This window comes from Pelophylax lessonae, assembly GCF_965119305.1.
Source record: "Pelophylax lessonae genome assembly, chromosome: 8".
In the NCBI taxonomy this organism is placed as follows: domain Eukaryota; kingdom Metazoa; phylum Chordata; class Amphibia; order Anura; family Ranidae; genus Pelophylax; species Pelophylax lessonae.
The window spans coordinates 206,927,927-207,216,284 of NC_138775.1; the positions used below are offsets into that span (position 1 = coordinate 206,927,927).

At 44.4% G+C, this 288,358-nt stretch overlaps 1 protein-coding gene across 1 annotated transcript; it reads left to right on the forward strand.

The window, feature by feature from the left end:
* The first annotated feature begins 33,855 nt into the window (after positions 1-33,855).
* TADA1 (transcriptional adaptor 1) lies at positions 33,856-150,116 on the forward strand. Its single transcript, XM_082266136.1, has 8 exons — positions 33,856-33,944; positions 56,156-56,247; positions 64,729-64,794; positions 84,770-84,855; positions 94,852-95,061; positions 96,725-96,876; positions 144,816-144,978; positions 149,825-150,116. The coding sequence occupies exons 1-8, from the start codon at positions 33,871-33,873 to the stop codon at positions 149,972-149,974; spliced, it is 993 nt and encodes a 330-aa protein (XP_082122262.1). The 5' UTR covers positions 33,856-33,870; the 3' UTR covers positions 149,975-150,116.
* The last annotated feature ends 138,242 nt before the right edge of the window (positions 150,117-288,358 follow it).

The window sequence follows — 288,358 nt, forward strand, 5'->3', positions numbered from 1 at the left end:
GAAGGAACGGACCCTGGCCTTCCTCTCTTGCTATTGCGAGGGTACGTGTAACCTCCCGTCTTCCGGGAAGATCCTGTCTGTGGTGACAGATGAGATTGCACCACTATGTTATCAGGATCTCTCTGAGGTTTTTCTTGAGAAAAATGCTCAAGCACAACCTCCCCATCGAGACTATGATTGTAGTATTGATCTACTCCCAAATAGCAAATTGCCGTTCGGTCATGTTTATCCTCTTTCACAGGATGAACTTTCCCATCTCAAAGAATATTTGGATGAGAATTTGAAAAAAGGTTTTATTAGACCTTCCACTTCTTCCACAGCAGCAGGACTCTTTTTTGTCCGCAATAAGGACTCAAGTCTCAGGCCTATCATCGACTATAGGCAATTGAATGCTATTACAATAAAAGATCTCTATCCTCTACCGCTTATCCCTGAGCTCATTGAGCAGGTGCGTGGAGCTACCTATTTTTCAAAATTGGACCTGAAAGGGGCATACAATCTCATTCGAATTCGTGATGGACACGAGTGGAAGACTGCATTCAGAACCAGATACGGATTGTTCGAATATCTTGTAATGCCATTTGGGCTATGCAACGCCCCTGCAGCCTTTCAAAGATTTATAAACGATATTTTCAGAGACTTACTAGATGTCTGTGTTGTGGTATATCTGGACGATATACTTATATATTCACGATCCTTGTCTGAACACATAAGACATGTAAGACTAGTATTATCGAGATTGCTTGCACACAACCTATACTTGAAACTGAAAAAATGCTTGTTTCATAAAGAAGAGGTACTGTTTCTAGGCTACATCATATCCAAAACAGGAATCAAGATGGACATTGTAGTATGGTAAGCAACGGGTTAAGTTGCTGTCTGCAAAATGTTACAATTATGTATATGTCTGGGAGCTGGGTGTGGCTGAAGTTAGTTGCATGCTGATGTGCAGTGAATAAAGAAGCAACCTGTACAGCCTGTCTGTGTTAATACACTACATTTTGGCGACGAGGATGGCTAGCTTTCTGGATTTACCGGCTATCGGACCGTTTGATGTGTCTGGAGACCACACTAGTCTCTCACAGCGCTGGGACAAGTGGAAGAAGGGATTTCAGCTATATGTTATAGCCACAGGAGTGACTGCACCTGCTCAGAAGAGAGCCATGCTGCTGCATCTAGCTGGACCTCAAGTTCAGGACATTTTTGAAACCCTGGGAGCAACAGGGGAAGATTCAGACTATGAGACAGCCATGAATAGACTGAGTGAGTACTTTGAGCCAAAGAAAAATATTCCCTATGAAAGATATAAGTTTAGACAGGCTGTGCAAGAACTGGGAGAAACCACAGACAGTTATGTGACTAGGCTGAAATATCTGGCAAAGTCTTGTGATTTTGGGACTGTAACTGAGGAGATAATCAGAGATCAGGTCATAGAGAAATGCACATCTGTGCACCTCAGGAGGAGATTATTGAGAGAACCTAGTCTCACACTTACTAGTCTGCAGGAGATTGCAAGAGCCATTGAACTGTCTGAGCTCCAGGCTCTGCATATTGAAACCAAGAACACTGCATCTGTCAATACAGTCTCCAAACCTACCTATAATAATAGGAATATCTGGAGTAGGAAAGAGAGTTTTCCAAAGAGGACTTTACATATCACCTGCAATAAATGTGGCAGGGCGGGGCACACAAGTCAGGACTGCACTGTGGTACAGAATAAAATGTGCTATGCTTGTGGAAAGACAGGTCATTTTGCAGCTGTGTGTAGAAGTACAACCAGAGATAACAAAACCAAAGGACAATCTGCACAAGTAAATGTTATAGCTGAGGATAAAGAGAGTGCTCCTGACTGTGAATTTATATTCTCCCTGTGTTCTCTGCAAGCTGGGACATTAACCATTAAGATTGGAAATACAGATGTGTCAGTGTTGATTGACTCTGGAGCTACATGCAATGTTATGGACTTGGCTTCTTGGCACAGTCTTAATGGCAGAGAAAATCACCTTAAATTGTGTAACACCACTAAACAGATTTATACTTATGGCTCCAGTACACCACTGCAACTTAAAGGCAAATTTTATACCTCTGTTCAAACACATGAGACTGGTCCTCCATTGCAGACCGAATTCTATGTTGTAGATGGCACAGGGTCGCCTCTGCTTAGTCGTCAAACCGCAATGGCACTAGGGGTGTTACAGATTGGCCGTGATGTAGGCAGCGCAAGAGTGAATATGGTGTCTCCTGCTATTTCTGCATTGAAAGAGGAATTTAAAGATTGCTTCTCTGGGTTTGGAAAATTAAAGGATTTTCAGTTGGAGCTTCACATTGATCCACATGTAAAGCCTATTGCACAGCCAGTACGCAGACTTCCTTATAGCCTGAGATCACCTGTTGAGCACAAACTGGCAGAGCTGCTAGACCTTGACATTATTGAACCTGTGGAAGGGCCCACTCCGTGGGTATCGCCGTTAGTTGTTGTACCAAAGGGCACAGATATTCGGATTTGTGTGGACATGAGATGTGCTAACCAAGCTGTGCAGAGAGAGAGACATCCAATTCCCACTATTGAAGATGTTCTGCATGCAATGAATGGGGCAAGTGTCTTCAGTAAACTGGATTTGAAATGGGGTTATCATCAGATTGAATTGACCCCAGCATCTAGAGTCATCACTACATTTGCAAGCCATAAAGGTCTTTTTAGATACAAGAGGTTGATGTTTGGCGTATCATCCGCACCGGAGGCCTATCAACATGTGATTCAGCAAGTGCTTCATGGTTGTGAAGGCACGCATAACATTTCTGATGATATAATTGTGTGGGAAACAAACACACAGGAGCACGACGAACGTCTCCGTGCAGTGCTAAATCGCTTGAAGGAGAAAGGGTTAACATTAAATGAGAAGAAATGCACATTTCAAATGAATAAAATGACTTTTATGGGCCATGTGCTGTCTGACAGGGGCATTGGTCCGGAGGACTGTAAAATTAAAGCTGTGTCTGATGCCAGAAATCCTGAAAACCCTGCAGAAGTACGCAGTTTTCTTGGGCTAGTGAATTACTGTGCCAAGTTTATTCCAGATATGGCGACTGTCAGTGAACCTTTGAGAGTGTTGACTCGCAAAGCAGTCCCGTGGAAGTGGGGCTTTTTGGAACAAGGTGCATTTGATGAACTTAAGAGATGGCTGACTTGCACCACAACTTTGGCTTATTTCAATCCTACTGCACACACCCAAGTTATTGTCGATGCTAGCCCTGTGGGGTTAGGCGCCATCTTGGTTCAGAGACAATGCACAGGCGATTACAGGCCTATTCAGTATGCAAGCAGATCCCTCACTGATGTAGAGAGACGTTATTCTCAGACCGAGAAAGAAGCTTTGGCTGTTGTTTGGGGATGTGAAAGGTTTCACACCTATCTCTACGGCCTTGATTTTGAAATCATCACAGACCACAAGCCTCTGGAAGTGATATATTCGCCACGCTCAAAACCATCCGCCAGAATTGAGAGATGGGTTCTCAGATTGTTACCATATCGCTTTACAGTGCGGTACAGACCTGGACCGACTAATGCGGCAGATGCACTTTCCAGATTGCCTCAGTCTTCTGCACCTGTTCATAACCTGGCAGAAGAGTACATTCGTTTTGTGGCTACTAACGCCATGCCTCAGGCATTGACACCGCGGGAGGTTGAAGAATTGTCATCTGTGGATCCGGAAATTGCTCGGTTGAGAAAATGTGTAAGACAAGGGGTTTGGGTGGATTGTGACCCAAGCTATCACAGAATCAAACAAGAGCTGAGTATTGCAGGACAACTAGTTCTATGTGGCAATCGTATTGTGATGCCTACAGATTTACGGAAACGTACATTACATTTAGCCCATGAGGGCCATCAAGGCATTGTACGCACCAAACAAAGATTACGTGAGAAAGTCTGGTGGCCAGGAATTGACAAGGATGTGGAACGTTTGGTTTCTTCATGTCGAGCATGTCAGTTGGTGGGCAGCAAACCTAAACCAGAACCAGTAACTCACACTGTTCTACCTGAGGGACCATGGGAAGATTTAGCCATTGATCTGTGCGACATTCCATCTGGACACCATCTTTTAGTTGTTGTGGACTATTATTCAAGGTGGCAAGAGGTGGTAGTTCTCACTAAAGCTACATCATCAACTGTAATTGAGGGGTTGGAGAGCATTTTTGCATCTCATGGGTTGCCTAAACGGATTGTGAGTGATAATGGTGCCCAATTTACTTCTCAGGAATTTCAGGATTATCTGAAATCAAATGCTATTGAACATCATCGTACAACTCCATACTGGCCACAGGCTAACGGGGAAGTGGAACGCCAGAATCAAACCTTGCTGAAAGCTTTGCGGATTGCTCATTTAGAGAGAAGAGACTGGAAAAAGGAACTGTGGCGTTTTCTTTTGGCTTATCGCACAACTCCGCATACTGTCACTGGCGTTAGTCCTGCGGAACTTCTTTGTGGTCGCAAATTCAGGACAAAATTGCCAGACATTGGGGGTCCTCCTACAAGTCAGAAACCTTTTCGGCATATTGATGAGGAAAGGAAGATCCGGGCTGAACAGTATGCAAACCACCGCCGCCATTGTCAACCTAGTGGCCTTCAACAGGGTGATAAGGTGTTGCTTCAAAGTGATCGGTTTAACAAACTGGCTCCGTCCTTTGAACCTGAGCCTTATGTTGTAAAGGAGAAAAGAGGTACTCAAGTGGTTTTAGAGGATTTAGATGGACACACAAAAGTGCGTAATTCCTCATTTGTGAAGAAATTTATTGAGTCAGAAGGTCAAGTATCGGAAGATGGCGAACAGGCAAAGAGTAGTGATGATACTGCCAGTGATCCAGACTTCAATCCACAACCATCCACATCGGAATGGCCAAGAGAAAAACGAGCAACAAATCCACCGGCCTACCTTAAGGACTATGTGTATAGTCAGGAGTTTATAGGTTAAATTTTTAGTTGTTCATCCATGCATTTTGTTAATCTTATTAATACGTTGTGCATGTTATGTTTTATTCAAAGAGAGGAGGGAATGTAGTATGGTAAGCAACGGGTTAAGTTGCTGTCTGCAAAATGTTACAATTATGTATATGTCTGGGAGCTGGGTGTGGCTGAAGTTAGTTGCATGCTGATGTGCAGTGAATAAAGAAGCAACCTGTACAGCCTGTCTGTGTTAATACACTACAGACATGAGTAAGATATCCTGCATTCAGGATTGGCCTACACCAACCACCCGCAAGGCGCTACAGCGATTCCTTGGATTTTCTAATTTCTACAGGAAATTCATCAGGAACTTCTCTGCCATTGTGAGACCCCTCACACAGCTCACTAGCATTAAGAGACCATTCAAATGGTCAGATGAAGCAAATAAAGCTTTTCACCTGTTAAAGACAAGGTTTACTTCTGCTCCCATACTACGCCATCCAGACCCATCCCTCCAATACATTCTGGAAGTAGATGCGTCAAACATGGCAGTAGGAGCAATACTCTCCCAACGACCAACTAACACTTCACCACTCCATCCAGTCGCCTTCTTTTCTAAATCCTTAAGCAGTCCAGAGGTAAATTACCCCGTGGGTGAAAAGGAACTGCTTGCTATAAAATTGGCTCTGGAGAATTGGCGACATCTACTCGAAGGCACCCGATTACCAATACTTATATACACGGACCATAAAAATCTTCAATATCTTCAGACTAACAAAACTCTCTCTCACCGAAAGGTACGATGGTCACTATTCTTTCTAAGGTTTAACTTCCTAGTGTCCTACACACCTGCAGATAAGAACAAAAAGGCGGATGCACTATCACGACTAACTGAAGAAAACTACTTCGAAATCCCTTCCGTTCCTATAATACCTCACAAGCGTATTATTGGAGTTGTCCGTTCTTTGAAGGAAGAGGTTTTGCATGGTATAAGTTTGGATTCACCCCCACCACAACTAAATACCAATGCAGAAGGCTTCCTCTACTACAACGACAAACTTTACATACCACCTACCATGCGCACCAAGATCTTGGAATTATCGCATGATGTGCCTATGGCAGGACATATGGGTATGACAAAGACTCTTAATCTGATTACCAGACAATTCTGGTGGCCTGACATGAAAACATCTATACAAAAATTCGTCTCTTCATGCAATGTCTGTGCCAGGTCCAAAATTGACACTACGAGACCATCCGGTCTACTATGCAGTCTACCAATACCCCAAACTCCATGGTAAGTTGTGTCCTTGGACTTTATAGTAGAACTACCTCCTTCCAAAGAATTTAATACCATCTTGGTGTGTGGACCATCTGACAAAGATGGCACATTTCATTGCTATTCGCAGACTACCTTCGTCCAAACAAACGGCAGAACTCCTGATGAAACATGTCTTTAAGTTACATGGTATCCCAAAAACTCTTCTGTCTGACCGTGGATCACAATTTATTTCCAAGTTCTGGCAAGAACTATGTCACATACTACGAATTGAGCGGAAGCTCACTTCTCCTTACCATCCGCAGACCAACGGACAGACTGAAAGAGTCAACCAATGCATCGAGCAATATTTACGTTGTTACACTTCTTACCAACAGGATGATTGGGTGGATCTTCTCCCTCTGGCAGAATTTGCCTACAACAACGCAACCCACAGTACGACCAAGCAGAGTCCGTTCTACTTGAACTATGGGTTCCACCACGCATCCTTCCTTCAAATAACATAGTAGCCTCAGACTATCTTACCCAAATAAAGGACTCTCTGGGTTTGCTTAATACTACCATTGCACACGCTCATAGTCAACAAAAGAAGTACTATGATCTTCGCAGAAGACCTTCTCCTCAGTATGCTATTGGGGACCTCGTTTGGCTCTCAACAAAAAATTTAAGACTGAAAATCCCTAGCAAAAAGCTTGGACCTCTCTTCTTGGGACCTTTCCCAATCAAGAAACTTATTGGAAAAGTTGCAGTACAGCTTACATTGCCAATAGACCTCAAAATACATCCCATTTTCCATGTGTCGCTACTGAAGCCCCATGTTCCTGACCAAGGAATAAGGCCTACTATCCCACTTCCTCCTCCTGTACAAGTTGAAGGTGGAGAAGAATATGAGATAAAAGAGATTCTGGATTCTCGTATCCACAGAAGAAAACTTCAATACTTAGTTCGATGGAAGAACTATGGGCCCCAAGACGACACCTGGCTAAACACCTCTGACATACATGCCCCTAGATTAATCCGCAACTTTCATGCAAAGTACCCAGACAAACCAGCTCCAGAGGCCTTCAGGAGCCGGCCTTAAGGGGGGGGGGGTACTGTAATGTTCTGGTACCTTTGGTACCCTAATTCCACTTTTCCTAAGTGTATGCGCCCCACCATTCTCTTTTGGTAAGGTGCGCATACACCTTTAAGACCGATGCTGTCATCACTGAGCGCCGCTGGAGCGGCTATTTCAACCTCCGGCGGTCTCACTCACATGTTCGTTCAACGCCGCATAATCTGCCTTGAAGCTCTCATGCTTGCAAGCATACCTCGCTATCGGAACCACGCTGCTGATCCCTGTATCCCGTTACCGGATCATCCGCTCTTGCCAAACCTCTCCTCTACTACATTGCTACTAGTGATAAGTACCCCACAGGGGAAACCTCTATAACCTTCATACTAAAGCTTACACTATCTAGCTCTGCATACTAAGGACTATTACTACATCTGCATTAACTAAGATTGCTAGCTCTTGAGCCTAATACCATCTGCTCTTGCACTGGGTTGGTCTATCCTGTATGTTCACCTGCTACTCTATCATCTGCTACCATACATGATTGCTAAACCTATCTGCATCCCATCTGATACTATCTTACTTTCAAGAACATTCCTTTCAAGTGTCTGTCATCTACCATCTCTACCCAACCTGTCTCTTCAGCCTATCATCACTATATTACTATACATATAAGTCACTCTAGGAACATCTTATTGAGTGTGTGTATTTACTTGCTGAATTGAGACTATCCACACATGATGAGTCTTGGGAGTTGGGATTGGTGTCTCAGCGTTTCTCTACATGACTACTGAAGTGGAATATTTCTGCAGCTGTAAATCCACATTATACATAAAACGCAGGAGCGTTACAGGTCCCTGGCTCCCTTGTCATACCACCTGCGCTGTCTTTCCTGTGCGGCTTGGAGGTTCGTGCGCATGGCCTGGGTTAACGTCTCCAACCGATCCCTGAATTCCAGCACATATGGTACAACAGGGGTACCGTCAGTAGTCACTTCTCCCTCCCAATGTTCTCTAATCAAATCAAGGGGCCCCCTCACCCTCCTTCCGAATAATAATTCGAAAGGAGAGAACCCAGTGGACTCTTGGGGAACTTCCCTGTAGGCAAACATTAAATGGGGTAAAAATCTCTCCCAGTCCTTCTGTTTATCTATGAATGTCCTAATCATCTGCTTCAGCATCCCATTGAAACGTTCACAGAGTCCATTGGACTGGGGGTTATATGGGGAGTTAAAGATAGTTTTTACCCCACACAGTTTCCAGAGTTGGTGAGTCACTTTGGCCGTGAATTGGGTGCCCCTATCAGAGATAATCTCTCGTGGGAATCCCATGCGAGAGAATATTCCCATTAGGGCATTGGCTACAGTCTCAGCCTCAATATTCGAGAGGGCTATGGCCTCGGGACATCGGGTGGCGTAGTCTACTACGGTCAAGATGTATTTCTTGCCGGAGGGACTAGGCTTTGCAAGCGGCCCAATAATGTCGACTGCAACCCTACTAAAGGGTTCTTTAATGATGGGCAGGGGGTGGAGCTTAGCTTTGTAACGATCCCCCCTTTTTCCTACACGCTGACAGGTATCGCACGTATTACAATACTGTTTAATGTCTTTTGAGATACCCGGCCAGAAGAAGTTTTGGGTCAAGCGATGCTTAGTGCGGCTAATGCCTAAGTGTCCTGATAATGGTATGTCATGCGCTATGCGTAATAATTCTGACCGGTATTTCCGAGGCACAATTAACTGTCTAATGGGAATAGGTATAGATCCCTTCACTACTTTCTCGGCATGCCGGTACAACAATCCTTTTTTCCATATATATACCGCTCCCCCTCTATACCTGCCTGGTTTTTAGCTAGCCGGTCTTTGTACACCTGCAGGGAGGGATCCAGGGCTACTTCACTACTAAATTCTACCGGGGCATCCCAGGGGAGAACAGGGGGACCAAGGGCTTCTCTGCTTACCGGAGCCTCAGAGTGTGTGGCTAGAGCCGTGGTGCGAGCCTGTGGCCTTGTGATGACTGGATACGCTTCTTGAGTAGTGGGTTGGGGAGCAAAAGCAGAAGTGAGCTCCCCCAAGTCATTCCCCAAAATCACATCTGCAGGCAAATCTTGCATCATGCCCACCTCTACGTTCCCTGACCCAGCTCCCCAATTCAGGTGTACTTTCGCAGTGGGAACTTTGAAAATGGCTCCCCCCGCTACTCGCACAGCTACAGAATCCCCAGTGAGTTGTCTGGATGCAATAAGGTAATTCCGGACCAACGTGATGGTAGCCCCAGAGTCACGTAACCCTTCTAGTTGTCTCCCCTCCATGTGCACAGCTTGTCGGTGGTTTTGTCGATTGTCCGATGCCGCTTGGATGGGGTTGCCCAGGGGTTCCTCCATTTGGATTGCTGTGGAGGGTTGTAATGCAGGGGTTGCTTGGTAACAGTGTACAGCGGCTCGAGGGCTGACGAGGCCGATTTCAGGGACAGTCTTTCTGTATGTGCCCCATTTGGTTGCAGAGATGGCACCGGGTATGGGCTCGTGGTCGGTACCTGGGGTACTGACTGTTACCTCCTCCTGAACGTGGGTGTACGTGGGTGTGCTGGTTGGTGATAGGGTTGCTGGGCAACTACCCTAGGCGGTGGTCGTTGTTCCCGTCTAGTGTCTTGGTGCTCATCTGCTAATTTAGCAGCCTCTGGAAGGGTGCAAGGTTTACGGTCCCTTACCCAGAGCTGCATTTCTTGAGGTAGTCTCCGGAAAAACTGCTCCAACAATAATAATTGCAAAACATCCTCTCGTGAAGTGGCTTGTGCTGCATCTAACCATCCGGTGGCCACCCTGTGCAAACGATGGGCAAACTCAGTGTGGGAATCTTGGTCCTGCTTTTTAAGATCCCAGAATTGGAGTCGGTATGCCTCGGAGGTGATGGCATACCTGGTTAAAATCGCCTGCTTAACTTTCTGGTAGTCCCGGATGTCGGCATTAGGGACTGCCCGATACCCATCGACCGCCCGGCCAGACAATTTCCCAGCCAATATCTGTACCTGATCCTCTGGGTCAATGTTATGTAACTGGCACAGCCTCTCGAAGTCTTGCAAATACCCATCTATTTCTCCCTCCGTGTCCGTGAAGTTTTTAAATGCCTGGTACGGTATTTTGGGTTTACCTTGCGGCATGCTGAGTGGAGTTGGGTGTTCTTGGAGAGGTTGTGGCTGGGGCCCCCTTTTGGCCATGATGTATTCATGTACGTCCGCTGCGACCCGTTCATGGGTTTCCATTGATGGGGTACTTGGATACAACGCTATCCTGCTGCGAAATTCCAGTTCAAATTCTCGGTCTGTTTCTGACCTTGCATCCATGGCTGCTCTGTCTTCTTCCATGAGCTCTTCGATCAGTGTCGCCTTGTTCTTGTTGCTGGCTATCTTGCCTCTTGCCTCCAGCAATGCTTTCAAAGTCTGCCGCTTTAGCCGTGTATAACCCGTTCCCATTCACCAGCCTTTCGTGTAGTTTTACGTACTGCCGAACTCCGGTTTCATCTGAATGGTTTCTTTTCTCTTTGTTCGCGTGAATACTGCCGAACGCTGCTTTGCTGTGTGGATAAAGATCCCGTTGCTTGCCACCAATTGTAGCGGAGTAGCAGTATGATCCACGATATCTCCACTGGTAGTCAGGCACAGCATACAATAATCCTGGTAGCGTATAATATACCAAACCCTCCAATAACCAGACGGCACATGGCTTGAAGGTCAACTAACTCTTTTATTCACAGGACTTTCATTTTAAACAAGATACTTATACGGGGTCTCCACAGAGGGGCAGCAGGGGTTTCCAATACACATTCATGAGCCAGCAGCTAACAAAAGCAAGATACTTATACGGGGTCTCCACAGAGGGGCAGCAGGGGTTTCCAATACACATTCATGAGCCAGCAGCTAACACAATACAAAATCCTACAGGTACTGCACGGGTTACGTTTACACATACAATACACACATAATACAGTTGGACAATCATTCCTGACAGAATACTCTGTAAGTGGCGATGCTTGCCACACCCCCCTTACATCAGAGACCCTCTTACATCAGAGACCCTTACAGAGCCCCCCCCCCCACAGAATCCCCCTTACATCAGAGACCCCCCACAGAGTCCCCCTTACATCAGAGACCCCACACAGAGTCCCCCTTACATCAGAGACCCCCCACAGAGTCCCCCCTTACATCAGAGACCTCCCACAGAGCTCCCCTTACATCAGAGACCCCCCCACAGAGCTCCCCTTACATTAGAGACCCCCACAGAGCCCCCCTTACATCAGAGACCCCCACAAAGCCCCACTTACATCAGAGACCCTCAGAGCCCCCCCTTTACATCAGAGACCCCCCACAGAGCCCCCCTTACATCAGAGACCCCCACAGACCCCCCCCTTACATCAGAACCCCCCCCCCCCCACAGAGCCCTCCTCGCATCAGAGACCCCCCCCCACAGAGCTCCCCTTACTCTATAGACCCTCAGAGCCCCCTTACATCAGAGACCCCCACAGAGTCCCCCCTTACATCAGAGACCCTCAGAGCCCCTCCTTACATCAGAGACCCTCCACAGAGTCCCCTTTACATCATAGACCCCCACAGACCCCCCGTACATCAGACCCCCCACAGAGCACCCCTTACATCAGAGACCCCCCACAGAGCTCCCCTTACTTTAGAGACCCTCAGAGCCCCCTTACATCAGGGACCTCCACAGAGTCCCCCTTACATCAGAGACCCTCAGAGCCCCCCCCCTTACATCAGAGACCACCCAAAGAGCCCCCTTTACATCATAGACCCCCCACAGACTTCCCTTACATCAGAGACCCTCACAGAGTCCCCCCTTACATCATGGACCCCCCCACAGAGCCCCCCTTACATCAGAGACCCCCACAGAGTCCCCTTTACATCATAGACCCCCCCCCACAGACTCCCCTTACATCAGAGACCCCTACAGAGTCCCCCTTTCATCAGAGACCCACAGAGCCCCCCTTACATCAGAGACCTCCCACAGAGCCCCCTTACATCAGAGACCCTCACAGAGCCCCCCTTACATCAGAGACCCCCACAGAGCTCCCCTTACTTTAGAGACCCTCAGAGCCCCCCCTTACATCAGAGACCCCCACAGAGTTCCCCTTACATCAGAGACCCTCAGAGCCCCTCCTTACATCATAGACCCCCCACAGACTCCCCTTACATCAGAGACCCTCACAGAGTCCCCCCGTACAAAAGAGACCCCCCACAGAGCCCCCCTTACATCAGAGACCCCCCACAGACCCCCCTTACATCAGAGACCCCCACAGACCCCCCTTACATCAGAGACCCCCCACAGACCCCCCTTACATCAGAGACCCTCCCCACAGACCCCCCTTACATCAGAGCCCCCCAAAGACCCCCCTTACATCAGAGACCCCCCACAGAGTCCCCCTTTCATCAGAGACCCACAGAGCCCCCCTTACATCAGAGACCTCCCACAGAGCCCCCTTACATCAGAGACCCTCACAGAGCCCCCCTTACATCAGAGACCCCCACAGAGCTCCCCTTACTTTAGAGACCCTCAGAGCCCCCCCTTACATCAGAGACCCCCACAGAGTTCCCCTTACATCAGAGACCCTCAGAGCCCCTCCTTACATCATAGACCCCCCCACAGACTCCCCTTACATCAGAGACCCTCACAGAGTCCCCCCGTACAAAAGAGACCCCCCACAGAGCCCCCCTTACATCAGAGACCCCCCACAGACCCCCCTTACATCAGAGACCCCCACAGACCCCCCTTACATCAGAGACCCCCCACAGACCCCCCTTACATCAGAGACCCTCCCCACAGACCCCCCTTACATCAGAGCCCCCCAAAGACCCCCCTTACATCAGAGACCCCCCACAGACCCCCCTTACATCAGAGACCCCCCCAGACCCCCCTTACATCAGAGCCCCCCACAGACCCCCTTACATCAGAGACCCTCCCCACAGACCCCCCTTACATCAGAGCCCCCCACAGACCCCCCTTACATCAGATACCCCCCCACTGGCCCCCTTTACATCAGAGACCCCCCCAGACCCCCCTTACATCAGAGCCCCCCACAGACCCCCCTTACATCAGAGACCCCCCAGACCCCCCTTACATCAGAAACCCCCCAGACCCCCCTTACATCAGAGCCCTCCACAGACCCCCCTTACATCAGAGACCCCCCCAGACTCCCCTTACATCAGAGACCCCCCCAGACCCCCCTTACATCAAAGCCCCCCACAGACCCCGCTTACATCAGAGCCCCCTTACATTTATTACATACTGTGCGACCTCATCATTTGCGAGCCATGGCGGCTGCATGGCGCCCCTGTTGCCCATGGCGCCCTGTGCGGCCACACAGCTCGCACACCCCAAAGGTCGGCCCTGTAGGCATATAAATACACATACGCATGTAAATTCATTCTAATGTTACATAGTTACATAGTCGGTAAGGTTGAAAAAGGACACCAGTCGTTCAGTTTAACCTGTGATGTTCTTATGTCAATATTAAATCGTATAACCCTGTATGTTGTGATCGCTAAGGTGCCCATCTAATAGTTTTTTAAACTATCGATGCTCCCTGCTGATACCATTGCTTGTGGAAGAGAGTTCCACATCCTTACCGCTCTGACAGTAAAGAACCTTCTACGCAGTTTAAGGTTAAACCGCTTCTCTTCCAATATTATTGAATGGCCACCTGTCTTTTTAAACTCCCTTTCACTGAAAAGTTTTTTTTACCTATGCTAGGGTCACCAGTAGGTATTTGTATGTCACGATTATATTCCCTCTCAAGAGTCTCTTCCCCAGAGAGAATAAGTTTAATGCTTGTAGTCTTTCCCCATAGCTGAGATCCTCTAGTCCCTTTTTCTAGCTTTGTTGCCCTTCTCTGAATGCTCTCCAGTTCCAGCACATCCTTCCTGAGGATCGGTGCCCAGAACTGAAAGGCATACTCAAGATGCCGCTGAACTAGAGTCTTGTAGAGTGGCAGAATTATAATTTTATCTCGTCAGTAAATTCCCTTTTTAATGCATGCTAAAATTTTGTTGGCTTTGCTTGCAGCAGCCTGGCATTACATGCCATTGCTGAGCTTATCATCTACTAGGACCCCCAGGTCCTTTTCCATCCTGGATTCCCCCAGAGGTTCTCCACCTAGCGAGTAGCTTGCATTAGTTTTTAGCACCCAAATGTATTACCTTACATTTTTCAACATTAAACCTCATTTGCCATGTAGTTGCCCAATCCATTATTTTATTTAGGTCTTCTTGTAAGATTCCCACATCCTGCGCAGAAGTTATTGCCCTGCTTAGCTTTGTATCATCCACAAATATTGAGATTGAGATATCTATCCCATCCTCTATACAATATAATTTATGAATAAATATACAGAATTGGTCCCAGGACAGATTCCTCGGGGACCCCACTTACCACACTGGACCATTCTAAGTACTGGCTTTTTATCATCACCCTTTGGACCCTCCCCTGCAGCCAGTTTTCAATCCAGGTACTTACCCTATGGTCCATGCCAAAAGACCTCAGTTTGTAAAGTAAACGTTTGGGGGGGACTGTATCAAATGCCTTTGAAAAATTCAGATACACCACATCTACAGGCCTTCCTTTATCTAGATGGCAGCTCACTTCCTTGTAGAATGATAATAGATTGGTCTTGCAAGAACGATCCTTCATGAATCCTTCAAGTGCTGATTACTACTAATGATACTGTTTTCATTAGCAAAATCTTGGATATAGTCCCTTATCATCCCCTTCAATAGCCTAGAGACTATTGATGTTAAACTGACTGGCCTGTAGTTTCTAGGTACATATCACATCCCTTTTTTTAAATATTGGTACCACGTTGGCTTTCCTCCAATCAGCTGGTACCATTCGAGTCAGTAAACTATTCATAAAAATAAGGAATAATGGTCCAGCTATCACCTGGCTGAGTTACTCAAAGATTCTTGGGTGTAAGCTCCTGGTGACTTATTTATGTTTGGTTTTTCAAGTCTATTTCTGATACTGGCTTCTGTTAGCCATGAGGGGGCATTCTGTGACGTGTTATTAACATTACAGTCTTGGTTACGATATCCCCTTTTTTCTTTCGTGTAAACTGAGGAAAAGAATGAATTTAAAAACGTTGCCTTCTCTTTGTCTTTTGTAGCCATATTCCCTTCATCGTCCTTTATGGGGTCAATATGTTCTAGCCTCACTTTCTTACTGTTATATATTTAAAAAATGTCTAGGGATTTTTTTTTTTACTCTCCTTCACTACGTGCCTTTTCTTGTCTATTTTAGCTGCTCTGATTGTACTCTTACATTTCTTATTGCTTTCTTTGTATTCTTAAAATGCTGACATAGACCCCTCAGCCTTATAGTTTGAAGGCTTTTTTTTCACTTTTTTTACGCATTTTTAAGTTATCGTTTAACCACCTAGTTTAAGAATTGGCTCTTTTATATTAATTGCCCATTGGAACACACTAACCAATACCTTTTTTTTTATATATGTAGCACGCTCCTAGAGAGGTGCTAGGATAAAAGCATTATTATGCTCCATCTGCTTATCAGGGGAGCTTGATCTGTTAGATATGCCTGTTGCATGTGTCTAGGTGTGAGTCACTTGGTCTGAGGGAGTGTCCCCACTGTATCCAATAGGGGAGCCTGTTGGACAGTGGAGGAAACCTAGCCAGTGGCAAACGGGCTTTTGTGGCAGTCCCAGTGGGAGGGTACCCTTGAAGTGCATCCTGGGATTAACCATAAAAGCTGAGGGCACATGTGACAGGGTGTCTTTGGCAGGAAGCAGAGTCCCAGGAGGAGGGTGACGGCTATCTCTCCTCCTGCAGTCAGAGGAAGGTGGTCACAGGCAGTCGGCCTAGTGAACCAGGTGGGGTGCTGAGCCTAAAGGATCCTGTAAAGCTGACGGTGGAGCTGCTGGCAGAGTCACCTGGGAAAAACAGTGTCCGTGAGTACCAGGGGGCTTGTCAAGGGGTCTGCCCAGAAAGGGGGACCACTCCAGTGAAGTCAGAGGTTAGGAGGTCAGCTCACACAGTATGCAAGAGTAAAGGGGGTGCCAAGTAGAACCCTGAAGAGTAGGGGTAAAGGGGATCCCAAGCGGGGCCCTGAAGAGTGATTGATTATACAGTTCGCTTATTACATACTTCACTACAGTGGCAAGGTGAAGCAGCGGCCTTGCCACACTCAACAGTGTTAGAAGTCCTGAACTTGTGCATAGTTCATCCAGGTGGAGTATCCCACTCATCCCTTCTCCCATCCAAGTTCTAATAAAATACAAAAAACCCACATCCCCTGGACTGTTTTGTTGACTGAGCCAAACACTTGAAGTACTTTGAATTACTAAGTTGTTGCTATGGGTAACCCAGGGGAACCCACTTCAAGCAGCTCCCCAGGGAGTAGTACTACATATATATGGTTCACATCCTCCATATCGGGGGGGGGGGGGATATATTTGCAGGCAGACCTCTCACTACTTTGCAGGTTTTTCCGAACGTGACCCTCTGCAAGTCAGTCTTTCTCTTCATCCGTCCTGGCTGATTGGAGAGTTTTCCAAGGATGATTCTGGATCAATAACAATTGATAAAAATATATATTCTTATAGCCAATTTGACATGATTTGTATATTGTATCTCTAACATTATAATGTATTTTGTAGATATCACAAAATTCCCCTGAAGAAGACCATCACTTAATAGGTCGAAACGCGTTGGCGCACCAATTTTGGTTGTGATTTTGTAACCATCTATGAATTGTTTTAAACATTTTTTTTTTTCCTGTTATTATACTGGATGGGTCAATATTGTAACCAGAACTCATATTTTATCCTATGTGGAATTCGTTAATAAATTGTTTAATAAAATCATACAATTTAATAATTTTGCTTTCAAGAGTAATTTGCTGCAGAAAAAAAACCCTGGGGGAATTTTTCCTGTTCTCGAATACAGTTTTAGGGTGTGCAGCAAATGTGTTTTTTCCCATTTTTATACCTTTTTTAGTATAGTCCTAAAGCACTCCCATTTTTCATCAGTGTTCCTTGTTCCTAGGATTTTATCCCATTTACAGTAATATCGTGCTATATAGAGCATAGTTTAGGGAAGTTGTTTCTTTTGAAATTCAGTGTACTTGTATTTCCCTTATGTTTCCTTTTCCTGTGATCTATACTGAATGTAATTGACCTGTGGGTGCTGTTTGCTAAGTTGCCCCATATTATCACATCTGCGATTAGGTCTATGTTGTTTGTAATCAGTAGGTCTAGTAATGCATTGTTTCTTGCTGGTGCATTCACCAACTGACCCATGAAGTTATCCTGCAAGACATTTAGGAAATGGCAAACCTTGGATGAGCCTTAGGCTGGGTTCACATATGTGCGGCTGTGGTTGCCAGCATTGGGGCCAGTGCATCCCTGTTCACCGGTTCAGGTGCCAATCAGCTTCAAATTTTTGCCTGAATTCGTACCTGAACCAGACCCAAAGATGCACAGGACCCTTTTGGAATGTGGATCGCGGCCGCCCCGGACCTGTGTGACATCCCCCTCCCCATAGAGGAGAATGGGTGGCCAGATCGGGTCTGCAGATCGGGGCCAGAACGGACAGCTGGACCTGATTGGTCAGATCCTGTGAAAGGGGCCCTAAACCCAATTTCTCAGTCAGGACAGCTGTGCTACATGAAAAAGGAGACAATACAGACTTTTCTTTTGCAGACTTTATATAGCAATTATTGTGACCAGGCTATCCTGCAGTTCCCAGAAAATCCAGATCCTGTCGCCACCATGTTGCTCATGCAGCTCATTTGTGCACACAAGAAGAAGCTGGGCGCGATAATCCTTGAAGCCGGCGGCACCCTCTCCGGCCCACTCAAACTACAGGACCCAAACATAGTCAGCCTCCACCTTGGAGATGTTTAGCCCAGAGTGGGTGCTCAATAAGAGCGGCTGAAGAGCTGCTGGGGAAGGAGCGGAGGTAGGGGTGAGGGACCTGTCATCTGCCCCCACATTTTTCTCTGTGTTTGTTTGTGGGCACCCTGCCAGGCGGGCAGCACATCTCACTGTCAAATGACACACATCATGATTGTGTGCAACAGTGTGGGCCTCCTGTGGCACAATATGATTGTTCGTGACAGAACCTCATTTTCGTAATTCAGCCTGGCACAAAGTCTGATCGGGACAACTGTCAAAGATCTGTGAATGTCCCAGGCAATTTGTGACTGTTGGCAACTATGGGTGTGGGAACCCATGTCTAAAAGGCCTAGTTTACTGCTAAGCTGTGCAGCTTTGCTGCTTTGACCAAAGTTGAATAATGCCCTTGCTATAGGTGTAGACCATTTATGTACCTCATGAAGCCTGACTGGAAAACTTCTAAGCTATTAGTAAGAGAGGCCTGGTTGATACTATTCACATTCACCATCACAGGAGCAAGCTCTTTGGTTCAAACACACACTAATGTGTTTTCTTTCTTCTAATGCAGTAACTTAGGAGCTCACATTTGAGGTGGAGGTGAACAGTAACAGCTAGTTGTCTAAATGTTCTGGTAGTTTTCCAGTCAGGCTTCATGAGTTACATAAATGGCCTACACCTATAGAAAGGTCATTATTCAACTTCGGCTAAAGCCACACAGCATGTTTTTTTTTATCTGAGATTCCCCTTATCTGCATAGGCAGTTTTATGGTAAAGGTGAACTAAATCTTTAAAGAAATCAAACAGTCAGATTGTAACATGTGTGTGTGGAGCTACCCCCTAGAGGGCCATTGGATTTGTATTAACTCAACACAGCATCTCTTCTCTGGCTCACTTGTCAACTTTGCCGTCCTTCCACTTGATTTTGCTTCTGGTTACTACTGGCAACGACCGTTCATGTTGCTATAGGTAAATCCCGGACGAGCTCCAACATGTAGCGCTACCCCCCTAGAGGGCCACTGAACTTTTGGTCCCCCTATTCCTGCACAGCCAAGCAATGCATTTTTCCAACATTCACTCGTAGACAGTAAACAGTCCATGGGCTTGTTTTTGTTGTTTTATTAGGGATAGGGAATTTGGATAGGGAGTAGAGATTATGGGATGCCCAACTTGACTTGAAAGAACATCTTGAGGACAACTTCCTTCTCTCTGTCCACTTGAAAAATGGCAAATCCTGGACTGTATTCCCTCCAGAACACTAACAGTCTCTCTATTATTAATTTGGCAAAGAATAATTCCTTTTATAGGAGCTCTATGACCCCTTAGTGGAATTTAGCAAAGTCACATCAAATGTCCCCTCTCCGGAAAATACCAGCCCCCCTGGCTGCTTGGTAAAGAGTCCCAGGACAAGGGATTGGGCTTAGCTGTTGGCACTCTCCCTGGAAAGCTTGCTGGATACCACATCTGGCAGGCTCCTCACTTCTAGGCCCTGGGGGTGTAGAGGTACTCACACTTTCCCTGGAATCTTGCTGCTTTTGGAAAAACTTATTTTCAGGCCTCCTGCTGTCCAGGTCCTCCAATGCCAGCCAGGGTGTCCCTTAGAAGAGACTGTGGGGTAGTGGAGATTCCCTCTGTACTTCCTACTTCCTCATTTCCATTGTGAAGGCAGAGCCCCCCCCCCCCCAGCCCCAGAGTACCCTTCCAGGTTCCATGACACAGCCGCAGCACCCCATCTTCCACCCACGACAACAACAACCCCTTGCTGGCCAGGCTCCACACTATTTAAGGGTTGACCCAGCCACCCTACCAGGCCTCCTGCCTGGAGATTGGCCAGATTCCTTCAAATATTCAAATCTCCGCCTCTTTGCCTCAACCCGCTAGATTATAGAAACTTCCAGAAGCTTTTAGAACCAGGGGGAGGTACCAGAGGCCTCCAGCCTGACCTACAGTAACACAGACCAATTAACCAGACTCACACAGCTACTATAAGCAAGAAAAAAAAAATACCCACTCTAACTATACACTAGAGCTACATGTGTTTAGCTTTTGTTTCATTCATCCTGACACCTGACACTAGTGTAAATGCCAAACTTCTGACGTTAAAAATTATATTTTTGTCTCTCATACTGTGCAAACATAGATTAAAGAAAAATGGGCATATTGTAAATGTATGAATGAGTGGGAGGGTGGATGAACACCATATGCCAGTCAGAATTTGCAGTGGAATACAAGGCTTTCTGTGAATGAATGAGGGGAGGGGGGATGAGCATCACAATCTCTATTCAACTCTTCCTGTTTGGCTATGGGACAGGAAGTGAAGGCAAATCTCCTCAATGGGACACAGATGACGAAAATAAATCTGACAGGGGTTATAACCCTCCCTTATTCTATCCAAAATAAGAAAAAAAGGGATTTTTGACTTACCGTAAAATCCATTTCTCTGATGTTCATTGACGGACACAGCTCCTGATCTTCTTAACCATTTGGTTATGCTGCCCCCTACAGGAATAGGACACTAGACAGAAAAAAAGTCTGGCTACGCCTATAGGCAGTCCCAGGGGGAATACTCCCTCTCTCTGCTATAGGTACTCAGTTTTGTTGCAAGCAGTTTTAGAAGAATTACAAGTGCACAGAGGGGTGGGTGCTGTGTCTGTCAATGAACATCAGAGAAATCGATTTTACGGTAAGTCATAAATCCCATTTTCTCTTTCGTTCGTTGACGGACACAGCTCCTGATCTTCTTAACCATTGGAACATCCCAAAGCAGTGTTAAACATGAGGGGTGGGAACAGTGTAAAAGAAATTCTCAAGACTAAACTATAGCCAACCAGGTAAACAGGAGCTCAACCAAAACAACTGGAGCCCATCTGAAAAGAACAATACACCCTCAAAGAGAACCACATCCTCAAAATCCTGCAAAACCTTGCGGCCAAAGGAAGCATCCCCAGAAGCCAACACATCCACGTTATAGAACTTTGTGAAAGTGTGCACCGACGACCAGGTGGCCGCCTTGCAAACCTGCAGCACTGACGCCTGATGACGGAAGGCCTAGGAGGCACTGAGCGCCCAAGTAGAGTGCACCTTCACAGGGAAAGGAGGAACCTGCCCCTTGAGAGAAAAGGCCTGAACCACTGTCTGTCTGATCCATCTGGAAATGGTCACAGAGGAAGAGGACAACACTTTCCAAAGGCCCATCCATGAGCACAAATATTAAGTCTGACTTCCTAAAAGACTCTGTAGCTGCCAGGTACACCCTAATTGCCCAGACCGCATCCAAGGCATGCAAGGCAATTTCCTTTGCATGTTTTGGCCTGAGACACAGGGAAGGCAACAAAATGTCTTCATTCAAATGAAAATCAGAGACAACTTTTGGAAGGAACGACGGACAGGGGCGAAGAACAGGATAATCCCGCCAGTTCCGACACCCAGTGCACAGAGGTGATAGCCATCAAGAAGGCCACCTTCTGTGACAGCATAAGCAGGGGAATCTCCCAAAGATTTTTAAAAGGAGGCTAATGGAAGACTGAGGTCCCAAGGCGGTGACGGAGACCGCACTGGAGGGGCCAAGTGCCTAACTCCCTGAAGAAAAATATGCACCAGGGAGTGTGTGGCCAAGGGCCATTGAAAAAAGACTGCTAAGGCCGACACCTGGCCCTTGATAGTAATCAAGGCCAGCTTCTGCTCAACCCCCCTGGGAAGGTAGGTCAAGATCCGAGCCACCCAAAAAGAGCAAGGATGAACTCCAAGAGACTCACGCCACATAATGTACGTCTTCCACATACGATAGTAGATCTTTCTAGAAGTAGATTTCCTAGCTTTTAACAGCGTTGGAATCACCAACTCAGACAAACCTCTATCTATCACCTGGCATTCAACAGCCAAGCCGTCAAAGTCAGCGACTGTAAAGTAGGATAGAAGATTGGTCCTTGGGACAGAAGATCCTCCCTCAGAGGAAGCTTCCAAGGAACATCGGTGACCAGCCGCACCAGATCGGCGTACCAAGCCCGCTGAAGCCAGTTCGGGGCCACTAGGATGACCGGAATCCCTTCTGCCTCGATCCTGCGTAGATGTCTTGGCAGAAGTTTGAGAGGAGGAAAGGCGTAAATCAGACAATACTGACCCCGGCCCACAGGGCCACCAGCACGTCTGTCAGAGGATCCACTGACCGAGCCACAAACCTCTGCACCTTTCTGTTGAGCTGAAACACCAACAGATACATCTCGGGGATGCCCCACCGGAGACACAACTGATGAAACACCTCTGGATGAAGGAACCACTCCCCTTGGTCCAATGCCTGCCCACTGAGGTAGTCCTCCTGCCAGTTGTTCACCCTGGGAATGTGTAAGGCGGAGAGGACTGTAACGAACTGCTCTTCCCACCTTAGAATTCTGGCTACCTCCAGAGCAACCAGGACACTTCTTGTGGCCCCCTGGTGATTGACATAAGCCACAGCCGTGGCGTTGTCTGATTAAATGCACACTGGACATCCCTGAAGACGATCCATCCAATGTTCCAGGCACGGTCTGATGGAGTTCCAAGATATTGATTAGTAGTCTGAACTCTTCCAGTGTCCAGACCCCCTGAGCAGAATTTTTGCTGAGGACGCCTCCCCAGCTGGACAGGATGGCATCCATGGTAACCAGTGTCCAATACAAGGGGAGGAAGGATTTGCCCAGCCGAAGTGCCAGAGAACAAAGCCACCATATCAGGGACTCTTTTGTTCCCCGGCTCAACAGGATCTGATTGTCCAGAGACTGTGGATTCTTGTCCCATTTTCCCAGAATCTCCCTTTGCAGGTACCTCGTATGGAACTGTGCAAATGGAACTGCCTCGAAGGTAGACACCATCAGGCCCAGCACCCGCATGCAAGTCTGGAGGGATGACCATCTGCTGGACAGCAGGAGACGAATAGCAGCCTGCAGTTTCTGGAGTTTGTCCAGAGAAAAGAGCACTCTGGCTAAGGCTGAGTCCAGAGTCAGACCCAGATAGTCCAGCTTTGTGGACAGAACCAGAGCAGACTTCTGAAAATTCAGAATCCAGCCGAACTCCTGCAGAGTTTGTATAGTGATTTCCAGGTTTTCCACCAGAGCAGTAGGAGACTCTGCTCGCAGAAGGAGGCCATCCAAGTAGCCCAGTACTGTGATCCCCGACTGACGTAACAATGCTAGCACTGGGGCCAACACTTTTCGTGAAGACCTCGGGGAGTGGAGGCGAGACCAAAGGGTAACGCCACAAACTGATAATGCTCCTCTCCCACGGCAAAGCGAAGGAAGCGCTGGTGACCAGCACATATTGGAATGTGTAGGTAAGCATCCTTGATGTTGATAGAAGCAAGAAAATCCCCCTGATGCAAGGATGCCACCACCGTGCGAATGGACTCCATTCTGAACTTCTGAACCCGCACAAAGCAGTTTAGTGCCCTGAAGTCCAGGATTGGACGCACCTTGTCTTCCGTCCTGGGAACTGTAAACAGGTTTGAGTAAAAACCTTGAAAACGTTCCGAAGTCGGTTCCGGGACAATCACCCTTTGAAGTACCAGGTCTTGCACCATCCCAAACAGGCCCTGTAAGCGGTCTGGAGACAGGCGCAAGTTGAAAGGAAAGAACCTTGCTGGGGGTAAGAGCAAAACTCGATCTTGTAGCCGGACTGTATGACTTAGTGGACCCACTTGTCTTGTACCAGGGAAGTCCACGGGTCCGGAAACCAGGAGAGACGTCCCCCCACCCCGAAACGGGTGAGGGCGCACCTTCATGCTAAAGGAGCCTGGTCCACCGGTCTGGAGAAACCTGCTCTCGACTTGCCAGACCAAGTTTGCTTGGATCTACCAAAGGAGGTTGTGAAAGGCATTGATGCCTCATCAGTCGCCCCTGAGGGATGAGAAAAACTTCTTATGAGCCGAGAAGGATGGCCCACGTCTATAACGAGGGTTCTTGCCCTTAGTAGCCTGAGGAAGAAAGGTATTCTTCCCCCCCGTGAGACACTTAATGATGTCATCCAGGGTAGCTGCAAACAGGCGATCTCCTTAAAAAGGAAGATCAGCCAAGGACTTTTTAGAAGTTTTGTCCCCAGACCAGCATTTGAGCCACTGATGAAACAGAGAGCCTAGCAACTAGGGGAGCCGCGTTCAACGAGGTATCACAGATAAACTGCAGCCCCTGGACCAATTGGTCCGCCAGCTCAGCAAAGGCATGGGGGAGCTGCTCCCTCTCCAGGTCACGGCGTAAAAGCTTAGCCCCCTCATCAGAGTTTGCGACTCCAGTGCAATGGTAAATACCGGCCTCAGTGCGGAACCAGCCACAGTGTACATATTGCGGGCCACAGCCTCTGCCTTCCTGTCAGTCAGGTCCATAAAAGCCGAGGACTCTGCAACTGGAATCATAGTTGCCTTGTTCAAACTGGAGACTGGCGGGTCCACCACCGATGGAACAGTCCACTTTTTAAGAAGGGACTCCTCATAGGGGTACTGCATAGAAAATTGCTTAGGGACCACAAGGGGACGTTTTGGCCATTTCCACTCTTTAGCAACAATTCTGCCAAAATAGGCAGGAAAAGGAAACACCTTTGCCGCTCTGGATGGCTTGTGAGTGCCAAAGGAACTGACGCCTCCATCACAGCTTCAGCTGCGTCCTCCATGTTTAAGGCCTCACGCACAGATAAAAACAGTGGATCCATCAGTGTCTTCTCGTGCCCGGCTACAGGAGAGGAGGAAGCATCCTCACCATCTGGGAACTCAGGGCACGTGGTCGCAGACCCAGCAGAGTGACCAACGTCCGCCGAATCAGATTAAGGATCTAAAGGAGACAGATGAATCAGGGGAAGGCAGGGGACTCCAGGACCGCCATCAGTGCATCGATGGATGGTTGGGACCTGGAGGACCTCGCAGCCTCTGAGAGGGGATTAGGTGGGGAAATGCGCTCCAAAGACTCCATGAGTCAATAGGGGACCCCACAGAAAAAGGTGTAAAAACGCTGCTAAGGGACACCCCCACCGCTCTGGCAGCACCACTCGGTCGTCAGTAACAGAGCACCTTATCGATTCTCAGCAGAGAGGGAGAGGACCCCAGCAGAAACAGGCACCTGCAGCCACCAGGATAATCTGCACTCCACATGCGACGATCAGGAAGTGAAAGGATCCAGGAGTCAGCACCAGGGGATGAGGAGGGGCTCCCACCACCAAATTGCCGCCCATAGGGCTCTGCTGTCATGGCCACCGCTATTTTCCTTTGCAAACCGCCGCAAAATGGCTGCCGGACTACACAAACGTGGCCACTGTGCATTGAGCACACAGGCTACAGCAAAATGGCGGCCCCGCCTGGCACCACGAGGCTCCAAGGGACCCAGGAGGAATCCCTAGGCCTCAGAAAATTGGACAGGCAGGTAGGGGGGGGGGGCCTGGCAGGAGCCCTCACCAGGTACAGCTCCCCCACAGCCGATCGCCTGGTCGCCGGTGGCGCACCCCCCGCCCCCAATGCAACCACAGCACCCTGTCCGCACCCCAGGAGGTGGACCAGTTAATCCCAGAGCCCCAGCGCAGGTGGAGTAGGGGGGGGATTGGGGGCAAGATGGCCCACAGAGACCACCATGAGGGGGGGTGCCCAATGGGAAGGAGGGGAATCCTGGTGTCCGACCGTCCCAAGGAGGACCCACGTCCACCCCAAAACCCTCCAGGGGGAGAGGGGGATAGTTACCATACCAGCAGGGGCATTGCTAGGTGGGAAAAAGACCAGGGGCTTCAGCCCAAAGGTAAATTTGATAACCCCTCCCGCATTTTAAAGTACCGCCCAAGCTCCCCCCAATGCCCCCCTCAGTCAAGAGTCACAGAGACTCACAAGAGAACAGAGGGGAGAGGAGAGAACAGGGGGTCAGGAGGAGAGGAGAACAGGAGGTCAGGAGGAGAGGAGAACAGGGGGTCAGGAGAGGAGAGGAGAACAGAGGGGAGAGGAGAGGAGAGAACAGGGGGTCAGAAGGAGAGGAGAACAGGGGGTCAGGAGGTCAGGAGGAGAGGAGAACAGGGGGTCAGGAGGAGAGGAGAGGAGAACAGGGGGTCAGGAGGAGAGGAGAGGAGAGAAGAGAAGAAAAGGGGGGTCAGAAGGAGAGGAGAACAGGGGGTCAGGAGGAGAGAAGAGGAGAACAGGGAGTCAGGAGGAGGAGAGGAGAGAACAGAGGGTCGAGAGGAGAGGAGAGAACAGAGAAGAGCAGGGGGTCAGGAGGAGAGGAGAGGAGAACAGAGGAGAGGAGAACAGGGGGTCAGGAGGAGAGGAGAGGAGAACAGGGAGTCAGGAGGAGGAGAGGAGAGAAAATAGGGTGGAGAGGAGAGAACAGAGCAGAGCAGGGGGTCAGGAGGAGAGGAGAAAAGAGGAGAGGAGAACAGGGGGTCAGGAGGAGAGGAGAGGAAAGGAGAACAGAGGAGAGGAGAACAGGGGGTCAGGAGGAGAGGAGAACAGAGAAGAGGAGGTCAGGAGGAGAGGAGAACAGAGGAGAGGAGAGAACAGAGGAGAGGAGAACAGGGGGTCAGGAGGAGAGGAGAGAACAGAGGACAGGAGAACAGGCGGAGAGGAGAGGAGAACAAGGGGTGAGGAGAGGAGTATGCTGTCCAGTTCTGGGCACCGGTCCTCAGGAAGGATGTGCTGGAACTGGAGAAAGTCCAGAGAAGGGCAACAAAAATAATTAGGGGAATGGAGGACATCAGCTATGAGGAAAGACTACAAGCACTGAACCTTTTCTCTCTGGAGAAAAGACGATTGAGGGGGGATATGATATCAATGTACAAATACTGTACTGGTGACCCTAGCATAAGGAACAAACTATTCAGAGAAAGGAGATACAATAAGACACGTGGCCACTCACTAAAACTAGAGTAAAGGCGGTTTAACCTTAAAGTGCGTAAGGGGTTCTTCACTGTAAGAGCGGTAAGGATGTGGAATTCTCTTCCACAAGCAGTCGTATCAGCAGGGAACATTGATAGTTTCAAAAAACTATTAGATGGACACCTTAAAGACCACAACATACAGGGGTATACAATGTACGGTTAAAAGCAAACACACACACACATCATAGGTTGAACTGGATGGACTGATGTCTTTTTTCAACCTCACTAACTATGTAACTATGTAACTATGTAACAGAGGAGAGGAGAACAGGGGGTCAGGAGGAGAGGAGAGAACAGAGGACAGGAGAACAGGGGGAGAGGAGAGGAGAACAAGGGGTGAGGAGAGGAGAACAGGGGGTGAGGAGAGGAGAGGAGAACAGGGGGAGAGGAGAACAGGGGGTGAGGAGAGGAGAGGAGAACAGGGGGTGAGGTGAGAAGAGGAAAACAGGGGTGAGGTGAGGAGAACAGGGGGTGAGGGGAGGAGAGGAGAACAGGGGGTGAGGAGAGGAGAACAGGGGGTCAGGAGGAGAGGAGAACAAGGGGTGAGGCGAGGAGAACAGGGGGTCAGGAGGAGAGGAGAAAACAGAGGAGAGTAGAGAACAGAGGAGAGGAGAGGAGAGAAAAAGAGGAGAGGAGAGAACAGGGGGTCAGGAGGAGAGGAGAGGAGAACAGGGGGTCAGGAGCAGATGAAAGGAGAACAGGGGGTCAGGAGGAGAGGAGAGCAGGGGGTCAGGAGGAGAGGAGAGGAGAACAGAGGAGAGGAGAACAGGGGGTCAGGAGGAGAGGAGAACAGAGGAGAGCAGAACAGGGGGTCAGGAGGAGAGGAGAACAGGGGGTCAGGAGGAGAAGAGAGGGGAACAGGGGGTCAGGAGAGGAGAAGAGAACAGGGGGTCAGGAGGAGAGGAGAACAGAGTAGAGGAGAACAGGGAGTCAGGAAGAGAGGAGAACAGAGAAGAGGAGAACAGGGGGTCAAGAGGAGAGGAGAGAACAGAGGAGAGGAGAACAGGGGGTCAGGAGGAGAGGAGAGAACAGAGGAGAGGAGAACAGGGGGAGAGGAGAGGAGAACAAGGGGTGAGGAGAGGAAAGGAGAACAGGGGGTGAGGAGAGGAAAGGAGAACAGGGGGTGAGGAGAGGAGAACAGGGGGTGAGGTGAGGAGAGGATAACAGGGGGTGAGGTGAGGAGAGGAGAACAGGGGGTGAGGAGAGGAGAACAGGGGATGAGGTGAGGAGAGGAGAACAGGGGGTGAGGGAAGGAGAACAGGGGATCAAGAGGAGAGGAGAACAGGGGGTCAGGAGGAGAAAAGGAGGTCAGGAGGAGAGGAGAACAGGGGGTCAGGAGGAGAGGAGTACAGGGGGTCAGGAGAGGAGAGGAGAACAGGGGGTCAGGAGAGGAGAAAAGGGGGTCAGGAGAGGAGAGGAGAACAGGAGGAGAGGAGAACAGGAGGTCAGGAGGAGAGGAGAACAGGAGGTCAAGAGGAGAGGAGAACAGAGGGTCAGGAGGAGAGGAGAGGAGAACAGAGGGTCAGGAGGAGAGGAGAGGAGAACAGGGGGTCAGGAGAGGAGAGGAGAACAGGGGGTCAGGAGAGGAGACCAGGGGGTCAGGAGAAAAGAACAGGGGGTGAGGAGAGGAGAACAGGGGGTCAGGAGAGGAGAGGAGAACAGGAGGAGAGGAGAGCAGCAGGTCAGGAGGAGAGGAGAACAGGAGGTCAGGAGGAGAGGAGAACTGGAGGTCAGGAGGAGAGGAGAACAGGGGGTCAGCAGGAGAGGAGAACAGGGGGTCAGGAGGAGAGGAGAACAGGGGGTCAGGAGAGGAGAGGAGAACAGGAGGAGAGGAGAACAGGAGGTCAGGAGGAGAGGAGAGCAGGAGTTTAGGAGGAGAGGAGAACAGGGGGTCAGGAGGAGAGGAGAACAGAGGGTCAGGAGGAGAGGAGAACAGGGGGTCAGGAGAGGAGGAGAACAGGGGGTCAGGAGAGGAGAACAGGAGGTCAGGAGAGGAGAACAGGAGATCAGGAGAGGAGAACAGGAGGTCAGGAGGAGAGGAGAACAGGAGGTCAGGAGGAGAGGAGAGGAGAACAGGGGGTCAGGAGAGGAGAACAGGGGGTGAGGAGAGGAGAGGAGAACAGGGGGTCAGGAGGAGAGGAGAACAGGGGGTCAGGAGGAGAGGAGACCCCCCCACACTGACACTCCTACACTGACCCCCTTCCCCACACTGACACCTACACTGACCCCTCCACACTGACACCTACACTGACCCCTCCACACTGACACCTATACTGACCCCCCCACACTGACACTCCTACACTGACCCCCTTCCCCACACTAACACCTACACTGACCCCTCTACACTGACACCTACACTGACCCCCCCCCACCCACACTGACACTGACCCCCCTACTGACACCTACACTGACCCCTCCACACTGACACTCCTACACTGACCCCCTTCCCCACACTGACACCTACACTGACCCCCACACTGACACTGACCCCCCCACACTGACACTAACCCCCCACACTGACACCTACACTGACCCCTCCACACTGACCCCCCCACACTGACACTCCTACACTGACCCCCTTACCCACACTGACACCTATACTGACCCCTCCACACTGACATCTACACTGACACCCCCACACTGACACTGACCCCCCTACTGACACCTACACTGACCCCTCCACACTGACACCTACACTGACCCCCCCACACTGACACTCCTACACTGACCCCCTTCCCCACACTGACACCTACACTGACCCCCCCACACTGACACTCCTACACTGACCCCCCCACCCCACACTGACACCTACACTGACCCCCCCACATTGACACCTACACTGACCCCCCACATTGACACCTACACTGACACTGACCCCCCGACACTGACACTCCTACACTGACTCCTCCTACATCATCCTCTGTCCTACTGTGGAAGAGTCTCACTTACCTGTTCGTGAGGCGCCTTCATTTTAAAAATGGCGCTGCATGGCGCCAACACGACATTGCGCATGCGCCGCCGCTCGGGAAAGCTTGTATACGTTCGGCTATTCCCGGCGGCGAATGCGCGGAGACATGTTGGCGCTGGGCGGTGCCATTTTTAAATCTAAGATTCCGCAGGAGCACGTCAGGCCGGGGGACAGTAGCACGCCGTGGGATGCGCCCCCCCACTAAGCCACTGCGTGACATCACTCGTTGCTAGACGCCAAGCGGCAGGCCAACAAGCAACCAGTGTGTCCGCAGCGCGCAGCAGGCCAGGAAGTACAGCCAGCCAGGTGAGGGCCGCCCAGCCAGCGCAGAGAGGAGGAGGCTCGGGGATAATATTGATTTAAAATGAACAGGAGACTCTGGGCTTTTCGGGGGAACACTCGGGGCTATAGCCCTGGTCAGCCCCCCCTGCCGACGCCACTGCATACCAGGAACGGGGGCACCACACCACACAGAGCCTCCTCTCCATCGAAATAGGGGGCTATCGGCCAGGAGGAACACTGCAACTCGGGCCGTGACCCGGTCGTATACGACCTCGCAAGGCGTTTAACTTGCAGGCCAGCCCCTGTCCGGTAGGGCTATGTCGCAGCTGACCTAGCGCAGAGCTGAAGTCTGCGTGTGCTCGCTGGCCAGACTAGGGTGACTGCTGGACCTAGATTATCCAGCCCATCGCCCAGTCCGGCAGTTGATTGTAGATCTCACAATAAAAAAAAAAAAAAAACCCAGGAGATAAAATCTATCTAAAAAAAGAAAATCACCAGGACCAGAGAACCTAGCAAGGAACTAGATCCTTACTCCTGACTAGGCAGAAAAAAACTGAGTGCCTATAGCAGAGAGAGAGAGTATACCCCCTGGGACTGCCCATGGGCGTAGCCAGACTTTTTTTCTGCCTAGTGTCCTACTCCTGTAGGGGGCAGTATAACCCAAATGGTTAAGAAGATCAGGAGCTGTGTCCGTCAATGAACGAAAGAGAAAAAACATTTTGGCCTAAAGTTCTATTTTAGAGCCGGTGTAACGTTAAAAAACCCTACCTCGTAAAAATTCCCTACCCTCGTCACTTCCTGTCACATACGTCATGGAACAGCTGAGCCGCTTCCCACAGCACATGCTCACAGCTCCGGATACGTCATTGAACAGCTGAGCAGCTTAGCAGTGCGCATGCTCGAAGCTCCGGAGAGTAGGGGATTTTCACGGTAGTGTGTTGTAACGTTACACCGCATCAGCTGTTGCCGCGGGTACATGAAATCATCCCCGCTGCAACATGAAGTCATCTCCGCTCCTACCCCTGTCACTTCCCTGATCTCGGCTACTAAATGTAAAAGCGGCGGGTGTATGAAAATATAAATCACGGAGATCTCGGCTCCGTGATATATATTTTCATACACCCGCCGCCGCTTTTACATTTAGTAGCCGAGATCAGGGAAGTGACAGGGGTTGGAGCGGAGATGACTTCATGTTGCAGCCGAGCTGTTTTAATGTACCCGCGGCAACAGCTGATGCGGTGTAACATTACAACACACTACCGTGAAAATTCCCTACCCTCCGGAGCTTCGAGCATGCGCACTGCTAAGCTGCTCAGCTGTTCAATGACGTAGGTGCACCGGAATTTTCACGGGTAGGGTTTTTCCACGGAACACCGGTTCACATATAGGCTATGACAGACATCGCATATGATTTGCAGTGCACTGCTCTGCAAATCACATGTGATGTCTGTGCGATGCAAAATCAGTCATACAGATTGTATTGCTGAATTCACATCGCATTCGGACACAACTCGCACAGGACCGTTTTTTGGGTCCGCACCAGAATCGAAACGCATGGGTGTTCACACCTATACGATCCGATTCATGTCCGAACTGATAGATCGCACTGCGATATGCAAACTGATCTGGGGGTGTCATTAACTTTGTATTGGCACCCCCAGCGATTCGCATATGGCAGTGTGAACTGCCTGCGAGTTGAATGCGTTGCGGGAACCTCCAGTGGATTCGCAGAATTCCCGCATCGCATATGTGTGAACCGGGACTTAAAGAGGTTGTAAACTCGGTAAAAATTTATTTTTTTTACAACCTGAAAAATAAATACATAATGAGCTAGTATGCATCGCATACTAGCTCATTATGAAATACTTACCTTAGAACGAGCCGTCCGCTCACCTCTATGACGGGCGACATGTCTAGTCGCCCGTCTTCCGGGATCGCGGCATCCGGCCATCTGATTGGCCGGAGCCGCGGTGACATCACTCCCGCGCACGCGTGCGGGAGCCGACAGTCACAGCACGGGGCTCTGAAGGAACGGCGCGAGCGGCCGTTCCTTCATAGCGCATGCGCCAGTGACGTCACTGGATGCATCGAAGGTAAATATCTCCTAAACGGTACATGTTTAGGAGATATTTACAGTACCTATAGGTAAGCCTTATCATAGGCTTACCTATAGGTACAACTTGCAGAGGAGGGTTTACTTCCTCTTTAAGGCTGTTAATTGTTATGTGGCCTCCAGTCTGCACAATAAAATGTAAGACATTGTATAGCTTTTCTATTTCACCCCAGGATTTGTGTGTTACTTTAGTGCTGGCATTTTTTTTTTTTTAGCATCCTGTTAACCACTTGCCGACCGCCCACAGTATATTTACTGCGGCAGTCAGCCCCTCACAGGCAAAGCGATGTAGGACTACGTCGCTAGCCTGTGAGGCTCTAGGGGGCGTGCCGCCGGAGGCGCGCTCCCGCCCCCGCTCGCTCCTGCACATCCCCACGCGTGTGACCGGCGGACCCGATGTCCGCCGGTCACTCGCGATCGTCCGGTGCAGAGGGAGAAAGGCAGGCGGCTGATGTAAACAAAGCCGCCTGTCATTCTCCCCTGTGTAAGAACAGAGATCATACAGTCCTGCTATGTAGGATCCTATGTCTCTGTTGTTACACCACTAGCCACATCCCTTTACAGTTAGAAACACGCCCCTAGGGACACACTTAACCCCTGCATCACCCATAAAGTTAACCCCTTCCATGCCAGTGTAATTTTTACAGTAACATTGCATATGTATAGCACTGATTACTGTAGTAATGCCACTGGTACCCCCAAAAGTGTCAAAAATGTCAGTTAAGGGTCCGATCTGTCCGCCGCAATGTCGCAGTCCCTCAAAAAAAATCGCAGTTCGCCGCCATTACTCGTTAAAAAAAAAAAAACAACAAAAATGACAAAAATCTTTCCCTTAGTTAGTAAATACAATAACTTTTTGCGCAAACCAATCAAAATACACTTATTGCGATTTTTTTTAGCAAACATATGTAGCAGAAAACAAATTGGCCTAAAATGTTAAAAAATTTGGATTTTTACATTTTTTTTTCATATAAAAAAATGTGAAAAATATTATTATTTTTGCAAAATTTACGCTCTTTTTTTGTTTATAGCGCAAAAAGTAAAAATCGCACAGGTGATCAAATACCACCAAAAGAAAGCTGTTTGTGGGAAAAAAAGGACGTCAATTTCGTTTAGGTACAGCATCGCACGGCCGCGCAATTGTCCGTTAAAGTCACGCAGTGCCGAATCGCAAAATAGGACCTGGTCAGGAAGGGGGTAAAATCTTCCGGGGCTTAAGTGGTTAAATAGTTCTTATACTAAGCTTGGTGTGTGTGTTCTTTTGCAATAAAGATGTCGTATTCAATTTTTTTTTCTTTCTACTTTTTGTTTGCTGTGCCCTCCCGAGCCGACAATTGTGCGTGTGCCTTTTGAAGTCCCAGTGAGTCGGTGTTTGGTTTTATGATGCTCTTCTACTGAGCGGCGCGGTCGGGCTGAGCAATAGTCCTGTGGAATCATTTGTATATTTTGTGTCCGGTAATGGCGACGTTTGTGAGCGAACTGGAGGCGGCAAAGAAGAGCCTGAGTGAAGCGCTGGGTGAAAACGTGAAGCAGTGAGTGACTTGTCTTCTCTTATTGTGCGACTACTGGGCCGCCTGCACATCCCCGGGCTGGAGTAGGAAGCTCCTACCGATGTGCTAACGGAGAGCTTAGCGGCTACCCAGTTATGTACTGAAAGTAGATGTAAACCCCAACTGACTGACTTTACCCTGCTAAAGCTCAGTGTCTAATGAACATTTTTCCTATTTATTTAAATAAAATCCTTGTTTTAACCTTATTTTCATTTCTTGTCACAGCCAGTGCTGCTGATCTCCTGCCACCTCTTTCCATCCATGTCTGGTGTACAGGCACTCCAGCAAAAGCTGAATGATATTCATCAGACTGGAGACAATGGTGGACTGTGCCAGTGTAATGTGTGTAAAAACAGCAACCTGTAGTCTCCATCGCAAGCCCATGTGACTGGGTGACAACACGGGGCGACAACTGGGAGATTGGGACAGAGCGTTGTCACCCTATAACAGGAAGTGCCTGAACTAGGACCTAGGGATGAGAACTAGGGTTGCCACCTCATCCCTTTAATCCAGGACACATATTAAAGTGGTTGTAAACCCACTTTAAAGACTTTTACCTATAGGTGCTATAAATATCTCCTAAACATAGAGGAGATATTTACAGCACATGCAGCCCATGATGTCATCGTCGCATGCGCTCTGAAGGAACGACCACCCGTGCTGTTCCTTCAGAGCCCAGTGCCGTGAACGGCGGCTCCGGCGCGAATGCGCTGGAGTGATGTAATCGCGTTTTCGGCCAATCAGATGGCTGGAGGACGCGATCCAGGAAGCAGGACGGCCAGACATGTCGACCTTCCTGTCGGACCTGCTCTTTACCCCTGTGTGGGGTGGGTATTTCCGGTGAGTGGGCTACCTACCTTAGGGGTCACCAAGCACCTCACCCACCACGGGGTTGTTTCCAGTTTTATATGAAGATATCTGTCACTTTTATGGACTAATTACGTCACTTTTGCCACCTATTGGATCACTAGTTTTTGTCACTTAATCCTATTTATTTATATTTGTTTATTTTTTGTATCTTCTATTTTTGATACACTAGATCAGTGGTTCTTAACCTGGGTTCGATCGAACCCCAGGGGTTCGGTGAGTCAGTCTCAGGGGTTCGGCGGGAGGGCAACAGGGCAATTGCTCCCCCCGAGAAAATATTACTGATTGTGAGGCCAACCCCCTCCCCCCGGGAAATCAGAGCTGCGGTCGGGACGACTCACAGCCATTACACATAGACACTTGAAGCTCTGCCCCCTGTACCTCCCCCAGCAGGTTTCCAGCCTATCTCCTGCAGGCTGCTTGAGTGGGCGGGATAGGGATGTACCTGACCACGGAGATCGCGCCCGCCTGGAAGAGGGAAGTGTGAGCAGCTGAGCAGAGGGAGCCGAGTGAATGTTCCTGGAGGTAGGCTCAGCTAGCTGTACATGGTGGATTAGTTTGCAAGCACCTCTATGCTAAGTCTGCTGAGTTACTGCAGCTTAGCATAGAGGTGCTGTTAGCTGACAAATAGAAATGTATGTCCTTTTCATTTAGCTCAATAAGCATTGTGAATGCCCCCTGGTGTGTGCCCTCCTGATACCCCATGGTATGCCCTCCCAACACCTCCTCCCCAGTGTGTGTCCTCCTGACACCCCATGGTATGCCCTCCCAACACCTCCCCCCCAGTGTGTGTCTTCTTGACACCCCATGGTATGCCCTCCCAACACCTTCCCCCCAGTGTGTGTCCTCCTGACACCCCATGGTATGCCCTCCCAACACCTCCCCCCAGTGTGTTCCCTCTTGACACCCCATGGTATGTCCTCCCAACCCCCCCAGTGTGTGCCCTCCTGATACCCCATGGTATGCCCTCCCAACACCTCCCCCCAGTGTGTGCCCTCCTGACACCCCATGGTATGCCCTCCTGATACCCCATGGTATGCCTTCCCAACCCACCCCCCCAGTGTGTGCCCTCCTGACACCCAGTGTGTGGCCTCCTGACTCTCCACTGGTTTGTGCCCTCACTACCCTCCCCCACAGTGTGTGTCCTCCTGACCCTCCCCCCCAGTGTTTGCCCTTCCAACCCCCTGGTGTGTGCCCTCACAACCCCCCGGTGTGTGCCCTCCTGACCCCTCCCCCCAGTGTGTGCCCTCCTGACCCTCCCCTGGTGTGTGGCTTTACTGATCCCTATACACTGTCCTATCCTCTGTCCTGTCAACTCCTGTCCTCTGCCCTATTCTCTGTACACCGTCCTACAGCCTACTGACCACTCTATCCTTCCCTACAATCAACTGACCCGTATACACTGCCCTACATGCTACTGGCCTCTGTACACTGTCCTGCATCCTACAGACCTTTCTACACTGCCCTACAAACTACTGAGCACTGTACGCTACCCTACAAACTACTGAGCACTGTACGCTACCCTATAAACTACTGACCACTGCACGCTGCCCTACAAACTACTCACTACTGCACGCTTGTAAGATTCTGGTACCTCTGGTACCCTTATTTTCCACTTTTCTTTCAAATATGCGTCCCACCTTTCTAATTAGGTGGTACGCATACACCTTTAAGACGGATGACGTCATCGCCGAGCGCCGCAGAGCGGCTATTTCAACCGCCGGCATTCTCTCTCACATTGTTCGTTCAACCTGCCTGTGTGTCCACATGCTTACAAGCTTGTCTTGCTACCGGAACCTCCAGCTACTTTCTTTTACTTGGAAACAGACCGGAACCTCGCTACTGATCCTTGTATCTCGCTACTGGATCACTCCCTCACTACTGGACCCTTCTACTACTAACCTTACTAGTGATAAGTACCCCACAGGGGAATCCTCCATAACCTTACTTACACTATCTACCTCTGCACATTAAGGACTGTTACTATCTATGCATACTAATTCTATCATCTGCACTGTTACATAGATTGCTAGCTCTTGAGTCTACTACCATCTATCCTTGCACTGGGTTAGTCTATCCTGTATTTGTCATCTGCTATCCTTACCACCTGTTACCATACTCGATTACTAACCTATCTGCATTCTACCTAATACCATCTAGTACTCTCCTGAACATTTCTATCAAGTGCTTACCATCTCTGTCACTGTTCACACCTGTCCCTTCAGCACATCATCTTCATACTAACATATACATCCTATCACTCCAGGAACATCTTATTGAGTGTGTATATCTGTATGCTGAAGCTGACAGGCCCACAGTGATGAGTCTGGAGAGTTGGATTTGGTTATTCAACACATCTCTACATGACTACTGAGTGGAGATTCTGCAGCTGCAAATCCAGCCTACTACAAAAACGCAGGAGCGTTACAGATTGAACGAACCTAAAAAATGGATTCAGCAGAATTACCCACTCAAGTGACACAATTAACACAACAAGTAAATGCATTAATGCTTGCTCTTACTGAAGTAAAAGAAGACAATCAGACTCTGATACAGCAGGTAACCCGTCTCTCACGGCTCACTGCTGCTCAACCCCCTGAACCTATAATAAACCCTCCTCTAGTGTTTACAGGTGATCGAAAAAAATTTAGTGAATTCAAAAACGCATGTCAATTGCTTTTTTTGTTAAAACCTCGTACATACCCTACTGATCAAATTAAAGTCTGTACCGTTATCTCATACTTAACGGGTGATCCGCGGGCCTGGGCAGACTCTCTCTTTGAGAAAAATGATCAGCTTCTCAATTCCTATTCTTTATTCCTAGCGGAACTCGCTAGTTTATATGATGACCCCAACAGGCAGAGTACTGCTGATATTCAATTGAGGGCTTTAAAACAAGGAAGGAGACCTGTAGAAGACTTTGTAGCTGAGTTCAAAAGATGGACCCTTGATTCAGGGTGGAATGACACATCTCTGCGAACTCAATTCAGACTCGGGTTGTCAGAAGCTGTTAAAGACGAGCTCGCCGAGCGGATTTACCTGGCACCTTGGATGCCTTAATACAACTCAGTATCAACATCGACAGGCGACTGCGTGAAAGAAGGGCTGAAAAAATGGGAATGCCATTGTCTAGTCCTTCTCGGATTTCGGCCGTTGACCCTACTCCCATGGAGGTAGGAACCATACGCCCACCTTTATCAACTACTGAACGAGCCAGAAGAAGATCCAGAAACCTCTGCATGTACTGCGCATCCCCGGATCATTTGATAAGCGTCTGTCCCCTTGTCCGCAAAAAAGAGGGTGAGTGTTCACATGTCTTGCTAGGAGGATTAACGACTTCCTTTTCTAACCCCTATCTTTTTGTTCATTTGACATTGCAGTGGGACCAGACTAGGATTACCACCAAGGCTATGATCGACACCGGATCTTGTGGAAACTATATTGATACATGTTTTGTTACCTTAAATAAAATACCTATTATTTCAAAACCTAAACCTGTTTCTGTTAGTTTCATTAACGGTATTCCACTATCTTCTGGTCCAATCACCAACCAGACACAAGCACTCCTTGTCACTACTAACGAGTCTCATATGGAGACCACCACTTTTGATATACTATCTTCACCCCATTTTTCTATTATTTTGGGACTCCCCTGGTTACACACACATCAACCAATCATAGATTGGAAAAGACGGACTTTGTCTTTCCCTTCTCACTATTGCGAGATTACGTGTAACCTCCCATCTTATGGAAAGATCCTGTCTGTGGTGTCAGATGAGATTGCACCACTATGCTATCAGGACCTGTCCGAAGTATTCCTTGAAAAAAATGCTCAAGTGTTGCCTCCCCATAGGGATTATGATTGCACTATCGATCTACTCCCTAACAGCAAATTGCCTTTCGGTCATGTTTATCCTCTTTCACAGGATGAACTTTCTCATCTCAAGGAATACTTGGATGAGAATTTGACAAAAGGGTTCATCAGACCCTCTACTTCTTCCACAGCTGCAGGACTTTTCTTTGTCCGCAATAAGGATTCAAGTCTTAGGCCTATTATTGATTATAGGCAATTAAATACGATTACAATAAAGGATCGCTATCCTTTACCGCTCATCCCTGAACTCATTGAACAAGTGCGTGGGGCTACTTACTTCTCTAAATTAGACCTGAAAGGGGCATACAACCTAATCCGAATCCGTGACGGAGATGAGTGGAAAACAGCATTCAGAACCAGATACGGATTATTCGAATATCTTGTGATGCCATTCGGGTTGTGTAATGCTCCCGCAGCTTTCCAAAGGTTCATAAACGACATCTTTAGAGACTTACTTGATGTCTGTGTTGTAGTATATCTGGACGATATACTTATCTATTCTCGATCTCTCTCTGAACATATAAAACATGTAAGACTTGTGTTATCCAGATTACTTGCACACAATCTATACGTGAAATTAAAAAAATGCCTATTTCATAAAGAAGAAATATTATTTCTAGGATACATCATATCCAAAACCGGAATTAAGATGGATATGAGCAAGATATCCTGTATTCTGGACTGGCCTATACCAACAACTCGTAAGGCATTACAGCGATTCCTTGGATTTTCAAACTTCTATAGGAAGTTCATCAAGAACTTTTCTGCCATTGTGAGACCTCTCACACAACTGACAAGTATAAAGAAACCATTCAAATGGTCAGAAGAAACAAAATCGAGCTTTCTGCTTGTTAAAATCAAGCTTTACTTCTGCTCCCATACTACGCCATCCAGACCCATCCCTCCAATATATTCTGGAGGTAGATGCGTCAAATATGGCAATAGGAGCAGTTCTCTCCCAACGACCAACAAATACTTCACCACTCCACCCAGTTGCTTTCTTTTCAAAATCATTAAGCAGCCCAGAGGTGAATTACCCAGTGGGTGAAAAGGAGTTGCTTGCCATAAAACTGGCACTGGAGAATTGGCGACATCTACTTGAGGGTACCCGGTTACCAATACTCATATATACAGATCATAAAAACCTTCAATACCTCCAGACTAACAAAACTCTCTCCCACCGGCAGGTACGATGGTCATTATTCTTCCTAAGATTCAACTTCTTAATGACCTACACGCCTGCAGACAAAAATAAAAAAGCGGATGCGCTATCACGATTAACCGAAGATAACTGCGCTGAAATCCCTTCTATTCCTATAATACCCTATGAACGTATTATTGGGGTTGTTCGTTCCCTGAAGGAAGAGATTTTGCACAGTATAGGATTGGATTCACCTCCACCACAACTAAGTACTGATGCAGAAGGCTTCCTCTACTACAACGACAAACTCTACATACCCCCTACTATGCGCACCAAGATCTTGGAGTTATCACATGATGTGCCCATGGCAGGACATATGGGTATGACGAAAAACCTTAATTTGCTTACTAGACAGTTTTGGTGGCCTGATATGAAGACGTCTGTGCAAAAATTTGTATCTTCATGTGACATCTGTGCAAGGTCCAAAATTGACACTACAAAACCATCTGGTCTACTCTGCAGTCTACCAATACCCCAGGTTCCATGGGAGGTTGTGTCCTTAGACTTTATAGTAGAACTACCACCTTCTAAAGGATTTAATACCATTCTAGTGTCAGTGGACCACCTGACAAAGATGGCACATTTCATCGCTATCCGTAGACTACCTTCATCTAAACAAACAGCGGAACTACTGATGAAACATGTGTTCAAGTTACACGGAATACCAAAGACTCTTTTATCCGACCGTGGTTCACAGTTCATCTCCAAATTTTGGCAAGCTCTTTGTCAAATATTACGGATTGAGCGAAAGCTCACTTCTCCCTACCACCCTCAGACCAACGGACAGACTGAAAGAGTCAACCAGTGTATAGAACAATATCTGCGTTGCTACACATCATACCTACAGGATGATTGGGTGGACCTCCTCCCTCTGGCGGAATTTGCTTATAACAACACAACCCACAGTACTACTAAGCAAAGTCCGTTCTACTTGAACTATGGGTTTCATCCCACACTACTTCCACCACGCATCCTACCATCAAGTAACCCAGTAACCTCAGACTATCTTACCCAAATAAAGGACTCTCTGGGTTTACTCAATACCACTATCTCACACGCCCATAGCTAACAAGAAGTACTACAACCTACGTAGAAGACCTTCTCCTCAGTATGCTATTGGGGACCTCGTTTGGCTATCGACAAGAAATTTAAGATTAAAGATCCCTAGCAAAAAGCTTGGACCTTTATTTCTGGGACCCTTCCCAATTAAAAAACTTATTGGAAAAGCTGCAGTACAGCTCACCTTACCAGCAGATCTCAAGATCCATCCCATCTTCCATGTGTCGCTACTGAAACCCCATGTTCCTAATCAAGGAATAAGGCCTACCATCTTGCCTCCACCTCCAGTACAAGTTGAAGGCGTAGAAGAATAGGAGATTAAGGAGATTTTTGATTCTCGTATCCACAGAGGAAGACTCCATTATTTAATAAGATGGAAGAACTATGGACCCCAAGACGACACCTGGTTGGATACCACTGATGTTCACGCACCTAGGCTTATACGAAGATTTCACTCGAAATACCCGGAGAAACCAGTGCTATAGGCCTTCCGGAGCCGGCCTTAAGGGGGGGGGGTACTGTAAGATTCTAGTACCTCTGGTACCCTTATTTTCCACTTTTCTTTCAAATATGCGTCCCACCTTTCTAATTAGGTGGTACGCATACACCTTTAAGACGGATGACGTCATCGCCGAGCGCCGCAGAGCGGCTATTTCAACCGCCGGCGTTCTCTCTCACATTGTTCGTTCAACCTGCCTGTGTGTCCACATGCTTACAAGCTTGTCTTGCTACCGGAACCTCCAGCTACTTTCTTTTACTTGGAAACAGACTGGAACCTCGCTACTGATCCCTGTATCTCGCTACTGGATCACTCCCTCACTACTGGACCCTTCTACTACTAACCTTACTAGTGATACGTACCCCACAGGGGAATCCTCCATAACCTTACTTACACTATCTACCTCTGCACATTAAGGACTGTTACTATCTATGCATACTAATTCTATCATCTGCACTGTTACATAGATTGCTAGCTCTTGAGTCTACTACCATCTATCCTTGCACTGGGTTAGCCTATCCTGTATTTTTCATCTGCTATCCTTACCACCTGTTACCATACTCGATTACTAACCTATCTGCATTCTACCTAATACCATCTAGTACTCTCCTGAACATTTCTATCAAGTGCTTACCATCTCTGTCACTGTTCACACCTGTCACTTCAGCACATCATCTTCATACTAACATATACATCCTATCACTCCAGGAACATCTTATTGAGTGTGTATATCTGTATGCTGAAGCTGACAGGCCCACAGTGATGAGTCTGGAGAGTTGGATTTGGTTATTCAACACATCTCTACATGACTACTGAGTGGAGATTCTGCAGCTGCAAATCCAGCCTACTACAAAAACGCAGGAGCGTTACAATGCTGCCCTACAGCCTACTGACCTCTGTACGCTGCCCTACAGCCTACTGACCTCTGTACGCTGCCCTACAGCCTACTGACCTCTGTACACTGCCCTACAGCCTACTGACCTCTGTACACTGCCCTACAGCCTACTGACCTCTGTACGCTGCCCTACAGCCTACTGACCTCTGTACATTTTACTTTGTATGATACATTTAATTCAGTTCTGTAAACAACACCTTATTTTCTGGCAGTGCCCCTCCCGAGACTAGACTCATAAAATCATATTTTATTTTTCCAATTAAGAAGGGTTCGGTGAATGCGCATATGAAGCTGGTGGAGTTCAGTACCTCCAACAAGGTTAAGAACCACTGCACTAGATATATGTAGCACAGTTTTCTTCTTTGGCACGTAGTCATCAATTTTACCTATTTGCACTGTCACCTTACCTATTTAATAATTTATTTATCGTACACATTGCACTTTTATTGGACTCATTTATATTTATATATTCTTTGTATGCACCTGGTCACTTTATCAATTGAATTTTGTCATTATTTATTCATATACACACTTTATATAGAGTTTGCACTTTTTATTCACAGTCACATCATATTTTAGTTTATTTATTATATTTATTTATCTTTTGTGCATTTTTGATATTTATTTGTCTTGGTGCATATTGTACACACCTTTCCTGTCAATTTACCTACATATTTTTTCAGTAGACAGCGCTATTCCCATACTTTAATTTCATAGCTATGTATAACATTAAAAATAAGTGCCTTTACTGTTTAAAATCCAATAATACGGTGTCTCACGCTGCTCTGCACATGCACAGATGCTTAATTTTTTTTTTAGGCATTTCTGTTTGATCCAAAACTGCCATTATCCTGCACATGTGGTCAGTTATGACAACAGCTGTTGGATGGTTTGACAGTTTGGTTGAGGACACAAGCAGATGTGACTGTTAACAATCCTGGCATTCCAGGAATGTAACTGTTTTCTTTTTTTTTTAAATGGTTAAATCTGTGGGTTTAGTTCCGTTTTATGATTTACTTCTGTTCAGGGTCTCTGGGCTTCAGCAAAATGGCAGCCTCTGGCAAGAAGACACAGGAGCAATGCTTGGGGCAATTTTCAGCACACACTAATTTTGATTAGGGATGCATTGATCCGATATTCGGATCGGATATCGGTGCCGATATGGCCATTATAGCTGGATCGGGGGATCGGTAACATTGGCCGATCCGGTTTTTGCTTAGTAACGGCTCAGCCATCCCTTACTTGGTGCAGTAGTAGTATGGGATGGGAGCCGCTACTTCCTGTATAGTCCCGGCTCACAGGCGGAGTGATATCAGATGCACTCCGCCTGTGAATGGAGGAGCCGTACACCTGAAGCAGCGGCTTTGCTCTGTACTGCAGCCGTTTGCTTTGTGTGTAGCTCCGGATCAGTTCCGGTATCGGCGATTTCACAACGCCAGATATTTGGTATCGGGTCCAAAAATGTCGGATTGGTGCATCCCTAATTTTCATAGCGTAATTATTAAATGTGGAATGTATGTTCCTTGCTAAAGAACACTTTTTTTTTTTTTGTTTTTTATCAAGTTGTTATGGGTAAAGTTCTGCTTTAGGTTCAATTTTCATGGGCTTGGGTACTTGGATACATCAGGATTTTGTTTTATCTTTTCATTTGAGTTTCTTCCACAAATGCTAGTGTGGGGGTATACTGAGTCTTAAAGCACATCTTTTTTATATTCTCCCGGAATGCACAGCCCCTTCCTCTGCAAAAAAATTCCAGGTAATAACAAAGTTCCAGGGGTCGGCATGATGAGCTGGGTCTTCTCTTCATTCTTCTCTGCGTTGGCAGTCTTTTGATGAATAGGTTGACACTCCCATTGCGACGTGTCAAGCTCGCCATAGATGAATAGACTATTCAATCCATGTGTGTCTGTGCCTGTTCGTTAGTTTGAGTTTTGTGGAACGGGCTTGTTTCTCAATAAGGCCCGTTTCACAAACTGATCAGTGTATTTTAACAATAGAGAGGCCTGGTGTTTGAATACAATATCCAAGCAAGGTAGATTCCTCCCATCCACCTCCCTAGCATAATTGCTGGCTGATTAAAAAAAAAAAAAAAAACATCTATGACCAGCATAAGTGCTGGAGTATGCATTGTACATTAGAAGTCCCAAGTGGCGTAATGACAAATCCCAAGGGAGGTGTGTTGCTGACAGTCTGGGTTTGCAGAAGGAGGGTTGAAAGATGCTGGCGGTCAGCCATCCCCGTACATTGGTGCTGAGTGATGATGGAGGACTAGAAAAGTCTTGCTGGTGCATGCGGGGAGATAAGAGTATTATTATCATACAGAATTTATATAGCGCCAACAGTTTGCATGCCATTTTACAATCTAAAGGGGGATAGTACAATGGGAGGGCCCTACTCATGGACCTTACAATCTAAAGGAAGGGGAAGGTGGTCTAGAAGGTAATGGCTGCAGAGGATATTCTGATGAAGGCGACTCAAGTACAGTTTTTAGATGGAGGTGGGGTAGACTTCCCTGAGAAAAGGAGTTGTCAAGCATTGTCTAAAAGTGGACAGGGTAGATTAAAAATAAAATTTTCATGAAGATCTGTTTAAAAAAGAGTAAGCTGAACATATTCTAAGAACTGACTAACTACACCCTGCCTCCCTTTCTAGTCCCCATAAAGTATTAACTTACAAAAATTAACCCTAAAATATGTAGCTTTTCCCAGGTGTGCACAGCAAAGACCCTTGCAGAATAAAGTTGTCAGGACCCTGGTCTGAGCTTGCGAACTCTGCTGTGTCTGGTGATCCCTCTTCTTGCTGAGCCACCTGAGATGCTGGACAGAACCCTAGACAATTCTTTAAATGATCTTTCCTTAAACCTCAAACTCTGCGCTCTTCCCATGAACATCATACTTAAGCCATGCCTTTGCACTTCTTGTTTGCCAGATTATTTTGCTCTCTCCAGCCAATATCACTCTCTTGTCACTCTTGCTGCCCTCTGTATCTTCACTAACACTCATTACTAACCTTTTTTGCTTGTTCCTCGACTTTGCTTCCACTTAATCCCAACCTGCAACAACTTTTTATCGACCTTCGGCTTGATCCTCAACTACCCTTCTGCTTGATCCCAACCTGCAACAACTCTTTACTGACCTTTTGGCTTGTTTAATGACTACGCTTCTTCTTTTTCCTACATGCTATATCTGCTACTGGACCCTGGTTTGCTCTCCTCCCAGTGGGGCAATCCGGAGTACCACAAGCTGGTACTAACGCGCAGCAAGACCCATCTCCACCATCAGGAGCTCTGGCAAACACTGGTTAGACTCTGCACTCTCTCACCTGCCAGGGTGACCTGCTTCTGTATTTTCAGCTGGTTGGTTGGGAGCCTCTCTACTGTTATAGTTACTGATCTCTGAGCCTGACCATTTCTGTTGCTTAAAGTGGTTGTAAACCCTTACATTTACCTAGTGAAGTGACTGACCTCAGGTGATACAAAGAAATGGAAAATAATCCACCTACATAAGTTGTGCCTATTTATCTGCAGTTTTCCCTTCTCTACATCTGTTAAAAAAACCTGAATTTATAAAACTTGTCTGAGCTGTCAGAAAAAAAGGGGGTGGAGAGCTGAAAGACACGCTGCAGATCTCAGTGAGGAAATCTCTAAGAGATGATTGGTGGGAAGGGACACGCCTCCTCCACACAGGAACAGAGCTGACACTGTCATTCAGCTGGAGCTTCCTCCCCTGTCACCTTTTTTCACTTGGTGTCAAGAAAACTGGTCAGAAGTGATTCATGCTGATAGAAGAGGAATGAAGCAGTAGACAGAAATGACACTAAAGCCCCGTACACACGTGTAGATTGTCGGCCGAACGATCGGCCGTCTTTTCTCCCCGGGCTGTTGTGTCCGCTGAAAAGTGCAAAAGACTGCACACAAATTTTGTCCGCCAACAACAGCCGACTGCAGAAGTGATGTCATGTAATGGTTAACTTTCCCTGTGTTTTTTTCTTTTCTGAGCATGCCCAGTCTTGCAAATCTGCTGTCTGTCGGCCGAAATCTGTACTGACTGGCGAACAATCGGCCGTTCTGGTGTCGGCATACAAAAATTTTAATGCTTGCACGACAGATTCTGTTCGGCAGAAAGTGCGCTGTCGGAAGCATCATACTAACAAGCCGAAAATCGGCCGATCGATCGGCCGAATCTTTTCGGCTGACAATCTGCACGTGTGTACGGGGCTTTAGTGCCCTTAAAGTGGTTGTAAAGGTAAAGAACAATTAAAGCCAGCTCCTTTGTCTTCATCTCTCCTACACTGTGTAATTGTTCTCCCTTTGACATCAGCCGGGGAGGTCACGTGACCACTGTGACCTGACAGAAGAGGTATTTGAAGGCTTTGTTTTACAAAAACATTTACACAATGTAGGAGACACGACTCTGTACTACTTCGGGGGCGATTTGTGAAGTCCAGTGCACCGCGACTTGCACGGACTTCATATAATGAATGTCTATGCAAGTCACTCCGAGGTCGCCCCGAAGTAGTACAGGACCCTTTTTCTAAGTCGGAGCGACTTGTGTCGCTCCTATTAGAACGGGTCCTGTAGCAGTCAATGGACCGCGAGGGACCGCGACTTGTCAGGCTGACAAGTCGCGCTGGTGTGAATCGAGTCTAAGAGCCGGTTCACACTACTCCGACTTGGGACCAACTCGTGTGCCCTCAAGTTGCCCCAAGTCTCTTGTTATCACAAATTTAATGTAAATGAATGAGAGCCGTCTTAATATGCACTACTGAAGTCGCTCCGACTTCAGAAAAGTTTTCTGTACTACTTCAAGGCGACCTCTATCCGACTTGTGCACATAGACTTCAATGGGAGTCACTCCTAAGTTGGATCCTTATCTATTTTCAATCGACTTGTTATCAGACTTTCCAGGAAGAAGAAAAAGATTACCCAGGCATTCCCCACAGACAAAGTCGCCTATCATTTAAGTCTCTTAACAAGTCTCTTAACAAGTCTCTTAACAAGTCTCTTCAAATTCATGCTAAAAAGTCGCTCCTTCATGGGGCGACTTTCTGGTCACGGTAGTGTGAACCGGCTCTTACTGCTAGCTACTAATAGTGGTAGGAGGGGGGGGGGGTGGAGAGATGCACAGGAGCTGACAGGCAGAAATGGAGGGAGAGAGGAGAGCAACAGAATAAAGGAGGCACATACGTGACCACGGTCATCTGGGATCAGCAGCCATAATTACCGTGGTCAGCACACGGAGGGGGACAAAGGAACAGGCAGGATCAACCAGGTTTGTTACAGCTTAGAAAAGGGCAGATTAGGCCGCACAAGGAAGGGAAAGGAGCTCCTTTTTTTTTTCGGTTAGTACATTGAGACACACTATAGAGGGATATGCTTTGTTCGTTTTTCATATCTGAGGTTTACAAACGCTTTTAGTGTAGGATTTCTTATTTCTCCTCCACTTCGTGCTCAGAAATGTCCCATATTTAAACAAGTACGCTGAACTAGCTAGACAGTGTTTATATGCAGAAATGAGCAACTTATTGTGTAACGTGGGAAGTTTTGTTTCTTTTCTTTGTCAGTTAGACCACAATTCCACAAAATATTTAGGTTGTGTTTTGATGCACTCTATTTTAAAAAAAAAAATAATGTGATCTAGCCAGTGTTGCCAAGATCATGTTAGATTACTTAAAAAAAAAGGTAAAATTATGCATTTCAGTGCCATTCAGTTTAACATAAAAGCAATAAGTCACAAAAGCATAACATAACAAGCATTATTTTTGTTAACCTGTGCTATTACCTAATTTTAAAGGGTTACGAAATACACAACAGTAAAATGAGTCTGTATATGCAGTAAAACACGCTTGTTATACTCCCCGTGGAACCTAAGGGGTAATCCTCCCCATTGTGTAAAAAGCCAGTTTGATCCTGTCTTCTCCGATCCTCCCCTTCTTCCTCAGTCCCCAATCTATCTGCTGATAGAACAGAGCCTTGGGGGCAAGCTGTGCATGCTAAGTTTGGTGTGTATTGAGTTTTTTTTTTTCTTGGGAGGGTGCATGTAATCAGCACAGGGCCAATCAGCACTGTCCAGACAGAGGGTCAGGGGTCCTGCAGCCTCATAGGACAGTCAGAGTAGTAGGAAAACTCCTCCTACAAGCTTAAACCAGACATTGATAAAAGTAACATGACTGCTACATACTGCTAATAAGAAACTGTATTTAGCACTTATATTTACTAAAATAATTGCATTTCCATGTTCTGTGTACTGTGGAAGATCAGATATAGTAAATGTAGTGTCCTGGGTTAAGTATCACTTTAATAATCACTTTAATTAAATTAAAGGGTTTAACTGACAGAGCCTCCGAATTTACTGCATCTGTCTAATGTTGCTGATTTTCACAGTATTTTTTTTTCTGAAAACACCAGTTCACTCCCAAAATTACTGCGACTGCCGCCCCCCCGGTTAGCAATAACACTGAGTTTCTATAAGCTAACAATTTTGGTAATTCAGGATAAAAAGCTGGGCCCAAGAAACTGAGATTTGAATAAAATACAATTCTGAAAATAATTTTGTAAGTCCTCTGACAGTCGCCGCCCCCGCCCCTCTGGTTCCCGGATCTGGGGGTTATTGCCTTTCAGTACTGCTTGCTACAAACTGAGAACCAGTGGTAACTGGATCAGGATAATGGCTGGGGATGGCCCCCTAGAGGTGTATCTAAGTATAGAAAGGTTTTTATTAACATTTCAAACTGCCTAGCTTACTCCTGCAGAGGGTGCCATTACCCACTTTCGAAGGCTGTATGAACGGGCAGCGACTGTCAGAGGACTCAGGGAAAATAATTTTACGGTAAGTTCTTACAAAAATTCTATTTTTTGGGGGAAACACGGTATATATTAATATATAATTATAAAGTTTTGGGGTTCTTAGTCATTTTCTAGCAAAAAAAAGTAGACCTTTTTACATGTAGGAGCGAAGTGTCAGAATTGGCCCGGATACATGGTTAAGAAGGTGCCTCTAACGACAGCTCGTTATGTATAAAAAACAAATAAAAAAAAAAACACCATCGTAGGGACAGAGGTGGAAAATTATGTTTTCGGGCTGTTTCTCTGCTAAAGGTACAGGCTGACTTTGCCACATTGAGCAGCCAATGATTGGGGACATGTATTGTATAATCTTGGATGACAACCTACTTCCCTCAGCCAGAACACTGAAGATGGGTCGTGGAGAGGTCTTTTAGCATGACAATAACCCAAACATACCACCAAGGCAACAAAGGAGTGTCTCAAGAAGATGCACACTAAGGTCATGGAGTGGCCTAGCCAGTCCCCAGACCTTAATCCTATAGAAAATTTATGGATGGAGCTGAAACTTTGAGTTGCCAAGCGACAGCCAAAAAACCTTAAAGATTTAGAGAAGATATGTAAAGAGAGTGGACCAAAATCCCTCCTCAGATGTGTGCAAACCTGGTCACCTGGAAACATCTTACCTCTGTGCTTGACAACAAGGGTTTCCCCACCAAGTACTAAGTCATGTTTTGCTTGGGAATCAAATACTTATTTTACTCACTAAACTGCAACTCAATTTTATAACATTTGTATTGTGTTTTTTTTTCCTGTATTTTTGGTTGATATTCTGTCTATCATTTAATATACACCTATGATAAAAATGATAGACCCTTAATTTATTTGTAAGTGGGCAAACATACAAAATCAAGGGATCAAATTAATTTTTTCCCCACTGTGTTACTTCAAACTGAAGCATGATGCATTTTTAGGGTCAATTTCAAAGCACTATTGGTCTTGATTGAAGGATTTACATATTGTCCTGTTTATTCGTTTTTGATGTGGTTTGACCATGATAATGATAGTCATCTAATCGATGAATCGTAAAAAAAAATGAACACCTGAATTCTGAACGTTTTTAGTAAAGGTTTATTATAAAAAAAATTAGGAGGTTTTGTGGATTCTTTGGAAGATTAATTTATAATTCAAAATAAATGGCTTTTTAATCTAACTCCTTAACGCGGATGTAACGTAAATATGCGTCCTTTTGGTCGGCTTTCTTGTGATTACAACCGTTGCGGCTAAGCAGCCGGAGGGGACGTCAACCCCCTCCTGCCGCTCTGCCCGGATCGCCTGTCCCACCAGGAGACCCGAGCGACCAGCCGTCACGTCTGCAGGCTGCCTGGAGACCCCGAACAAAGCCGAAACCGGCTTCGATCAGGTTTCTGATGTAGTAACCTGGAAGCGATGTAATGAGGCCTTAAAGGCGCCAGATTTAACTGCTTGCCGACCGCCCACTGCAGATATACTGCGGCAGGCTGGCTCCGGTGCGCGATTGGACGAATGGGTACCTTGGTTTGCGAGAGCGATCCTGGGGGCGAGTGCTCATCGCCGGCGACGCATGCCCGCCACCACTAGGCTGCAGTGATGCGGATCCACGGGGGGCTGGCAGCCGCGGTTGCTGCCGGTCACCCGCGATTGTTCCCCGCTAAGAGAGAACTACATTCAGCTGTTGTAAACACAGCAGACCGTTGTTCTCTCTGAAATTATAAGAGTGCCTGTGATCCTCCTATTTAGAATCACAGGTCTCTGTGTTCATTTTATAAGTCCCTCCCCCATACAGTTAGAAAACACGCCCCTAGGCTCACATTTAACCCTTTGATCACCACTGGGTTAACCCCTTCCCTGCCAGTGTCATTATTACAGTAACCTTGCATATTTTTAGCACTAATTACTGTAGTAATGTCGCTGGTCCCCCCAAAAGTGTAAAAAATGTCAGTTAGGGGTCCGAGCTGTCCGCCACAGTGTCGCAGTCCCGCTAAAAACCGCAGATTGCTGCCATTACTAGTAAAGAATTAGATAAGTAAAAATGACATAAATCTATCCCCTGGTTTTTAGACGCGATAACTTTTGCGCAACCCAATAAAAATACGCTTATTGCGACTATATATATATATATATATATATATATATATATATATATATATATATATATATATATATATTTTTTTTTACAAAAAATATGCAGCAGAATACAAATTGGCCTAAAAAGATGAAAACATTTTGATTTTTTTACATTTTTTTTTTTTTTTGGGGGGGGGGGGATGTTTTATAGCAGAATGTGAAAAATATTGTTTATTTTTTTGAGGATTGTCTTTTTTTTTTTTTTTTTTGTTTATGGCGCAAAAGAAAGCTCTATTTGTGGGACCACAATTCTATTTAGATACAGCATCACAGGACTGTGCAATTGTCCGTTAGAGTAACACAGTGCCGAATTGCAAAAAATGGCCTGGTCATTAAGAGGGCAAATCCTTCCGGTCCAGAAGTGGTTAAAAAAATAACAGTATTCAAAACGGCTAAACTTGCAGTTTTGAATGCTTTTAAGTGCAAAAGGAAGGATTTGGGGTCTTATAGACCCCAGATCCCTCCATAAAAAGTATCTGTCACTGCTTATTACTGTCACGAGATATTTACATTAGCTTTACTTATTTACTAAGGTCTGGAGCGAGTGCACTTGCAGTGCACAGCATATTTTCCTTTAGTAAATCAATCCCAATGTGTAATGTTTTTGAACATGATAGAAAATACATTAAACTGGTATTAATTAAACTCCTTTTTTTTTTTTTTTTTTTTTAATTAAACCGAACAGGCCCTAGGTGGCTAATGCCAAATTGTGCTAGTATGAACAGCATATTAGAACATTATGACAGACATATCTGATGAAAGAAGCCCTCCAGAATTCATTTGAATCACTTGAATGGCTGCGCCATGATGATGTCACTCCCACGGGTGCGCTCAGGGATCACTGTCACTACATGATGTTATTTGCAATCACGGCAAAGGAAGTGTGCCTTGAATGCGCAGTGAACTGTGCACGTGAAAGTGACTTCTTTGGCCAGAGCGGACACTTACATTTCTGATTTAGAAGGTACTTATAAAGGCAGGCATATTGTGTCCTTTTAATATAGGGTAAAATTCCAAAGTTAGGTTTAATACCGCTTTAACTGCAGTCTGTGAGATCCAAAAGGTGGTAATATGCAATAGATGTAAACAAAGAGGAGCACTAAAAAAAATCACAAAAGAATAAAGAAATATTTGTGAAGCCAGCTAATAATGGCTGTTTTCAGATTGATGTGGTACGTTTGACCACAGCGCTGTGTGCATCTCGGCTTTACCCGTGTGTTTGGAGCGGGTTAGCTGAGCTTTAGAGTTTTTTTTATGTCTTGCGTGTTTGGTACGCTTTCTGAAAGCACACCAAAACTCCTGCATGCTGCATCTTTAGTGCTCTTTCATAAAGTGCAGCAAACACGCAGGACATAGTATAACTCTATGGGAAAACTCCAACCACACGGGTAAACTGTGCTGCATCCACAGTGCAGTCAGATTGCACCTCATTAGTCTGAAAGTAGCCAAAGGCCATATAGTAGTAATTAAAACAAATAAAATACATTATTTGAAAATGTGCCTGAAAATTTTAGATAACCCAAAAATGATCAGATTACTCTGTATACTTGTGGGCTCTTGGAGAGATTTTTAAGAGCGGGTTGGATTTAAAAGTCCTATCAAAGGAAGAATTTGTTAAGGAAAAATACAACCTTGGCTACATTCTATTAATTCCCAAAATCCATAGAAGTGAATGTGAACTGTTAAGTAGTTATGTAGATAGATATATTAAGTCCTTTTGCACAAACTTTATCATCCATGTATAGCAGATATAAGGGTTTTGGTGATTTTAGTCATTACAAGATCTGACCGTTTCTGGGCAAAACTTTTTTTAGGAAGTCTTGATGTGGAAATATTGCATAGAAACAGCAATCCTGAATTAGTGATAAAGGCCTGTGAACATTTTTATTTTGTATTTTTAGACGAGGTGTCAGTTTTGCAAAACAAACATTTTGCATTAGGGGATTTTGACTTTCACCCTAGATCATAATTATTTTTTGTTCAGTGGTACAATTTATAAACATCATCATGGGATAGCAGCTTATTTAATACAGGCCTGTGGGGAAAAACAATTACAATCTAAGAAACTGATCCTACTGCATGTAAATGATCTGCCAAAAAAAACTTTAGATAGACATTTATGTGTTGAACAAGAGCGTAACCCAGATTGGGTAATTCAACATAAAAAGTTGGCCCAAAAGGAGACTTGGATACAACTTAAGCACAATGGATTTTCAGGCTCAATTCCCAAGCACCATGTGGTCTGAATGGAAATTTTTTTAAATGTTAGTAATTAAGTGATAAAGGTTTATGTAATGAGTCCCGCGCTGTCTGGGGAAATTTATAGTTAAAGTGGACCTTTCCCAGATACAGTACGTTAGTAATTAAGTGGTTTGACCTTCATTAGGATGATGCGATCTTTGAACTGATGAAGCAATATTATTGTAGAAAAAGTAATAATGAACACATGATTACACATGATTTCCAAACAGATTAGTATCATTTTATAAAAATATTAAATTAATAGGTTATGAGGATTCCTTGGCGGATTAATTTGTAACTAAAAATTAATAGTGCTTTAAAATAATCAGTTAGAATTACATTAGAAGATTGTTAAAAAAAGAAGCGCAAATCCTATTATAAAAATGTAAAATTATAAAATAAATCATCTTTCTAAATAAGTTCATAAGCATTTGTAACTTATCCCCCAGTGTAGCAGGAAGCAAGGCACATGGTTTCTTTATATAGGGAAATACCTCTGATAAAACAGCCCTTAATCAATTTAAAAGGGAGGTAAAATACCATCATCATAGATGGCTTCCATTCCATGATAACAGGAAGTAGAGGGGATTAAAAACAACCCAATAGACACCAGGAAATGTCTGATGTCACCGGCGATTCAAATCAAAGCTATCGCAGCGGGCGATCCCCGCTCTGTGTAATGATCTGACTGGCTCTCCTCTCTCTTTCCCTGCACTGGTGAGGTTGCGCTGATGGGCACTGGGGAGGCTGTATTGATGGTAATTTATGGCCACTGGTGAGGCTGCGCTGATGGCCACTGGTGAGGCTGCGCTGATGGCCACTGGTGAGGCTGCGCTGATGGCCACTGGTGAGGCTGCGCTGATGGGCACTGGTGAGCACTGATAGGCTGTATTGATGGGCACTGATAAAGTTGGTAATATTTATTTCTGCATAAAACATTTAATGGTGTCATTTCATGGAATAATTTATGAGGGTGTGTTTAGGGGCAGGGTAGGGGTTGGGTGGGGCAACACATGGTGAGTAACCCTTAAGGCCTGGCTAGTAGCTCTAGTGAGAGTATTTTTTAACACTTCTGGACCAGAAGGATTTGCCCCCTTAATGACCAGGCCATATTTTGCGATTCGGCAGTGCGTTATTTTAACGGACGATTGCGCAGTTGTGCGACACTGTACCTAAATAAAATTGATGTTCTTTTTTCCCCACAAATAGAGCTTTCTTTTGGTGGTATTTTTTTTTTGGTGGTATTTGATCACCTGTGTGATTTTTATTTTTTGCGCTATAAACAAAAAAAGAGCGATAATTCTGAAAAAAAAAAAAAACAATCTTTCACATTCTGCTATATAACATTCCCCAAAAAAAAAAATTTAATTTTTTTAACATTATCTTCCAATTTTTGTTTTGTGCTACATATTTTTGGTAAAAAAAAATCGCAAAAAGCGCAAAAGTTATCGCGTCTACTAACTACGGGAAATATTTATGTAATTTTTATTGTGTTTTTTTTTTTTACTAGTAATGGCAGCGATCTGCAATTTTTTGCGGGGCTGCGACATTGCGGTGGACAGATCGGACCACTGACTGAATTTTTTTGACACTTTTGAGGGGACCATTGACATTACAACAGTAATCAGGGCTAAAAATATGCACTGTTACTGTAATAATGACACTGACAGGGAAGGGGGGTTAACACTGTGGGTGATCAAGGGGTTAAATGTGTACCTAGGGGCGTGTTTCTAACTGGGGGGGGGGGGCGTGGCTTTTGAAATGATCAGAGACCTGTGATCCTAAATAGCAGGATCACAGGGGCTCTGTGATCATTCCAGGAAAAACAATGGTCAGCTGTGTTTTACAACAGCAGACCGTTCTTCTCTCTCAGCAGGGAACGATCGTGGGTGTCAGGCGGCAATCGGGAACTGCCTGCCCCGTGCATCGGCTTCCCTGCTGACGAACGGGGACGGGAGCGCGACCGACATATACCTGCGGCGGTTCGCGCAAGAGCAGCTGCCTGCAACAGTATAACTGCGGCGGGCGGTCGTAAAGTGGTTAAACAGATATAGAGTGAGGGAGAGAGAACTTTACAGATGATTCAGTGATTATTGGGACGCAATCTACTATAGGAAAAGAGAAACTATAGACCGTACCCAGTTTCCCAGGCTTATACAACCATCACTTTTGGAAACCACTTTATATAAAATTGAATGTACGTGTTAAACTTTATGAAATGATAGTTCTATTTTTATAACGGGTAATATGTGCATGAAGCACATCAGTATCTGCAGTCTTAGCAGTCTATTCTTCAAGCTTTGATGATGTATGGTAGGGTTTGTGAGGTACCTGGGGCTTGTAAGGGCCCACATCTTCGTGATTGGCCCATAGGAAGGTGTGGGATTGGTGGGACAACTATAAACACTATGTGGAAGTGAGTTTGCGAATTAAAAATGCAGTTGATTTTCAATGCTCCTGTGACCCTTTTACAGTCTTATGAAGATACATGCAGGTACCATTAGTTGGATGCACTTTATGCATCTTGTCCCTTTTTTATCTTTTTCTTTTAATGAGTGTGGTGGACATTATTCCAATACAAATCATTTACTTGTTCAAATTATCTTTTAGATATTGGGCTAACCTGAAGCTCTGGTTCAAGCAGAAAATCAGCAAAGAAGAATTTGATGTTGAAGCAAGAAGGCTCCTCACACAAGAAAATGGTAGGTGGTATAGAAAAAAAACATAAATTGCGCTAGGTGCTAAATTTCTATACTCTATACCAAAACAAACAATACCAGCACTAACAAATACCCGAATACCTTGCTACATAAACATAAAATCCTCTTAAATGTGTTGCACTATTGCATACCCATTTTAACATTCCCATGTTTCTCTTTCGTTCATTGACGGACACAACTCCTGATCTTCCTAACCACTAGGCAGAAAAAAAGTCTGGCTACGCCTATGGGCAATCCCAGGGGGTATACTCCCTCTCTTTTGCTATAGGTACTGCCTAGTCAGGAGTAAGGACCTAGTTCCTTGCTGGGATCTCTGGTCCTGGCAATTTTTTTCTTTTTAAATATACATTTTTTTCCTGTTTTCTCCCGTGAGATCTACAATCAACTGCCGGATGGGCTGGATAATCTAAATCCAGTGGTCACCCCAGTCTGGCCAGCTTGCGCGCGCAGATTTTAGCACCACGCTAGGTTGGCCGCGACCTAGCCCGCATACGATGCATGTGACCATGTCTCGGCCCGAGTCACAGTGTTCCTCCTGGCCGACAGCTCCCCCCATTTCGATGGTGAGGAGGTACTGCCTGCTTTGTTCCTAGTATGGTGAGTAGCTGGCCCCCCCTCTCCCCCTGGAGGGTTTTGGTATGGTCCCCCTCTTTGGGACGGTCGGACCCCCCAGGTTCCCCTCCTTCCCTTTGGGCACCCCCCTTTATCTGTACCCCCATAATACCCTCCCTCCATTAATGCTGGGATGACTATGTGGGTGGTCTGGTCAACCTCGTGGGGCTGGGGCAGGGCGCTATACTTGCGATGGGGGTGGGGTGGGTTGATGCGCTCCTACCAGGGCCCCCCCCATCCTGCCTAGGCCTGTACTTGAGACCTAGGAATCCCTCCTGGGTCCCTTGGAGCCTCGTGGTGCTGCCATTTTGCGGTAGCCTGTGTCCTCTATGCACGGTGGCCATGTTTGTGTAGCCTGGTGGCCATTTTGCGGTGGTTTGCCATTGAAAATAGTGGCGGCCATGACAGTGGGAGCCGCTCCTCATCACCTGTTGCTAACTCCTGGATCCTTTCACTTCCTGATCATCACACGTGGAGTGCAGATTATCCTGGTGACGGCAGGTGCCTGTTTCTGCTGGGTGGTGAGTCTGGTGGGGTCCTCTCCCCCCTCTGCTGAGGATCTCTTGGTGCTTTGTGCCTGGCGACCGGTGGTGCTGCCAGCACGGTCGGGGTTGTCCCTTTGCAGTGTTTTACACTTTTTGTGAGGCCCCCCTGGTGACTCATGGAGTCTTTGGTGCACCTCTCCCCACCTGATCCCCTCTCTGAGGCTGCCGGGCTCTCCGGGTCCCAACCATCCATCGATGCACTGACAGCGGTCCTGGAGTCCTTTGTGTCCTGGGTGGAGGTGGATTTTGGGCCACGGGCTAGCAAAAAGTGCCCCCCGCCTTCCCCTGCCTCATCTCTCTCATCAGATTCTGAATCTTATTCGGCCCCTGCTGATGTGGGCCTCCCTGCTAGGTCTGCGACCATGCGCCCACAATCCTCAGATAGTGAGCATGATTCCTCCACATCTGCAACCGTGCACGAAGCGGTGCTGGTGGAAGCACTGATTGTATCTGTGGGTGAGACTTTGAAAATGGGGGACACAGCTGCAGCTGCGATGGAGACGCAGGTTCCCTTTGTCACTCACAAGCCATTCAGAGTGGCAAAGGAGTTTCCTTTCACTGGCTATTTTGACAGAATTGTTGCTAAAGAGTGGGGACGACCAAAACGTCCCCTTGGGGTCCCTAAGCGCTTTACTAGGTGATACCCTTATGAGGAGTCTCTTATTAAGAAGTGGACTGTTCCACTGGTGGTGGATGCTCCAGGTAACAGATTGAACAAGGCAACCATGATTCAGGTAACCATGATTCAGGTTGAAGTGTACCTGACTTTTAAGGGTCCGGCTGACAGGAAGGCAGAGGCTGTGGCCCGCAATATGTACACTCTGGCTGGTTCGGCACTGAGGTCGGTATTCACAATTGCCCTCGTGTTGCAAATTCTGACCGAGTGGGCTAAGCTCTTATGCCGTGACCTGGAGGGAGAACAGTTCCCGCCCTGCCTTTGCTGAGCTGGCGGACCAGCTGGTCCAGGGGCTGCAGTTTGTGTGATTCCTCTTTGGATGTGGCTCCACTAGTGACTCAGCTCTCTGTTTCGGCAGTGGTCCTTCGGCGTCTCTTTTGGCTTAAATGCTGGTCTGCAGACCAGACTTCTAAAAAGGCCTTGACTGATCTCCCCTTTCAAGGAGATCGCCTGTTTGGAGCTACCCTGGATGACATGAATAAAGGTCTTACAGGGGGAAAGAGTACCTTTCTTCTGCAGGCTACTAAGGGCAAGGAGTCTCGTTATAGACGTGGGCCCTCCTTGACTCATAAGAAGTTTGTTCGTCCCTCAGAGTTGACTGACAAGAGCTCAAAGCCTTTTTAGGGCCTTCTCTGGAGGATCCAAACAAACCTGGTCTGGCAAGCCGAGAGTGGGATTCTCCAGACCCTCAGACAAGGCTTCTTCAGCATGAAGGTGTGTCCTCACCCCGTATTGGGGGTGGGAGGACGTCTTCGCTGGTTTCCAGACCTGTGGACTTCCCTGGTTCAAGACAGGTGGGTCCACAAAGTCAATTGGTCCGGCTACAAGATCGAGTTTCGCTCTTGTCCCCCGGCAAGGCTCTTTCCTTCCAACTTGCACCTGTCCCTGGACCGCTTACAGGATCTGTTTGAGGCGGTACAAGATCTGTTACTTCAAGGGGTGATTGTCCTGGTCCCGAATTCTGAAAGTTTTCAGGGTTTTTACTCAAACCTGTTTACAGTTCCCAGAAAGAAAGGCAAGGTGCGTCCAATCCTGAACCTCAATGCGCTAAACTGCTTTGTGCGGGTGCAGAAGTTCAGATTGGAGTCCATTCGCACGGTGGTGGCATCCCTGCATCAGGGGATTTTCTTGCCTCTATCGACATCAAGGATGCTTACCTTCACATTCCAATATTTGCCGGTCACCAGCGCTTCCTCTGCTTTGCCGTAGGAGAGGAGCATTATCAGTTTGTGGCGTTACCCTTTGGTCTCGCCTCGGCTCCTCCGGTCTTCACAAAAGTGTTGGCCCCCATGCTAGCATTGTTACGTCAACGGGGGTTCGCGGTACTTAGCTACTTGGACGAACTCCTTCTGCGAGCGGAGTCTCCTGCTGCTCTGGTGGAAAAATTGGAAATCACCATACAAACTCTTCGGGAGTTCAGCTTGATTCTGACTTTTCAGAAGTCTGCTCTGGTTCTGTCCACAAAGCTGGACTATGTGGGTCTGACTCTGGACTCGGCCTTAGCCAGAGTGCTCCTTCCTCTGGACAAACTCCAGAAATTGTACGCTGCTATTCGTCTCCTGCTGTCCAGCAGATGGCCATCCCTCTGGACTTGCATGCGGGTACTTGACCTAATGGTGTCTACCTTCGATGCGGTTCCGTTTGCACAGTTCCATACGAGATCCCTGAAAAGGGGGATTCTGGCCAAATGGGACAAGACTCAGCAGTCTCTGGACAATTGGATCCGGCTGAGTCAGGGAATGAAGGAGTCCCTATAAATGGTGGCTTCGTTCTCGGTTGGGCAAATTCTTCCTCCCTTTGGGTTTGGACAGTGGTCACCACGGATTCCAGCCTGTCCGTCTGGGGGGGCATCCTTGGCCAAAATTCTGCTCAGGAGCTCTGAACACTGGGTCCAGAATACCGGTCAATAGACAGATCACCTTCAGGGATGTCCAGTGCGCATTCAATCGGACAATGCCACGGCAGTGGCTTATGTCAATCACAAAGGAGGCACAATAAGTGTTCTGGCAGTTCTGGCGGTAGTAGGCATTCTAAGGTGGGCAGAACGGTTCGTTCCAGCCCTTTCTGCTGTTCATATTCCTGAGGCAGATTACCTCAGTCAGCAGGCGTTGGACCAAGGGGAATAGTCCCTTCATCCAGGGGTGTTTCATCAGTTGTGTTTCTGGTGGGGCGTCCCCGAGGTGGATCTTTTGGCGTCTCGGCTCAACAGAAAAGTACAGAGGTTTGTGGCTCGGTCACGGGATCCTCTGGTGGACGCCACGGACACGCTGGTGACCCTGTGGGGCCAGTTTCGTCTGATTTATACCTTCCCTCCTCTCCAGCTTCTGCCAAGACTTCGACACAGGATCGAGGCAGAAGGGATTCCGTTCATCTTACTGACTCCGGACTGGCCTCGTCGGGCTTGCTACGCCGTCCCTTGGAAGCTTCCTCCCTGGGAGGATCTGCTGTCCCAAGAACCAATCTTCCATCCTGGTTTACAGTTGCTGGCTTTGACGGCTTGGCTGTTGAACGCCAGGTGCTGATGGATAGAGGTTTGTCAGAGTTGGTGATTCCAACGCTGTTAAAAGCTAGGAAATCCACTTCTAGAAAGATCTACCATTGTATGTGGAAGTCTTACATTGCGTGGTGTGAGTCTCTTGAGGTTCATCCCCGCTCTTTTTCGGTGGCTCGGATCTTAACCTTCCTTCAACGGGGGGTTGAGCAGAAACTGCCCTTGAATACTATCAAGGGCCAAGTGTTGGCATTGGCGGTCTTCTTTCAACAACTTTGACCACACACTCCATGGTGCATACTTTTTTTCAAGGAGTTCAGTATCTGGCTCTTACAGTGCGGTCTCTGTTACCGCCTTGGAACCTCAATTTGGTGCTCTCAGTCCTCCAGAGGCCTCCTTTTTAGAATCTTCCAGAGATTCCCCTGTTTACGCTGTCACAGAAGGTGGCCTTTTTGGTGGCTATCACCTCTGCGTGCAGGGTGTCGGAATTGGCGGCGTTATCCTGTCGTTCACCTTACTCGGTGGTTCAGAGAAAAGGTGGTTCTTCAGCCCCTGTCTGTCGTTCCTTCCAAAGGTTGATTCCGATTTAATTTGAATGAAGACATTGTGTTGACTTCCCTGTGTCCCAGGCCAAAACATCTGAAAGAAATTGCTTTGCATGCCTTGGATGTAGTCCGGGGCATATAGGGTGTACCTGGCAGCTACAGAGTCTTTTAGGAAGTCAGACTCTTAACTATTTGTGTTCATGGATAGGCCTCGGAAAGGGTTGTCCGCTTCCACTGTGACCATTTCCAGATGGATCAGACAGTGATCCAGGCCTATTCCATCACGGGTCAAGTTCCTCCTTTCCCTGTCAAGGCGCACTCTACTCGGGCGCTCAAAGCCTCCTGGGCCTTCCGTCATCAGGCATTAGTGACGCAGGTTTGCCAGGTGGCCACCTGGTCGTCGGTGCACACTTTCACAAAGTTCTATAAAGTGGATGTGTTGGCATCTACGGATGCTTCCTTTGGCTACAAGGTTTTGCAGGCTGCTCTTTAGAGGACCTGGTTCTCTTTGAGGGTGTATTGTTTTTTATAAGGTGAGCTCCAGTTGTTTTGGTTGAGCTCCTGTTTATCTGATTGGCTATAGTTGGCTTTGGAAATTTCCTTTTCGCTGTTACCACCCCTCATGTTTAACACTGCTTTGGGACGTCCCAATGGTTAAGAAGATCAGGAGCTGTGTCTGTCAATGAACGAAAGCGAAAATGGGATTTTTGACTTCCTCTGGATCAACTGCGGGTATAGGGTTGTGTATATGGGATTGTATGGTTGGGTTTTCTTTACTGTTTTTTGTTTTTTTGGTTGAGCCAGATAGACCTGTGTCTTTTTTCAACCTGACTAACTATGTAACTTACTGTAAATTCAATTTTTCTGATGTTTATTGATGGACACAGCACCCACCCCTCTGTGGAGTTATAATTCTTCTGACACTGCTTTTAACAAAACCTATAGCAGAGAGAGGGAGTATACCCCCTGGGACTGCCCATAGGCGTAGCCAGATTTTTTTTCTGCCTAGTGTCCCACTCCTGTAGGGGGCAGTATAACCCAATGGTTAAGAAGATCAGGAGCTGTGTCCATCAAGAACATCAGAGAAAAGGATTTTACGGTAAGTCAAAAATCCAATTTTTAATAAATTATAGGTCCATAAATAATAGTGCAAATGTCCATCCGTGAATAAAAAATCCAATAGTGCATTAAACATGCTTTCACCATCTAGTGCTAAGAACACCTCCACCATCACAATGCACTTAGCATGGTCGTTCAAAGGCTGGTGGTTCAAAGAACCCTGCTGCATTTGGAAGGCATCCACTTTCATGCAAAAGAGGACTGCTACCACAAAGGAACAAACTCTTCTCTGCTTCCAGCTATCAATATACTGTTTATCACTCCGTAAAGGGTGCACATCTTTGCTGGTCTCCCACTTCGATTCGATGACGATTATCCTGTCAACTATTCGATTCTGCAATGCATCACGTTTTCTGCCCATGCTTTTCGTCAAAGTCAGAAGAACTCCATTTTTATATTTTATCTGCTCTTAAAAAAAAAAAAAAAAAGACACTCGTGCATGTAGCAAATGTCTGAACACATCAGACAACAAAAGTATTTTTTTTTTTTTTTTTTTTTAGAACAGTAAATACTAAATGGCACAGCCCCCTTTACAAGGAGACCCCTGCTAGCGTACCCAAAAAATGAAAAAAAAAAAAAAAATCCCTGTTTCATAAATCCATTGTGCACTGCCTAAGTGTTAGTGTAAACCGATGCATGTAAATACCTCATTATCTCGTGTTTTTTTTTTTTTTTTTATGGCCAGTTACGTGACCTTCAGCTGATCTCCTTCTCCCGCTCCTCCCGCTGTAGCCTTTAGATCGGAGGAGGAGAGCGGCCAGAGGTCACATGACCGGCCATAAAAGATTGGAGATAAGTATTTACAGGCATTGGTTTACACTTACACAGTGTAGGATGGATTCGGTTTACACTAACACTTAAAGCAGAGTTCACCCTCTTTTTCTTCTTTCTGGATTCCTGTGGGGAAAAGCATGTTAAAAAAATAATTGCACATTTTTTTTTTTTTGGGGGGTCACTTACCTTATTTTGGGGGCATCTCTGTCCAACTTCCTCCTTCTGCGGCCGCGGCCCTGGATGTCACTTCTGGTTTCGCATTGCGTCCTGGGAGATGTGAGTCATCAATCCCAGGATGCAATGGGAATGGCCGGCCGCTACTCTGATTGTCGATCGCAATCTACAGCGCTTGAACGAGATTGCGATTGGCATTCTGGGAGCCAGAAACCAGGGAGAGGGACATAGCGGGGGACACAGCGGCTTCAGACGCCCACACCAGAGATTGCCGCGCTCTGCAATCATTTTTAAAGGTAAGATTTTATCTAAATTCAACTACTGTCCTGTACTGTACTGTGGGGTTAGTGTTAGTGTAATTGGCGTTAGCTTAGGATTAGGGGGGTATTTTTATCTAAAAAATGTTTTTGTGTGGCTGGAACTCCGCTTTAAGACCATGTAGGATGAATTCATGAAACAGTGGGGCTGGCAGTGATTTTTTACATTGGTAGTTCTGCCCCAGGGGAGGTTGGGTGCCCCGGATGACATTATTTGTGCAATGGTGATGCAGCAACGTTCAAGGCTGCATTGCGATGCATTGATTCGATAATTTTTTTTCAACACCCCTACTTCCTAAGAGGAAAAAAAAGAGGTGGGTGAAGGAAACCACATAGTGTAGTAAAATCAGATACGTTTTTTAAATAAAACTATACTCACAATTGCAAAAGCATTTACACACGATAACGCCCGACCTTGCCCGCGTGATGACATCCACGTTAATGGCCCCACCCTTATTTTGCACGTACCAAGGTGGTGTAGAAGGGTCACTAAAAATCAGCCCTTTGCTTTGGGTATATCCTTACAGATGACTGATATATTGTTAATGCTTTGGTTTTAGTTGTATACATTTTGAAACTACTTTTGTAGATGATGTATCTGGTGGGCACACCACTGTACTGTGAGGTGACTACAGAGAATATGGAATGTTGATGCATGATGTGTTCTGTGAAGCTTCCTCTCAGGTGGTTGCACACACAGGCTATAGAGGCCTGCAACCCCATTGTCGGCATCTTTTCCAAACCTCTCTGATGGATTCTTAACACATATGTTTGAAGGATGACTAGGCTACTTTGTAAAAATCTGCTCTCTCAGCCTGCAATGGCAGTAGGGTAGAAAGGAGAGATCTCCCAATAGACAGCAGGAAAGTAGACCTGAATGTATAAGAAAATTATATTGCGTGGACACAAAGAATTCAGTCACATCACTATCCTTTTCATATGGACTTTGAAAATGGCTTTTCTACAGGTAATCACACCCCCCCCCCCCCACCCCTTAATACACACCACTGAAGCTGCTGAAAACTTTTGGATGGTGTTGTGTTTTAAAGCTATGGTGCAGCTGAACTGAATTAAAATTCTCAAAGGAGAACACTGTTTTTTTTTTTTTTTTTTTTTTTATTTTTTTGAGTCTTTTATCTAACTTGAATATATTTTAAAATCTGAGAAGCAGCTTACTCATCAAACTAATATTTTTATTTTCTATTTTTAGTCCACTCCCACAATGATTTCCTCTTGGCTATTCTTACTCGCTGCCAAATTCTTATTTCCTCTCCTGGTAAGTTCATTTTTTCCTTCTATTTATTTATTTATTTTTATATATATATACAGTGGGTACGGAAAGTATTCAGACCCCCTTAAATTTTTCACTCTTTGTTATATTGCAGCCATTTGCTAAAATCATTTAGGTTCATTCTTCTTCCTCATGAATGTACACATAGCAAACCATACTGACAGAAAAACACAGAATTGTTGACATTGTTGCAGATTTATTAAAAAAGAAAAACTGAAATATCACATGGTCCTAAGTATTCAGACCCTTTGCTCAGTATTTAGTAGAAGCCCCCTTGGGAAAGATGCAACAAGTCTTTCACACCTGGATTTGGGGATCCTCTGCCATTCTTCCTTGCAGATCCTCTCCAGTTCTGTCAGGTTGGATGGTAAACGTTGGTGGACAGCCATTTTTAGGTTTCTCCAGAGATGCTCAATTGGGTTTAAGTCAGGGCTCTGGCTGGGACATTCAAGAACAGTCACGGAGTTGTTGTGAAGCCACTCCTTCGTTATTTTACCTGTGTGCTTAGGGTCATTGTCTTGTTGGAAGGTAAAACCTTCGGCCCAGTCTGAGGTCCAGAGCACTCTGGAGAAGGTTTTTGTCCAGGATATCCCTGTACTTGGCCGCATTCATCTTTCCCTCGATTGCAACCAGTCGTCCTGTCCCTGCAGCTGAAAAACACCCCCACAGCATGATGCTGCCACCACCATGCTTCACTGTTGGGACTGTATTGGACAGGTGATGAGCAGTGCCTGGTTTTCTCCACACATACCGCTTAGAATTAAGGCCAAAAAGTTCTATTTTGGTCTCATCAGACCAGAGAATCTTATTCCTCACCATCTTGGAGTCCTTCAGGTGTTTTTTTAGCAAACTCCATGCGGGCTTTCATGTGTCTTACACTGAGGAGAGGCTTCCGTCGGGCCACTCTGCCATAAAGCCCCGACTGGTGGAGGGCTGCAGTGATGTTGACTTTCTACAACTTTCTCCCATCTCCTGACTGCATCTCTGGAGCTCAGCCACAGTGATCTTTGGGTTCTTCTTTACCTCTCTCACCAAGGCTCTTCTCCCCCCGATAGCTCAGTTTGGCCAGACGGCCAGCTCTAGGAAGGGTTCTGGTCATCCCAAACGTCTTCCCTTTGAGGATTATGGAGGCCACTGTGCTCTTAGGAACCTTAAGTGCAGCAGAAATCTTTTTGTAACCTTGGCCAGATCTGTGCCTTGCCACAATTCTGTCTCTGAGCTCTTCAGGCAGTTCCTTTGACCTCATGATTCTCATTTGCTCTGACATGCATTGTGATCTGGAAGGTCTTATATAGACAGGTGTGTGGCTTTCCTAATCAAGTCCAATCAGTATAATCAAACACAGCTGGACTCAAATGAAGGTGTAGAACCATCTCAAGGATGATCAGAAGAAATGGAAAGCACCTGAGTTAAATATATGAGTGTCACAGCAAAGGGTCTGAATACTTAGGACCATGTGATATTTCAGTTTTTCTTTTTTAATAAATCTGCAACAATGTCAACAATTCTGTGTTTTTCTGTCAGTATGGGGTGCTATGTGTACATTCATGAGGAAGAAGAATGAACCTAAATGATTTTAGCAAATGGCTGCAATATAACAAAGAGTGAAAAATTTAAGGGGGTCTGAATACTTTCCGTACCCACTGTGTATATATATATATATATATATAATATATGGCAGGTGACTCATATTGATTACATTTACAATGCATGCATGTTTTTATTGACGTCATCGGTTGTTAAGAACATGTCGGACTGCACTACAGCTTTCTGTTTTTCTAGGCATGGTACATGTAGCTGCAGGGAGAAGGAGAGCCGTACGGACTGTGCTCGCTCTCTCTCTTTTCTTGCAGAGTCGCACTGCTCGGTTAACATGCACTGCCGATGCTCTGCACGGGAGTTAAGCACTGCCTACATTTGTGCTGGGGGGGGGGGGGGGGGTTGAGAGAATTGTGCTGGGAGGAGGGATTGGAGTGGGTATTTGGTAACGGGGGTTTATGCTGGGAGGGGAAAATTGGGGGAGTTTTTGCTAGCAGTGGGGATTTGGAAACAGGGGTGTTTGTGCTATGAGGGGAATGGGGTTGTGCTGGCAGGGGCAATTCAGGGGCGTTTGAGTTGGGAGGACGAATTTGGGGGGAGGGGGTGTTTTGGTCAGGGATTTGTGCTAAGAGTGGGGATTGGAGTGGGGTTTGTGCTAGGGGTGGGGATTACGGAACAGAGGGACTTGTGCTGGGAAGGGGGGGGGGATATAGGACATTTGTTCTAGGAGGAGGAATTTGGGGGGGGGGTGGGTTTGCTAGTAAGGGGGATTATTTGATAGGGGATTTGTGCTAGAAGGAGGGATGAATTTGGGGGGGTTGTGATAGGAGGAGGAATTTGGGGGGATTTGAGTGGGTTTGTGCTAGGAGGAGGGATTTGGTGGGGGGTTTGTGCTAGAAGGGGTGAATTTGGAGGAGTTACAACCTAAGACCACTGAACTCTGCCTCACAGATTACATTTTAGGGCTTGTTCACACCAGGTGCAGTGAGGTAATAGCGAAATTCCACATTTTCCTGTACCACACATAAAAGTGCTGTCTTTTGCAGTCGCATGTGGTTGCCATTATTTCTCCTAATGACACCCCCATGCATCTAGCAAATGTGTGTACATTCACGCCTATTAACCACTTGCCGACCGCCGCACGACTATCTACGGCGGCGGTCAGCCCCTCACAGGCAAAGTGACGTAGGTCTACGTCGCTCGCCTGTGAGGGTTTAGGGAGCGAGCGCGCGCCGCCGGAGGCGCGCTCCCGCGTGGTCACGGACCCCCCCCGCGCGTGTGACCGGCGGACCCGATCGCCGCCGGCCACTCTGCGATCGGCGGGGGAGAGGGAGAAAGTCAGGCAGCTTGTGTAAACAAGCTGCCTGTCATTCTCCTCTCTGTATGAGAGCTGATCACATGGATCTACTATGTAGATCCATTGATCACTCTGCATACAGTTGAAGCCACAGCCAATCACAGTTAGAATCACGCCCCTAGGGACACACACAGCCCCTCCCTCTCAAATAAAGTTAACCCCTTCACTACCAGTGTATTTTTACAGTAACATTGCATATATATAGCACTGATTACTGTAGAAATGTCACTGGTAACCCCAAAAGTGTCAAAAATGTCAGTCAAGGGTCCGATCTTTCCGCCGCAATGTCGCAGTACCGCAAAAAAATCGCAGATCGCCGCCATTACACGTTAAAAAAAAAAACAACAAAAATGACAAAAATCTTTCCCTTTGTTAGTAAACGCAATAACTTTTGCGCAAACCAATCAAAATACGCTTTTTGCGATTTTTTTTTACCAAACATAGGTAGCATAAAACAAATTGGCCGAAAATATAAAAAAATTTTGATTTTTACATTTTTTTTGGGGGAATTTCATATAAAAAAAAGGGAAAAATATTGCTATTTTTGCAAAATTTACGCTCTTTTTTTGTTTATAGCGCGTGATCAAAAAATCGCACAGGTGATCAAATACCGCCAAAAGAAAGCTCTGTTTGTGGGAAAAAAAGGACGCCAAATTCGTTTAGGTACAGCGTCGCACGACCGCGCAATTGTCCGTTAAAGTCACGCAGTGCCGAATCGCAAAATACCCTCTGGTCGTTTAGCAGCCAAATCCTCCGGGGCTTAAGTGGTTAAAAAAAATGCAACATGTTTGATAGAGGCTGTTAGGGCCCCCCCTTCTCCAACTTCTGCGCCAGTTGAGATATTTTGTAGTCTGTTTGATGTTCTAATTGTCATTGATAGCTTAGGTTGGCCTTCGGGCTTACTTGTCTGGACTCCTATATGGTTTGGTCAGCATGTCCGCTTTATGGGCTGTTTCTAGCACTTTAAAAGGTTAGCGTTATTGTTATATTGTCTCATATTCTGTTTCATATTTTGTACTTTTGTACTTCACATATGTCTTCATGACCTTCTATTTCTACAACTATGGCATTGTTCAATACCACATGGTATTTTGTCTTAAAAAAAAGATTATATAAAAAAAAAAAATGCGACGTGCGCAAATACTGGTGTGCCCCAGGAATGTGCACAGTTCCGAAGTGTGCCTTGACTGAAAAAAGGTTGAAAAACCCTGGGTTAGATAATCCACACATAAGTTAATTTAAGATTTGTGAACTTGGTTTTTCTGTACACTTGATATCTACTTTGATTTAAAAGCACCAAAACAGGCACCTAAATGTGGTGTTCATTAAACACCGTAAAAGAAATACTGTTAATATAACTCCTGATCTGTGTTCAAAGGTTGCTATGTGCTATTTGAGCTCTATTCTCCAAATGATGAATAAAACCTTTTCGCTGCGTTTTGGTCTGTTAAATATACGGGCCTGCTTCACACCCATGCATTTTTTTAGTGCGTTTTCAGTTTTACAGAAACACACTACAGTCCATTTAACATGGTTTCCTATGGGTCATGTTCACAGCTATGCATTTTTTGGAAAGGGCCATGAACTTTTTCTGGTTTTTTATTCCATAGATTTCAATAGATCAAAAATGTGTATTAAAAAAATGCAGAATGCACCTGCAATATGCAAACTGCAACCTGCATAGGTATGAACCAGGCCTTAAAGCATTTAGTTATATATATTTTTTTTCCATAAGTGCGTGTTGATCTCTTACCACATGCTGGCGATCTACGTCGGTCTTTGACGCTAAATAACGGGGTTATGGTAGCATATAGCTGCCATAACCCCAGTATTTTTGAAAACGGCGGGCGATCGGCTTTCAGGTAAGGGTGGTCCCAGCAGTGGATTCGCCGCGGGATTACTCTTCCGGGGCGGCGGAAGAAGTGACCTCTCGCCGCGTTCCGGTCCTTTTCCCCACTTACCGGACCCGCTGGCAGCGGGGAAAATGCTCCAGTCCCGGGTCCTCTTAGACAGGAAGTCGAGTGAGGGCAAGATGGCCCTCACTCGACTCTATGGTCTTGGAGGACCGGAGCGACGTCAAACGTCGTTGCCTAGCAATCCGCTTAAAGAGACGATTTTATTTTATTTTTTTTGTTTGTTTTTTTAGTGTACTTGTGAGATCTGAGGACTTTTTGACCCCAGATCTCACAATAAAGAGGTCCTGTCATGGCTATTTCTATTACAAGGAATGTTTACACCAAACCACACATGTGACGTATAGCCGCGATCGTTAAAGCGAGAGCAATAATTTGAGCCCTAGACCTCCTCTGTAACTTTAAGCTGGTAACCTGTAAAAATTTTTAAAGTTTCGCCAATGGGATTTTTAAGCACCAAAGTTTGTCGCCATTCTGCGAGCGTGCGCAATTTTGAAGCATGACATATTTGGTATCTATTTACTCGGCGTAACATTATCTTTCACATTATGGAAAAAAAATTGGGCTAACTTTTACTGTTTTCTTATTTTTTAATTAAAAGTAATTTTTTTTTTCCCAAAAAAATTGCGTTTGGAAGACCGCTGCGCAAATACGGTATGATAAAAAATATTGCAACGATTTTCATTTTTTTCTCTAGGGTCTCTGCTAAAAAAATGTATACAGGTCCCTCTCAAAAAATTAGCATATTGTGATAAAGTTCATTATTTTCTGTAATGTACTGATAAACATTAGACTTTCATATATTTTAGATTCATTACACACAACTGAAGTAGTGCAAGCCTTTTATTGTTTTAATATTGATGATTTTGGCATACAGCTCATGAAAAAACAAAATTCCGATCTAAAAAAATTAGCATATTTCATCCGACCAATAAAAAAAAAAGTGTTTTTAATACAAAAAAAGTCAACCTTCAAATAATTATGTTCAGTTATGCACTCAATAGTTAGTCGGGAATCCTTTTGCAGAAATGACTGCTTCAATGCGGCGTGGCATGGAGGCAATCAGCCTGTGGCACTGCTGAGGTGTTATGGAGGCCCAGGATGCTTCGATAGCGGCCTTGAGCTCATCCAGAGTGTTGGGTCTTGCGTCTCTCAACTTTCTCTTCACAACATCTCACAGATTCTCTATGGGGTTCAAGTCAGGAGAGTTGGCAGGCCAATTGAGCACAGTAATACCATGGTCAGTAAACCATTTACCAGTGGTTTTGGCACTGTGAGTAGGTGCCAGGTCATGCTGAAAAATGAAATCTTCATCTCCATAAAGCAGATGGAAGCATGAAGTGCTCCAAAATCTCCTGATGGCTAGCTGCATTGACCCTGCCCTTGATAAAACACAGTGGACCAACACCAGCAGCTGACATGGCACCCCAGACCATCACTGACTGTGGGTACTTGACACTGGACTTCAGGCATTTTGGCATTTCCCTCTCCCCAGTCTTCCTCCAGACTCTGGCACCTTGATTTCCGAATGACATGCAAAATTTGCTTTCATCTGAAAAAAGTACTTTGGACCACTGAGCAACAGTCCAGTGCTGCTTCTCTGTAGCCCAGGTCAGGCGCTTCTGCCGCTGTTTCTGGTTCAAAAGTGGCTTGACCTGGGGAATGCGGCACCTGTAGCCCATTTCCTGCACACGCCTGTACACGGTGGCTCTAGATGTTTCTACTCCAGACTCATTCCACTGCTTCCGCAGGTCCCCCAAGGTCTGGAATCGGTCCTTCTCCACAATCTTCCTCAGGGTCCGGTCACCTCTTCTCGTTGTGCAGCGTTTTCCTTCCCACAGACTTCTCACTGAGGTACCTTGATACAGCACTCTGGGAACAGCCTATTCGTTCAGAAATTTCTTTCTGTGTCTTACCCTCTTGCTTGAGGGTGTCAATGATGGCCTTCTGGACAGCAGTCAGGTCGGCAGTCTTACCCATGATTGCGGTTTTGAGTAATAAACCAGGCTGGGAGTTTTTAAAAGCCTCAGAAATCTTTTGCAGGTGTTTAGAGTTAATTAGTTGATTCAGATGATTAGGTTAATAGCTCGTTTAGAGAACATTTTCATGATATGCTAATTTTTTGAGATAGGAATTTTGGTTTTTCATGAGCTGTATGCCAAAATCATCAATATTAAAACAATAAAAGGCTTGCACTACTTCAGTTGTGTGTAATGAATCTAAAATATATGAAAGTCTAATGTTTATCAGTACATTACAGAAAATTAATGAACTTTATCACAATATGCTAATTTTTTGAGAGGGACCTGTATAATGTTTGGGGGTTTTAAGTAGTTTTCTTGCAAAAAAAAAAATGATTTTAGCTTGTAAACGCCAAGTGTCAAAAATAGGCTTGGTCTTAAAGTGGTTAAAGCTCAAATTTAAAGCTGTTCTGCACATTTGTGTTATCTCAAGTATTCTAACTAGCCCTCCTAGTTCTTCTATTGGACTGCAGAATAAGGCTGGGTTCACACTTATGCAAATTGGATGCAGATTTCCCCACATCCAATTATTAGTAGGAGAGGAGACTGTGACGGCTCTCAATGGAGCCGATTCACACCTCCGGGGCATCTGCAGTCTGCACTGGAAAAGGGTCCTGTGTGTATTTGGCTCCGTTCCAGGTCCAAATTCAGGCAAAAATTCAGGCCTGATTCTCATCCTGAACAGAGAACAGAAGCACCAGACCCCCTGCTGCGAGCCGAAGCTCGTGTGAACCCGGCCTCAGTTTTTAGTGTGTGTCTGAGTGTGTGTGTGTGTGTGTGCGGTGGGAGTTTGAGTAGTTTAGGAAAAGAAAGTCGTAGAGCTGACACCTTTTTAGCCCAGAGAAATGCTGTGTGGTTTTAGCCCACGTCAGGTTCTTGCAGGGTCTTTAAAGGAATAAAACATGGGAAAAGATGCATATATTGCAGAGATGTGCTGCATATGTTTTTTAGTTTTGCAAAAGACAGCAGTAGAGCTGACACCTTTTAGCCCAGAGAAATGCTGTGTGTTTTTAGCCCATGTCAGGTTTTACCCTGAAATAAACTTTGAAGGCAAAGTGATATGGGTTCAGTAAGATTGGTGTGTGTATACAAATTAAACTGAACCTCTCTGGACTACCAAAGTGTGCAAATTACCATTGTTGGTAAGTCAAGAAACCTGAGCGGTTTTGCCTTATCAGTTTCAATAAGAGGGGGGGGGGGGAGACCCTTGTTTCTAAGGACAGTCTGTATACAGGGCCTTGTCTTCACTGCCTTGACATAAAGCCCATCAGCCAGAACACTAAAGTCTATATTGAACTTTTGGCAGTGTCTCATTGTCCACTGAGATTGCAGCATTTGACAGTTGTACTGTATACAGACGTTGCCTAGAATCCTCCCTAGAATAGGAAACTGATTTGAAGATGGGCATTAGTACTTTTATACACCACAAGGTGCCAGCACCTCACCAGTAATAATAATTTATGCACTTTACCTGGCTGGCTGGTTCACTTGAAGGGTGCATTATGCATCCTGGTGGCGATTACATTCGAGAACCCCAGGGGGTTCCTGCATTTAGCATATATATATATATATATATATATATATAGGAGGAACCCCCCCAATAGGGTTTTCGCATGTAATCGCCGGAAGGGCACATTCCTAAATGTGAATGCTCCCTAAATGTTATTCATTTTTACAACTTTACTAATTTTGTGGAGGTGTGGGAAACCTGCATTTTGACCTCAGTCAAAATTAAATAATTCTGGTATGGGAAAATTTATTTCAAGCAGCACTCCAGATAGTATTGTGAGTCCGCATATTCACCTCTGTTCAGTAATTGGGAATGTGACAAAGAAAGGTGTTATTCTGAACCAAGAGATGGTGTAGTCATCACCCCAGCTATGTAGTGTGGTAGAGGTATGTGAATCTGGAGAGCTGAGCAGAATATAAAGAATCTTTTGACAGCATTTACATATTTAAATACAGTGGGGAAAGTAAATATTTGATCCCCTGAAGACTTTGCAAGTTTGCCCATTTACAAAGAAATGAAGGTGTATTTTAAATGATAGAGACAGAATATCAACCAAAAATCCTTAAAAAAAAAACAACACAGAAATCAAATGCTATAAATTTAAGTTGCAGTTCAGTGAGTTAAAGAAGTATTTGATCCCCAAGCAAAACATGACTTAGTACTTGGTGGAGAAACCCTGGTTGGCAAGCGCAGAGGGTAAGACATTTCTTGTAGTTGATTACCAGGTTTGCACACATCTCAGAAGGGATTTTGGTCCACTCATCCACTCTTCTTTACAGATCTTTTCTAAATCCTTACGGTTTCTTGGCTGTCTCTTGGCAACTCTAAGTTTCAGCTCCTTCCATACCTTAAAGTGCTACTAAATCCAGGACCCTGCATTCACTCAATCTGGTCTCCCACAGTACACAGCACATGGAAATGCAATCATTTTTGTAAATATAAACTGCCAAATACCTTTTCTCATCGGGAGTCTTATGACATCTATCAGTGTCTGGTTAAAGCTTGTAGGAGGAGTTTTCACCCTGCACTGGCTGTCCTATCAGGATGCAGGACCCCTGACCGTCTGTCCGGACAGTGCTGATTGGCCCTGTGCTGATCACATGCACTCTCCCAATAAAAAAAAAAAACTCTTTAGCAATACACACCAAACTGAGCATGTGCAGAAGTGACTCCAGTAACTCTCTAACCTGGACATGTTTTGGAGTCTGTGGAAGAAGAGGAGGATCTGTGCATACAGGCACAAACAGCCTTTTTATGCAATACAGAGAATTAACCTCTTAGGTTCCACAGTGAGTATAACAAACATGCTTTACTGCATATACACACTGATTTTACTGTTGTGCGTTTAGTAACACTTTAATGTGCTGCTTCTTGAGCCACTCCTTTGTTGCCTTGGCGGTATGTATTGGTCATTTTCATGCTGGAAGACCCATTCGGGACCCATCTTCAGTGTTCTGACTGAGGGAAGAAGGTTCTCGTCAAAGATTTTACAATACATGGCCCCGTCCATTGGCCCTTCAATGTTGGAAAGTCGGCTGTGCCTTTAGCAGAAAAACAGACCTAAAGTATCAGGTTTCCACCTCCATGCTTGACTGTAGGGATGACCTTCTTAGGGTCAGAGTCAGTATTTTTCTTCCTCCAAACATGGCGAGTCTAGTTAATGCCAAAGAGTTCAATTTTGGTCTCATCTGACAACAGCACTTTCTCCCAATCCTTTCTCAGAATCATTTAGATGTTCATTGGCATGATCGTACATGCTTTTCTGCAGCTTCTCCGTTGATGCCTATTGAACCAAAAAAAAGCACCATTTTGCATTTTTAAAAAAAAGTCCTGACCCTTTTCAAAAATGCAGAGGCACAAAAATGCATTGATGTGAACCTGTTCCAAAGGAACCCATGTTAAAAAAAACTAAAAAAAAATTTGTCCTGTATTTCTGCAAAAGAAATGAAAAAAAAACGCATGGGTGTGAATGAAGCCTTAGAACCCCCTCCATACAGTCAAGCACAGAGGTGGAAACATTTTGCTTTGGGGCTGTTTCTCTGCTAAAGGTACAGACCGACTTTGCTGCATTGAGGGGCCAATGGATGGGGCCATGTATTGTAAAATCTTGGATGAGAACTTTCTTCCCTCAGCCAGAGCACCAAAGATAGGTCATGGATGGGTCTTTCAGCATGACAATGACCCAAAACATACCACCAATGCAACAAAAGAGTGGCTCAAAAAAGAAGCAGCACATTAAAGAGGAAGTCAACTTCCTTCTCTTGCTTTTACCTATAGGTAAGCCCATATTAAGGCTTACCTATAGGTAGTGTAAATATCTCCTGAACAAGCACCATTTAGAAGATATTTAAATTGCATACAGCCAGTGACATAACTGGCGCATGCGCTCTGAATGGCTGCCTGTGCTGTTCCTTCAGGGCCTTGTGCCGTGATCGGCGGTTCCTGCGTGCATGCTCGGGAGTGACACCATCGCAGCTCCTGCCAGTTACAATTTGTGAACCTGGAAGCAAGACGGAGGTGCCTGCAGCTTTGACTTCTCGGGAGGGCTTTGTTTTCAGGTAAGTTTACCATAATGTGCTAGTATGCAATGCTTACTAGCACATTATGCCCCCATCGGAAAAAAAAAAAATCTATAGTGGTTTACAACTGCTTTTAGGTCAAAGAGTGGCCTAGCGAGTCTCCAGACCTTAATCCTTTAGAAAATTTACAGAGGGAGCTGAAAGTTTGCCAAGCGACAGCCAAAAAACCTTAAGGATTTAGAAAATATCTGTAAAAAGAATGGAACAAAATCCCTCCTGAGACTTATCCTTCCTGGTAGTTAGAATTATATAGTTTATATTTGCAAACAAAATTAAGGTTTCCTATTTAGAATAATAAGCTGTCCAGTTAGTAAAACAGCGATATCAGAACCGATTCAATTACTGTATACGGATAGTAGTGTACATAGATTTGAAAAACAACAAGGGCTGCAACGAACGATTATTTTGTCTGTCGAATACTACGATTATTTTTATTTTATATTTTTTGCTTAATCTAGTGTTCTTTTTTTGATTAGCGAATTAATCCTTTGAATAACTTTACAAAAAAAATAAGTACAACTTCTAATATAATATTTCAATTTTTATTACATTTTTTCCAAAAAATACTTTAATGTGGTTGAAGTTTTTACAGTATACAAAAATGAAGTGGCAAAAATAAAATGTAAACAACTGTTTAGCATCAGGCACGAATAATGCCATTAATTCAGAACCAGAAGCATTCAAAATGCCATATAAATTAAAAAAAAGCACTGCTCAACACTGTGCAAAAATACAAGAAAGACATATACATAAAGTGCCAAAAAATAAACACTTTAGGGCATCAGGCATGAAAATGCCGTATCTGCCTAACACTTTTACTTCTTTAAACTACAAGTCAGCTCTCTGCCTTCAGGTAATCTTTTGCTGTATTGTCCATTATTTTTGCACACTTGCACAGTGTTTAGCAGCAGTGCTTGCTTTTGTTGGACTTGGCTCCTTTAAAACTATTGGCACTTTTCCACTGCAAGTACCGGCTCGGCCCTGCTTGGCCCCGTTTGCTTTTCCACTGCTGGTACGGTGTTGGAACGGTTCAGTACGGTTTGGTATGGTTTGCTTTTCCACTAAAGTAGTACTAAAGTTAAGTGGGTGGGATAACAACGATTCTCTGACCAATCAGTGGCTAGTAGTGACTGCATGCAAAGGATTGTGGGATATGGTTATGGTTTTAGGTATGTTTTTATATTTACATATACATAGTGTTGTTGACCAGTATTTTTGTGGTGTGTTACTTGTAAACAACACTTTAGGGCATCAGGCATGAATAATTATGCCATATAAATTCGGCCTAACACTTTGCAAAAGATGTATTCTGAAGGCATTATGTGGTTAAAGTAGTAACCTTACACCACAAAAATACTGGTCAACAACAACACTATGATGTAAATGTAAAACGTACCTAAAAGGTAACATAGTTTTAAAGGAGCCAAGTCCAACAAAAGTACTGCTCAACACTGTGCAAAAATAATGGCCAATACAGCAAAGATTACCTGAAGACAGCCATCTTGTAGTTTAAAAAAGTCCAACATTAATACAGCCCAACAGTGCAACAGGTTGGGGGCCTGTGTTACTAATATATAGCATTACAATGGAGGAAGGTTAGCATATCGACATGCTCTAAAGTTAGGCCTGCACTTTTTTTAGTCAAAAGCCTTTCAGATGGGGTTGATGTTGCAGGCACAGACAAGTAACTCTTTGCCAGCATGGCCAAGATGGGAAACCTCACTTGATTTTCCTTCCACCATTTCAGTGGATTTTCTTCCTTTGGAATAGCCTGCTCACTAAAGTACATGTGTATCTCATTCCTCACAACTTCTCTGTGAATTTCTTGATCTTGGATGTGACCAGTGTCATCCTCACCATTACTGTGGTGGTCATCTGAATCTGAACCGAGCAACGTGTCCAACAGAGACACCTGCCTCTTCTCTGAAAATTTCATGTCCGCACTGGCTGACTGAACCTGTTCCTCACATTGACGTTGATGTGTTTGCTTGTCCTCATATCTTCTTTTCTCTTCAAGAGCTTGGACCTTGAGGTGAACTTTTAAACTGTCCTCTGCTGCCAGGAATTTTAGTTTGCGGAATCTGGGGTCCAGAGCTGCTGCAATAAGACATATATTTTCTCCACCATCATCTCTGAATTTAGTTTCCCACTCCCATCTTGAGGTCATCTCATGTGCAGCAACCCTTTGTAAAGCCTTGACTGCTGCTGTCTCGAAAATTTTGCTCTGTATGGATTTCTGGAGGCCTTTTACCAGAGGAGGTAGAGCGGAACCAGTCACATAGGACTCTCCACTCAAGAAAACAGTAGCACACTCAAAAGGCCTCAGGACTTGTTCCACTTCTTCAAGTAAGCTCCACTGATCATGTTTTAAATCCAGGAAGCACTTCCCTCGTGGTGTGACATTAGGATCGGAAAGTGTTGCAGTCAAAGGCCACCTCTGTTAAAGCAGGCGGCTGATCATGTGTAAAGTACTGTTCCATCTTACGGGTACATCATTTATTAGTGCATGATCAGGGTACCCATTTGTTGTTGCTTTGCTTTAAGCTTTGTAGTGGCCAGCTCACTTTTTTAAAAATGTTCCACAAGGCACTTTGCAGCCCTCAGTGTCTTGCTGATCTGGGGATCCCTCAGGGCATGGTTGACAACTAACTGCAATGTATGACCAGCACACCTGAGAGAAGAGATGCCATGCTTTTCTTCCAAAATAGGCAGGGCAGCGACAACATTTGCAGCATTATCATGGACAACTACAATTACATTGGCCATGGATATCTCAAACTTCTCAGCTGCTTTTTCCACCCAGTTAGCAATGTTTTCAGCTGTGTGCCGATCTTCAAGTGGCATAGTGGTCAGATTGTATGATGTAAGCTTCCAGTCTTCATTAATGAAGTGGCATGTGACACCCAAGTATGCCTCTGTGGCAATACTGGTCCAATGCGTCTGTGGTGAGAGCTATTTTGAAATGGGACCTGGAGGAAAGTGTGTAACCTGGGTAAAACGTGTTGACCACCTCTCGAAATCCTTGACCGTGCTCTGCGGACTGACTGTGACCTGCGACTTTGAGTACCTGTGAGTGTCTGGGAGTACCTGAGTGTCTGGGAGTACCTGATTGTCTGGGAGTACCTGTGAGTGTCTGGGAGTATCTGTGAGTACCTGAGTGTCTGGGAGTGTCAGTGAGTGTAGCGGAGTACCAGAGGGTGAGAAAGTAGAGTTAGGAAGCTAGAAAACAGCCACACAGGACAGACTTAAATTACTGAATCCCCATTAGATTAGATTAGTAGGTACAATGCCCGGCGGGTGTGGAGATGCGATTCGGTGTACATCTTGTGGTATGTATACGTTCCTTGATCATGCGATCGAGGGCGAATACAAATGCACAAAATGTAAGCACGTTGCTTCCCTGGAAGCTCAGGTCCTGAATCTAGGGAAGCAGCTGGCAACACTGAGAAGACTCTCCATACTGAAGGATAGCTGGGATCTTACCCGACAGGTGCAGGCCGGGGCCTACACAGAGGAGGGCAGAGAAACGGAGGTGCAGGCATCAGAGCAGAGTAGATGGGTGACAGGAGGGGTAGAAGGGAACAAGGTAAGGAGGCCAGTCCTGGGCTGGAGCACCCCAATAAATACGCCCCGTTGCGTGATGTTGGGGAAACCAGTCAGGGACCAGCATTGCTGGAGCAGAGCGACGCCCCTCGCTGCCTGGGGAAGAACTCATCCAGTGAGGCCTGGGAGAAAGGGAAAGGTAAGACAGGTGCTGGTGGTAGGGGACTCAATCATTAGAAGGACAGACAGTGCAATCTGTCACAAAGACCGTGAGCGCCGAACAGTCTGTTGTTTACCGGGCGCTCGGGTTCGGCACATCACGGATCGGGTGGACAGATTACTGGGTGGGGCTGGGGGTGACCCAGCTGTCATTGTACACGTGGGTACCAATGACATAGGCAGAGGAAGATGGAGAGTCCTAAACGATTTCAGGGCGCGTTGAGGAGTAGGACCTCCAAGGTAGTATTTTCAGAAATACTACCTGTACCTCGATCCACACCAGAGAGGCAGTGTGAGATTAGGGAAGTGAACAAGTGGCTGAGGAGCTGGTGTAGTAATGAGGCTTTCGGGTTCCTGGAGAACTGGGCCGACTTCTCAGTCGGCCACCTGCTCTTTGGTAGGGACGATTTGCACCTAAATAGGGTGGGTGCAACAACACTCGGTGAGAGGAGGGGCTTTTAAACTAGGTGATGGGGGGGGGGGGTGGGGGTACAGATGTAGAATTAGCCAGCGGGGAGCAAGATTCAGAGGGCACAAATGGGGACATTAGTGGTAGGGTGTTTAGAGTACCTAAATCCAAGGTGGGTATGGGGAAACATCAACCGAGGATATAGTATGCAACCGGTCAAAATTACGAGGTTTGTATACAAATGCCAGAAGCCTGGCAAACAAGATGGGAGAGCTGGAGCTGCTGATGACTTAGATTTTGTGGGGATAACAGAGACTTGGTTCGACAGCTCTCATGATTGGATGGCGACCATTCAGGGGTATTCCCTTTATCGCAGGTATAGAGTAGGTAAAAAAGGGGGAGGGGTATGTCTGTATATTAAGAACAGTGTACAGGTAAATATGAGGGATGATATTAATAATGGAGCTATGGATGAGGCAGAATCCCTATGGGTAGAACTTAAAAGGGTAAGCACTATAGGGAAGGTAATATTTGGCGTATGCTATAGGCCCCACAACCAGAAGGAGGAGGGGGAGGCAGACCTCCTTTTACAGATAGGATTGGCAGCAAGGATGGGAAATATCATTATAATGGGGGACTTTAATTATCCAGATATAGACTGGGCAGAAGAAACCGCGCATTCAGCCAAGGCTCGGCAGTTCCTAAATGTTTTGCAGGACAATTTCATGGGTCAGGTGAACGCACTGACGAGAAACAATGCGGTTCTTGACCTACTGATTACCAGCAATACAGACCTGCTCACGGATATAGAAATATGGGGCAACTTAGGAAACAGTGACCATAGGTCAATAAGTTTCAGTATTAATTACAGTAATAGGAAACACAAGGGTAATATAAGGACAATGAATTTCAAAAGAGCCAATTTACCAAAACTGCGCTCTCTGCTAGAAAATATCAATTGGGATAGAACCCTGGGAACAAAGAACACGGAGGAAAAATGCGAGTGCTTTGAAAGCATACTTTAACAAAGGAATTGGCCAGTGCATTCCAAAGGGAAATAAATTTAAAATAGCAAAACTAAACCCTGGGTGGCTAAACTCCAACATAAAAATGCATATTAATACTAAAGAAAAGGCCTTCAAAAAATACAAGGCTGAGGGGTCATTGGCAGCATTCAAGCATTACAAAGAGTGTAATAAGAAATGTAAAGATGAAATCAAGGCGGCTAAAACAGAACACGAGAGACATACAAGAGAGTAAAAAGAACCCCAAGAAATTCTTTAAGTATATAAACAGTAAGAAAGTGAGGCAAGAACACATTGGCCCCATAAAAGACGACAAAGGAAATTTTGGCTACAGAGGACAGAGAAAAGGCGGAAGTGTTAAATAATTTCTTCTCTTCAGTGTTCACAAAAGAATCGGGGGGCTACACTAACCCAGCTTGTAATGCTAAACTAAATAATACACCTCAGGAAGCACCCCCATGGCTAAGAGAGGATAGACTTCGAACTAAACTAGAGAAACTTAACATAAATAAATCACCGGGACCGGATGGCTTGCACCCGAGGGTTCTTAAAGAGCTCAGCCAGGTGATTGCCAGACCATTATTCTTGATCTTTAAGGATAGTCTACAGACGGGTATGGTGCCAGCTGATTGGAAAAAAGCAAACATGGTACCAATATTTAATAAAGGGCAGAGATATATCCCGGGTAACTATAGGTCGGTCAGCCTAACATCAGTAGTCTGCAAGATTTTGGAGGGGATGTTAAGGGACCACATACAAGACTTTAGTAATGAAAAAGGTATTATTAGTAGTAATCAGCATGGATTCATGAAAAATCGTTCTTGCCAAACCAATCTATTAACCTTCTACGATGAAGTGAGCTGCCACCTAGATAAAGGTAAGCCTTAGGATGTGGTGTATCCAGACTTTGCAAAGGCATTTGACACTGTTCCCCACAAACGCTTACTTTACAAACTAAGGAATGTAGGTATGGACCATAGGGTGAGTACCTCGATGGAGAACTGGCTCCAGGGGAGAGTCCAGAGGGTGGTGATAAATGGGGAGTACTCGGATCGGGTGGGTGTGGAAAGTGGGGTCCCCAAAGGTTCTGTCCTGGGACCAATCCTGTTTAATTTATTCATAAATGATCTATAGGAGGGGATATCTAGCACAATCTCAGTATTTGCGGATGATACTAAACTAAGCATGCCAATATCTTCTATGCGGGATGTGGAAACCTTACAAGCGGACCTGAACAAAATAATGGGGTGGGCAACTACATGGCAGATGAGGTTTATTGTTAAAAATTTAAAGTAATGCACTTGGGCATCAGAAACACGAAAGCAAGCTACTCACTGGGGGGGGGGGGGGGGAGAAACCTCTGGGTGAGTCTAGAATGGAAAAGGACCTGAGGGTACTGGTAGACAACAGGCTTGGCAGTGGCATGCAATGCCAAGCCGCTGCAAGCAAAGCCAGCAGAATACTGGCATGTATAAAAAAGGGATTCACTCCAGAAATAAAGAGATTATTCTCCCACTCTACAAGACTCTGGTCTGGCCACATCTTGAGTATGCTGTCCAGCGAAGGGCAACAAAAATAATTAGGAGAAAGGAGGGCATCGGCTATTAGGAAAGACTACAAGCACTGAACTTCTTCTCTCTGGAGAAGAGACGATTGAGGGGGGGATATGATATCAATGTACAAATACTGTACTGGTGATGACCCTAGCATAAGGAACAAACTTTTTAGAGAAAGGGAATATAATAAGACACGTGGCCTCTCACTAAAACTAGAGGAGAAACGGTTTAACCTTAAAATATATATATATATATATATAATTCACGGTCAGAGCAGTAAGGATATGGAATTCTCTTCCACAAGCATTCGTATCAGCAGGGAGCATCGATAGTTTCAAAAAACTATCAGATGGGCACCTTAAAGACCACAACATACAGGGGTATTCAATGTACGGTTAACAGCAAACACACACACACATCATAGGTTGAACTGGATGGACTGATGTCTTTTTTCAACCTCACAAACTATGTAACTATGTCCACAATAGAAAGAGGTCTCATATCTTTCACAATCATGTTGAGTATGCTATTAGTAAGTGTAATGGCCATTTGGGGTGTGCAAACAGTGACATCTTTTTTTATGAAAGAAGAAATCTTGTACACCGCTTTGCCTCTTCCTGAGAAAAACAACAAACAATATTAATAATTAATAAAATTGGGAACCAATTTAAACATGAAATCTATGAATGCTCAATGCTAACAATAATGTATTGTACTGTATTTCAAAGAGAGTATTAAATCTGCATATTTTTAAATGAACTGAATGTGATTAATAATTATGTTTAATACGATTACTTTGATTACCATATTCATTTTATTTTTTCTAGTAGAAAAAGCAGCTGAGAGGTTTGAGATCTCCACGGCCAATGTTGTAGTTGTATAATGCTGCAGTGCAAATGTCACTGCTCTGCGTATTTTTGAAGTAAAGCATGGCATCTCTTCTCCCAGGTGTGCTGGTCAGATTGCAATTAGTTGTCAACCATGCCCTGGGGGATCTCCAGATCAGCAAGACACTGAGGGCTGCAAAGTGCCTTGTGGAACATTTAAAAAAACGTAAGCTGTCCACTACAAAGCCTGGTCCTGAGCATGCACCACTAAATGATGTAGCCGTAATTATAACCTAGCTAGCATATATTAATTGTATGTGAAATGTGATAATAATAGTACTTCTTACAAAGATGGCTCGTCTTTTTGAGGTTGGAGAGCACCAGGATGTTTTCTTCTGAGGTGCTCGTGCATTGCAGTTGTGCTGCCGTGGTACGCCATTTCAGTTTTGCAAAGGGAACAAAGGACCATTTTATCTGGCCTCTGTTTAAAGAATTCCTATACCCTTGATGATTGTGGTCTAGCTTTTTGTGGTAGACTGCTGGAACTTTCTCCCCCAGGAGCAGAAGCCGCCATTATCGCCATTTACATGTGAGATGAGTGTGATGTGTGACGCGTCTACGCCTTTCACGCATGCCGACGTATTTCCGTAGTCAACGTAATCGATTACGTCGACGTGTCGTTGCTGCACTAAATGGAATAATGGAATATTCCTGAACTTTATTTTATTTTGTGGTTACTGTGAAATTGTGTGAATGCATCAATGCAGTGCATGTTATCTCAGCTTGCAGAGCTTTGATTCATTGACTGAGTTTACCAAAAATGTAAATATTGCAGAATATCCAGCTTCATGCTACATAACTAAACTCCATTTCATGCTGAATAAACTCAATTATTATTGTATCTTAAATAGAAAACTATTTTTAGATAGGTTTTTACTCCAAAAGCATTTTATTAAAATAAATTTGATTTGAATAAAAAAAAAAAAAATCAGATTCACAAAAAAAAACTTTTTTTAAAATGTTTTTAATAAAAATAATTGATTTCCTTCCACCCAGCCTATGATAAAAATTATAGACCCTTCATTTATTTGTACAATAAGTGGGCAAATTTACAAAATCTGCAGGGGATTAAATAATTTCCTACTGTATAAGCTGCATCTTTTTTTTCCTTTAGCCTGGTGTTTTACTGTAATCTAGAAAATGTGTCATAGTAGAGAAGACTAGGGCCACAAGCCAAGTGGGATGCAAAATGACTCAATGACCCACCTTCTTAAACTGGGAAGGACATGCATGTATGAGTGGTGTATATCCGACTTGGTAATGCAATGGGTTTACCGCTTTATCATACTTCTCAACAAATGTTTTAAGCCTGTGCTCTGATAAGGAGCCATATGCCATTCATGAACAGAAGACTAAATGTATTGTAAAATATTAAAAAAAAATACTTTTTGGTGTGTTATAGAAGGACCAAGTGCGTTAGGACCTGCAGCCAAACCTGGAAAACCAAAGGGCAAGAAAAAGATTCCATCTGTTCGTCAAAAGTTTGATGTAAGTTTCTTTTTCTTTCAAATATTTTTATTGAAGAAGATAAAAGTATTACAAGCAGTCCATATTGGCAACTCAAGACAGGATAATAAAACGATGTCGCAACATAAACAATGAGATACAAGGAAGAAAATGCACTTGTCATCAAAAAGCATTAGCCAAACATGTGGTGCAATAAATTTGCAAATAACAAAGAGGTAATTTGTGGTGAGACCTCCCCAAGTCCTCCCAGGAGCCAAGAAAATCAATGTCAGGAGGAAGAGGAAAAGGACGCTATGCTAGCGAGAGGGACCCCGGCCCCAAGCACCCATAAGGGTTGCGACACATTTGGGGACAAGGCCGCTCACCAAGTCGTGACAGGGTTCCGGCAGGAGAGGAGGCCCTGTGTATATAAGGAAGCGTACTAGCGGGAAATAGGCTCCACATGGAGGAGTAGAGGAAGCCCCAACCTTTAAAAGGAAGCTAATATAGAGGAAAGAAGAGGGAACAGTAAAGAAAAGGAGAGACAGAAGGTAGGGCGAGGGGGGAAAGGGAGGAGGGTAAGTCACCGGGGGTAGGCTAGGTGTAGCATTGCAGGGAAGGTTATAGTTAAACGTATAAATATTGCACCCAGGGGTCCCAAATAGGGATGTAACGATATCGCGATATCGTATCGTCGTGGTCGTCTCAATATCGTCGTGGTCGTGTCTCGATATCGTCGTGGTTGGGTTACAATATTAAAAGGACAGGTGTCCGTCAAAAAGCAAGAGGAATAAACACAGTCCCGCGGAACAAATCATTAACTACATAGACCAGAGTTTAAGGATTTTTTTTACTGTTTTTTTTTTTTTTTTTTTTTTTCTTGCAATGTAGATATTTTGATCTGATGAAAAACGTGAACATAAGCTAAATGATAGTGTTTTTTCTAAAGGCTTTTTGACTGACTATTTTATTTAAATTTAAGTTATGTTCCTAAATACCAGTTTTAAAAGGCTGCCTTTATTTGCCTTGCACATTTAAACCTGACTTAACTTGATCTTTGTTTGCACTTAAAGGGAATTGCCTATTGTTTGTTTACAATTGTTCTAGCTGCTTCTTAACTTGAACATTGCACAGAAGAATCAGTTATGCAACCAAATATTACTATACAGAATATTGATGTTCCTGACTACAACTTGCACTTTAAAAGCACTATGTGATCAGTGTTTTATGTTGTCATGCATCCATAAATACAACAATAAATTGCCTGTTGACTGGCAAAAGCAGAATAAATGTCGGTATTTTTTCGCTATTATCATTACAAACACTATCATGAGCTATTTAACAATACCATGAGCTTTTCCACAATATCGCAATAAATATCGTACCGTGAGGTCAATATCGAAATTGTATCGTACCGTGAGATTTTGATATCGTTACATCCCTAGTCCCAAATAGCCTTGAACTGTTCCACCCGACCAAGTAAGACCGCTACTATCTTTTCCAAGAAATCTTTTGTTTTGCATGAGTTAGGGAGACCGAAGGCTGTTTCCAGGCTTTGGCCAGAGTGAGCTTTGCTCCTAGGAGCATGAAAAATAATAGAGCTGACGTGTTTAGGATATTTATGCGGAAAATCATGTAGGAAGGTGACTTGAGGTGTTTGAGGAATCTGGAGGTTTGTGACTAGCCGGAGAAAATGGAAGAATTTGTTCCAAAAAGATCAGATTTTGGGGCATGACCACCAGGTGTGAATGAAGGAACCCTGGTGTTCACACACCCTGAAACACAATGGGGGAGGCGTTAGGGAACATGAGCGCTAGACGAGTCGGTACCAAGTACCATCTGGTCAGTATTTTAATGTTCGTTTCAATGACAGTTGTGTTTATTATGCCCTTGAAAAATCAGTGAAAAATGCAGTGCCAACCATCCAATGAGTAATCATTCTCCCATTTGAGAGCATAGGCAGGTTTTTCCGAGGGTTCCATCAGAGCATTATAGATGATCGATCTGCCCCCCTCGGTTCCGCTGACTCAGAGCACCACCATTCGTATGAGGTCAAAATCGGAGGTACATGTTTGTCTGACCCCATTGTATACAGGAAGTGGGAAATTTGAAAAAATCTCAACTTTTCCAAAGCCGGCATCTTAAGTTTGTAAATTCAATTTCGAGAGAGAAAGTGGGCCGGAGGGTGAAAGGAAGTGTCCTATACGATATAGACCTTTGTCAGCTTTGAAGTCATACCCAGGTAAGAATAGGGGGTGATGAAACAGGTGATTTAACGGCTTCATAGGCGAGACCAGTGTGGAGGGTTGATAAAGCTGTCTACACAATTTTATCGAGTGGGAAAGGGTGGGCGCTAAGATTGCGGGTTGAAGCTTAGGCGGGCACGATGTGACATAATCTAATGTATAGTGCAGCGCTGTATCTTGGCCTAGGCCAAAAAGGCCCATGCCTAGGACAGCACTTTGTAGGGGGGGCAAAAAAATAGCCGCCCCCACATGAAAAAAAAAACAGCCTCCTCCCGGCTCCTGCATGAAAACAGTCCCCACTGCTTGCGCTACACTTTTAGTGTAGCGCCAGTCTTGCCAGTCTTATTGACCAGAATGGGCCGGTTGGCAGGGTCTAGGAGGCAAATCGGTCTGGCGCCCCCATAAAGTGGCCGCACTGATTCCAGTATGATAATCTTGGCCAGCGGCCGATGACTGGCCTGACGTTTGGACAGACTGGCGGTCGCACTTAATACAACTGGTGGCCGCCAATACTAGTAAGTATCTTAGCAGCCTAATTCTCCGCCTACCCTCTGTGGCATACCAGGCTTTTGTAGTCTTCTGGATGAGAAGTAAAGCTGGAACATATACTTTTTTGCAACCTGCGAACATCTTAATGGCAGTTAATCCTGTTTTATTTATCACAATGTATTGTAATTAAACATACACAGGTACAAGATCTGTCAGTCTGTGTTTTGACATGGGTCATTTTTGGCCTGATTGAGTTCTAATGCTTTGACTATTAAACTGGTTTGTGAATGTCACATGACCACCTTCAACTGGAACTGTAGTTGGGCAGGTCCCCATCTCCAGTGTTCCTCCTGGGAGAAGGTGGCACTGACAGCGGCACTGACAGCCAAGAGCGGTACTTGTCATATCAGCATTGTATGTCCAATAATCAACAAATCTGGATTTAGCCCAACCCTATCTGCTGGCCCAATGTGATGTCATTTAGGGGTATTTTAGCAGGTGAATGCAAGCACTTCCACCACTGGAAGTGCTTTTGTTATCACTTAGCACTGGCATTTGTTCTGACATCAGTTTGAGATGTTTCAGTGATCATTCAAAATTAATTGGCAGGTGCACTTGACCTCCTTCTGACCTGCATTTACCTGTGCTTAATTCAGATTTTGCATTCTAATAGACTTGCATAAGCATTGAAAATCTACTTGAAGCAAGCAAAAGCCTCTCAACACAGCTTAGGGACCATTCACACCAGCTGCGGCGTTGGTGAAGCCTAAAGAGGACAGGGTGTGGTTTGCAGATGGCGGGGGGGGGGGTCTTAAACAGGAAGGGGCGTGGCCTTTGCAGAAAGGGGTGTGTCATATTTAAATTAGGGGGTGCAGGAGTTTAGTCAGGCCTAGGGAAGCACAAAACCTAAATACACCACTGGTATAGTGGGGGATCTCATGCCTCGCAATTTAATTCCAGTCAGGTTTAGGTCTGCGCGTGTAAATCATAGAAAACTGAGCCAGTTGAGCTGCCTTATAATATTTTCATAAATTGGGTAAAGCCAGCCCGCCGTGTGTTCTCTGTCTAAATAAGACTGTGAACCGTGAACAACGGTAACCCTTTTTGCCCCAAACAAATTCAACTATACTGGATTGTAAATTATTTTAATGGTTTTTATTGAGGGGGATGGGTCGTGAACGAAAGAAGTATAAAATCCTCGGTAAGAGGGTCATTTTGATGGAGTTTATCTTACCCAGCCCAGGAGAGATTGTGATGATCCCAGCCTGACAGGTCAGCTCTAAATTTTTTATACAAGGGAGGATAATTGGCCTGGTATAAGGTGTCGATGGATGGGGTAAGGTGCACCCCTAAATAAGGGGTCGAGGATGTACAGCATACAAACAGAAAAGAGGGTTTCAAAGCCTCGAGAGAGGGTGTGGGAACGGATATGTTGAGAGCCATGGATTTGGAGAAATTCACAGTGAGGCAGAAACGAGAGAAAATTTGTGAAGTATATGCATAACATTAGGGATCGAAATAATTGGGCAGGTCAAGAAAAGCAGAACATCGTCCTCGAAGAGTGCACATTTGGGTTCAGTTGGAACACAATAAACACCACAGACATCTGGGTGGTGGCGAATCGATATCGCAAGGGATTCAATAGCGATAGCAAATATAGGGAAAGAGGGGGCAACCTTGTCGGGTGCCCCTCTTAATAGAAATAGAATTGGAGTAGTGACCTAAAATACGGATGCGGGCAGATGGTGATGAATAGAGAGCTTTTAAGATATTGAGGAATTCAGTGCCAAAAATCCACCTCTGCAGGGTCTCGAAGAGGTTAGGCCATGAGAGTGAGTCAAATGCCTTATGTAAATCGAGGGAAAGAAGTAAAGTTTCTTGGGGAGAGCCGCCATCCCACCTGGAGTTGGTCAGAGAGATAAGATCCACAGCTCTCCTAATTTGGTCGGAGCCCTGTCTCCCTGGGATAAATCCCGATTGGTCTTTATGTACATAGGTACTGATGAAGCGGGAAAGCCTGTTAGAGAGGACCTTCATTAATATTTTCAAGTCAACGTTAATGAGAGAAATGGGTCTGTGCTAACATCGCTGTGGTCCTTACCCGGTTTGGGGATGACTGATATGTATGCTGAGTTTAAAGACCTCTCAACAGGCTCCCCCTTCTGTAGAGCATTATAAAAATCACTGAGATGGGGAGCTAAAGTAGGCCCAAAAGTTTTAAAATAGAGCGAGGAGAACCCATCTGGACCAGGGGCAGACCCTGTCTTTAGAGCCTTGATCACACTCAAGATTTCCAAGTCAGAGATGGGGTCCTCAAGAATTTCCCTATGTTCTCGGCTAAGGCATGGGAGTGTCAGTCCATCTAGAAAGGACTGTGTTTCCCTGGAGGGTGAAGTAGACTGGGAATCATACAATTTCAAATAAAAGGAATGAAAAGACTGTAATGCCTGTTGAAGATTTTGAGACAGTGTTCCCTGAGACGTTCTAATTTTGGGAATTGTGAGAGAGCGCTGTCTGGGGGACAGTTTGACCATGAATCTGGGACCTATTCTGTCAGAGGAGGCATAGAATTTGTTTCCCGTCCATCTGAGTCGTTTCTCTGCCTCCGTCGTCAATGCGAGATTTAATTGAAGTCTGGATTTGTAAGATTCTGGTACCTCTGGTACCCTTATTTTCCACTTTTCTTTCAAATATGCGTCCCACCTTTCTAATTAGGTGGTACGCATACACCTTTAAGACGGATGACGTCATCGCCGAGCGCCGCAGAGCGGCTATTTCAACCGCCGGCGTTCTCTCTCACATCGTTCGTTCTAACCGCATGGTTAGTTCGTTCAAGCCGTCAGCAGAGCAGCCATACTTGATGTCACTCGTTCCTGTATCTCGCTACCTGAACTTGTTTCACTCACTGATCTTGTATCTCGCTACTCGATCACTCTTGGCTTACTGCTTTCACTCTCAAACTCCCTGCGTGTGTCCACATGCTTACAAGCTTACCTTGCTACCGGAACCTCCAGCTATTCCCTTTTACTTGGAAACAGACCGGAACCTCGCTACCGATCCCTGTATCTCGCTACTGGATCACTCCCTTACTACTGGACCCTGCTACTACTAACTTTACTAGTGATAAGTACCCCACAGGGGAATCCTCCATAACCTTACTTACACTATCTACCTCTGCACATAAGGACTGTTACTATCTATGCATACTAATTCTATCATCTGCACTGTTACATAGATTGCTAGCTCTTGAGTCTACTACCATCTATCCTTGCACTGGGTTAGTCTATCCTGTATTTGTCATCTGCTGTCCTTACCACCTGTTACCATACTCGATTACTAACCTATCTGCATTCTACCTAATACCATCTAATACTCTCCTGAACATTTCTATCAAGTGCTTGCCATCTCTCACTGTTCACACCTGTCCCTTCAGCACATCATCTTCATACTGTTATATACATCCTATCACTCCAGGAACATCTTATTGAGTGTGTATATCTGTATGCTGAAGCTGACAAGTCCACAGTGATGAGTCTGGAGAGTTGGATCTGGTTATTCAACACATCTCTACATGACTACTGAGTGGAGATTCTGCAGCTGCAAATCCAGCCTACTACAAAAACGCACGAGCGTTACAGGATTCTTCCAAACGAAGTTTGCAAGTCATCGGGCTAGGGTCCCTTTTGTGGGCCTTACTAAGTGCAAGAAAGTCTGATCCTAATTTAAGGAGATCAGCACGCCTCTGACGTATAAGTTTGGTGGAGATTTTAATTCTCTTCCCCCTTATAACCACCATGTGAGCTGCCCAAACAGTCTCAGGGGAGACTTCTGCAGTAACATTGGCAGAGAAGTATTCCTCTAGTGCACAGGTGTCAAACACAAGGCCCGCGGGCCGAATGTGGCCCCCCAGGCCATTTCATGTGGCCCTCGCACCTCTCCTGCAGCACCCCCCTTGTCTCTGCCCCCACCTTGTCTCAGCAGTCAGCAGCAGAGAGGACAGAACTCCTTTGCCAGATTCTGCACTCCTCTGTGCAGCTTCAGAAAGTCTTGTCTTTGCCCCCCCCCCTTCCCAGCAGTCTGCAGCAGAGAGGAGGGCAGAACTCCTCCTACAGATCCTGCACCTCTCTGTGCAGCCACAACACCACCTTGCCTCTGCCTCCTCTGGTCTCAGGCATTCTGCAGACTCTGGAAGCCGACTCCAGCCCGCCTCTGGTTCTCCTCCAGACCCTGCACTTTTTTCTTCTGAGATCCACCCGCATCTTCTTCCTGGCAGCAGCACAAGGTAAGGGGGTGCATTATGATGTAAGGAAGGGTGGGCGACTCTTAACTTCTGATGGTGGGGGGGCTCTTGACAGCTCATGTAAGGGGCGTGGGGTGCTCTGGACATCTAATCTTACAGATATAATATTGTAAAGTGTTGTGCAAACTGTTGGCAATATATAAATCCTGTATAATAATAATAGCCGGCCCTTTCAGGGCAACCATAATGCTGATGCGGCCCATGACAAAATTGAGTTTGACACCCCTGCTCTAGTGGATGTGCTGGCATCTGCAGATGCTTCCTTTGGCCGCATAGTTTTGCAGGCTGCTGTTTAGGGGGCCCCTTGGCCTTCGTTGAGGGTGTTCCTGTTTGGTTTTCAGGTGGACCTCCATTTTGTTGTTCTGATGAGTCCTGAGTTGCCTGGTTGGCCACGTTGGCCTTGGGGACTGTTTTTTTTTTTTTTTTGTTCTGCTGTTCCCACCCCTCATTTGGGTACTGCTTTGGGACGTCCCTACTGATATGCATCAGAGGACTGCATCCATCAATGAACGATGGAGAAAACTGGATTTTTGACTTACAGTAAAAACTTTTAGGTTCATTGACGCAGTACCCGCCCTTCTATTTTTTGAGTGGGTTGGTGTGTTTTTCTCTGACATTGCTTTAATACAAAACTGATATCCTATGCAGGACGAGAGAACGTATACCCCCAGGGACTGCCCATAGGCATAGCCAGAACTTTTTTTCTGCCTAGTGTCCTACTCCAGTAGGGGGCAGTATAACCCTACTGATATGCATCAGAAGAATGCGTCTGTCAATGAACCTAAGAGAAAAGGATTTTACGGTAAGTCAAAAATCCAGTTTTCCCTCCTAATTTGCGCTGCTATGTGTGTATGTGCAAACAGCGGGGAATTGCTGCACCACTGACAATGGTAAACACCTACCATACAAATACATAAACTATAATGAATAGTGCGCTGTTCAAATAATAATAACCTAAATATTTATCCTAATAGTCCATATAAAGGCTATGCTCAGTGATGATGTATATAAAAAAATAAAAAGGGTGATATTACAACAATCATCCAAATTAGTAGTTCACTGAGTAAAATAAATCTTTCAAAGGTGCAAATGTTAACCGTGATATCCATCCATATACAAGTAACTGTATATTAAAGAGCCATCACCCAACACCTCTGGGTGCAATGCCTGCTCACCTTGAATTCGGACCCACTACAGGTCCTGTTGTGCCTTTGGAATCATATAATGTTGCCCCAGTATGCTTCCAACTGAATAGCCTCCTCCTTATGGTATCATTTATTTTGGACAGAACTCTGCTTGTGAACATAAACTCCGAATATGGGAAAAAATAAATATATGCTCATAGCATAGAAGGCTTTAAAAGGGTGTCCTTTTAATGGATTAAAAATTATTTGCATAACTGCTTCTTGTTAGACAGCACATCAATTTATAGATTCTTCATGAATAGATGGCCTTCTCACTGCTGCTTCTGGGTACTGGAGACACCGGAAGTGACGTCACTAGCTCTGCCCGACGCGTTGCGTCACTTAGCACGTGACTTCCTCACAGTCTTGCACCCAGAGGTGTTGGGTGATGGTTTTTTAATACACAGTGACCTGCATATGGATGGGAATCACAGATATATTTTGCACCTCTGAAAGATTTGTTACTCAGTGGACAACTATTTTGGATGATTGTTGTAATATCACAATTTTTTTATTGTATACATCCATCACTGAGTGCACTGTTTATATGGACTATTAGGATAAATATTTGTTATGTTATTGTTAATATTTGAACAGCGCACAATTCATTATAGTTTTTATCTATTTCCCTCCTACCCACCTCTAACCCATTCTGCCAGGAATTTTTGTTGCCTTACCTTGTGAAACCAGCTTAACTCACCTAAGTACCCCATATATGTTCCTCACGGTTCTTTGTTGCAGGTGACTGCTAATATAGTGATACAATGGCATCAGAGACCACTAGTCCCCCAAACTTTCCATAACTGACATCAGTTCTCTTCTGGATCCTGAGAGGACCCCTCAGCTGGCCCTCTAATAGGAAGTGTCCACATCACGCAGGTAGTAACTCGGAGTTGCATGTTTAGGAGATATTCCTCATACCCACAGGTAAGCTTTTTTTTAAGCTTACCTGTAGGTACAAGTCACCAAGAAGTGTTTACTACAGCTTTAAGCCAACCAGCACAAATTGACAAAAGCACAATAGCAGTTTAGAACGAGTAATCCATATTGTAAATTACTTCTAAATACTAAAGCCTCGTACACACGCATTGAAATTCGGCAGAGAATTTTCGTCCGACGACCGATCTGCCGATTTTCGGCTTGTTAGTATGATGCTTCCGACAACCGACTCCGACTTTTCGGCCGAAAAAAATCTGGTGTGCAGGCTATAAAATTTTTGTCCTCCGTCAAAACACGGCCAATTTTCGTGCAGTCAGTACAGATTTCGACAGGGAAAAATCTTATGAGCAAGACTGGGCATGCTCAGAGAAGAAAGGACACAAAGAAAGCAAACCAACACATGACATCACTTCTGAAGTAGAATTTTGTCGGTCGACAAAAGTCCAGTGCAGTCTAGGCACATTCCAACCAACAAAACACCACTCTGGACAAAAGACGGACGACCGGTCGGCGAAAAATCGTTGCGTGTGTACTAGGCTTAACACGTCAAGAAGATATTTTGAGGACTTTTCTACATGACACTCTCATCTTCATAGTGTCTTAGAAAAACAGGCCCTTGGTTTTGCTTTATCTGCATGTAGAAATGAACCGGTGCCTTGCTATAGTGTTGAGTTATGTGTTGTGATGTAGAGATTAACCTTTCGGTCTGTATGGGGCAGTCTTTCAAAACTCATTGATATAATTTAGTGCTATATGTATTTTGGAACCTAATGTTCCAGTTTGAGAACGAAATGGGATATAACGATCTATTGCGTTTTTTTATTTTTTTTATTTAAACTATCTAGTTTATGTAACTGTACACCATTTAACTTTTCTCCAGCATCGCTTCCAGCCCCAGAATCCCTTGGCTGCAGCTCAGCAGTTTGTCAGCCGAGATCCTCAAGAAGATGATGAGCTGAAGCTATGTTCCCACACTATGACATTGCCCACTCGAGGGCAACTTGAGGGAAGGATGATCGTTACAGCATATGAACATGGACTGGACAATGTAACGGAGGAAGCAGTGACCATTGTCATCCATGCATTAGAGGCATGTATTACGGCTGTATTCTTGTAATGTTTAACTTGGAAAGCAGCACATTTGTGATTGTTTTTTTTTTTTTTTTTATTGTAAAGCATTGCGGTTGTGTGACTATTCCTAGGTTTGTGCTGCCAAAATGTTCCTGTACCCGGACAGAACAAACCTCTGGAGCTGGGCTTTTAATTTAAACTTTCATGGGTCATTATGATGAGCACAGTTTGAACACCAGTACAAAATACAAGTCTAAAGTCCTTGTAGTAATTATGGTAACACCTTTCCAGATTCACATCCCGTTTGTATAGATTTAGACTAGATTACTAAGGGGGTCTTTGTTTTCTGATTTTATTGGTAATCAGACTGCCATTGAATCTTTTTTTGAAGGCATTGTAAGCATTGATTTTTGTATGGGAAATGGCAGTAAACAGAAATATATTGTATTGAGTGTATAAATGGTCTATGCAAACTAATGCATGGATTGGTAACAGGAAGCTACACATAAAATTAGTAAAAGATGAATCCTGATTGACTGATTTTGGCTGGATTGTGCGTGTGCTGCTCTTTACGTGCTTGTAAGATATGTTTGTTAGTGTTGCCTGATTTATGTTCTGCTCTAGTTTACAGATCCTGATTTTGTAGTAGTGAATATTGCTGACCTCCAATAGACAATTGCAGCCACGGTTAATGACCACAATTTTCAAAAAGCAATTTGACAGAACTAAAGCTGCTCATAGACTTTATAGGGTGTCATTTACATTGAATGACTTAACTGCCCTTAAAGCAGATCCTGCAGTACAATGTAAGGTCCACTTATACTGTCTGCTTCCCCCCTCCTCCCTTTAAAAATCGTCTGATCCTGACCCCAGCGGCAGAGGAATGGACTGATACCCTTCAATGCCTCTTTTTGTTTATTGTCCTACACTGTACTATGTTCTTTGGCCTCTTTGTACCTCATTAAATCTTAATAAAATCATTATAAAACTAAAAATCTGATGGCAGTAGGTGTAAAAGGTATCTGTAATGAAAATGTTAGATTTATACTTGCCTTACCCCGTCTCCATACCGCTGGGTGTGACGTCATCATCCTTCTGAAAAGATTTTTGGGGAATGCAGAGCCGGCTAAATCTTGTGAGAACACGCTCTTGTCCATTGCAAGATCTTCTCTTGATATTACAGCTGCTCTGTATTTCTCAAGATCTTGCTGGAAGGATTGGAACATCGTTCTCACTAGGCACTGTGGATGGAGGAAAGGAATACAGTAAGCTTTTATTTAAAATCAAACTTTTTTTTTTTTTCTTTACCGCTATGGCCACTGCCGTTAGATCCATTAATTGAGCTCAGCTTAAAAAAAAAAAAAAAAACTGTCCTAATCACCTTTGTATCCTTCAATTAACCTGCTCCAGCTCTCAGATCTGTCACACTCTAAAGCAGATTTTTTTTTTTGGGCTGCTCCTCTCTAACGGTGGATTGGCCAGCCAACCCAAAAAATACCCACAGTCAAGAGATTTGCCTTCTGATACAACTGTAAACAACTTATGTTTATGGGTTACTCAAAGAGATCAGTAAGTTTCAGAGGGATAATGTGCCTTAGTTTACGTAGCTATAGACTTTAATTGACTGGCTGTCAATTTCAGTTTTTTTGGGAAAAGAATTAATGATTTCATCTCTTCCCCAGAAACATCTAAAAGATCTGTTGACATCGGTAGTGTCACGTAGACAAGCCTATCGCCTCAAGGAGGGACATTTCAGATATGCTTTTGGCTGCAACATTAATCCTCAGCCTTACCTTAGGAACAGTGTGGCAACCTACAATCAGCTTGCTGAATGGTAAGTGCAGAAATTACATCTAAATATTATTTTTATTTTTTTTAATTTTTACCTATTAGAATGTTAATGTTACCAGTGAACAAAAAGGGAAACTGAACCTCTGTAAAATCTATAGTTAACTTTTAGTTTAAACAGAGAACAAGAAGCAATATTGTATACAGCCTGCCTTTGCTGACTGACTGGCTGATCATTTTTTGAAATGGTAACTGCCTGGCTGTTATGTGGATTCAATACTTTGAGATGCTGACCTTAAACAAGTATGCAGATCAAGAGTTTGTTACTTCAAAACGAACCTTAGAAAGTATTATTTTACTGAAAGGGTAGTTGATGCTTGGAATAAATTTGCAGCAGAGGTAGTGAGCCAGTCAACAGTAAATGGCTTCAAACATGCTTGTGGCAAGCATAGATCTATACTTAGACAAAAACAATTAACGAAACATTAAAAACCAAATAAAACAAGAAAATACAAAATGTGTGTGTGTATATATATATATATATATATATATATATATATATATATATATATACAGTGGGTACGGAAAGTATTCAGACCCCCTTAAATTTTTCACTCTTTGTTATATTGCAGCCATTTGCTAAAATCATTTAAGTTCATTCTTCTTCCTCATGAATGTACAAATAGCACCCCATACTGACAGAAAAACACAGAATTGTTGACATTGTTGCAGATTTATTAAAAAAGAAAAACTGAAATATCACACGGTCCTAAGTATTCAGACCCTTTGCTGTGACACTCGTATATTTAGCTCAGGTGCTTTCCATTTCTTCTGATCATCCTTGAGATGGTTCTACACCTTCATTTGAGTCCAGCTGTGTTTGATTATACTGATTGGACTTGATTAGGAAAGCCACACACCTGTCTATATAAAACCTTCCAGATCACAATGCATGTCAGAGCAAATGAGAATCATGAGGTCAAAGGAACTGCCTGAAGAGCTCAGAGACAGAATTGTGGCAAGGCACAGATCTGGCCAAGGTTACAAAAAGATTTCTGCTGCACTTAAGGTTCCTAAGAGCACAGTGGCCTCCATAATCCTCAAATGGAAGACGTTTGGGACGACCAGAACCCTTCCTAGAGCTGGCCGTCCGGCCAAACTGAGCTATCGGGGGAGAAGAGCCTTGGTGAGAGAGGTAAAGAAGAACCCAAAGATCACTGTGGCTGAGCTCCAGAGATGCAGTCAGGAGATGGGAGAAAGTTGTAGAAAGTCAACCATCACTGCAGCCCTCCACCAGTCGGGGCTTTATGGCAGAGTGGCCCGACTGAAGCCTCTCCTCAGTGTAAGACACATGAAAGCCCGCATGGAGTTTGCTAAAAAACACCTGAAGGACTCCAAGATGGTGAGAAATAAGATTCTCTGGTCTGATGAGACCAAAATAGAACTTTTTGGCCTTAATTCTAAGCGGTATGTGTGGAGAAAACCAGGCACTGCTCATCACCTGTCCAATACAGTCCCAAGAGTGAAGCATAGTGGTGGCAGCATCATGCTGTGGGGGTGTTTTTCAGCTGCAGGGACAGGACGACTGGTTGCAATCGAGGGAAAGATGAATGCGGCCAAGTACAGGGATATCCTGGACAAAAACCTTCTCCAGAGTGCTCTGGACCTCAGACTGGGCCGAAGGTTTACCTTCCAACAAGACAATGACCCTAAGCACACAGCTAAAATAACGAAGGAGTGGCTTCACAACAACTCCGTGACTGTTCTTGAATGGCCCAGCCAGAGCCCTGACTTAAACCCAATTGAGCATCTCTGGAGAGACCTAAAAATGGCTGTCCACCAACGTTTACCATCCAACCTGACAGAACTGGAGAGGATCTGCAAGGAGGAATGGCAGAGGATCCCCAAATCCAGGTGTGAAAGACTTGTTGCATCTTTCCCAAAAAGACTCCTGGCTGTATTAGATCAAAAGGGGGCTTCTACTAAATACTGAGCAAAGGGTCTGAATACTTAGGACCATGTGATATTTCAGTTTTTCTTTTTTAATAAATCTGCAACAATGTCAACAATTCTGTGTTTTTCTGTCAGTATGGGGTGCTATGTGTACATTCATGAGGAAGAAGAATGAACTTAAATGATTTTAGCAAATGGCTGCAATATAACAAAGAGTGAAAAATTTAAGGGGGTCTGAATACTTTCCGTACCCACTGTATATGTATGTATGTGTGTGTGTGTGTATATATATATATATATATATATATATATATATATATATATATATATATATATATATATATATATATATATATATATATATATATATATATATATATATATATATAAAGCAGGGGGGGGGGTAGACTGTTTTTTTTTCTGCTGTCACTTTTCTATGTTTCTTGCTACATGCTTATACCAGATCAGTCATTCAAAAATTGAAACCAGAAACAATGTAGGCATACTCATGGCTTTCAATTTGAAAGAGGGCAGTGATGGAATAGAAGATTTCTATTAAAAATTCTCATTTAAAGTTTGTGTAAACCCAGATACAAAATGTAATAAATATTAACCTACCAGTCTCTAGATGTGGTGGCTGCTTTAGTTTTCTGTTTTCAGGTGTTTCTCTTTTATTTTCTCCCAAAGTTCTGGCTAGTAACAGACTTCTGGTCTTAGGGTGACTCCTCTACAGTATCTATGGAGGAGAAATGGAGAGACCCTTGGACAGCAACATTGTCTGTAGAAGCATGGTGTCTGATGAACTAGTAGATTTAGATGGACTTTACACAAGTGACTAACAAATTAAAGCCAAATTCCAGTTACAGCCACATTTTTTTTTCATTTTATTTCCTTTTTGGGAGGGTTTTTTTTTTTTTTTAATTAAAAAATACTGACCTTTGTTAGCACTCCTGGCATTGTTAAATGCTTTTTCTCAGCACTCTAAGGTTAGAGCTAGTTCAGGATAAGTAGGTTATTGTTAAGTTACTTACTGTATTGTCATTTTTCTCCAGTTACTCTTTGAATTGCCAAGATTTATTGACCTTTCTTTTGATGGACAGCTTTGTTTCGTGATCCCATTTTTGTCCACCAGGTGGTGTATGAATACATATTAGGAGAATAACAATTCTGGCTGCAGGATGTCCTTTTGCTATTTTCAAAAGTGAAAGTTGAAAACCTACTTAGATAAAAGTATAAAAAAAAAAAATGCAGTCTACTGGATAAACAATAAAATACGTTTAAAACCCCATTATTTTTCTAATTGATGCATCCCATCATAAATTGTGTGTCCAGACACTGGAAAGGACAGCATTACCAGTTACAAAGAACTAAGTAAGGAAATGAGTTAGGGCAGCTTGGAGTTTCTGCAACCTGTGCTGTGATATATAAACAAGCCAGACGTTACTGAAATTTCAGATTTAGAACTGTAACCATGCAAACACAACTAAATGAATAGCCAGTATAACTACAAGACTTATTTTCATCAATAGAGTAAGTTGTTGGTTTTATGCATCAATCAGGATGCAGTAGGGTGGTAACTTCAACAAGTGGAACCAGTAAGGGGTGCGGGTCACTCTCTCTGCAGACTTCAGAGGGGGCGTTCTATGAAAGGGAGTGGCAAATTATAACATTGATGTAAAAAAAAAGGCAACTTTCCCATTTTGAATCTATATTAATTTGCTGTCAGTCTGGACAGAGATAGACTTGCATTGAATGAGAGGAACAGTAAAGCACAGTAAAATCTGGAAGCACAGCTTACATATGGGCACACATGGTGGCCCCCATGTACAGGTTTATTCTATTTCCATAGGCACGTGCCTGGGCATACACTAATCACCCTGTTTGCATTAGCATTATTGCTCTGTGTGCCAGTGGGGAGATGAGAAAGATCTCCCACTGATTGACTCTTCTTAAAGGAGAAGCTTGGAAGCATTTCTTTCTCACTCTGAATCTACAGGCAGAGCAGAGTGCCACAAGGAAGGCTATGTATGATTCTATTTTGAAACTGTTTCCGTTTTATCCTCGACTACAAAATGTGAAAAATTCCCTGCTTATCTGTTGGGGGTCGGAAGAGCTTTAAAGACCATGCAATACCTTAACTCCTCATTTGTCTTCTTTTCATCTCACTAGAATGTAAGTTCTGTAAGGTTGCATGTAAAGGCATGTATATTTCTTTCAGCTGCAAGCTCTGCAGGTCTACATATAGAGGTCCAGTGTCATCGTTTTGTTGTTCAAGATTGGATCAAGTCTCTGTAGGTTTGCACGCAAGGCCTCATACACACGTCTAGACTGTGTGCTGTGTTGGCTACATACAAGGCCTCATCCTCCTACTAGGCAAGGGGCTTTGTAGATTGCATTCTAGGTCTTGTCCTCCCACTAGACTGTGGGCTGTAAGCATCGCAACTTACGGTTTATGTTTCTACTAAACTAACTGGTGATCAACTTGGTAAATATAGGGGATGTCAAATGCAACCTCTTACATGTCCAAATGGATGCATAATAGCTTTTTCTAAATTTTGCTTTTCTGTTTCAGTGGATTTTTATTAAAGGTATTATAAGGAAATAAGGCTCACAACAGCATGGTAATATGCAGATATGGTAAATCGTCTTACAAAACACAAAAAATAGGAATAAAATGCATGGGGGGTGAGGCAAGCATCCAGATTAATACGTTTCTTGATCTAGTAAAAGTATTTGCAAGCAGAAATTGCAATTGCAGTCGGTGATTAGTGTCTGACATGAGTTGATATGTAAATGTTGAAATAAGTGCTACACCTTCATATTGAACAAACTGGAACTCTTCTAGAATTCTGCTTTTTTAGCAGCCTTTTTGCTCTGTTTCGCTATGTTACAATATATTCGTTTAGAAGATACATTGTGACAAAAATGTTTTATTTCACCCCCCTTCCAACAAAGAAAAATCAATAATAATACAATTGCAGTTCTCCAATTCTTAGATGTGATGGCTGTATTCGTTTTCTTTTAGGCTGGGATGACACCGCTGACATCCGATTTTCCTTCCTTTCCGTTTTTTACACGGATGAAAAAATAGGGTTCTGTTCCATTCCAAAAAACGGAACAGAACTGAAAGGAGGAAAATCGGATGTCAGCGGTTGGTATTCCGCTGACATCCGCAGTGCCATTCACTTACATTAAAGTCCGCAAATCATCCGCAAAAAAATAGGATGATTTGCGGACACACGGAGCGGCCGTGTGAAAGGACCCTTAGGGTGTGTCCGCAAATCATCCGCAAAAAAATAGGATGATTTGCGGACTTTAATGTAAGTGAATGGCACTGCGGATGTCAGCGAAATACCATCCGCTGACATCCGCTTTTCCTCCTTTCAGTTCTGTTCCGTTTTTTGGAATGGAACAGAACCCTATTTTTTCATCCATGTAAAAAACGGAAAGGAAGGAAAATCGGATGTCAGTGGTGTCATCCGCTGACATCCGCAATGCCATATACTTACATTATGTCCGCATATCATCCGCAAACGGATGGGATGATATGCGGGCACACGGAGCGGATGACACAAATGTCATCCGCTCCGTGAATAAAAAAAAGTCCCGCAGCGGACTAAAGCAGCGGAGCGGCCGTGTGAAAGAAGCTTTAAGAATGCAAACTTTAATACGTATGTAACCATTAACAACAACCGTGTAGATATGACATTTTAATCAATTTTTGGCTAACTCTTTCAAAGCTTGTTTGAGTTCTTTTTCTGATTGGGGTATGTAGCAGTCGTATGCTGACGATTTTGACGATTTCGCCCCAGTTTTTTGATTATGTGTATGAGTATGTTTTGACTAGAGGCTGCTGTTGCTGCCCCTATACGAAACGAATGACCGGTGAAGGCTGATGTATCGCAACCTATTTTTGAGTTCTTATGTATACCATGAATATTGATGTCAGTGGGCTACCGTGTAAACTCAGTAGGGGAGCGCTTTTGTCTTGACCTATTAGGGTCTGATGAAAACGGTTGAGTAATTGAACTGGGCACTATTTGTTGCCAGTGGGGTATAGTGGTACGTTGACCGGCGGCCCCATGTGATTTGTTTTAGATTGCCATAGTGTAAAGACATAGTGGTCCCCTATCTTGTTTAGGTCAGCTATTTTCAGACTGTTGGTGGTAACATTTGTCTTTCCTACTGTAAACTCGTATGGTCGTAAGAACTCGTAGAAGGCCAGAAATATAGCGGTTTTGATAGTGGTGTTTGTTCCTGTTTTGAATGGTTGCATATCACATATGTCAGATAATGCTCTGAACTTGTTACCGTCTATAGGTTGTGTTTTCATGGGTGTGTGACCTTCTAATGGTAGGATGCCTTTTTAAGATTTTCTTTATTGGGTTTGAAGACATGAAGGTACTGTGACTGAGGTATGTGTTTATGACGTGGTATTGTATGCCTGTTAGATATAGTTATATCGTGTAGTGTGTGAGTTTTAGATTTAGGTGGCAAAAAGAGGTAAATGACAACGGGTTCGTAATTTTGTATTCTGCAACAAATCTGTTGAAGATGGTTGGAGCTAGATTGTACGAGTGTCTGGTGTTAGCTGAGAGCGCCATTTGTGCTAGCATTCTCCCGTGTGCCTTGAGTATTGCTAGTCCAGGATGAGTTCCTGGAACAGCAGTGGTCTGTTTGGGATTCTCTCGGCTGTGGGATGTACTTGGGGCACATGAACTTGGCGTGCGCTCGGAAGCAGATAGAGCAGACATGCAACAACCTGCAGGCGCTAAAAGTTCAACCCCCTGCGTGAAGTTGTTGCAAATCTGTGCCTTGCCCAAAAATACTATCAGTCTCCCCAGTTTGTCCCCAGTTTTAAACCTTTCTCTTCATATTTACTACTGCTAGGGGTGGCATAGCTAGTGGTGGGTAACCTGGGTATGTTGGCGCACAGGTTGGTAGAATGGGAGTTTGAAGAGCTAATTGCCCAAGCCAGCAGTACTAGCCCGGAAAAGTGGTGACAAAACAACTCCGTGTCCAAGTGACTCCAGTCTACTCTGATGTTGAACTGCGCAAAGATTACTGCTGCCTTGGCTGAAAAAAAATTGTGGTAATCGTAAAAAGTGGTACCACCGTACTTGTTCCCCAGATCTACCAACTTGTGCATGAACAAGTCCAGTTCCTCTCTACGTTGTGGAAAATTTAAACATATCACGTCTCTATACAAACCGAAAGCTAATACAAAGTCTGGAGTGGACAACTTTTTCTTCAGCCTTGAATCTTTAGCTTTTAGCACCACTGAAAGGTCACTGTAGTTGTATGTTTTGTTCTCTACTGTGTCTTGAGATGCTTTTAGTAAGGACATGAGGTTTACATCCTTGCCCTCCAGTATGTCTTTCTTAATATTGGGAGGGACCATATGTGCTGGTGTGATGATATATGTAGTGAAGCCCTGTGCAGTCTGTGTACCTGTAACCATACCCTGAGAGATGGTTTGGTCGATGATTCATCCGGGTAGGATAGCCGATGCCACGGATTCTAACTTTCCATTCTTTGATTCAGATTATTAATGGACGACTCAATGGATGTCATTGTGGCCTGTATCCCTGTCAGGGTGTCATTAATGTTGTTTTGCTTACTGACCCCCGGTTGTGGGTTATCCATATTCGCCAACAAAATTCTATATATTTCTGCCTTTCTGGTGGTGGCAAGATATAGTATCCCTCTACGCCTTAACTCTGTGGCGATCTTCGGGATCGTCCATGATCTCAAGGAACAGGGGCTTGAAAGGTCTTGGTTTTCTCCTGCCGTGGGGACAGTAGTTGGAGTGGGTGGTCTAGCTGGAGCGCTGGGTAGGGAGAAGTCCTCTCCTTGGTCTGACACGAGAAACATGCTATGACGACATTAAAACTAAATTTGTTATGCCATGTTTGTAAGTTGCGTTAACTGGCATCCTGCTAATTGCCAAGTGGCTGGTAGAGGCACTGTTGCAATTCATGTGGCAATGTTTTGGCCCTGTGCTGTGTCATGAACGATGGCGGGGTGTAGGCCTCTGGAGAACTCAATGAGACGAAAAAGGATAAGGAAGGTGACTTCCTTACTAAACCTCTTAGCAGAGTGTATGCGAGACTCTATCTATGATTTGGGCCGATGGGCGAGAAAACCTCTGTGTGAAGATGGGTGTTTGTTTTTCTCACGGTAACTAAAACTTATTTTAACCTGTGCTTGGGGCCACTCCAGTTCCCTACCTGCCAGTTAACGCTGCGAGGAGACAAATGTTTTGTAAGTTGCGTTACTGGCGTCTTCCTAAATGCTGGGGGGGTGAAGAACTTGGCTATAAATGGGACGGTGAGGCCCTGCTAATTGCCAAGTGGTTGGTGGATGGTGGAGGTGATTTCTATGATTTGGCCCTGTGCTGTGCCATGAAACGATGACGGGGTGCAGGCCTCTTTTGAAATCGATGAGACAAAAAGGATAAGGAAGGGGACGCCCTTACTAGACCTCTTAGCAGAGTGTATGCAAGACTCTAGCTATGAATTGGGCCGACGGGCGAGAAAACCTCCATGTGAGGATGGGTGTTGGTCTCGGGGTAACTACAAAGTGCAAACCCCATTCCAAAAAAGTTGGGACACTGTACAAATTGTGAATAAAAACAGAATGCAATGATGTGGAAGTTTCAAACTTCAATATTTTATTCAGAATACAACATAGATGACATATCAAATGTTTAATCTGAGAAAATGTATCTTTTTAAGGGAAAAATAAGTTGATTTCATGGCATCAACAAAAAAGATGGGACAAGGCCATGTTTACCACTGTGTGGCCTCCCCTCTTCTTTTTATAACAGTCTGCAATCGTCTGGGGGACTGAGAAGACAAGTTGCTCAAGTTTAGGAATAGGAATGTTGTCCCATTCTTGTCTAATACAGGCTTCTAGTTGCTCAACTGTCTTAGGTCTTCTTTGTCGCATCGTCCTCTTTTTTTATTCGCCAAATGTTTTCTATGGGTGCAAGATCTGGACTGCAGGCTGGCCATTTCAGTACCCGGATCCTTCTTCTACGCAGTATGTGGTCTGGCATTGTCATGTTGGAAAATGCAAGGTCTTCCCTGAAAGACGACATCTGGATGGGAGCATATGTTCTAGAACTTAGATATACCTTTCAGCATTGATGGTGCCTTTCCAGATGTGTAAGTTGCCCATGCCACACGCACTCATGCAATCCCATACCATCAGAGATGCAGGCTTCAGAACTGAGCGCTGATAACAACTTGGGTTGTCCTTGTCCTCTTTAGTCCGGGTGACATGCCGTCCCAGTTTTCCAAAAAGAACTTCAAATTTTGATTTCTCTGACCAGAGAACAGTTTTCCACTTTGCCATAGTCCATTTTAAATGAGCCTTGGCCTAGAGAAAACGCTTGCGTTTCTGGATCATGTTTAGATATGGCTTCTTTTTTGGCCTATAGAGTTTTAGCCGGCAACGGCGAATGGCACGGTGGATTGTGTTCACCTACAATGTTTTCTGGAAGTATTCCTGAGCTTATGTTGTGATTTCCATTACAGTAGCATTCCTGTATGTGATGCAGTGCCGTCTAAGGGCCCGGCATCCAGTATGGTTTTCCAGCCTTCACCCTTACGCACAGAGATTGTTTCAGAGTCTCTGAATCTTTGGATGATCTTATGCACTGTAGATGATGATAACTTCAAACTCTTAGCAATTTTTCCTCTGAGAAACTCCTTTCTAAAATATTGTTCCACTATTTTTTGCCGCAGCATTGGGGGAATTGGTAATCCTCTGCCCATCTTGACTTCTGAGAGACACTGCCACTCTGAGTGGCTCTTTTTATACCCAATCATGTTGCCAATTGACCTAATAAGTTGCAAATCAGTCCTCCAGCTGTTCCTTATATGTACATTTAACTTTTCTGGCCTCTTATTGCTACCCATCCCAACTTTTTTGGAATGTGTAGCTCTCATGAAATCTAAAATGAGACAATATTTGGCATGACATTTCAAAATGTCTCACTTTCATCATTTGATATGTTATCTATATTATATTGTGAATAAAATATAAGTTTATGAGATTTGTAAATTAGTCCATTCCTTTTTTACTCACAATTTGTACAGTGTCCCAACTTTTTTTGGAATTGTGTTTGTATTTTAACCTGTGCTGAGGGCCGCTCCCGTCCGCTACCTGCCAGTTAACACTGTCAAATCTGTCAGAAATAGCATACCTGTATGACTTTTGAGGGGTCTTGTGGCTTGACTGAATGCTTGGCTATGTTCGTATATACCATTTGTTGATAAGCAATACTGCGGTTGATACCTTTTAACGTGAATGATTTGAGCGATTTAATATTATAAAAATTGATATATACCTGCGTATGCTGATCCTCCTCTTAAGGGGTTGAACTTATGTAGTGTTACTTCTGGACCTATGGCTGAAGGATTGGAATGAAGCTTAAGTTTAACAATATTGCATTTGTTCTTGCTGCTATTGGATAACTCGACGACTTTTACCTGTTAAGTGGTTTGTTAGTACCTTTGAAATTCTTAGAGCTGTAAGCCAACGTTTAATGTTACAGCGTAATTGTCAACCTTGTGCGTAGGTGTGTTTACGTATATTTGTTTAAGGCTGACTGTCCGTAATATGTCTTACAGTCTCTTGGCTATATAGGCACATAGTTGTAGTTTTACATTGTTTTGTATGATTTAGAGTCTTTTATTTTAATGGTATTACTAGGTTAGTATTTCTATTAGCTTATTATTGAACTGAGTGGAGCTTACACAAGGGGTTGTATTATGTTGAAGCATAACTCATAGGTTGTATACTAGTGACGCAGATCGCGTATGCGGGTGGACTCTTGGAGAGCGTCTGAGCCAATTCTGTGGACTGGTGGTAGTTCTGACGTGTAGTTTGTGCTGTCCACAGTAGGTGGCGGTGTTGGCGTGTGTTTTACATAGTTTAGTAACACTATTTAAGCGGAACAAAATGTATGTTTGTTTTTTTTTTTTTGTTTTTTTTGCAGCAGAGACTAGCTGTACGGGGTCTCTGCTATGTGAATGCCTGTGCGATTTGTGATTATAAAATGGTTCATATGAGTGCGTACATGCCTTGGTTAGTGACAAGTCTTTAGAAATGTGCAGTTCATATTTATTATATGTTTGTTTATGCGCGTCTCGTGCGGCAGTTTCAATCAGTGTTTCGTTTACTCACTGTTCCCGGACACTCGTCAACTGACCCGGAAGTTCGGCAAGGTGCCCCAGGAGCTCAGCGGCGTTGTGCGAGACCGTGCCCAAGCGGATTTAAAACCGGCGTCGGTGTTCTGTGGACTGCCCTGGAAAGTATCCTGGCTGCTTGGAAAAACCACAAGGAAGACTGGCTCAACTGGAACCGGAAGTGACCAATGGATTTCAGTCCTGTATGGAGGTAGGCTTGGGCTTATATAGGCCGGATCAACCCCTCCCACAACTCCAGACTCCACCTTCTCTTATACCAAAAATGACACCCCAAAAAACATTCTGCTACTCCTACTGAGTATGGCGATATCACATGGATGAGGCTTTTTCACAGCCTGGCCATATGCAGAGGCCCAACACCCAAGGAGCACCGTCAGGTGTTCTAGGGACATAAATTACTCATTTAATTTCCTGACAACCTATCACAATTTTGAATGCTCTTCATATTTCTAACACATAGCATGTACATACCAATTGCACCCCAAAATACATTCTGCTGAGCAAAGGGTAAACAAAAGATTACCTGTGGTTTTAGTAGTGCAGTGGTCCACAGAGTAGAGCATTGATCCAGGCAGCAGGCAGGGACGTGGTCAGCGACAATTAAAGGAATGGTCCAGGCAGCAGGCAGGAATACTGTCCATAATCAGTACAGGCAGAGATATTGTCAGCACAGCCAAAGCATTGGTTCAGGCAGCAGGCAGAGATGTGGCCAGTAAGAGCCATAGGAATTGTTCAGGCAGCAGACAGAGACTTGGTCAGCACAGCCAAAGTAGGCAGGAACATAGCCCCTAGTCAGAACAGATAGCAGGCAGAGGTGTGGTCAGTGCAAGTGGCAGGCAGAGGTATGATTAACAGGCCAGGGTAAGTCGGTAGCAGGCAGAAATATGAGGCTTAGGGCTGCGGTCAGGTAAGACCTGGGCACAGGGGTAGAAGCTTCTTCCCACCCAAATCTCTTCAAAGCCACCGGTTTCCAGACCCTAATCTGGGAGTTACAAAACCCAGGGAAAAACTAAAACGTAGTTTTTCCCACCCTTCAAAAAACGATTCTGAAGCCCCTCCCATATGTAAGACCCCGGTGTCATCTTCAATCCTTCTATTACAGTAGCAGGGCAAAAGATCAGTCCAAGCGGCAGGCAGAAATGTGGTCGATAGTTCAGGCGGCAAGCAAGAGGCATCATCAATAAAAAGGCCAGGGTCAGTTCGGAGCAGGCCGAGGTGTGGTCAGTTTAGGCGGTAGGCAGAGGCGTGGTCAAATAACAGGCTAGGGTCAGTTCAGAAGCAGGCAGAGGCATGAGGAGTGTGAATGCAAATGGCAGGAATCCAGAATTACATTTACTATACTTTACCAAGATTGTAGAGATGTATAGTACCGGCAGAAACAGTCACATGTGGAGATGCCTGGTTAAGGAGGACACTGAGGACATTAATAGGTCTTCTCTAACTCCTCTTCTGGAGCACACCCAACTTTTTGGCCTCTTTCTGGGAGCTACTTTTTTGGTAAAATGTATTTCGTGGAGTCTGCTCACTGGATCTGAGGGAATGCTTTCTGATGGGTCTTCAGGGTACAAAAAGCAGTGACCATTTCCTTCTGATAACAAAGAAACGATACGGGTATCTAGGTGGATTTGTAGTAGATCGCATATGAATTATAAATGGCCAAATTGAAAAAATAAATGGTTAATTTCTTGTACCAATGGTGGGTTATTAAAGCAAGGTAGGGCTGCATCAGCTAGTCTTTGAAGTCGACTGCCCCCATTAAACAAATCATGCACACATTTTGTTTTCTGGACTGGGACATTCCTTCCGGGAAATTGGACATAGGTGTCGTTGATGAAAGCATGTAGATGTCTTGTTTGTCCCTCCACGTCATAGCCAATATTTCTTTGTTTTGCAAACTCATCTACTCCCCTCGTAGTTTTTCCTTCTAACTCTCATGGTGCCTCATGCTGGTTTTTTCTTCCGGTGAAGATTACGGAAAAGGGGCAAGCTGGTGTAGTAATTATCAATCTAAAGAGAACCCTTTTCAAGGAGTGGAAATACAAGCTCCCAAACGACTTTTCCACTTTATTCAATATTGTCCGGGCATTCAGGAGGATGCAGCTGGGTGTCCTTTCCTTCATACGCGTGGAAGGCATACAGTGCCTTGCGAAAGTATTCGCCCCCCTTGAACTTTGCGACCTTTTGCCACATTTCAGGCTTCAAACATAAAGATATAAAACTGTAATTTTTTGTGAAGAATCAACAACAAGTGGGACACAATCATGAAGTGGAACGAAATTTATTGGATATTTCAAACTTTAACAAATAAAAAACTGAAAAATTGGGAGTGCAAAATGATTCAGCCCCTTTACTTTCAGTGTAGCAAACTCTCTCCAGAAGTTCAGTGAGGATCTCTGACTGATTCAATGTTGACCTAAATGACTAATGATGATAAATAGAATCCACCTGTGTGTAATCAAGTCTCCGTATTAATGCACCTGCACTGTGATAGTCTCAGAGGTCCGTTTAAAGCGCAGAGAGCATCATGAAGAACAAGGAACACACCAGGCAGGTCCGAGATACTGTTGTGGAGAAGTTTAAGGCTGGATTTGGATACAAAAAGATTTCCCAAGCTTTAAACATCCCAAGGAGCACTGTGCAAGGGATAATATTGAAATGGAAGGAGTATCAGACCACTGCAAATCTACGAAGACCTGGCCGTCCCTCTAAACTTTCAGCTCGTACAAGGAGAAGACTGATCAGAGATGCAGCAAAGAGGCTCATGATCACTCTGGATGAACTGCAGAGATCTACAGCTGAGGTGGGAGACTCTGTCCATAGGACAACAATCAGTCGTATACTGCACAAATCTGGCCTTTATGGAAGAGTGGCAAGAAGAAAGCCATTTCTTAAAGATATCCATAAAATGTGTTGTTTAAAGTTTGCCACAAGCCACCTGGGAGACACACCAAACATGTGGAAGAAGGTGCTCTGGTCAGATGAAACCAAAATCGAACTTTTTGGCAACATTGCAAAACGTTATATGTTTGGCGTAAAAGCAACACAGCTCATCACCCTGAATACACCATCCCAACTGTCAAACATGGTGGTGGCAGCATCATGGTTTGGGCCTGCTTTTCTTCAGCAGGGACAGGGAAGATGGTTAAAATTGATGGGAAGATGGATGGAGCCAAATACAGGACCATTCTGGAAGAAAACCTGATGAAGTCTGCAAAAGACCTGAGACTGGGACGGAGATTTGTCTTCCAACAAGACAATGATCCAAAACATAAAGCAAAATCTACAATGGAATGGTTCACAAATAAACATATCCAGGTGTCAGAATGGCCAAGTCAAAGTCCAGACCTGAATCCAATCGAGAATCTGTGGAAATAACTGAAAACTGCTGTTCACAAACGCTCTCCATTCAACCTCACTGAGCTCGAGCTGTTTTGCAAGGAGGAATGGGCAAAAATTTCAGTCTCTCGATGTGCAAAACTGATAGAGACCTACCCCAAGCGACTTACAGCTGTAATCGCAGCAAAAGGTGGCGGTACAAAGTATTAACTTAAGGGGGCTGAATAATTTTGCACGCCCAATTTTTCAGTTTTTTATTTAAATAAATTAAAACAAAGTTTGAAATATCCAATAAATTTAGTTTCATGATTGTGTCCCAATTGTTGATTCTTCACAAAAAAATTACAGTTTTATATCTTTATGTTTGAAGCCTGAAATGTGGCAAAAGGTCGAAAAGTTCAAGGGGGCCGAATACTTTCGCAAAGCACTGTAGGTGTATCCCATGGCTCTGTCGCATAACTTATAGAATTTCACCCCATTTCGAGCCATTTTGCAGGGGATAAACTGCTTAAAGCCCAGGATGCTATTGAAGTGAACAAGTGATCTCTTTGTCCGGGATAAATAATTGGGTGAATTTCCCGTGAAAAAAATTAGGAAGTGGCTGGATTTTTTGCAATTTATCATATGCTGGGTCATTTCGTGGAGGGCCCTTGTTGTTATCTTTGTAATGGAGGAACCGCATGATCATTAAATATCTTTTTCTTGGCATAACTGATGAGTAAATTGATATGTGATAGATGGGTTGGGTGGACTAGTAGGAGTGTAATTCATTTTTTTTTTTGTGAGGCCCAAGAAGATTCCTCCACAGTTAACTGATTCTTTTCATAGGGACGGGCAAAACTTGAAGCTGGGTTGTTGGCTATAAATTGTTGGGCATAGAAATTGCACTGGTCCACAATTGAACGTAATAAGTCTTCTGTAAAAATTAAATAAAAAAAAAAATAGGGGCAACATTTTCCGTGTTCACCTGTACACCTGGCTGGGCAGTAAAAGGAGGGGATGTTATCTGCTCCTGAGTTAGGGGGAAGTCAAATAGAGTTTTGAAGGACATATGGAAGACTGGCATGGGTCCTAACCCATTGAGGCTGGAGTGATGCCCCACTAATACTTTGCCTTTCTTGCAGAGGTACTCCATTTCTGGTGGGTGCCACTGCACTACTGGGGGTAGCCTGCTCCTCGCCAGAAAGCCTTAATTTGGTGTGTAGACTTTCCTCCTCCCGATTCTGTAGCAGATCTAATGCTTAAAACGGCTTAGTAATCAGAATCTGACTCTGAAACGGAGCGCTCCCCACTGCTCTCGTCGGTCATGCTTGGGATTTGGTATGCCTCCTCACTGAAAATTTATTTTTTCTCTTTCGTTTATTGACAGACACAGCTCCTGATCTTCATGACCATTGGGATATACTGCCCCCTACAGGAGTAGGACACTAGGCAGAAAAAGAATCTGGTACACCTATGGGTAGTCCCAGGGGGTATACTCCCTCACTCTGGTAAAGTTACTCAGTTTGTTTTCTGCCTAGTCAGGAGTAAGCACCTTCCTCTGGACAAACTCCAGAAATTGCAGGCTGCTTTTTTTCATCTCCTGCTTTCCAGCAGATGGTCATCCCTGCAGACTTGCATGCGGGTGCTTGGCCTGATGGTGGTTCAGTTTGCATAGTTCCATACGAGGTCCCTGCAAAGGGAGATTCTAGCCAAATGGGACCAGACTCCGCAGTCTCTGGACAATCAGATCTGGCTTAGCCGGGGGATGGAGTCCCTGATATGGTGGCTTTGCTCTTTGGTGCTTCGGCTGGGCAAATCCTTCCTCCCCTTGTATTGGACATTGGGCAACAAGGATGCCAGCCTGTCTGGCTGGGGATGCGTCCTCTGCAAAAATTCTGCTCTGGAGATCTGGACACTGCAAGAGTCCAGACTACCAATCAATGTCTTAGAACTCCGAGCGATCAGACAGTGCCTGGACCATTGGACTGATCATCTTAAGGGATGTCCAGTGTGCATTCAATCAGACAATGCCACGGCCGTGGCTTATGTCAATCACCAAGGGTACACAAAAAGTGTCCTTGCGGTTCTGGAGGTGGTGGGCAGAACGGTTCGTTCCAGCCCTCTCTGCCGTACACATTCCCGGGGTGGAAAACTGGCAGGTGGATTACCTCAGTCGGCAGGCTTTGGACCAAGGGGTGTGGTCCCATCATCTGGAGGTGTTTCATCAGTGTGTCTCTGGTGGGGCATCCCCGAGGTGGATCTGTTGGCATCTCGGCTCAACCAAAAGGTGCAGAGGTTTGTGGCTCGGTCATGGGATCCTCTTACGGACGCCGCAGACACACTGGTGGCCCTGTGGGGTCAGTATCATCTGATTTATGCCTTCCCTCCTCTTAAGCTTCTGCCAAGACTTCTACACAGGATCGAGGCAGAAGGAATTCTGGTCATCTTAATGGCTCCTGACTGGCCTCGCCGGGCTTGGTACACCGACGTTCCTTGGAAGCTTCCTCTCAGGGAGGATCTGCTGTCCCAAGGACCAATCTTCCACCCTTCTTAACAGTCGCTGGCTTTGATGGCTTGGCTGTTGAACGCCAGGTGCTAATGGATAGAGGTTTATCTGAGTGGGTGATTCCTGTGTTGTTAAAAGCTAGCAAATTGGAAGATCTACCATTGAGTCTCTTGAGGATTATCCTAGCTTCTTCTCAGTGGCTTGGATCTTGACCTTCCTTCAATGGAGGTTGAACAGAAATTGGCCTCAAGTACCATCAAAGGCCAGGTGCCGGCTTTGGCTGTCATCTTCCAACAACCCTTAGCCACTTACTCCCTGATGCGTCCTTTTCTTCAGGGGGTCCGACATTTAGTTCCTCTAGTGCATTCTCCATTGCCGCCTTGGGACTTCAATTTGGTGCTTTCAATCCTCCAGAAGCCTGCCTTTTGAGAATCTTCGGGAGATTCCCTTGCTTACATTGTCTCAGAAGGTGGCTTTTTGGTTTCTATCACCTCAACGTGGAGAGTGTCGAAACTGGTGGCGTTATCCTGTCATTAACCTTACTTGGTGATTAATAAAGATACGGTGCTTTTTTGTCCCTGTCCATCGTTCCTGCCAAAGGTTATCTCTGATTTTGTTTTTTGAATGAAGACATTGTGTTGCCTTCCCTGTGTCCCAGTCCAAAACATCTGAAGGAAATTGCTTTGTATGGCTTGCATGTGGTCCGGGCAATTAGGGTGTACCTGGCAGCTGCAGAGTCTTTTAGGAAGTCACAATTTGTGTTCGCAAAGGGTTGTTCCTCTGCAACCATTTTCAAATGGATCAGACAGACAAGTTCTATAAAGTGGATGTGTTGGCATCTGCGGATGCTTCTTTTGGCCGCAAGGTTTTGCAGGCTGCTGTTTAGAGGACCTGATCCTCTTTGAGGGTGTATTGTTTTTTCAGGTGGGCTCCAGTTGTTTTTGGTTGAGCTACTTTAGCCTGGTTGGCTACTGTTTTTAGCCTTGGGAAATTTTTGCTGTTCCCACCCCTCATGTTTAACACTGCTTTGGCATGTCCTAATGATCAGGAGCTGTGTCCGTCAGTGAACGAAATAGAAAATAGGATTTTTGGCTTGCCGTAAAATCCATTTCTCTAATGTTCATTGAGGGACACAGAACCCACCCCTCTGTGGAGTTGTAGTTCTTCTGACACTGCTTGTAACAAAACTGAGTAACTATAGCAGAGAGTATACACCTTGGGACTGCCCATAGGCATAGCCAGATTCTTTTTCTGCCTAGTGTCCTACTCCTCTTTAGGGTGCAGTATAACCCAATAGTCATGAAGATCAGGAGCTGTCTGTCAATGAACATCAGAGAAATACATTTTATGATAAGTCAAAAATCCAATTTTTAGACATACTGGTGACTGTGGGCTGTGGTTGCACACTGCTGGGATGGGGGGCACTGGGACACATGTAGCTGCACTGCTTGGTGCTGATGTGGCTGCACTGCTTGGTGCTGATGTGGCTGCACTGTTTGGTGCTGATGTGGCTGCACTGTTTGGTGCTGATGTGGCTGCACTGCTTGGTGGTGATGTGGCTGCACTGCTTGGTGGTGATGTGGCTGCACTGCTTGGTGGTGATGTGGCTGCACTGCTTGGTGCTGTTTTGGCTGCACTGCTGGGTGCTGTTTTGGCTGCACTGCTGGGTGCTGTTTTGGCTGCACTGCTGGGTGCTGTTTTGGCTGCACTGCTGGGTGCTGTTTTGGCTTCACTGCTGGGTGCTGTTTTGGCTGCACTGCTGGGTGCTGTTTTGGCTGCACTGCTGGGTGCTGTTTTGGCTGCACTGCTGGGTGCTGTTTTGGCTGCACTGCTGGGTGCTGTTTTGGCTGCACTGCTGGGTGCTGTTTTGGCTGCACTGCTGGGTGCTGTTGGGGCTGCACTGCTGGGTGCTGTTGGGGCTGCACTGCTGGATGCTGTTGGGGCTGCACTGCTGGATGCTGTTGGGGCTGCACTGCTGGATGCTTTTGGGGCTGCACTGCTGGATGCTGTTGGGGCTGCACTGCTGGATGCTGTTGGGGCTGCACTGCTGGATGCTGTTGGGGCTGCACTGCTGGATGCTGATGAGGCTGCACTGCTGGGATAGGAAGGATCCACTGATAAGGCGGCACGGATGTGCACTGATGTACACTGATAAGCTGCAGTAATGAGGCAGCACTGATTGGCACTGATGAGCATTCACTGATGGGCACCGATAAGCTGCAGTGATGAGGCAGCACTGATGGTCATTGATGAGCACTATAGGGCATGGATAATTAAGTACAGTAAGTCCAGATAAACTTGCTCTGCACAGATCCGATCTCTCTCCTTTCCTCACACTTGGTATCGGTGTGAGGAAACGAGAGAGCTGAAAAGGGCATGGTCCTGCTTTGTTTACAAAGTGATTGCTCGTCGTCGGGCAGAGCGATCATGTGGTAAAGGGCCACTGTGATTTGGCCCTTTACCCTGATCTGTTATGAACACAGCTATCACTGACACTTCCTGATTACCGGAACTGGTAAGCCACGCTGTAGCCATCATTTAGCTATAGTGCAGTCAATAAGTGATTCAAACAAGTAAATATGATATACTTTCCTACCTATTTACTAATTCTAGCAGCATGAGGATTAAAAATTATCAATGTTGATAGGGACGGTGAAGTTCCCCTTTAATTAAAAAAAATAGTGCTCTTGGTCCATCCTGCCATTGACAAACCTGCATGTTTAACATCCTGCAGGCTGGGCTTACAGGCTAAAGAACTGTCTGTGATATTACCAAACCAACTAGAGGACTGCAGATAAAAGTTTTATTTATTTTCTAACTACTGATAAAAAATAAAAATTAAACTAAATAAATGACCAGGGAGGGCCAAAATACTTTAGGAGCTTTGCACAGAACTCCTTTTCAAGACCGTATCTTGTATTTTGCTTATTAAATCAGTTGTGTTTTTGTGCGTGTAAGGGAAATTTTACTGCGGTTTTTCACTTGCAATTTTTGGCTAGGCAAATGCAAAAAATAATCTGCTGCTTCCTGGTTATTACTAGTTAAATTCTATACTTATATTCTAGGTTTCATTTTCTAGTCCTCAGGTGTACATAACTACTTTAAAACAGTGTTTTTTTTTTTTACTGTTTCCCACCTGACTAAGATCTTGTCTGTTGCCTGCTTTTGGTGAGTCTGTGGGTAATTTAGGATGGGTTCACACTTGAAACGGATGCCACTGACAGCAGGGGTCTGGTGCGTCCCTGTTCTCCATTTCAGGAATGATTTAGGCCCGATTTTCTGGCTGAATTTGGACCTGAAACGGAGCCAAAGACGCAAAAGACCCCTGTGCAATTTGCTCCTCAGCTGCCCCAGAGATGTGTGAACTGGCTCCATTGAGGGCCGGTCATAATCTCCTGTCATGTGAGATGGATGCGGGGGAACCCGCATCTAATTTGCATTAGTGTAAACCCAGCCTAAGGGGTAGTCTGGGATACTTTTTTTTGCTAGGTGAGTTTGCTTGTGGGCTGCTTTGTCGTTTTTTTTCTTGAGCTTATGGTTAGGCAGGCCATACATTATACAATTTTTTCCTTCCTCACCATCATAATACAGTGATCCCTGCTGGAGGCTATAGCCGCCGTCAGTGATAGAACAGAAAAACCTGAAAAGCTTGTTGCACTGAAGTTAAATCGATAGATGTTTCCTGTTGGCTGAATTTCGATCCCTCCTGCTTATGGCTTTAAAGCGGAGTTCCGGGCACAAAAACAAGATTTTTTTTTTGTGCCCCTCCGCTAGGTATGCCTCACCTGAAAAGGAATTGGGCAGTTATTTTTTTTTTTTTTTTTGTTTACTTACCTTGCAATTGAAGATCGAAGATACTCACCTTAGAGTACTTCCTCCCTCAGAGCCGCGGCTCACCCCGTCACTTCCTGCCTCGCTATGATTCCTGGGAGCTGAACGTCACAGCTCCCAGGAATCAATGCGACGGCACCGGCCCCGCTCGTCATTTCCGGGCAACGCCGCATTCCCCCGCTAAACAGCTTCTGGGCATGCCCAGAAGCTGTGGAGGAATGCGGCGTTGTGCCGGAAGTGACGAGAGGGGCCGGTGCGGCGCATTCTGGGACAAGAAGAAGACACAGAAGAGGACCGCGCCGGCTTCAGCTGCCCACAACAGAGATGGAAACGCTGTGGAAGAAATTTTATAAGTATTTCTTCTAGAAGGTAAGTGCAAACCGGGACAGATCAGAGGCTAGCCATTGTGGAATGTGCTAGCCCTGACTGTCCCGGGGGTATGTTCATTAAAAAATGACATCTGTGCCCGGAACTCCGCTTTAAAATGTACAGTGCAAAGTATTCAAAGCATTTCACTTTTTCCACATTTTGTTGTGTTACAGCCTTATTCCAAAATAAATTATATTCATTATTTTCCCCAAAATTATACAAACAATTCCACATAATGACAATATGAAAGAAGTTTGCTTGAAATCTTTGCAAATTTATTTAACCACTTACCGCAAAGTAACATAGGGGTACGTCGGCAGACTTTTCAGTGTTATACCGGGGTGATGCCTCTAGCTAGTTGTTTAGAGCCGGCGGTCGGCTTTCCGGCGGTAACGACTGATGCGGCTCCGGAGCCGCTCGGTCGTTACCCCGGCGAGCGGGATGGGACGTTCCGCGGCTTTGCCTGGGTCTCCCGTACCACCTGCGTCGATCGGGTCTCCAATGACGTAACCCGGAGGCGGCGTCCATGACGTCACGCCCAGGTTACTCTGCTGCTAAATGCGGCAGATTAAAAAAACTAGTTTATTCAAAAATGCAGATTGCAGCGTTTTGAATACATGGAAGTGTAGTGTAGGGGTCTAGGGTCCCTCGATCCCTCCATAAAGAGTACCTGTCACTGCATATTACTGTCACAAGGGATGTTTACATTGCTTGTGACAGCAATAAAAGTGATCAGATTTTTTTTCTTTTTAAAAAACCTGTGATAAAGTTAAAAAAATAAATAAATAAATAGGAAGAAAAAAGATTTTAGCCGCCCCCGTCGCCGTTAGCTTGCGCACGAAAGAAAACGCATATGGAAGTCGAGCTGCGAATGAAATCGCTGTTAAAACCACACATGTGAGGTATTGCCGCGATCGCCAGAGAGTGAGCAATAATTGAAAAAAAAAGAGCTAAACTCGAACTCTAAACTGGTAAACCTTAAAATTTTTTAAAGCGTCACCTATTGAGTTTTCTATTAACCGTAGTTTGTCGCCATCCCACGGGTGTGCGCAATTTTAAACCGTAACATGTTGGGTATCTATTTACTCGGCATGACATCACCTTTCACAATATGCAAAAAAAGTGGGCTAACTTTACTGTTTCGTTTTTTTAAATGCAGTGAAATGTGATTTTTTGTAATTTTTCCAAATAAATGGCGTTTTACAGACCACTGCGCAAATACCGCGTGACAAAAAATATTGCAATGACCGTCATTTTATTCTCCAGAGTCTTTGCTAAAAAATTCATAGCCTTTGCAATGACATTCAAAATTGAGCTCAGATGCATCCTGTTTCCACTGATCATCCTTGAGATGTTTTTGCAACTTGATTAGCTTCCACCTGTGGTCAATTCAGTTGATTGGACATGATTTGGAAAGGCACACACCTGTCTATATAAGGTCCCACAGTTAACAGTGCATGTCAGAGCACAAACCTAGCCATGAAGTCCAAGGAGTCGTCTGTAGACCTCCAAGACAGGATTACTTTGAGGCACAGATCTGGGGAAGGGTACAGAAAAATGTCTGCAGCATTGAAGGTCCCAATATGCACAGGGGCCTCCATCATCCATAAACAAAAGAAGTTTGGAACCACCAGGACTCTTCCTAGAGCGGGACACCTGGCCAAACTGAGCGATCGGGGGAGAATGGCCTTGGTCGGGGAAGTGACCAAGAACCTGATGGTCACTCTGACAGAGCTCCAGCATTTCTTTATGGAGAGAGGAGAACCTTCGAGAAGAATAACCATCTCTGCAGCTTTCCACCAATTATGCCTGTATGGTAGAGTGACCAGGTGGAAGCCACTCCTCAGTAAAAAGCACATGACAGACCACCTGGAGTTTGCCAAAAGGCACCTGAAGGACACTCGGACCATGAGAAACAAAATGCTCTGGTCTGATGAAACAAAAGATTGAACTCTTTGGCCTGAATGGCAATCTTTGTCTGCACCGCTCACACCTGGCCAATACCATCCCTCCAGTGAAGCATGGTGGTAGCAGCATCATGCTGTGGGGATGTTTTTCAGCGGCAGGAACTGAGAGACTAGTCAGGACTGAGAGAATGATGAATGCAATAATGTACAGAGACATCCTTGAAAAAACCTGCTCCAGAGTGCCCTGAACCTCAGACTGGGGCGAAGGTTCACCTTCCAACAGGATAAAGACCCTAGGCACACAGCCAAGATAACAAAGGAGTGACTATGGGACAACTATGTGAATGTACTTGAGTGGCCCAACCTTGAACCGGATTGAAAATCTCTGGAGAGATCTAAAAATGGCTGTGCATCAACTCTCCCGAGCCAACCTGATGAAGCTTGAACGGTCCTTCAAAGAAGAATGGGAAAAACTGCCCAAAAATGTGTGCCAAGCTTGTAGCATCATACTCAAAAAGACTTGAGGCTGTGATTGGTGCCAAAGGTACTTCAACAAAGTATTGTGCAAAGACTGGGAATACTTTTGTACACGTGATTTTTTATTTATTTTTTTCATTGTGATTTTTTTATTTTTAATAAATTTTGCAAAGACTTCAAACCAACTTCATTCGCATTGTCATTATGGGATACTGTTTGTAGAATTTTGAGGAAAATAATGAATTTAATCCATTTGGGAATAAGGCTTTCCACATATCAAATTGTGGAAAAAGTGAAGTGCTGTTAATACTTTTTAGATGCACTGTATGTAAAGTGTAAACCCTAACAACAAACTTCTATTTTTTTCTCTCATTTGGTCTGTTAACTATACAATTAAAAGCAGTGATGGCATATCTGTCTGAGAAGTGCAAAAAAAAAAAAAAAAAAAATAACGCTGATCTTGCCAAAAATCTTCTGAGATGATACCTTCCTGCGCTGCATTCTTATCAGTTACATTGTTCTGAGAACTACAGAACCACACTCATTTATGTCATTAAAGAAAGAAAAGGGAAAACTTTTATTTGTTCTATCTTTGTTTCGGTTGTCATGATAAATTACTTTGTGTGAGAATTATAACCCTAGAACAGGAAGTAAATTACTTACAGGATCACCAGGTGAAAATAATGGGGAAAAAGCTTAAAAAGGGAAACATTGCAGCCACCTCATCAAAGTATCGGTAAACTGCTGTGTATATAAAATGTTTGCTTTGGTGTAAAGGTACTTTTTTAAAGCCAATTCACACCTGTCAGTTGTGCTACAGTGCAGTCACATGCATTCACAGCAGTCCACCATGCATGCAGTGCCATTCCTTTTCAGTGGCATCCAAATGCATTAAGGCAACGCATATGTTAGTGTACCACACTGCAGGGAACGCATAGCCATGTTTTGTGGTGTATTGCATCTGAGACAAAAGGTGGAAAGTGCATCCAACAGCAAACGCTGCAGGTAATCGCTGGCTGAGCGGACAGCCACTCATAGGTGCTGCTGACCTGTCAGATTTCCAGGGCTCCGTGACCACAATTAGCTGTAGACAGGCAGATTCCTGCCGCTGTGATTTTTCACAGGTGCTGATCCATCATAGCATGGTCAGTTAATGTTCCTCCATCATCCCGCTTTGTGTTCAGAGTCTCTGCATTTCCCCCTCTCCCCCTTCCTCTCTTCCGGTCATTTCTGTAGTCTGTGCTGATCTCTTCTCTCTGCCTCTCCCCTCCTGCATCTATTATCTTGTGGCTGTAAAGTAACATATATAAATTGCTTGTATCCCCTTTGTTTTAGGAACATATTAAGTACAGTTTGTGGGTTTTTTTTTTTTTATTTTAAAGCTTAATACCTTCTTTGCCAGGCACTGCTGTGTGGGTTTACGTGTCCTCACTCTGCTAGCTTGCATATGTCGGAGGAAAATCTCAGCCCCTCCCACTGTACTCCCTTAGATCTAGAAGGAGAGTGGAGGGAGGACACATGATCACACAGCAGCGCTGAGCAAGGAGCTTTATAATTTAAAAAAAACCTAAACAGTGTACTTAATATGTTCCTAAAACAGACAGGGTACAAGTAATTTATATATGCCACTTTACAACCACTTTTAGATAAACCGAAAAGATGATTCCCTCGCCCAGGCCAATTTTCAGCTTTCAGCACTGTCACCCAATTGGGTCATGCAACACTATACCCAAATACAATTTTTATCATTTTTTACACACAAATAGAGCTTTATTTTGGTGGTATTTAATCACCATCTGTTTTTTTTTTATTTTTTGCTAAACAAATGAAAAAAGACAGAAAAAAAAAAAAAAAAAAAAAAAAACATTTTTCTTATAAAAGTTGGCAAACAGGTATTTTTTCTCCTTTGCTGATGAGGCTGCACTGATGAGCACTGATGAGACTACACTGAAAGGTGGCACTGATAGGCGGCAATAATAGGCTCTGATATGCGGCACTGATAGGTGACACTAATGAGGAGTCACTGATTGATTAATACTGATTGGCAGCACTGTTGGGACTGCAGTGATGATCAGTGCCCTAATTATCAGTGTCTATGTCCTTTTAACGCAAGCCAGTTATTGGCTCTCTTTTTATCTCCTCACGCTGCCAGAGTGAGGAAAGACAAGCCGATAGCCCCCTTGTTTCGACATCCGTGATCAGCTACTATTAAACACAGCTCATCCTGTGGTAAAGGGCTGCTGTGATTGCCACTTTACCCCAATCTGTGATCAGCCAAGTCCGAAGTGTGCACGGGAAGCAGGATCATGAGAGTACGTCAATAGACTCCCTCCCAACAAAGTAAGCCGGGAAGGAGTTAAAGTAATCTGGAATGTTTACTTTAATCTTACTGTACAGTGTCTTGGGGATAGAAGCTCCTGCAAGTCAGAAAGAGCTCATCTTTTTTCCAGACTGGCAGACATACAACATCATCTAGGTTTTTCCTCCTTAGCACATCCCTTTCAGTAATCGAATTTCTGTTTTTATAGAAGCTCCACGTCACATGTGGGCATTGGCTGGGGTGGTCTGTATGCATATGCAGTCTGCCTAGGAATATCCACTTTTTCAGATTGATTGCAATCAGGGCTGAGGGCTCCTTTAGAGGAATTGAGAGAGTCGATGCTGTAATGTTTTCAGGAACTTATGTACTGCACCCTCCCGAGCCCTTCAACCAGCCACAAGCTGACTGTATTGCAAAGAGAAGCACAAAGACCCTCTAATGATGTCACTGGGTCTAAAATAAGTTGTCTCATAAAAATAGGTTTTATTTTAACATTTCATTAGCACTTTGATGAGGGGGTAAGGGGGAACCAGTGCAAAAATACACTGACTAAACTTAGGCTTTAAAGTATGTTACCTCAATATTTCATATTCCTGATATGTGCCTGTTTTATCATGTGCTTATGTTAAGAAGTATTCTCTTCTCTTTGCATGTCTTCCTTTGTGTGGTGATCCTGCCAGTCCCTCTGCTGTTTCTCTGCTTTCCTTTGTTCAAACTGACAGTGCTAGCCATGGTAGAACATCCATCCTAGCATGATCAGTTTTCTGGCTGTCGTGGGAGCACAACCTACCTGTCCTCCAATTACCAAGCTTTGTGCTGACATACCCCCTTGCACAACTTTTCACTGGGAAGATCAGTATACTGCTGTTTCTATGTCTCTTGCTGACACGCCGCTCTGAAAATGGTGTTGTCAGCATTTGGCAACGAATATGCACATGATTTTGTAGCAAATGCGCTGCAATTCTTAGCACGGTTTTAACGCGATTTTACTGTGTTTTATGATTTGTTTTTCATAGGTCATGTGGCTCAAAAACCACATCAAAAACGTAAAACTGGTGAATTATTGCAGCATTCTTGCTGCATTTTAAATGCATTTCAACGGAGAGGTGTGCTTTTGGTGCAGTTTTTTTTAACTGACCAAAATGCAGCAAGCAGGATTTTTAACACCACAACAGAAGCGCAATGGACCAGTGTAAAGGCATACATATAATTTAAAAAGACACATTTCTTGCGCTAAAGGTGCCAATAATGGTCGACAATGAATTCATATTCATTTAAATTCATAATATTAATTAAAAAGTTGAATATAATACAATTATATTTAAAAATATAAATATCCTTTGAAAACGATCATTTTCGTTTTTTAGCCAAGTGCATTCTGTGTGTGTGTGTATGTGTGTATGTGTGTGTGTGTGTGTGTGACACACACAGAGTCGTGACCAAACATATTGGCACATTTGCATTTCTGTCATATAATGCACTACTTCACCCAGAAAGTTGTTGCAATTACAAATGTTTAGACATTCTCATGTTTCTTTTGTTTATATTAGTATGACACAAAAAAGTAGAGAAACAAAAGAAAGCCAAATCTGACACATTTTGCACAAAACCTTAAGAATGGACTGGACAAATTTTTGGCACGTTATTTAGCATAATTGCATTCCACGTTTGTGATGGTCCTGTAATTTGTAATTAAACACATCTGTATTAATTACCAGGTGCTGATAATATAGGAATCACAGTGGCAACCAGTTAAAATGGTAAAATATTGACTCAACCTTTCTGTTGTGTGTCTGTGTCACGCGGAGCATGGAGAAGATAAAGAGCAGCAAAGAATTCTGAGGATTTGAGAAGCAAAATTGTGGAAAAACATGGACAATTTCAAGGTTACAAATCTATCTCCAGAGATGCTAATGTTGCTGTGTCCACTGTATGCAACATTGTCAAGAGGTTTATAGCCCATGGCACTGTAGCTGATCTCGCTGGATTTGGACAAAAGAGAAAAATTGATCAAAGATTGCAATGAAGGATTTTTCGAATGATGGATAAAGAACCTCGATCAACTTACAAATTCAAGCTAACCTTCAGGCACAGGGTACAACCGTGTCAGCTTGCACTATGTGTCGCCATTTGAATGAAAAGAGACGGTATGTTAGGTGACACAGAAACAGAATAAAGCCAGATTGGAATTTGTCATAACTTACCCGAGGGAGCCAAAATACTTTGTGCTGTGGATAAACAAACAAAATGACAGCATTTTGAGAAAGCCCATCATTCTACTGTTTTCAGAAAAAGAAATGAGGCCTTTAAAGAAAAGCATACAGTCTAACATGGTGCCAATTCACTGATGTTGTGGGGTTGCTTTGCTGCTTCAGGCACTGGATGTCTTGACCATGTGCATGGCATTCTGAAATCTGAAGACTACCAAAGAATTCTGGGATTCTTTGAAAGGATTCAATGAAAGGCCCAGTATCAGAAAGTTGGGTCTCCCTCAGAGGTCATGGGTCTTACAGCAGGACAATGACCCAAAGCACACGTCAAAAAGCACCCAGAAATGGTTGAAGACAAAGTGCTGGAGAGTACTAAACTCGCCAGCAATGAGTCCAGACCTAAATCCCATAGAGCACTTGTCGAGAGATCTCCAAACAGCATTTGGGGGAAAAAAACCCTTCCAATCTGAGAGACCTGGAGCAGTTGGCGAAAGAGCAGTCCAAAATTCCAGTAAAGAGGTGTAAGAAACTCCTTGATGGTTACAGGAAGTGATTGATTTCTGTTTTTTTCAAGGGGTGTGCTACCAAATATTAAATGTAGGGTGCCAATAATTTTGTCTAGTCCATTTTTGGAGTTTTGTGCAGAATATGTCAGATTTAGCTTTTTGTTTCTCCACTTTTTTTGTGTCATACCAATACAAACAAAAGAAATAAACATGAGAATGCCTAAACATTTGTAATTGCAACAATTTTCTGGGTGAAGTGGTGCATTATTTTATATATATGTGTGTAACGGACCGTTTCAGCAGACAAGGGGTTAAAATCCGTTTAGGCGATATGCCCCTTTTTGAGAGACAGGCACAGCTACTGCAGAACACCAAACTCCCGAACTGGATACAAAATGGCACTCCAACCTGGAACCTCACGAATAGCTGCTAGCAGACGAACAGGAAAAGCATACATCAGCTTACACTCCTAGCAATCAGTCTCCAACAGCATACAGTGAATCCCCCAAGAACGAGACAAAGCTCAGAGTTGAGGGTAAAACAGGAACAACAACATTTATTGGAAGAACACAGCACACTTTTATACAGAAATTGGAACATCCTTCCCCCAACAACCGCTTTCCCATTGGTCAATTGCACAGTACCTGCAGTTCCCAATAAGGTCCTCTCCAGCCATGCAAATGAGGGCTTGAAAATGAGTCAGCAGTGATTGGTCAGATACAGAACAATGGTTCCCTAACGAGCCCTCAATACACATTACTCTGAGTGTCAATACATCCCTTAGCAGACAACAGGTGAGGTCATTAGCACACCTGACAATAGGTGAATGGAGAGCCACCTCAGACAGCCCGTCTCCTCAGAACTTCCTGTAATGACCATATTAGGAGTTGACTTCCTGTTCAGAGACCTCGTGGCAAATGGGAACAAAAATCTTCATATTACAAGGGAGACATTTTTTCTGAATATGACTGTCTCATTTGTAGTAGTCCAAACCATATTTTCAGTGTTCAACACCCTCCTGGTCTCCCTGCATTCACCAAATCCATACGAATTAGAACCAGGGGCTGTTTGTTCGGTAGATAGAATCTACCGAACGACTGTGCAGAAAGGGAGAAATAAATCCTTCTGCACCGTAAAATTAACCCTTTAGCTGCCGGTCCATAATCCAAAGGCAGCAGGCGGGCAACCAGGCTCCTCCAATGCAATGTGGCGAGGTTGGTCTCGTCACAATATAAATATATATATATATATTATAGATTTATTACACACACACTTTGGTAAGGGTCCTCTCAGCCATTTTACTTTGGAGGAACCCTTGGAACGTTTGAGATCTCAGGGAACCCCGATATAATGTTTACATCTACAGCTCGCAGAACATTGGCTGTTGTTACAGTAACCTATAAGTTTAGAAATATCATTAAATAAAAGAATCAGTATTAAAACTTACCTATTTAAAGCGGAGTTCCGGGCACAGATGTAATTTTTTAATGAACATACCCCCGGGACAGTCAGGGCTAGCACATTCCACAATGGCTAGCCTCTGATCTGTCCCGGTTCGCACTTACCTTTTAGAAGAAATGCTTACTTATAAAATTTCTTCCACAGCGTTTCCATCTCTCTTGTGGGCAGCTGAAGCCGGCGCGGTCCTCTTCTGCGTCTTCTTCCGCGTCTTCTTCTCCCAGAATGCGCCGCACCGACCCCTTTCGTCACTTCCGGCGCGGCGCCGCATTCCTAAACAGCTTCTGGGCATGCCCAGAAGCTGTTTAGCAGGGGAATGCGGCGTCGCCCGGAAGTGACGAGCGGGGCCGGTGCCGTCGCATTGATTCCTGGGAGCGATGACGTTTAGCTCCCAGGAATCATCGCAGCGCAGGAAGTGACGGGTTGAGCCACGGCTCCGAGGGAGGAAGTACCCTGAGGTGAGTATTTACGATCGTCAATTACAAGGTGAGTTTTTAAAAAAAAAAAAATCTAACTATCCAATTCCTTTTCAGGTTAGGCTGAACTAGCGGACGGGCACAAAAAAAAAAAATCGTTTTTGTGCCCGGAACTCCGCTTTAATGTAAAACTTTGTGCTTTTGTTTTGTTTTTTTCTGCATAGATGCTCAGTTCTGCATTGAACTTCAGATAAGCAGTGTATAGGGCACAAAGAAGAGCACATTACAATGGGAGTAGGACACATTACAGTGGGAGTGGGGCACACTGCAGGGCACACAGAGGAGCACATTACAGTGGGAGTAGGGAACATAGCAAGGCACATTACGGTGGGAGTGGGGCACATAGAAGGGCACATTATGGGAGCAGGGCAGATTATATGGCAATAGAACACATTGTGGGTCACACAGCAGGGCACATTACAATGGGAGCGGGGTACACAGCAGGGAACATTACATGGCAGCAGAGTACAATATGGGTCACACAGCAGGGCAAATTATAGTGGGAGTGGGGCACACAGTGGGCACATTACAATAGGAGTGGGGCACACAGTAGGGCACAATAATGGGAGCAGGGCACAATTTGGGGTACACTGCAGGGAACATTACATGGCAGTAGAGCACATTATGGGGCATGCAGCACGGCGCATTACATAGGCATTCCCTGCTGGCCCCTCCCCTCTCATCCATCCCATGTGATTTCACATACAAGCACCTAGGATAGACAGGACGGGAGGAGGGGGGCCAGTGGGTAACAGCATGGCACAACCAGCACTATCACAGCCTCTTCCCTGTGTAGCTCTGCATATGTTGGCAGTGGGGATGTGATCTACCCATCAGCTGCTTGCGATTGACAGGTAGATCGCAGAGAAACCCTGATCTAGATTGTGAGGACTCTGTTTTGACTATTGGTCTTGATATATAGATGGCATTTTAGCAGCGCTAAAAAGGGCTTGCCCTTTTTAATATCTGCTGAAGTTTTTAGAGCTTTGTTTCCCATGGTATGGCAACTTATAGTGCCGTTGAGGATTAAGGCATTCAAGGTCTAGAGGTGAGTATAAGTGCATGAATTATTGTGATGATTCTTGCAGGCATTGGAACCAAGTACCCCAGCCTGTGCAAGGCAAGCTGTACAAACAGGTTTGAGCTATCAAATTACACAGGCTATTACTACGATAATAATAGGCCTGCTGATAAAAAATGGTAGAGCAGACTTGAGCACCCTATTAGCCGATTTACAAGTGTGCATTGCAATATTTAATTTTTTTTTTCTTTTTCTTTTTTTTTTTACAAAAACTTCTTTGCTCCCCCACTTAGCCTTTTTGATATATGCAGCTCAGCCTCCCCATACCTCTGCAAGTGCCTATTTACCCCTGGTCTGCAACCCTGCTGGTAAAATTCAGTGTTGAGCTCCCTGTACTTGGCCCCACCAAAGGGGGGATTCCACTTTAAGTCCTCCTCTCCTCCTCCCCTGCCACATTTGGTATGCCTTTTTTTTTAGTGTGGAATTGGGTACCTAGTTTTGTATTCCCACTCCTACTTCCGACTGCGTTGCATAGGCGATCTGAAGTGGAAGATCTTCTCTCCCACTCCCTCCCCGAAGTCTTCTGGTACACGTCATAGGTCCCAGAAGACTGCAGGATCATTCACAAAGTTCAGCGGGCAGCCGGCTCTGAAGCTGGAAGTAGCATAGCTGACTGCCCACAGTTAGGATGTCGGCGCCGGGAACCTGAAGGCTAGTGAAGAGCTAGCTCGACTGAGGATAGCGCTGGATCCCTGGACAGGTAAGTTCCCTTTTTTTCCAGGATGAACAACCTCTTTTAATAGAATATACCATCCTGCAGGAGCAATGTCTCATTCAAGTCTATGGGACCTTAGTGCACAAGTAGCCCAGAACTAGATTTTTAAAATGCAGAGTACAAGAAAAGTGAGAGGCCGCTGCCAACAGTGGTAAATACGGTAAGCACTTGTGAAGGGGAGGGGGGTTGTCCATCGCTGTATATTTGGGGTGCTTTTGAGTTTTTAGCAAAAAAAAAAAAAAAATGTACTTGTCCTTTTAACCTAAGGGAGAACATAATCTGGTGTTCTTTTTATTAAGAGTTGGCCATTCCCTTGGAAAATCTAAGCCACATTTATACAAAGTGTAAAATAAAATGTATTCTGGTAAATGGCGAATCTTCCAGAAAAGGACATTTTTACAGTAAGAAGAATTAGGACAATGTTTTTCGCCATCCTTTAATATTCCACACAAGTTGAAACAATGCAAATGTGTTACTTTCAGCCCAGTCCAAGTGTGGCGATTCCCTGATCTTATTGAGGAACTGGGGCTGCCCTGTTACCCTTACACATTTTTGATGGGTAATCGAATACTGGAAACATCTGCTAGTTTCTCATATTACAAACACATGTTTGCATTATGTTGAATGAGTTTTACATCTGCTTAGCAAACGAGGAAGTCTGACTCACTCATATATGTGTTAAAGTGTAATGGTGAATGTATGTGTCCAGTGTCTCTATCCTTTGTGCATGGTCTTTTTTTCATGTTTGCTTTTTTACTTTCTGTTTGATGCATATCATCACAGATCAGTAAGGGATCTCCCCTTCACATAAAACATATTAATTTTGGTTTTTCCCTGCAGGGAAACTTCAATGGCTTCAGAATATTCTGTGGTGACATCCTAGTGAATTACATAAGTTAACTTTGTAATGACCTAAATATTGCACATGAAGAGTAATTTTTACTTTTCTAACTCCAGTTTGCAAGTTTTTTTTTTTTTTTTTTCTCATTCCTTCATTGATAGACACAGCTCCCGGTATTCATAACCATTGGGTTATACTGCCTACTAGTGATGGGGGCTGGGGGGGGGGGTGCGCCGTCAGTGGCCGGACGATCGACTGTGTGGGGGGGGGTTGTACCTGGTGGGGGCTCCTGCCAGGGGGGCGGGGCCCTCTTTCCTGCCTGGATCTATCCTTGATGCCTGGTCTCCCTCCTGGGTCCCTGTATGCCTCATAATGCCGCCATTTTGTTGTAGCCTGTGTGTTTCTATACCCGGTGGCCATGTTTGTGTAGTCCAGCGGCAATTTTGCTGTGGTTTGCCTCCGAAAATAGTGGCGGCCATGACAGTGGAGCCTTGTAGTTGGCGATTTTAGCGGTGGAAGCCCCCCCCCCATCCCCTGGTATTGACTCCTGGATTATTTTACTTCTTGATCGCCGCACGTGTAGTGTATTATTCTGGTGGCTGCAGACGCTTGTTTCTGCTGGTGGGGTCTTTTCCCTCTCTACTGTGGATCACTTGGTGATTTGTGCTTGGCAACCAGTTGGAGCTGCCAGCGTGGTGGGGGTTGTCACTTAGCAGTGTTTTTTACATTGTTTGTGGGGTCCCCTTGGTGACTTTGGAGCACATTTCCCCATCTGATCCCATCTCTGAGGCTGCCGGTCCCTCTGGGTCCCAACCATCCATCCATTCACTAATGGTGGTCCTGGAGTCTCTTGTGTCCCAGGTGGAGGTGGCTTTCGGGCGATGGGCTAGCAAAAAGCACCCCCTGCCTCATCTGTCTCATCAGATCCTGAATCTGATTCGGCCGCCACAGACGTGGGTCACCCTGCTGGCTCTGCAACCACGCGCCTGGAATCCTCTGATAGGATGATTCCTCCACATCTGTGACCACGCACAAAAAGGCGCTGTTGGATGCACTGATTGCATCTGTGCATGAGACCCTAAAAATGGAGGACGCAGCTTACGCTGCGATGGAGGTACCCTTTGGCACTCTCAAGCCATCCAGAGCGGCAAGGGTGTTTTCTTTCCCTGCCTATTTTGACAGAATTGACACTAAAGAATGGGGATGACCAAAGCATCCTCATGGGGATCCTAAGCGCTTTGCTAGGAGTTACCCCTATTAGGAGTCCCTTCTTAAGAAGTGGACTGTGCCACCAGTTCACCATTGCCCCAGTGTCGTAAACTCTGACCGAGTGTGCTAAGCTCTTACGCCGTGACCTGGAGCTTTTGCCAAGCTGTCGGAACAGCTGGTCCAGCGCTGCAGTTTATCTGTAATGCATCTCTAGATGCAGCTCCCCTGATGGCTCGTGTGTCCTTTTGGCTCAAGTGCTGGCCTGCGGATCAGACTTCAAAAAAGGCCTTGACTGATCTTCCTTTCCAAGGAGATCATCTGTTTGGAGCTACCCTGGATGACATCATTAAAGATCTCACAGGGGGGGGGGTACTTTTCTTCCGCAGGCTACTAAGGGCAAGGAGCCTCGTAGACTTTGGGCCCTCCTTCTCGGCTCATAAGAAGTTTTTTCATCTCTCTGGGTCGACTGACAAGGGCTCGAAGCCTTTCAGGGCCTCTTCAGGAGGACCCAAATTAACCTAATCTGACAAGCCAAGATTGAGCTTCTCCAGACCCGTGGACAAGGCTCCTTCAGCGCCCTCACCCGTATCGGGGGTGGGGGGATGTCTTCGCTGGTTTCTGGATCCGTGGACTTCCCTGGTGCAAGACAAGTGGGTGATTGTCCTGGTTCCGACTTCGGAAGGTTTTCAGAGTTTTTACTCAAACCTGTTCACAGTCCCCAAGAAGGAAGGCAAAGCGCGTCCAATCCTGGACCCCAAGGCTCTTAACTGCTTTGTGCGGGTACAGAAGTTCAGAATGAAATGCATTTGAATGGTGGTGGCATCCCTGCGTCAGAGAGATTTCCTCGCCTCTATCGATATCAAGGATGCCTACCTTCACATTCCAATATGTGCCAGTCACCAGCGTTTTCTCCGCTTTGCTGTGGGAGAGGAGCATTCTCAGTTTGTGGCGTTACCCAGTGTCTGGATTATTGGGCGCATAGTCTTCAGGGTTGTCCAGTGCGCATTCAATCTGACAATGCCACGGCCGTGGCTTATGTCAATCACCAGGGGGGCAAAAGAAATGTCTAGGGGGCTTTGGAGGTAGCCGGCATTCTAAGTTGGGCAGAATGGTTCCTTCTAGCCCTCCTGTCGTACACATTCCCGGGGTGGACAACTGGCAGCCAAATTACCTCAGTCGGTAGGTATTGGAACAAGGGGAGGTGTATCATCAGCTGTGTCCCCGGAGGTGGATCTAATGGTGTCTCGGCTCAACAGAAAGGTGCAGAGGTTTGTGGCTTGGTCAAAGGATCCTCTAGTGGATATCGGACGCACTGGTGCCTGCGGGGTTAGTATTGTCCGATTTTGTTGAGGGGACCTGATCCCCAGGAGCTGTGTCTGTCAATGAACATCGGAGAAATGGATTTTACGGTTAAGTCGAAAATCTCATTTTTTTTTTTTTTTATCAAATCATTTTTCAAGAACATAATTTGCCATAGAGAACAGGGCATGGAAGTCGGTCAGCAGTAGTGGCATCGTATTAATATAGTAGACTTTTCTAAGTTGGATAAACTTTACTTCCCTAATTTAATTTCTTGATTTAAAGTGATCTTAAAGGCTTGTGTTTTTAAATTAAATGAATAATTAGCCACTATGTATAGAGGCTACCTACAGCGTTTGCCTATAATCTATAAATACTCAATGAATGCAATAATTCCATAAATTCATATAAAATGCATGATTACATGAATGGTGACAATAATAGTGCTCTGTGTCTCCATTTTAATAATAGCAATGTATTAAATAAATAAATATCAGTGATAGGTGATTTGTGTCAATGATAAAATGTCTAAAAAAATTGATAAAGTTCTTGTGCAAAATTAAAGTGCAGTAGCTAGAAACAATATTCCCCGTCAGCCATGTGGTGTCTAGACTTCACCGACCAATATCCACAGGTGGCTATAGATGGGTCTCTGAATCTCTAAAGACGTCAGTGTGCTGAAGAAACGTGTAAGCTGGAACGCATATAGTGACGTCACATGGAGAGAGTGGAACGCAAGCCGGAATCACCGCTGTCCACTACAGCTCGTGACCAGTCACATACATGGCTTTTAACATTTCTGTTACCATTGAGGACTGTTTTAACCCATGGATGGGTAATAAAGGTTTTATACATACTACACTATCCGGAGTGTCTCTTCCCTTTGCCTTTCACCCGCGCTGTGAGTGAGGAAAGCGGAACAGATCACCGTACCTAAGTGGAGTGATTACACGGGAGATTCAACACCAATCTTAGTCAGGGTGACCACCTAAGCGCTATATGGTCTTGATGCTATACAGTAGTCAAGACCAACAACATCTGTTGAGTGACCCATCTATAGCCACCTTTGGATATTGGTTGGTGAAGTCTAGACACCACATGGCTGACGGGGAATATTGTTTCTAGCACCTGCACTTTAATTTTGCACAATAACTTTATTATCTTGCACAAGAACTTTATCAATTTTTTGGACTTTTTATTATTGTCACAAATCGCCTATCACCATTATTTATTTATTTGATACATTGCTAATATTACTATAGAGACACAGAGCACTATTACTGTCAGCATTCATGTAATCATGTACTTTATATGAATTTATGAAATGATTGCATTCATTGAGTATTTATATATTATAGGCAAGCGCTGTAGGTAGCCCCTATACATAGTGGCTACATTGTTGGTGCCTACAACAAGTACATGGGAGGTGTTGATTTGTTGGACTCATTTACAGCTAAATATAAGTTCCCCATCAAATCCCGTCGCTGGTACATGTACATCTTTTGGCACACCATCATCCTCGCTGTGGTCAATGCCTGTCTCCTCTACAAGCGGGACTGCAAAGCTCTCAAGATGTCTAACAAAGAGACAATGAACAGGAGACAGTTTCAGGCACAGCTAGCATCCTCTCTCATCCTGGTCAACACAACACATCAAACTCTAAAGAAAGGATGACCATCTCCAGGCAAAGGGAGCCCAGCAACACAGACAGTGACATCAAGTAGCCCTCTGAATACTCAGAAGAGACCGTCCAAGAGATGTGCACTCCTCCCATTGGATGTACGCAAGGACCTAGTTGCACATTTCCCACAGAAGACGGGGAGAGGACGCTGCAGGCACTGCAATAAAGGATACACCAACACGCAATGCAGCAAGTGTGATGTTCGCCTTTGCTTTTCAAAGCAGAGGACAAGAATTGTTTTTGGAACTTTCACAACCAATAAAAGTCAGTCATGAAAAGGAAAAAAAGGAATGAAGAAGTTGCTAGAAAAAGCTAGAGATTTATCTGTTTAATATTTTATTTTTAATAAATTACTTCATAAAAAATATGACTAATGTGTGATTATTATTAATGTTATATATATATATATATATATATATATATATATATATATATTATTTATGGGGCTAGGAAAGCAATCAAACCTGCAAATGAACCCTTAGTTGTTCTGAATTGTTGTTCAGACAATCTGAGTACAAATACAGAAATTCTGCTCCCAACTAAGCCCAATGTTGCAATATTACAACATTTCTCTAAAAACATACATGAACATTTTTTTTTTTTGTAAAACTTTTTAATTTCTGCATCAAAGGCCTCCTACAACAACATCTTAAAGGTAAAAAAAAATGGCTGTTCTATCTTTTGGACCATGTTTGTATAGTCTGGCATCCATTTTCTTGTAGTTTCCCATTGCTATCACACGGCGGCCATGTTTTTGAAGCCTACGAAGCAGAGAATCGGCGGTGGGCCTCTAGTGTCAGTTCCTGAACTTTTTCTTTCTCTCTGACCACTTGTACAGCTGGTCGCTGATGTCCCTTGGAGACTCCCCCTCGGAGAAGATCTTTTAGCTCAAGGGCCGATCTTCCATCCTGCTTTACAGTCGCTGGCTTTAACGGCTTGGCTATTGAAAGGCAGGTGCTGAAGGTGGGTGTCTGAATCATTTTGCGTGTCTCATATCTTGGAGTTTCTTCAAAGAGCTGTAGATCAGTGTTTTGGCTTAGGGCACCATCCAAGGCCAGATTTTGGCCCTGGCGATTTTCTTTCAGCGACTGTTGGCCATGAATTCCTTGGTTCACACCTTTATTCAGGGGGTCTGCCACCTTGCTTCCCTGGTGAGGTCTCCGTTACCTCCGTGGGACCTCAATTTGGTGCTGTTGGTTCTTCAGAAGTCGCCTTTTGAAAATATTCATGAGCTTCCTCTGCTTACTTTTTCGCAGATGGTAGCCTTCTTGGTGGCTATTATTTCTGCGCGTAGGTTCTCGGAGTTGGCTGCATTGTCTTGTCGTTCACCTTACCTGGTGGTTCAAAGAGACAAAATGGTTCTTCGTCCCTGCCAGTCGTTCCTTCCTAAGGCCGTCTCTGGTTTCCATTTAATAAAGACATTGTGTTGCCTTCTTTGTGTCCTAAGCACCCTAAAGAGATTGCCTTGCATTCTTTGGATGTGGTTCGGGCGATCAGGGTGTACCTAGCGGCGACTGAGTCGTTCTGGATATCGGATTCTCTATTTGTCCTTACAGATGGACCCTGTAAGGGGCTGGCCGCGTCTGCTGCGACCGTTTCCAGATGGATCGGGCGGACGGTGGTGCAGGCCTACTCCCATTAAGGGTCAGGATCCTCCTTTTCCTGTTAAGGCGCATTCTACAAGGGCGCTTAGTGCCTCTTGGGCCTTCCGTCATCAGGTGTCAGTGGTGCAGGTTTGCAAGCCAGTCACCTGGTCGTCCGTGCACACTTTCACAAAATTTTATTAGGTGGATGTTTTGACCTCTGCGGATGCTGCCTTTTGCCGCAAGGTTTTGCAGGCCGATGTTGGAGAGGATTAGTCCTCTTTTGAGGGTGTTTTTTTTCTTCAGATGAGCTCCAGTTGTTCCTAGTTGAGCTCCTGTTTAACTGCTTGGCTGCATTTAGCCTTTTGGGAAGTGTGTTTACTGCTGTGTTCTTCCCACCCTTCATGTTGACACTGCTTTGGGAAGTCTTAAGGGTCCAGACGATATGGAGCTGTGTCCGTCAATGAACCAGGGAGAAAACTGGATTTTTGTCTGATCGTAAAATCCTTTTCTCTGATGTTCATTGACGGACACTGCACCCGCTCTTCTATTGAGTTGGGTTATATGTTCTTCTGACACTGCTTGATAAAAAACTGAAGACCTATAGCAGGAAGTGGGAGTATACCCCCTGGGACTGCCCTACAGGCGTAGTCAAACTTTTTTTCCCCCTAGTGTACTACTCCTATAAGAGGCAACATAAACCCAAGGGTCCAGAAGATACGGAGCTGTGAACATCAGAGATATGGAGTTTTGACGGCAAGACAGAAATCCAGTTATTTAGAAAAGTTTATAATAGAAACTTTTTTTTACTTTTTTCAAAGCTGAAAGCTGAAAATTGGTCTGGGCAGGAACGGGGAAAAAGTGGCCAGTAGATGGTAATAAACATTTGTTGCCTCTCAAATCTGTCTGTCTAGTTATCTGTATATCTGTTTTATACATTAAATGTGGATCGTTGGTCTACAAGGATAGCGGATTGTGTCTCTACACAGGGAGAGCAAATTTTATCAAACGTACTTAAGCAGCTTCTTTACTAAGAGAGTGGATGTTTTAATGCCCTTTTGCCATTGAGCAATATTTGGAGGCTCTATGTTAATATTAGTATGATGAAAAGTTGAATATTATCTAGAGATTTACAACATTCAAGTTGCAGGAGCAGATGTTCCAGTTTAGAGATAGATAAAATGACATCAGCCAATCCGAACGGTGCTGCATGATATTTGTTATATGTTAGTGACTCAGCATTACACTCAGGGTACTGATATTTTTAAGAAGAGGTTAGCAACACCAGCCTACAGATTAATGGCAGGTTTCCTAGAAAGACTGCTTTTATTTGTTGTATTGTAAAGACAAATTCATTGTAATTCCCTTGATAAAACATGAGGCCACACTCTTAAAATGTAATCGTAAACTTGCGTCATTCTTCACTTAATGGGCTTTCCAGAAATATCAAATATCAAATGCAATATAATTACCTTTAAAGCTGAAATCCAGGCATATATACAGAAATGAATGCAGTCCTGTATTCATTGATTAGAAATGTAAATGTAAAAGTGCTGCGCTATAAATCTGAAGTGATATAAAGTGACTTATACCAAAATATTATGAAAACCAAATTCTATATCTAATTTAAATAGTGTATTATGTGATCAGAAATGTCCACACCTATAAGGTTTACATAAATTAAAATCCATATGTGATATAAAAGTTCATAGATGTGATAAATACAGGTGTATAAAGACTTCATTGTTGATAGAAGAAAGCCTTGTAACTCCAACCAAGAAATCACCCTGGTGCCACCACCAGGTACCACAGATACAACAGTTAAAATGCACTTACCAGATTATATGGACTCAATTGCTATTAACTCTGAGTCAAATAGGCGTCAGGAGAATAAGCTCTCCCAAACTTAGAGCTGTGTAACTGATCAACCGTCCAATTGCACATCAGTCAGGATAAAGTCTCTCTCATTCAGTAGGTCCATCATCATAAAAGCAAAATAATCTCTGGTGGTCTGCTGCCAAGCCTGCCTCCGGTGGCCAGCTGTCTGCTGTCTTAAGCCCCGTACACACGCAACGATTATCGGCCGACTTTTGTCCAGTGTTGTTGTGTTGGTTGAAATGTGCTCTAGACTGCACACAAATTTTCTCGGCCAACAAAAATCTACTTGAAGTGATGTCATGTGATGGTTTACTTTCCGTGTGTTTTTTCATCTCTGAGCATGCCCAGTCTTGCTCATCAGATTTTTGTCTGCCGAAATCTGTACTGTACTGACTGACGGAAAATCGGCCGTTGTGGTGACGGCCAACAAAAGATTTTTTTCGGCCGAAAAGTCGGAGTCGGTTGTCGGAAGCATCATACTAACAAGCCGAAAAACGACCGATCGGACGTTGGCCGAAAATTCACGGCCAACTATCGACGCGTGTGTACGGGGAATTACTTGTCCCTGGTGGTCTCCTGCCAAGTTGGCCACTAGTGATCCACTATTGTTTAATAAACGTGAAAAAAAAAATGATCCTTATTTTTTTTTTTAATGCTTATCAAACAATAGTGAATAACCAGAGGCAGGTTTGACAGCAGACAGCTGGCCACCAGAGGCAGGCTTGGCAGCGGACCCGCCGGCGCCATCACGTCATACCCGGAAGTGGCGGCGGGACAGCCCCAGTGCGTTCCAACCATCAGGAAGTACCGGTAACCACCGGTCAACATTCTGAGGATCGAGACCGCTCGAGCCATCCTGACCATTGCATCGGATTGATGGATCCTTTCCACACAGATGGACATTCCCATGCCTATTTACATATTCTTTTGTGAGTACCTTTACATCTGATTTTATATCAATAAATCCTTATACTGCACTTAGAGTGGCGCCTGTCTCCCTACAGCTGCTCCCAAGTTTCTTCTACTTGTCATCAGTGCAGCCTATGGAGTGCTTTTTTGGATTTTTCATATGGATCACATATGGACCTGATCATATGGACTATTAGTAAATGGATTATTTATTAACGGACTGTCTATTGTCTATGTTTTATATTTGTCCCCTGCCATTTAGGTCCCTAGTGTGGAACCTGTTAGGTCTTTAATTTTCTCCTCCTTTTGCGCCAGTTTTTTTATACCTTGTTTGGCAGCGGACCAGAGATTCTTTTTGCTTTTAAGATGATGGGCCTACTAAATGAGAGAGACTTTATCCTGATTGATGTGCAATTGGACGGTGGATCTGTTACACAGCATTAAGCTTGAGAGTGCTTATTCTCCTGATTAGGGATGCACCGAAATGAAAATTCTGGGCCGAAACAGAAACCGAAAATTCAGGATGCCCTTGGCCGAAAACCAAAACCGAAAATGACTTTTCCCCCAAATGTGAGAGAGAATAGTTGATCATTTCTATGTGCCACATTGATATCCAGAAAAAACAAGCCACCAATGACTCGAGAGAACATGCTGAGACTTGTAGTTCTGCAGCCATTTGAAACTGATGTTGAAGGCTATACTGTTCCTATAATCACATTATCCCTGATATTAAAGTCATTTAACAGGAAATTATAAAATGTAGCTAATTACACCAATGAGCATACTTGTCACTGATATGATAACCTAGCAGAGCAATGAGTCTCCTATAGGCAGTCAGACAGACGTCCTGTGTCAGTATGGAAGGAAGAGAGAGAGACAGAAACCCATGCATTAAGCTATTTCTGGGAAGTCAGGAAGGAGAGGCATCATTTTTTTTTTTTGTACAGATCTCTTCTTATTGAACTGTATGCGACATGCAAATGAAATGCATAATTATGATGCAGGTGTTTACATAAAAGCAAGGGAATTGTTTCAGTGATAAACATGTGAGCATGCTTTCTGTGAGTTCATCAGTGCAGCAATGGCTTAGGCTGTGTGGAAGTGCCCAGAGTATCTTTCCTAAGGTCTCCCAGAGAGTGTGTTCATTAGCATCAAAGGTTCTGCAAATGGCACTTTGAAAGGCACTACTAACATTCGTTGGTAAACAGGATTTTGAAGTGACTCTCACTTCTAAACCTTTCAAACAGCCTTTTAGTTCTTATTTACTGAAGGCAATATCATTGATCCTAGACTTTTATATATTTTTTTTAAATAATGGGAATACACACATTGCCCTGCTATCTGAGGTTAACCCATTGTGTGCCAGCTAGCTTGGGGCCACAGCAATAGTTCTGTTAAAATACTTAACAGCACCCATGGCCAATGCTTATCATTGCTGAGAGAGAGTGAGATAGAGAAAACCCTCCTTGGCAGCACACACAGCACATTAGTGAGAGAGAGAACACTCCTTCTCCCTCGGCAGCACACACAGCACATGAGAGACAGAACACTCCTTCTCCCTCGGCAGCACACAGCACCAGAGCACATGCAGGGAGAGAGAGAGATATTACCCTCCTCGGCAGCACAGAACACATGAAGGGAGGAGGTGGGTGGAGCCATTCTGCAATGGGCACGGAGGAGGATGAGGATCCTCCTCTGCTGTGCATGCTGGGTCTTCTCCTAGGACGTCACTGGTTGCTAGATGCCAGTCGGCCATCCTAGCAACCAGTGTTGCTCACATTAAAGCAACAGCGCCGACTGAGGAATGGAGCGGTCAGCGGAGATACCCGTCTAACAGGGAAGTGAAGGGCTCACTTCTTACAGCTATTTGCAGCCATTCATTTTAGGCATCTTTAACCCCTTTTCGGCCAAAATGGTATAGGCCCATTTTTGGCTGAAAACTTCGGTTGCCGAAATTTCTGTGCACCACTTCTCCTGATGCCTATTTGCCTCAGTGTTAATAGCATTTGAGGCCATATAATCTGGTAAACGCGTCTTAACCGTTGTATTGGTGGCAGCTTCTACACCAGGGTGATTTCTTGGTTGGAGTTACAAGGCTTTCTTCTATCAACATTGAAGTCTTATATACCTGCGTATATCACATATGGAGTTTAATTTATGTACACCTTATAGGTGTGAAAGTTTTTGATCACATGATATACTATTTGAATTGGATAAATAGCATTTTATAATATTTTGGTATAAGTCACTTTATATCACTTCAGATTTATAGCGCAGCACTTTTTTTTTTTTTAAATTTTTCTTATTGTACAACGATTTGTCTAGTTGTGGTGCTTGCAGCTGTTTAATGTAAAGGTCTATAACACAGTATATCACTAGAAAATACCATTCATTAATAATTAACTTTTTATTGTAACTAATAAAAGAATTTGTCTTGATTTGCAGCCTCCCCAAACAAGGGGACAAATACACATTTTCATACAGTTAGGTCCATATATATTTGGACACAGAAACAATTTTAGATTTTTCAGGTATTTACCAATAAATATTCAAACTATAGTTATATAATGCATATGGGCTGAAAGTGCAAACTCTCCGGACTAATTTGAGGGTATGTACATCCAAATTGGAGGAAGGGTTTAGGAATTACAGCTCTTAATAGCCACCCCCCCTTTTTTAACCACTTGCCGACCGCTCACTGAGCTGGTACTGCGGCAAAGTGGCTCGTTATCGTCCAGCGACGTAGACCTACGTCCCTAGACTCCTCCCCTTCTTGGCGGCGCGCTCCCGCCAGGGCCAGGGGAGGAGAGGCGGTGATCACCGCCGCTCTTCCCCGATTGTCGGGGATCGAGTGAGGAAATCCTATGTGACAGGCAGGGACAGATTACAGGATTCAGCATAGCTGAACCTGCGATCTGTGCCTGTGTCACACAATCCCCTCCCCCCACACACGTCAGTAAACATGAGGCATACGTTTAACCCCTTGATCACCAATAAAGTTAATCCCTTCTCTGCCAGTGTCATTATTACAGTAACAGTGCATATTTATAGCACTGATTACTGTAGTATTGTTACTGGTACCCCCAAAAGTGTAAAAAATGTCAGGGGTCCGATCTGTCCGTCGCAATGTTGCAGTCCCGCAAAAAAAATCGCAGATCGCCGCCATTACTAGTTAAAAAAAAGAAAAACAATAAAAATGACATAAATCTTTCCTGTAGTTAGTAGCTGCGATTAACTTTTGCGCAAACCAATCAAAATCCGCTTATTGCGATTTTTCTTTTTTACCAAACATATGTAGCAGAAAACAAATTGGCCTAAAATGTTAAAAATTTTGACTTTTTAAATTTTGGGGGGGGGGGAATTTTATATAAAAAAATATGAAAAATATTGTTATTTTTTCAAAATTGTCGCTCTTTTTTTTGTTTATAGTGCAAAAAGTAAAAATCGTATACGTGATCAGATACCACCAAAAGAAAGCTCTATATGTGGGGAAATTTGGGTACAGCGTCGCACGACCGTGCAATTGTACATTAAAATAACACAGTGCCGAATCGCAAAATATGGCCTGGTCAGGAATGGGGTAAAATCTTCCAGTCTTAAAGCGGTTAAAAATACGCTCATTGAGAATTTTTTTGTCAAAGACATGTAGCTAAATACATTTTGGCCTAAATATATGACAAAAATGTATTGAATATATTGGATATTTTTTAACTGTCAAAGTAGAAAATGTCAATTTTTTTTAGCAAAATTTTCGCTCTTTTTTTATTAATATTGCAAAAAATGAAAAGCTCTGTTTGTGGTAAAAAAAAGGACGCAAATTTTTTTTGGGTACGGCGTTTCATGACCACGCAATTGTCAGTTAAAGTCGCACAGTGCCAAGTTGCAAAAAGTGGCCTGGACGTAAAGCAGGAAAATCCTCCGGTGGTAAAGTGGTTAAGGGACCAAAAGTAATTTGACAGTTGAATCAAAAGCTGTTTCATGGCCAGGTGTTGGCTACTTCTTCATTATTTCTTCATCAATTAAGCAGGTAAAAGGTCTGGAGTTGATTAGAAGTGTGGCATTTGGAATCTATTGCTGGGAACCTACATCGTGTGTTCAACGGAGCTGTCCATGCAAGTGAAACAGACCATTGTAAGGCTTCAAAAAGGAAACAAACCCACCCAAGACTAGACTGTCAAAAAATATTTTAAAAAGCCGGACCAGTTCTGGAAAAGCATTCTTAGGACAGATGAAACTAAGATGAATCTGTACCAGAATGACGTGAAGAAAAAGTGTGGAGAAGTCTTGGAACAGCTCATGATCCAAAGGGCACAACGTCCTCTGTAAAACATGGTGGAGGCAGTGTGATTGTATGGGCACCCAAGGCTTCCAGTGGCACTATGTCATTGGTGTTTGTTGATGATGTGAGAGAAGACAGAAGCAGCTGGATGAATTCTGCAGTGTTTAGAGATAAACTGTCAGCCCAGATTCAGCCAAATGCAGTAAAGTTAATTGGATGGCGCTTCACAGTACAGCTGGACCATGATCCAAAACACACTGCAAAAGCAACCCAGGAGCTTTTGAAGGGAAAGAAGTGGAATATGCACTTCACTTGCTGAAGGCAAAACTAAAGGCAGAAAGACCCACAAACAAGGACCAACTGAACACAGCTGCAGTTAGAGCCTGGCAAAGCCTCAGAAAGGAGGAGGAAACCCAGTCTTTGGTAATGTCCATGGGTTCCAGACTTCAGGCAGCAATTGCCAGTAAATGATTCTCAAGAAAATATTAAAAATGAACTTTTTAATTAGGATTCTATTCATTTGTCCAATTACATTTGAGCCCCTGAAAATGGGGGGGAACGACTGTGTATAAAAATTGTTGCAGTTCCTAAAATTTTAACTTGATATTTAGGTTCAATCCCTTGAATTAAAGCTGAAAGTCTACACTTCAAATTTATTTGGATTGTTTTGTTTTAATTTTATTCTGGTGGCATACAGAGCCTAAAGTAATAAAATTGTTCCTTTTGTCCAAATATATATGGACCGAACTGTAAATAGGCCTGCTCAACTATAATAATTTGAGGCTAAAAAGTCAGTTTTTTTTTATAGTAGACCTGTTGCAAGAAAAATATAGGAGCAGCCATTGCTATCCTTTAAAAAAAAAAAAAAAAAACAGGTTGTCTAACTGTCCTGTGTCTGTTTCAATATTTCTAGGTCACAACCTAGTGTCAGAAAAGTGCCAGAATTCCTTATGGGTCCTTTCACACGGGCTTTCTGCCCGGGGGAGTCCGTTTTGCTCATTGGGGATCAATACGCTGATCTCCGCTGAGCAGACGGATCACAGGTCTGTCTCCGCTCTGTGTGCAGAGACAGACCTGTCAGATCTCCGCTCTCCTCTATGGAGAGATCAGATGATAATGGACCGCCTATCCATTTTCATCCGACCCTATCCAGTCTGATCCTCCAGACGGATGGAAAATAAGGTTTCCATCCGTCTGGATTTCACGGACAGGATCGGATAACAGCAGGTGTCAGAGGAGATGTCACCGCTGACATTCACCGCTCCATAGGGATGCATCAGATTCACCTGACAAAACTGACAGGTAGACCTGATCGGAAAGCCCAGGTGAAAGGGACCTATCTCTGTACCTTCCTGTACATCCTCTGGACTATCAGTTCACACTTTTTTTTTTTTTTCTTTGCACATGTCGAACAGCTATAACAAAATGCTTTCAATGTTATATGGACCATAGGTGAGCAAAAATGTATTGTTAGTTTACATACTCTTAAAATGGTTTTAAATGCAATTTTTTTTCAATTCAAAAAATAAACATGTTATACTCACCTGATTTGTACAATGGTATTGAACAGAGCAGCCTCGAACCTCCTCTTTTGATGTCCCCTGCTGGTGATCTTGGCTCCTCCTCTACTGTGTCTGCCCACTCTTGCTATGGGGGCAAATGAGCATGCTCCGTCCCAAGGCAGTCTGTGTATGTCCATTGACTTACACAAGCCCCTTGAGATTGGAGAGAGAGGAGAGAAGACCAGTGGACTGGCACAGAGCTGGATCAATACAGGACTCAGGTAAGTATTTAGAGGTGGGCAGAGGGGCGCAGCATTGTTTTACCTTAATGCAGTGAATTGTATAAAAAAATGTAGCTGTTGTCTGGACTATAGATAAGGTTTGAGAGAAATTAAAAAATATGGGTATTATTTATTGATTTGATTGATTTTTGATTTTGTCTTTCTCTTATTTATTTAGTCCCCCAGCATTTTCTACTTCCCCTGGAAACCAGAACCCTGGAACTCATGTCCATCCTGATGATGCTGAGCAGCAAGCTGCCCTCTTACTAGCCTGTTCTGGAGACAACTTGCCTCCTAGTCTGCCTCCAGTTAATATGTATGACCTTTTAGAAGCCTTAAAGGTAATGTCAGATGTCGCTGAGTGTATAACAATGCATGTAAAAAACACTTTTAACTCTAAACTTTAAACCATGGTGGCATGTATTTGCTAGGTAGAAGGTTACTGCATTATGCACGTTTATATATGAGGGTTAATAAAGCCTTTCTTGAGAGCAATATCTAGGCTGCCATTGCTGATCCTTCTGGAGTGCCGTTTGTCATGCAAATGGATTGGGGCTTCAGTGCTTTGAGTCATTGACATGGATCAAGCACACAAATAAAAAATTTGACTTCTTTCAGAAAATGTTTGTTCTGGGTCAGTGACTCCGAAGTACTGAAGCTAGTCACAGACAACTAGCATTTTCAAAAGAAATCCAGCAACTGCAGCCCCCATATATCTGTCATAACAGGCGTACTACAAAGGGTTAGTCCACCCAAAATGATATGCTGCCTATAGATGGTTGGTAAGCTTTTGGCTTTTCATGTATTTTGAATACATGCAAAAATGAGGTTTCCCTGGGTTTTTTCCCACCCACCTTTTGCATGTTTCAAAATATTCCAGCAGGGAGCAGGGGAAACCCTATTTGGGGCTAATGCACATGGTCGTAAAAAACAGCGTTTTTATAAATACTGCTTTTTTATGGCATTGAACACAGTTTTGTTGTTTTCTTTAGGCCCGTGCACTCATTATGTAAAGATCAGTAAATTTGAACTGCATTCAGATCCATATAATTAAAATGGAAAAATCTCTGCTTGGGGTTGTTAATTTACGCATGTACACATATAAACGCGCGTAAACACATGCATGTGTACGCACGTATATTTAATGGAACGGACAAATTTTCTTTAAATCTAGGAGCCAGCTAAAAAAGTTAGGAGCCAATTTTTTTCTTTAACTAGGAAAGCAAAGCTGCGTGGAACATGTAATGTGTTTGCGAAGGTGAACTGTGATCCGTTAACCATTTTACAGCCAGAGCATATTTTTTGTTTTTTGCACACGTTTAAAAAAATAATTTTAGGCCTGAAGATTACACAAAACCCCCAAACATTATAGATTTTCTGAAAGCAGACACCCTGCAGAATAAAATAGTGGATCAAATTTTTTATGTCACATGATATTACTGCAAAGGTGCAACATTTCAGTAAAAAAAAACAAGTTATTGCACAAAAACGCAACAAATGACCTAATTTTTTGGTACAATATAAAAGCCATAAGTAAATCGATACCCAACATGTCAAACCTTAAATTTGCGTGCGCCCGTGAAATGGCAACAAACTTCAGTATCCTATATTTTCCATAAACAACTAAAATACCCTGGATGTCTGCCTTGTGCTCCACTGAATGTAATGCAATGCAGATCACACTGTATTACATTCTTTCCCGGCGCCTTGATGGCTGGGGAAACTGTCAACAGGGACCCGGAAGTGATGTCACACGCTACTTCTTGGTCAGCAGGGGGCGTGTATCTGCTCTTGTCCCCCCCCACCTGTCAGAGGCGTGTGCCGGATGTGTGGAGCATTCGGGTGGCAGCCCAGGTGCAAGAAAGAAATTTCTTGTCGCCATTGGCGACCTGGCGCCAGGGGTTAGTCGAGCTGTGCTGTAATAAAAATGTGTTTATATTTTTTTTGTGTCCCAGGTAGAGAATTTTCTTATCTTTTTTTTTTTTTCATTAAAGTGTTAATGTCTAGATGTTCTAAAAGCTATATTTACTGTAAGGGGAAAAAAGTATTTGATCCCCTGCGGATTTTGTACATTTGCCCTCAAGGAAATGATCAGTCTATAATTTTAATAGTAGGTTTATTTTAACAGTGAGAGACAGAATAACAACAAAAAAATCCAGAAAAACGCATTTCAAAAATGTTTTATAAATTGATTTGCATTTTGATGAGTGAAATGTGTATTTGACACCTTCGTAAAACAAGACTTAGAATTTGTTGGAAAAAAACTCTTGGCAATCAGACATTTCTTGTAGTTGGCAACCAGGTTTGCACACATCTCAGGAGGGATTTTGTCCCACTCCTTCTTGCAGATCCTCTCCAAGTCACTAAGGTTTTGAGGCTGGTGTTTGGTAACTCAAACCTTCAGCTCCCTTCACATATTTTCTATGGGATTAAGGTCTAGAGACTGGCTAGGCCACTCCAGGACCTTAGTGTGGTTCTTCTTGAGCCACTCCTTTGTTGCCTTGGTCATGTGTTTTGGGTCATTGTCATGCTGGAATATCCATCCACGACCCATTTTCATAGCCCTGGGGGAGGTTCTCACGCAAGATTTGACGGTACATGACCCTGTCCATCGTCCCTTTGATGCAGTGAAGTTGCCCTGTCCCCTTAGCAGAAAAACACCCCCAAAGCATATTGCTTCCACCTCTATATTTTATGGTGGGGAAGGTGTTCTTGGGGTCATAGGCAGCATTCCTCCTCTCCTCCAAACACAGCGAGTTGAGTTGATGCCAAAAAGCTCAATTTTGGTCTCATCTGCCCACAACACTTTCACCCAGTTCTCCTCTTAATCATTTAGATGTTCATTAGCAAACTTCAGATGGGCCTGTATATGTGCTTTCTTGAGCAGGGGGGCCTTGTGGGAACTGCAGGATTTCATTCCTTCACGGCGTTGTGTGTTACCAATTGTTTTCTTAGTGACTATGGTCCCAGCTGCCTTAAGGTCATTGACCAGATTCTCCTGTGTTGTTCTGGGTTGATTCCCCACTGTTCTCATCGCATGATCATTGAAACTCCGCGAGGTGAGAGCTTGCATGGAGCCCCAGACCAAGGGAGATTGATCGTTATTGTATGTTTCTTCTATTTGCCAATAATTGCACCAACTGTTGTCAATTACACCAAGCTGCTTGGTGATGGTCTTGTAGCCCATTCCAGCTTTGTGTAGGTTTACAGTCTTGTCTCTGACATCCTTGGACAGCTCTTTGGTCTTGGCCAAGGTGGAGAGATTGGAATCTGGTTGATTGCTTCTGTGGACAGGTGTCTTTTATACAGGTTATAAGCTGAGATAAGGAGCACTCCCTTTAAGAGAGTGCTCCTAATCTCAGCTCGTTACCTGTATAGTAGATACCTGGGAGCCAGAAATCTTGCTGATTGATAGGGGATCTAATTCTTATTTTCTGGATATTTTTGTTGTTCTGTCTCTTACTGTTAAAATAAGCCTGCTATTAAAATTATAGACTGATCATTTATTTTTCAGTGGGCAAACGTACAAAACCAGCAGATGATTGACACCTTGTCTTTTCACTAGAACCATCAGTTTATTCTGTAGGGGCCCATTTTAACATCTGTAATGCATTTTCAGTTTTTAATGTATTCCACTCTATCTCAGATCTGTTTCTATAGTGTGTTTTTAACAGGTTTTCTGCAAGAATTTCTCAAGGATGAAAACATTTTCTGTGCAGGATTATGCATCAAGCATTTAAAACAGCCTTTCTTAACTGGAGTTCTTTGGAACCCTAGAGTTCCTCCTAAGTCTGCTAGGGGGTTCTGAGCAAGAAGTAATTTCTGTCTGGCATAAATCTTTTTGGATATCTGTGAGGGGGGATTCTTCCCACTGACCATCAATTATGTACAGTACAGTGTGTGTGGTTTCCTAAAATTCTAATAGAGCGAGAGAAGTCAGGGAGACAGTGAGATATGGGAGATAATGAGGCTAATGGAGGGTAGCCGGGAGGGCAAGAAGGGGGAAAGAGGAGAGGGAAAAGAAAAAGGGGGGGGGTCAGAGGAGATAGAAGGGGGAAGCTGGAGCTTAATAGGAGCTGGAGAGTGGGTAGGAGTGTGTGTGTGTCCCAGGGGAGTGGCTGACATAATGACTTGCTCAGCAGGAAAACAGCAGTTAAAAGGTCGGTTATGGGCGCAGCAAGGTGATGTCAAAGCCAGGGGGTAGGAAATGGGTTATCCAAGGAGCCCATAGTTTCTTGAATTTAGGAACTGTATCCTGGAGGACAGACTCTATTTTGGCGTGGATCATAGCTTGAATGGTCCGGTGTTTAGCTGAGAGTATGCATAGAGAGGGAGTTTTCCATGCTTTGGCAATGGTTTGTTTGGCTGATGTGGTGACTTGGAGAAGAAGTTTAAATTGGCGGTGCATCAGGGAGTCGGGTTTTAGCTTTAAGAGGGCAATAGTGGGGGACAAGGGGGTGTCAAATAACTTTGAAAGGATCCGAAAAATTTCGGACCAGAAAGATTGGACTATGGGGCAGTCCCACCAAATGTGTAGGTGTGTGCCCAGATTAGTACAGCCTCGGAAGCACTGTGGTGGGTAATGTGGGAGAAACTTCTGTATTCTTGCAGGGACCAGGTACCATCTAGTGAGCACTTCATAATTAGTTTCCAGAGCCACGATGTTGGGCGTGGAGGATTTAGTCGCTTGCCAAATGTGTGCCCAATCTGCATTGTTGAGGGAGAGGTCACTTTCTCACTTTGCGGTATATGTGGGAAAGAGCGGATGAGATAAGGGTGAGTAGATGAGAATGAAGGTCTGAGATTAAGCCACGTTTATGTGGGTCCAATTTACAGGTACACTCGAATGAGGGAAAAATTGAGGGGTCGATGGATTGGAGGGGGTGTACGGAGAGAGGAAATGTTTTAGTTGTAGGTATTGGAAAAGATCGGGGGGGTATGTACTTCGCAAAGTGTTGGGAAGGGTTTGAAGGTTGCGGAAGAGAAGAATTGGTATTTCCGGATAAGCCGGCCCAATACCAGATAGCGAATGCTGAAGGGGAGGACCAGGCTGGAGTGAAGGATGGATTACGACGAAAAGAAAGCAGAGGTGTACAGATTGTAGGGAATATTGGGTTTTGAGTCTATCCGAGAAGAAGGTGCTGTATTTTACATCACCGATAGTAAACTTGTAACTTTACTCTACAGATTCACAGAGAAATCATCCCTTCACACACTGTATATGCACTGAATATGGAGAGGATACTCATGAAGCTTTGGCATCCAATCGAACAAGAGCTGCAGCAGGATGTTATTCACCGGCAAAGATTAACAGCCAAAGAGGGATTATTGTGTTAAAGAAAAAAGACTTTTCTGTGGACTAATCAATCAAATGGTAGCCATGTTTTTTGTTCTAGTGATCTGCTCTAGCCACAGTCTAAACAACCCAACCAAGTATGATCATCTGCTCACATCAGATGCGGAGAATTTTGATGAACTTTTCTTATGTTACCAACATAAACTAATTTTCATTCCATTTTTTTTAATAAAAATTTCCTTTTCATACCAGTTTAACCTAACAGTATATTGGAAATTAGAACTCGTGGCTTTAGGAAAAGTTTCTCAGAAGGTGATTTTTCTTTGTTTATCTTTCGTGGTTTCCTAAACCACATAGAAATTACCATATGTTTCGTTCTTGCTTTGTAAAAGCTAAAAAGTGTATTTTCTTGTTTATTAATCTGCATATTGAAGAGCTGTTATGTTAACTGGAAATATTTTTTCACCACAGCAGTCAGCCTGTTTTCAAGGATCTATTAACAGTCTTAGGGCCCCATTCACACACCTGAGCATACCAGAATCGCAGCAAAACACGGGAAACGTCTGCAGTGCCATTTTTTTTTAATGGCACCCCAAAACACCATGCGACAAAAAGCACAATGCCAAACGTGCTTGGCTCAGTGCCACAATTTGGTACATCAGCTTCTTTTGGCGTGTTTTTGGGACAGAGGGAGGCCCATTCATAATGAATGGTACCACTCCAAAAACATACCACAGAAACGCCGCATTACTAGATGTCGTTTAGATGTGAACGGGGCCTTTTTGTGTATAGTGACTGTATGATCCTTTTGAATGGAATGCCCTTTTTATTTAGATATTCATGCAAGGCCAACCAATACTATAGTTACACTGTGAAAAATTGAAGTATATATTTGAAGATTTACAGTTGCTACTTTGTTATATATAGCAATAGTGTTGAGGAAGGTATATTTTTATTTTAAATATTTACAGTCAACAAGTCTTGGCTCCTTTCCATATGTTTGCCAGGCTATTCTTAACCATCCAAAAAAAATAGCCTGATTACATAGCTCAATAGCTCAATTTATAAATCATACACACAACTAAGTCATATAAGTTACACTTTCCTCACTCTGCTATTATCATATGGTAACATACAGATTCTATTAGGAAGAAACAGTCTTAAAGAAAACCGCTTCTGCTGTATTCCTTTTTTAGAAAACTCATAATGCTTTTGTAAAAATACTTATGTGGGTACACAGTGTATTAAATGTTTGTAAAATAAATATATTCTTATGTAATAGTGTAAAAAATTACAAAAAAAAACCCAAAATGATATATTTTAAAGATGGCGATCTACCTACCTCTGTTATTACTAGATTTCTTTTCACTAGGACTATGGGTGGCATCATTATCCTAAACCAGACTTTTTCAACCAGGGTGGATTGGCAAATCGTCTAAAAATTCTATACAAGGCGGCGAGTGGATAAAGCCTGCCTTTTTAGTTATACAGAGCCTCTGGTTTTCATTGTGCATCATTAGACCTTCTGGCTGCCAGCTTCCTAACGGCAAATTACATCATAAGTTGATAAGGAGGATGTCAGTCACCTGTATAGCATCCTTATTTGATCCTCCCTTGCCCCTCTCCATCAGCTTTGGGGTCACATTAGCTGATTGATGGAGAAAAACTGGAGTAGAAGAGAAACATTGGAATACTAGTCAGTACCAGTTTGCCCCCCTAATGTTGGGTCTCCTACACCTGTGGATGTTGCTGCATTATGTAAAACTATTAGAAAAGTGTTTACATTTTAGGATGGGGTGCCTATAGTTTTGGAGGGTGCCTCGAGATTGGTCATAATTGTAAAGGGTGCCTTGACTAAAAAAAAAGGTTGCGAAACACTGTCCTAACAATCCAATCCAACACACCAAATTAAATTATTACTTTTTTATGACAAGGATAGAAGGCGCCAACAGGTACCCAGACCCTGTGTAAGGGAGGCTGTCTCTGTATAAATAGTTCATCAGAAGTCTATATAAGTATGAATGTGAAAAGAAAGGAAGTTGGCCCAAGGGACTCTGAAGAGAGAAACCCAAATACAAAGGAAAACAGGAAAAATGTGTATATATTAAAATACAAAGAGCTTTTTATTTATATAATACATTCACATATTGAAGATAACATCAATATTATTCTGCCAAGTCATGTATGACACAAAATTAAAATGGCATACATAACAAACAGAAGAAAGAGCATAACCATCCATCAAAAATATGCTGTGCTTGAAAACTCTCTACGTGTTTTACGAGATCCCAGCTCGCTTCTTCAGGAGGGTACACAGAGGAAAATCTGTAAATAACTGTTACATTAGACAGTTGTAATAAAAAAAAGGGGGGTTGGGAGTGGCCCTAGTTATGGACTTACATCACAAAGGTTTGTAAACGATATTTAATGGTGCATAGTGGAACCTAAATGGTCATAGAAACTAAAAACTGAACCATTCCTTTATAGAGGATTTGACGAGTGATTTAACCCCCCCCCCCCCCGAACTCCTGTGTGGAATGCGATGACCACTGATGTGCCCCATTTGGCGTTCAATATTTCTAGCTATTTCAGAAGACGTTTTTAGTATCTATTACCATTTAGGTGCCACTATGCACAATTGATAATCGTTTACAAGCCTTTGTGATGTAAGTCCGTGACTAGGGCCATTCCCAACCCCGCCCCCCCCTCTTTTTATTTTATTACGACTGTCTAATGTACCGGTTATTTACAGATTTTACTCTGTGTACTCCTGAAGAAGCGAGCTGGGATCTTACGAAACGCATAGAGGATTTTCAAGCACAGCATATTTTTGTTGGATGGTTATGCTCTTTCTTCTGTTTGTTCTGTATGCCATTTTAATTCTGTGTCATACATGACTTGGCAGAATAATATCGATGTTATCTTCAATCTGTGAATGTATTCACATATTGAAGTTGGGTCAACTTCCTTTCTTTCACATATATACAATATGGGACCGAGAGACACCCACTGCTCCTGAATGACCAGTTTTCTATCGTTTGCTATATAAGTATGAAGTTCATAGGACAGGAGTAAGTGATCCCACAAGAATGGGGGGATCCTGAGACATGGTGTCCAAGCACTAGGACAGACTTACTCGCAGAAGCAGGCTCTAAATGACAGGCAGGAGAGAGAAGAAAAATCCCCTCTCAGTGCAGTTTACAGGTTTATTTGGTGCAGTAAAATACAAGTGTCTACTCACATGGACTGAAGTAAAACAAGCTCATTGGGAAGGGGAGCCCAAGATGTCAGTGCTGGATGTTCATTATGTGGACCGCTAGGGTCCGCTGCTGCGTGTAGGAGGCCAGGCAGTCCTCAGGTGGAAAGGCGAGCAGAGGGGATGAAGCTGGACAGCGGCGTAGACTGCAGTGCGTGCAGATGATGTCACTGGAGGGGGATGGCGATGCATTCTTGAGTCTGCGCGATGACGGGTCCTGGGCATGCACACCCCTTCATCAGGCAGGAAGGGGGAGCTGTATTTATGGAGAAGCATTGGGGCTAGCAGGGGCCTAGTGCTTAACCCTGCCTTCTGTTTTACCCCTAATTATTTTACATTCAATGGTAACTTCTACCTCCAGATTCAAGACGGCACTGTGATGGGCGCCGGCTTTGCACCATCGTACGCCAATCCTACTATGGGCCACTGGGAGTCTACTTACATCCAGAGAGTATTCACAGCTCTTCACTTTTCTCTATCGTTCGACAGATGCAGCTCCTTATCTTCATGACTCATAGGGTTATGCTCCTCCTAGAAATGGGCACGAGGCAGGAAAAAACTTGACCACGCTTATGGGGGCTGTCCCTGCAGGCATAACCCCTCAGACTCTGCTATCATCAAACAGTTTGTTCTGCCTAGTTTTAGGAATAGGACCTAGCTCCCTCCTGGGACTTCGGTCTTAGCTGTAACAGGGAAAGTTTGTTTTTTATTTTTTAACTAGTTAGTTCCTGTGGACCAAGATCCAGAGGAACTACAAGCAACAGCCGGCTGCGGTTTCGCACTGGATAATCTAGATCCTTAAGGTCTCCCTGCTGGCCAGCGAGTGTGAGCAGGTTATAGTCCAGAACTAGGCCTCGTCACGACAGTGCCCCGATGGATGGGGACGAGACAGCGAATGGACAGTCTCGCTGGGACACATCGACCTGGAACGCCCTGAGTCGCAACTTCCCCTTGCCTCACAGCACCCCCATCCCGGGTGGGAGGTGATCTGTTTCGGAGTGGCGCCCATTTGGTACCGTGGTATGGTGAGTAAAATTGTCCCCCCCAAACACCCTTGGTGGCTGCGGAGCGGGCGTGGCCCCTCCCTTTAATGGTTGGAGCTTAGGGGCTCCCTCCGTTCCCTGGCCCCGAGAGGACTAATCTGGTGTACCCCTTGGCATTCCCTTACCCCTAGCACTTTTTACCTTGGGAGGGGGGTGGTGATAATGCGGCCGTTATGGCGCTTATTTGAGGGGGGGGTGGATTGTCCTGGGTTGGTCCCTGGCTAGGGACTTTTAGATGCCTATTGTTCTGGAACTCCTTTGGGGGGGGGGGGGGGTCCTGGAGACCGCATGGCATGCAGTGGTGGCTGCCGTTTTGCTGTGGTTCATGATCTCTGTGTTCCCATTAGTTTGCATGGGCACCCATTTTCTATGATTCCCCATTGAGAATTTATGAGCGGCCATTTTCTTGAGGTCTGTGGGATGGACAGGCATGCGGCTTGGCTTGTAATGATAGAGGCAGAGCTTCTTCCTCTTCCTGTGCAGACAGTGTTAGTTTTGTTTTTACACTGATCAGGCTGCATGCTTCTCTCTGGTCTGTTAACGTTACTGGGTTTCCCTGTGGGGTTTTTTTTCCCCTCTTCTGCTCTGCTATTATTACATAATAATCAGGGATTGTGAATCTGCAGTAATAGCGGTGGGACCGCATTTTTTGCGGTCTTAAAGGGACATTACACAAAAAAAATTTATTTGAGCAATGGAGTCCCAGGATAGAAATTCACCTGCAGCCCCCCTGGAAGCGACTGGGCGACCCTCCAGTTCACAGTCGCAGCCAGAAATTGCATTTTTTTTTGCAAAGCCTGATTTCAAAAGTGGATTTTGTCATTTCTGGTGCTGCCAGCCGCAAACGCCCTCACCTCCATCGGCAGGGTCTTCGGATTCTGAGACAGATATGGTCGCCGCGGACTTAGACCACCTTGAGGGGTCGGTGTCTTCACATTCTGACGGTGAAGAGGACCTGTCCTCGTCAGCCACTGCGCGGGAACGCACATTGGTGGAAGCCCTGATAGTTTCTGATGCGGGAAACCCTAAAATTGGCTGATGAACCTACAGCATCAGATACGCAGGTGTCTTTTGGCTCCCGCAAATCCTGTAAATTGGGCAAGGTCTTCCTTTGTGCAGAATTGATTCATACTATTGTGGATGAACAATGGCAAAAAGCACATGGTGGTGCCTAAGCGTTTTGCACGCGGTTATCCTTTTTGCAGGGGCGGTGTCCAATAGGTGGACTATACCACCGAAAGTATATTCTCTGTTGGCCAGGTTGAATAAAGCGACTCTAGTACTCCAAGGTCTCCAACCTTTCCGGATCCCGTGGATAGATTGGTGGAATCCTTGTCCTGCCACTTACATGTGGTAACGGGTCACATGTTAAAGGCTACCTTTTGTGAATGTTTTAGTAGTGCAGACTGCTACTGCTTTCTGACCTTCCCTTTACAGGGGAGAGGTTGTTTGGATCCTCCCTGGATGAGTTGATTAAAGGCCTTATGGGTGGGAAGAGTACTCTTCTCCCTCAATCGTCTTAGGGCAAGGTGCCGCGTACTTGGCGGGGGGCCTTCCTTTACTTCTCACAAGTGTCTTTTTCGTGCCTCCGGGTCACAAGAAAAAGGTAAACTGTTTAGGTCTTCTGGGGTTTCCAAGAAGCCATCGTCTGGAAAAGTCCGGCCATTCTGGACTTGCAGACAAGTCCTCGGCTGCATGAAGAGGTGCCTTCACCCGAGTCTGGGGTGAGGGGGATCCTCTCAGATATACCAGGCCCCCCTTCAGCTGTCTTCCCCTCCCCCCTCCCATTACAGGTTCTTACCTTTGGGAGGGCGGATATATTGCGGCTTCTGTGGGGGGGAGAGCGTATTTTCTCCTGGGGACCATCTGATGCCTTTGTCGGCTGACCTCCCCCTGGGGCTCCTGGAGACTGCATGGCACATTGTGGGGGCTGCCATTTTGCTGTAGACTTGCCCTGCATTAATGTCAGAATCCCTCATTGAAATGTATGGGCAGCCATTTTCTAAATCTTTCCCATAGTAATGCATGGGGCGGCCATTCTCTTGTGGTCCGCGATGCTGGACAGCATAGGCAAGGCATCAGACACTCTAGGCATAACCTGGGTGCTTTTACAGGGTTCGTACGGTCATGAAAATCCTGGAAAAGTCATGGGATTTTGACATGACACTTTCCAGGACTGGAAAAGTCCTGGAAAATGGGAAAACTTACAAAGTTTTGGAAAAGTCATTGAATTGTGTTGTGCAACTATTTATATTTGTCTCGGGGCCCCCTGTATTCTGTGGGAGCGGGGACAGTAAGTGGGACTATTTTCTGTGTTTCGGGTTTAGGTGGATTAATCTGCCGCAGCGCACAGCTGAAGCCTGATCACTGGTCTCTTCAATATGAATAGACAGTGACAGGCTCGGAACTCTGCGGCGGATTGATCCACTGAAACTAAGAAATCGTGGCTATACTGTCCCGCTCTCAGGGACGTACCAGCGAGGGGGGGGGGGCGTGTGCACTGGGGGGTGTCAGGCCGGTGTCCGCGGGGCCGCCCGCATCTCCGCACTGGGGGGGGGGGTGTCAGGCCGGTGGTGTCCGTCGGGCCGCCCGCATCTGTGTGAAGAAGGCAGCGGCAGAAGGAATGTCAGTGAGGAGTCTATTGTGGAATGTCAGTGAGGAATGTCAGGAATGTCAGTGAGGAATGTCAGTGAGGAGTCTATTGTGGAATGTCAGTGAGAAATGTCAGGAGTCTTGAGGAATGTCAGTGAGGAATGTCAGTGAGGAGTCTTGAGGAATGTCAGTGAGGAATGTCAGTGAGGAGTCTGAGGAATGTCAGTGAGGAGTCTATTGTGGAATGTCAGTGAGGAGTCTCGTGTGCTGGATAGGAGGGGGATGCGATGGGACAGCTGCATAGAGAGGATTTGAACTTTCATATTCCTCATGTCACTGAATGTTGTTTCTCCTCCTCTCAGAAGCTGCACTAGGAATATGGAAAGTTAAACTCCTCTATATGCAGCTGCCCCATCCCCCTCCTATACAACTTCCTTTGCTGGCCCCCCTAAGTGCTCTTTTAGCCCCCTCCGTGCTCTTAGTCTGGCTCCCCCAGTGATCTCCCCCCCCCGGCTCCCCCTCAGTGATTTCCTGTCCCCCCCCCCCCCAGACAGTGCTCTCCAGTTCCCCCCCTCTCCCCCTGTGCTCTACATCCCCCCTGGTTTTCCCTGCCTGCCCCCCCCCAGTGCTCTCCGCTCCCCTGCGCCTTCCAACCCCCCTGCAAGCCTCTAACCACCTCATGTATTATGTCCGCAGCCTCTAACCATCTCCTGTACCATGTCCACAGCCTCTAACTACCTCCTGTACCATGTCCGCAGCCTTTGACCACCTCCTGTATCATGTCCACAGCCTCTAACCATCTCTTCTATCATGTCCGTAATCTCTGACCATCTCTTGTCTTTTATCATGTCTGCAGTCTCTGAGGGGGTCTGGAGAGGAGTCAAAAGTGGGAGTGCTGTCGGGATGGGGATCACAGGAGAAGTCAGACATGTGTGGACTGGGGAGAGGAGACTACAGGATAAAACCAGAGCATGGTGCACCTAAGAGGAGGTCAGTGACAGTGCTGCCCGGCCAGTCTGAGGGGGGGGGGGTCACTGGTTTAAGGGGGCACTGTTATAAAGGTTCCTCCTTGTATCAGGACCCCCCCCTCCCTTCCTTAGTGCATTCACTCTGTGGAAAGTGGTCTTTGGTCACCAGATTCCCCCCCTACATCAGAGTTCTCAGCTTTTTCACCCGTGCGCTCGAAGTGACACCCGCTCCCAGCTGCGGCAGTGGTGCTTCCATCTCATCCACTGTAAAACAAGGGACCATTTTTAGTCGCGCTGTATCCAGAAACGAAACCCTAACTGCAGAGGTATTATACACTACAAAGATTGTCATTTATTTTAGTAAAAATATGCTGGGTGTGACATGGATTTTCTTCTTATTTATCATGTATACATAGACATTTCATGAAACTTTAGGTCATGAATATTTACGTGAAGTCATGGAAAAGTCATGGAATTTTATTGGTTAAAATGTGTATGAACCCTGCTTTTAGTTCCTGTGTCAGATCGTTCCTTTCTGCTGTACAGATCGTTCCTGCCATCCGCCTGATCGGTTTGGTAACGTTTTTTGGGGTCTCTTGTGGGTTTCCTCACACACACTAACAGACTGTGTTAGGCTGGGACTTGCTGTACCGCCAGTGCAATCGCGTTTTTGCAACTTTTTTAAAGTGACTACATCTTTTTAAATTTAGTGTAAATGGAGTCCCAGGGCAAAATTTGACCTACAGACCCCCTCAGTGTGACTACGGAACCTGTCAGCTCTTACAGCAGTTTTGGAAAGACTAGTGTCAAAAGTGGATTTAGTGTTATAAAGTAACACTAGCCGTAAGCGCCTTTTTGCCTGTTGTATTTTCAGGTTCAGAGGCAGATGTAGCCACCGCCGACGCACCCCACCCTGGCGACTCTGTGTCATCGCATTCTGATGGCGAAGAGGACTGGTCCTCGTCAGCCACTGCGCGGGAAAGCAAATTGGTGGAAGCACTTATAGTTTCAGTGTGAGAAACTATATAAATGGCGGATGAGTCTACACTGTCAGAAACGCAGGTGTCTTTGGCACCCGCAAATCCCAGAAATCTGGCAAAGCGTTCCCCTGTCCGGAACTTTTTGACAATATTGTCAATGAACAATGGGAACGCATCAAGCACACGTTAGAGGTGCCCAAGCATTTTAAATGCCGTTATCCCTTCGCAGATAAGGTCTCCACGCGGTGGGCCATGCCACCTAAGGTGAATCATCCAGTTTCCAGACTGAATAAGTCTACTGTGGTCCCAGTGAAAGAATCCCCAGCCTTTATGGTCCTCTTTGATAGACGGATTGAGTCTCTGTCCTGCCATTTACATGTGATAGTGGGCTCCATATTTAAACCTATTTTTTGTGACCACCCTGGTGTCGCAGAACGTCACTGAATGGGTGAAGTTACTAAAAGGTGTCATTGAAACGGAACAGCTCTCCCCAGGGCTGATTGAGCTCTTGGGTCAAATGGCTCAAGCCCTTCTGTATATATGCGATGTGTCGCTGGATGCGTCTCCACTGGTAGCCAGAGTGTCCATGGTGGGGATTGCTATTAGACGCATTGTGTGGCTACAAAGCTGGTCAGCGGACCAGGCTTCCAAAAAGGCTCTTTATTGGGAGAGGTTGTTTGGATCCTCCCTGGATGAGTTGATCAAAGGCCTTACGGATGGGAAGAGTACTCTTCTCCCTCAATCCTCTAAGGGCAAGGCACCACGTGCTGGACAGGGCCTTCTTTTACTGCTCATAGGCAGCTTTTTCGTACCTCTGGGTCGCAAGGAAAGCCATTCAGGTCTTCTGGGAGTTCCAAGAAGACGTGGTCAGGCAAAGCAAAGACAGGCCAATCCGGAACTGCAGACAAATCCTTGTCTGCCTGAAGAAGCGCCCTCATCCGATTCTGGGGTAGATGGACATTCTTGCCTCTTTCCGGAACCATGGACTTCCTTGTTTCAGGACAAATGGGTTCACAAACTGATCCGATCAGGGTACAAGATCCGATTTCCGGTCTCGACCGTCGGACAGGTTCTTCCCGTCCAATCTGCGCCTATCGTCAGACCATTTAAGGGATCTCCAAGAGACGGACACGTATCTACACATCCCTAACTACACTGGACACCAGCGTTTTCTCCACTTCGCTATAGGAGAGGAGCATTATCAATTTGCGGCGTTACCTTTTTGGTTTCGCCTCCGCCTCCAGGGTCTTCACCAAGGTGCTTGCTCCAGTGTTGGCATTACTGTGCCAACGGGTGATTTCGGTACTGGGGTACCTGGACATTCTATTGAGAGCGGACTCTCAATCAGCTCTGTTGGTCGACATGACTGTCACTGTCCGAACATTGACGAGCTTTCGGTTGGAATATCAATTTAAAAAAATCCGCCCTGATACCTTCAATGAGACTGGATTTTCTGGACCTGACCCTGGACTCTGCGAGAAGTCTTTCTTCCCCCGGGCAAGTTGCAATAAATTGCAGGGAGCTATCCAGTTGTTAGCAAACAATCTGTCCTCTCTTCAGACTTGCATGCGGGCCTTAGGTCTGATGGTATCAACCTTCGAGGCGGTTCCGTTTGCTCAGTTCCACACGAGACCCTTACAATTGGAGATTTTCGTAAAATGGAACAAGGATCCAAAATCCTTGGATACTTTGATTCGGTTGAGTCGCAACACCAAGTCTGATCTTCTGTGGTGGCTTCACTCGTCAGCACTTCACCAAAGCAAGTCCTTCCTGCCGTTGTATTAGACCGTAGTAACCTAGGACGCCAGCCTGTCAGGTTGGGGAGGAACGCAGGGGAAACTCTGCACCCAGGGATCCTGGATGGTGGAAGAGTCCAAGCTGCCGATAAATGTATTGGAGCTTAGAGCGATAAAGCTTTGCCTGAGTCATTGGACAGCTCATCTGCAAGGTTTGCCCGGTCTGGATTCAATTGGACAATGCCACCGCCATGGCATACATCAATCATCAAGGGGGTACCAAGAGTGTCTTGGCAGCCTGGGAGGTGGCCGAGATCCTGGAATGGGCAGAACATTTTGTTCCAGCCCTTTCTGTTGTGCATATCCCAGGAGTGGAGAACTGGCAGGCGCATTTCCTGAGTTGTCAGGTGTTGGATCAGGGGGAGTGGTCCCTGCACCCAGAGGTGTTTCACCTCCTGTGTGTCCGGTGGGGGACACCCAATGTCGAACGGTTGGCTTCTAGACTCAACAAGAAGGTTCAGAGGTTTGTGGCCAGGTCAAGGAAACCTCTGGCTGACGCCACAGATGCGCTGGTGGCTCCTTGGGGGTCAGTATCAGCTGATCTATGCATTCCCTCCACAGAAACTCCTGCCGAAGTTGCTGTGCAGAATAGAGGTGGAAGGGATTCCGGTCATTATAGTGGCCTTGTCGGTCTTGGTATACAGACCTGGTAAGGTTGGTCGCCGATGCTCCTTGGGGGTTTCCTCTCAGGGAAGATCTGCTGTCTCAAGGGCTGATCTTCCATCCTGCTTTACAGTCGCTGGCTTTAACGTTGTGGCTGTTAAAAGCCAGATATTGAAGGATAGAGGTCTTTCTGACTCTGTGAGTCCTACACTGTTGAAGGCCAGGAAGTCTTCTTCCAGAAAGATCTATCATCGTACATTTCATGGTGTGAATCGTTGAAAGCGTGCCCTCGCTTGTTTTCCGTAGCAAGGGTTTTGGCTTTTCTTCAAAAAGGGGTTGAACAGCATTTGGCTTTGGGCACTATCAAAGGCCAAGTGTTGGCTTTGGCTGTGTTTTTCCAATATCCTTTAGCTATGCATGCCCTGATTCTCACTTTTATTCAGGGGGTGCGTCATATGGCGCCTCTGAGACGATCTCCGTTACCTCCGTGGGATCTGAATTTGGTGTTATCGGTTCTTCACAAACCTCCTTTTGAGAATATTTGGGAGATTTCCCTGCTTACTCTATCTCAGAAGGTTGCCTTATTAGTGGCTATCATTTCTGCCTGTAGGGTTGTCTTGCCGTTCACCTTATCTGGTGGTCCACAGAGATAAAGTGGTACTTTGACCTAATCAGTCGTTTCTTCCTAAGGTGGTTTCTGATTTCCATTTGAATTAAGACATTGTGCTGCCTTCACTCTGTCCTAAGCCCAAGCATCCCTAGAAAATTGCTTTGCATTCTTTGGATGTGGTTCAGGCAATTAGAGTTCACCTGGTGGCTACTGAATCTTTCAGGAAATCAGACTCTCTTTTTGTCCTTACCGAAGGACCTCAAAGGATTGGCTGCATCTGCTGCAACCATATCCAGATGGATCAAGCAGGCGGTGGTTCAGGCTTATTCACTGAAGGGTCAGATTCCTCCTTTCCTGGTGAAGGTGCATTCTACAAGTGCGATGAGTGCCTCTTGGGCTTTTCGCCATCAGGCGTCAGTGATGCAAATTTGCAAGGCAGCAACTTGGTTGTCAGTGCACACCTTCACAAAATTCTACAAGGTAGATGTATTGGCATCTTCGGATGCCTCTTTTGGCCGCAAGGTTTTGCAGGCTGCTGTTTAAAAGAGATCCTTTTTTCTCTTTGAGGGTGGTGTATGTTTGTTTTATCTGGGTGAGCTCCAGTTGTTCCTGGTTGAGCTCCTTGTTACCTGGTCGGCTACGTTTTAGCCTTTGGGGAATTACGTTCTCATTTGCATTGTTTTTCCCACCCCTCATGATAATACTGCTTTGGGACGTCCCAATGGCTAAGAAGATATGAAGCTGCGTCTGTCAATGAACGATAGAGAAAACTGGATTTCTCTTACGTCCTCCGACAGTCGCCGCCCTCTTCATATTCGTCACAATGGGGTATTAGACTTTGCTCCGAAGGAGTAGCTAGGCAACAGAATATGTTAATATAAAAGTTTTAACACATCCCACCCCCAGGGGGTGGTCCCCTCAGTCAATACCCTCCTACTTCCTGTATCCATACTCCAGTTTCAATGTCTAGCTTGTCAGGAGTAGCTGGATGTCTCTATGCTGGGGCATTTGTCTCAGCCTTTTCTCTATTCTTTTTTGATTTTGTTTGAGTTTTTTCTCTCTGTTTGCTTAGCTGTTCATTTTGTCAGCGTTAGTTCTTCTGATGAAGAGGATTCGTGCGGGCTGGGACTCGGGCTGATCCCCCTGGTCGCAGGTTGTGGGTCAGTGGTTTTCCTGGCCTGCCATCGAGCGTTCAGCCAGGTATTGCTCCTGGCACAGTGAACGACCCATCCCTGTTCGGTGCAGGGATACTTGGTGAGGTGGCTACCTCACTGGACGCTGTGTGGTTTCTTAACCCTGGTTTCGTGCGTCCTGGTTGCGACTCTCCCTGCCTCATGTGCTGCGGTTTGTTCGCCAGTGCGGGTCCCCCACGCCATTAGCAGGTAAGTGAACTTATGTGGGGACCTGTCTGTCGGGGGGGGGTGTCAGTCTGGGACTCTGTAACCTGCCTCTATTCACACTATTGGGCTCCCTGTCATTCTGCCTGCACGCTGTGGGCTGCAGGAGGGGGGCTGTGTGGCACTGTGTGTCTGCCTGTTACTGTGTGAAGCGCTGTGTGCTGTGGGGCATGCCTGTGGTCATGTTGGGGGCACTGTACAGCGGTCGCTGCGGCGACCTGCCATGTTCATTTTTACATGGGCGATGTGTTACATCGCAGAGCGGGGGAGCGGCGTTTTCGGCGCCAAGCGCCGCCATTTTGCCTGCATCGCCCCGGCCGCATGTTTTCAATGCGGCGGCCATTTTCTTGTAGCCTCTCATAGGCTTTACAAGAGCGCCCTGATTGCATCACTTCCTCTTTCCTGATGTGCACCGATCGCAGCAGCAGCTACTACAGGGGTCCCCTCAGGTTTTTTAACTTTCCTATCTGCCTGTATCCATTGCCTGTTTTCTGTGCTCTCCCTGTGGGGGTCTCATTAGGCTTGTGTGTGTGGCGGTGGGCTGCGCTCGCCGCGCTTGTTAAGGGGGCAGTGACCCTTTCTTGTCAGCATAAGTTTTGTGGGGCAATGGATTCTCAGGAGGGCAAATTTCCTGCCACATTGGTGGGTAGCCAGGGGACTGCTGTTTCTCCCCCAGGGGGGGATTTGGCTGTGATTGTGGCTAATCTTGCTGCCCAGGTGCAAATGTTGGTGGCTGCTCAATCCACAAAAAGGTCCAGAGTTTCAATTTCCTCTGGTTCAGAGGGTGATGGTGCGGGGGCTGATATGGCCGGGGTCTCCTTGTCGGGGTCCCGTTCCTCCCTGGATCTTGTGGGGTCCGAGGTGGAGGCTGAGGTTGAAGGGGTGTATAATTCTCCCCCTGGCTCGTCTGAAGAGCTTGCGCTCATGGATGACTTGGTTGCTTCTATCAAACAAACGCTGCGCTTGCTAGATGAACCGTGTCCGCCGGCTGCTTTGGCAGCTTATGGGACAAAGAGAAGGCGCAAAACATCGCAGGTTTTTCCCTGCACTGATGATTTTCAGAGCGCCGTTAAGGAACAATGGCGTAATATACAATTTTGCGGTACCCAGTAGGTTTAAACTGCGTTATCCTTTCACGCCCGCTACTGACGAGCGTTGGTGTGTACCACCTCCTGTGGATCACGCGATCGCGGTTCTGAATAAGTCCACTGCGATTCCTGCTGAGGATACCCCGGTATTCCGGGATGCCACGGACAAGAGGCTGGAGTCTCTTGCCCGTCATACCTATTCTATTATGGGTTCTATGCTAAAAGCTCTGTTTGCTTCCCTTATGGCGGCCCAGGCGGTCGCGAGTTGGACGCAGGTGCTTAGACGCGTTTTGGTGGCTGACTCAGCCCCGCAGGCGACATTGGACATGGTGGATCAAATCCATCAGGGTGTCATGTATTTGTGCGATGCGGACTTGGATATGGTCCCGTTGGCCGCACGTGTACACGGTGTGGCGGTGTTGTCTCGCCGTTTGGTTTGGTTGAAGTGTTGGTCGGTGGACCAATCTTCTCGCAAGACTTTAGCCAATCTTCCTTATGACGGTTCTCGCCTTTTTGGCGAATCCTTGGATACACTGATAAAGGGGATCACGGGTGGTAAGAGCACGCTCTTGCCCCAATCCCAGAAGGCTAAGTCGGCTCCTGGTAAGAAGCATGCTTCCTTTCGGCCCTCTCAGGGGTCCTTTCGTGCCTTTCGGCCGCACTTTAAGGGCAAACCGTTCAAAGGTCAGGGCTCTCAAAAGAAGCCGTGGACAGGTAAGCAGAAGTCCGGCCAATCCGGATCCGCTGCCCACAACAGTGCGGCCTGAAGGGGCGCCCTCACCCGGTTCTGGGGTGGGGGGACGCTTGCTCGGTTTTCTACAACCTTGGCTGGCCCGTGTTCGGGACAGGTGGGTTCAGGAAATCGTTCGATCTGGTTACAGGATCGAGTTTCTCTCTCGGCCGGAGAGCAGATTTTTTCCCTCAAATCTTCAACTGTCTCCGGAGCGTTTGCGGGATCTGCACCTGGCAGTGTGGGACCTGAGAGCTCAGGGAGTGGTGGTCCCGGTGCCTCATCGGGACAGATTTCGGGGGTTCTATTCAAATCTGTTCACTGTACCCAGGAAGGAGGGCAAGGTTCGTCCAATTCTGGACCTGAAGGCTCTAAACCGCTTTGTGCGGGTTCGCAAGTTCCGCATGGAATCTCTGCGGTCGGTGGTGGCTGCCCTGGTTCCGGGGGAATTCATGGCCTCCATCGATCTGAAGGATGCGTACCTACACATTCCCATTTTCGAGGGTCACCAGAGGTACCTTCGATTCGCCATTGCGGAGGATCACTACCAATTTGTGGCGTTGCCTTTTGGCCTCGCTTCGGCTCCGCGGGTTTTCACCAAGGTGCTTGCGCCACTGCTGGCCTTGTTGAGGGCCCAGGGCATCTCTGTCCTGGGGTATCTGGACGACATTCTGGTTCGGTCTGCGACCAGCCAGGGTCTGGAGAAGGATCTGTCCGTCACGGTGCAGACTCTGCAGTAGTTTGGTTGGACGATAAATTATCCAAAATCGACACTGTGCCCGGCGGTTCGTCTTCCCTATTTGGGAATGATCCTGGACTCGGTCCAAGCGAAGGTCTTCCTACCGGACGACAAAATCAAGGTTCTTCAGGGAGAAGTCCAGTCCCTCAGAGACGTTCCGTGCTCATCCCTGCGGAAGTGCATGCGGTGTCTGGGTCTGATGGTCTCAGCTTTCGAGGCAATTCCCTTTGCCCAGTTTCACACGAGGGGTCTCCAAGCGGAGATTCTGTCCAAGTGGGACGGGCGTCTGCAGTCTCTGGATGTCGAGGTTTCGTTGAGCCGTCGCACCAGAAGGGATCTTCTGTGGTGGCTCCAGTCCCCGGCGGTGTCGGGGGGGAAAGTCTTTTCGTCCTCTTTCATGGACGGTGATCACCACGGACGCCAGCCTGTCGGGCTGGGGTGGTATTCTGGGCATTCTGTCCGCCCAGGGGACTTGGTCAGAGGAGGAATCCTCCCTTCCGATCAACATTCTGGAGTTGCGTGCGATAAATCTCTGCCTTCACCGTTGGACGGACAGGCTGCGCGGCTGTCCGGTTCGGGTGCAGACGGACAATGCTTACGTCAATCACCAAGGGGGCACCAGGAGTGCCCGAGCAGCTCGGGAAGTGGCCGGCATTCTTTCTTGGGCCGAGACTCATGTCCCGGCGATATCGGCGGTACACATTCGGGGGGTGGAGAACTGGCAGGCGGATTATCTGAGTCGCCAGACCCTGGATCAGGGGGAATGGTCTCTCCACCCGGCTGTCTTCCAGATGTTGTGCGCGAAGTGGGGTCTTCCGGAAGTGGACCTGTTCGCGTCTCGTCTGAACAACAAGGTAAAAAGGTTCGTGGCAAGGACGCGCGATCCTCGGGCAGACGCGTCCGACTCGTTGGTGGCCCCGTGGCACCAGTATCGGCTGCTGTATGCGTTCCCGCCGATCCAATTGCTGCCCAGGTTCCTTCGCAGGTTGAACTCGGAACCACACACGGTGATTCTTGTGGCACCGGACTGGCCTCGCCGGTCCTGGTACGCGGATCTCGTGAACCTGGCGGTCGACGCTCCTTGGCGTCTGCCTCTTCGAGAAGATCTCTTGTCTCAAGGGCCGATATTCCATCCTGCTTTACAGTCGCTGGCTTTGACGGCCTGGCTGTTGAAACCGAGGTCCTGAAGGATAGGGGTCTCTCTCCGGAGGTCATTCACACTTTGATTAACGCGAGGAAGTCTTCCTCGGGGAAGGTCTATCACCGTACTTGGAAGGCCTATTTTGCCTGGTGTGAGTCCAGGGGGTTTTCACCTCGCACTTACTCGGTGTCTAGGGTGTTGTCCTTCCTTCAGACGGGTGTCGACCAGTGTTTGGCGCTGGCTACGGTCAAGGGTCAGGTGTCTGCGCTGGCCGTTCTTTTTCAACGTCCTGTGGCGTCTAACTCTTTGGTTAGTACCTTTGTTCAAGGGGTGCGACATCTGGTCCCTCCTAGGAGGGAACCTTTACCTCCTTGGGACTTGAATCTTGTTCTGTCCGTGCTACAACATGCTCCCTTTGAACAGATCAGGAAGATCTCGTTGTCCATGTTGTCCAAAAAAGTCGTTTTTTTGGTGGCGATCACTTCGGCTTGCAGGGTTTCGGAGCTGGCAGCTTTGTCATGCAAGTCTCCGTATCTGGTCCTTCATCTAGATAAGGTGGTCTTACGACCTAACCCTTCTTTTCTTCCGAAGAGGGTTTCGGATTTTCACATCAATGAGGATGTTGTCCTGCCTTCGCTCTGTGCGAAGCCCAAGCATCCGAAGGAGGTGGAGCTGCATTCCTTGGATGTTGTTCGGGCGATCAGGGTTTACCTGAAATCGACTGAATCTTTCCGCAAGTCGGATTCCTTGTTTGTCCTTCCTGAGGGACCTCGGAAGGGCTTGGCTGCATCGGCCTCTACCATTGCCAAATGGATCAGACAGACTGTGGAACAGGCCTATGCTTTGAAGGGGAAAGTTCCCCCTGTGCCTGTGAAGGCGCACTCTACAAGATCTCTGAGTACGTCTTGGGCCTGTCGTCATGGGGCTTCTGTGGCCCAGGTGTGTAAGGTGGCGACTTTGGTCGTCCGTTCACACCTTCACAAAATTCTACAGAGTGGATGTTCAGGCATCGGCAGATGCTTCCTTTGGCCGCAAGGTTCTTAGTGCGGCAGTTCCTTAGAGCCTCTTGTATGGGCTCCTTGGCTGTTTGGGATACATGTTGTTATCCCTGGGTTATTTGTTTTCCTGGGATTTTTGCTTCTGTTGAGCAAGTTTTTTTCTTCTGTTGCCCAGAGGGTTTCCTTCCTTTGGTAAGGTTCCTTTCTCTGATGTGGAGACGACGTTGCCTTAGGCGCGACTGCGTTTCCCACCCCTCATGTTTGCACTGCTTTGGGACGTCCCCATTGTGACGAATATGAAGAGGGCGGCGACTGTCGGAGGACGTAAGAGAAAACGGAATTTTTGTAAAATCTTACCTGTAAAATTCCTTTCTCTGAGTCCTCCGACAGTCGCCGCCCCCGCCCCTCTTTTGGGGTTGAATGTACTCTCTACTGCTATTCCACTGAAACTGGAGTATGGATACAGGAAGTAGGAGGGTATTGACTGAGGGGACCACCCCCTGGGGGTGGGATGTGTTAAAACTTTTATATTAACATATTCGGTTGCCTAGCTACTTCTTCGGAGCAAAGTCTAATACCCCATTGTGACGAATATGAAGAGGGCGGCGACTGTCGGAGGACTCAGAGAAAGGAATTTTACAGGTAAGATTTTACAAAAATTCAGTTTTTTGACTTACCGTAAAATCCTTTTCTCTGAAATTCATTGAAAGACGCAGCATCCGCCTCTCTAATTATGAGTAGAATGGGGATATTGTCTTCTAAACACTGCTTGCAACGAAACTGAGGGCTGTAGCAGAGTGTGTGGGGTTATGCCTGCAGGGACAGCCCCATAGGCGTGGTGAAAGCTTTTTCCTGCTTCATGTCCTTTTCCTGATGGGAGGAGCATAACCCAATGGCTAAGAAGATATGAAGATGCGTCTGTCAATGAACTTCAGAGAAAAGGATTTTACGGTAAGTCAAAAATCCAGTTTTTTACTTTCTAATATAAACATATCCAGTAAAGAAAAAAATTAAAAATTAAAAAAAAATCCAATTTCATCAATTTAGGCCAGTTTGTATTCTGCTATATATTTTTGGTAAAAAAAATATCCCAATAAGTTTATATTGATTGGTTTGCGCAAAAGTTATAGTGTCTACAAACTGGGATAGATTTATCAACTTTTATTTATTTTTTGTTTTTTTAAATTTTTTTACTAGTAATTGTGGCGATCAGCAGTTTCTAGCAGGACTGCGACCTTGCGGTGGACAAATCTGACACTAAAGCCCCGTACACACGTACCGATCGTCGGCCGTCTTTTGTCCAGGGCTGTCGGTGTCTGTTGAAAAGTGCAAAAGACTGCACAAGAATTTTGTCCGCCGAATACAGCCGACTGCAGAAGTGATGTCATGTAATGGTTAACTTTCCCTGTGTTTTTCCTTTTCTGAGCATGCCCAGTCTTGCAAATCAGCGGTCTGTCGGCCGAATTCTGTACTGACTGGCGAACAATCGGCCGCTCTGGTGTCGGCATACAAAAATTTTAATGCTTGCATGACAGATTCTTTTCGGCCGAATGTGCGCTGTCGGCTGTCGGAGGCATCATACTAATAAGCCTACAATCGGCAGATCGGTACATGTGTACGGGCCTTTAGTGACACTTTTTGGGGACCAGTGACACCAATACAGTGATCAGTGCTAACAAAAAACGCACGGTCACTGTATAAATGACACTTTCAGGGAATGGGTTAACAGGGGCAATCAAAGGGTTAACTGTGTTCCCTGGATGTGCTTTCTTACCGTGTGGGGGAGGGACTGACTGGAGGAGGAGGGACATATTTGTTGCTGATTAGAAGGAACGCAAGATCTCTCCTGTGACAACAGTGGTATGCCTTGTTTACATATGTAGGAGAGGCAGTTCTGTCTCCTACGGTGGGTCGATGGCCACCAGACCCGCTAATTGGCTCCTGCTGTATCCAATCACAATGGGAGTGTGGCTCCGGTGGCCTGTGCGCGCGCCCCAGAGCCAACAAAGGGAATTGCATACAAGTACCTGATTTTGCGCTTAAGGGCTGCCCTGCCACAGTAAATGTAAATGCTTAGAATTGTATAATAAAAACAAAAAGTTAAAGGGGAAGTGCACCCTAACACTAAAATCTCTACATCTACAGGCATCCAAGATCTAAAACTAATCTATCTAACCCTGTAAAGAATAAATCAGTATATATACCTTTTTTTGAAGCCGCTCTGGTCTGGTCTCCAGCGGCAGAAGCTCTGCAGAGGTGACAGCTAGCAAAAGCTGGGAAATTAATGAGAAGTGACTGTCACCTATAGACTTATGTTGGGGCTGTTGTTGGCTGCCTCTTCTGCACACGCTGCCGCTTACAGCTCAGCGTGCGGCCAGACCGCAACGGTTTCAGAAAAGGTATGTATAACGATTTATTTACAGGGATAGGTTAGTCTTAGATCGTGGGTGCCTGTAGATGTAGAGATTTTAGTGTTAGGATGGACTTTCAATTTAACCACTTTTCGCGAATCGACGTAGCTCTACATAGTCTCAGAGAAGTGGTTGGACTAGAGGCATCATCCTGGAACCATTTTTTGGAGCTGGCGGTCGGCTTTCAGGTGATAACAGCCGATGCAGCTCGGGAGCCGCTCGGTCTTTATACTAGCGAGCAGGAGGGGACGGCCCCCCTTTCCCGCTGCTTTCCGTGCTCTGCCCAGGTCTCCCGTCCCACCGAGAGACCCGAGCAACCAGCCAGCACGTCCGCTGGCTGGTTTGAGTCCTATTTAAAGCCGAATTTGGCTTTGATTTAATATCCGATAAAGGAAGCCGGAAGTGGCGTGATAATGTCACGTCCGGGTTACTCAGCGGCTAAAGGCGCCAAATTTAAAAAACTGACCGTATTTAAAAATGCCAATTTCGGCATTTTGAATACATTGAAGTGCAGTAGAAGGGTCTGGGGTCTTTTACACCCCCCGATCCCTCCATAAAGAGTACCTGTCACAGCCTATTACTGTCACAAGGGATGTTTACATTGAGTGACAGCAATAAAAGTGATCAGATAAATTTTTTTTAAACTGCTAAAATTAAATAAAATAAATAGGAAAACTTTTTTTTTTAAAGTGCCCCCATTGCCGTGAGCTCGTGTACAAAAGAAAACGCATACGTAAGTCCCGCCTACAAATGAAAGTGCTTTTTAAACAACACATGTGAGGTATCACCGCGATCGCTAGTGTGAGAAAAAAAAGCTACTCTGCAACTCTATACTGGTAACCATTAAAAATTTTAAAGCATCTCCTATGGAGATTTTTATGTACCATAGTTTGTCATCATTCTGCAGGTGTGTGAAATTTTAAACCGTAACATTTTAGATGTCTATTTACTTGGCGTGACATAATCTTTCACAATAAATAAAAAATGGGCTAACTTCACTGTTTTTTTTTTTTTTAAATGCAGTGAAATGTATTTTTTCCCCAAAAAATGGCGTTTGAAAGAACGCTGCGCAAATACTGTGTGACAAAAAATATTGCAACGACTGCCATTTTATTTTCCAGAGTCTTTGCTAAAAAATAAATACATATAATGTTTGGGGGTTTTAAGTAATTTTCCAGCTAAAAATACAGATTTAAACAACATCTGTCAGGAATGAGCTCGGTCCAGAAGTGGTCCATACTGTGGAATGCCTAGAGTTCAGCACTGATATGGATAGGGAATCACAGTTTTGGTTGTCTCAAATAACGACAAGTTAAGGTTGTTGAAAGGCTCAACAGGTGAATGCATTGTTAGCAACACTACATATAGAGGCAAAAGGTGGTAGTAGGAGCGATATCCAACAAAGGGCAGGAGCCAGTTCTCCCGACGCACCCTAAAAGGGAGCATGCTGTGCCCCATTGAGAAATGGCAGAAGGAGGTGTAGTAATAGCGGACAGGATATCATCCCCTGGAGTTCCTGTAAAGAAGGGGTTAACAAAAATCTTGTTCAATCCATATTAGAACAGTTGGTGAACCAAAACTACCATATAATTGGAGGTGAGTAGTTGATAACCAAGCCTTACAAACCGAGTTAACAGTGAGAAGGAAAGAGAAAGTCATGGAAAAGAATACTAGAAGAAAAGGAAAGGAATAGGAGAGGGTGGGAAAGCAGGAGAGCAGAGGAGGGGAGGAGAAGGGACAAGAGGGAAGATGGTCCGCACCGAGAGAGTCCTTCCTCAAGGATCTATTTTAGAGTGTAATGTTGACAAAGGTCACCCAGGGTTCCCATATAGATTCAAACTTTTCTTTGGAGTCATACAAAATGCTAAACATCTTCTCCTGGGTCATGATCCAGGAGATCTTGCGTTTCGGGGAAAGGTAAGAGACTGTGGGTTTTTTCCATTGTTTAGCTATGGTAATTTTAGCCCCTAGAAAAATATAGGAAATCAGGGCCTGTGTGCGCTTAGGGACTTGAGGGAGATGATGGCCAAGGAGGGCGTAGGTTGGAGAATGTGTGTGACGGTAATAACCGTCACTATGGGTGACGGATCACCCTGTCCCTGGATTGTAAACCCCTTCGTGTCATTTTCCTATGAGTTTGGGACATTGCACTTTTATTGCATTTTATTTTCCCTTTATTCATCCTCTGAACAACTGAAGATGGCATTAATCATAGCATTGAGTTAATGTAATGTTACAGCCCATCCCCCCCCCCCCCCTCCTGTTCCTGTGTCTAAGTGTGTGGATTCCTGACAGACAATGGTCTGAGCTGGAGACATCTCTCCGCAGGGGGTGTGTATTAAGACTGCCTGTTCAATGTACAAATGTTCAGTTCTCATTAGTGGGTCCTTGTCTCATCCCCCCCCCCCCCCCTGCAAGGCTAAGGGGAGTGCCCCTTAGCGGTGTGTAAAACTGTATGTCTGGGAATGTAATAAACAGTTCTTGCTTAGATTCACAGCAAAGAGTGTCATCTCATGTTTGTGGGGGAAGGCTACACCAGCTCTATCTCTCTTCTGCTTGGATCGCTCAATCACTAGCTCTGGTAAGAGCGATTCCTGCTCTACTCTACAGCATCCCTCACACTAGGGGGAAGAGAACATCTCTGGCGGCGAAACCCCTCTTTCCATGGGGGTGTCCGCTACAATGTGCTATCCGTATACCCGTGACTCGCTGCACTGTGCTGAAAAAAATTCTATTCCAGAAATTGCGGAATTTGGGGCATTCCCAGAAAACATGAATTTGGGTGCCCAGAAGGTTGCAGCCCCTGAAACAGACCGGGGGGGGGGGAGTTGGGGAATATCGCCGCCAGGCGAGAAGGGACCATATACTATTGTATCAGGACTTTTACACTGGCTTCCATGAGACCCACCGTGTGGATCCCGTGAGTGGCTCTCACAGCACAAGTGTGCCATACCGCTAGGTCCCAGTCTATGTTTAGGTCCTGCTCCCATTTCAACATATATGAAGTCTTGTTAGCTGAGTCTATTAGGGACGCATATACAAGGGAAATCCCCCCCTTGACATCCTGTATTCTGGAGCACCGCTGTTCATAATGAGTGACCAATAGGGGATACTGGGACCCTGATTTGACCATAGCTAGGAAGTGTGAGATCTGATTAAAACAAAATCCCTCCGCAGGTGGCATCTTCAGCGTATTCCAACAATGTGAGTATGAAAAAGGACCCTTTGCATCAAAGAAGTGTCCGATTCTATAGAGACCCTTGTCCGTCCACCATTTGAAGGCCTTAATATTATTCCCCGGGGGGGGGGGGGGGATCAGGATTATTGAAAATATGTTTGAGGGGACCCCAGGGTGAGGTAATTTTATTTGTTTTATGTATTGAGTCACAGAGGGCAAAAGAATGCGAGAGAGTAGGGGCCAGTATCGGGGGACGCAAGGAAGGGGGTCGCCACAGCAAAAAAGTGATAGTATGGAGAGGGACTGCCTGTCTCTCCATATAAAACCATTCTGGCTTATCACTCTTAGCATACATGATAGAGAACTGAGCTAATTGGGCCGCTTGATAGTATTTCCATATGTCTGGGACCCCGAGTCCACCCTGCCTACGAGACCTGAGGAGTGTGCTTTTGTTCAGTCTATGGCCTTTCTTACCCCAGATAAATCTTATGATGTGTTGTTGGAGAGAAGCTAATTGTGACTTCACCACTGGAATAGGAAGAGCTCGGAAGTAATATAGTAAGCGTGGGAGTAAGGTCATTTTGACCATATTGATTCCGTTAAATCTGCTTTGAGTTTCCTAAACAACGGAGCGTAATTGATAAAGAAAAAATCAGGTGCGCTAAATTCACGTATGTCACAAGCCAGGAGGTATATGATACTATAATAAGTATCTATCACACTCCTGTGATGTGTACCTTGGTTGATGTGCAATCAAAAAATGGGTATACAATACCACTATATACTCATGTAGATAAACATAAATATAAATATAACTGTGATGAATAAATCGTGATGTATCAATGTCACTCCAGTGAAAATCAAAAAAACAACACAAACGTGCACGTTGAAAATATTCAACATAAAGGGTCCAATAATTCAACCGTTTCCACCTCTGTGTGATGAGTGCAAAACGTTAGAAAAGGTGCATATAGTTCCAATTATTCCCACACAGGCTTATGGTAAAATCCACCTAGTAGATTCCCCCTGGGCTTGTCTGGTGCAGATAGGTCCCACCACCTAATTGGGGATTAGCCACTTACCAGAAGGGAGAAGGTCAAGGGCGGAGTGTCTACTCAGTAGTGTAGTGGGGATTTCGGGAGAGCAGGTGAAACACTCAAGTGGTAAATGTAGCCTCTTACCAGATCGCTCAATAGTAGGGCAAGTATCACACTGGTGTCATGGTGCCTCTTCCCAATCCTGGTCCTCCACACTCTGGGTATATCTCTCTGCTATCACGGGTAAGGACTTCCACATGTGTCTCATAGAAACAAAAACCAGACCATAGTGCAGTACCTCTCGTGTTTATTATAACATAGGATCAAATGCACTTACATTGGTATTCTTCAGTAGTCACAAGAAATCACGGCCTCTCTTCTACCGGTTTGATTTCTTGTGACTACTGAAGAATACCAATGTAAGTGCATTTGATCCTATGTTATAATAAACACGAGAGGTACTGCACTATGGTCTGATTTTTGTTTCTATGAGACACGTGGAAGTCCTTACCCGTGATAGCAGAGAGATATACCCAGAGTGTGGAGGACCAGGATTGGGAAGAGGCACCATGACACCAGTGTGATACTTGTCCTACTATTGAGCGATCTGGTAAGAGGCTACATTTACCACTTAAGTGTTTCACCTGCTGTCCCGAAATCCCCACTACACTACTGAGTAGACACTCCGCCCTTGACCTTCTCCCTTCTGGTAAGGGGCTAATCCCCAATTAGGTGGTGGGACCTATATGCACCAGACAAGCCCAGGGGGAATCTACTAGGTGGATTTTACCATAAGCCTGTGTGGGAATAATTGGAACTATATGCACCTTTTCTAACGTTTTGCACCCATCACACAGAGGTGGCAACGGTTGAATTATTGGACCCTTTATGTTGAATATTTTCAATGTGCACGTTTGTGTTGTTTTTTTGATTTTCACTGGAGTGACATTGATACATCACGATTTATTCATCACAGTTATATTTATGTTTATCTACATGAGTATATAGTGGTATTGTATACCCATTTTTTGATTGCACATCAACCAAGGTACACATCACAGGAGTGTGATGGATACTTATTATAGTATCATATACCTCCTGACTTGTGACATACGTGAATTTAGCGCACCTGATTTTTTCTTTATCATTCTTTATCACCTTTTGGCTCTAAGGTTGCAGCTTCATTCACTTCACAGATCCTGCGCACCAATATTTTTTACACAACGGAGCGTAATTGGTCGCATGTAGCTCAGAAATGGAAGCTGTGATTTGCACCCCCAGGTATGGGTTCGAGTCAGAGTGCCACAAGAAAGGGAAATGATCCCTGAGGCGAGTAACCAATGAGTGTGGGAGGTTAATGTTTCAAGCTAGTGATTTGTTCATATTGACTCTCAGGCCAGAGACAGAACCAAAGCTGTTAAGAAGAGACATGATGTTAGGTCGAGAAATTAGTGGGGAAGTGACAAACAACAGCATGTCGTCCGCGAATAGAGCGCATTTGTGTGTGGTATGGCCACATTGTATACCGTGGAATTCAGGGTGATGGCGTATGGCAATGGCCAACGATTCCAAGGCTATGGCAAATATGAGGGGGGACAGGGGGCATCCCTGCCTGGTCCCTCTATGAATTGTTCGGAGTATAGACCCTGTAGTCTAATTTGGGCAGAGGGGTTGGAGTATAACGCCCGAAGTATGGCCAGAAATGATGGTCCAAAGCCCCATCTGTCAAGGGTGGGGAAGATAAATGGCCAAGACAGAGAATCAAAGATTTTGTGCAAGTCTAACGAAAGAAGGAAGCCATCTCGAGGAGGGGCTCCATCCCAGCCCGATCTCATGAGGCTAGCCGCATCGATCACCCTCCTAATCTGGTCCGTTCCTGGGATGAAGCCCACTTGATCCTTATGAATATTAGATAGAATGAATTTGGAAAGACGGTTAGCTAAGATTTTTGTCAGTATATTGAGGTCATTATTAATTAGGGATATTGGCCTATAATTCCCCACCTCAGAATGATCCTTCCCCGGTTTGGGGATGACCAAGATATATGCCCGATTCATGGACCGATCGAGGGGATTACACCCCTTAAGGGAGTTGAAAAATCTGGCTAGGTGGGGGGCGAGTGTATCCGCGAAGGACTTGTAATAAAAATTGGAAAAGCCATCGGGGCCTGGGGTGGAATTTGTGATCAGAGACTTAATTACAAATAGAATTTCTTGCTCTGAAGAGGGTTCCCGCGAGGGAGGACCAATGCTCCCTGCTGAGTCGCGGGAGGGGTACTTTATCCAAAAAGGAGTCTATGATGCTCCCCTGAGCTGGATTGGAGTCAGTGTAAAGAGCCAACTAAAAAGAGTGAAAAGAGGCCATAATAGTGTTAGGATTGCTAGTGAGCTCGCCGGAAGGAGACTTGATTTTGGGCATAGAAACTATTCTGTATTTCGGTGTTAATTTGGAAGCGAGTCTGGGGCCAATTTTATCTTGCGTAGCTAGTAGGCGGGCATTCTTCCAACTTAGACTCTTTTCGGCTTTAGCCGTCAGAGCTAAATTCAGGGATAGTTTTATTTCATCGAGTTTCCTCAAGGATGCCGGGGTTGGGTGGCGTTTGTGCTCTTTGCTTAAGCACTTGTAGTGCTGCTCTAGGCGGACAATGTCCAATTGGCGTTCACTTTTCATCTTAGCCCCTAGTTGTATGAGATGACCCCCTGAGTGCTTATGGGCCCCCCAGAGGGAGAAATGTCCTGCGTATCATTAGTAAAGAAGTTTCTCTTACGTCCTCCCGACAGTCGCCGCCTCTTCATATTCGTCACAATGGGGGTTATGACCTTTGCTCCGTAGGAGTAGCTAGGCAACAGAATATGTCAATATTAAGGCTTTTAACATATCCCACCCCCAAGGGGTGGTCCCCTCAGTCAATACCCTCCTACTTCCTGTATCCATACCTCAGTTTCAATGTCTAGCTTGTCAGGAGTAGCTGGATGTCTCTATGCTGGGGCATTTTGTCTCAGCCTTTTCTCTTTTTTTGATTTTATTTGAGTTTTTTTCTCTCTCTTAACTTAGCTGTAACTTTTGTCAGCATTAGTTAGTTCTTCTGATGAAGAGGATCATGCGGGCTGGGTCACGGGCTGACCCCCCTGGTCGCAGGTTGTGGGTCAGTGGCTTACCAGCCTGCCATCGAGCGTTCAGTCAGGTATTTTTCCTGGCACAATGAACGACCCATCCCTGTTCGCTGCAGGGATGCTATGGTGAGGTGGCTATCTCACTGGACGCCTTGCGGTATCGCTCCGCAGTTCTCCTGCGTCCTGGCTGCGACTCTCCCTGTCCCATGTGCAGTGGCTTGATCGCTTGTGCGGGTTCCCCACGCCATTTAGGAGGTAAGTGTATCTGTGTGGGGACCTGTCTGTTTGGGGGGTGTCAGTCTGGGACTGTGTAACCCTGCCCCTGTTCACACTGTTGGACTCCCTATCTGTCTTAGCTGCACTCTGTGGAATGCAAGGAGGGGGGCTATACTGCACTGTCTCTGTGTCAGAATGTGTGCTGTCTTTTACTGTGTGACAGGCTGTGTGCTGCGGGGCATGATGTGGATCATGTTGTGCATACTTGCGGCGACCGCTGCTGCGGTCCGCCATTGTTTTTACTGTACTGCATGGGTACTGGTGTTTCACTGTGGGCGGGAGCAGCGTTTTTGGCGCCAAGCGCCGCCATTTTGGCGGCGATCGCTCCGGCCTCATGCTGGCACTGCAGGCGGCCATTTTCTTGTAGCCCTCCATAGGCTTTAATAGAGCGCCCTGTATTGCATTACTTCCTCTTCTCCTGGGCGCACCGATCGAGGCAGCAGCAGCAGCAGCGGTGGTCTCTGCAGGTTTTATCCTCTCTGTCCTGAATCCTTGCCTGAGTTTGTGCTTTTCCCTGTGGGGGTCGGCTTGTGCTGGTGTGTGAGTGCGGTGGGCTGCGCTGACCGCGCTTTTAAAGGGGCAGTTACCCTTTATTCTCCTGCAAAATTTTTTGGGGGCATGTATTCTCGGGAAAGCAAATTTCCTCTCACTTTGGTGGGAGGCCAAGGGGCTGCTGCTTCCCCCCCAGGGGGTGATTTGGCTGCTGTTGTGGCTAACCTTGCTGCTCAGGTGCAAATGCTGGTGGCTGCTCAATCCACTAAACGGCCCAGAGTTTTAATTTCCTCTGATTCCGAGGGTGAGGGTGATGGGGCTGCTATGGCTGGGGTCTCCTTATCGGGGTCCCGTTCCTCCCTGGATCTTGTGGGATCAGAAGTGGAGGCTGAGGTGGAAGGGGTTGATAGTTCTCCCCCTGGCTCGTCTGAAGAGCTTGCACTCATGGATGAATTTGTTGCTTCTATCAAACAAACACTGCGTTTGCAGGATGAGCCATGTCCTCCTGCTGTTTTAGCCTCTTATGGGACGCAGCGGAAACGCAGATCTTCACAGGTTTTTCCTTGCACTGATGATTTTCAGCGCGCTGTTAGTGAACAGTGGCGCAATCTGCGGAAGCCTTTTGCTGTGCCAAGTAGGTTCAAGCTGCGTTATCCTTTCACGCCCGCTACTGATGAACGTTGGTGTGTGCCACCTCCGGTGGATCACGCGGTAGCGGTTTTGAATAAGTCCATTGCGATTCCTGCTGAGGATACGCCGGTGTTCCGGGAGGCCACGGACAGGAGGCTGGAGTCTCTTACCCGTCACACTTATTCGGTTACCGGTTCTATGCTCAAAGCTATTTTTGCTTCACTTATGGCAGCTCAGGCTGTCGCAAATTGGACGCAGGTGCTTAGGCGCGTCCTGGTGGCTGACTCTGCCCCTCCAGAGACATTGGCTATGGTGGATCAAATCCATCAGGGTGTCATGTATTTGTGTGATGCGGACTTGGATATAGTACCGTTGGCTGCACAGTGTGGCGGTGTTGTCACGCCGCCTGATTTCGCTGAAGTGTTGGTCTGTGGACCAGTCTTCGCGCAAGACCTTGGCTAATCTACCCTATAACGGATCTCGCCTTTTTGGCGATTCCTTGGATACACTGATTAAGGGGATCACGGGTGGTAAGAGCACGCTCTTGCCCCAATTCCACAAGGCTAAGGCGGCTCCTGGCAAGAAGAACGCTTCTTTTCGGCCCTCTCAGGGTTCCTTTCGTGCCTTTCGGTCGCACTATAAGGGCAAGCCGTTCAAAGGCCAAGGCTCCCAGAAGAAGCCATGGACAGGTAAGCAGAAGTCCGGCCAGTCCGGATCCGCTGCCCACAACAGGGCGGCCTGAAGGGGCGTCCTCACCCGGTTCTGGGGTGGGGGGACGCTTGCTCGGTTTTCTTCAACCCTGGCTGGCCCGTGTTCGGGACAGGTGGGTTCAGGAAATCGTTCGATCTGGCTACAAGATCGAGTTTCTCTCTCGGCCGGAGAGCAGATTTTTTCCCTCAAATCTTCAACTGTCTCCGGAGCGTTTGCGGGATCTGCACCTGCCGGTGCGGGACCTGCGGGCTCAGGGAGTAGTGGTTCCGGTGCCTCATCGGGACAGATTTCGGGGGTTCTATTCCAATCTGTTCACCGTGCCCAGGAAGGAGGGCAAGGTGCGTCCGATTCTGGACTTGAAGGCTCTGAACCGATTTGTGCTGGTTCGCAAGTTCCGCATGGAATCCCTGCGGTCGGTGGTGGCTGCCCTGGTTCCGGGGGAATTTATGGCCTCCATCGACTTGAAGGATGCGTATCTTCACATCCCCATTTTCGAGGGTCACCAGAGGTACCTTCGATTCGCCATTGCGGAGGATCATTACCAATTCGTGGCGCTGCCTTTTGGGCTCGCTTCGGCTCCACGGGTGTTCACCAAGGTGCTTGCAGCGGTTCTGGCTTTGTTGAGAGCCCAGGGCATCTCTGTCCTGGGGTATCTGGACGACATTCTGGTTCGGTCGGCGACCAACCAGGGTCTGGTGTCAGACCTGTCCGTCACAATGCAGACTCTGCAGGAGTTTGGTTGGACGATAAACTTTCCAAAATCGACGCTGTGCCCGTCGGTTCGTCTTCCCTACCTGGGGATGATTCTGGACTCAGTCCAGGCGAAGGTCTTCCTGCCGGAAGACAAACTCAGGTCTCTTCAGGAGGAGGTCAGGTCCCTCAGGGACGTTCCGTGCTCGTCCATCCGGACCTGCATGCGCTGTTTGGGATTGATGGTCTCAGCTTTCGAGGCAATTCCCTTCGCCCAGTTTCACACGCGGGGTCTCCAAGCGGAGATCCTGTCCAGGTGGGACGGGCGACCGCAATCTCTGGAACTCCAGATTTCATTGAGTCATCGCACCAGAAGGGATCTTCTGTGGTGGCTCCAGTCCCCGACGGTGTCGGGGGGCAAGTCTTTTCGTCCTCTCTCATGGACGGTGGTCACCACGGATGCCAGCCTGTCGGGCTGGGGTGGTGTTCTGGGCGTTCTGTCCGCCCAGGGAACTTGGTCGGTGGAGGCATCCTCTCTTCCGATCAACATTCTGGAACTACGAGCGATAAATCTCTGCCTTTGACGTTGGACGGACAGGCTGCAGGGCCGTCCCGTTCGGGTGCAGACGGACAATGCCACAGCGGTGGCCTACATCAACCACCAAGGGGGCACCAGGAGTGCCCGGGCGGCTCGGGAGGTGGCCGACATTCTGTCTTGGGCCGAGACACATGTCCCGGCGATAACGGCAGTTCACATTCCGGGGGTGGAGAACTGGCAGGCGGATTATCTGAGTTGCCAGACCCTGGACCAGGGGGAATGGTCGCTCCACCCGGATGTCTTCCAGATGTTGTGCGCGAAGTGGGGTCTTCCGGAGGTGGACCTGTTCGCGTCTCGTCTGAACAACAAGGTGGAAAGGTTCGTGGCACGGACACGCGATCCTCGGGCAGACGCATTGGTAGCTCCGTGGCATCAATACCGACTGCTGTACGCATTCCCACCGATTCAACTGCTGTCCAGGTTCCTTCGCAGGTTGAACTCGGAACCGCACACGGTGATTCTTGTGGCACCGGACTGGCCTCGCCGGTCCTGGTACGCAGACCTCGTGAATCTGGCGGTCGACGCCCCGTGGCGTCTACCTCTTCGAGAAGATCTCCTGTCTCAACGACCGATATTCCATCCTGCTTTACAGTCGCTGGCTTTGACGGCCTGGCTGTTGAAACCGAGGTCCTGAAGGATAGGGGTCTCTCCCCTGAGGTCATTCACACTTTGTTCAACGCGAGGAAGTCTTCCTCGGGGAAGGTCTATTACCGTACTTGGAAGGCCTATTTGGTGTGAGTCCAGGGGGCATTCCCCTTGCACGTACTCGGTGTCTAGAGTGTTGTCCTTCCTTCAAACGAGTGTTGACCAGCGTTTGGCGCTGGCTATGATCAAGGGTCAGGTGTCTGCGTTGGCCGTTCTTTTTCAACGTCCTGTAGCATCTAATTCCTTGGTTAGCACTTTTGTCCAAGGGGTGTGACATCTGGTCCCTCCTAGGAGGGAACCCCTGCCTCCTTGGGACTTGAATCTTGTTCTGTCCGTGTTACAACATGCTCCCTTTGAACAGATCAGAAAGATCTCGTTGTCCAAGAAGGTTGCCTTTTTGGTGGCGATCACTTCGGCTCGCCGGGTGTCGGACCTGGCAGCTTTGTCCTGCAGGTTTCCGTATCTGGTCGTTCACTTGGATAAGGTGGTCTTGCGACCTAACCCTTCTTTTCTTCCGAAGAGGATTTCGGATTTTCACCTCAATGAGGATATTGTCCTACCTTCGCTCTGCACGAAGCCCAAGCATCCGAAGGAGGTGGATTTGCACTCCCTGGATGTTGTTCGGGCGATCAGGGTTTACCTGAAATCGACTGAATCTTTTCGCAAGTCAGATTCCTTATTTGTCCTTCCAGAGGGTCCTCGGAAGGGCATGGCGGCGTCGGCTTCTACCATCGCCAAATGGATCAGACAGACCATTGAACAGGCATATGCTTTGAAGGGAAAAGTTCCTCCTATGCCTGTGAAGGCGCACTCTACCAGATCTCTGAGTATGTCTTGGGCCTGTCATCATCGGGCTTCGGTGGCCCAGGTGTGTAAGGCGGCGACTTGGTCGTCCGTTCACACCTTCACGAAGTTCTACAAGGTGGATGTTCAGGCATCGGCTGATGCTTCCTTTGGCCGCAAGGTTCTTAGTGCGGCAGTTCCTTAGGGTCCCTTGTTTTGGGCCCTTGGCTGTTTGGGATATGATTTTATCCCTAGGTTATTTGTTTTTTCCTGGGTTGTTGCTCCTGTTGAGCACCTTTTTTTCATGCTACCCAGCTGGTTTCCTTCCCTTGGTAAGGTTCCTTTCTCTGATGTGGAGACGACGTTGCCTTAGGCGCGACTGCGTTTCCCACCCCTCATGTTTGCACTGCTTTGGGACGTCCCCATTGTGACGAATATGAAGAGGCGGCGACTGTCGGAGGACGTAAGAGAAAACGGAATTTTTGTAAAATCTTACCTGTAAAATTCCTTTCTCTGAGTCCTCCGACAGTCGCCGCCCCCGCCCCTCTTTTGGGGTTTGGTTGTGTACTCTACTGCTATTCCACTGAAACTGAGGTATGGATACAGGAAGTAGGAGGGTATTGACTGAGGGGACCACCCCCTGGGGGTGGGATATGTTAAAAGCCTTAATATTGACATATTCTGTTGCCTAGCTACTCCTACGGAGCAAAGGTCATAACCCCCCATTGTGACGAATATGAAGAGGCGGCGACTGTCGGAGGACTCAGAGAAAGGAATTTTACAGGTAAGATTTTACAAAAATTCCGTTATTCTTGGATCAATTTGTCTATTATGTTCCTTCGAGCCGGATCTTTCAGGAGAGAATCGTTTAAGCGCCATGGTGAGGGGCCCGCACACGGAGACAAACTCTTAATTTTAAGGTACACCAGGGAGTGGTCAGACCACGGTATGTCTCTGATCACCCACCTGACGGCCGCCGGAATGTCCGTGGTGGGGACTAAAATGTGGCCGATCCTAGCTAGAGTATGGTGGGGTGCTGAATAGTGGGTGTAATCCCGGGTGGAGGGATTGAGTTCCCGCCAAATGTCAACCAAGCCCAGTGAGTGGATGAGACGTCCTATTCGCAAACTTTGTTTGGAGGGTCTCCGCAAACGGTGGGGTCCCTTTCCTGATTTGTCCAGGGTGTTGTCAAAAGCTAGGTTAGAGTCTCCTACAATAATGAGTCTACCTTCGAAGTGTGGGGAAAGGAGCCGAAGCATCTTAGAAAAAAAGGCTGTCTGCCCCTTGTTAGGGGTGTAATAAGAAACAAAGGGATAAAGAGAGCCCCCAATGTAACCCTTGACCAAAATATACCTCCCATGGGAGTCCGCTATGGAATGTGAGTGGGTGAATGCCACGGTTTTGGAAAAGAGGATGCCACCCTCCTCTGTTTAGAAGGAGCATTAGCCAGATAAAAGGTAGGATATTTATGGCGGGCGAACGTGGGTCTCCTGTAGCAGGAGGATCTCAAATCCTTGGGAGTGACAATGTTGGAAGGCTTTCCTCCTTTTCAAGGGGGAATTTAGACCTTGGACTTTGTGTGATGCCACCTGAAGAGAGAAGTCATTACTCACAGTTGTCGACATGTCATCTGTGGGAGGGATGAGCTGCGGGACGTACATCTGGAGTGAAGTATGAGGGAGTTCCAGGGGGATCCAGGCGGGAACAGATGAATTGAGAACTCCATCTGTTGGTTTGATCGGACCATAGGATGCTGGAAAAGAAAAAAAAAAGAGCTTTAAAAAAAGAAAAGGGAAAGCAGGGGAGGGAGAGAAACCAGAAGAACACACAGGGTCAAAGCCCTGCATGATGTTAAAGTGGCCTAGGAAAAACCCAGGTCCTCTAACCAGTGATGTGGAGGCACCCTGTACCCGATAAGCTGCAGCCCTGTAGGGTTCTGGAGAGACAAACCTCCAGAAACCAACAGGAATGAGTGCAATAAGACCTCTCCGGAAAAGGAGCCCCAGTCCGGAAAAATTAGCTAATATCATAAACCCCAAAATAGTGCATTGCAGAAATAAAAAAATAATAAATAAAAAAAATAAAAAGGGGGGGGAGGGGCAGTGAAGGGGAAAAAAATGTAAAAAAAGGGAGGGGGGTTTAGGGGTAAAGGGAAGGAGGGAACTTCTGCCACTAAAGCATGAAAGAAAATACAAAAGTGTCCAACAGTCCCAGCATAGAAGGGAGGACCCAACCTGCGCGAAACCAAAAAGATGGCGGTAAGCATAAAAGGGGGAATATATATATATATATATATTCAAAAGAAAAAAAATAGTTTTAGGCAAACGTAGCAAAGATAGTATTCAAACAAAAAGGGGGGAGAGAGATACAGATTCATCAAAAACGGAGGAAGGGGTCATGTACGACCCGTATAAGGCGAAGAGGGTTGATCTTTGTCGGTAAGAGAAGGTGGCGTTTCAACTGTTGCTTGTTCCAGACCGAAGATAATGGGCTTGGAGGATTCCCATCTCGAGGAGGATGAAGTGGGGGAGGGATTCCTGGAGAGGAGTCCCAGTTGAAGAAGCAACCGTTCACCTTCCTGGAAGTTGGAGAAGCCGGAAATTGGAAATTCAATCTGAAGGGGAAGGACCACCAGTATTTCAGTGATTTAGCTGAGAGCGCCAATGTAAGCGGTTTCAGGGCTCTGCGACGCTGTATGGTCATGGGGGAAAAAGCTGGATTTTAAGGCCTTGGATGAATAGATCCTCTTTGCCCCTGCTCTTCTTCATGAGCTCTTCCTTAACCCCATAGAAGTGTGTTTTAACAATAACGTCTCTGGGTAGGCCATCCTTATGGGGTGGTTGGAGGGCTCTTTGCGCTCGGTCGAGTTCCATACGGTGGTCAGGGATGTCAGGTATGATATCTTTAATAAAAGCTTTGACTGTGTCTGGAATGTCTGTGATGGTTTCAGGGATCCCCCTGATCCTGAAATTCAGGCGTCTGCTCCTATTTTCAAGATCATCCAATTTAGTTAGTGCTGTATCTAATTGCTCTTGTAAAGTCTAGATGCAAGCAGTATTTTGATTGGCTCTAGCGACCGTTTGATCGATAGTATTCTCGATCGCCTCAATCCTGGTGCCAATATTTTGAAGTTCAGCTTTGATGGATCCAGTGATCTGTGAGGCAGTATGGGCTAAGCCAGTGGCTAGCATTTCTGAAAACCTGGCCATCAAGAGGGAGAGGTCAGGGAAGTGCCCTGGGGAGCTGAGGCCTAGTTGGTGCTGCAGAGCCAGGGCCTCAGGCGATTGCAACCCCGGGATCCCTGGGGCCTGCTCCTTGGATCTGCTTATTAGTGATTCCGTGGATACAGGCGAGGCATATGGAGGCTGTGGGTGGTATGTGGGGGTGGTTGGAGAGGGCCATGGGTCCGGTGAGGCCGGTGGAATGTCCGCGATATTCGCCATTATGTCCCCTACCTCCCTTTCTCTGTGATCCTCTGAGGGGAATGAAGGCACGGTCGCCACCTTTGCCTGGTCCCGCTCAGGTGAACAGAAGTGAAGGCGGCGGGAGACCTCTCTCCGGCGAACCACTGACTATTTTTAATCCTGCTGCTAGCATTGGTAAATACGACAGTATATCATATTTACTTGTTTTCAACTTTTTTTTTTTTCAGTTACTTCCAGATTTCTATGCCTAGGCAAATCATGTCCTGCATCCCAGGAGTCTTCAGGAGAAGAGAACGGGTTATCTAGCTAAGTATACCCGTCTGCCTGCATGCCTGAGCTAAGGGCAGATAGATTCCAGGAATTAAATGCTACACGAATCATTTGCCCTTAAGATGACCACAGCCAAAAAGCTAGAGGTGTATGCAAGAATGGGGACATGGATGTATGGAGGAGTTAACCTTGAATATCAAAAATGAATTAAGCAGCGTTTCTCTTATGTCCTCTGACAGTCGCCGTCGCCTCTAAGTCATCACTATTGGGTATTGACTTCAGCTCCGCAGGAGTAGCTAGGCATAAGACTTAGTCAAAAAGAAAAAAGGCATTTGCATATACACACCCCTGGGGGCTGTCCCACTAGGTCAATATCCCCCTGCAGTGACCACTCCCAACTCAGTCTCTTTCTGCCTAGCGTCAGGAGTAGTTAGGCTTCCCTGTGCTGGGGCTACAGTCTCAGCCTATCTAATCTTTTTTATTTAATTTTCTTTTGAAAATGTCAGTTTTTTTCTTACTTTACTAGCTGTTTATTTGTCAGCTTTAGTTTTAGTAAATTCTTCGGATGAAGATGGATTCATGCGGTGCTGGGATTCGGACTGACCGCCCTGGTTCTCCAGGGCAGAGGGTTAGATGGACCCCCAGCCCGCCATTGAGCGTTCAGCCATGGTTCGTCCTGGCATTATGAACGACCCATCCCTGCTCGCTGCAGGGATGCACCCGTGAGGTGGCCACCTCACTGGACGCATCTGCGATACTGCAGTGCAATGTCCCTGGCTAACGGCATTCCCTGTCAGATGAGGACAGCGGCTTTCCGTTCTGAGAGGCTCCCCACGCCATCTGGTACAGATAAGTACTTCTGTGTGGGACCTCTGTGTGGGGCGGCAGTCCTGTGTTGCTGTGTGTCCCCATGTCTGTGCCTGTGTGACTCCCTGATGCGGTCCCTGCGGGGATCGCTTGTACATGCGCTGCGGTGCTGTGTGTTTTTGGGGGTCCCCTTCCTTGTGTCACTTCGGTGTTTGTGGGGGTGCAGACTGTGTATGCGGCGACCGCAGCGGGGTAAAACCGCGCGGTCCGCCATTTTAGGTATGGGCAAGCATGTTTGGCTTCACTATGGGCAATACTACATGCTGTTTTGGCGCCATCCGACGCCAATTTGCGGTGCCAGAATGATCGTTCCGACCGCATGTTCCGCGCCCATTTTGCCGGAGCCTTATATTCAGTCCTATGGGGCAGCCATTTTCCCTGAGTCATGCAGCTATCTCTCTCATTACCTTCTGTATTGTCATTTCTGGCTCAGTTTTCTTCTCCTGTTTGGGGGTCTTTTGTCACTGTATCTGTAGCGGCCGGCTGTGCACTCCGCAGCGGTCTTAAAGGGACAGTACCAAATTTATTGCACTGTTATTTCTTCTTGGGCAATAGATTCTCAGGACAGCAAATTCCCCCCAGCTCTGGTGGGGGACCCAGTTCTCCTGTGGCCCCTCTGAGAGATTTGGCCGCTGTAGTGGCGACCTTGGTGTCCAATATGGAGATGCTAATGGCTGAACGTGCTGCGAGGAAGAGGCCCAGATTGTCTCTCTCTTCTTAATCAGATGGTGATATGGCTGCTGTGGCGAGCGTGCCCTTTTCAGGGTCTCGCTCATCCTTAGACCTGCTGGGGTCTGAGGGGGAGGCGGAGGTGGAGGGGGTTGATACTTCCTCCCCGGGGTCGCCCGAAGAGTGCGCGACCGTGGATGAATTGATTGTTTCTGTTAAGGAAACACTACATTTGGAGGATGAGCCCAGTCCTCCGGGCATTTTGTTCTCATTTGGGACACACAGGACCCACAAGTCGGCGCAGGTTTTTCCCTGCCCCGCTGAGTTTCATTGCACTGTTAATGAAATGTGGCGCACTTTAAAAGTCCATTCCTGGTCCCTAGTCGGTTCAAGTTGCTCTATCCCTTTGCACCGGCTACGGAATCACGGTGGTGTGTGCCTCCACAGGTGGATCACACTGTGGCCATGCTAAACAAGGCAATCTTGGTTCCTTCTGAGGATACCCCAGTTTTCTGGGATCCCACGGACCGGCGGTTGGAGTCTCTAGCCCGCCATTCCTATACGGGGGCAGGCTCATAACCCATTTTCGCGTCTGTTTTGGTGGCTCAGGCGGTGGCTGATTGGACTAAGGTGCTTAGGAGCAACCTCGTGTCTGACGCTGTTCCACCTGCCCGCCTGGATATGGTGGATCAAATTCACCAAGGAATCATGTATTTGTGTAATGCGGCCTTAAATGAGGCCCCTTTAGCTGCACGCCTGTCTAGTGTCTCGGTGCTTAACCGGCGACTGATCTGGCTGAAGAGCTGGTCGGCTGACCAGTCCTCACGGAAAACAGTCGCTGATTTTCCCTATGCTGGTCTCCGCCTTTTTGGCGAGGTGTTGGATACCCTGGTGAAAGGCGTCACTGGGGGCAAGAGCACCATGCTGCCCCAGAACCCGAAAAACAAGCACTTTCGTGGCAAGCGGGGTTCTGCGCCTCGATCCACTCAGGGGTCCTTTCGTGCCTTTCAGAACCAATCCAAGGGTAAACCCTTCAAGACCCAGGGGAGTCAGAAGAAGCCCTGGGCGGGCAAGCAGAAGTCAGGCAATGCTGGCTCGGCGGGTCAATCCGCCTCTGCCTGAAGGGGCGCCCTCACCCGTTTCAGGGGTGGGGGGACGTTTGCGCGATTTCCTCCAACCTTGGCTGCTCCGGATTTCGGACAGGTGGGTTCAGGACATCATTCAGTCAGGGTACAAGATCGAATTCCTTTCCCGGCCGGCAGACAGATTCTTTCCCTCAAATCTTCATTTGCCTCCAGGGCGCCTGCAGGACCTGCATCAAGCGGTGCAGGACCTCCTTGCCCAGGGGGTGATTGTCCCGGTGCCTCATCGCGACAGGTTTCGGGGATTTTGTTTAACTCTGTTCACTGTGCCCAGGAAGGAGGGCAAAGTACGTCCTATTCTGGACCTAAAAGCGCTGAACCGATTCGTGCACGTTCGCAAGTTCCGTATGTAGTCTCTCCTTTCGGTGGTGGCCTCTCTGAGTCCGGGGGAATTCCTGGCCTCGATAGATCTACCTGCATATCCCCATTTTCGAGGGTCATCAGCGGTACCTTCGGTTTGCTATCGCAGAGGACCACTATCAGTTTGCGGCGTTACCTTTCGGTCTCGCTTCGGCTCCAAGGGTATTTACCAAAGTACTGGCGCCGGTTCTGGGCCTGTTGAGGGCACAGAGCATTGCGGTCTTGGGGTACCTGGACGATCTCCTTCTGAGATCGAGTGTCAGTCAGGACCTGCTGCGCGATCTGTCCACCACGGTGCAGATGCTACAGGAGTTCGAATGGACCATCAACGTTCAGAAATCGGCGTTGTCTCCATCGGTTTGTCTTCCCTATCTGGGAATAATTCTAGACTCTGCTCAGGCAAAGGTGTTCTTGCCGGAGGACAAGCTCCGGACCTTGCAGGACGAGATCAGTTCCCTCAGGGACAATCCGTCCTCGTCACTCAGGGCCTGTATGCGGGGCCTGGGCTTGATGGTTTCGGCCTCGAGGCGATACCCTTTGCTCAGTTTCACACACGGGCTCTCCAGGCGGAGATCCTGGCCAGGTGGGACAGACTTCCTCAGTCCCTGTATCTGAGTGTCTCATTGAGTTGTCAGACCAGATTGGCTCTTCTGTGGTGGCTCCAGTCCCCGACGGTGTCTGAAGGCAAATCCTTCCGTCCGTTGTTGTGGACGGTGATTACCATGGATGCCAGCCTGTCGGGCTGGGGTGGAGTCCTGGACAACCTTTCTGCCCAGGGCACTTGGTCGGAGGAGGAGTCCTCCCTCCCGATAAATGTGCTGGAATTGCGAGCGATAAAACTCTGTCTCTTCCAGTGGTCGGACCGAATTTGGGGCCGTCCTGTTTGGGTACAGACGGACAATGCTACCGCGGTGGCTTACATCAACCACCAAGGGGGCACCAGGAGTGCTCGTGCGGCCCGGGAGGTGACCGACATTCTGTCTTGGGCCGAGACTCATGTCCCGACAATTTCAGCAGTTCACATTCCGGGTGTGGAGAATTGGCAGGCCGACTATCTGAGCCGCCTGACCCTGGACCAGGGGGAATGGTCCCTACACCCGGAGGTCTTCCAAATGCTGTGTGCGAAGTGGGGATCCCCGGACATGGATCTGTTCGCATCTCGGCTAAACCAAAAGGTGGAAAGGTTCGTGGCAATAACGCGCAATCCTCTGGCAGACGCCTCGGATGCGTTGGTGGCCCCTTGGCATCAGTATCGTCTGATGTGTGCCTTTCCTCCGATTCAGTTGTTGTCCAGGTTCCTTCGCAGGTTGGCCTCGGAATCGCACCTGGTGATTCTGGCAGCGCCGGACTGGCCACACCTGTCCTGGTACGCCGACGTTGTTCACCTGGCAGTGTCGCCTCCTTGGCGGCTGCCAATGCGGGAAGATCTACTGTCTCAGGGACCGATCTTCCATCCTGCTTTACAGTCACTGGCTTTAACGGCCTGGCTGTTGAGACCCAGGTCCTGAGGGACAGGGGTCTCTCCCTTGAGGTTTTCCCTACTCTAATCAAGGCTAGGAAAACCTAATCTGGTAAAATCTATTACCGTACCTGGAAAGCTTATTACGCCTGGTGTGAGTCCAGGGGGTTCTCCCCTCGCTCGTACTCGGTGTCAAGAGTGTTGACTTTCCTCCAGTCTGGGGTGGACCAGCGCCTGGCGCTGGCCACGATAAAGGGTCAGGTGTCTGCACTGGCAATCCTTTTCCAACGCCCTGTGGCGTCTCATTTCTTGATTCGCACCTTCATTCAAGGTGTGCGACATTTGGCTCCGCCCAGGAAGGAGCCTTTACCTCCATGGGACTTGAACTTGGTTCTGTCCGTATTACAGCGTGCTCCTTTTGAAAATATCCGGGAGATATCATTGCCTCTGCTGTCTAAGAAGGTTGCTTTTTTTAGTGGCGATCACTTTGGCTCGCAGAGTGTCGGAGCTGGCGGCGTTGTCTTGCCACTCTCCTTACTTGATAATTCACAAGGATAAGGTGGTCTTGCGACCACAGCCAGCTTTTCTTCCTAAGGTGATCTCTGAGTTCCACCTTAATGAGGACATTGTCCTGCCTTCGCTTTGTACGAAGCCTAAGCATCCTAAGGAGATTGCTTTACATTCCTTGGATGTTGTCAGGGCGATCAGGGTTTACCTGTCGTCTACGGAATCCTTTCGGAAGACGGATTCCCTCTTTGTCCTTCCTGAGGGAGCTCGGAAGGGCATGGCTGCATCTGCAGCGACTATTGCCAAATGGATCAGACAGACCATTGAGCAGGCTTATGCTTTGAAGGAACGGTTTCCACCCTTCCCTGTTAAGACGCACTCTACCAGATCTTTGAGTGCGTCCTGGGCCTATTGGCATAGGGCCTCGGTGGCCCAGGTGTGCAAGGCTGTGACTTGGTCGTCGGTGCACACCTTTTCCAAATTCTACAAGGTAGATGTTCTACAATGAGCTGATGCCTCCTTTGGCCGCAAGGTTCTCAGTGTGGCAGTGCCATGAAGGACCCTTGTTTTTTTTATGGGTCCCAGGCAGTTGGTGTTTGCTTTCCTGGGCTGTTGCTCCTGTTGAGCATTGTTTTCTGTTGCCCAGAAGGTTCTCTTATTGTGCGTGTAAGATTCCTTTCTCTGATGTGGGTACTGCGTTGCCTTTTCTACGGTTGCGTCTCCCACCCCTCATGTATACACTGCTTTGGGAAATCCCAATAGTGATGACTTAGAAGCGGCGGCGACTGTCAGAGGACGTAAGAGAAAACTGAATTTTTGTGAAATCTTACCTGTAAAATTCCTTTCTCTGAGTCCTCCGACAGTCGCCGCCCCCGCCCCTCTTTTGGGGTTGTTGCCTTCATTCCTACTGCTATGCTACCAAACTGAGTTGAATTGACCTAGTGGGACAGCCCCCAGGGGTGTGTATATGCAAATGTCTTTGTTCTTTTTGACTAAGTCTTATGCCTAGCTACTCCTGCGGAGCGGAAGTCAATACCCAATAGTGATGACTTAGAGGCGGCGGCGACTGTGGGACGACTCAGAGAAAGGAATTTTACAGGTAAGGTTTTACAAAAATTCTGTTTTTTGGTTTGTGGTGCAGTGAATTTCTGCTTTAAATTTATAGACCAGTCTTTCTTAAGCAGGGTTGCTGGGGGTTTCTTACATAATGAGCAATTTCTGCCTCCCCGATAAGTAACTACTGACACCAGTGATTTTTTATTTTCTTTTTTTAGCAGTTTTTAACCACTTCAGCCAAAATCACGTACGTGTACGTCATTTTGTTGAAGTAGCTGTACCAGGGTGATGCCTGCAGTGGCACCATTTTTTTTAGAGCAGATGGTCGGCTTTCTTGTAATAACAACCAAAGCGGCTAATCCTCTTAGTTAATATTACAAGCAGCAGGACGTCCCGCCACTCTGCCCGGGTCTCCTGTCCCACCGGGAGACCCGAGAGACCAGCTGGCACGTCCGTGGGCTGGCTGGAGACCCGAACAAAGCCATAATTGGATCTCCGATGTAGTAACTCGGAAGCAATGACACTTCCAATTTACTTGGCAGCCAACGGCGCCAGATTTAAACAAAAACAAAGTATTCAAAATCACTGATTTTAACTAAAAAAAAGTATTCAAAATCAATGATCTTTTAGATCTCAGATCTCTCCATAAAGAGTACCTGTCACTGCCTATTACTCTAACAAGGAATGTTTACATTCCTTGGGACAGCAATAAAAGTGATCAGGAATTTTTTTTTTAAATGGACAGTGTAAAAAAAAGAAAACAAAAATGTAAAGCGCCCCATCCCTCTGAGCTGTAAACTGGTAACCGTTAACAATTTTCAAAGTGTCGCCATTCCACGAGTGTGTGCAGTTTTAAAGCTTGACATGTTGGGTATCTATTTACTAGGCGTAACATCATCTTTCAAGTTATACAGAAAATTTGGGCAAACTTTACTGTTTACTATTTTTTTAATATAGTGAAGTGTATTTTTAAAAAAAAAAAAAAAAAATGCACAAATATAGTGTGACGTAAAATTTTGCAATGATTGCCATTTTATCCTCTAAGGTCTCTGCTTAAAAATATATATGTATAAATAATGTTGCGGGGGTTCTAAGTAATTTACTAGCAAAAAAAATACTGATTTTAACTTGTAAGCAACAAATGTCAGAAATAGGCCTGGTCTTGAAGTGGTAAAGAGAGCATTCTTCCTTCTGACCATCAATGTTAAAAGCGTGGTCCCTTCTCCCACTGACCACCAGTCTACAGGGGCCCTTCTCCACTTGCCACCACTGTGAGGGAACAGCACATTAGTCACTGTCCATTTTTCTTTCCAAAGAATCTTTATTCAAGATATGTTCATTTGACAATTCAACAAAATGACAAACAGGTAATTATCCATATCAGGGTTTTAACAATGTGGAAAGGACAAAAACCAGGTTCCATAATTGGTGTCTCTGACGGATACAGATTCGTAACTGTTTAGAGACCAGGATCTTATGTGTACAAGCGCAAACTGGTGATGCACTACATATAATGAAGATCAGGTATCATGGATGGGACGTTTGTCTTACATAACCTCCAGATTTATTTGGTGGTATTTAATCACCACTGTTTTTTATTTTTTGCTAAGGAATCAAAAACATAACATTTAAAAAAAAAAAAAACAATTTTTTATTGTTTGTTAAAAAGTTTTGCAAACAAGTAATTTTTCTCCTTCGCTCATGTGCGCTGATGAGGCTTCACTGATGGGCACAGATAGGCTGTACTGATAGGCACTGATAGGTGGCACTGACGGGCACTTATAGGTGGCACTAGTTGGAACTGATAAGCAGCACTGGTGCACTGGAGCACTGTCCAAAAATGTCATATGGGTACAGTGCTGCATGACCATGTGAATGTCATTCAAAGTGTGACGGCGCTAAAAGCTGAAACCTGATCAGGAAGGGAGTGTAAGTGCCCAGTAAGCAAGTGTTTAAACATGCTATAGCAGCCAGGACAGTTTACATCTGTCAAGCTGACTGACGGCTTTTTGCTGTCAGTGGCTCCGGTAACTGTAAAGTCACCCAATTACTTCCACACATCGCTGATGGTAGTGGGTAATGTGTTGTGTGGACTAAAATTAGATTTTCTTGCTTTTTTTTTTGGAATGAAATAAAGGTGTGATGAACCGTTCTCATATCATGTGACATAAAAAATTGCAACCACCACTGTTTCTCCAGGAACTCTACTTTAGAAAATATATAATTGGGGGTTTTAAAGCGGACCTTCTGGCATTTTTTTCATCTTTCCATCTATTAAATCTTCTGCCATTATTTTTTTTAACCTTGGATAGTAAAACATTTATTTTTCTGCCAGTAAATACCTCATACAGCCCACTTCCTCTTTCTTGTCTTGTCTGGTCATTAGTCTTGGTCAGGGGTCTTTAAACTATGGCCCTCTAGTTGTTCAGGAACTACAATTCCCATCATGCAATCATCCCGTCATGTCTGTGAATGTCAGAGTTTTACAATGCCTCATGTGGTGTGTAGTTCCGCAACAGCTGGAGGACCGTAGTTTGCGGATCCCTGGCCTCGGTCATTGGCCTAGGCCAGTAATGGTGAACCTTGGCACCCCAGATGTTTTGGAACTACTTTTCCCATGATGCTCAACAACACTGCAGAGTGCATGAGCATCATGGGAAATGTAGTTCCAAAACATCTCGTGAGAGTTTGCCAGCAAGGGAGGGAGGGATGAGTCATAGGAAAGCCAAGGATGGCTGTAGAGCCGGAGGGGGCTGGATGAGGGCGGAGATAACGGGAGACTACAGAGATTCATGTGTATTTATCCAGACATGAGAAATGTGCAGGCAAGCAATAGTGTTAGTGTGTATGTCTGTCTATATGTATGTATATATATATATATATATATATATACATATATATATATATATATATATATATATATATACAGTGCCTTGCAAAAGTATTCGCCCCCTTGGCATTTTCATGTTTTGTTGCCTCACAACCTGGAATTAACATGGATTGTTTGAGGATTTATCATTTAATTTACAGAACATGCCCACAACTTTGAAGATGTTTTTGTTTTTTTTTATTGTGAAGCAAACAACAAATAACCTCCGTCCTAGCCTCAAATCACGCACAGAGTAGTACAGGTTTTGCTCAAGAATATCGTGGTTTTAGCACCATCCATGTTTCCCTCAACTCTGACCAGTTTCCCAGTCCCAGCTTCCGAAAAACATCCCCACAGCATGATGCTGCCAACACCATGTTTCACTGTGGGGATGGTGTTCTTTGGGTGATGTGATGTGTTGGGTTTGCTCCAGATATAGCGTTTTCTTAGATGACCGAAAATTAAAATTTTAGTCTCATCAGACCAGAGCACCTTCCTCCATACATGTTAGGAGTCTCCCATATGCCTTTTTGCAAACTCAAAATGTGCCATTTTGTTTTTTGCTAAAAGTAATGGCTTTCTTCTGGTCACTCTGCCATAAAGCCCAACTTTATGGAGCGTACAGCTTATTGTTGTCCTATGTACAGATACTCCAGTCTCTGCTGTGGAACTCTGCAGCTCCTCCAAGGTTACCTTAGGTCTTTATGCTGCCTCTCTAAATAATGCCCTCCTTGCCCGGTCCGTGAGTTTTGGTGGGCGGCCGTCTCTTGGCAGGTTTGCTGTTGTTCCATGTTCTTTCCATTTGATTATGATAGATTTGATGGTGCTCCTGGGGATCATCAAAGATTTGGATATTTTTTTTATAACCTATACCTGACTTGTACTTCTCAAGAACATTGTCCCTTAATTGTTTGGAGAGTTCTTTTGTCTTCATGGCAGTGTTTGGTTAGTGGTGCCTCTTGCTTAGGTGTTGCAGCCTCTGGAGCCTTTCGAAAAAGGTGTGTATATGTAATGACAGATCATGTGACACTTAGATTGCACACAGTGGACATCATTTCACTAATTATGTGACTTCTGTAGGTAGTTGGTGGCACCAGAGCCTTTTATGGGCTTCATAACAAAGGGGGTGAATACATACGCACATGCCAATTTTCTGTTTTCTAGTTCTAAAAAAAATTGTTTTATGTATATATTTTTCTCATTTCACTTCACCAACTTAGACTATTGTGTTCTGATCCATCACATAAAATTCAGATTAACAAAACATTGAACTTAAGGCTGTAATGTAACAAAATAGGTAAAAAAAAAAGTCAAGGGGGTGAATACTTTTGCAAGGCACTAATATATATATATCTGTGTGTGTGTGTGTGTCTCTGTGTATATATTTATCTGTGTCTATGTAAATCCAGGAAGTGAACAGACAGCAGCTTCAGCTGCCCACAGTTAAAATGGCTGCAGCCAAACTTAGTGGAAGGATATTTCTGCAGCATATTTGGCAAGTACAGAATAACAGTACATATAAAATAATATGCAAGGTGGTTGGAGGGAAGCTTCAGAGTGGTAAAGATGATTTTATATACAAGTTATGTGAGCAGAATGTAGTTCCTCTTTAACTAATCTTCAGACCTAAAAATGTGCATTTTAACGTGTGCAAAAAGGCTGGCAAAGATAGGGTTAAAGGAAACCTGTCGTAAGCAGGTATGGAGTCTCTCATTACTGAAAATTATACTTGCCTGTCTGTCACACTCATCCATTGCTTCCTAGCTTACTCAATTGAAAGAAGTTTGAAGTCTCTGTGTTTAACTTTCTCAGCCTGCTTGCCTGTTGCAGATTGTTGCTATAGGAAGTATTGAATCCTGGAGACCAAGCCACTAACATTTTCAGAAGGAGGTTAGCAAAGGCAGGATCCCTATTTCCTTCAGTACCAGTTTCCTTTAATCATCAAGCGTTGTGGGTTGTGGTTTCTGCTGTTTTTGACAAAGCGGAAGGAAATAGTCAATCATACACAAACAGATAGCAAAGAAAGTCACAGAATTCAACACAAAATTTTACCTTCTATATATTTTCAGATGACATTGTAGTTTTAGTCATATTAAAACTCCTTTAAAAAAAAAAAAAAAAAACAGGCAAAAAAATGTAAAAATTGCCCTGGTAGGCAAGAGTTTAAAGCGGAGCTACACTTGATCTGAGCACCACAAACCAAAAATGCTATTTAATTAATTTTTAACATTTAAAGCAAACTCACCCATCCATTCATGTCTCCATGTTTTATTTTACTGAATCACTTTGCAAAACACTTTGCAAAACACCCCCTACCATTTCTGGCTGTGGCCATTTTGAGTAAGGGCAGATGATTCATGGAGCATATACTTTCTTCAATCCCTCTGCCCTTAGTTTAGGCATGCTTAGCTGAGAAAATTCTCCTCCTGCACACGCCTGGGATGTATAACATCCTTTGCCTATGCTTGGAAACCAGAAAGTAACTGAAGAAATGTAAAAAAAAGTTAACAACAAATTAATGTGATACTTTCCTATCTCTTTACTAAAGCTAGATGCATAAGGATTAAAAATAGTTCATGTTGATTGAGAGAATAAAGTTTCACTTTAACCACATCCCGCCTGGCCTATAGCAAAATGATGGCCAGGCAGTGGTTTATTTGTTGTGACTGGACGTCATATAACTTCCTTCACCACATGCCGCTCGTGCGCACCCTGGGGCGCACAGGGTGGTGATCAGTGGCGCAGTGTGTCATTTGGACACACCGCATCTCTGAGCACGGTAAAGAGCCCATGACGTAGACTCTTTACCATGTGATTAGCTGTGTCCAATCACAGCTGATCAAAGTGTAAATTGGAAGTGCCAGTTATCGGCATTCCACTACTCACGCTGACAGAGCCTGAGTAGAGTAGAGCCAACAAGTGGCTTTCCTAATAGGAAGGGGGGGGTCTGTGCTGATAATCAGTGCAATGATTATCCATGCAGCCCCATCAGCGATGCCCTCCAGTGCCAAAAAAGGCTGCCTATCAGTGCTGCATATCAGTTCCTCCTCATCAGCGCACATCAGTCAAGGAGAAATATTACCTATTTACAAAATTTTATAACAGGAACAAAGAAAACCTTTTATTTTTCAAAATTTTCGGTCTTTTTTTCAAAAACTTAGTGGTAAATAAATACCACCAAAAGAAAGCTCTATCTGTCTCAGGAAAATGATAAAAAAAAACGTTGTTTGGGTACAGCATTTCGTGACCACGCAATTTTCATTCAAAGTGCGACAGCACTGAAAGCGGAAAATTGGCCTGGGCAGGAAGGGGGTAAAAGTGCCTTATAGTGAAGCAGTTACATCATAAACAATGTCCTGATCGCAAGCACAGAAGGAGTAGTCCCACTGCATTGGGTAGCTCTGACTCATGATCCACTAACATCTCCTAAAGAACCTGCCTGGTTTTGAACTCCCTCCCCCCCGCTTGGGTCAACAACCTCCTCAGGTTCTTCAATAGTTCCATCAGGTGTGGCTGTCTCCTTCTCTTTATCCAGGGAGGAGTTCTCTGCAACCATGCAGGACTTTTTGGGCCAAGCTGCTAATATGATTGCTGAATCAGGCTGTAAGCATGCTTTCACTCCTTCCCTCTTCAGAATTTGACACATCTGCATCTGAAGGTACTTCCTTGCCTTTTGTTGCACCCATTGACTTGCCTCTGAAGTCAATGGGTGACTCTGAGCTTACAAGTTAACTAAACTAAGGCCCCTTTCACACTAGTGCGACTTGTCCCGCGATTTTGGACCGCAAAATCGCATGACAAGTCGTATTCCATTATTTTCAATGAGCCCCATTCATATCAGTGCGTTTTGAAGTCGCACCGACTTCAAAGTAGTTCCTGCACTACTTTGGCACGATTTTAATGCGTTTTGAGGTATATAGCCCTAAGTCATTGCTCAAAATTGCGTCAAAATCGCTCCAAAGTCGCGTCAAAATCGCGCCGCGATTCGCTGCAAAATCGCGTTGCATAAGTGTGAAAGGGGCTTAAGGCTTCTCTGGAAACAAGAGACTCTTTTGGCTGTAATTGATGCTGTGCTGAGCTCTCTTTAAAACCCTGAGGCTCCTTTCACACGGCCGCTCCGTGTGAAAGGTCCGCTGCGGGACTTTTTTTTTTTTTTTTCCACTGAGCGGATGACATTTCTGTCATCCGCTCCGTGTGCCCGCATATCATCCCATCCGTTTGCGGATGATATGCGGACCTAATGTAAGTATATGGCACTGCGGATGTCAGCGGATGACACCGCTGACATCCGATTTTCCTTCCTTTCCGTTTTTTACACGGATGGAAAAATGGGGTTCTGTTCCGTTCCAAAAAACGGAACAGAACTGAAAGGAGGAAAATCGGATGTCAGCGGATGGTATTCCGCTGACATCCGCAGTGCCATTCACTTACATTGATGTCCGCAAATCATCCGCAAAAAAATAGGATGATTTGCGGACACACGGAAAGCAGCGGAGCGGCCGTGTGAAAGGACCCTAAACCTGTCAAATCTTTTCCAGTTCACTCATTATTGGAAACCTGGTTTTACACTGACTAGGAAAATCTTGACAAATGCATTTTTGCCTCCCAAATCTGTATTTGACGGATCAGCAAAAGGTTTGGGAGGAAAAAATATTGGTCTGTACCAAAGGTGGATTTGGCAACATCTTACCTCAATAAAACACACACTGGGGTTGATTTACTGAAACTGGAGCGCTCAGAATCTGGTGCAACTGGGCATAATAGCCAATCAGCTTCAAACTTCAGCTTGTTCCAATTAAGCTTTGTCAATAAGGCTGTGGTCATACATTATATAATATACATTATATAATTATGTAATATATATTATATAATTGTCTTGTAAAATTTTCCTTTAGATTTACCAAAACCATATAATATGAGGTCACACCTAAACACTTTCAATTTGTATGCAATCAGACAGGCCCTTGCACTACATATTTAAAGGTAAATCTAAAGGAAAAATAAGAAAATTGTATAATGTACGGCCTGCTAAAAACCTGGAATCCGATTTTTTTCTATGTAGAGCTACACCAGATTTTGCACCATGCAATTTTAGTAAATACCCCCTACTGTTCCTGGTGAGGATACACCAGTGTTTAACTGACAAGCATTTGGAAACTTTCAAAATGCATGTTTTTGCTTGCAGGCCCTGCAACGAAGCCTGTTATAGCAATTATGTTGAACTGTCAGAAATAAACCTAATGGACTTAGCTTATCATTAACTATCCAGCTAGTTCTAACTGACCATGTAATTGGAGGTTTTGCCAGCAGCTCTACATTTCTGTGTAGTCGGTATGGCTGACGTTATCCCTCTCAGCATCCGCACAAGTCTCTTGCCTAACAACATGCAGAGAACTCTATAGCTGAAGTGTTAGTTTGCTGAAAAGAAAAACAAAAAACACTTTCTATGTATGTCCTTTAGGGTAAACATAATTTTGGGGCGTCGTTGGATAACTTCATTAAGAATGTTACTGTAATATTAATGTTACTGCAGAAATAGCTGGAAATTCAAACTGACTGATGTTCTCTTGTCTCTGAAACTAAAAAAATTCATTTTGTTTCTCCCAAGCTTCTCACTTAAAAGCCAATCCTAAGGGAGGTGTCCAGTACCACCACAAATCTTTGGCTCCTAAGGCCTCCAAGCCTACAGGCAGATGCCTGGGTATGACATGTGGTGTCCAGGGGCTACGAGCTAGAATTCAGCTGTCTGCCTCCACCCTGCTACATGTCCAACCTGTCTGTGTTTCTACTCAGGTCAGCAGACCATTTACACCATTTCATTGCCATTGTGCCAATGGTAAAAGGTTTAAGGGGTTTTACTCCAACCTTTTGACTGTTAAAAGGTGACATTTACACCATCTTGGGCCTGAAGGTTTAAATGTCATCATTCAAAATCAAAAGTTCTTTATTTTATCCATCAAGTCTATCATAGCCTCCCCCCATCACTGTGGACTTTCAGGATGTATACTTTCATTCCCCCATTTTTCCAGTGCATCAACGTTACTTTTGCTTTGCTGTGGGCACTCAGCCCTACCAGTTTGCGTACCATTTAGACTATTGTCCACATCATGTGAGATCACCAAGGTTCTAACCCCTGTGCTGGCTTTCCTGCACTTTCAGGGCATTCTTCTTGTTGGATACCTACATGATCTAATACAGAAACAGTCAGCTTATACAGTACTCTGGCAAAGTTTTGTGCACAATCAGACTCTTAAGGTTCTATTTACACCTGGGTGATTGGAATTGCAGGATGCGTGTCACCCAAAAAAAGTTCTAGTACTTATTTTGGCCGTCACGAATCCTGCAATTTTGTTTGCATGATTTTGCCGGTATTTGTCTTGTGACAATCATAGCAAAATCGCACTGCGTTTTGGGTGGCATTAAGAAATAATGGCATCACTAACGTGTCCCACATTTTGCCGCAATTCTGAATTGTGGGCAGAATCGCCCAGGTGTGAATGAAGCCTTAACGGTTTGGTTGAATCCTAAACCTCCAGAAATGAATACTGCAACAGAGGCATTGCTTGGAGTATCTGCATCTCATTCATGGCACATTTTTCTTCGTCATGAACAGCTTTTGTTACTCTGATCCCGGCCTGGACTGTATAGTCAAGGAGTTGACCAACCCTATGCTTTCACATGAGAGTTCTGGGCTTAAAGGTAGCCTCCTTCCAGGCAGTCCTATTTATCAGTTCCACTCTAGATTCCTTCAACACAACATTCTGTCATCATGGGAAAAATTGGTTTCGCTTGACATAAAAAACCAGGTTGCTTAGGATCCAGGTCCAAATATTTCCTCCCTTTGTTATGAAAGATCATCAGAATATATACTAGCTTTGTTAATAAAGGGCATGGACCTAGGGTAGTGGTCTCTGTGCTCAGTGCTCCTCCAGGACCTATGTCACAGGATGTGGTCCTCCTGCCTCCAAATTCCAATAAACTGGACAGGATTGTCCTCAGGTGCAGAGATTCTCTGTCATGAAGCAGTTGATGCTCTGGTGGCTCAGTGGGATCAGTACAGCCTGATCCCTACTCTTTCTCCTTTGAAACTCCTTTCACTTTTACTCTGCAGGTTTGAGGTGGAGTGTATTTTGTGATACTCATTGCTCTGGACTAGCCCAGGCAATGTGGTACTCTGACCTGATCAAGCTTCTGGCAGACCCCAATGGGCTCTCCTAGAACAAATGGACCTCCTCACTCAAGGTCCGCTCTACCATGCAGTTTGATGGTCACTGCATTTACCATCATGGCTGTTGAGGTCAAAGTCTTGAGAGACAGTGGTTTTTATGGCTTTGTAATTCCCACAGTTTTAGAAGTCAGAAGATCTACCTCCCATAAGGCCTACAATCGTGAATTAAAGACTTGCGTTGCTTGGCACGAGAAAACAAACTTACTCCACTAGAAGAATCCTGTCCTTTTTAGGATTAGGCCTTGAAGACCATCAAGGGGCTATTCTCATCCCTTGTGATCCTATTTCAAAGACTGCAAGCCTCCAGTTCTTTGGTCAGGACTTTTGTACTGGGTGTCTCTCATGTGGCTTCACCTGTTCAACCATCCATGACTGTGATAAGTGAGATAATTTTTTATTTTTTTTTGCTGAGCTTCAAAAAATGCATTTTAAACCTGTTGAGGATATTCTCCTTTCCACTGTCACAAGGTTGTGTTCCTTGTTACTATCAACTCTGCAGGATAAGGCTGCAAGCTCAGATATAACTATTTTAAAGAATACTTTTAGATCCTACAAAAGGTTGAGTTTCCTTTCTTCCTAAGGTAGTTTCAGCCTTTCCCCTCAACCAGGACATTGTTCTTTCATCTCTCTTTCTGGTTGTAGTATATCAGATGTAAATTTCCCCTTCCAAGCCTGCATGTATTTTATTTATTGTGCTGGTTTACCCCTCAGCCACTGCTTCTTTTAGACTAAATATCTTCTTTTCATTTCTAATGGTACCCATAAAGGTGAACCAGCTTCCCATTCCACCATTTCCAGGTGGTTCAGGCAACTCGTTATTCAAGTTATTGGATTAAAGACAACATTTCACCATTTCAGGTGGCAGTATAATCCAGCCTTATCAGAATAACTACTGATTCTGTGTCCTTTACAAACTTCCAAAAATAGATTTCTTGGTCAGTACACATATCCTGTTTTCTTTTTCACTTTGCTATGATATTCTAAAATTGCTAAAAATAACATTTCTCCTAAATGCAACCACTGCAACAGCAGTTGTACCATAGTTTCCAAAGTTCTATTGCCCTATAAGATAAAATCATTGTTTTTTTTTTTTTTTTTGCTTTTTTTTGCGTTGTCGCAAGCATCCACATGTTTGGTGGTGCACTTTTATAGGTTTTGTCGAACTTGTAAAAAGATAATATTATCTGAATATAGGAAAGACAAACCTTCCCATGTAGCATTACAGTTTACATCAATATCTATGGAACAAAATACACTTCCATGACAAATACAAAAATCAAGGTGTTTTTCTTTTAATTACTTAAAGGGAACTAGAGTTGTATTTTCAGGGAGTCATTGACCTGGAAAAAGTAGGTAGGATGAAAGCTAAGACTTCTTCTACTTCATTGGCTGCTTGTTTGTTACAGATAACTAAATATTTTGCCAGTCAGGTTTGCTTTGGGATTGCAGACCCAAATCTTGTAAATGTAAAAAAAAAAAAAAAAAAAGTTTGCAGTGGCATTTCTGATATTTCTGTTCTCATAGGTTCACCCAATCACCACCCTAAAAATGTTTTTTTTTTCTGTCTTCCTATGCCTTAAACTCTATGAGTTTGTGCATTATGGAGGAGTTCTGATGAAGGGCACAGCCCGAAACATGTAATCCTCCACTTTGTGGCTTATTGCTTTCCCCACTGTTAGGTAGCCTTCACTGTTGGGGGGTGTGTCGTGTTCGGTGCGGCGAGGCTGCCACTCACATCGGGACCATCGGGAACGGTGCTCCGTACGGTGCTCTGAATGGACTTCTGTGAATTGTCTGTTATCCGCCGATGACGTCATCCATCAGCGCCGCTCCAGCCGCCTGAAGCAAGGAGACGCAGCTGTGCTGTGGGACAGCTTGCGGCTGGATTGGGCTACGGGGATTGAGCTTCTCCCCCCTCTCCCCTCCTCCTTCCATCGTCTTCAGGCTTTTTCCATCTTCTTGGCATCAGTGCTCCGGTTGTCCCTTCAGAATCTGGACAGGCGATCCCACCCTATCCCTGGGTCCACTCTACAGGTATTGCCTCACTGTTGGATGCACCCTGCTGAAACAGTGCTTTTTACCGTTTTTACCGATTTTAGTAAATGTGACATTTTTCACCGTGACTATTCTCTTTTCAATTGTGATTCCAAGTGCCCACCTGTCATCAGTTTTGGGAGCGCTATTATACCCATCAATTTGTTGTTTTACATGTTTCTCAGCTGGATCTGGGCATGGGTCAGCTGCAACCCTGACATGACTTACTGGCATTTTGGCTAAAATTCGTCCATCCCACATAGTTTGTTATTACAGTTTTTGGGATCTCTGATCAATTGGTTTTCAGCGCCAGGATTTGCTTGTATGTGTTTGCTGTTTGCTATGCTGTTGCCTACTCCTCAGTTCATCACTCTGGTATTGTACATGAATACAAGTCCTGTGTACTATACTGTGTGATTAGCATAATGGGTACAGGGCACAAGTCCTTCCCCCTCTGTCTTCTATGGCCACTCCCTTTTGCTTGCATAAAAACTGGAGCCTCATGGAGTGGGTGGTATTATATAAGTAAACTGTAGGGGCGGCCCCAGCAAAGTTTCTCTGCCAGTGTTCATTCACCTGAAGGTAACTTGTATATAACCCATGGTCTATAAATACAAATCCTGTGTCCTGCACTGTACTCCAAGACAAGGAATTTACAGGTAACAGTTAAAAGATATAAGAAAACACTTTCAGTGGTATCCAAATCCAAATGGAGGTTTTCAATTCCAAAAACATTGTATAGTAGAGGTGCAATATTAGCAAAATAATGAAAGTATATGCAAAACATAAATTTACCCAGCTATTCAGTTGATTCCCCATAGTTAAAGTCGAAGTTAATCCTACACCTAACTAGCTCTAAACCTACTAGCAGCCACATACTAAAACTAATAAAAACGAAATGAAAAATAAATGGCTGTACTTAGCTGTACTGCAACCGCTCCGGTCCAGTCCTACGCCAGCTGTCAGCGGCGGCTTCAGTGTTTGTGAGTGTGCAGGAGAGGCAGCTGACAACAGAAGCCCCATAGTAACTGTATGGTTCATGTCACTTCCCTGGCATTTCCCAGCCGTTGACATACTGTGTGTATAGTGGTTTCTTCTTTACAGGGCTATATAGATTTGTTTTGGAATGTGGCTGCGAGTAGGTTTAGAGTAAGGCTGGGTTCACACATATATGCCTCCCTGTTCACTGGTTCAGGTGCGATTAAAGTCTGAATTTTTGCTTGAATTCACACCTGAATCTGACCCAAAGGCAAGGGCCCTTTTTGAATGTGGACCCCAGTCGCCCTGGACCTTAGGCTCCATTTTGAGCCCGCACACTCCCACGTTATGTGAATTGGATACAGGGAAACCCACATCCAATTCGCAGCTTTACCTGGATGCCTGCATACTTAGATGTGTCTGATTTAATCATCAACCATGTGAGTTGCTAAATGTTGTACCTTCATGTAATGTAACCATATTGCTACACTTAGAGGCACCTCTCTTCTCTTTTATACTCTGTAGCTCCTGCTGGATTCTGCTTTATGCATTTCCGCATTTCCTATTGACATTGCTTTGGATTACAAGCACATTTCTGGAACTAATTATGTTCGCAATCCAAGATTTTTACTGTTTTTGCAATGACTGTATCTAGAATAATTAGGGCTGCACTAAAACCAATATGATCTTGGTTAAATGTTATCTAATAAGAATGTTTCAATAGTGTAACTTGAAATTTGTAATTTTGTGGTAACGCTATAGCTCCTTCAAACAAGATAAAGATTTTTGATACAATTGCATACATCAACTACTTACTCACATTATTTTGAGAAATGTTTTATTTAAATCACAGAGCACAGCATATTTAGTATGAGAAAAGTTGTGGACTTTAAAAAAGTCCATCTGTGGCAAAAATGTAAGGCCCTTCTGAAATTCCCTTAATAGGAACCTCTGATTGTAGAGTAGGAATCACTGAAAGTTTCTTGGCAGTGAACGTGTTTGTGGTCTTGTGTACAAATGACTCATTTGGGCTATCTATCTTTGACCCTGCTACTCGAAATTTTCCTGGAATTATTTTATTTTCTATATTTTTCTATGTTGTGAAATATTGTAATGAGTGAGAAATTTTCATACTGACTTTGTTATCATGATCAGAGGTTTTAGTTGCTTCTAAAACAAATTCTGATCTTTCACATAATAACAAGAAATGATACTCATAATCATAGAAGAAATGTAATATGGCACACAGTAGTAACCATAAAAGTGGTTTTCAACTTTATAATTGTATCCATCCTCTCTTTGGTGTCTTAATATCCAAAAGACAAAGGTTCCTGACACTTGTTGGTGGTGTTTGCAGGCTCCTGGCACCATGACCCACATCTGGGATACATGCCCGAAAATTTTCCCATTCTGGGATAAAATTTTACACCTGTTTCATTGACTCGGAGATAAAATTTCCAACAATCCACAGATCACGGTATTATCCATGTTGCCAGGCTCCTGTAAACAAATTAGGAAAAGCTCAGTTAGGCATTTCATTACCGCTGCTCGCTCTGTAAAAGCAAGACACTGGCTACAGGTCGAAGCACCATCACTGGCCGAATGAGCTTACAAAATGGAAAATAATTGACCATTTGGAACGTATGGGAGGAGAATAAAACCGAATCCTACAAGCTTATGTGGACAGTGTTGTCCAATTCATCTCTTCGAAAGATTGAAACCTTATTCACTCCGGATAACCTTCCACTGGCATCCCCCACTTTTTTTTTCTCTCTTCTACTTTCTCACTTTCCTTTCCTATCGCCTCCTTCCTAATTTTCTCCTTATGTCCTCGCTAAAGGCTTGACCATATTATATATTACCTATAAAACCATATTTTATGTTATGTAACTTATTTTTCCAAATACCCTTTCCTGTTCAGTTGACAGGGTATTTGACATTGTTTTTATTTCCTATAAGCCACCTGCAAATGCTTTGATACTGTTGTGTGACATTATCTTTCAGTTTGCATCACACTTTGTGTGTCATAATTCAGAGTTGTCATCTTGTGAGCATACGTGTCTTAATATAATTTGTCTCTGTTTTGTAGACATATATTGTACACATTTTGCTAATAAAACTTGATTAAACATAAAAGACAAAGGTTTGTGAAACCCCTTTCCCTTAAAACTTTACTTAACCTCCCTAGCGGTAATTCCGAGTGTGGCTCGGGGTTAATTTTCAGTACCAAAAGTGGTAACCCTGAAACACACTCGGGGTTACCCTGTAGTTAAACTTACCTTGTCCCTACAATCCCCTGATGTCCTCTCGCTGTGTTCAGCATCTGTCTTCCAGGTTCCCCTCCCTGCGAGTTCCGCGACGTTCCGCAAACCATTTCACCTCCGTTTTGTCCCTAGTGCTTTGACCAGTGCCCTGCCTGCACTTTTACTGTTTTACTCCTTTATTTTTATTAATAATTTATGAATGTATTCATTTAATTTATTAATCATTTTTAAATGTATTAATAATTAATTATTTTTTTTCACTTTTACAGTTTTTTCCTAAGAATTACAGGTCTACAACATAAAACAAACAATAAAGGGACTTCCAGCGCTAACTGTGATATCTCTCACTGTCAGGAATGAATAAAGTCAAATTACCGTGTGGTGCTGCTGCTAACTAATGCTGATTCAGCATAAGTCAGTGCATGGGGGGAGGGGCAGCAGCGCTATCCGACGGTACATAGTCTACAATGTAACTCAGGCAGGCTTGATGGAAAACCTTGAAAAGTTTATTTATAAAAAAATATATAGTGATGATTAAAACATAATAGAATGTATTCCAAACCATTGCTGGGGGTCACAGGATGACCGAGCCACTGGGTGAGCCGGAACTGTGTAGATGATCACAACAGGGAACCAGGCAGGAGGGAGAAGGATCTTATGTGCCAAAAGCAGAACGGACCAGCCAGTAGGGTGGCGTGGCTTCCTCCCACCCGATAGAGTGGCTGCTCGCACCGGAGCAGTGTAGACGTGCCGCAGAGCCACCACCCGGAGGTATCCACAGCGGAGGCTGCTACCCGGAAGTGACATCAGCAAGCATCGGGACTCGGCCTGGAAAGCATCAAGGTTGTTGTGACAACATGTTTCGCACTGCTGTGCTTTGTCAAAGTCACGGGGAGAACAGCAACCTGAACATTTAAGGCGGAGGAGGGAGCAGGCACCCAGTGTCTCGATATCATCATTAACCCCTCAACATCCACTCTTATGAAAATTATAAAAAGGAACATAGATAAAAGCAATTGCTACTGCATAAACAGTTGGTAATGATAGTGGACATATGCATTCAATACTGGTACAAACATAAAACTGCAAATATGAGAAGAAATAATAAAAAAACACATAATATAAAAAAAAAATAACTAAATGTAAGGATAATAATAATAATAAATAAAAAAATATATGTATATATACATTAAAAAAATATAAAAAAAATAAATAAAAAAAATGCACAGACTGATTAGACTATTGTGTGTACCTCCAACTCCTCATTCAAGCCCCCAGGGGACAAGGACCCAAACTTAAATATCCAAAAGGTCTCCCTCTTACATAAGAGGGAGAATCTCTCATTGTCAGTCAAGGTGCCTTTAGGGATGGATTCTATAGCCATTACCTCAAGTGCCTTAAGATCTTTTTTGTGGACTTGTAGCAAGTGGCGGGGGACGCTATGTTTATCGCACCCTTTGTGGATTAACCTCCAGTGTTCACCTATCTGGGTTCGCATGGTTCTTATAGTCCATCCTACATATAATAAATTACATGGGCACTTCAAAACGTACACCACATAGTCAGAGGAGCACGGGATTAACTGCTTGATCTGGTATTACCTGCCTGACCCATCACAGATCGTGGTTCGTCCATGTTTGATGAACTGGCATGTTAGACAGCCCCTCTTCCTACATTGGAACACCCCTGTTCGATTGTCAAAGAATGTTCTAATGTCCGATAGGGGGCCAGTCGTTGTACTCTTGAGTTTGCTTGGTGCCAGAATGTTTTTTACCGTTCTGTCCCTGCGAAAGGTGATCTGAGGTGTAGGCGGTAAAAGGGGAGCCAATCTCTGATCTAATTTGAGAATGTTAAAGTGTTTCTTTATAATTTTACCAATTAAAGAGAATTGGTCATTGAAGGTTGTGATAAACCTAACGCCATTGGTGTTCTTATTTGACACCACAGATCCCTTGGGACGGCTGGAAACAATTTGTTCGTCAAACGCCTTCTTAACCAACCCAGATGGATACCCTTTCTCTAGGAATTTTTGAGACATATGAACTCCCTGAGAGAGGTACTCACTATCTTTAGAACAGTTTCTCCTCAACCTGTTAAACTGGCCTTTTGGAATGTTATTCTTCCATGATGGGTGGTGACAGCTGGAATAATGGAGGTAAGAATTACCTCCCACCGACTTCACATGATTCTTACTGATGATGTTGCCATCCTCATGCGATAGGACCAGATCAAGGAACACCAGCTCATCCACATCCAGAACATGGGAAAAAGCCAAACCCATATCGTTGTTATTGCAATGGGCCACAAAGGAGGAGAAGACATCTGGGCCCCCATCCCAAATGAGCAGGACATCATCTATGTATCTGCCATAGTACACGAGATGTCGAGCAAAGGGATTGTTGGCCCAGATGTACAACTCCTCCCAGTGGCCCATGGTCAGGTTGACATAACAGAGGGCAAAATTAGCCCCCATCGCTGTTCCTTTGAGTTGGAGACTCGTGGAGGGAACTTAATCCAACCAAAAGGAGATATACTAAATTTTCACATCCACATAATTCCTTTTCTCGTATAGATCATATCCTCCTTTCTACAGGCATGGCTCCTGAAATCCTTTCTTCTACGATTATTCCTATCACTTTGCCAGATCATAGCGCAGTTTGTACCACCCTAACTTCAACCGTTCCTGAAGCCTGTGATCCCACCTGGTATATAAGCGATATTTTACTTAAAAATCTCATTGCTCTGAATTGGAAAATGCCCTCTCTGCTTATTTAACTCTTAGCGCCACACTTGAAATTTCACCGGTAACCCTTTGGGAATCACACAAACTGGTTCTTAGGGGAATATGTATGCGTCAAATGGTGCATTTTATAAGGGAACGTAGAACCCTTAGCAATAAACTAGAATCAACTTTTAATGACTGTTATACATCATTCTAACATGATTTTGACTTATTTTTTACTGAGTCGGCAGACAAAACTCTTCGCAGATCCGACATAACTTTTATCTCAAATCTAATAAACCAGACACCCCTATGGCTCGGATGCTTAAGGCGTTACATGGCCCTGCTAAGCATATCCGACTTAAAATCGGCTACTCAAATGGAATTGATAGAGGCTCCTATTATGCAGGGTGAAATTCTGGAGGTCCTTAAAACTTTAAAACGTAACAAGAGACCAGGCCCTGATGGGTTCTCTGCACTTTACTACAAAACGTTTTCATCTGTTTTAGCCCACTTCTATCCAATGCTTTTAACTCTCTTCTTCATGGTACTTCTCTAGGTAGGGACTCCGTCACAGCTACTATCTGTATGAATTCTAAACCTCATGTAGACGATTCCATCTGGTCTAATTATCGACCTATCTCCAAATTGAATTTGGATTTTAAAATACTGGCTAAAATCATTGCCCAGAGACTAAATAACTTTATTGGTGAGATCATTCATCGTGATCAAACGGCTTTATACCCAGGTGCCACACGTGACAATATTCGGTGTGCTGTCTTATTGTCTCACATTGTTAAAAAACAACATTTTGGATTTCAAAAAAGCATTGGATACTATCTCTTGGTCCTACATGAGTTTCACCCTTCGTAAGTGGGTTTTTGGACCCCATTTCTTGACCTGGGTGGCTACCTTATACAATAAACATAGAGCCTACATTAAATATGCAGGCTTTAAATCGTATACTTTTCTTGTACAACGGGGAACACGTCAAGGTTGTCCTTTATCACCTCTACTTTTCGCCCTACTCATTGAACCGTTGGCCCATCATATTAGATTAAATACCTCTATCAAAGCTATTGATTTTTTCATGAGGATTATAAGAGAGTGGGTCACCTAAGGGGAGCACTGGCACTTTTTGAACAGAAGCACCGGAGCACTTTGTGTACAACAGCACTGAAGCACTTATTTGCACAATGAATTGTATTATTTAATGACTTTTTTGCACAATGAATTTCATCAATTAAGGATTATATTTGTTATTTATTGTCTTTTTATTGTTTTGTTATTGATTTGATTATGCAATAGCACTAGCACTTGATGATATTTCTTATATGTTGACACATATTAATGCAGATTGTTTTGAATATTAATTTTAAGTTGCACTTTTTTCATATATTATCCAGCACATATCATTGAAACAAAGAGAGGAGCAGTGCTGACCTTTTCACTTATTCAATCCAATGGCACCACACCTTATTTTGTCAGCAGCAGCCCCATCTAAATATACACATTTATTTTTTCCATAAGCGCTCGGACCTTTGCTCATTCACCCTTATTATATGGTTTTCTTTAAATACAATTATTTCTAGCTACAGTCATCTATTTTCCAAATACTTGGGTCTTATCTCATGGTGTCTTTAGAGGACACCCCATGCCTACATTTTTCTTATTATCTTATTGCTCCAAACGGATCATAGTTCTTCTTGATGCCCTATAATTCTCACGTTATATTAGTTTGTATGTTGATTTTCTTACTGTATGGTCTCCCTCCGGGCCACAGTTTTATCCCTTTTGGGGTGTCCTGGAGGAGATCATGACCTTGCTCCCTCTTTCCTTTACCCCGATTGAACTCCACCTTTGCAATATAGTTCTAAACTTCAAACTTGATAGATATGTTTTGTTCTTGTTTGGACCATGTGCTATGCAATTTTCATGTATTTGGGAAATAATTTCCGTATTCTTATCTATTTGTTATATGCTCTTAAACTAATAAAATATTTTGAACAAGAAAAAAAAATAAGAAAGAATAAGAAAAATACTGTTTAGTGGGGAGAGGATCTTTTTATATGGCTTAACAAGTTACACTGAAAATACATAAATGTTTTAAATAACATATTTGGCTGCAAATGGTGTTATAGAACAGTAAAATCTAGTCTATAAAAAAAAAAAAAACAGCCAATGGTTCCCCTTAAGATTTCAACCAGCCCCTTATCCAGTCATGCGTCTGGGTGGCCAGGAAAAGGAGGGCAACAGGCTTGTGCCCTCCTCCTTCCTGTACCAGGTGAGACTACATGCCTTTTAACAATGGGACAAAGATTGCGTATTGGCCTAGAAAATGGGCAGAAAAAATAACAGGATTCACCTGGCATAGACTTCAATGATCTGCCACTGACCACAATATTTTTCCGCAGTTTTAAAAGGAGAATAAGAGTGGATAAAAAATTCCTGAAACATATCTCTCTGGTTTTCATTTTAGGTGTGAGTTATTTTATGTCTCCATTCCCTTGTTCAAAGCCTTGATCAAAGGTTGTTGTTTTTTTTTTCTATTTTTTTTTTTTTTAACTTTTTTTCAAGAAATTACAAAGTAATACAAGCAAACAGAAAATAAAATATAATGAAGGGGTTGTTGCCCCCCAGAATACATTGGCTGTTTTTCATGGTATAATTGTGAGCTATTGCATTTTTCTGAACTCGTTCACCTCAAGTTTTGGTGCCCATTTGTGTATATTTACTTTCTGGTACCAGTTTGAGGGAAGCCTATTTTTGGAGCTACATCTACCTATAAGATATTAACCACTTAAGCCCCGGAAGATTTTACCCCCTTCCTGACCAGGGCCTATTTTGCGATTCGGCACTGCGTGACTTTAATGGACAATTGCGCGGTCTTGCGACGCTGTACCCAAATGAAATTTACGTCCTTTTTTTCCCACAAACAGAGCTTTCTTTTGGTGGTATTTGATCACCTGTGCGATTTTTTGATCATGCGCTATAAACAAAAAAAGAGCGACAATGTTGCAAAAATAACAATATTTTTCAAATTTTTTTATACGAAATTCCCCAAAAAAAATTTAAAAATCAAAATTTTTTAACATTTTAGGCCAATTTGTTTTCTGCTACATATGTTTGGTAAAAAAAATTGCAAAAAGCGTATTTTGATTGGTTTGCTCAAAAGTTATTGCGTTTACTAACTAAGGGAAAGATTTTTGTCATTGTTATTGTTTTTTTTTTTAAAGAGTAATGGCGATCTGCGATTTTTTTTTGCGGGACTGCGACATTGAGGTGGACAGATCGGACCCTTGACTGACATTTTTGACACTTTTGGGGGTACCAGCGACATTACTACAGTAATCAGTGCTATACATATGCACTGTTACTGTAAAACTGACACTGGGAGGGAAGGGGCTAACTTTATTGGAGAGGGAGGGGCTAAGTGTGTCCCTAGGGGCATGCTTCTAACTGTGATTGGATGTGGCTGTGTGTGTAACAGCAGAGATCAACGGTCCTATATAGCAGGACCGTATGATCTGTGCTGTTACACAGGGAAGAATGACAGGCGGCTTTGTTTACATTAGCCGCCTTCCTTTCTCTCTATTGATCCGACGATCGCGAGTGACCGGCGGACATCGGGTCTGCCAGTCACATGCGCGGGCTGCTTAGGGAACGAGCGGGGGAGGGAGCGCGCCTCCGGTGGCGCACGCTCGCCCCCTATTGGCTCACAGGCTAGTGACGTACCGGTACGTCACTTTGCCTTGAGGGGCTGACCGCCGCCGTATATAGTCGGGCGGCGGTCGGCAAGTGGTTAAGCTTATTTTTAAAATTCCTGTGTCTGATCATTTGAATAGGCATAGAAAGCCCAGTGCTTCTCAAGTATTTTTTTCTTAAAAATAAAATGCGGAAAGGGTTGCTAACCATTTCTTACTTTAATCAAAATTTAAAAAGAGAGTTTTGGCTTTAGAGATCCTGTTCCCTGATTTCAGTAAGTGTTGGATTCCTTAGCCTCCTTGCTGCCTGCTCTTAAAAGCTAACTCCACTTTTTGCACCATGTTAAGTTACACCTGCAGTTAGGGTGTAACTTGGTGCAAATTTGTCCCCTCCAACTCCACCAACCCACGCATCCACAGACTGTTTCCCTTCTCCCCATGACACTATGCACAGGTTCTTCTCCCTGCAGCTACTGTCACTTTTCAAATTTGTGTGACTGTAAAAATGACCTGGAACATGTATGTGTGTAGATCATGATTTCACTGATAGCTCTACCTAGTATGTGACTCTGAAACTGTTAAGGTCAGGGAAAGTCAGGCAAGTAGCATTTTGGGTGGTGTTTAGCGGTAGTAGCTTTTGTATTTCCTCCATGACAGGTTTCCATTAAACAATGTATTTGGTTAAAATTATTTAGTTGATTATGTAAAGTGTTTGCGTGTTTGTTAGAAAAGTTTTTCTTTATTATTATTATTCAGCTAAAGATCAGAAAATGTGCATTTTCCCACAACTGTATAGTTGTCATTATAGTGGTAGTTTTGGCACTTTTTGTATAGTTATATTATTATTTATGCATACTTGCTTTTAGATTTGAATAAAGGGAAACCACTGAGGCTACCACTTGATGATCACAGGCGGTGTTCTGGAGATTTTCTTAAGAGACATGCCTTTACATAGCCAGTATTATACAACTGTAGAAAAGGTAGGAGGATGAAGACGTTTGATGACTCAGTGTTTACACTGGCTAGAAAACTTTTTCATCCTTTCAATATGCGAAGGGTCTTCGCGTGATGTAAACTTTTCCACCAAGCTTGGTTTTGTTAGCCTAGCTAATTATAAGACTTAACAAGAAATGCATATATAAATAGTTAAGTATTTCTGAAAAATAGCCTATATAAACATCATTAATATAAGAGCTCTGATGTAATATTTTCTCAGTTTAATGGTCATATTGTCACAGTTAGCCTTGATTATCTGACTCATCTGGGTCAGTGGCATATCTGTCTTTTACAGTTCAGTCTTGAAAGTGTGGTACAGTAATAACTAGCTTTACATATGATTATGGAACTTTAATAACTAAGACAACAATGAGACTTTAGTGTTTGTTGGACAAATCTCACCTTTGTTTTGCCCAATTAAAAAAAAAAAAAATCCCCTTTATTTATGTCTATGACCTTATTTCAGAGCTTTTCCCTCAGAGTAGGTTCACACCACAGCACTCACATCAGTGCATATATATATATATATATATATATAATGTATGTTGACATGTCCTGGCAATGTTTGCTGTGGTACGTTTTTTTCATTAGCTGTGGTGCGTTGTCTCCATGTGCATGCTGCAATATTTATTTTTACACATGATACTTTATTTGTGCATGGTGCGTATTTTGGGTGCATAGCAACACACAATCTAAATTAATCAAAGTCAATTCTGGTTGGTTGCTTTTCGAGTTGAGTGAGCAGTTCGGGCCGACAAAAAGTTTGGCTCGAACATCGCCTGTTCGCCCGTTCGGCAAACACCCAAATTTGTGGGTGCTCGGCAGGATGTTTGCCCGCCAAGTGCCCCACAATGCACTGCGCTTTGCACAGTGCATTCTATGTCCTGTTTGGCAAAGCTTTGCCCAATCAGGGCACAGTGAATAGCTGGTTGTTAGGGAGGGGGCCAGGAAGCTGGCTGCGGGGTCCTTAACAACAGATGAGTCATCAGCTGTCAACGGCTTCCCCGCTGACAGCTAAATAAAAAAAAAACATTGCCAACAATAGAGAATTAAAAAAAAAGAAAAAACGCTTAGGGGTCCCCCCTTATCCATACAAGGCTCTAAATGTCAGTTTTGCTGCAGCAGGTTCTATACACAGTACAGATGTGCCACTTTACAGGAAGACTAAGGGAACCCCCAGGCACTCTATTTAAAGGAACTGTTCATTTTTATTGTTTAAGTTTAATGTAAACCTTATTAATGAAATTTAACCAAAGCACATCTATCTGTAGTGTTTTCTTATCTCTCTCCAAAGCTGGGAGTCCTGTGGCTTTTTCCTGCTCCGTACTTCTGTTATTAGCATGATAACTTCTGACAAGTTCTCCAACAACTGAGATAAAACCAGGCTGAAGTTTGTGTCATGGTAGGTTGCTATAAATAGAATAGCAGAGAGCTTGTCCTGTCACAGCACAGCTCTGCAAGTCTCTGCCTATGTGGAGTGGGGGTGTGTGCCTTTCCTCCAATCAGCTGTCTTGGCTGTATGCCAAGACTCCACTCCCAGTGCTGAACAGAAAGAGAAAAGTATATATAGAGCTGAAGATGAACAGCAGATATGTATGTAAAACTTTTGTAGGCAGATTTGTTTCATCTCTATGTATCATCTGAGGCTGTTCACTTCACTGGGTTTATGTGAGGGGTTACATCCATTTTAAGCATCATTAAAATCACTGCTCCTGTATAAAAGATCTTTTTAAAAAATTTTTTTTTTGCATTGCTGCATGTCGTCCAGGGCAGTTCCCGGGTCCCAATACTCTTTTTATGGCCAATAACTTGCATACAAACCTTCAAAATGGGGACTTTTAATTTTTTATGTTTGGGTCCCATAGACTTTCACCATCTGTCGACTGCCCCATGCATGTTTACTGCGGCAGGGCGGCTTGGATGCGCATAATCACGTAGACCTACGTGATTATGTGCACACGGTCTTGGTGGCGCGTGCACGCTGCCGGAGCCGTGCTCCCACTATCATTAGACACAGCAGGAGCCAGACCGCAGCAGGAGTGGGTGCGATAGCTGCCGACCTCCCGTTATCTTTGGGGAAACTGACAGTAGAGCCGCCTGCCTATGTAAACAAGGCCGGCAGCTCTCCTGTCAGACAGGCACAATGAGATTGTGTGTCTCAGCTAAGGTGAAACACCAATCTCTGTGTGCCTGTCACAGAGCCCTCCCCCCCTCAGTTAGTAAGCACAATTAGGCTCACACTTAACCCCTTGATCACCCCCAGTATTAACCCCTTCCCTGCCAGTGTCATTTATACAGTAACAGTGCATATTATTTAGCACTGATCACGGTATTGGTGTCACTGGTCCCCAAAAAGTGTCACCTAGTGTCAGATTTGTCCGCCGCAATGTCGCAGTCCCGCTGATCGCCGTCATTACTAAAAAAACAACAAAAAAAAAAGAAAAAGTCCAAAAATCTATCCCATAGTATGTAAATGGTATAACTTTTACCAATTTATGTATGCTTTTTGGGGTTTTTATTTTTACCAAAAATATGTAGCAAAAAAAAAAATTGGTTTTTACATTTTTTTTTTATTGGGAATGTTTTATAGCAGACAGTAAAAAATATTGTGTTTTTTTCAAAATTGTTGCTCTTTTTTTTTGTTAATAGCGCAAAATCTAAAAACCACAGAGGTGATCAAATACCACCAAAAGAAAGCTCTGTTTGTGGGGAAAAAAAGGACATCAATTGTATTTGGGTATGGCGTCGCACGACCGCGCAATTGTTAGTTACAGTAACGCAGTGGCGAATCACAAAAAATGGCCTGGTCGTTAAGGGGGTAAAACCTTCCGGAGCTGAAGTGGTTAATAGAGTTCGCTGCTCAGGTTCAAACATTTTACATGTTCTGGAGTTCTGGTGAGAACCAAACTGGGGGGTGTTTGGCCCAACTCTAGTTGATATGCTTATTGCACATTTCTCCTTGTAGAGTAAATAAGAACACTCATGGTTTCTTTTTAGGCCCTCTTCACACCTGAGCATTTTTCAGCTGATAAAACGCTCATCTCTGAAGTTTCAATATGCCCATCAAGCAAAATCCCATTCATTTCAATTGCCGTGTTCACATTTGAGCATTTTGTCACCTGAAGCAAAACACCTGAAGCTCAAAAAAGTACTTGAGCTTTTTTTTGTCAGATTACAAGCGTTTTTAGTCAGATGTCAATACCTGCAAAAAACACCCCGAAAAACATCTGAAAAAATGCCTGAAAACGATATGCTCAGGTGTGGATGTAGCCATATAGTAAGCTTTTCTTTTTAGGCTTTATCATGCCTGTGGCCTAATATTTGTCAAAAATGCAAGCGTTATCTGTCATTGCCAATTACAGAATGATATAAACTTTTTGTATATCTTTCACATGCAAAGAATCACTAAAAGCTCAAAGGGATTTTGCTCAGATTGTCTTATTATTATATGCATAGATTAAGTCACCCTAGATCCTAGAAAGAGATGTCCTCCACATTATTATGGGTAAATAATTTCTACAAATGTGAAAAAAAATTCTTGTTATATTAATTTGTTGTATGTATGTAGCACCCTCCTAGGCAGGTGCTAGAAGAGTATCGTTTTTGGGTCTTTCTGCTTACCAGGAAAATTGCTAGTTAAACTTATAGTGCTCCCTGGCTACCGGGGAGCAGGATCTATTGATAGGGTCTGCTTGTGGTGCTCAGGTGCAGCTCAGCTTGTCTGAATGTTTCACACTGGTCCAATCGGGAGGCATATTGGACAGTGGGAGGAAACTCGAGAAGTGAGGACACAGGCATTGCTACAGACCTGGCAATTGGCAGAGGAAAGTGCCCCGTTGCATGCTGGGTGACTGTATAAATGCCAGGGGCAGGGCCATCTTTCTGCATGGGCACGCTGGGCAGTTGCCCGGGGGCCCCACTTGCCTGGGGGCCCCACGCAGGGTGGCAATTTCCCCCGATCTGATTCCCCCCCCCAAAAATGCTGCCACAGCAGCAGCACCCCTGTTTAATCTATCTGGTGGCCGGGCCCCCTAGACCCGTTTGTTCCTCTGTCCGCCACTTTAGTCTGCGCTAGACTGGTTGCTAGGATCGGCAGGCGACTGGTGTGTAGCAACCAGTGTTGTCCCGAGGACGAAAGCGAGGCCGAGGAGAGGACCCAGTATGCAGAGCGGAGAAGGATCTCCTTCGGTCTCCTCCGCGCCTATTAGTGAATGTTTGGCTCCTCCCTCCACCTTCTTCTGTGCGGCTGCTGGGGAAGGGGAACTTCCTGAATCATTCACTGACTGTGTCAGCAGAAGACCTCAGACTAGGATCAGAGCAGAGCCAAACTGCTGCTTGAGGTGATCTCTCTCTCTCTCCCTGTCTCTCCCTGTCTCTCTCTCTCCCCTAAATCATATGGAGGTGATAAATATGCTTACAGCTTGTGAAAGAAAAAGTGGCCAGTATATTTAAGCATAACCTAATAGCTCATGTGCACGCTAAACTATGACTAAGTTAGATGGAGGTAAATATATCCTCCACTGTCCTCATCTTCAGATTGCACAACATAAAATCCTAACACTAGATTCTAGAGCTGTGGTCATATTGTTCTCTCCCTTCATCCCTCTTTCTTCATCCCTTTTTTTCCTCTCCCTCTCTCTCCATCCCTCTTTCTTTTTTTCTCCCTCCATCCCTTTTTCTTTCTCTCTCTCTCTCCATCCCTCTTTCTCTCTCTCGCCCACATCCCTCTTTCTTTTTCTCTCCCTCCCTCCATCCCTCTCCCTCATCCCTCTTTCTCTCGACCTCCATCCCTCTTTCTTTCTCTCAACCTCCATCCCTCTTTCTTTTTTTCTCTCCCTCCATCCCTCTTTCTTCATCCCTTTTTTCTCTATCTCTCCCTCCATCCCTTTCTTTCTCTGTCTCACCCTCCATCCCTTTTTCCCTTTTTCTTTTTCTCTCCCTCCATTCCTCTCTCTTTTTCTCTCCCTCCATCCCTCTTTCTTTTGTTCTTTCTTTCATCCTTTCTTTCTCCATCCCTCTTTCTTTATTACTCTCTTTCCCTCTCCCTCCATCCCTCTTTCTTTTCATCTCCCTCCATCCCTCTTCCTTCATCCATTTCTCTCTCTCTCTCTCTCTCTCTACATCCCTCTTTCTTTTTCTCTCCCTCCATACCCTTTCTTTTTCTCTCTCTCCATCTTTCTTTCTCTCTCTCTCTCCCTTCATCCTTCTTTTTTTCTCTCCTTCCATCCCTCTTTCTCTATCTCTCTCTGCTTCCCTCTTTCTTTCTCTCTCTCACCCTCCATCCCTCTTTCTTTTTCTCTCCCTCCACTCCTCTCTCTTTTTCTCTCCCTCCATCCCTCTTTCTTTTGTTCTTTCTTTCATCCTTTCTTTTTCCATCCCTCTTTCTTTATTACTCTCTCTCTCTATCCCTCCATCCCTCTTTATTTTGTTCTTTCTTTCAACCTTCTTTCTCCATCCCTCTTTCTCTATTACTCTCTTTCCCACTCCCTCCATCCCTCTTTCTTTCTCTCTCCCTCAATCCCTCTTTCTTTTGTTCTTTCTTCCATCCTTTCTTTCTCCATTACTCTCTTTCCCTCTTCCTCCATCCCTCTTTCTTTCTCTCTCTCCCTCCATCCTTCTTTCTCTATCTCTCTCCATCCCTTTTTTATTTTTCTCTCCCTCCATCCCTCTTTCTTTCTGTCTCCCTAGATCCCTCTTTCTTTTGTTCTTTCTTTCATCCTTTCTTTCTCCATCCCTTTTCTCTATTACTCTCTTTCCCTCTCCCTCCATCCCTCTTTCTTTCTTTCTTTCTCCCTCCATCCCTCTTTCTTTTGTTCTTTCTTCCATCCTTTCTTTCTCCATGACTCTCTTACCCTCTCCCTCCATCCCTCTTTCTTTCTCTCTCTCCCTCCATGCCTCTTTCTCTCTCTCTCTCTCCATCCCTCTTTCTTTTTCTCTCCCTCCATCCCTCTTTCTTTCTGTCTCCCTAGATCGCTTTTTCTTTTGTTCTTTCTTTCTCCATCCCTCTTTCTCTATTACTCTCTTTCCCTCTCCCTCCATCCCTCTTTCTTTCTCTCTCCCTAGATCCCTCTTTCTTTTGTTCTTGCTTTCATTCTTTCTTTGTCCATCCCTCTTTCTCTATTACTCTCTTTCCCTCTCCCTCCATTCCTCTTTCTTTCTCTCTCCCTCCAACCCTCTTTCTTTTTCTTTCCCGACATCCTTCTTTCGTTTTATCTCCCTCCCTCCATCCCCTCTTCCTTCACATTTTTTTCCCTCTCTCTTTCTCTTTTTCTCTCTCCATCCCTCTTTCTTTATCTCTCCCTCCATCCCTCTCCCTCCATACCTTTTTCTTTCTCTCTCTCTCTCCATCCCTCTCGCTCTATTCCTCTTTCTCTCTCCTTCCCTCTTTCTTATTCTCTCTTGCCCTCCATACTTTCTTTTTCTCTCCCTCCAACCCTCTTTCTTTCTCTTTCTCTCTCTCCATCCATCCCTCTTTCTCTCTCCCTCCACCCCTCTCACTAAATGCCTCTTTCTTTCTTTCCCTTTATTTCTTTATAAGGCCAGACAGAGACGGATTTAAATTCTGCCAGTTCAGCAGGAGATGGACAAATTACAATCCATCTATGGATATTTTTCTTCAATGCAATCACTGTCAACTATAGCTGCCAGCAGTGATCATTGTATTCTAACGGCGTGGAAACCTCTCAATGCGAGAACACAGTAGCTTCAGCATTGGGTGGGGGTTGGAAAGAGGCAGAGAAAAGGGAGAGCAGGAGGGGGGCCGAGTTGCTGCACCATGGGCCTCTAGGTTGTACTTGACCCCTGGGCCAAAAGCTGCCAGTCAGCCCCTAGGCCCCACCTACCCAGCGGCCCAGGCCCAGCGAAGCATTGGTCCTGACCCCATGTGCATCCCACTGCCGAACTTAGCAGGTGGCAAGCACCTGTCGGCCCTGCGCTGCTGTCAGGCCATTTGGGCCATGAAGGGGGGACCCCACAACTGCAGGAATGCCTGTCCGCCTTCACAGAAACAGGCAAACATAGGACGGTCGAGTCTGACAGTCTGACTCCCGTCTGTGTGTGTGTTCACCGGAACCAGCTCCGAACTTGGAAGCTACATGGCGTAACATACGTGGCAAACTCATTCAACTGAAGAATCCATGTTTTCAATCCAGTATAGCGTCCAGACATATTTAACAACAAAAATTATTGTGGTCAATAATGGACGCTATACTGGATTGCAAGCATGGATTCTTCAGTTGAATGAGTTCGCCACTTATGTTACCTGTGCTGGACACAGCCTGAACTTGTTGGGAATAAAAGCCGCAGAGTGTTGTCTACAGACTGTAAAATTCTATGACTTTGTTCAGTGTCTGTATTAATTGTTCTCTGCTTCCACACATCAATTGAATGTTCTGGCATCATTGCTTTGAAACATTTTTGTGGTCAAGCGTCTGTTTGGCACAAGATGGTCAGCACATTTTGATGCTGTTCATGCTTTACATGAAGGTTTTGAGAAAAATTAAAAATGCAATAGATTCTGTATTAGCTGACACTGAACAGGGCGTAAACACAAGGCGTGAGACAGGAGGATTACTGTAAGTGACAAAATGGAAAATCTGGAAATGATCTTCCTCACAATTCTTTGGAATGACGTTCTTGAAAGAGTCAACAAAACAAGTAAGGTACTGCAATCAGAAGATGTGAACATACTTGTTGCTATGAACCTTCTTGAGTCTCTAAAAACGTATTTTCAGGATACTAGAGACAGATTTAGTGACTAGCTATACTGGACACCTATTGAAAGCTAGGAATAGGTGTCCAGATTCAGATTATAGGGAAAAAGGGGAACAAAAGCAAAGTGTATGCCTCACTAGATATGACGGATCAGAAGAAGAAGTACTTCTTAGTAAAAGTGAAAAGTTTAAGATGGAAACATTCCTTCCTGTTCTGGACTCTCTAATTTTTGCACTGACAAAACGTGCAGAAGCGTATTCATTTTTGTAAATATTTTATTATATCTTTTCATGTGACAACACTGAAGAAATTACACTTTGCTACAATGTAAAGTAGTGAGTGTACAGCTGGTATAACAGTGTAAATTTGCTGTCCCCTCAAAATAGCTCAACACACAGCATTAATGTCTGAACCACTGGCAACAAAAGTGAGTAGACCCAGTTGGCACCCGGGGCGTATCCATTATATGGCACCCCCCCCACCAACTTTAAAATGTAAAAACACCCGCAAAAACTTGTAATGTTTTTAAGAATATTTATTGCACACATTTCACAGCTCCCCATCACAGTGCCCCTTGCAGTCGGCACCCCCTTCTGTCTCTCTAATCACAGTGCCCCCTTTTACACTCTCTGCCTCCCCTGCACAGTCCTACCTTCGGCATAAACAGATAGCTAATACTATTAGCAATATGTTTAAGTTTGAGTAAGAGATTGGAGACGTGCTACAGGAGATGATCAGAGGCTGCGGACATGATAAAAGAGATGGTTAGAGACTGCAGACATGATACAGTAGATGGTCAGAGACTGCGGACGTGATACAAGAGATGATCAAAAATTGTGGACATGATACAAGAGATGGTCAGAGACTGTGGACATTATACAAGAGATGGCCAGAGACTGTGGATATGATACAAGAGATGGCCAGAGACTGTGGACATGACACAAGAGATGGTTAAAGACTGCTGACATGATACAAGAGTTGGTCAGAGACTGCGGACATGATGCAAGAGATGGTCAGAGACTGCCGACATGATACAAGAGATGGTCAGAGACTGCAGACATTATAGAAGAACACTAGGGGGGCCGGAGAGCACAGGGGGAGAAGGGAGCACTGACTGGAGGAGCTGAAGGGCATGGGAGGGACTGGAGAGCATTGGGGGGGGGTGTGGAAAGCATTGCAGGGGGGCATGGAGCACTGGGGGGCCAGGGAGAACCAGGGGGATGGAGAGCATGGGGAGAAGGGGGGGAGAGCACGGGGGAGGGGGGCAGGGAGCACTGTGGGATCTAAAGATCACTGGGGAGCCAGAGAGCATTGGGGGTGGGGGGGAACTGGAAAGCACTGGGGGAACTGGAGATCACTAAAGGGGGGAGCCAGGGAGCACAGGGGGTTGGAGAGCCCTGGGGGATCCAGGGAGCATGAGGGGCAGGGGCTGAAGAGCACTGGGGGGAACTGAAGAGCACTGGGGGGAGCTGAAGAGCACTGGGGGGCTGAAGAGCACTATGGGGGGGCTGGAGAGCACTGGGGGGGACTAAAGAGCAGGGGGGCTGGAGAGCTCTGGGGATGGCTAGAGAAGGGGGACTGAAGAGCAGGGGGGCTGGAGAGCACTCGGGGGGCCAGCAAAAGAAGTTGGATAGGAGGAGCGGTGGGGCAGCTGCATATAGAGGAAATAATCTTTCCATATTCATCCTGCAGCCGCTGAATGCCTGATTCTCCTCCTCTCGTTCCTGCGGGCATTCAGCGGCTGCAGGAGGAATATGGAAAGATCAATTCCTCTATATGCAGCTGCAGGGCCACTGTTATAAATCATGGGGCCCCCTACAGCCTACCTGATAGGGCCCCCAACCCTGCCCCTAAACCCACCCCCTGACCCTGCATACCTGTCTAAAAAACGCAATCAGGGGAGATGGGGGGTCCTGGTGCTTAGTGGGGCGAGACGGGGGGACCTGGTGCAAATTAGTGAGAAATGGGGGGTCCTGGTGGATACTGAGTAGAGATGGGGGGTTCTGGTGCTTAGTGGGGGGGGGTTGGGGGGCCCTCCGGATGCTAAGTGGGGAGAGATGGGGGGTCTTGGATTTTAGTGGGGGGGGGGAAATTGGGGGTGCTGGTGCTTAGTGAGGAGAGATGGAGGGTCTTGGAGCTTAGTGGAGAGATGGGGGGTCTTGATGCTTAGTGGGGAAAGAATTTGGGTCTTGAGCTTCATGGGGGGAGATAAGGGGTACTGGTGCTTAGTAGAGAGAGATGGGGGGTCGTGGTGCTTGAAGTGGGAGCTGGGGCCTTGTTGCTTAGTGGGGAGAGATGGGGCAATCTTGGTATTTAGTGGGGAGATATAGGGGGCTTTGGTGTTTAGTGGTGAGAGATGGGGGTCTTAGTGCTAAGTGGGGAGAGATGGGGTCTTGGTGCCTAGTGGGGAGAGATGGGGGTCTTGGTGCTTAGTGGGGGGAGATGGGGGCTCCTAAAGCTTAGTGGGGAGAGATGGGGGTCTTGGTGCTTAGTGGGGGATATGGAGGGCCTTGGTGCTTTGTGGGGAGAAATGGGGGGGGGGGTCCTGGTGCTTAGTGGGGGAGATGCGGGGGCCTGGTTCTTAGTGGAGAGAGATGGGGGGTCTTGGTGTCTAGTGGGGGAGATGGGGGTCCTGGTGCTTAGTAGGGGCAGATTGGGGGCACTGCTAGTTAGTGGAGGGGGGCACTGGTACTCAATACCGGGCTGCTTGATCCATCTGGAATCCTGTAGAAGATTCATCCCCTCACACTGTTATTGTCTGCTGATTTTTCTTGTCCGAGGGGTTGCCGGGAATCCAGTACAGTGATAGATCAGATGATCTCACAAAGAGCCGAAAGCAAAAGAAAACTGCCTCTGCTAACCTCTCTGCCAGGCTCTGACTGATAACTCATCTTTTGCAGAGCTCAGCAGAAGAAGCCATTGATGGAAGTCTTCCTTTGTTACTGCTCCTTGTTTCCTCGGCTGAGCTGTCACTGCAGTGGTTTCCCAAGCATCCCTCCAGGAGCGCCGGCCACAGGAGAAGTGATACCACTGTCACTTCTCCTGTCAGCGGCTGTGCACCCCTCCTTTCTCTCAATGATCACCTGGGGCCCTCTGGATGGAAAAAAGCCCCCCCCCCCCCCCCCCCAGGCCAGGGAATATGAGTTACTACCTGTGGAGTCACAGGGGAACAACACTATGTGCTCACAGTATGTGGGTGAATAGCACTCCCTGTTGGTATGCCACTGAGTACACCCCTAAATGAAAATGTTCAAACTGGGCCCAATTAGCCATTTTCCCTCCCCAGTGACATGTGACTCATTAGTGTTACAAGGTCTCAGGTGTGAATAGTGAGCAGGTGTGTTACATTTAGTGTTATCGCTCTCACTCTCTCATACTGGTCACTGGAAGTTCAACATGACACCTCATGGCAAAGAACTCTCTGGGGATCTGAAAAAAAAAATTGTTGCTCTACATAAAGACCCTGAAACTGAGGTGCAGCATGTTGGCCAAGACCATACAGTGGTTTAACAGGACAGGTTCCACTCTGAACAGGCTTTGCCTTGGTCAACCAAAGAAGTTGAGTGCACGTGCTCAGCATCATATCCAGAGGTTGTCTTTGGGAAATAGACATATGAGTGCTGCCAGCATTGCTGCAGAGGTTGAAGGGGTGGTAGGTCAGCCTGTCAGTGCTCAGACCATACGCCGCACACTGCATCAAATTGGTCTGCATGGGTGTTATCCCAGAAGGAAGCCTCTTCTATAGATGATGCACAAGAAAGCCCGCAAACAGTTTTCTGAAGACAAGCAGAATAAGGACATGGATTACTGGAACCAAGATAAACTTATTTGGTTCAGATGGTGTCAAGCATGTGTGGCGGCAACTGGGTGAGGAGTACAAAGACAAGTGTGTCTTGCCTACAGTCAAGCATGGAGGTGGGAGTGTCATGGTCTGGGGCTGCATGAGTGCTGCCGGCACTGGGGAGCTACAGTTCTTTCCGGGAACCATGAATGCAAACCTGTACTGTGACATTCTGAAGCAGAGCATGATCTCCTCTCTTCAGAGGTCGCAGGGCAGTTTTCCAACATGATAACGACCCCAAACACACCTCTAAGACTACCACTGCCTTGCTAAAGAAGCTGAGGGTAATGGTGACAGACTAGCCAAGCATGTCTCCAGATCTAAACCCTATTGAGCATCTGTGGGGCATCTTCAAACGGAAGGTAGAGGAGGTCTCTAACATCCACCAGCTCTGTGATGCCCTCATGGAGGAGTGGAAGAGGACTCCAGTAGCAACCTGTGAAGCTCTGGTAAACTTCATGCCCAAGAGGGTTAAGGCAGTAATGGAAACTATTGGTGGCCACAAAAAATATTGACACTTTAGGCCCAATTTGGACATTATCACTTAGGGGTGTACTCACTTTTGCTGCCAGTGGGTTTAGACATTAATGGCTGTGTGTTGGGCTATTTTGAGGGGACAGCAAATTTACACTGTGTAAGGGATTAGCTCGGTGGTAGGCGTGGATGACCCCTTGGGGGGTGCGTTTTCACAAGAAGATAGCCGAGAAGTGCTTGCAAACAACAGTTTGGTTTATTAATGCATTTTTCTTCACCAGACTGCAAGCGTCAAAACCAGCAAAATAAAATAAAAGACAAAATAAATCCTTGCCTCTGTGGGCGGCTACCTTCTCACACTGGAACCTACCTAAGAGTCTGTCCCCAACCTACTGTTGGGCAGACTTTCTTATCCTACAGTGGATACTCAACAGTCCATGTTTTATCTCTTCACAAAGCACATGTTCATTTAACAGGTCCCTTTACTCTTCACACTCTTCAAATTGAACACAGTTCATTTAACAGGTCCCTTTACTCTTCACAATGAGAATGTCCCCTTGCTTGTCTCTTCACATGGCAAACATTCCTTTATTTCTTCCACATAGAAATAGTTTGTTTTCTCACCTTTGAGATGTCTTCACAACTGGTTAATTCCCCCTTCACACAGGAAATGTCCATTGGTTTCTTTTCACCTAGAAACGATCCAAGACCTCACTTCAAGTAGTATTCACACTTGTTACCCTCCTCAGCTTCACATCGCTTTAGGAGGTCTTCCCCATGCTCACACAGCTTTCAGGGGGCACACGTCTGTCTGTCCTCCTCTCCCAGCCCACACGGCGACAGGAGGCAGCAGTTCTTCTCCCAGGCTTCCTCAGCGTCGGGAGGCACACATCTGTCTGTCCTCCTCTCCCAGCCCACACAGCGACAGGAGGCAGCAGTTCTTCTCCCAGGCTTCCTCAGCGTCGGGAGGCACACATCTGTCTGTCCTCCTCTCCCAGCCCACACGGCGACAGGAGGCAGCAGTCCTTCTCCCATGCCCACACAGCGTCAGGAGGCAGCAGTCCTTAGACTTCCTTTGGACAAATTATAGAGGTCTTAATTTCCTCATTCCGAACAGCTGAAGGCCTTTCAACTTCCTGCTGGCTCTCTCTGCAGCCGACACCCTATAGTAATTGGTGAACTTTCCAAACCAGGTGGGAATGTATCTCCTGTCTGTGACTACATCCACAGATTTACATGACTTCCTGTCACATACCCCCCCCCTCTTGTTTCAACCCTAGGGTTGGGACACAGATTTCCAGACACGCATGTGTCAGGCACTTCTCTTGACTCTCACTGATAAGCCTCCTAGCATCTTCAAGCTTCCGGATGAAACTGTTTCTGTCATCTTCATTGACAGATTTCTCATAAATGTCACACAGTTTGTCTCTCATCTTATATACACATTCCTCAACTGCATTTTTGGCATCATTTTGCTCCTTCTCACGTTTGTCCTGCATGACCGTCTGTTCTATCCACCAAGGAGGACCTTGATCCATAGGCAATTCAATTTTGCTAGTCTTAAAGTCTTCAACATTCTTAAGACGCCTCTCTCTGCAATCAACAAATGATTTCCACAACACTTTGAGAACCTCTGCTTCACTTGGCTTTGTTCCAAGAAATGTCTGTACTTTATCAACTTTCCTTCCACCATCATATGGGTCAAAGGCAACAACACAGTTGAACCCAGCGATCTGGGTGGTATCCATTACAGACCTCCTCTCTGCATCAGTGAAGAAGCATGGAACTGCAACACAGTCTACTACAGGTTTCTTCACTGCACCCTCTGCCATTGCTTTACTTTTCCATTGTAGCTCCTTTTCTTTATCTGAACTCCACATGGAATGTATCTCAAGATCACGCTCAAACTTCTGCCACCTGTCTTTCACCAGTTCCATTTTGGAAACACTCCCTGAAAGGCATTTATTCATTTGCTTCACGTTTTCACCAACAGCCTTAGTTTTCTCCACTAGGAGGTGTTTGCTTTTTTCTCCCAGCTTTATATCACTTGCTTTAGTTTTCTCCGCTTTAGTTTTCTCCACTAGGTTTTTAGCCTGAACTGAGAAATCATCACATTTCTTACACAACTCCTTTGTTTGCTGAAGCTCTAATGATACATTTTCCAATGCTTGAAGTTTTTGAAGGAACTGTTTATTCCAAAGGGGTGATTCAAGCCACATGTCATCACATTGCTGAGGCTTACTCAGGACAGACCCCAAAACACTGATCCTTTTAAAAACTGCATCAGGCACACTATCCCCTCTTTGGGACAGATCCTCTGTTGCCTGTAATTCCTCTTCCAGCTCCTGCAACGGAATCTTCATCTCTTCTACTTGCTGTGCTAAGGCTCGCTTAGACTTTTCTAGCTCCTGAACGCTTTTCACAACATCATCCTTGGAGCTGACCAAATCTTCCATCTCTGTACACAGCTGTTTGTTAACTCTTTCTAGTTCAACATTACACTCTAGAGCTTCCTCCAAGGAGTGAGCCAAGAACAGGGCTTTGCTCTCTTTATCACGCACCTCCGCTTCTGCACGGTCACGTTCTGCATATTTTGCAGACACAGTCTTCTCCTCACCAAGCATCTGATCCAACTTCTTTTTCACATTTTCAATATTTTCTAATGAACCAATGCTTTCTTCCATGCGTTTTTTCATATCCGCTATCTGAGCTTGCAATGTTGCGACTTGCTCTGATAGGTTTTTCTTTGCTTCCTCCTCCTCTTTTAATTGTTCCAGGAAGCCATTTTTCTCATCTTCCATTTGTTTGAGCTTTGTGCTAAAACTCAGCCTTTGACACCTCTCTTCCTGTAAGAGTTCCTGCGTGTCTTGCAGCTGCGATTCCAAGATAGAAAAATCTTCCGCAATTTCTCTAGATTTGCTGTCTGCTTGAGAAAGCTGATTTGTGACATTGTCCAACTCAACCTGCAGTCGGTTTGCCTTCTCTGACAGCTTAGCACACAATCGGTCACCTTCTGACACCTTGACTTGCGATTCCTGCAGCTGTGCCTCTACTTTTTTCTCTTGTGTTCAGAATCTCCTTTTCCCTGCATGAGAGCTTTCACCTCATTGGCTAGTTTCTGGGAATGAGACTGTAATTCTGCCACACATGCTTCTTTCTCCTTTAACTGCTGCTGGACACGTTGGGCTTCATCTTTCCAACTTTCACAGTCCGTACGCAATTCATCTACCACATTGCTCAAAGTGGTGAGCTCATACACAGTACTCAGTAATTTAGTCTCTCTCTCACTTTTCTCCTTGTCGCTGAGAGACAATGTCATTTTCAGAGCGACATTCTGTTCCTGCACCCCCTGCAGGTCTATTTTTGTAACTTCCAAAGACTGAAGACTTTTTTTCAGCTGATTACGCAACTCCAACATATCACACATACTTTGCTTCTGCAAAGTCTGAATTTCACTTTCCTTTTCCATGAGGACGGTATCTTTCTCCATTATAGTCTCTCTACGTTTGTGCAACTCGGAAAAAAGGAGAGCAGTGGATTCTTCCCACTGTAACACCTGAGCCTGCACGTTTCTATGCTCCATCCTAAGCAATTCCAAGGCTTGTTCCTTTTCTTCCATTTTCCGTTTCAAGGCATCCAGCTCGGCCCTGCACACATACTCGGTTTCCTCCAAACTGATGACCTCCATTGGTTGCTGGCGTCTCTGTTTCCAGCCTGCCATGCTCTCTTGGTGAGCCTTTTGTTGAGCTGCAAAGCTCCGCTGTTTCAGCATCTCCCCCATTTTGGGTTTACTTTTCATCTCAGAACACTGTGTCTCCATAGCAGTTTCATTTGCACCAGGGTTGCTAGGGACAACAACCTTTCTCTTTAGCAGATTCTGTTCCGGCATGGATGGGGCTCGTTCAGGCAGTAGCATCCCCTCCATCCATAGAATCCGGTCTCTCATTTCAGCTAGCTTTGCATCTTTCAGGCGCTTTGATCGCCCCATCTTCAATTACTCCACAATAAATTTTTCACAGTCCAGCAAAAAATTTTGAGACCACGGTCTCTTTAACACATGTAGTTTTCTCTCTTTTGCAGGATCTCCTTTCCTGCGCACACAGTTTGTGCAGTCTCATGCACCAGACAAAGTTCATCAAAAAATTTAAGATCCCTGTCTCTTTAAAACACGTTTTTTCTCTTTCAGGATCTTCTCTCCTGTACACATAGATTGTGCAATCTCATGCACCAGATAAAGTTCATAGAACATATGCACTTCTTTGCAGGGATCTCTGCTTCTGCCCAATGCATACCTCCACCATATGTGGGGATTAGCTCGGTGGTAGGCGTGGATGACCCCTTGGGGGGTGCGTTTTCACAAGAAGATAGCCGAGAAGTGCTTGCAAACAACAGTTTGGTTTATTAATGCATTTTTCTTCACCAGACTGCAAGCGTCAAAACCAGCAAAATAAAATAAAAGACAAAATAAATCCTTGCCTCTGTGGGCGGCTACTTTCTCACACTGGAACCTACCTAAGAGTCTGTCCCCAACCTACTGTTGGGCAGACTTTCTTATCCTACAGCGGATACTCAACAGTCCATGTTTTATCTCTTCACACAGCACATGTTCATTTAACAGGTCCCTTTTACTCTTCACACTCTTCAAATTGAACACAGTTCATTTAACAGGTCCCTTTACTCTTCACAATGAGAGTGTCCCCTTGCTTGTCTCTTCACATGGCAAACATTCCTTTATTTCTTCCACATAGAAATAGTTGGTTTTCTCACCTTTGAGAAGTCTTCACAACTGGTTAATTCCCCCTTCACACAGGAAATGTCCATTGGTTTCTTTTCACCTAGAAACGATCCAAGACCTCACTTCAAGTAGTCTTCACACTTGTTACCCTCCTCAGCTTCACATCGCTTTAGGAGGTCTTCCCCATGCTCACACAGCTTTCAGGGGGCACACGTCTGTCTGTCCTCCTCTCCCAGCCCACACAGCGACAGGAGGCAGCAGTTCTTCTCCCAGGCTTCCTCAGCGTCGGGAGGCACACATCTGTCTGTCCTCCTCTCCCAGCCCACACGGCGACAGGAGGCAGCAGTTCTTCTCCCAGGCTTCCTCAGCGTCGGGAGGCACACATCTGTCTGTCCTCCTCTCCCAGCCCACACGGCGACAGGAGGCAGCAGCCTTCTCCCATGCCCACACGGCGTCGGGAGGCAGCAGTCCTTAGACTTCCTTTGGACAAATTATAGAGGCCTTCATTTCCTCATTCTGAACAGCTGAAGGCCTTTCAACTTCCTGCTGGCTCTCTCTGCAGCCGACACCCTATAGTAATTGGTGAACTTTCCAAACCAGGTGGGAATGTATCTCCTGTCTGTGACTACATCCACAGATTTACATGACTTCCTGTCACAACTGTTAAACAAGTTGTACACTCACTACTTTACATTGTAGCAAAGTGTAATTTCTTCAGTGTTGTCACATAAAAAGATCTAATAAAATATTTACAAAAATGTGAGGGGTGTACTTACTTTTGTGAGATACTGTATGTTTTCCTTCTTCAGTAAATTGAAAACAATTAGTTCTGATGAGCTAAACAAAAAGTGTGAATATCTGGGTAATGTTTATCACAAAGAGCTTAGAAGCACTATATGGTTCTTGATCAAAATTGTGAGACTCTCCCTGCATTGTACAGAAAAAAAATTTCAGACAACTTGAAATCTGTGAGAAAATTAGCATGCCTAAAGCACGCTACCAACAGCGCTTGCTACACTAAATGAATTAGTTGGTGACAAATAAAAATATATACAGTATATGAGTACAATAAATAGCATTAAACACTACACTGTTGTGACAGGAAGTCAGGTAAATCTGTGAATGTAGTCACAGACAGGAGATACATTTCCACCTGGTTTGTAAAGTTCACCAATTACTATAGGGTGTCGGCTGCAGAGATAGCCAGCAGGAAGTTGAAAACCATTCAGCTGTTCAGAATGAGGAAACGAAGGCCTCTATAATTTGTCCAAAGGAAGTCCTATTGATTGCTGCCTCCTGACGCCGTGTGGGCTGGTAGAAGAGGACAGTCAGATGTGTGCCTCCCGACGCTGTGAGAGCCTGGGAGAAGGATTGCTGCCTCCTGCCGCTGTGTGGTCATGGGGAGAGGAGGACAGTCAGATGTGTGCCCCCTGAAAGCTGTGTGAGCATGGGGAAGACCTCCTGAAGCGATGTGGCTGAGGAGGGTAACAAGTGTGAAGACTACTCGAAGTGAGGTCTTGGATCGTTTCTATGTGAAAAGAAACCAATGGACATTTCCTGTGTGAAGGGGAAATTATTAAGACTGAAGACTACTCAAGGTGAGGTCTTGAACTATTTCTATGTGGAAAGAAAATAAATGGACTATTGAGTGTTTGCTGTAGGATCAGCAAAGTTTGCTCCAACAGTAGGTTGGAGACAGACTCCGTAGATAGGTTCCTGTATGTGAGAAGGTAGCCGCCCACAGTGGCAAGGATTTATTTTATTTATGTTTATTTTGAATTATGCTGTTTTTGGAGCTTGCACTTGTGTGAAGAGATCTTGCAAGAATAAAACCTTACACTGTTGTTTTCAACCACTTCTCGGCTAACTCCCTGTGTAACGAACCCCCCCCAAGGGGTCATCCACGCCTACCACCGAGCTAATCAATCCCACACTGTGTACATTACATAATTCCAATCATTTGACAAAGTGAATCAATAATAGTGTATATTAGTCCAAACAAAGAGTCCATATTGCAATGTAAAAATACATATATACACACTAGACGTTGTTGGAATGCACGCCTCACTCGCTGCGGTCCATCTTCAACCTGACTCCCTATACACATACAGGGAATTGACCGGAGGCTATCTATATATCTGTGCCTGTAATCCAGCATTTTAGCCCATGTTTTGGGCAATAAAATACTACAGAATCACACTACGAGGGGTCCGATCTCCTTTTTTGTCTTTGCACAGTAATTACGCCTTTGGATTCACGCAAGGCAAGGAAGCAACAGGATAGTTTTTCCTTTGGGATTATCTGTCCCTGGTCAAGGTGTCCATAAAAGCTCATTTGTTCTTATTGCTATATAGCAAGTAAGATCAACTATATTTGGTGAGTTGGCAATCCACCTACCTCTCTGACACTTTGGGGTGTTTTTACCAACTATTTATCACCCACTGGGAAGGAATCTGGCAGACGGTTCATCTATCTTCTTCACTCCTCAGAATTTCACAGGGCACTTTATATGATATATTTACAAAAATAATATTCTTTATATATGAATTATTTTTATTACATATATTTTTTTAATATACACTCACCATATATATTTTTACATTGCAATATGGACTCTTTGTTTGGACTAATATGCACTATTATTGATTCACTTTGTCTATTGATTGGAATTATGTAATGTACACAGTGTAGTGTTCAATGTTTTTTTTTTTTACTCATATATATATATATTTATTTGTCACCAACTAATTTATTTAGTGTAGCAAGTGCTATTGGCAGCATGCTTTAGGCATGCTAATTGTTTTTATCTATTTCGCTTCCATCCACAGCAGCTGCTTTTTTGCACATTTCATTTGTTCACATAGAGATCACACACCATATCACTTTGTTATCACAACTAGGGATGATCGAACGGTTCGGGTCGACCATCGGTTCGGCCCGAACATTGGGTGTTCGAGGTTCGGCCGAATTTAGAACTTTTTGCCCAAAAAGTTCGGAATTCGGCAACCAGAACCGCCCAAAATGCAATGCTTCAGGAAATGGGCTTTAAAAGCCCGTGATTGGACCAGAACCATTAGCAAAAGCCAATTGAGGGGACAGGAGAATGCTAGGAATGTGATTGGAGTGACTAGGGGGTCCCTAGACCAATCATTAGTGAATACGCCCCCCAGTATATAAGATCGCCCCCGCCATATTCCTAGCATTGTTATACTGGACATGAAAGAGAGTGGAAGCAGTTCTGTTAATTTTACTTTAAAAGTGTCATTTAGCTATTTATTAGTGTGAGGAAAGGGATATCTAGTGTAGTTAGAGTGCTCCTTTACACTTAAGTTAGCTTCAAAAATTTAGTTTCTGTAGGGAAAGTATGAAGTGTCAGGGGACCGTAGTGTAGTGTAGGGTTAACTGGCAGTGACTGCTATGGCAGGGTGACAAAACCCTTCCATAGCAGGGTGACCGCTATAGAGAAATGATCATTTCTCTGAATTGCTTCAGCACACCCATATGGCTTCTCACCAGCCAAGCATTTTTTATGCTGCAGGGGCTGCCACTGCCAGTGCTTTTTTGAGGACATGTTTGATGTCAGACATGACATCTGAACATGTGTATAGGGGATATATATACACATATATGTCTGTATATATACCCCTAGACATATATAGGTGTGATAGTAGCAGAAATAAATGCTTGCGATAATGAAATCATTTACAGTAATATATTTCTGCTACTATCACACCTATATATGGCTAGGTGTCTATATACATATAATTATGTGTGTATATATACCACTATACACAAGTTCAGATGTTTTGCCTGCCTCAAAAGAACCCAAAAAAATGCCAAAAAAACGCTAGCGTCAAAAAAAAAAAGAAAAAATGCCCAGGTGTGTTTTGCTGGCATTTTTTGGGGGGTTTTGGAGGCAGGCAAAACATCTGAACTTGTGTATAGTGGTGTATATTCACACATCCATATATTTATATACACACCTAGACATATATAGGTGTGATAGTAGCAGAAATATATGCTTGCGCTAATGAATTCATTTACAGTAATATATTTCTGCTACTATCACACCTATATATGTCTAGGTGTGTATATAAATATATGTATGTGTGTATATACACCACTATACACAAGTTCAGATGTTTTGCCTGCCTCAAAAGAACCCAAAAAAATGCCAAAAAAAACGCTAGCGTCAAAAAAAAAAATGCCCAGGTGTGTTTTTGCTGGCATTTTTTGGGGGGTTTTGGAGGCAGGCAAAACATCTGAACTTGTGCACAGTACCACTATACACAAGTTCAGATGTTTTTCCTGACTGCAAAGAACCCGAGAAAATGCCTTCTATAAAACCGGCAAGGTGTTACAGCAGCGAAGCCAACCTCCTGTGCTGAAAGTTTTCTAATACAAACAATCTTTTTTTTTTATGGTTCTTTTTTAATTTTTCAATAATTGGCTTTTTTATCAAAAATGACAATTTTTAAGAACTTTTTTGTGTGATTTTGTGTCTGGGGGGTCTAAAAGGTGTACCTGTGAAGTTTTAGCTCTGTAGCATGTCCAGAACCAGAAAAAAAGATCATATAGGTGTTAAAGGAGGATCCCACATCCCTGTTCTAATGAAAAATTATCTTTTTTTTTTCATGGTTCTGGACATGCTACAGAGCTGAAACTTCACATGTACACTTTGTAGGCCCCCCAGATACTAAATCCAAAGTTAAAATCAAAAAATCTCTCTTTTTTACTTCAATAATTGGCTTTTTTATCAAAAATGACAATTTTTAAGAACTTTTTTTGTGTGATTAATAGTTAATGGGGCATGACCCAGAACCCTAGGCACTTTTTAGGGGCATTTATTGGGTTTTAGGGCTTAAAAATTGTGTTTTTTGATTACCGAAGTTCGGGTCCCATTGATTTCAATGGGGTTCTGAAATCCGGGCTGAACTTTCGGGAAGTTCGGATGTTCTGGCCGAACCGAACTTTTCAAAAGTTTGATCATCCCTAATCACAACCACTATTCTTAGGCGCAAGTGTAATTTATATATCTTTAACTTAAAATCTGTGTTTGCGAATGTAGAAATTAAAATTGAGAGTGTTCATGTGCATGATGGTGACCAACAGTGCAGGAGAGCGTTCGTTCTCAAGATTGAAACTGATAAAAAAATTAGCTTCGCAGCACAATGGCTTTCACTCGTGCATAGAAAATGACATCTTGAAGTCCATTGACTTCAAGCCAATTATAAAAGAATCCTCTACAAAAAGTATCGCAAATTTAATAAATAATTAATTGTGGTATCGTACTGTGCCATTTCAGTCTGTAATTTCTTGTTTTTCAAGCTTGTGTTATGTTGTCCAAACGTTGTGGTAATGTTTAAACACTGATTGTGTTAGAGGTACCAATGAATATAGCCTTAGCGATAATTTTCATTTTTATTCTTGTGGGTGATTGTGTAGGCAGGGCCCCAGTGCACTGCATTGCCCAGGGGCCTATAATGCTCTTAAGATAGCACTGGCCAGGGGCACATGTGTTCGGGGTCTTCGGCTGGAGAGTAGGGTTCTGAAGGGAGGGGGTGGCTGGCTCTCCTCTGTAAAAGCTGCTATGCAACCTTGGGTAGTCGACCTGAGGGCTGGAAAGTTAGAGAGAAGCTGAACTCAGAGGTCCTGCAGAGCTGACTGGAAGGAAAACACCAGGAAGGATTTGATTCTGCCTACTGTGAGTACAGATCTGTACCATGGGGCCTGTTCTGTGAGGGCTATCCCTTCAAGTAGAAGAATCAGTGGATGGGTGTAAGTCAAGGGGATGCTAGAGAGTGTCCAGAAGATAAAGTACAAGGGTCTCTTCCCGACAACCCTGGGTTGTGATTGTGGGGTCTGCAGGTGGGGGGCTTATCACAATCTGGAAGTCCCCTTTAACAAGGGGTCCCCCAGATTCCACACCCCCCATGCGAATGGACATTGGGTACATCGTACCCCTACCAATTCAGCAAAAAAGTATACAAAAAATAAAGACAACAGCCAGTTTTTGACAAGTCCTTTATTAAAAAATAAAAATAAAAAAAATAGTGTCCCCCGATGTAAATCCACCGTCAATCACATTGCCCGCTGCCGCACCTGAAAATTAGACAAAAAAAAAGACGCTTCCGCCTCTTCACACACCTCCCGCGCAATGAGCTGTGACGTCCCGAGCGCCCCATAATGCACTGTGCTGGTGCAGTGAATATATTGTCCCAGCTCAAACAGCTCATTACACGGGAGGCGTGTGAATAGGCGGAAGCGTCCTTTTTTTTTATTGGTGCAGCAGCGGGTGACGTGATTGACAATGGATATACATCAAGGGACACTATCTTTTTATTTTTTAATAAAGGAGTTGTCAAAAACTGTCTGTTGTCTTTATTTTTTTTTTGTACACCTTTTTTGTGAATGGGTAGGGGTTCGATGTACCCGATATCCATTCACATGGGGGGGCAGGATCTGGGGGGTTTCCAGATTCCGATAAGCCCCACACCCGCAAACCCCCACAACCTCAGCCCAGGATTGTCAGGAAGAGACCCTTGTCCCCATCAACATGGGGATAAGGTGCTTTGAGGGGCACGCCAAAGCACCCTCCCCATGTTGAGGGCAAGCGGCCTGGTATGGTTCATGAGGGGGGACACTCGCTCATTCCCCCCCCCCCTAGTCCTGGCCAGCCAGGCTGCTTGCTTGGATAAGGGTCTGGTATGGATTTTGGAGGGGGACCCATGCTGTTTTTTTTTGCGCCACTTTACAGACACCCCAGGCACGATATTTAATGGAATTTTTCATTTTTATTGTTTCACTTCAAGCATTATTGAAATCACTGCTCCTGTAAAAACGATTGTTTTAAAAAATGTTTTTTCCATTGATGCATGTCCGCCAGCGCAGTTCCCAGGTCCCAATACACTTTTTATGGCAATAACTTTCATATAAGCCTTTAAAATGAGGACTTTTTTCATGTTCGTGTCCCATAGACTTTAATAGAGTTCGCATGTTTGCTAGAACCTTTTCCCTGTTCGAGATATTCTTGTGCAAACCGAACAGGGGGGTGTTCGGCTCATCACTACTCTAAAACAATGGGTGCTGTAGCAACCACCATCTGGAGACTGGAACATGCAGCGTAGATATTTGCCAGCACACCACAGATCTTCGATTTAAGTCCAAACAATTTTTATTGAAGCATAATCACATCACAAGCAAAAGAGTGCAAAGTTTCGGAGCCGCGCAAGACCCCTTGGTCAGGCATGTGATCACATGGCTGAGTCACGTGTTCCTTTATACCTGAAAGTACAGATTATTATCCTGTATAATAATAATAATTATTATTATTTCCTTGGATTCCTGGCGCTAAACAGAGATCTGGGGAGTAAAGGAAAAATCTGATTAAAGTAAATCTGTTCCTTCATCCTGAATGTTCAAACACAGGATTTAAAAGCTTATGAAAACACCCAAAAAAATAAAAGAAAATATATATTGCAGAGTAGCAGTTAAGTTTTTCTTACTTTATTTTCACCTGATGATTCTGCAGGTAACACATTTTCAGGCTTAGGAAGACAACACTCACTTACCCTTCTGTATCAGGACAATAGAAAAAATGTAACCTGGACTGTAGATCCCTGTTGCAACTTGTTACTCTCTACCTGTGATTGGTGGACAGTACTGGAGAAAGAAAGTGTCCTCAGGAGAGGAGGATTGGCATCCATTTTGAGGGAGACCAAGGTTGAAGGAGGAATACAATTGAATGCACTTGAAGCAAAACTGGGTAAATAATGTAAATACAACATTTTCAACAAAAGCGTAAATTTGGTGACAGATTTCTGTCTCTTCTGTGCACACGTATACTGTGTGATACAATATGCCTTAGTCACTTGATGGGGATCTGGTAGAGCCCAGGTGGGAGTACATTCTGGTAGTCAATGGCTGAAAACCACCATGTCAGTATTACTTTTAGCGTGGCCCAGAAGTGGCAGGCACCTGTTGTGGTGATGTTTCAGTACCACATATTATATCTTTCAGGTTTTATAGTCTACCTTAAAGAATTATGCATCAGGTTTTAGTGGTAAAATAAGAGTTTAACCACTTGCCGACCGCCCAACGCAAATTTACTGCGGCAGGGCGGCTTGGCTACGCATAATCACGTAGATCTACGTCATTACGTGCACACGGTTAGACAAAGCGGTAGTCAGGCAGCGGGAGGAGCGGGCACGATCGCCTCTGGCCTCCCGCGATCTTCACAGAAACTAACAGAAGAGCCGCCTGACTACTAAACAAAGCAGGCGGCTCTTCTGTCACACAGGCACTAAGCTGAAACCCAGATCTTTCCGTGCCCATCACAGAGCCCTCCCCCCCACAGTTAGTAAGTACACATAGGCATACATTTGATCACCCCCAGTAATTAACCCCTTCCCGGCCAGTGTCATTTATACAGTAACAGTGCATATTTTTAGCACTGATTACTGTAGTAATGTCACTGGTCCCCAAAAAGTGTCAAAAATGTCAGTTAGGGGTCCGATCTGTCCACTGCAATGTCGCAGTCCCACTACTAATAAAAACAAAAAAATAAATAAAAAGTCCAAAAACCTATCCCGTAGTTTGTAAATGCTATAACGTTTGCACAAACCAATTAAAATACACTTTTGGGATTTTTTTTACCAAAAATTTGTAGCAGAATACAAATTGGTCTAAGCTGATAAAAAAAAATTTATTGGGAATGTTTTATATCAGAAAGTAAAACATATTGTGTTTTTTTTTTCAAAATTGGCGTTCTTTTTGGTTTATAGCGCAAAATATAAAAATGGCAGAGGTGATCAAATACCACCAAAAGAAAGCTCTATTTGTGGGGAAAAAAGGACATGAATTGTATTTGAATACAGCATCACATGACCGCCCAATTGTTAGTTAAAGAAACACAGCGCCGAATTGCAAAAAATGGCCTGGTCTTTAAGGGGGTAAAACCTTCCAGGAGCTGAAGTGATTAATTTGGTAGCAAATTTGGATACATATATTTTTTGTCCTTGGATTTTATTGAGAATAAATTTAAAGACATTAGAAAAAAATGCATTTTATGTAGTTTCCCTACATACAAAAAGTATGTCATTTACACACCCTCATAAATTTACCCCAAAATATAATCAACAAAGTCTACTAATTAAAATATCACATTAGAGCAAATTTTTAAATGTAATGTAGCGGATTGGTAAAGCTACAATTAATTTTATGCATTTTACTTTAGGAGAGCTTTGTTCCACTTTCAACGTCATGCAGGGAAAAAAATGTTTGTATAAATAAAATGTTAGTAACATTAAAGAGGAAGTAAACCCTCCTCTACAACTTGTACCTATAGGTAAGCCTATGTTAAGGCTTACCTATAGGTACTGTAAATATCTCCTAAACATGTACCGTTTAGGAGATATTTACCTTACATGCCGCCAGTGACTTCACTGGCGCATGCGCTCTGAAGGAACGGCCGATCGTGCCGTTCCTTCAGAGTCCGGTGCCGTGACTGTCGGCTCCCGCGCTCCTGCGCGGGAGTGACGTCACCGCGGCTCCGGCCAATCAGATGGCCGGATGCCGCGATCCCGGAAGACGGGCGACTGGACATGTCGCCCGTCATAGAGGTGAGTGAGCGGCACGGCGGGGGCTCGTTCTAAGGTAAGTATTGCATAATGAGCTAGTATGCGATGCATACTAGCTCATTATGTCTTTCTCTTGCAGGGTGTAAAAAAAAAACAAAAAAAAAAAACAAGTTTACAACCTCTTTAAGGTAACATTACGTTGGGTTGATGAGGGCAAACATTTGCATGATCTTGACTTTTTCAATACAATATACAATTGCTAAAGTTTTAAATTACCTTTTTTTCACTTACTTGAGCATTTGATGCTTGCGCAGTGAACACAAATGTCAAATCACCTCAGATCATTATTCCAGGAAGGGAAATATTTGTTTGGCCTCCTGCACATGGTTGCTTTTGTTCATAAAAACTAAAATGTGGGATTTTATTTGTGACCAAAATGTACAGGTGCCGAATATGGCAGCCTATGCACTGTAAATGAATATGCATGAAAGAAGGAGTTGGGAGAGAGGGAGCAAAACTGTCTCCCTCTATTGTCTTATGGATTTCCCACATCCTTTTTAATTGGTATAGAAAATAAGAAAAGCCTAAAACAAAAAACAACTAATGTAAGACTTTGAGGTACCACACAAAAAAGAGTTATGTTAAAATTATGTAAACTTTGTTCAAAACATTTTTTTGTAAAGATTGTTGTTTATAAGCCCCACAGGGCAGAGCAGCAAAGACAAGTTTTTAATGTGTTGCATTTAGCATATGCTAGGCAACCAAACATAGAAAATCCAACATCCATACAATACGTTACTAAGAATATTGCTTCGGGAATAATATTGGGAATAATATTCATCAGAAATTCCAACACTGTTTCTTCAGAAAGGAACTATTGTTGTGTATCTATAATTATCTATAATAATGGAAATAAAGAATATATCAACATCCAAAAAAAACAGTCTATGTAATTTTTAGATCATTTTCAACATAAAGAACACCTGATGCACATGCTGGAAACATCTCTCAATATTAAAAACCTGTTTGGCCTGAAATGATGTCATTCCTGATCAACTGGACCCCTTTATTAACTTTACATAATTATCACAAGAAATGGATACATCCAAAGTGATTCCACTGCTTAATGGAAAAGAAAAAACAATAAAGATAAAAAGTAAAGAGATGCTCAGATTACCAAGAAAAAATGTAGATCTAGCGATCTTCATACATCTTTGCCCTTTAGGGGTCTCCATTAATCCTCTTGTAAGCATCATACTGTATATAGAGGAAGAGTATAACAATGAAGGATATTCATACTAGGTAAGTATCCCATATTCTAAATTGTCCCAGTTAGTGTTGTTAAAAGTAATAAGACCAGGTGTGTCTTAACTACACCCCTACTCCTCACCATGGATACATATTTAAAAAACTGGCCGCTTAGCAAAACCGAACCAAATAATAAAATTACAATTAAACTGGTATAGCGAAAATCATTACATTAGGCTTAATAATATTTCACATAGGATATGTTAAAGTACTCTCCATGAATTATTCGCCCAGTTGCTAAAAATTATAGGTAACAAATATACATGTTACACACAACTTAAAAAGGGCACCTGATCCTCCAAACAGAGCAAGAAAAAGGTAAACAAGCACTCCAAAGAAGGGTAAGAGCCGGTTCACATTAGCGCGACTTGTCCATTGACCGCTACAGGACCCGTTCTAATAGGAGCGAGACTTAGAAAAAGGGTCCTGTACTATTTCGGGGCGACCTCGGAGCGACTTGCATAGACTTCCATTATGTGAAGTCCCTGCAAGTCGCTCCGAAGTCGTGGTGCAATGTAATGCACAAGTCGCCCCCGAAGTAGTAAGGAGCCGTGTCGCGCTAATGTGAACCGGCTCTAATAGTGATTGTAAACGATCACCATGTAAAACGATCTGTTTAGTTTTAAATTGAAATGAAAGGCAAAACATTTATGTATAGCTATTAAAGAAAAAATGATCAATACTTTTTTTTTTCCCTTTTTTATAAGTGATCACATTCCCTCTGTTCTCAGCTGCATAAGAGCTGGGGGCGGAGCAGCAACAGCACACTGAGCTTCCCAGTGAAAAGCTGTGCAGGAGAAGCATGTCAGGACAAGTCTGATAATTAAAGGAGAGCAGGTTGAGTTCCCAGCACAGCTAGATAACTGACTATGTTGTGCTTGCCTGCTTAGTGTGGTCAGTTTTTATTAGGAAAGCAGAGGGACTGGAAGGAACACCAGAGATTTCACACAAAGAAAGTGATACAAAGAGAACAGAATACTTTCTCATACAAATACATTGTACAGCAGGCACATATCAGGAATATGAAATGTTGGGGCAAAAAAACACTTTAAGTTCTCCCAGATGGGTTCCTATTGCTCCCAAACCAAAAACCCAATGCAATCTGTAATTACGGGGGTCCTCTGTGGTTCGTGGCAGTGTGTCTGAGCCAGATAGCTGCAGCTCTTTATACAGGGAAAAAATTGCAGCAAAATTGGTGCTTCAACAGCATCGCACATGCACACGCCATGACATCATCACGTACATTGCGATGCGATGACATCACCACATAGGGGCCATCATAGGACACCCAGAAGGAGCAGATAAACAGATACTGGGCGGACTCTCTGTATATTGTCTACACCAATGCCATTAAAGTGATATTAAAGGCAATTTTGTTTAAAAATAACAAACATGTCATACTTACCTGCTCTGTGCAGTGGTTTTTGCACAGAGCAGCCCTGATCCCCTTCTTCTCGGGTCCCCTTCTGGCATTCCTAGAGCCTCGCTCCTGCTGAGTGCCCCCAGAGCAGGAAGTTTGCTATGGGGGCACCAAAGCAGGCTCACTCCCGAGCAGCTGCTCTGCTTGTCCATTCACACAAAGAGCCATGGCTCTACCCCATCCCCTCTCTCCCATTGGCTCTCTGGCTGTGATTGACAGCAGTGGGAGCCAATGGCTCCGGCTGCTATCTCAGCCAATGAGGAGGGAGAGTCCCTGGAGAGCTGAGGCTCTTGTGCACATCGCTGGATCGAGATGGGGCTCATGTAAGTATTTTTTGGTAATCTAGATAGAAAAAAAAAAAGACCAACAAAGAACATGTAAATGGGAAACAAATTAAAACATGGTTTATATTTCCATAGTAAATGGGTCCAGGTGGTCAAGGGTGCATTCCTAAAGCCTCTAATCATATAATATCATATCATATATTACAATACAGTTGCCTTAGCACAAATATTATGTTCAAATTGTCCAAATAATTACAATTTAAATTCTTTGTATCTATAGATCCATAGATCCAATAAGCATATCCCATATTACATCAAAGTCTTGTATTGTATATAAAGGTACTCATAAATAATATTAGGTGGCTTCCCCTAAAAGAATTTGATTACTGTTATATGCTATATAAGTATCGTATCCATCCCCTAATCCAAAAAGGTCTACAGTTACAGACACTAATGATACATGAAATACTACTTTTTAAAGAAAAGGTTTAAAACTAAGGGCGTCATTAAGGCCAGGGTATTTGGTTGCCTCCAATTGGTGAATCCATCTAGTTTCTCTTTGAAGGAACAACAATTTTGGCACCATTTTTTCCTTATAGTAAAAAGCTGCAGCCATCTGGCACAGGCAGGTTGCCACAAACCACAGAGGACCTCCTAATTACAAATGACAATGGTTTGAAAGCAATAGGAACCCATTTGGGAGAATCTAACCCTTGTTCAGAGTGCAGGTTTACTTTTTTCTTACTCTGTTTGGAGGATCAGGTGCTTGCCCTTTTTAAATTGAACATGTATTTTTGTTACCTATATTTTTTTTAGCAACTTGTAATTTATGGAGAGTAGTTTAATATGTCCTATATGAAATCTTATTAGGCATAATGTAATGATTTTCGCTATACAAGTTAAATTTTACATTTATTATTTTTATCATTTTTGCTAAGTGGCCAGTTTTTAAATATGTATCCATGGTGGGGAGTAGGGGTGTATTTGGGAAAGACCTAGCCTTATTATTTTTAACAACACTAACTGGGGAAATTTGGAGGATGGGATAATTACCTAGTGTGAATATACTTCATTGTGATACTCTTCCTCTATATATATGATGCTTACAGGAGGATTTATGGAGACCCCTAAACTATGAGGACTAAAGGAGACCGTTAACTAATGGAAATAAGATTTTCTCTTGGTAATCGAAGCATCCCTTTACGTTTTATCTTTGTTGCTTTTTCTTTTTCATTTGTTAGTGGAATCACTTTTTGATGCATCTGTTTCTTCCTATAACTATGTATATAAGATCATCAAGGGGTCCAGTTAACCAGGAATGGCATGCTTTGAGGCCATGTATGTTTTTAAATATTGGCAGATATTTCCAGCATGTGCATCAGGTATTCTTTATGTTGAGAATAATCCAAAAATTACATAAACTGTTTTTTTGGACATTAATAATTTATGGATGTTCATATATTCTTCATTTCCATAATTATAATTACACAACAATAGTTCCTTCCCGAAGAAGCAGGCTTTCTCCCATTAAACTTGTAGCAGATATTCATATGTTAGAATTTATGATTAATTATTATTCCTGAGGCAATATTCTTGGCAATATATTGTATGGGTGTTGGATTTTCTGTTTGGGTACCTAGCATGTGCTAAATGCAATTCAATAAATCTTGTCTTTTCTGCTCTGCCCTGTGCCCTAAACAACAATCTTTACAAAATGCTTTGAATAACGTTTACGTAATTTTATGTAACTCTTTTTGGTGTGTACTTTCAAAGTCCTACATTAGTTGTTTTTTGTTTAAGGGTTTTTTTTTTTTTTTTTTATATACCAATTTAAAAGGATGTGGCACCAGTAAATCCATTAGACAATAGAGGGAGACAGTTTTGCTCCATCTCTCCCAACCTCTTCTTTCATGCATATTCATTTACATAGGCTGCCATATGTAGTCCCTGTATATTTTGGGCACAAATACAATTCCACATTTTAGTTTGTATGGACAAAAGCAACCATGTGAAGGAGGCCAAATAAAAATGTTCCCTTCCCAAAATAATGATCTCAGATGATCTGACATTTGTGTTCACTGTGCAAGCATCAAATACTCAAGTACGTGAAAACAAGGTAATTCAAATCTTTAGCAATTGTATATTGTGTTGAAAAAGTGCACATTTTTGCCCTCATCAACCCCACTTAATGTTCCCTAAATGCAGTGATGGTGAGCCTTGGCACCCCAGATATTTTGTAACTACATTTCCCATGATGCTCATGCACTCTGCAGTGTAATTGAGCACAATGGGAAATGCAGTTCCAAAACATCTGGGATGCTAAGGTTCACCATCACTGCTTTAATGTTACCAACATTTTAGGAGGATTAATGGAGACCCCTAACTAACAAAGGTGTGGGAAAATAGCCAGGCATCTCTTTTCTTTTTGTTTATATTTTTTCTTTACATTTGTCAGTATCACTTTGGATGTATCTATTTTTTGTGATAATTATGTGTAAAAGATCATCAAAGGGTCCAGTTAATCAGGAATGACATCCTTTGAGGCCATGTATGTTTTTAAACTTTGACAGATGTTTTCAGCATGTGCAGCATGTATTCTTTATGTTAAGAATGATCTAAAAATTACACAATGTTAATTTATGGATGTTGATATATTCTTTGTTTCCATAACTATAGATACACGACAATAGTTCCTTCCCAAAGAAGCAGGCTTTTTCCCATGAAACGTGTAGAAGATATTCATATGTTAGAATTTCTGATTGAATATTATTCCCGAGGAAATATTCTTAGTAATGTATTGTATGGATGTTGGATTTTCTATGTTTGGTTACCTAGCATATGCTAAATAGGGATGATCGAACTTTTCAAAAGTTCGGTTCGACCAGAACACCAGAACTTTCAGAAAGTTCGGCTTGGATTTCAGAACCCCATTGAAATCAATGGAACCCGAACTTCAGTGATCAAAAAAACCCATTTTGAAGCTTTAAAACCCAATAAATGCCCCTAAAAAGTGCCTAAGGTTCTGGGTAATGCCCCAGAGACTATTAATCACACAAAAAAAGTTCTTAAAAATTGTCATTTTTGATAGAGAGCCAATTATTGAAAAAATTATTGAAAAAAAAAATGAGATTTTTTTTATTTTGACTTTGGATTTAGTGTCTGGGGGGGGTCTAAAAAGTGTACCTGTGAAGTTTCAGCTCTGTAGCATGTCCAGAACCAGAAAAAAAAAGTTTGTTTGTATTAGGTCACTTACAGAACAGGGATATGGCTCCGCTATTTTCATACCTTGCAGGTTTTGTAGCAAGCGTTTTTTTGGGCATTTTTGGGGGGTTATTGGAGGCAGGCATAACATCAGAACTTCTGTATAGGGGTATATATACACACACACACTTATATGTATATATACACATACACATATATAGGTGTGAAAGTAGCAGAACACTATACTTGCGCTAATGAAACAATTAACACCCATATGGCTTTTCTCCTATCACACCTATATGTGTGTATGTGTATAAATACATATAAGTGTGTGTGTATATATACCCCTATACAGAAGTTCAGATGTTTTGCCTGCCTCCAAAGACCCCAAAAAATGCCCAAAAAAAACGCCTGCAATAACACACCTGGGCATTTTTTTTTTTTTTGGGCGCAGGCGTTTTTTTGGGCATTTTTGTGGGTCTTTGGAGTCAGGCAAAACATCTGAACTTCTGTATAGGGGTATATATACACACACACTTATATGTATTATACAAATACACACATATATAGGTGTGATAGGAGCGGAGCCATATGCCTGTTTATCATTTAATTAGCGCAAGCATAGTGTTCTGCTATTTTCACACCTATATATGTGTAGGTGTATATATACATACATGTGTGTGTATATATACCCCTATACACAAGTTCAGATGTTTTGCCTGACTCCAAAGACCCACAAAAAATGAACAAAAAAATGCATGCGCCAAAAAGAAACGCCCAGGTGTGTTATTGCAGGCTTTTTTTGGGCATTTTTTTGGGGTCTTTGGAGTCAGGCAAAACATCTGAACTTGTGTATATGGGTATATATACACAGACATGTATGTATATATACACCTACACATACATAGGTGTGAAAATAGCAGAACACTATGCTTGCGCTAATGAAATAATTAACAGGCATATGGCTCCGCTCCTATAACACATATATATGTGTATGTGTATATATACATACATGTGTGTGTATATATACCCCTATACAGAAGTTCAGATGTTTTGCCTGACTCCAAAGACCCCAAAAAAATGCCCAAAAAAAAAAAGCCTGCAATAACACATCTGGGCGTTTTTTTTTTTTTGGCCCAGGCATTTTTTTGGGGTCTTTGGAAGGAGGCAAAACATCTGAACTTCTATATAGGGGTATATATACACACACATAACAAGACAAGTGGGGAACATAAGAACCCTAAACTTCAGAAGGGCAAACTTTCCAAAATTGTACTCAATGATGGAAAAGGTAAACTGGGACCAAACCCTGGGATCCCTGACCACAGAGGAAAAATGGGAATGCTTTAGGAACATATTAGGCAAAGGCATCTTGCAGTGCATTCCTATGGGAAATAAATTTAGAAGAGACAAAGCCAAACCTGGCTGGCTAAACTGTAGCGTCATAAAACTTATTAGGGGGAAAAAATTGGCCTTCAAGAAGTATAAATCAGAGGGCACAGTATCGGCTTTCGAGCAATACAAGGAGGCAAATAAGAAAAGTAAACAAGAAATCAAGATGGCTAAAATCAACTTTGAGAGACAAATAGCGGAGGATAGTAAAAAAAACCCAAAGAAATTCTTTAAATATATCAACAGCAAAAAAACTAAGGCAGAGCATATTGCACACATAATTAACAATGATGGGAGGATGGTTACAGAGGACACTGAAAAAGCAACCGTGCTGAATGCTTTTTTCTCGTCAGTCTTTACACAGGAAAAGGAGGGGTACACTGACCATGACTGTATGGTTAGTAGTAATAAACAGGACTTGCCACCATGGCTAACAGAGGGGGAAATCAGGGAAAGGCTGGATAAACTTAACACAAACAAATCACCAGGACCGGATGGCATACATCCGAGAGTACTCAAGGAACTCAGTAAAGTTATATCGAGACCACTGTTCCTGATCTTTGCTGACAGTATTAGGACAGGAGATGTACCAGGGGATTGGAAGAAAGCTAACGTGATTCCAATATTCAAAAAGGGCCAGAGGCATATCCCGGGAAATTATAGGCCTGTCAGTTTGACATCAGTAGTATGTAAACTTCTGGAGGGGATGATAAGGGACTATATTGTAGAGTTTGCTAAGGACAACAACATCATCAGCAGTAATCAGCACGGGTTTACAAATGGGCGTTCTTGTCAAACCAATCTCCTTACATTCTACGAGGAGGTGAGCTGTGAGCTAGATAGGGGGAGACCAGTGGATGTGGTGTACTTGGATTTCGCTAAGGCGTTTGATACAGTTCCCCACAAGCGCTTAATTTATAAAATAAGGTCTGCAGGTATCGATAGCAGGGTTTGCTCTTGGATACGGAACTGGCTAAAAAGGCGTGTCCAAAGGGTAGTAATAAACAGCGCATACTCAGACTGGTCTGAGGTGGTAAGCGGGGTCCCCCAAGGCTCAGTCCTGGGACCAACCTTGTTCAATTTATTCATAAACAACATTGAGGTCGGGATCAGTAGTTCGATATCAGTTTTTGCAGATGACACAAAATTGGGCAGGGCAATAACTTCACAACATGAAGCAGATATCCTGCAGAATGACCTGGACAAAATAACAGAGTGGGCAACGACATGGCAAATGAGGTTTAACGTGGAGAAGTGTAAGGTTTTGCACTTGGGGACTAAAAACATAAAATCACAATACACGTTAGGAGGGGAGCCCTTGGGGGAATCAAAAATGGAGAAGGATCTGGGAGTATTGGTTGATGATAGATTAGGAAACAGCATGCAATGTCAAGCGGCAGCTTCCAAAGCCAACAGAATATTAGCATGCATAAAGAAAGGGATGCATTCCAGAGATAAGACTATAATCCTTCCACTTATAAAACTCTGGTCCGACCGCATCTGGAGTATTCCGTCCAGTTCTGGTCGCCAGTCCTCAGGAGGGATGTGTTGGAGCTGGAGAGAGTCCAGAGAAGGGCAACTAAACTAATTAGGGGATTGGAGGACCTTGACTATGAAGAGCGTCTACAATCGCTCGATTTATTCTCCCTGGAGAAGAGACGTCTGAGGGGGGACATGATAGCAATTTATAAATATCTTAATGGGGATCCCAGCTTAGAAAAAAAGCTGTTCATTCGAAGGGATTGCATGAGGACTCGAGGGCATACAATGCGATTAGAGGAGAAGCGTTTTAACCTCAGGCAACGCGGGGGGTTCTTTACTGTTAGGGCAACAAGATTGTGGAATTCTCTACCACAAGAGGTGGTTTCTGCGGGTAGTATGGTGGCTTTCAAAAGACTCTTAGACTTACATCTCAAGGATCAGAACATTCAGGGGTATGGGAGATGATTACAGCCACACATGCCTACACAGGTTGAACTGGATGGACTATTGTCTTTATTCAACCTCACCTACTATGTAACTATGTAACTATGTAACACACATGTATGTATATATACACCTACACATATATAGGTGTGAAAATAGCAGAACACTATGCTTGCGCTAATGAAATAATGAACAGGCATATGGCTCCGCTCCTATAACACCTATATATGTGTATGTGTATATATATATATATATATATATACATACATGTGTGTGTATATATACCCCTATACACAAGTTCAGATGTTTTGCCTGACTCCAAAGACCCCAAAAAAATGCCCAAAAAAAAGCCTGCAATAACACACCTGGGCGTTTTTCTTTTGACATTTTTTGGGGGTCTTTGGAGGGAGGCAAAACATCTGAACTTCTGTATAGGGGTATATATACACACACACTTATATGTATTATACACATACACACATATAGGTGTGATAGGAGCGGAGCCATATGCCTGTTAATTATTTCATTAGCGCAAGCATAGGGTTCTGCTATTTTCACACCTATATATGTGTAGGAGTATATATACATACATGTGTGTGTGTATATATACCCCTATACACAAGTTCAGATGTCATGCCTGACTCAAAACATGTCCTCAAAAAAGCCCTATAAACGCCTGCAGCAAAAAGCAGGCTGACAGGGGAGAAGCCATATCACTGCTCTGAAAGTCACATAAGAGAAAACGATCTTTTCTCTATAGCGGTCACCCTGAAATGGAAGGGTTTTGTCACCCTGCCATAGCAGTCAGAGTCAGTTAACCCTACACTACACTATGGTCCTCTTACACTTAACACTTTCCCTACAGAAACTTGATTTTTGAAGCTAACTAAAGTGGAAAATAGCACCCTAACTACACTAGATATCCCTTTCCTCACACTAATAATTGCTAAATGACACTTTGAAGCAGAAGTAACAGAACTACTTCCACTCTCTTCCATGTCCCTGTATTAAAATGGTAGAAATTTGGCGGGGGCTATCTTATATACTGGGGGGCGTATTCACTAATGATTGGCCTCTGGACCCCCTAGTCACTCCAATCACATTCCTAGCATTCTCCTGCCCCCCTCCATTGGCTTTTACTGATGGTTCTGGTCCAATCACTGGCTTTTAAAGCCCATTTCCTGGCCCATTGCATTTTGGTCGGTTCTTGTTGCCGAATTCCGAACTTTTTCAGCAAAAAGTTCTAAATTCGGCCGAACCTCGAACAGTCAATGTTCGGGTCGAACCGATGGTCGACCCGAACCGTTCGATCATCCCTAATGCTAAATGCAACACATTAAAACTTGTATTTGCTGCTCTGCCCTGTGGGGCTTATAAACAACAATCCTTACAAAATGCTTTGAATAAAGTTTACATAATTTTAATGTAACTCTTTTTGGTGTGGTACTTTCAAAGTCCTATATTAGTTGTTTTTTGTTTAAGGTTTTTTGTATTTTCTATACCGATTCAAAAGGGTGTGGCACCAGTAAATCCATAAGACAATAGAGGGAGACAGTTTTGCTCCCTCTCTCCCAACCCCTTCTTTCATGCATATTTATTTACATTGGTTATTTACATTGGTATGTACATTGGTATTTACAGCATACAGATGTATTTCCTGAGAAATTATCGACTGTAGGTGGCTGTATGCAGGTTTATGGCAATACTAGCCTAAACATTGGCTTACTGTACGGTAATGTGCCTGTATGTTATAATTTCCATGCTGCTACTTTGAATTCTCGTCACTGTGGCTAAAAAGAAACACCAATTTGACTCCACTAATGATTATAGATGGATACAAACATTTTCAAACATAATTTTATTAGCTTATAGCCAACTTTAGTCATTTATTGCTGGCTGAAATCAGCCTGCAATAGAATAGCATAGCAGTAACCTGCTGCTATGTGGAGAGGCTGAGCAGAACCATGACTGCTCTGTCTGCCCCTCCATAGTTAATGGGAGCACTGTGACGTCATTCATGAAGTTATCACGCTCCCAATGTAATTAAAACACAGAAGTGTGGTCATTTCAGCCCCTGGCCTTAACAGTGGATGGCGGCCGACACAGACGGCTGACAGTTATAGCGCTTATCAGTGGCGGCTGGTGCTCAAAAAATTTTTTGGGGGGGGGCTCAAACAAAAATTTAATAGGCATTGCTTTGCGGCAAAAAACGGGTTAAAAAATTGCGTGACTTTGAGGTCACAAAAGTGTGAAAGGGGCCTTCAGTAATCAAGGTATAGTGTGCCCCCATCAATGCAGAGTGACCAGAGTGCCCCATTTAATGCAGAGTGACCAGTGTGCTCCCATCAGTGCAGAGTGACCAGTGATCAGTGTGCCCCCTTCAATGCAGAGTGACCAGTGATTAGTGTGCCCCCATCAATGCAGAGTGACCAGTGATCAGTGTGCCCCCATCAATGCAGAGTGACCAGTGATCAGTGTACCCCCATCAATGCAGAGTGACCAGTGTGCCTCCATCAATGCAGAGTGACAAGCATGCCCCCTTCAATGCAGAGTGACCAGCGTGCCCCCTTCAATGCAGAGTGAACAGCGTGCCCCCTTCAATGCAGAGTGACCAGCATGCCCCCTTCAATGAAGAGTGATCAGCATGCCACCTTCAATGCAGAGTGACCAGCGTGCTCCCTTCAATGCAGATTGACCAGCTTGCCCCCTTCAATGCAGGGAGACCATTGTGCCCCCTTCAATGCAGAGAGACCATCGTGCCCCCTTGAATGAAGAGTGACCAGCGTGCCCCCTTCAATGCAGAGAGACCATCGTGCCCCCTTCAGTGCAGAGTGACCAGCATGCCCCCTTCAATGCAGAGAGACCATTGTGCCCCCTTCAATGCAGAGAGACCAGCTTGCCCCCTTCAATGCAGAGTGACCAGCGTGCCCCCTTCAATGCAGAGACCATTGTGACCCCTTCAATGTAGAGAGATCATCGTGCCCCCTTCAATGCAGAGAGACCAGCGTGCCCCCTTCAATGCAGAGTGACCAGCATGCCCCCTTCAATGCAGAGAGACCAGTGCACTTACCTGATTTGCAGTGGCTTCTCCTCAGTCCCCTGCATCTCCTCGAGTCCTCCCGCCTCGTCCTCCTGCCTCATCCTCCAGCCTCTTCCTCCCGCCTCGTCCTCCCACCTTGTCCTCCTCCTCCTCCTTGGCCAATGGCATGGATTCGCCTTTAGGCCAATCCGGAAACGGGTCTCAGACCCGCTTCCTGATTGGCCAGGAGGAGGATCTGTGTGACAATAGCGAATTTTCATTTGCTATTGTCACACAAATGGGTGGGCTAGGGCGCAGTGCTCTGTGCCCCGGACCCACCCTTTTCTGAAGCCTATTAGAGCCTCTGGCTCTAATCAGGTGCTTCAGAAAAAAAAAACATTGAACTCCATGCGTCCGGTGCCCCGCATGTAGATTAGGGGGCCGGATGCATGCATGGATAGGGGGGGCAGCGCCCCTGCCCCCCAACGCACGAGCCGCCACTGGCGCTTACCCCCACCAATCCCGGTTGCAATTTTAAAATTGCTGCTAGTCCAGTGTAGTTTTGAAATTGCATTGAGAACTCAAGTGGTTATTAAAGCTCATTTTATTGTACCCTGTGTGCCAGTGAGTTGGGTTCAACTAGGATGGGTTATTACTGGGGGAAGACAGAAGAACCAAGCTATAAAGTGGCTCACCAGGGGGGTAGTGCTGCGAAAGATAGTATTAGGGATCTCCTTCCCTCTTCTATTTTCCATAGCATAGACGGTTGTTGTTCTGCAGTCCTAAGAGAACATTGTAATTGATCCTAGTCCACACAGGCAAAGAACATAGGAGGGTATCGGAAGGTATCATCTCACAAGATTTCCAGCAAAATCAACAGGTATTTTTTGAAACGTATGAAACAGATAAAACAATATGCATTTGATGGTATATTTCACAGGCCAAAATGGACCAAATAAGAGAGATAATATATGTTATATATTTCCACTGTGATATCAAAATGAAAGTTTTAGCATGTCACTATTCTTTCTTTCCATTAATAATTATTATGCATCTCTCGCTTATGAGCACCTTTTTTTTTTAATAAACTGCCGGCCAGAGCATGAACTAGAGCTGAAAGCAAGTCATTCTACCCACAGATAGGTGATTAACCTTTATATTCTCATAAATGTGTGATTTATGCTGGATGTACCACTGAAACTGGAACATGGCAGTTATATGACAAAGGCGTTCCATAGAAGTATGGTGGGCGAATACTGTGATATAGCCCCTTTATAACATGAAGGAAATTATTTAAATAAACTTGCTTTTACCACTAGGAAATAAGCTTAAAAGATACCTTTTACGTGCTTAGGTATAGATATTTAGGCTGTCCTCCAGACATTTCCTAATGTTTCAGACATAACAATTAAAGTGGCAGTAAACCCTGGATTTGTATTTTTACCTACAGGTAAGCTTATAATAAAGCCTACCTCTAGGTAAAATGAGTTTCTCCTAAATGTATATCACCTAGCTGCGCATCATCGGCAGAAAAGCTGGTGGGCCTCTAAATGACATCATAAACAATATATCAGCACAGGACTGAGCTGTGGCAGAAGACAAGAGGATCTTAATGGGACAACGCTAGATCTGCTGGGTGGAGGACTGTGACGGTACTCGCCGTCACTGAGACTGAAAAAACTATGTGACAGATAAATTGATGGTTTGGACTGCTTCAGTTGATCAGACTTGTAACAGATGCATGTCATCAGCTCAAACACCTGTCTTCCATGGATTGTTAATCATGTTGATTTGCTCATCTATTGTTTACTGTGGGTTCTCAGTATTTACACTATAATATGTGTATTTGTATCTTGTTTACCTTGGTGCCGGCAGTCTGGGCTTCCAGGCTGACTTAAGTACGCTGAGCTAATTAGCATGTGAATGATAACCTTGTCTAGATGGGATTAGCCATGAGTCAGCTGTACCTCGTTAGCTATTCATTGTGTGAGGCTTTATGTAAATATTCAGGTCATTGTTCATGTAGTGACTGTCATGCTTCTCAAGTGTATAAAAGTCTGCTACTTGTTTTAATAAAAGAGTTAGTTGTTTCCAGACACATACAAGCTAAGTTCAGGCTAGTTTTTGTATGACGGCGGCTGGGATTTGATATCTATGTTCATGACTGTGAGGAAGCCTTATACTGACGGAAGACCACAAGCACGGTGTGGGTCGACGGTTCCGTTACAAGGACTATGCCTCTTGGGATATGTGATGTGCATTTTACTTTACATTAAAAAGTAAATAAGCAAACACAAAAGGCAGCCCTATTCCTAAAGAGGAGGGGAGGACAAGCAAAGAGAAGAGAAATGTACTTAAAGGGTGGACATCTACTTTAAGTTTACATGACAGCAGATGAAGCCTCCAGTAGTAGGAGCTTCTGGATTTATAGCCAGGTAATCTCGAATACAGCTGTTTTTTTTACTTATTACTGCTTTGAAACCAGAAGGCACGTTTGGTAAATGTTAGTTCCGCAAGTTAATGAAATATCTTGTCAATGAAATGACAAAATCAAATTATGTTTTACTAACAAATTTTGTTGTTCCTTCAATTGTTCATCTGATAATGTTGTCAACACCATCTTTCTGCTAAACTGACTCGTTGTTGAAAAGTTTAGTTCACATAAGATTTAAAACATACATGAGCTGAGCTTTCATACTTATGCCCACTGCAGCCTATAGGCAAGGCCAAGGATACGTCAGGACAATGTATAGATACTCTGGTACCATATGCCAGCTTCAGACCCAAATCATGCTAATGTGAGCCCACACTAACTGCGGGGTTTGACTGGGGGGGGGGGGGAGGGTGTATTGAACTGGGAAAGCTGTACTAAGGGTGTGCATTGAGAGATTAGGGTGAGAGGTTAGGGTGAGAGGTGGGTCTGTACTAAAGGGTTAGGATGAGAGGAAGGGCTATAATGGGGGGGTCTGTACTGAGGGGTTAGGCTGTGAGGAGGGGCTATAGGGGATTGTTTATACTGGGGTGGCTGTACTGTGTATTAAGGGCTTAGGATGGGAGGGGGTCTGTTCTGAGGGGTTAGGATGGGAGGAGGAGCTGTAATGGGAGTGTGGGTACTAAATGGTTAGGCTGGGAAGGGGGGTCTTTACTGGGGAAAGTCTGTAATAAAGGGTCTGTACTGCAGGTTAAGGCTGGTGTAGGGATCTGTACAAGGGAAAATCTGTACTGGGGATGTATGCATTGAAGGTTTAGCCTGGGGAGGTCTGTACTGAGGGGTTGGGTTGAGAGTGGGATTTGCACCGAGGTGGTGGGCTGGGAGAGTGCATTCAGGGCCGTGGGAAAAGATCTGTACTGGGGATAGATTTGGACTGTTGGTCGAGATCTGCACTGTAAGACATAGGGGCTTAAGGGGGATTTATACTGGTAGGGTCTGTAGTTGTGTATTGAGGGGTTAGGATGGGGGGGGGGTCTGTACTGAGGGGTTGGGAAGAGAGGAGGGGATGTAATGGGGGGGGGGTCTGTACTGAGGGGTTAGGCTAGAGGGGGGGGGTCCTGTAATGGGCCGGTTTGTATTGAAGATTAAAGTGGATCTTTGCTGTGTCCTCTTTATTTTTTTTTAAACCCCCCCGCCCCCCGCTTACCTTGTAACCAGTCCTACACAATTAAGGTACTCAACTGCCCAGCTTAGGATCTCTTGCTTAGATTGGCTCCCCTTCTGTCCCCGCTTAGTCCCATGCCACCATCTTAGGTGATGTCATTGACAAAGCTGCCAGCTCTTCCTAATTAAGGTGGCAGCTCTCTGATGACTTGCCACTAGGCCCTGCCCCCTCCTCCTTTCTTATTGAAAGACTAAGCCTCCTGGGATATGTGACGTACATATCCCAGGTGCCAAATCGGTCAAAGCACTCGTCATTCGCCTAGGTGAAGGAGGGTCTGTACTGAGGGGTTAGGTTGGGAGTGGGCTTTATACTGAGGGGATAGGATGGGAGGGGGCATTTAGGGCTGTAGGAAAAGATCTGTACTGGGGGGACGTTATGGCTGTTGCTTGAGATCTATACTTTGGGGCATATGGACTTAAAGGGGGGGGGGGTTTGTTCTGGTAGGAGGGGATCATTTTTGGTTGTATTCTGTGCAGTGGCTTGTGCGTTACTTACTCTTGAGCCCTGCACTGTGACACAGTATGTACGGTACATACAGTGAGTAGGCTTAGATTTTTTTTACCTATAGCCCTTTAAACCCTTTCCACTGTGACGCAATTTGACCACACCCAAAAATCACACCTGTGTCTGTGTGTTAGGAGGATGGTTGTTAAAAAGTTGTTTGCCCCAGGTTCTAGATCCATTAGGGACAAGAAGTACAACATGTTAGTTTTGCATGTAAACAATTTTTAATATATTTTCATTAATCCCTGAAAAAACTACATGGTTGAACAGCAGATTTGTAATATATTTTACCATTTGCTTATCAGCTTTTGACATTGGCTTATCAGTTGAATGAAATTACTGTTTCATAAAACAGGTGTTTAAAGGTTTTTCTGAAGTCAGTGCATCTAGTTATGTGACTGGTTTTTACTAGCAACGTGATTTTAAAAGAGGTATTTTTACAGTGATACATATTCATAATATTAATGCAGACATTACACATTTGACAATCTGGAAGACAGTACATCTTTGATTGATTTTGAACCTTGTAGCTCCATTTACTGCAATATAAAGCTATTTTTTGTTTAATTGTTTGTATAATAAGCAGTATGCTTACAAACCCATTTGTTGTAAAGGGGGCTTCATTTTATTATGTTTTCACCCTTCAAAAACAAAAAGTTCACGCAAGTAAATGTATTTTCAGATGAAAAAAATATATATCAATATAAATATATATATATACACATTTCTAAAGAACCTGTGAGGCTTTCAGTTTAGGGGTCCAGCTAAAGGTGGCATCCTCTTACTGACAGTAACTGTGCCCAGGTCCTGGATTATCGTCAAGGGTATGGAATATTACATAGTAATTTACTGATATATATGTGTATATATATATATATATATATATATATATATATATATATATATATATATATATATATATGTATATACAGGGCTTATTTTCAGCTGGAACTTGGTGGAACTCAGTTCCACCAGCTTTGACACCTCTGGCTCTCTGCTCTCCACTATCGCTTGTAAACGCAGAAGCCTGGCTTCTGTGTCTACAAATGACAGCTTGTCTCCTGAGCGGCTCCCACTGAGTGCAGAATTGAGACAAGGCAGATGCATTGCACATCCTGACACCCCCACTGGAAGATCTCCCTGCAAATGACAGAGGCAGAGCCACCTACAGTGAATGGGGAGGTACTAGAAAAGAAGATGTGTGAAAGAGAGATGTGGATGGGGTATGCAGAGTTAAACAGGTGTAGAAAAAGGCTGATCTCTGCATTTTGTGTGCAATGCACCCCTGAATTCTGCACTCCGTATGTAGCGCACCCCTGAACTCTGTACAATGTACATAGTGCACCCCCAAACTCTGCATGTAGCGCAACTCTGAACCCCCCACCCCCTGAACTCTGCACTCTGTACTTACTCTGTACTGTACTGTGCACTCCTGCAATGCCCCTTTAGGACCCTCTCACTGTTAGTGAAATTTTACCACACCCACTATTTGATACGTTTTGGAGGGTGTGTGTGTGGGAGGGGGGGGGGGGGGTTATGGAGGGCCATGGCTGAGTTCCTGCATCTATTGTATGAGAAAAAAAGCCCTGTATGTATATATATATATATATATATATATATATATATATACTGTATATATATATATTTTTCTCTAGATAGAGGGTTGAGCTATTTTCCTACTTAGAGAAGAATGGAGTAGTGTGGGTTTTCTCCAGACTGTCAAAATCAATGAAATGTCGTATTTACATAAAAAGTTTGTGAACAGCTGACCATTACACCTATATAACCTTGTTAGAGATCCCATTTAAAAACCATGGTAATTAACATGGAGTTGGCATCCACATTGCAGATATCACGCCTTCTACTCTTCTGGGGTGGCTTTCCACAAGACCTGACTACTAGCAATAATCACAAAAATATGAAAACTAATAATGGCCAGAAAAGAAATAAAGACAGACTTCCTTACATTGCAGGTCACTGAAAAAAATCCTTGCATAGGGAGTCAGCAAAGGGTTACATTTGGGTCAGTGTAAGAGATGTCCCCTTGGTTGTCAGTAGAGAAGGGACTCCTTACATAATAATCACTTCTTTATGTTTACTAAAAAGGAATATTATCCCTTGGTATTGGTGTATACATTGGTAATTGGTAGTGTACACAGTATATAGGTATATACAGTACATTGGTGATTAGTGGAAAGGATAAATTATTTCACTGGGGTTCAATGAGAAGAATGTCCCCTACATGGTTGTCATTATGAAGAGTGTAACTCTTCCAAAGGGCTAAAACAATAATTTCTGGAGTGCCACTGACTCTTTCAAGGGGCATTGGCCCTTGGATCTTTGCAAATACAACCCTGTCCGTAATTCTGCTTTCTGCATTGCAATGAATGGTGCTTTGGTTTACAGAGGCAAATGGAGCATATTACACATTTTAAAGCACAATTCAGTACTTTATAAACGTGTTGGTATTTATTTTTGAATTTAGTTCCCTTAAGAAAGGTTTGTTTTGAAGATGTTTTCAAGGAAAGTGTCATTTTATTTCTTCTTACCCTCTGTCTACTTTATTTTTTGCGCTAAAAACAAAAAAGAGCGACAATTCTGAAAAAAAGAAAAAAAACAAAACAAAACAGTATTATTTACTTTCTGCTATAAAGCATTCCCAATAAAAAAAATATTCATAAATTTTCATCAATTTAGGCCAATATGTATTCTGCGACATATTTTCGGTAAAAAAATCCCAATAAGAGTATATTGTTTGGTTTGCACAAATGTTATCACGTCTACAAAGTAGGGGATAGATTTATGTCCTTTTTATTTATTTATTTATTTTTTCACTAGTAATGGCGGCGATCAGTGATTTTTAGGGGGACTGCGACATTGCGGCGGACAGTTCGGACAACTAACTGACACTTTTGACACTATTGGCGGGACCAGTGACATTACTACAGTAATCAGTGCTAAAAATATGCACTGTTACTATACTAATGACAGTGGCAGGGAAGGGGTTAACACCAGGGGCAATCAAAGGGTTAAATGTGTGCCTAGGGGGTGCTTTCTAACCGTGTGGGGGATGGGCTCACTGGATGAACACAAAAACCTGTGTTCCTAAATAGGAGAAAGACAGGATCCCTGTGTTCATCTCTGACATAACAGCGGTCTGCCTTGTTTACATCGGCAGACCGCTGTTCTGTCTCCATAGGAAGCGATCACGCGTGCCCAGCGGACATCCCAGCTGCCGGACCCACTGATTGGCTCCCCCTCTGGCCAATAGGCATGTGTGCGCGCCCCTACTATCTATTACACAAAGCCATGTACAGGTATGTCGTTTCACGTAATAGAGCCGACCTGCTGCAGTAAAACTACGGCGGCTGGTCGGCAAGTGGTTAAAAAGTAAATTTCTATTCACTATATATACAGTGTTTTTCATTGCACATATTGGTATATCACAGCAGCACAGCACTAATTATTTATATATCTTCCAAAAGCGTTATAATGCTTTAAACCTGTCAAACCTCTAGATCAGCCTTTCTCAACCTTTTCAACACAGAGGAACCCTTGAAATAAATTTCTGGTCTCGGAGAACCCCTGCTAAAAATGAAAAATCTACAACTCACGACACATTAGTGTGACAGTCAGTGGGAAGAATGCTCCTTACTCTTGTCATCATTGGGAAGAATTACCCCTTACAGATAGCTAAAAGGAACAATGGTGTCATTGGGAACTTATCTGAGAGGCAGAAATTGCCCATTGCTCAAGGAACTCCTAGCAACATCAGGAGGAACCCTGGTTGAGAAAATCTGCTCTAGATTATTGCATTTATTAAAAATATAAAAAGTATAAAGGAAGTGTAGTGTTGAAAAAAGCATTAGTTGATGTAACCAATCATTTTTTGTTTTTATTTATTTATGGTCCACACAACTAGGGACATGGCATGGGTCATCTGCCTGCATACTTTGTGCTAAAAGATGTACTATTTTGTCATTATCATCATCAGAAAGTTGAGATGAAATAATAGTTTAATGGGCTCTGGTTGGTTCTAACCAAAGACTCAATTTGCAGTTCTGTAAATGTTTATCAGTACCCTTTCATGTACAAAACCTCTCCAAAAACCACATGCAATGTATAGGAACCTCTGTTCTGAGATAAACTTCAAGCCTCATCTTATCTGCATTCTCCCTCTTGAAGCTCTAATATTCGTGGTTCAGGCACTAAATAAAAAATTATCTGAATCTATTTATAACTGTAAGCACAGTTTGGAACAGATTTCCTTTTGCTATAATTCAGCGCTCAAACACGAACTCCTCTGCACACTAATAGCTGCCAACTGTCAGATTAGTTGGAAATTGGAAAATTAATATATTGCAAGGTCGGAAACAGTGGTACATTTTCATTTTCGCCTAGGTGAAGGAGGGTCTGTACTGAGGGGTTAGGCTGGGAGTGGGCTTTATACTGAGGGGATAGGATGGGAGGGGGCATTTAGGGCTGTAGGAAAAGATCTGTACTGGGGGGACGCTATGGCTGTTGCTTGAGATCTATACTTTGGGGCATATGGACTTAAAGGGGGGTGTTTGTTCTGGTAGGAGGGGATCATTTTTGGTTGTATTCTGTGCAGTGGCTTGTGCGTTACTTACTCTTGAGCCCTGCACTGTGACACAGTATGTACGCAGGGCTGGATCAAGAACATTATGGGCCTGGTGCTGAGGATTTTGGTGGTTAAGGGCTTCATGTATGAATGAACACAGTCAGTGATCATTAAGGAACAGTACCTAGAGAGCAGGGGGAATCTGATGGACAATCTGGGGGGAATGGTGCAGGGGGGGGGGCAATTATAAGCACTGATCTCCCTCTATGGCTCACAAGGAAGCAGCTGAAAGCCCCAGGTGGGAGAGGAGGAGAAGCAGCTTTCAGCTGCTTCATGTAGAGTCAAAGAGGGAGATTGGTGCTTGTAATTACCCCCACCACCGTACTGATAAACCCCAACTGTCTTATTTCCCCTGCTGCAGGAGGTGCCAGGAGCCTCTCATGTGGCCCCCTACTGGCCCTGAGCTGAATAGTCAGTCTGCCCCTACTGGGCCTATATTAAGGTGGGGGCCTGGAGCTGCAGCTCCAATAGCCCCTACGTTAATCTGGCCCTGTATGTACGGTACATACAGTGAGTAGGCTTAGATTTTTTTTACCTATAGCCCTTTAAACCCTTTCCACTGTGACGCAATTTGACCACACCCAAAAATCACACCTGTGTCTGTGTGTTAGGAGGATGGTTGTTAAAAAATTGTTTGCCCCAGGTTCTAGATCCATTAGGGACAAGAAGTAAAACATGTTAGTTTTGCATGTAAACAATTTTTAATATATTTTCATTAATCCCTGAAAAAACTACATGGTTGAACAGCAGATTTGTAATATATTTTACCATTTGCTTATCAGCTTTTGACATTGGCTTATCAGTTGAATGAAATTACTGTTTCATAAAACAGGTGTTTAAAGGTTTTTCTGAAGTCAGTGCATCTAGTTATGTGACTGGTTTTTACTAGCAACGTGATTTTAAAAGAGGTATTTTTACAGTGATACATATTCATAATATTAATGCAGACATTACACATTTGACAATCTGAAAGACAGTACATCTTTGATTGATTTTGAACCTTGTAGCTCCATTTACTGCAATATAAAGCTATTTTTTGTTTAATTGTATGTATAATAAGCAGTATGCTTACAAACCCATTTGTTGTAAAGGGGGCTTCATTTTATCATGTTTTCACCCTTCAAAAACAAAAAGTTCACGCAAGTAAATGTATTTTCAGATGAAAAAAATATATATCAATATAAATATATATATATATATATATATATATATACACATTTCTAAAGAACCTGTGAGGCTTTCAGTTTAGGGGTCCAGCTAAAGGTGGCATCCTTTTACTGACAGTAACTGTGCCCAGGTCCTGGATTATCGTCAAGGGTATGGAATATTACATAGTAATTTACTGATATATATGTGTAAATATATATATATATATATATATATATATATATATATATATATAGCAGTGGCGTAGCGTGGGTTGTCAGCGCCCGGGGCAAGGCAAGTAATTTGCGCCCCCTAACCTGTGGAGTTTTAGCACTCAAAGAGTCCCTTCGACTAGCTGTTTCCACAGGTGTGAGGTATTCTTTTGACCCCCAACATAAGAGCAGAGGGGAGGAGAAACAGCAGCACACTGAGCATCCCAGTGAATGGCTGTGCAGGAGGGGGGGTGTCAGAACAAGTCTGATCATTGGAGGAAAGCAGGCTGAGTTCCCACCCAGCATAGCTAGAAGACTGACCACGGTGTGGTCAGTTTATAAAAGGAAAGCAGAGGGACTAGCAGGATCACCAGGGATTTCACACAAAGGAAGCAATACAAAGAGAACAGGATACTTTTTCACACCAGTACAGGGTACGGAAGGCACATATCGGGAATATGAAGCGTTGAGGTAACCATTATTAAGTGATGTTCCTGCCTGTATCCCTGCCAAGCATTTAGCATGTAAGGGGATTAGTAATGTTCCTGCATTTGTCCCCACCAAGCATTCAGCGTGCAAGAGGTTAAATGATAAATACCGCTATGTAATGCATGTCCCTCAGACCAGGGCATTTGGCGTGTAAGGGGTTAATTGAGGGATCCTGCTATGTTATGCATGTCCCTCGGGGCATTCGGCATGTAACGGGTTAAATGGTGAATCCTGCTATGTAATGCATGTCCCTCAGGGCATTCGGCATGCAAGGGGTTAAATGATAAATACTGCTATGTAATGCATGTCCCTCAGACCAGGGCATTTGGTGTGTAAGGGGTTAAATGATGAATCCTGCTATTTAATGCATGTCCCTCAGGGCATTTAAGGGGTTAAATGATGAATCCTGCAATGTGATGCATATCCCTAAGGGCATTTGGCATGTAAGGGGTTAAACAATACACCTTACATGCCGGATGCCCTGAGGGATACATTACATAGGCAGGAGTAACTATTAAACCGTTAAATAAATAATTATGTTTTGTAATGCACCATGCACGTCTCTCAGGGCATTTGGCAAGTAAGAAGTTAGCCGGCGCATGCACAGATGCGGGTCTCGGGAATGTTTGCTTGCTGCAATACTGCCTCATACTGTAACTCCTCGTCTGCTCTGGCTGGCTGCTCCAGGGCTGTCCTCCTCCCCAGACCGTGGCCCCCCGGAAACATGGCTCTCAGGTCTCCCCGGCTTTTTGTTATCTTCATCTGCTCTGCTGTGGCCACACTGCCAGACTGGCTGCCACAACGAGGAAATCAGAGATCCGGTCTAGAGTGGAAGAGAGGGAGACGGGGACACCATAGCTCGGAGAGCGAGCAGCAGGCGGGACTTCAAGAGCAATGGTTTGCGCATGTGCCACCCACGATCACAGACAGGCCAGCCCTGCCGCCGTCACATGACCCCATCCGCCCAATCACAGGGCGCCCGCCGCCCATTGTGAGCCTGAACATGACGGCCGAAGCACAGCGAGCCAGTGACACAGTCTGTACAAAAATAAGGATTAGGACAAAGTGACACTGGCGCGGGATGCGCCCCCCTAAATATTGCGCCCGGTGCCACTGGCCCCCCCAGCACCCCCCACGCTACGCCACTGATATATATGTATATACAGGGCTTTTTTTCAGCTGGAACTTGGTGGAACTCAGTTCCACCAGCTTTGACACCTCTGGCTCTCTGCTCTCCACTATCGCTTGTAAACACAGAAGCCTGGCTTCTGTGTCTACAAATGACAGCTTGTCTCCTGAGCGGCTCCCACTGAGTGCAGAATTGAGACAAGGCAGATGCATTGCACATCCTGACACCCCCACTGGAAGATCTCCCTGCAAGTGACAGAGGCAGAGCCACCTACAGTGAATGGGGAGGTACTAGAAAAGAAGATGTGTGAAAGAGAGATGTGGATGGGGTATGCAGAGTTAAACAGGTGTAGAAAAAGGCTGATCTCTGCATTTTGTGTGCAATGCACCCCTGAATTCTGCACTCCGTATGTAGCGCACCCCTGAACTCTGTACAATGTACATAGTGCACCCCCAAACTCTGCATGTAGCGCAACTCTGAACCCCCCACCCCCCCCGAAATCTGCACTCTGTACTTACTCTGTACTGTACTGTGCACTCCTGCAATGCCCCTTTAGGACCCTCTCACTGTTAGTGAAATTTGACCACACCCACTATTTGATACGTTTTGGAGGGTGTGTGTGTGTGTGGGGGGGGGGGTTATGGAGGGCCATGGCTGAGTTCCTGCACCTATTGTATGAGAAAAAAGCCCTGTGTATATATATATATATATATATATATATATATATATATATATATATATATATATATATGTATATATATATATATATATACTGTATATATATATATTTTTTTTTTTCTCTAGATAGAGGGTTGAGCTATTTTCCTACTTAGAGAAGAATGGAGTAGTGTGGGTTTTCTCCAGACTGTCAAAATCAATGAAATGTCGTATTTAAATACAAAGTTTGTGAACAGCTGACCATTACACCTATATAACCTTGTTAGAGATCCCATTTAAAAACCATGGTAATTGACATGGAGTTGGCATCCACATTGCAGATATCACGCCTTCTACTCTTCTGGGGTGGCTTTCCACAAGACCTGACTACTAGCAATAATCACGAAAATATGAAAACTAATAATGGCCAGAAAAGAAATAAAGACAGACTTCCTTACATTGCAGGTCACTGAAAAAAATCCTTGCATAGGGAGTCAGCAAAGGGTTACATTTGGGTCAGTGTAAGAGATGTCCCCTTGGTTGTCAGTAGAGAAGGGACTCCTTACATAATAATCACTTCTTTATGTTTACCAAAAGGAATATTATCCCTTGGTATTGGTGTATACATTGGTAATTGGTAGTGTATACAGTATATAGGTATATACAGTACATTGGTGATTAGTGGAAAGGATAAATTATTTCACTGGGGTTCAATGAGAAGAATGTCCCCTACAAGGTTGTCATTATGAAGAGTGTAACTCTTCCAAAGGGCTAAAACAATAATTTCTGGAGTGCCACTGACACTTTCAAGGGGCATTGGCCCTTGGACCTTTGCAAATACAACCCTGTCCGTAATTCTGCTTTCTGTATTGCAATGAATGGTGCTTTGGTTTACAGAGGCAAATGGAGCATATTACACATTTTAAAGCACAATTCAGTACTTTATAAAAGTGTTGGTATTTATTTTTTACTTTAATTCCCTTAAGAAAGGTTTGTTTTGAAGATGTTTTCAAGGAAAGTGTCATTTTATTTCTTCTTACCCTCTGTCTACTTTATTTTTTGCGCTAAAAACAAAAAAGAGCGACAATTCTGAAAAAAAGAAAAAAAAAAAACAAAACCGTATTATTTACTTTCTGCTATAAAGCATTCCCAATAAAAAAAAAATATTCATAAATTTTCATCAATTTAGGCCAATATGTATTCTGCGACATATTTTCGGTAAAAAAATCCCAATAAGAGTATATTGTTTGGTTTTCACAAATGTTATCACGTCTACAAACTAGGGGATAGATTTATGTCCTTTTTATTTATTTATTTTTTCACTAGTAATGGCGGCGATCGGTGATTTTTAGGGGGACTGCGACATTGCGGCGGACAGTTCGGACAACTAACTGACACTTTTGACACTATTGGCGGGACCAGTGACATTACTACAGTAATCAGTGCTAAAAATATGCACTGTTACTATACTAATGACAGTGGCAGGGAAGGGGTTAACACCAGGGGCAATCAAAGGGTTAAATGTGTGCCTAGGGGGTGCTTTCTAACTGTGTGGGGGATGGGCTCACTGGATGAACACAAAAACCTGTGTTCCTAAATAGGAGAAAGACAGGATCCCTGTGTTCATCTCTGACATAACAGCGGTCTGCCTTGTTTACATCAGCAGACCGCTGTTCTGTCTCCATAGGAAGCGATCACGCATGCCCAGCGGACATCCCAGCTGCCGGACCCACTGATTGGCTCCCCCTCTGGCCAATAGGCATGTGTGCGCGCCCCTACTATCTATTACACAAAGCCATGTACAGGTATGTCGTTTCACGTAATAGAGCCGACCTGCTGCAGTAAAACTATGGCGGCTGGTCGGCAAGTGGTTAAAAAGTAAATTTCTATTCACTGTATATACAGTGTTTTTCATTGCACATATTGGTATATCACAGCAGCACAGCACTAATTATTTATATATCTTCCAAAAGCGTTATAATGCTTTAAACCTGTCAAACCTCTAGATCAGCCTTTCTCAACCTTTTCAACACAGAGGAACCCTTGAAATAAATTTCTGGTCTCGGAGAACCCCTGCTAAAAATGAAAAATCTACAACTCACGACACATTAGTGTGACAGTCAGTGGGAAGAATGCTCCTTACTCTTGTCATCATTGGGAAGAATTACCCCTTACAGAGAGCTAAAAGGAACAATGGTGTCATTGGGAACTTATCTGAGAGGCAAAAATTGCCCATTGCTCAAGGAACTCCTAGCAACATCAGGAGGAACCCTGGTTGAGAAAATCTGCTCTAGATTATTGCATTTATTAAAAATATAAAAAGTATAAAGGAAGTGTAGTGTTGAAAAAAGCATTAGTTGATGTAACCAATCATTTTTTGTTTTTATTTATTTATGGTCCACACAACTAGGGACATGGCATGGGTCATCTGCCTGCATACTTTGTGCTAAAAGGTGTACTATTTTGTCATTATCATCATCAGAAAGTTGAGATGAAATAATAGTTTAATGGGCTCTGGTTGGTTCTAACCAAAGACTCAATTTGCAGTTCTGTTAATGTTTATCAGTATTCTTTTATGTACAAAACCTCTCCAAAAACCACATGCAATATATAGGAACCTCTGTTCTGAGACAAACTTCAAGCCTCATCTTATCTGCATTCTCCCTCTTGAAGCTCTAATATTCGTGGTTCAGGCACTAAATAAAAAATGATCTGAATCTATTTATAACTGTAAGCACAGTTTGGAACAGATTTCCTTTTGCTATAATTCAGCGCTCAAACACGAACTCCTCTGCACACTAATAGCTGCCAGCTGTCAGATTAGTTGGAAATTGGAAAATTAATATATTGCAAGGTCGGAAACAGTGGTACATTTTCATTTTTGCCTGGAAAATCTCATTACACATTGATCATACAAAATAATTTTGTGATTTATATATAGCTATTAACTGAAAATGATGTAAAACAAGCAACAGTTAAGCCGTAAGGTGTCTGTCAAAATATTGTCCTAAAGTGTTAGTTTCATTTGTTCACCAAGTGAGATGCTGATTCAAATTTTCTATCCTGATTCAGCCAATCTGTCTTTCTAGGGGAGACGGGCGGAGGACACAAGGTGACTCATATCAACATTTAAAAAAAGGTGTCAAGAAAAGTGTAAAACAAAAGTGCTTCAGATAAAAAAAAGAGGAACTAAATTCTCTCAATACACGTTACCTATTTTTAATCCTTATGCTGCTAGCATTAGTAAATGGGTATATATAATATAATATAATATAGCATAGCATAACATAACATAACATAACATAACATAACATAACATAACATAACATAACATATTATGATATGACATGACATGACATAATATAATATAATATAACATAACATATCATAACATAAATAGCTAAATATAACATAATATACTGTATATATATATATATATATATATATATATATATATATATATATATATATATATATATATATATATACATATACACTATATTGTCAAAAGTATTGTGACACCTGCCTTTGCACTCACATGAACTTTAATGACATTCCAGTCTTAGTCCGTAGGGTTCAATATTGAGTTGGCCCACCCTTTGCAGCTTTAATAGCTTCGGCTTCTTCTGGGAAGGCTGTCCACAAAGGTTTAGGAGTGTGTCTATGGGAATGTTTGACCATTCTTCCAGAAACGCATTTGTGAGGTCAGGCACTGTTGTTGGATGAGAATGCCTGGCTCGCAGTGTCCACTCTAGTTCATCCCAAAGGTGTTTTATCAGGTTGAGGTCAGGACTCTGTGCAGGCCAGTCAAGTTCCTCCACTCCAATTTTGCTCATCCATGTCTTTATGAACATTGCTTTGTGCACTGGGGCGCAGTCATGTTGGAATAGGAAGGGGCCATCCCCAAACTGTTCCCACAATGTTGGGAGCATGAAATTATCCAAAATGCCTTGGTTTGCTGACGCCTTAAGGGTTCTCTTCACTGAAATTAAGGGGCCAAGCCAAACCCTTAATAAACAAAACAACCCCACACCAAAATCCCCCCCCTCCACTAAATGATTTGGACCAGTGCACAAAGCAAGGTCCATAAAGACATGAGTGAGAGAGTTTGGGGTAGAGGAACTTGACTGAGTCCTGACCTTAACCAAATAGAACACCTTCGGAATGATTTGGAGCAGAGACTGCAAACCAGGCCTTCTCATCCATCATCAGTGCCTGACCTCACAAATGTGCTTCTGGGAAAATGGACAAACATTTCCATAGACACACTCCTAAACCTTATGGGTAGCCTTCCCAGAAGATTTGAATTTGTAATAGCTGCAAAGGGTGGGCCAACTCAATATTGAACCCTGCAGACTAAAGCCCCGTACACACGATCAGATTATCGAACGATCTGCCGTCCTTTCTTTTTGTGGCATGCTAGACGGTTTTTTTCATACGAATTTTCCCGTACGACAGAATTCTACTTCAGAAGTGATGTCATGTGTTGGATTGTTTTGTATGTGTTCTTTCGTCTCTGAGCATGCCTAGTCTCGCTCTTAAGATTTTTTTCCGTCAAAATCTGTACTAATGAGACAAAAATCGGAGGTTGTATTACGGACGACAAAAATTATATAGCCTGCACATCAGGATTTTGTCAGCTGAAAAGTCGGCTGTCGAAAGCACAATACTAACAATCCGAAAATCGACAGATCGGTCGGCGGACGAAATTTCCCTTCAGATTTTCTTATCGTGTGTACGGGCCATAAGACTGGGATGCCATTAAAGTTCATGTGCGTGTAAAGGCAGGCGTCCGAATACTCAATTCTTTAAGGCTCCGTTCACATGTAGGCGTTTTGGGGCGTTTTTGGGGAGTTTTTCTGCTCTAGGATCAGCTCTCAAAACGCCCAACAAGACAAATCCTATTCATTTCAATGGCCCCTGTTCACATCTGAGCGTTTTGACGCTGTGAGCAAAACGCCCAACGCTCAAAAAAGTACATGAGCTTCTTTTTGGGCAGATTACAGGCGTTTTCCATTGGTCTCTATTCAATCTAAAAACGCCTGCACAAAAATCGCGGTAAAAATCGTGGTAAAATCGCGGTAAAAATCGTGGTAAAATCGCGGTAGAAAACGCGCGAAAACGCTACGCTCGGGTGTGAATGTAGCCTAATTCTTTTGACAATATAGTATATATATATATAATTTCTTTTTTATTTACTTGGTTTAACCACTTCAGCTCCGGAAGGTTTACCCCCTTTCATAACTAGGTCATTGTTTGTGATACGGCACTGTGTTACTTTACCTGACATTTGCGCGGTCCTGCGACACTGTACCAAAATAAAATGTATGTCCTTTTTTTCCTACAAATAGAGCTTTCTTTTGATGGTATTTGATCACCTCTGTGTTTTTTTTCTTTTTTTTATGTGCTATAAACATTAAAAGACTGACAATTTTGAAAAAAAAATTAAATAATTTTTACTTTCTGCTATCCAACAAAAAAATGTAAAAAATTGAATTTCTTCATTAATTTAGGCCAATATGTATTCTGCTACATAAAAAAAATCCTGATAAGTGTATAATGATTGGTTTGTGCAAAAATGATAGCGTCTACAAACTATGGAATATTTTTCTGTTTATTTATTTATCTTTTACCAGTAATGGCGGCGATTAGCAACTTATAACAGATTGTGATTGGACGCGGGTCGCCGGAAGCATGTGTGCGCGTCTCAAACCTGGAAGTGCAAAATCACATACAGGTCCTTGATTCTGCACAGGAGAGCCGCCTTGCTGCCGTATATATGCAGTATATGGTTGGCAAACAGTTACATTTTCTTTTTTCACTTCTCTAGTTGCCTCCTGGTTTCTGGCCTAGGCCAAAAGGATGTCATACATCCCAGGAGTCTTCATGGGCATTTTTTAAATTCCAACTGGAGGGGAGGAAGGATTTTCTTGGCTAAACCCATCCTCCTGCCTGCATGCCCAAGTTAAGGGTAGATCGATTCCAAGAAGTAAATGCTACATGAATCCTCTGCTCTTCCTCAAGATGACCGGAAGTGCTACGGAGAGTATTTTTCAAAATGATTTCTCAACAAGATAAAGCATGGAGACATGGATTGATGGGGGAATTAGCTTTGAACATAGGTGTGCACATAGGGTGTGCCGGGTGTGCCTGGCACACCTTTTTCACCCCGTGCATGTTAGTGTAGCTGAGAACTGTCTGTCTCTCGAGATTTCCATCTTTGGCACTGGGGATAATGGGATACCCAGAGGAGAGGCTACTGTGCTGTTGGCTGCCATCTCTCCCATACCCGCCGGCACCCCATTGCTATCACAGTATTCTTTTCTTCCCTGCCCAATGGCTGCTGCTGCTGCAGTCTTTCCCACTGGGCAGCAGCAGTGGTGGCAGCAGCAGCGGCAGCAGCGGACAGCAATATGTCTCTGTGTTGCAAGAGCCCGCCCGCCAACTTCTTCCTGCAGCTGCCACCCAGGCAATCAGCAGCAGGAGGGAGGAAACTACAAGTCCCATAAAACGGAGCAAGGAGGTATTTTTGTTAAAGGCCCAGAGCACTCTCTGGATTATAAAACAATTAATGTTTTTTGTGTCCAGGGTGTAATTCATCTGGACTGAGGGAGTGTCCCCACTGTATCCAATAGGGTAGCCTGTTGGACAGTGGAGGAAAACCAGCCAGTAACATACAGGCTTTTGTAAATATCTTAGTGGGTTGGCACAATCAGCGGTGCATCCTGGGATACAATATAAAAGCCAAGGGCACATGTGACAGGAAGCCAAGTACCAGAAGGAGGGTACAGCTGTCTCTCCTTCTGCTGCTATGGATGGTGGTCACAGGCCGTTGGCCTAATGAACCAGGAGTGTGGAGCTGAGCCAGGAGGTCCATGAAAGCTGACTGGTGGAGTTGGAGGCAGAGCAACCTTGGGAAAAACAGTGTTTGTGAGTAGCGGCAAGCTTGCCGGGGGTCTGCCCAAGAGGGGGACCACTCCAGTGGAGAGTCAGTGGATGGGTGTCAGCACACACAGCAAGTGAGAAAGGGGTTGCCAAGTTAGAACCCTTAGAAGAGTTATTTAAGCCGGAGCACTTTATCTCTCTTCACTTCAGTGGCAGGGTGAAGCAGCGGCCTTGTCCCATGCTAAAGTCAGTTGTCCTTACCATTATGAATAGTTGTCAGTTGGAGTATACCACTCATCCCTTCTCCTATCCCAGTTCTCAATAAAACCACAAAACCAACATTCCCTGGATTGATTATTGACTGAGCCAAGAAATTTCATTGCTGTTTATCTGCATTCAGTTGCTAAGGGTAACCCAGGGGAATCCAGAAAGCGTAATTCTCAGCAGTCCTCTAGGGGGCAGTGCTACATATGTGTTTGAGCTTTGGGGTGCACACCCTAATGCAATAGACTGCACACACCTATTGCTTTGAATAATAAAATAATGAATAGCATTTTCAGTTTGTGCTGCTCAGATACAGCTATGTTCCACTTTAAGAACAGTGAAAACTGTAAGAATTTCTATAAATATTTTCTATGGATGACAAATGATGTCAGCAAAAAAGAACAGATGGAGTTTCTTTAGCATGTCACACTGAAGGATAGCTTCGTAGAACTTAACAAAATAAGTGGTTTAGCTTCATGTCTGTATTATATCAGTTTCCTTTTAATGATTTTGTGGCAGTGGGGTCACTAGGGTTGGTGTCACCCCCCCCCCCCAATATTTTTTGCAACTTGCGGGAGAGAGGGAGGAGGGGAGAGAGAGAGGGCAGAGAGAGGGGTGGGCAGGAAGTGAGAGAGGGGCAGGGAGAATGAGAGGGGGCAGGGAGGGAGGCATAATAAGGAAAAGTCAGGAAAGGATGAGGGAGGGTGGGAGTGAGGTGGGGGGAGTGTTGGATGGAGAACACAAACAAGTCAATTGTCAAAATTGGGATGTATGACAGATATTATGGTAAGTTATACACCCGAGTAGGGCTGTAAGGGCTTGCTTGTTATTTCAGATCAAGCATTGATGGGGAGATGCAGATAAGGAACAGAAGATGAATCGCTGCTCCAGGTGAATATGTTAATCCATAGGGCTTGATGGGTTGGGTGCTAACCCCAAACCAACGTCCGTGAGTGTGAACAGTCCAACAGATTTATTGAGCGTGTAATCGACTGCCAAAAGGACAAGGACACAGACAGAGGTAGAGGTGACGCGTTTCCCACAGACATTGAGCTTCTTCAAAACCTCACCAGATATACATCTCAGTAGGGCTGTAAGGGGGTGTGATTTCAGATTAAGCATTGATGGGCAGGCCAGGGTCATTAGGGTGTCCAAGAGAAGACTATGAATAGATGGAGGGTGCGGTTCAGATGCTACAGTGATGGCATGAGTAGCTTGAGGCATGTCAAGGCCCAGAAAAAATCAGGGCCCCTGTGAGCTAGTCTGCAGATGCACAATGAGCAGATCTTTTCATGGTCGCTACCATTTGCTTCCCCTCAGGATCTCCATATTGATAATCCTGATGGTTAATAATATTGCCACTAAAATGTAACAATAATATTTTTTACTATACCACCTTATTCAGCACTTGTTTGCTGTGAATGTGGAAGAGCCCCAGAGATCAGAGATGTTGAAAATGACTGGGGAGCTAGGACAGATTACTTGGCTGGAAAAGTGAGATTAAAAATGAATTACCGGCATAGCTTCTCCATCTTCCCTGACAATTTAGGCCTTATTCATATTGGGCCAACAATATTGTACACCCATGCAGGCCTGTGTTTGCCCGCACGGGGACACACAGGTGTTTTGTTTATCTCCATGCAGGCAATCCCATTGATGTCTATTGGAACACTGCATTCAGGGACTCACACACAGATGCCAAATCGGGACATCAATGGCACTGCTGTCACGGGGATGTATGGAACAGCTGTGCATCCTGTGTGGGTAAACACGGCTCTACACAGGCATACGGTATTGTACACCCAGTGTGAAAGAGGTCTTATATTCAGTGCACTGGTCCCCAGTAGTGTACTGGCATGTTAACAGCTCTCCTGCTACCCATTCTTGATTTAGGTATATTTTATGGTAAGATCAAGGTTAACATTGTCACAGTTGACACTGCCAGATGCAACAGAAAGAAATTAAGGGGATGGGGAAATTACAATTTTTGTTCAAATCAAATAACCTATAGTTAGACCCCTGGCATTACCAAATTATTTTGGAGCATTTGTTACAAAACCTAACCTGGAGTTTCATTGGTATGGTCAATACAAGTACTTAGCCTTTAGAATTCTCTTTCATATATATCTCTTCTCTTTCATACATTCTCTATAAAAAAAAGCATTAAAACAGAAATGTATACTCACCCAGGCGGATGCAGCATCAATCTGATGCTGCATCTGTCCCCTGCCACCTCTGCACTGAGAACTAAACAAGCAAAGACTGCTGATTGCTCAGTTCTCCCCTTCGCTCTGAGCAGAGAGCTCTGGAGGGGAGGGAGTGGCTGGCACAGTCTCCCAGTTTTTTTTGTTTTTTTAAGCCCATGGTGTGAAACAGACTAACATCCAGTGCAAAAAATAAGTGCACACACAAAACGTGAGGACACAAAAAAGTGCACAGGACATATACATGGACTTCCTTCGAAGAGGGAGGGCCTTACCTGATCCTCCAGAGCTAAAGGCTCCTGACAGGGACTGAGGTACTCACTGGTCCACCTAGCCGAAACCAGGCGGACTCCATTCTCTGGGATGTCTGCCGAAACAGACCAACCCCAAGTACTAGGGGGGGGGGATCCCCCGAAGTGAGACCCCATGAAAGAGGGCAAACCAAGCCAGAAGGCCATATCCACCCCCTCCCAAGACTTTCAGGGCAGGCCCGAGGACCTGCACCCTACTAATCAAACTGTGGTAAAGTGTACCATGCCAACAAATACAAATAAAAACAAACATGACAATTACACAAATAAAAGTGGGGAAACGGGAAGTGGAGAAGTGCAATAGTGCCATGGTGCAATACTACGGCAGGCCCTTTGGTCAGGAATAAAAAATTCCTCTGGTTCTAGCCAAAAGACTGGGCCCTAGAGGCAGGTGCAAACAAAGTGTGTCATGGTGCAGTGGGCTTGGTGCCAATAAACTCAAAGTGAACCCTGTACACAGTGAGTATACAGCACCCCTGGACTGCCACCCCAGGGGCACATACACCACGGGTTTCTTTTGCAGCCCTGCCTTCCACCAGACCAGTGCTTCTCCTTTCCACAGGAAGGTATCAGAACTTAGAAAGCTTCAAGATTGCCTTGCCTACAACTGATAAGAACAGATTCTACACTTGATCTTAGCCAAAAGGAGCAGTCTCCCAATGGTGCAGCTGAGAGGCTGAGCCAGCTGCTGGTCCAGGCATCTGGTTGGATCTTGACTTCATAGTTGAGATGTATCCAAAGCCTGGACCTACTGAGTGACACCAGCCAACAGCAGGCTGAAAACTCCTGTGATCCATGGGAAAATTAGGGCTAAAAAGCTTTGGTCCTACATCTCCTTTAAATATTTCTGTTGTATCACAAATGAAAATCAGAATTGTAGAAATTTTACTGTACCAAATTTGTTTGTATTCAAAGTAGGACATGTATTCTTTAGGATGTAGACAATTTAAATATATTTGCCTATTTTTTGCCTAAATATCTTTTAAACCATAGCATATCTTTATTAGGGATCATCTTGTAGCTTGCTACAGAAAGCTTCCTTTAACTAGTTGGTTAAGATAAATGGGTCATTCTTCTGTTGGCAGCACAAAAAGGAAACTGGGACAAGGCACATGGTCTTGTAGATGTTACAAATAAGCTTGGTAAAACAATAGGTAAAATCCCATTATGCATAGAAAGAAAAAAGTTTGCAATGTACGGTACACATATTTTTATATGTGGGTATATTGTTTGTTCTGAAGTATGACTTGTATGGTATTTTCATGGGACTTGCCACCGCCGAGTCGTCTGTCAAATAATGTGTCATTGCTGTTTTGCTGTAGTCCTGTTCATTTGAGTTTACAAAAGCTCTAAAGAGCCTAAAAGCCTAACTTTTAGGCGGCAGTAATTTGTGTAGCCCCTTGTGACCATGCCTGGGTGGTTTCCAATAGCAATAAGTATATTTGTTTCCCCCTACAATTCCTAATAATCCTTCACTGAGTAAGAGACAGAAATACATGGCCATTAATAGCTGTCTACCCATACAATAGAGTCTGCCCATACATTTGTGTCCCCATCAGAGCCTTCCTGCCTATTTAGGTCCCCACCGATTCTTCCCACACAATTGTGACCTCATCAGACTCTCTCTGCATGTTTGCGTCCCCACTAACACCCCCCTTGCACATTTGTGTCCCCATCACAGCCACCCCCGCACATTTGTGTCTACATCAGAACCCATGCCAAATACTTGTGTCCCCTCACAGCCACCTCCCCACACCCAAAAAACCCCGCCTGCCTATTTGTATCCCCCCCTTTATGTGCCATATCAGAGTTGTTCCCCTCCACAATGTGTCCTCATCAGAGCCCCCTTGCACACTTGTGTCTCTATCAGAGCCACCTGCACATTTTTGCCCCCATCAAAGCCCTCCACCCTTGTGTCCCACATCAGAGTCCCCCTCCCATATTTGTGTCTCCACCAGAGCCCCCCTGCACACTTGTGTCTCTATCAGAGCCCCCTACACTCTAGTGTCCCCATCAGAGCCCCCATGTTTGTCTGCCACATCAAAGTCCCCCTTGCACACTTCTGTCTTCATCAGAGCCCCCCAAACTTGTATCCCCTATCAGAGTCCCCCTATACTTGTTTCCCCATCAGAGCACCCATTGAACATTTGAGTCCCCATCAGAGGCCCTCCTGAAAATTTGTGTCCCCCATCAGAGCCCCCCGTTACACACACTTGTGTCCCAATCAGAGTCCCCCCCCCACATTTGTGTCCCCATCAGAACCCCCCTGAACATCTGTGTCCCCCATCAGAGCCCCCCCTCACACCTTACACACACTTGTGTCCCTATCACAGCCCCCTCTGTACATTTGTATCCTCCATCACAGCTCCCTCCTCCCCACACTTTTGTCCCTCATCAGTATCCCCCCCTACACATGTGTCCCCACCAGAGCCCCCTTCCCCAGCACATTTTTTCCCCCATCAGTCTCCATTACCCCTGTAGTGCTTCTCTAAAGGGCTGGCTTTAGTGCACACCTTCTGAACTTCCTGGCTTCCGCCCTGCTGTTACACAGGAACGCTGTATATGAAATAACAGTGGCAAAGGACACTGAATTTAACTGCAGGGCAGGAGCTGGGAGGTGCAGCAGGTCTGCACTGAAATAATTTGGGTTTTTTTCAGGTTTTTTGGGTTGCAGGACTTACATTGCACACCCCCTCAATGCCTGTCAGAATGCAGATGTAGCACCCTACAGGTAGGTGCTAGGTAAAGGTATAGTGGGCCTTGTCTGCCTAACAGCAGGGATGTGATTTATTAGTCAGGGTGTCATGGTTTCCAGGTGTGCCTGCTGAAGGGGGAGTCTCCCCACTGGCTTCTGTGAGAGGCTTCTCATAGGGCGGTGGAGGAAACCCAATCAGGGGACACATCCAGGCTTGTAACTACCCCAGAAGGCAGATTGTGCTGCAAAGGATTCTGGGAGTGGGTATAAGTTTGGGGGTGGCGCATGACACAATGTCTTTGGCGGGAGCAGAGTCCCAGGAGGGAGAGCTGTCTCTCCTCCTGTCTGAGGAGGAGGATCTCGGGGTCTAGCCTGCAGATCCAGAGAGTGCTGAGCTAAGCTCAGGGGATCAGGTGTGACAAAAACCTGTGGAGAGTCAGAGGGGTCCAGTCCCAGGAAAGCCTACACAGGTCGTGAGTACTGAGGACTGCCCCCGGGGGTCTGCCTGAAGTTAGAGGGGAACACTCCGGAAGAGGTTCTGGGATCCAGTGCCAGCTAGTGGTGAAAGGGGGTACCTAGGTTGAGGACCCTGAAGTGACAGAGGGGGTACATAGTCAGTGGACCTTGAAGAGCTTAAAGTGTAAAGGGGGCACCTGCGGTTTGGGCCCTGAAGTGTCAGGCACAGTGTGAAGTGTGCCAGTTGAGAACAGTTAAAACAGAAATGTATACTCACCTAGGTGGATGCAGCATTACTCCAATGCTGCATCTGTCCCCTGCCACCTCTGCGCTGAGAACTGAGCAATCAAAGACCACTGATTGCTCAGTTCTCCCCTCCGCTCTGAGCAGAGAGCCCTGACTGTCAGTTACGGCTCCCTGTCCTGCCCCTCCAGTGCTCACTGGAGGGGGAGGGAGTGGCTGGCGCAGTCTCCCAGTTTTTTTTTTTTAAGACCATGATGTGTGAAACAACATCAGACCCCACCGTTCCCACCTAGTTACATCAGGGAAGTACTAACCAACCCCCCAAACTTGCCAAGGGAGTCAGGGTTCTCTCCCTAACAACTGATAAGAACAGATACTACACTTGATCTTAGCCAAAAGGCACAGTCTCCCAATGGTGCAGCTGAGAGGCTGAGCAAGCTGCTGGTCCAGGCATCTGGGTGGATCTTGACTATATATTTGAGATGTATACAGAGCCTGGACCGACTAAGGGACACTAGCCTTAGCCTGCTGTTGGCTGAAAACTCCTGTGATCCATGGGAAAATTAGGGCCAAAAAGCTCTTAAATATTTCTGTTGTATCACAAATGAAAAGAATTGTAGAAATTTTACTGCACCATATTTGTTTGTATTCAAAGTAGGACATGTACTCTTTAACCACTTTACGACTGCCCGCCGCAGATTTACTGCGGCAGGCAGCCGCTCCTGGGCAAACCGACATAGCTATATGTCGCTTGCTCTCTCTCAGGAGGCTGGGGGCGAGCACACGCCGCCGCCGGTGCGCTCCTGCCCCCGCTCATCAGTGGGGAAGCCTGTGCATCAGGCTGCTCCGACTGCCGCCTGACACCGGCGATCGTTCCCCACTGAGGGAGAAGGACGGTCGGCTGATGTAAACACAGCCGCCCGTCCTTCTCCCTGCAATGATCACTGAGACCATGTGATCCTGCTATATAGGATCGCATGCCTCTGTGATCATTTCAAAAGCCCAACACCCACCCCCACAGTTAGAATCACTCCCCTAGGCTTACATTTAACCCCTTGATCACCAACAGGGTTAACCCCCTCCCTGCCAATGACATTATTACAGTAACAGTGCATATTTTTAGCACTGATTATTGTAGTAATGTACCTGGTACCCCCAAAAGTTTAAAAAATGTCAGTTAGGGGCCTGATCTGTCCGCCGCAATGTCGCAGTCCCGCAAAAAATTGCAGATTGCCGCCATTACTAGTAAAAAAAAAATAACAATAAAATGACATAAATCTTTCCCGTAGTTAGTAGACGCAATAACTTTATGCAATTTTTTTAACCAAAAATATGTAGCAGAAAACAAATTGGAATAAAATGTTAAAAAATTTTGATTTTTTTAATTTTTTTTTTGGGAATGTCGTATAGCAGAATGTCAAAAATATTGTCATGGTCATTAAGGGGGCAAATCCTTCCAGTCCAAAAATAGTTAACCACTTGACCTCTGAAAGGTTTTACCCCCTTACTATTCAGTGCTGTGCTACTTTAACTGCCAATTGCGCAGTCATGCCACACTGTGCGAAATTAAATTGATATAATTTTTTTTCACACAAATAGAGCTTTATTTTGGTGGTATTTGATCACCACTGAGTTTTTCATTTTTTAATATTTAAAGAAAAAAAGACTGAAAATTTTGAAAACCCCCAATGTTTTCTACTTTCTGCTATAAAAAGTATCCAATAAAATCGGGTTTTTTCATAAATTTAGGCCGAAATATATTCTGCTACATGTCTTTGGTAAAAAACAAATCACAATAAATGTATAATAATTGGTTTGGCAAAGGCAGGGGTGTTAAAATCAATTTAATTGTGGGCTGCATCAGCATTAAGGTTGCCCTCAAAAGGCCAGTTGCATCTGTAAGACTATATAAACATACCTACTCTTCATGATACCAGCGATGTATAACACTCCTTTTCAACTGGTATAGAATTGTATCATTCTCATAATAATTATAGGCAGATGTCCATAGCACCCTACCCTCCTTACATCAGAAGTCAAAAGTCCCCCCACCCTACCTTACATCTCTGAGCACCCCCCTTACCTTGTGCTGCTGCCTGAAAGAAGCTAGGGGCAGAGCTGGGAAGTAGAATGTTCAGGTCTGGAGGTGGACCAGAGGACGGCTGGAGTCAGCTGCCGAAGTCCTTTGAATGTTGAGCCTGCGGGAGACGAGGAGGTGCCGTGGCTGCACAAAGAGGCGCAGGATCTGGCGGAGGAGTTCTATCCTCCTCTCTGCTGCTGTGAGGGGGGAGGGGGTAGGGGGGTGTCACAGCTGCAGGAGTGCTAGGGCCACATGAAATGGCCTGGCAGGCCAGATTCGACCCGCGTGCCTTGTGTTTGACACATGTATTATATAGTGTTATATTTGAAAATTGATCAATCCTGATCTACTGACAGTCCATCTTATTTCTTCAGGCCCCAGAATGCCAGGGCATTACAAATACCCCCAAGTAACCTTTTTTGGAAAGAAGACAGGCCAAGGTATTTATCAAGAGGCATGGCAAGTTTTCTAAAGTTGTAATTTTTTGTCACAATAATTTGGAAAATTAGGGAATTTTTTTCACAATCTTTTTTTTACATACTATCACCAGTGCAGAACAGCGTTATCATGGTTGTGGTCTGTGATTGGATACAGCTGTAAACACATTCTACAGTACAGGTAAGTACCATGTGATTGCTGTGGGTCAATCACAGATCACAACAGTAAGCAAGCTGTTCATGAATGGAAAGATCAATCACAGTGATCACATGATACACAGCTGGCACAAGAGGTGCACACTAGGAATTTTTTTTTGTAAAATACATTTACAATTTAACAGAGACTCTTTACTGGATGTTTATAAGTTTTATCTTCCCAAAGAAAAATATCAAGGATGAAGCACACAAAGGGCAAAATTAGAAACAAAATATCTGATGAGCACCTTGAGAATCCATTAAGAATTTCTACTACATTGAACCAGATATTGATGCGTTAGTTTAGCAAAAATGGTGTCGCACTAGTTTTATGTTATATAATAAAAAGTGGGGATTGACCGATTATCGGCAACACCGATATATCGGAGGCCGATATGCACTTTCCCCAATATATCGGAATCGGCCCCTGAGGTTACCAATATTGGCGATATTGGCGATAATTTATAGAATTCAGAATCAGGGACCCGATGTTGGTTCTTAAGACCTTCAAAAGAGTAAAAAGTGTTGTCTCGGAACAAGGCGTGGAGGGTGGTCAGGGAGTGCAGTACCCACCAATTATAGGTGTCAGGAGACGTGAACGCTAGCTCAAAGAGGATGCGACATGGAGGACCAAAGTAGGCCCTGGAGGTTGAAGGGGCGAACAGACTCACTCTCAAACCTCTGCCAAGGTGGCAGTGGGGTATCAGCATGCCATTGCGCCGTTTGAGCCAGTCTAGCAGCCAAGTAATAATGCCACAGGCTAGGAACCCCCAGCCCCCCCTTAGAGAGAGGCCTATACACAATGGGTTTCCCACACCTGGGCCTCTTACCTTTCCAAATGAATCTGTTCACCTCCCTCTGAATGTCCTCCACATCCCTCCTCCGGAGAGCAACCGGTAGAGCTCAGAAAAAATATAACAATTTAGGCAATATAGACATTTTAACTGCCACTATCCTTCCCATAAAAGGGATTGGGAAAGGGATCTAGTTAAAGCAGTGTTTGTAATGTTCATGCATGGTTACGACTAAGCGGAAGATTCCGTGAAACTCGTCAACCGCCATGCTTTTCTCCCATGTCTCTGTCTGTTGTGGTGATATCTTGAATGTTTTTATCCTTGGATTTCAATAAATTTGGATTTTACAATTGCACATCTTCAACCAGTGGTGCAGCTTTCTGTTCTTACAAGTTGCTGCTGTCTGGATCGCGGATCTTTGCCTGCACCTGTGCTGGATGTGTCAGTGGGACTATCTCCTCACCTGAGCGGTTCTCTCTTCTCCCATTTGCTTGCTGTTGTTTCAGTTTGGATACCTTTGTTGAGTTCCCTTCTTACTCTGTGCTTCAATAGACTGTTATTTGGCTATACCATACCACACAACCAGAGACATGGATGAGACCATGAATGGTCGGTCATTAAGAAAGCATGATGCTAATCCTCTCAGGACAGAAGCGTTAGCCCTTCTCAGACAGGATTTGGAAGATTCCTCTGCTCCTATGGACGCTTCTTTCAGGAAACTAGAGAAATTAATGATTAAAGAAATCAAAGCCTACTGGGAGAAGATAACGCTTACTGAGTATGTGGAGGTTCAACGTATTCCCCGTGGTTTGAGGATTAAAAAATTCCCCACGTTTGATTTATTTAACGAGGACCTTAAGAAATTGTGGACGGACACCCTTTCTACTTGTTCCACGGAGCTTATGAAAATTATCATCACATCCAGAACTCTGGAACTAAAAAAGCTTCAGGAGGATATATCAGTATTACAACAGGAATTATCCACCTTTAAGGACTTGTCCTCTTTTTCGGAATTTGATCGGAATCTCAGTGTCAGAATTGACAAATTTGAAAAAGAGATTATTAATGGAAAAAAAGAGAAACTCCGACGTGATAAGATCGACTACGAGATGGACAATGTCTATGTATGGAAGAAATCGCACCGATGGAATCGTCATCAACAAAAGAAAAGGGTGAGCTTCTCTGACCCAGAGACCAGTGTTATGGAGAGTTCTAATGGTACCCTGGGCTCGGATAGTTCTCCAGATTACCCCCAATCATCCAGACCGGGAGGCGCACTCAATAGCACGCCTTTTTTAAAAAACAGCCAGAAAAAGGAGAAAGATCACAAAGAAAACAAGGAGGGGAGGAAAGAAACACCCGAGGCCAACGGGATCACCATTATTCTCTGCGTGCTCAGAGGAACTAAAAAACGAAAAAAGTGAAAACAACAATGTCATTAATTTGTCACGAAGGTCACTCACCACGGAAGAATTGAGCCTCCTATCAAAAGAGTTGAACTTCTGCCCCCACTCACACTTCGATCCTTTCTCTACGGTGCTAGATATAAATAAATTCATTCGAAATTTGACCCTACGCAGGCATTTCTTAGGTGATAATACTACATTGGATACATCGCACGATGTGGATACAGGACAGGATCCATCTATGATTGAAGCAAGGGATTTTGCTTCGGAGTCTCCTAGATCCTTCTGAGAACACTGCGCTGTCATTGATCTGGAGGACTTGATAATGGAGAGTGGAGATGTTATACATGATAGGGACCAATGCATTAACCGAGTTCCGTTTAAGGTACCTTCGTACTTCTATCCTATCCAATCGCGGGTTCCCCAGATGGAGACTTTTCAGAAATTGGTTGAAGAGGATATATTTGAACTCAAGCAAATGGTTCCCTATAAGGTACAGGTCAAAAATGATAATCTAACTGTCGGGGAAAGGAAAGCTTTAGTATCACTTATTGAGGATGATTCTATAACGATCAGGAATGCAGATAAAGGGGGTGCGGTGGTTATATTAGATAGTAGTGAATATAGATTGGAGGCACTTAAACAATTGTCTGATACATGCACATATACAAAATTAACTTGTGATCCTTTGAACAAATTCAGGTTTACCCTTCAAAAGCTTATTGATAGGGGGGCTTCTTTGGGGATTTTAACTCCCAAGGAGTCTGAGAAACTAATGCCTGACTTTCCTATCACTCCTATCTTTCATCACCTCCCAAAGGTGCACAAGGGGGTTCGCCCGGTTCAGGGGAGGCCCATTGTCTCCGGCATTGGGTCTCTCAACGAACGACTGGGTGAATGGCTGGATGGCCAGCTTCAACCTGTTGTGCACAATCTACCCAGCTATCTAAAAGACACTACCCATTTATTGAATGTAACTAGTGAGATTCGTTGGCAACCGGGTTATCTATGGATGACATGTGACGTTGCCAGCTTATACTCTTCGATTCCCCATAATCTAGCCCTGGAAGCAGTCCACTTTTCACTTTCCCACTATACCAATTTATCCGGAGTGGTCAAATCCTATATTTTGGAGGTGTTACAATATCTTCTTACACATAATTATTTTATGTTTGATGGGGGTTTCTATCTCCAGAGATGTGGGGCAGCTATGGGGGCTATATTTTCACCCTCCCTAGCCAACCTGTACATGGGTTGGTGGGAGAGAACCCACATCTTTGGAGATGGAAACCCCTTTAGGGATTACATTGTTTTATTCTTTCGCTACATAGATGACCTGATTTTCATTGGCAGACAAGGTCTGCATTTTGCTTTATTTTTGGATTATCTTAATAACAATGAACAAAATTTGAAATTCACGGGTCAATCTAGTGCTGAGAGAATTGACTTTTTGGATGTCACTCTGGAACATCGACATGATCAGGTGGTCACCAGCCTCTATAGAAAGCCCCTAGCGGGTAATAGTCTACTCCATGCTGACTCCAGCCACCCTTTTCATACTCGTAAGGGCATTCCGGTGGGTCAATTCCTCCGTATCAGAAGAATATGCAGTGACCTGGACGTGTTTAATAAAGAATCTATACAATTGTATAGACGTTTTTTGGCCAGGGGATATCCTAGATGGACTCTACATAGGGCATATTCTATTGCTCTCAATAGAGATAGGAAGAGTCTCCTTACATCTAAAAAATCCCCTAAGAAACCCATGACTGATGTCAAAATAAGCCCCCTCTATCTCACTATCCCATATAGTCTAGAATTCAATAAGATCAAAAAAATAATTAACAATTATTCTATATGGTGATAAGGATTGTGCTAAAATCTTGGAGGGGGGAATAAATATTGTTGCCAAAAGAGCTAAAACACTGGGGAACCAATTATCACCAAGCCTTTTCACTAGCACGAGTAAAATAAAATCTGAGACTTGGCTGCATTTGAAGGGCAACTTCAGATGTGGCGCCAAGGATTGTGTTACGTGTCCTCACGTTTTAGGGGGTGATATTTTTCGATCCTCCATTGACAATAAATCGTACAAAATTGAAAAATTTTTCAACTGTAACACTACATTTTTAATATATCTTATCACCTGTAAGGAGTGCCTTGTCCAATATGTAGGTTGCACTACACGTAAGCTTAAGGACAGGATCAGGGAACATCTAAGTGATGTCAGACTGCGAAAATCTACCAATGTAGCCCGACATTTCAATTTAGAACATGATGGTGACCTGTCCTTAATATCGGTACAAGTGATCGAACGTGTAGTTACTCCACTGAGAGGAGGGGATGTGTTCCGCCTGTTGTGTAAGCTGGAGGTTTTCTGGATTCACAGACTCCAGACCCGATTACCGGGCGGTTTGAACTTTGAATGGGATGTTACCCATTTCTATTCAAAGTTATATAGTTCATACTTTGGGATATGAGCATTCTATCACTATTCTCTTTGACATATAGTGCTTGCTTCCACAATATTTTCGGATATTTTTGTTATTTTGTTATATTATCTCATATGGATGTGGATATATATCTCCAATGTATTTGCAACTCGTCCCTATATGCATCGATATTTATATATATGTTCTCTTTGACTGGCCATTTTGTGTCTCTCTGTTGTTCTTTGTCGTTTTCTCTTTCATGTTTCCTTTCTTTATTCTTTTTGTTTCTTCTTTTTTCCCTTTTTCATTCTCTTCTTTTTTCTTTTTCTTTTTCTTTTTCCTTTTCTTTTTCTTTTTCTTTCATTCTTTCTTGCCTTTTGCAACCCAGAATTTTTCAAGTCGAGTTGGAATGCTGATATCCCTGACCATGTATGTGGTGGACCATCCAATTCGGTTTCATCCATTACAATATATATCCATATATGGATGTTTTGCATCTTTTGCAATACTTGGGTTGCCTTTTGTGACAATATAACTATTTATGTTCATGTGTATGTTTATATTTATATTTAGAATTCTATGGCTTTAAACATCCGATGGATTATTATCCACATTTTACACATTGGAGTGTGCATTTGTTTCTAATCGGCATTTATTTTAGCTACATTGATATCCATATGTGTGGAATGTGGAATCACCAACCACCTATATATGTCTTTTGTTTCTTACTACGTATATTGTTTTTGATATTTAAGATTTATATAGTTAGGCATATGATGTACTCCATATATTCTAGATATGTGAACATGTCTATATATATATATGTTTGTTTGCATCTATGTGCCATCTATTATGTTATGTTGGTTTATTCATAGAGATCTGCAAATGATTTATTCCATGCATTTTTTATATTTTTATATATGCATATGTCTGTGTTGGCATCAATATATTACTCACTATATGTACATGCTTGGTTTATTGGGAAGACCAGGTGGTAATTAATATCTTTCAATAAGATGTGTGTTCTCTAACCAACATTTTGGATGAATAGACATATTGTGCTCTTGTGTACTGATCGTGGGTTGTACACACGGCTGTGGAGATATACTCAATGGATGGTGCCATGTCTTTTAGATTTTTTGATTATTTGATTTTTTCAGATTTTTCCATCACACATGGACAATATATACATTTTGTCCTAATTTCATTTCTCATTTCCCAACCATCACTATCCCTTTGTTTTCTCTCACACTTTTTCTTTTATTTTCTTTTACTCATTCTTTCTCTTTTTCTTTTTCGTTCTCTTTTTTTACAGTTCTTTTATCATTTTTATTGATTTTTATCTTTTCACTACTTTTTCACATTTATTCCTTCACCTATTTATTTTTATTTTTTCTTCCTTCCCCCCCTTTTTTAGCTTTGGGCTTCACTCATGCGTTAGGTGTTTTATATTCATTACATTTACTATACATATATCCGTACCGATATATTTTGCCTTATATTTGGTTTGGGGTGAAGCTTAAACATACTAACATACTAACAAACTCTGCTGGGCTAGTATCGTGCCTTCAATTGAGGATTATTATCTACAGCTGTGTGTCCAAACAATTGTAATCAAGGAGGAGTGTACGAAATGCTCTTT

Excerpts from the sequence above, each read along its gene's own strand:
- TADA1 (XM_082266136.1), top strand. The coding sequence starts at position 33,871 with ATGGCGACGTTTGTGAGCGAACTGGAGGCGGCAAAGAAGAGCCTGAGT. Across the intron at positions 64,795-84,769 it reads AATTCTTATTTCCTCTCCTG|AAGGACCAAGTGCGTTAGGA; the intron begins GTAAGTTCATTT and ends GGTGTGTTATAG. Across the intron at positions 144,979-149,824 it reads ACCTTTTAGAAGCCTTAAAG|ATTCACAGAGAAATCATCCC; the intron begins GTAATGTCAGAT and ends TTTACTCTACAG.